At 49.4% G+C, this 242,290-nt stretch overlaps 4 protein-coding genes across 27 annotated transcripts; 2 read left to right on the top strand and 2 right to left on the bottom strand.

Moving 5' to 3' along the window:
• Positions 1-10,250: 10,250 nt before the first annotated feature.
• Positions 10,251-34,899, top strand: NUFIP2 (nuclear FMR1 interacting protein 2). The gene is made up of 4 exons (XM_079955595.1): positions 10,251-11,189; positions 22,144-23,850; positions 29,089-29,121; positions 30,842-34,899. The coding sequence occupies exons 1-4, from the start codon at positions 10,928-10,930 to the stop codon at positions 30,892-30,894; spliced, it is 2,055 nt and encodes a 684-aa protein (XP_079811721.1). The 5' UTR covers positions 10,251-10,927; the 3' UTR covers positions 30,895-34,899.
• A 5,022-nt stretch (positions 34,900-39,921) lies between these two features.
• CRYBA1 (crystallin beta A1) lies at positions 39,922-54,864 on the bottom strand. 10 transcript variants are annotated; one of them, XM_079955894.1, is made up of 9 exons: positions 54,594-54,864; positions 50,617-50,685; positions 49,353-49,803; positions 47,485-47,757; positions 46,311-46,375; positions 45,565-45,683; positions 42,558-42,699; positions 41,537-41,679; positions 39,922-40,454 (listed from the first exon to the last, which is right to left on the bottom strand). In XM_079955894.1, exons 4-9 carry the CDS (start codon positions 47,513-47,515, stop codon positions 40,307-40,309), a joined length of 648 nt encoding a protein of 215 aa, XP_079812020.1. In that variant the 5' UTR covers positions 47,516-47,757; positions 49,353-49,803; positions 50,617-50,685; positions 54,594-54,864; the 3' UTR covers positions 39,922-40,306. The 10 variants fall into 10 exon arrangements, with proteins under 10 accessions (XP_079812020.1, XP_079812019.1, XP_079812018.1 ...); XM_079955893.1 differs by lacking the exon at positions 54,594-54,864 and adding an exon at positions 53,105-53,285; XM_079955892.1 differs by lacking the exon at positions 54,594-54,864 and adding an exon at positions 53,128-53,285.
• Positions 54,865-54,959: 95 nt separating this feature from the next.
• On the top strand, positions 54,960-198,356 carry MYO18A (myosin XVIIIA). 15 transcript variants are annotated; one of them, XM_079955351.1, is made up of 48 exons: positions 90,905-91,162; positions 95,233-95,303; positions 97,469-97,524; positions 102,464-102,592; positions 102,647-103,249; positions 104,324-104,410; positions 106,364-106,486; positions 109,368-109,455; positions 110,839-110,948; positions 111,052-111,228; positions 113,243-113,453; positions 115,503-115,645; positions 116,365-116,465; positions 117,486-117,549; positions 118,661-118,805; positions 121,537-121,548; positions 123,449-123,622; positions 125,973-126,063; positions 128,120-128,312; positions 129,828-129,914; positions 135,715-135,856; positions 137,733-137,892; positions 139,064-139,250; positions 140,172-140,409; positions 146,054-146,163; positions 146,903-146,968; positions 149,189-149,317; positions 151,058-151,201; positions 155,655-155,744; positions 156,285-156,404; positions 157,844-157,955; positions 158,826-158,953; positions 160,249-160,403; positions 165,408-165,531; positions 166,309-166,509; positions 169,447-169,557; positions 173,416-173,520; positions 173,635-173,781; positions 174,826-174,939; positions 175,520-175,636; positions 176,194-176,277; positions 176,410-176,547; positions 178,748-178,933; positions 180,638-180,777; positions 182,117-182,161; positions 186,978-187,100; positions 189,359-190,707; positions 196,796-196,936. In XM_079955351.1, exons 2-47 carry the CDS (start codon positions 95,264-95,266, stop codon positions 190,704-190,706), a joined length of 7,398 nt encoding a protein of 2,465 aa, XP_079811477.1. In that variant the 5' UTR covers positions 90,905-91,162; positions 95,233-95,263; the 3' UTR covers position 190,707; positions 196,796-196,936. The 15 variants fall into 15 exon arrangements, with proteins under 15 accessions (XP_079811478.1, XP_079811467.1, XP_079811471.1 ...); XM_079955354.1 differs by having other exon boundaries at positions 102,464-103,249; positions 106,364-106,399; XM_079955349.1 differs by having other exon boundaries at positions 102,464-103,249.
• Positions 198,357-211,178: 12,822 nt separating this feature from the next.
• On the bottom strand, positions 211,179-224,989 carry PIPOX (pipecolic acid and sarcosine oxidase). The gene is made up of 8 exons (XM_079955781.1): positions 224,810-224,989; positions 223,272-223,420; positions 220,082-220,295; positions 218,793-218,975; positions 218,529-218,681; positions 215,143-215,295; positions 212,885-212,960; positions 211,179-211,659 (listed from the first exon to the last, which is right to left on the bottom strand). The coding sequence occupies exons 1-8, from the start codon at positions 224,936-224,938 to the stop codon at positions 211,529-211,531; spliced, it is 1,188 nt and encodes a 395-aa protein (XP_079811907.1). The 5' UTR covers positions 224,939-224,989; the 3' UTR covers positions 211,179-211,528.
• Positions 224,990-242,290: the final 17,301 nt, after the last annotated feature.

Raw genomic sequence — 242,290 nt, 5'->3', positions numbered from 1 at the left:
GAACTTGCCATAGTTTGCCATGGTCGACACAGTCAAAGGCTTTTGCATAGTCAATGAAGCAGAAGTAAATGTCTTTCTGGAACTCTCTAGCTTTCTCCATAATCCAGCGCATGTTTGCAATTTGGTCTCTGGTTCCTCTGCCTCTTCTAAATCCAGCTTGCACTTCTGGGAGTTCTCGGTCCACATACTGCTTGAGCCTTCCTTGTAGAATTTTAAGCATAACCTTGCTAGCGTGAGAAATTAGTGCAATTGTGCGATAGTTGGAGCATTCTTTGGCACTGCCCTTCTTTGGGATTGGGATGTAGACTGATCTTCTCCAATCTTCTGGCCACTGCTGAGTTTTCCAAACTTGCTGGCATATTGAGTGTAGCACCTTAACAGCATCATCTTTTAAAATTTTAAATAGTTCAGCTGGAATACCATCACTTCCACTGGCCTTGTTATTTGCAGTGCTTTCTAAGGCCCATTTGACTTCACTCTCCAGGATGTCTGGCTCAAGGTCAGCAACCACACTACCTGGGGTATATGAGACATCCGTTTCTTTCTGGTATAATTCCTCTGTGTATTCTTGCCACCTCTTCTTGATGTCTTCTGCTTCTGTTAGGTCCTTTCCACTTTTGTCCTTTATTATGGAAATCTTTGTACGAAATGTTCCTTTCATATCTCCAATTTTCTTGAACAGATCTCTGGTTCTTCCCATTCTATTGCTTTCCTCTATTTCTTTGCATTGCTTGTTTAAGAAGGTCTTCTTGTCTCTCCTTGCTATTCTTTGGAAATCTGCATTCAATTTCCTGTATGTTTCACGATCTCCCTTGCATTTTGCTTGCCTTCTCTCCCCCGCTATTTGTAAGGCCTCATTGGACAGCCACTTTGCTTTCTTGCATTTCCTTTTCATTGGGATGGTTTTCGTTGCTGCCTCCTGGATAATGTTATGAGCCTCCATCCATAGTTCTTCAGGCACTCTATCCACCAAATCTAAATCCTTAAACCTGTTCCTCACTTCCACTGTGTATTCATAAGGGATTTGACTTAGATTGTATCTTACCGGCCCAGTGGTTTTTCCTACTTTCTTCAGTTTAAGCTTGAATTTTGCTATAAGAAGCTGATGATCTGAGCCACAGTCAGCTCCAGGTCTTGTTTTTGCTGACTGTATAGAGCTTCTCCATCTTTGGCTGCAGAGAATATAATCAATCTGATTTCGATGCTGCCCATCTGGTGATGTCCATGTGTAGAGTCGTCTCTTGTGTTGTTGGAAAAGCGTGTTTGTGATGACCAGCTTGTTCTCTTGACAGAACTCTATTAGCCTTTGCCCTGCTTCGTTTTGATCTCCAAGGCCAAACTTGCCAGTTGTTCCTTTTATCTCTTGACTCCCTACTTTAGCATTCCAATCCCCTATAATGAGAAGAACATCCTTCTTTGGTGTCACTTCTATAAGGTGTTGTAAGTCTTCATAGAATTGGTCAATTTCAGTTTCTTCAGCACCAGTAGTTGGTGCATAAACTTGGATTACTGTGATGTTAAAAGGTCTGCCTTGGATTCGTATCGAGATCATTCTATCATTTTTGAGATTGCATCCCAGTACAGCTTTTGCCACTCTTTTGTTGACTATGAGGGCCACTCCATTTCTTTTACGGGTTTCTTGCCCACAGTAGTAGATATGATGGTCATCCGAACTGAATTCACCCATTCCCGTCCATTTTAGTTCACTGATGCCCAGGATGTCAATATTTATTCTTGTCATCTCATTTTTGACCACCTCCAACTTACCCATGTTCATGGTTCTTACATTCCAGGTTCCTATGCAATATTTTTCTTTACAGCATTGGACTTTCCTTTCGCTTCCAGGCATATCCGCAACTGAGCGTCCTTTCGGCTTTGGCCCAGCCGCTTCATCAGCTCTGGATCTACTTGTACTTGCCCTCCGCTCTTCCCCAGTAGCATGTTGGACGCCTTCCGACCTGAGGGGCTCATCTTCCAGCGTCATAACTTTTATATGCCTGTTGTCTTTGTCCATGGAGTTTTCTTGGCAGGGATACTGGAGTGGCTTGCCGGTTCCTCCTCCAGGTGGATCACGTTTGGTCAAACTCTCCACTATGACCTGTTCATCTTGGGTGCCCTGCTCGGCATAGTTCATAGTTTCTCTGAGTTCTTCAAGCCCCTTCGCCACGGCAAGGCAGTGATCCATGAAGGGATCACTTACCGTCCATCAATTTGCCCAGTCCTCTTTGAAAGCCAGCATTGCCCCTGCAGCAGTGAGTTCCAAAGTTTGTGCTGTGTGAACAAGTCCTCTAAAAAAAAAAGAAAAATCTCTACCGAACCTTCCCCATCAGCTTCCTGTGATGCCCAAGTGTTCTAGAGTTATAAGGAAGGAAGAAAAGGTCTCTCTGCCTGCTTTCTCATGTCATGCATTCTTTTCTACATTTGTTATCTCTTACTCACATTTCCTCTAAACTCAAGATCTGCAGACATGTGGACAGTGGCCTAATGCTCTGGATCCTTAGCTCCTAAGGTGTGCAAACCCTCTGCAGGAGCGCTCCATACAGCAATAGTTTGGAGAGCACAGCCTCACTGAGAGGGGAAAAACAAAAGGCAAGGCCTGTCTTGCTTGCAACACAAAGGAAGAAGCCTCTTTTTGAACATCACACACACATACACTCTGTTATAAACAAAAACTGCCCTTTTCCCTTATGGGGTATCCAAGAGCCCATATAGAGTCCTTACATAGGTTCCCTATTGGTAGGAGAGAATAACAGAGGCCAACCAGAGAATATTGAGAAGCAAAGCAGCTAGGAAGCTTGATCTTTATTGATCTGTTGCAACAAGGTGCTCCCCTCACCCACAGGAGAGGAGGAGGGACCCAGAACAATGGCGTGCAAGGCCTTATAAAGACTTTTGAAATTGCCACCCTGTAGATCAAGACCACCCCCAGAAACACCACCCCCAGAAACATCACACATACATCACTGAAGGGGTGTAACCTAAGACCACCCCTCAGATACATCACACCTACATCACAGAAATTTTAATATTGTCTTTCTCCTGTTGTTGTTTATCTCCTGTCTGGCAGGTTACTTGATTGGATTTCCTGGGTAGCCTGGCCAGTCTTTTGTAATGATAAATACTTCGTTCCTGGGCCAGGTCACAGGCTCACACCCTATTCAAACAGACATATCCTTAAGACAGGATTTGTGAAGGAAAAGACAATGGGGAGGCTTTTCCATTTTGACCTTGGAGACAAAAGATTTGGTCAGTTTAGGAATCAAAATGGTTCCAGGTTGGCCTTCCTGTGCTGATCTATGTATGTGCTTGGTTGGTACACTTATGAACATTACCATATATCTAAGACCATAAAATTCCTATCACAATACGAACCTAGATCATCTCATGCCTTCTCTGGTTCCTATCTTCTATGGGAAAGTTCCTCAGCAAGAAAGAGGGTGGACCTGAGCTGCCGTACCAGTCGCCTGCCTTAACAGGATTTAGTGGCTTCCAGAGAGATCTCTCGTGATGCTGGAGGAATGCAGTTGACTCAGCTGGCGTTCCTGCCTGGCCAGGCTCCGATGAACATGACCCACCCCAACTCTGCCCTGCCCACCAACACACACACACACACACATTTATTATTTTACTAAAGAATCTCAGAATTCCCAAAAGGGTCATCTAGCCTGACATCCCGCACTGCAGGAGTCACAGCTAAAGAAACCCCGACAGCCATCAGTCCAAGCTCTGTTGAAAAACGTGCCATGGAGGAGAGTCCACCACATGGAAGACGAAGGAGAGGCTGCCCCATGCAAGATGGAGGAAGCTTGTTTTCTCCTGCCCCAGAGGGAAAGACCCGATCCAGTGGATTCAAGTTGCAAGGAAGGAGATTCCGACTCAACATCAGGAATAACTTTCTGGCGGTAAGAGCTGTTCCACAGTGGAACGGACTCCCTCGGGGGTTTGTGGACTTTCCTTCCTTGAAGGTTTTTAAGCAGAGGTTGGTTGGCCATGGAAGCCCCTCTGTGAGAAGGAACTGATATTAAGTAAACATTTACAGTGGTACCTCAGGTTACATACGCTTCCTGTTACAGACGCTTCAGGTTACAGACTCCACTAACCCAGAAATAGTACCTCGGGTTAAGAATTTTGCTTCAGGATGAGAACAGAAATCGTGCGGCAGCGGTGTGGCAGCAGCAGGAGGCCCCATTAGCTAAAGTGGTGCTTCAGGTTAAGAACAGTTTCAGGTTAAGAATGGACCTCCAATGAATCAAGTTCTTAACCTAAGGTACCACTATATATATATACCATACTTTTCTGTGTATAAGACTAGGTTTTTTCTTTTAAAAATATGCTAAAAAGTGGGGATTGTCGTCTTATACATGGATAATGCATAGGGCAGATGTTGACTGGTTGCTGCTGCGGCTGCCATCGGCTATTGGGCGTGTCATTGGACGGTGTGTCAAGGGCTGGTGTTGATAGGCTGATGCTGCGGCAATTGGGCGGGCAATTGGCAGTTTCTGCCGGCGAGGGGACAGATGACAGGTGGATTTTCCACCGCGTGTGGGTGAGCAATTTTCGGCAATCCCCCTTAAGAAAAGCTCAACAATTTTGAGCCATCTCTCCCCCCACCATTTTCTTAAATTTGAGTCCCCATAAATAGGGGGCGTCTTATACATGGGGGAGTCTTATACATGGAAAAATACGGTATATTTTCTGTGGTTTCCAGCAACTGGTATTCAGAAGCATTGCTGCCATCAATAGCCTATCCCGCCTCCATTAATTTGTGAAGAAGCATTTTCTTTGTCTGTGCTGATAAGATGTTGAAAAGGAGCCCCTTTTACTGCAGCACATTGGTCATCCTTGACTCAGCAGGGCCGAAATGGTTGTATTAAGAACAGAGATAGCAGAGATATCTTCGCTTTCGTATGCGAATTAACACGTACAGTGATTTTAAACAAATCGTTTTAACCCGCAAGTTGATGACACCGAACTTCTTTGGTCCGGATTGCAATTCCGTTGACTCATCTCGTATTTACAAAGTGAGCCCAAAAAGGCAAGCACTCCAAGAGATAAAGGGATACTGTACAGCATCTATGACTCTGCAGACTGTGAAGGGATAAAGAATCCAGTCCAATGATTCAGCAAGGTGGGGGGGGGCAGCCTTAAAGTGTTTTTTTTTTAAAAGTTTGAAATATCTGCTTCAATAAAATACGAGAGATGACAAAGATAAATATAATGTTATGTACTTCTTGGTTAAAAAAAAAGTTTGCGAAGAGAAAACTAACAAATAATGGGAATAATGGAAAATGGGAATAATGGAAAATATTCAGTGCAGACAGAAGGAAGCACTTCACCCAGTTCAAAGGAGAAAAATGAAAAGGGACAGATGAATGGTAATGAGATGCAAAAAGTACAATCAGCAATCAATCCCTTTAAATGTTTGTGAAATAGGCCCAATAAGCCTTCAAAGCAGCAGATGGGTGAAAAACAGGCCAGCGTTGCTGAAAGTGATTTCTTCAAAACACTTTTAGTGGGACAGCAGTAAGCCGGTGGTGCTGTGGGTTAAACCACAGAGCCTAGGACTTGCCGATCAGAAGGTCGGCGGTTTGAATCCCCGCGACGGGGTGAGCTCCCATTGTTCAGTCCCTGCTCCTGCCCCCCTAGCAGTTCGAAAGCACGTCAAAGTGCAAGTAGATAAATAGGTACCACTCCGGCGGGAAGGTAAACGGCGTTTCCGTGCACTGCTCTGGTTCGCCAGAAGCGGCTTAGTCATGCTGGCCACATGACCCGGAAGCTGGACGCCAGCTCCCTTGGCCAATAAAGTGAGATGAGCGTCGCAACCCCAGAGTCGTTCGCGACTGGACCTAAGGTTAGGGGTCCCTTTACCTTAGTAAGCCATCGTATCTACTCGGACCCAACAAGTGATGTCAAATACCTCAACTTCTACATGCAATATTTAATATGAGTTTGTGTTCCTTAAATAATGCTATTTTGCTGATCTGCAAAGATATGCAAGTTTAATTGGTTAAATACAGTGGTACCTTGGGTTACATATGCTTCAGGTTACATAAGCTTCAGGTTACAGACTCCGCTAACCCAGAAATAGAGCTTCAGGTTAAGAACAAAACAAAAAAATTCCTTCCAGTAGCACCTTAAAGACCAACTAAGTTAGTTCTTGGTATGAGCTTTCGTGTTCATGCACACTTCTTCAGATACACTGAAACAGAAGTCACCAGACCCTTCTATATAGTGAGAAGGTGGGGAGGGGTATTGGAAGGAATTTTTTTATTTTGTTTTGACTATGGCAGACCAACACGGCTACCTATCTGTTTCAGGTTAAGAACTTTGCTTCAGGATGAGAACAGAAATCTTGCTCTGTTGGCGCAGCGGCAGCAGGAGGCCCCATTAGCTAAAGTGGTGCTTCAGGTTAAGAACAGTTTCAGGTTAAGAATGGACCTCTGAAACGAATTAAGTACTTAACCCGAAGTACCACTGTAACTGATGGAAACTCACAAACTGGCAAGGCAATTGTGTACATGTCGGCTCAGGGGTAAGAATAGGACTTATTCCTTGGTATGTCTTCTTCGTCTTTGGCGACCACTCGTAGCTGAGTAAGATTGTCTTCCATAAACAGAATTATGTATACTGTATGATTGTAGCCCTAAATGGATACAATTGCTGTCCTAAGTGTAGATCATTGTAGTCCTAAATAGGTTTGGAAGAAATTAAATAACTCCTTCAAGAGCAGAATGTCTTCTAGAAACTGGGACTTGTTAACAACTCCCATCAGCCCCAGTCAATACAGCCATGTTTAATTTTGTTTCATGATGTGTTTAATTTTGTCTTAATAGCATAATTCCACATTTTACTTATCCAATACTCAGTGGAGGGTATTGTGCAAAATACATGTTTTACTAGAACAGAAGACCTCGAAGCTATTTACAAGACAGTGTTGAATAGGCATTTAAAATACCAATAAGAAGATTAGAAAAGTAAAATATAAATCCAGCAATTGTGTTGAACTAAACAAGAAAAAAAATGTAATCAAAGGTCCAAAACAGAGGTTATATTTTCCAAATGAATAGAATGCATATTTTGAAGAAAAATGAAAGCAGCAAAACACTAAGTGAACCGCCAAATTATGCAATTCTGTGGTGGAAGAGAGTTTTGTATATTTGAATCTGACACATAAGGAATGAAATCCTACCCAATGATGTAAGCATGTTCTGGATCTTAGGCTTACTGAAATCACATGCCTTGGCAGGCTTGCTGGGGAAAATGTTTATAGCAGGTGCTGCAAAGAATTCATTGAAGGTGCCTTCCGAATATCAATGGGCAGGGAGTTCCAAAGGTGAGGTTTGGTTCTCCCCTGCCTGCAAAAGAGCATTTTGTGTTATTACATGTTGTGTTCTTATATATTTATTATTGCTTGCCACCTCGTGTGAAATGTTTCACAAGGCTGGGTAGAAACTGATGAAATAAACATGAAAACAAATGGATAAATTGCATATTTCCCCTATCCATTGAGGTTAACATGTTTTATATTCCCTCTTGTTTTATATGTTTGCCAAAGTTTATCAGGCTTGCCACACTTCAGGAAAACTCCTGACATGTCCTGGTTTTCGGGCGTAAAAATGGCATCAGGGTCAGGGGGAATTTTGCCGAATCGGAAACAGCTCCAAAAGTTTAAAATCAGTATTTTGGGAGGAGGTGCCCCCCCCAAAAAAAAGCTTAACAATTTTGGGATCTTCCTAAAAAAAAGGCAAACAACTTTGCAGGAAATTTTGAAATATGGCAACCTTAACTTTATATTACTGGTCCAAAAAAACAACATAGCTCAGTTGGTTACAGCATGGTGCTGATAACACCAAGGTTTCAGGTTTGAAACTCAGCCAGATGGGCGGGGTATACATAATAAATTATTATTATTGCAGAGGGTTGGACTAGATGATTCTCGGGCCCCTTCCAAATCTACTATTCTATTTTTCTATGATCAATGCTAAGTTTGCCTTGGTGACCATTCCTTCTCCATATCCATGCCTGGCTTTACTTGTAGCTGGTATTAAGTAGTTGGAAAACTACCCCCTGTCTTACGTCAAAGGGCATAAGCTGTTTTTAATATAATGTTGCAACTCGCCCTGGGACATTAAGATGGAGGGCGGGCAATTAATCAATTAATTAATAATTCGCAGCTCCCTTTATTGTTTCCTGGGGGTCCTCGTGCGCCTCCCCTCCTGCTTTTCCCAAAGCAGCAGTGTGGTTAAGCGTGCCTGCGCGCGCGTGCGCGTGTGGATCTATAAAGATCGCGTGGGGGGGGTGGGGGAGGCGGCTGCTTGGATGATCCACGTGTCTTTCCGGGAAGTGTCGCTCCTTCCTGATCCCAGCTCCGGTAGTGAGGTCATCGCCCGGATTTAGGGCATGAGACCATCCATTGCCAAGACTGGCAAAAGGTTGGTGGCTGGGGGGGGGGAGGAGAGGGGGGGGCTCAGAACAAGTCACTCCTCGGATGGCAAGAGGGAGGGAAGCGCCCCCTGCCGCCCAAATCTGCGCTTGCAAAGTTTGGCGCGTCCGTGTTGGAAACGTGCAAATACTGTACGTCTGCATATATTGCCGCTTTTCCTCGCGCGTAAACGACGCGCGTTTTAAGCCCGCCTGCGCCTCTTCGCGCAAGAAAATAAAAGCAGAGAGGGAATAAAATATGAAAGCAAGGGCTGTGCCCAACTGAGTAGACCCATGGAAATCAATGGCGCCTGGAACGTTTATTCATTCCGATGAGTCTACTCTGAGCAGAGCTCGCACTGGCTCCAATTCCAAGCGCAAGGAAAGGCCGCAAGGCGCTTTCTAAGTTCACCCTGGCAACAAAAAAGGGAAGAGAGTATCCAGCTGATTTTTTTTCTTGGAGAGGAGGAGGGATCAAAACAAGTTCAGTAAACCTGGGCCCTCGTGTTCATGGTGCAACGATCCTTTAACCAAGCTTCCCTGGGATTAAAGCCCCCCGGAACTCAGTAGGGGCTGACTTCGAAGTTGCCTCCCCTAAACTTTGGGCTCTTAGGCCTGCCTACCCCGAGATCAGTGGGGTTTACTCCCGGGTAAGGAGACACACAATGCACACGTGACGGAGCAGGATGCGTGCTGAATTCTGCCTAGTCTGCAGACATATACACAGTCGAAGAGCCAGCGGTCAGTGTCGGACGAGGCCCGGGTTCAAATCCCTCTCTCAGCCATGAAGCTCCCAGGATGACCTTGGGGGTCAGTCCCCGCCGCACAGGGTTGTTGTGGGGAGTAATTGAGGGGGAAGAATCAAGTATGCACCACCCTGACCTCCTTGGAGGGAAAAAAAGGGATAGAAGTCCAATAGATAAATACAAATAATTAAATTATATATCACGTACACATATACATACATGTTTGTGTAAGTTATTTAAACTGTTTTAATTACTGTACTGTATTTGTGTTTTACTTGTAACCCACCCTGGACCTTAGGGGTGTAGGGTGGGTAATTAATAATGATGATAATAATAATAATAAAAAATGTAAGTCTATTGGAGACGTTATTAGATAACAAGTGACCGATAAAGACCAAGTAATAATAAAATAATAATAATAACAGCATACACACATGTACACACATCCACATCAGGATAATGTCCCATTCCCATTCTGGAATAAATATATGTGGTTGTGTGGATATATATATAGAGAGAGGAAGGAAATTGACAAAACCCTCATCATTCCGGAAAAGGGAAATGGACAAAACCCTGATCGTGACCACAGAGGATTGCAAAACAGACCCGGATCCCTTTTCCTCTCAGGATCATCTTGGGTGCAGTGGCGTAGCGTGGGTTGTCAGCACCCGGGGCAAGGAAAGTAATTTGCGCCCCCTAACCCGTGGATTTGCGCCCCCTAACCCGTGGATTTCCCCTAACCCCAGATGTTGCGCCCGGTGCGGCCGGCCCCCCCTGCACCCCCCACGCTACGCCACTGCTTGGGTTTCCTTGTTTTTGTCAACTTTCTATTCTTTCCTGCTCCTCCTTGCAGACCCAAGCCGCGCTGCGTCCATCCCGGCAGCCAGCAAAGCCCCGAAAGCTCCAGAAAGGGGCGGCGGCAGCGGCGGCGGCGGGGCGGGCGAGGCGGCCGGCAGGAGCGCGCGCGCGGGTGGCGCCCCGTCCGCTCCCAGCTTTCCACGTCTCCCTTCCTGGGGCCGGGAGGGGGCGGGCGGAGGGGGGTGGGGAAGCCGAAGGGGGCGGGGAGAACCCAGGCCGGGCTCGGGAGCGCGCGCAGCGGCGGCGGGGCTGCGTGCGAAAGCGCCTTTAGCGAAGCAAGAGCCGGATCGAGGGGAGCCGCCGCCGCCGCCAACGCCGCCGCCTCGCCAACGCCGGCTTGCCGGGGAAGAAAGAGGCGAGACTCCGAAGTGCTGACGTTGGATTTGGCCGGAGAAAGCAGCCCGGGAAGCCCAGGGGGGAAAAAAACATCGGGAAGGAGGACCCCCCCCCCAGCCCGTGCCAAGAATGCTGGAAGGAGGAGGGAGTTTGGCACTTGGGAAGTAATACCGGAGGAGAAGAAGGGGGCGCAAAAAACCAAAGGGGGGGTCTGGCTAGGGCGGGGCCAGCGAGGCCCGGAAGCTTCTTGATTGCTGGAGATCGGTTGTCAGTCTGCTTGGATTCCCCCCTCCACCCCCCCCCAGCTCTCTTTCCAGGCCGGGAGCGGAGCGGCAGACGGGCTGGGTGGCTGGCTGTTGCGCGCCGCGCTCCCCCCGGCGGGCTGTGGGCAGGGGCGTCCGGGAAGCGAGCGCGCGAGCCGAGAGAGACTCCCCTTTTCCCGGACGGTGCAGCCAACCAAGGGAGGATCCGGAGAGAGGGGGGCGCCAGAAGGATCGGGGGTGGGGGGAGAGCCAGCCGCCGCCGCCGCCGCCGCCGCCATCATCCGGAGGCCCCGTGGCTTTTCAATGGAGGAGCAGCCCGGCCATCAGCCAGCACAGCAGCAACAGCAGCAGCAGCAGGCGCCTCAGCACCAACACCACCACCACCATTACTACTACTACAACCACAACCACCACCAGCACCACCAGCAGCACCTGGCCGAGGGCAGCGCGCCCGCCAAGGCCCCGCCGAAGGCGCCTTTGCAAGCCCTCAAGCATGAGCCCAAGCACGGCGCCGGAGGAGGAGGAGGAGCAGGCCAGCAGCCCGACGCGCCCAGGAAGAAAGCAGGTCGGCCGCCCAGGGCGCGCGCAAAAAGCCGGCGAGGGGTGGAGAGGGCGGCGCCGCCGGTCGGGGGCGCACATATGGGGGCTGGGGGCGGTTGAGAGGGGGGCCAAGCGGCTTGACCTCCGAGTTCTTTTTTGGGGGGTGGGAGATCCCGGCTGGAGGTCTCCGGGCGTGTTGCGCGCTTTGGAGAGGCCGAGGGGGACCCCCTTGCCAGGAGGGAGGAAAAGGCTTTCTGGATCTCGGATGGGAGCTGGCTGGTTTTTTTCGGGGGCAGAAGTAGATGGGGGTATGGATCGGGACCTTTTTGGGGGGCGGGGGGAGAAAGCCAGACCCCGGTGTTTCCATGCTGCCTCGCCACCCTAGACCTTGAGCGGCGTCGGTCTCCCCACAGCTTGCCTCGGATGGGGCCAGAGAGGAGGGAAGGCAGCTCGTTCTTTGGCGACAAGAATAAAAATATGCTACCAGGAAGGTTTGGGAGGGGGAGATTCCCACTGGATCCCGGCCAGAACCAGGATGGTGGTGGGATTCGTGGTTTCTCGTTTTTTGGGAGGAAAAATCAGATCCCGGATCAGAATCGGGAAGGCAGTAGAGAGGGTCTTTATTTGCTTTCACTTTTTAACAGGATACACTCGGACCTTCACAACCTGAAATGTGGGAGCTGTTTTGGGGATGCAGAGAGAGAGAGAGAAATCAGATTATTTCTGGTGGCGGGCGCATTTCGTGCCGCAGACACAACATTACACCTTTTGGGGGGAGATGAGGGAAATACCTGGGACCCCCAGTCTGAGCCAGGAGCAAACCTTAGTTAATGTATGGGAGGGGGTTTAGGGCGACCAAGAAGGGCTGGGGTCCCTCTGCCAGGTCCCAAATATCTCTTATTTTGCCGGGGGGTCGGGAGAGAGAGACTCCCAAGCCAGGACGGGGTTGGAGGTGGGGGGCGAGTCGTGGGCAGGTGAGTGGGGGGCTGGGGATATGTGAACAATCGGTTGGGGGGCTGGGAATGATGTGTGTATTGGGGGGGGGTTAAATGTGTACTTTTTTTGGGGGGGGGAGGCCGAGGCTGGCCTGGCTTAGGCCCGAGCGCGGTGCTTCTCCTCTCCTGGGGGAGAAGAGGGGGCTCTGTTTGGGGCGGGGGTCTTGGGCCTGGCTGGGCCCGGGAAGAGGCGGCGGCATAGGAGCGCAGAGACCCAGATCTGCCGCCCAGGCCTCCTCCCTTCTGCCGGTCCTTTCGCGGGGCCGGGAGGGACCCCCTGCTCTCGAGGCCTGGCAGCCGGCGAGGCCGCCTCCTTCCCGGGCCTTCTCCTCCTCCTCCGCCGGGGCCTTCGCCGCCATGTTGGGCGGGAGGCGAGCCGCCGAGACCGCCACCGCCCTGGCCTGGCTCGGGCCTAGATGGGCCCTGGCCGGCTCGGCGCCATTGTCCGCCAGGGTCGGGGGCTTGGTGGGTTGGGGGGGGGGCGGCGGCGGGAGGATGTCTGGAAGCAACAAGGGGTTTTTGGGGTGGGGGCGCGGGATGGAGGAAGGGGGCTCTCTTTTGGGGAGACGGGGGTGGGTGGGTTTTTAGGGGCGCAAGGCAGACCGGAAAGCCTGCGAAGGACAGGCAGGGTTTTTTGGGGGGGCTTTGTTAAGATGATGGTTGAAAGTCTTGCCTCCCCCTCCCCTGCAAGGGATTTGGGGTCGTGTGTTATGTTCACCCGGTTTTGCGCTCCTAACAACCCTGCCAGGTAGGCTAGCTAGGAAGAAGAGGTGATTGCTCCCAAGGTCACCTGGTTAGCGGGGTGTGTGTGTGTGTGTGTGTGATTTTTGAACCCTGTGCTTTTAACCTGCAGCTTGTTTTCTTCTAATTATCAACAACTTCTCCTTAATAATAATCTCTGTCATGCAAGTGGAAGGGAGCTCCAAAGGTCATCTGGTTCAGCCTTGGCTAACGTGGTTGGGGCTGATGGGAGTTGTAGTCCAAAACATCTGGGGGGGGGACCAGGGTGGCCAAGCCTAAGCAAAGGGGCGCCCACCACCTCCCAAGATGGATTTGTTCCATTGTTGTTACTACCCCACTCATAGGAGCTTAGGGGTTCTTACTTGCTGTATTTTATCCTTGCAAAAGATTTGCAAGGAGGCTGTGTGTGTGTGTGTGTGTGTGTGTGTGTGTGAGAGAGAGAGAGAGATTTGCTTCTTGGCTGATTCGAACCCAGGTCTCCTAGACCTAGTGTGCCGCTTGAGCCACAGTGCCACAAGGGCTTCTGTTGTGGAAGTGTCTGGGAAGATTTGTGTGGGTACCAGAGCCCCCAAATGCATAGCAAGGACTTGAGCTGTGGGTACCATGGGGAGAGAGGCAGATGTTGGACAGAGAGTGTTTAAAGCCCCTTTACACCAGTCGAACATCTCACCCATCTTACCTCCCCATCTCACCCACCTCCCAAAATGCTGGGAGCTGTGCTCTGTTAAGGATGTTGGGGGTTGTAATTCTGGGAAGGATCTCCAGTGGTCCTCAGCACCCTTAACAAACTACAGTTCCCAGGATGGATGTGACCCTTAAGCATCCCCTTGGGAGATGGATGTGACCCTTAAGCAGGGCCAAGGGATGCCTCTTCCTGAAATGTTTTGAGCACTAACTGCCTGGAAGAGTGGACAGTTCTGGGCCAGATCAGAGGAGTTTATGGCCCCCTGGAAGTTGCTGGGCTTCCTATAGCCAGTGTGGAAATGGTTCGGGGATGGTGGAGCCGTGGTCTAGCAACATCTGGAGGTCTCCAGGTTCCCCTTAGATCAGGCATGTCCAACAGGTAGACCGCGATCCACTGGTAGATTATGGGGGTGTCCTAGGTAGATCGCCACCTCCCAGGTCTATTCCCGCTCCCCCTAAAATAGCTCAAGAACTTTGATTTCCCCAAAAAAGCTCAATAACTCTGGTCCATCCTCCAATAACAATGGCCAGATCATTGCCAGTTTTTTTAGCACTGTGAGTAGATCGCAGTCTCTTGGAAGTTGGACATCCCTGCCCTAGATGAAATTCCTTTGTAGGGCCCCTGCTTTCTTCAGCTGAGGCAACCACTTCCCATAGTATTTTTGTATGAAAACATGAATGCTTATGAAACAAACCCAACCCTCAGTTATGTCCCTCAAGCCAATACAATATGGGGCATTTCCTATTAAAATCATTTTGGGGAGGATGTTGGCCAGATTTTGCGTGGTCCAGATCTTTACCCTGCAGCTGGCAAAAAACTTGAATGAAACCTCCCTGCGTTCTCTTCATGGGCATTATAAGCGACCAAATCTGAAATAATGAGCTCCCAGACATGAAGTGTGCATGGTGGTCCAGGAGCCGTAAACTCCCCTCTCCCTTTTAGTGATCCATTAAAACCTTCCTTTCATGGATTGGAAGGTGTGTGGACACTGATGTCCCTGTTCTGTAGAAAACTCTCCCCATCCTGTCTCTCCAAATAAATCTTCAGTAAGTGGACAGAAGAGGACTTGTGGGGAAAATCTTTGATTCGGTTCCTCTCTTTCAGGTTGTTTTAGTCAGGAACCAGTGTGCGTGCGAACACACAGATTGGTATTTGTATGAAATAGTAATAATACAAATAGCAACAGAAATTTATATATTGTTTCTAGGTCAGTAACTCTTCACATGGTTCACGGTAACAATATTTAAAGGCGGCAGGTCAGGCAGAAGCAAAATATTGTACCCCAAAATTTTGCAGCAGTGAATCTAATTTAACCTGAAGGTTTGCTTACAAAGCCAGGCTTGCAAGCCTCTTTTCCACAGCAAAATGTTAACAGCAGGACGATGCTCCAAAGACTTGGTGCTGCCGTTGAAAAGGCCCCATCTCATCACCTTAGTACAGGTGCGGGGAACCTTCGGCCTTCCTGATGTTTCTGGGCCATGGCTCCCCTTATCCCTGACCATTGGGTCTGCTCGCTGTGGGGGATGATGGGAGTTGTAGTCCAACATCGTGTGGAAGGCCGCAGGTTTGTCATCCCAAGGCCTTCACAGGTCGAAGACAGTGTAGGTTAAACAGATGCAATAACATTTTGCATCCTTGAAAGTTCTGGGAAGCTCAAAAGCTTGCACATCCCAACAGAGGGTCCACCAGAGATCATGGCTCTTTTTCACGACATTCGTAACATTAATATTTATTGACTGTGCACAGTTCTGGTTGCCTCAACTCAAAAAAGATATTGTAGAGCTGAAAGCGGTTCAGAAAAGGGCAGCCAAAGTGATCCAGAGATAGAGCGAGACTCTTAGGAGGAAATGTTGCAGCATTTGGGGCTTTTCAGCTTAAGGGTGACATGATAGACATTTATGTGTTTATGCCCAGCAGGGAGAAAGTGGATAGGGAAAAGTCTGTCTCCGTCCCTCATAACACTGAAATTCGTGGACACCCAGTGAAGCTGATTTAGATTTAGGACAGGTAAAATAAAGTTCTGCTTCACGCAGCGCAGCGTCAAAGCTATGGAATAGGAGGCAGGGATGGCCACCGACCGAGGTGACTTTAAAAGACTAAGTGGTACCTCAGGTTAAGTACTTAATTTGTTCCGGAGGTCCGTTCTTAACCTGAAACTGTTCTTAACCTGAAGCACCACTTTAGCTAATGGGGCCTCCTGCTGCTGCCTCGCGATTTCTGTTCTCATCCTGAAGCAAAGTTCTTAACCTGAAGCACTATTTCTGGGTTAGCGGAGTCTGTAACCTGAAGCGTATGTAACCTGAAGCGTATGTAACCCAAGGTACCACTGTATTAGACAAATTCATGGAGGAAGAGAGGGCTTTCGAAGGCGGCCAGCCCTGGTGGCTTTGGCGTGTCTCCACAGTTAGAGGCAGCAATGTCTTTGTTCTCAGGCCCTGCTTGTGGTTTTCCCACAATGGGCATCTGGTCGGCCCCAGTGAGAGCAGGATGCTGGTTGAAATGGGCCATGGGCCTGATCCAGCAGGCTCTTTCTTCTTGGGTTCTTACTCAGTTTATATCACACCATTCCTCCCAAAGGAGTCCAAGGTGGCTGGATGATATTATTATTATTATTATTATTATTATTATTATTATATTTTCCCTTTGAGAATAGCTTCCTGTGAGGCACCTCTAAGCGATTTACAGTACTTTCATCTTTCCCAAATGCAAAAGACACCCTTCCCAGGCCTCTTGACCTTTGTAATGTTGCATCAAAGTTGGAGGAGATCCTCTCCAGAACAAACATCTGCCATTTGCCCTGCACACACCACAGATTTCCCCCCATTGCATTGGCATGGGCTGATCTTCCACACTGCCGCTGGAGCGTTGTGGCCACATACCTGCTGCATTTGGGGCTTGAAGTCTCTTCTCCCCCCCCCTCCACTGGACTCTCAACACCCGTGAATTCATAGTCAACCCTGGCACCTTTCGCTTTGCATGAAAGGAGAGGGTGCTGCCATGCCTGCAAGTCATGGGTGCACCCCTGGCTTTCAAACTGAGTTCTGGGGCTCATCAGAGGTGGCAGCCCTGAAAGCCAGTGTTTGTCCTCTCTGGACAGCTGTCTCTCTGCGCTGAGATGCGGTTTGGATGTGTTCCGGGCCGCACTTTTGGTTTAGTGGAGAAACACTGTTGGATTGCACCCCACAGAATGCGTCCTAGAATCATTTGCAGCGCGCCGAGATTTGTAGCAGGTCTTTGGTTTCCTAAATAATATTATAATAATTATTTATTATTTATATCTCGCACATCTGACTGGGTCTCCCCAGCCACTCTGGGTGGCTTCCAACCAAATATCAAAAACAATACAGCGCCAGACATTAAGAACTTCCCTAAACAGGGCCACTTTCAGGTGTCTTTTAAAAGTAAAATAGTTGTTTATTGCCTTGACATCTGGTGGGAGGGCGTTCCACAGGGCGGGCGCCACCACCGAGAAGGCCCTCTGCCTGGTTCCCTGTAATCTCACTTCTCGCAGTGAGGGAACCGCCAGAAGGCCCTCGGTGCTGGATCTCAGTGTCCAGGCTGGATGATGGATAAATACAGAAGTGGTTCCAGTTCCCTGAAGTTTGAAATCCAGTGGAGAAAAAATTGGCGTCTTTTCCCTGTGAGATCCTTGGAATGTTTTCGGGCTCCCAGCAGCCAGCATGGCCAGTGGTTATGGATGGAGGTAGTTGGAGTCCAGTGGCATTTGGAAAAAGGCTATAGCTCAGGGCTGGAGTATTTGTTTTGCATGTAGAAGGTCCCAGATGCAGTCCTTGGTATCTTCAGGTCAGACTGGGAATGAATCCTTTCTGAAGCTGGAGAGCTGCTGCCAGCCAGTGCAGCCAGTGCAGACAGTACCAAGCTAAATGGACTCTTCATAAGGTAGTTTCCTTGATTAAGAGCCATCAGGTCTGGAAACCTGCTGCATTTTGAGGGGAAAGGGCTGTAGCTCGGGGATGGGGGGGGAGACGACCTGTGTGGCCTTCCAGATGCTGTTGGACTCAAACTTCCAGCAGCCAGAATGGCTGGATATGATGGGAGCTGTAGTAACATCACACCTTGGAGGGTCACTCTCTCCCTGCACAGGCCTCCAGGAAGTGTTAGAAACTAGAGTGGAAAAGCTAGGAGCCAAATGGCTCCTGGGACCTGAGTTGTGGGCGCCAAACAGAACGTCTAGTCGCCATTTTGGCGGGGAGTCAGCAACTATTTATTTATTATTTTGATAAGCAGGAATTAATTCGCAATTGACGTAAGCGACACATTGTTAGTATCACATTTTTAGCAGAAATTGTTAACGCATGTTTAATTTGGTGTTGACAATAAAAATACTGGTACCGTGCTTCAGTTTCCAAAACACTCTCCTCTTTTTTGTTAAACTCTGACATATTGTCTATCCTTAACAGTTACTTCGAGGCTTCAAAGGGCCCACATTTCCGTAATCCTGGAAATGTCAGCCAGGCGCAAAAAAAATGGCGCCCAGATTTTTTGAGGTGCTCGCAAATGGAGACTCTTTAGGCGCAAAATGCGCCTGGTGCCCTGCTAATTTCGAACTCTGCCTCAAGGGCGTCTTCTGTTTGTATACTTGGAAAATCTGGACCAGAATGTAAAATAATAATGGAAGGGGTTTTGATGCTCCTGGTTCCCAAGCCCTGCATTTCTGAATTGCGGTGTCTGTTCGGTGACTTTCGAACTCGATGCCACAGGAGGTGGTGACATCCCGGGTATGGATGGCTTTAAAAGAGATTGGACAAATCAGTGGAGGGGAGAGGGCTATTAATGGCTTAGCCATGATGGCTACTCTGCCTGCTTCTAAATCTCAGTTGTGGGAAACTGCAGGAAGGGCAAGGGCTCTTGTGCTCGCATCCTGCATCCAGGTTCCCCACAGGAATCTGGCCGGTCACTGTGAGAACAGGACGTTGGACTAGATGGGCCTGATCCTGGTAGTTTTCTCTCCTTAGGTTCTTAAGTTTCTTACCCGTTCATCACCTTCCCCCAGTGCAACACTGCTGTGCCCGTGTCCCTTTTCTTTCTCTCTAAACATTTCTAAAGAACAGCAGTGGCAGAATAAATATTAACAGGAAGAAAAAATCCTTCGCCAGCCGAGTCTCTGTGCGCTTAGCAGTTTCCAGGCTGTGGAAATGGCTGGTGCCCTGGCCTAATCCACTTAAAGTTGGAGCTGGGAGCAGCCTCTGCTGCTCGGAGGTGTTTTGTCCCCTCTCTTAGTCTGTAGTTCTTGGGATGGTGGTGAACCAGGGGGCAGCTTGTATCATCAACTCATAGCTTTCTCCTGTATTATAAGGCTATAGCTACATGCAGAAAATTAAGTGTTAGCTGCTTGACGGTGGAAGGTTGGGATACCTGCATGGCAGAGGTTAGGCCTAGATGGAACTTGTGATCCTTTCAAACTCTACAATTACCACAGAGATCATGGAATCGTCCAGTTGGAAGGGATCCCGAGGGTCATCTAGTCTAACCCCCTGAAATGCAGGAATCTCTTGCGCAACATGGGGCTCAAACCCACAACCCTGAGATTAAGAGTCTCCTACTCTTACCAGCTGAACTAAAATAAGGGCTCGTCTTGCGGTTCCAGTTTCCCTTGTGCCTTCGAATGGTATTTTTATGTGGGAAGGAACTGGAAAGCATAGGGCATGGGTGCTTTCGAACTGCTGGTTGGCAGGAGCAGGGACCGAGCAACGGGAGCTCACCCCGTCACGGGGATTCAAACCGCCGACCTTCTGATCGGCAAGTCCTAGGCTCTGTGGTTTAACCCAAAGCGCCACCCGCGTCCCTGCTCCTCCCAACCTAGCAGTTTGAAAGCATGTCAAAGTGCAAGTATATAAATAGGTACCACTCCAGCGGGAAGGTAAACGGCATTTCTGCTCTGGTTTGCCAGAAGAGGCTCAGTCATGCTGGCCGCACGACCCGGAAGCTGTATGCCGGTTCCCTCGGCCAATAAAGCGAGATGAGCACCGCAACCCTGGAGTCGTCCGCAACTGGATGTAATGGTCAGGGGTCCCTTTACCTTTACCTTTAGAGCATGGGTAGGCAAACTAAGGCCCGGGGGCCGGATCCGGCCCAATCGCCTTCTAAATCCGGCCTGCGGATGGTCCAGGAATCAGTGTGTTTTTACATGAGTAGAATGTGCCCTTTTATTTAAAGTACATCTCTGGGTTATTTGTGGGGCAGAGGAATTCCTTCATTCTCCCCCCCCCAAAAAAAATATATAGTCTGGCCCCCACAAGGTCTGAGGGACAGTGGCCCCCTCCTGAAAAAGTTTGCTGACCCCTGTCATAGGGGCATAGCTCAGGGGTAGAGACCATCTGCCTGGCAACCAGAAGGCTCTTGGTTCCATCCCTGATGGCATCTCCAGTAAACCCAGTGCCCATGGATTTACTCTGCGTAGGAAAGCTCCCCGCATAAGCCTGAGGTCTCCTGGGCATGGGCTGTGGCTCAGCTGTGGAGCATCTGTTTTGAATTCACGAGGTCCTAGGTGCATCCAGGAACGCAGGAAGCTGCCTTGATCGGAGTACACAGAGAGTTGGTCCGCCTAGCTCAGTGCAGTGGGATTCAGGCAGAGTCTTCCTACCTGGAATGGATAATTTTTTGTTTGTTTGGGAACAGCAGGGCCACGTCTCAGCACCAAAAGTTCCCCGTTTCCATCAGCTGGGAGGTTTTTGGCATTGTGCTTGGCTCAGCAGAGTTGTGCTCCCACCTTGTTAGGGGAAAAATAAGTGGGGGGAATCTCTTGAGTCATGTTGAATTTTGGAGCAGGCAGACGTTTCCACCCACTCCGGAACTCAGCATAAGACAGAAGTTCTGCCCCCAAGTTCTCTGCAGTCCGCGGGGAATCTGTGAGCCCCATTGCTAGAGGGCTGGAGATGCAACACCCCCCCCAAAAACCCCCAGTTAAAAACAAGCATTTAAAAACATTAATCAAATAAAATTGGTGATAAGCTAAAATACACATGAAGGCGTTCTGCGTTTCTGGATAGGCGTGCCTAAATGAGCATGTTTTTGAGCAGTTGCTGAAAAGTGCAGCGAAGGCGCCTGCCTGGTGTCAAGTGGCAGGGAGTTCCAAAGTGTAGGGGCTGCCACACTAATCCTTACAAATGTGGAACGGGAATTGTGTGGCACCCGTAAGAGGGCAGCTTCTGCAGAGTGAAGCTGTCAAGTGGGCTTATATGGGGCAAGGGGATCTCTGGTCCCAAGCTGGTAAGGATGTTGTCTGCTAATATTAATGCCTTGAACTTGGCCTGGCTGCAAGTGGGCACACAGCGCAGATCTCTGAGCACATGTGCCGTGGGTCTCACTTCGGTCAGCAACCGTGCTGCAGCATTCTGCATTGACCACAGCTTCCAGATCAGGTGCAAGGGAAGCCCTACGTAGAGTGCCTTGCGGTAGTCCAGGCTTGAAGTCCCCAGTGCCTTTACTACTGTGAATCTGTTTGGTTTGGCACATCCACATTGTGTGGTCCATTGAGGTCCATGCTCCTATCATACGCCTCCCCACTGTGCAAATCCTGAGGGAAAATGAATAAATAACAGACTTACATGGGTACTGAGCACATAGATTGGAGTGTTTGGTATTCTAACAGGAGGAAAAGCAACTTTTAGCTCCTTCATGTGTAAGAGTTTGGGGTTCTTTATACCCTGTTGTGTGGTGTAGCAGTTATTGTCTGACTAGGATCTCAGGGAGCCCAGGAATCTCAGTGGGTGACCTTGGGCTACAGCCGCTGCCTCTCAGCCTAGCCTGCTTTGCAGGGTTGTTGTGGAGATTAAAGGAGGAGAGAGATAACCACATATGCTACCTTGCCGCAAAGAAAAAGGTGAAATAATCGATTGATTATTTTTTGTGGTAACCCACCCTGGCACCTTAGGGTGGAGGGCAGGCACTGTATCATTCTGCACCCAGGTATTCTTGAATACACACAGACAAATAATAACAATAATATTTGATGGGCTGAGTTTATTTAATATGCTGCCTTTCCCCTGTGAGTCTGACCCAACCAGCTTACAGCCAGTGTTAAAACTCGGATATATAATCTGATCACCAAATAGCACCTTAAACCTAGGTTATGGTTGCCATAAATGTAATGTCTAGATGCCAGGTTTTTTCACATTGGAAGTATTAATAATAATTCCATTTCTATACCACTTTATATTTTAAAGTACAAATCTCAGTGTGGTCGACAACACACTAGAACATCAAATGAAACAATACAGAATAAAACAAATTCAAGCTTCCAGGGCAGTATTTCAGATCCATTTTGTTTTACCCGTCTGCCAACCTGACATCCAGGGATCTTCAAATGGTTGCAGTTGGACCCATGCCAGTCGCAAAACGCACCTGGTGCCTGGCTAGTTTCTAACCCTGCTTCCAGCAAGTGTCCACTTGCGGGCGATGACCGCGGTGAGCCTCCAGGTGCAGAGGCAGTCTACCCCCAAAGTCCCAGTTGCTAGCGGGCAAGAGGGCAGTCTAGGTGGGACATGAACGCAGCGCAGCTTCTGACCTTAACGCTTCTGCCTCTCTTTTCCTCCTAGGCTACGGCGAGCTCAATGGCAGCGTCGGAGAGCGGGAGTCCCCCGCAAAGAGCTTGAACGGGGGCGATGCTGCGGCCAGCCCCATTTCCCGGGTCCCCAACGGCAGCCAGACCCCCGGGGACCCTGCCCTGGCGCTCAAGCAGACTGTGAAGGGGAGCGGTGCCTTCGGGAAACTGGGGCTCAAGCCCAAAGGCTTTGTCCCCAAAGGGGCCGCGGACAAGAAGCTGGAGAAAGGCTTTGAGGGCCGGTCCCCCGACAAGCCTGAAGCCCTCTGTATCCCCAACGGCATGGTCTCCACGGGGTACATCGCCAACGGCTACGTTGCCAGGGGGGCCGACAACGACGGCAGCGGCTCAGAGAGCAGCTACACCACCCCCAAGAAGCGGAAGGGGCGCCGCAACAGCGCCAAGGGCTGTGAGGCGCTCAGCCTGGCACAGGCCGCGCCACATGAACCCTCAGCCAGCACGGCGGCCTCGAAGCAGGAGCCCGAGGGCGGGGAGGTGAAGGCGGGGGGCCGGGTGGACGCCCCCAAGCCGACTTGGAAGTGCGAGGCCGGGGGCTTAGGGGCCGGGCGCGGGAAGCCGGGCGACGTGCCACCGCGGAAGAACTCGGACGGGAAGGCTGGCGTCGCTGCGGGCAAGAAGTTCGAGGAGCGGCCGAAGGGCAAGCACGTGCCGGCAGCCTCCTCCAAGGAGGACTCCTGGACGCTCTTCAAGCCGCCTCCTGTCTTCCCGGTGGACAACAGCAGCGCCAAGATCGTCCCCAAGATCAGCTACGCGAGCAAAGTCAAGGAGAACCTCAACAAGGCCGCCGTGCAGAGCGCCTCCTCCCCGACCCTCTCCTCATCCTCGTCTTCGTCTTCGTCCTCCTCCCTGTGTTCGTCGTCCGCCGCCGAAGCCCAGGCGCAGCCCTCCGGCCGCCTCTCGCAGGTCCCCATGTCCGCCATGAAATCCGTCACCTCGGCTGGCTTCTCCAACGGGCCGGTGTTGGCGGGGGCCGACCGGGGACCCCAGCCCCTCCTCGTGCCCGGCGGGGTCCTCTCGGCCTCGGAGGCGGGACCCCTGGACGTGGTGGGCCTGGGGGGCGCCCCGGCGGAGCCTCCGCCGCCCAAATCCAGCCTGTTCATCTACCCGTCGAATATGCAAGCCGTTCTGCTCAGCACCGCCGTGCAGGCCGAGCCGCCGCCGCCGCCTCAGGCCAGTCAGAAGAACCTGGGCGACATTTTCCAGAACCAGTGGGGGTTGTCGTTCATCAACGAGCCCAGCGCCGGCCCGGAGGCAGGGGCCCGGAAGCTGGCAGGCCCCCAGGCCGCGGAGGTGACATTTCAGGGGGAGGGCCCGGCCGCCCTGGCATCCCCGGGGGCCGAGGCGGGGCCCGAACCGCCCGCCTTCCCCAAGGCCTACGAGCTGGACAAGCGGACTAGCCTGCAGCTGCCTGGCAGGATCCTGAAGCTGGCGGCTGCGGGCGAGGCAGTCGGCGGCAGCGGCTTCCTCTCGGAGCCCCTTCGGCTTGGCGGGCAGTGCCAGGCCGAAGTGGGTGGCACCTTTGTTTTCCTCTCCAAGGACTGCCACGTAGAGAGGCGCCTGGCCTCGCCCACGAACCATTTGTTAGTTTCCGCCAAAGAACTGAGGTGCCAGGGTGGCCTAGGAAGGAAAGAGAGTTGGGGTGATTTTGACCTGAGGGCGGCCGTTCTATATCACACTCAAGGTAAATCTATATCCTCGTTGGCATCCTGCTTCAGCCTCCGGTTCTGTCTGGATTTAGTGCGGGATTGGGGAACTGTTTTTTATTAACGGGGGGGGGGGGGGGAGTAAAGTAAAAAAAGGCCTTTTACAATCTCAAAGGACGCAGCACGAAAGGAAAGTGGGCTGGGAGGGAGGAGGAAAGAAACCTCACTTGGTTTTGGGGCGCTTTTTGTCAGGGGGAAATATCGAAGTGGGCGGGTGTTGCAGTGAAAAACAGCCGTGCGGATGTCAGAAGATAAATGGTTTTTTAGATTATATGTCTTTTTGGAGTGTTGGTCTGAGAAAATGGACGGTTGTGGCATCTCGCTTCCTATTTGAGGCTGCTAGAGCATTGTTAACATGCCTATTCATTTTTTATTTTCTCCCCTGCCCCTTTGTATTTGTGTGTGTGAGAGAGAGATCCAACACTGTCAGTCCCTCGATTCTCCTGCCCCATGCCATTCCAACATCTGCAGCCTAAGGATGTGGGGAAAACACCTGTTCCTTTCCTATCCAGGTGTTGCGTTGCGCTGCTAGTTCTTTATAGGCTGCCTTGCAGACCTCCCAAGACTGCATACTGTAGCTTGCAGCATTTCACAACAATGTGTTCATTGTCCCATCCCAGTGAAAACGTTAAGAGAGGAAGAGTATAAGTACTTAAGACAGCAGGGGCTCCTCTTTTTCTGCGTCCCCTTTCTTTGCAAAGAAAAAAGATTTGAAAATAGGGGTTGCTGTGTTTTGTGGCAGCCCCCAGGTCTCACAGGAGCGACAGTGATTTCCAGGGGGCAGAGCTCACCAATGGTGGGAGCTGCTTAGGTGCCCAAGTGCTGGTGTGGGGAAAATCTGGTTCTAAAGTTGTCATTTTAAGGGGGTCCAGGACAAGCCTCAGTAGTGTAAGGGGGGGGGAGTGGCAGTTTGCTAAGGCCCCCCCCCCAGCCATGGAGTTGGCTTCGCTGCTCTCTTATGGTGGCCTCTGCCAACCTGACAACATTCTGGGCGTTTTCGACTACAACTCCCATCAGCCCCACCTGGAAAGAGGGTTTTTTTGGGGGGGGGTGGAATGGCGGGGGAGAGCCTCGCTTTCTCTTGACGCCCCCTTGGGCACCTTTGGCTGTCCTCTTCCTTTGAGATTCGGGAGGGGGATCCTCGGGCAGCCCCTCCAGGCGCCACCAGACTACAACTCCCATTTTCCCCAAATGTGATTTGGAGTCCCAGCTCCTGGGGGGGGGGCATGCAGGTTCCCCACCCCTGATGTCGTCCAGTGCCAGATAGGGGCAGAGGGGTGCTTCTGGGAAGCTCGTTAGCGGGGCAAAGATGTCAATCGTCTTTTTGAACCGCAGCAGCTGGTCCCATAAGGTAGACTGTGTCCAGACGTGGAGGTTCTCTTCTCTGGCAGCAGAAACGGGCAAGGCTTAGAATTGTAGCCTTGTAGAATTGGGAGGGACCGTGAGGGGCATCTAGCGCATTGCAGGAATCTCAGCTCCAGGTCCCCCATCCAATTTGAAAACCAGACCCTTCTTGGCTTTGCAAATGTGCTAGCCGGTTTATGGCTCCATCCACGAACAATTTTTGCAGATCGGGGGCTGTAGGGTGCCAGAGGCAGCAACCCCCTCCAGATGTTTCTGGTCTCCTGGCTCCTTGTTATCACTGTCCCTGGCTTTTCTGGCCACTAGAAGTTGGAGTCCTGTCAACATCTGGGATAATGGAAGCTGTTAGGGAACAAAAGAGAGTTTGGGTCGCTGTGAGTCCTGCATTGCCTCCTTCTGACTCTGCCATTCTGTGAATGGATCTAAGCTCACCACATCCGCTCTTGTTCTAAACTGTGTAGTGATAACGTTTTTAATGAATATCTGACACACGCAAAAAAGGAGGAGGGTATTTATAGCAACACTTGAGGTGGTTCAGAGTCACGTGGAGAGGTTTGCATGTGGAGCAGGCCTTGACATTAAGAGAAGGGCCTCCGCCCGACGTCAGAGCGCCCGCTTTGAAGGTTCCGGGTTCAATTCCCGACGTAGTCTCTGAAACCCGGGCAGTGTCAAGAATGCTGAGCTAGGCTCTGTTTAAGGCAGCTCCCTTTGTTCCCCTGAGACGCCACCGGAGCACCTGCCGCCTGGCTCCTTCGAGGGCATCCGCCAGGCTGAGCCCTTGGCTGAAGTGCCTTGTGTCTCGACCGTCCCGTTGGGCAGAGGAAGCTGCTGCCTTATAGCTGAGCAGGCTCTTCATGAGTAAAGCTGCCCAGGGCAGGACCCTGTAGAAGACGAGGAAGAGGAGAAGGCTTCCTCTCCAAATCTCAGACAACACAGGCTGCTCCCCTTTTAACAGGCTGGTCAGAAATAAAATCAGAGCTCTCCTCTTTGGCTGAGTGGTGTTTTGATGCCTCCAAGAGGCGTGATCACTCTTTAAAAAATATATATAAATTTTTATTAGTTTTTTAACATACCATTTTCAACAATAATTCAACATACTTTTACATTTTACTCAATTTTTTGACTTCCATCAGTCCTGTCTGAAAATTTCCCAATCTAATCTCTTAGGATGTGTTTCTTACTTTCCCTATTACATTTAAAACTCATAACCACAGATGTAATTGATACGCCGCACAATCGAACCTGTTTTTCTATTCTCAGTCACTCAATGTTTTAAATCCCCCGTTACTTTTGTTATCCCTATTTTTTCAAAGTATTTGCCCAGGACGACATCCACTTTTATCTCCCCACCCCTATTCTATGTTGTTATTTCTATGTATATTATGCTATGGCCACATGGCTAATGCAATAAATCATGTTGTTAAATGAACTCATAACCAATATCTCTTATCTTTTTCTACTTTGTAACACTTTGTATATTTCTCCTTACAAAACTTCTTGTAGCGTAATTTGTTGGTTACAATTGCTCTTCAAATACTTCATATACTTCTTCCAATCTTCTGTGAATCTCTGGTCCCGCAGGTTTCGAATCCTTCCTGTCGTTTTGTCCAATTCTGCGTAGTCCATTAATTTCGTCTGCCGTTCTTCTTTTGTCGGAATTTCTTCTTGCTTCCACTTCTGGGCTAACAAGACTCTTGCCGCTGTTGTTGCATATAAAAACAGTTTAACATCTTGCCTCCAAGAGGTGTGATCACTCTTTTGCCCATCTACCCCAGGCTTCTTGACACTGACCGGCAGCAGCTTTCCAAAGATCCCCTTTGCTGCTTGATGGGTTGAGAAACAAACGGGGAGAGGCGTTCAAAGGGTCAAGCCTGGGCTGTTCTGCAGGCAAAGCATAGAATCCTAGAGTTGGAAGGGGTTCCAAGGGTCATCTAGTCCAACCCCCTGCAAGGCAGGAATCTCAACTCAAGCATTCATGACAGAGGGTCACCCAACCTCTGCTTAAAAACCTCCAAGGAAGGAGAGTCCAGGAATCGCTTCCACTGTCAAATGGCTCTTACTGTCGGAAATTTCTTCCTGATGTTTAGCCGGAATCTCCTTCCTTGGAGCCCCAAAACCAGGGAATTGATAGCTGGACAGTTCCTGCTAGTGGATCTGCAGCCCCACAGCAGAGGTGGGGTGTGTGGGGCTTGCTGCATCTCTCTCTCTCTCTCTCTCTCTCTCTCTCTCTCTCCCCACACATTTTTATTGGTTTTTTAACATGTCATTTCCAACAATCGTATAACGTAACTTCTCATCTTACACAATGTTTTAGACTTCCGCCAACACCTCTGATGATTTTCCGTTCTTTATCACTTATTTTGCATTTCTTAATTTCTCTATTACTCTTAATTACCATCAACTAATAATTCTCCTCATAGTCTTTCTTGCAATGTTTCAGATAGTCCTCCTTAACAAAACTTCTTGCAGTCCTACTAGCGTAATCTGTTCATTACAGTTGCTTTTCAAATAGTTCGTATATTTACTCCAGTCTTCTCAGAATCTCTGGTCCCGCAGGTTTCAAATCCTTCCTGTTAATTTATCCACTTCTGCATAGTCCCATCAATTTCATTCACCATTCTTTTTTCGTCGGTAATTCTTCTTGCTTCCATTTTTGTGCCAATAATATTCTTGCTGCCATCATTGCATATAAAAACAGCTTACAACCCTGTCTATTATTATCATCTCCTCCAATGTCAAGTAGAAATGCTTCTGGTTTCTTAATAAATGTATATTTCAACATCTTTTTCATCTCATTATCATTTCCCAGAAGCTTTTCACTTTTTTACATTCCCACCACATGTGATAGAAAGTTCCTTCCTTTTCTTTACATTTCCAACATTTATTACTTGTTTCATACATTTTAGCTAATTTCACAGGGGTAATGTACCACCTATACATCATTTCCATCACATTTTCTTTCAAAGCATGGCATGCAGTAAATTTCAATCCTCCTTTCCACAGTTTTCCCCAGTCTTTTAAGTGTATATTATACCCAAAATCTTTGGCCCAATTTATCATAACCGACTGTGGCTTGCTACATCTTATGGCTGTTTTCTGACCGGTTGTGGGATTCAGTTGCCAAGGGGGTCAGCTGACCTCACGGCAGTCATGGGTTGCTGCCAGCCTGCTGTGAGTTCCAGTTTCTGGGGAAAGTCGCTTTTGCACTCAGGTCTTGCTTGCAAGGTTTCCCATGACAGCCGTGTTTCTCAAGCTCCGGTCCCCAGCCATTGCTAGACTACAACTCCCATCCTCCCTAGCTGGCAGGGATGATGGGAGTTGTAGTCCAATGGTGGCTGGGAACCCAAGATTGAGAAATGCTGTGTTAGGGGCTGGGCGTAGTCGGACTCCATCTCCCATCATCCCCATCTGGCATGACCCAGGCAGTGGGGATGATGGAAGTTGTAGTCCTGCGACTTTGGGAGCGCCACCCATTCCCCATCCCTGAATCCTGAAATTCCTGCATTGAAGCGGATTGGACTAGATGACCCATGCCACTCTGGGCAGCTTCCAGAATATTAAAATGCAACAGTCAGTTAAATATTAAAAGCTTCCCTAAACAGGGCTGCCTTCTTTATCATTCTTCTGTGTTTCTAACTTTTTAGATTGCTTTCCTCTGGGCAGGTGACCCTTTTCTTCAAGACAAACCAGAGAGCCTTTAAGTGTAGCTAAATAAAAATGTGTGCTTGGTGTCTCAGGAATCCTGCTGAAATTGGGGTGGGTGTATTGCTTGAAGAAACATGCTTTTGTCAAATGCTCCACGAAGATCCGAATCTGAAATACTTAACTTTCCCCTCTTCTCTCTCTCTCCACAGAAATGGAAACAATTTGTAATTTGAAAAAGCAAGGTAAGAATCTCTTGACGGCCACGACAATCTGCTTTGCCTCTGCCCCGCTGCGAAGGAAGGGCAGGTTAATTTATTTTGTGTAGGGGGAGTTGTGTGGAAGTTTGGCTGGCGATGGTGGGGGACTGTGGCCTTCCAGCATGACCAGTGGGCAGGGATGCTGGGAATTCCAATTCAGCAACATCGGGAGGGCCATTCCATTAATAAAACCACAATAATTTACCCTCAACAACAGCCCTGTGGTGTAGATCAGGCTGAGACCATTGGGACGCTCGGAGGGCTTCCTTCCTTGTATAAGTTTGAACCCAGGGATGATGGGATTTTTTCCAAGAGGGAGAGAGACCCTGTCACAAACCAGTGTTTGGGAATTCTCCTTGGGGAGGTTTCATTGTTTAGCTGGTTTAAACTAATCTTAATTTCCTGTAGGAAGGACCCTGGTGGCTTTATGTCAGGCGAGGGGAACCTTTGTCCCTCCAGATGTTGCCCAAATTGCAGCTCGCCTCATCCCTGCCCATTGGGGACGCTGGCTGGGGCTGATAGGAGCTGGAAGTGCAGTAACATCTGCAGGGCGAAGGTTCCCACCCATCAGCTTAATATGCAGGAGGAGGGAGAAAACCAGGTATTCTGCCTTGACCTCGTTGTTTTCATAAAATTTATATACTGCTTGATTATAAGCATTATATGACACATTAGATTATTATTTTTAAAAAAGCAAAAGAGGTTTGCAAGAATAATGATACAACAAAATGATCAATCCAAACCATTGAAAGAAATCATTTGAAACACAGAAAATGATTAAAATCAGGACTCTGCTGTACAGCTGCAAATAAAACGTTTTAGGTGTGTTGTAAAAAAAAAAGTAGTAAAAGTGCATTATACAAATGTGACACTAGATGACGATGGTGAGCTATGCCAAATTCAATGTATTTTTCAAAACGTATTTTAAAAAAGCATTTTCGCAGCGGTTTTTATACCGTATTGGCCCGAATATAAGCTGCACTTTTTTTCCCAGATTCCAATTGTGAAAAGTTAAAAGTGTGGCTTATATTTGTGCCCTTATGGTATCGCTGCTATAGCAGCTGCCCACGAGGGCTGTCGGGGGTGCAGGACAACAGCGCCCGTCCCGACTGCAGCTCCCAAGCCTCCCCTGAGTAAGGAAGGGGGGAAGGAGGCCGCCAGCAAAGCGGAAAAAGAATAATAAAAAAATTAAACTGCAAAAAAAGAAAATGGAACACATGTCAACATGTCTGGACAGGCTTGCCTACAGAAAAATGCTTTCAGCAGGCGTCAGAAAGAGCATGTGGGGATATCAATTGGCAGGGAGTTCCAAAGATCATTTTCTTACAAATGCAGAAAGGGCCACCCATGTTTGTGCCGGTTCCACAGATCTGAGTGGGCATAGGTGGGGAAGGGGACCAATTGGGTAGCTTGTGCGCGCTTGAAGACCTGACGACGCTCGCTGTGTTGGGAGACATTCTGCACAGAAACATGTTTGTACCTTTAAGAACAGTTTTTGTAAGCTCTGGGCTAATTGGTTGCAGCTGGCCATGGCTACAAAAGGAGAAAAGCTGCAGTTTGAACTCTGCCTGCAGGAAAAACACCCACAAGCTTTGTTGTTTGTTGGTTTGGTTTTACACCAGTCTCATGGTGTCACAGTCTCTGTCATCTGCCACCAGTGAAAAATCCCCCTCTAACACGCTGTGTTTCTCTCCCCTTTCTCCAGACCCCAAAAGGATAATCACTTACGATGAAGCCATGGATCACCCCGACCAATGATAGGAGCCGCAAAGGGCCGCTGACTCTCTCGTCGCTGCCGCCACTGTTGCCTCTCTGCCGTGAGCCTCGCAGTTCCCCGCACATCCAGGAGAGCGGGTGGCTGTGGCGGCAGTTCTGGGGCGGCGAAAAAGGAACTAGAATCGCAGGATAATATATACAAATCTATATATATATATATATAAATCTATATATATATATATAAATATATATAAATCTATATATATTAGTTATTTTAAAACAAATTGAAAACAGGGGCCTGCGGCACGGCGAGACTTTTCACGTGGAATTGGCAGAGACTCGCGTTACGGTATTATTTAAAACTTCGGTTCTGAGTCCTCTCCACTGCCCTCTCCCCTTACAAAAAAAGACTCCTGCTTCTTTCCCCCGCCACCGCCCTATTCGAAACCGGACAAGAATTCTTAACGGGTAGAGACACTGCCCCCCCCCCCGCACGGTTCTGGACATCTGCAGGAGAGAGGGGGGGCCTCCAGCCGTTTTTCCGCCGGGAGTCTGCAATCGCCGACGACACACTAAGTCTCCGGGAAGACCCTCTGTTTTCCTCCCCTTGCGCCCTGATGTTTCCCTCCGTTGCTTTTGGTTTTATGGAATCCGAAAACTGCAGGGTCACTTGGGGGAGGGGGCTCAGGGGTTCTCTTTCCCCCCCACCCCACCCCTTGTCGAAGTGAAGGTGTGATATGGAGAGGAAATCAGTCTTAAAAATCTCTGCGCCTTCCCCTCCACTTTCCTTTCAGGGGAAACCAAAAAGATGTTATCACTACAGTCGTGTCATCTGCACACACCTGCCGTTTCGGTTATGATGGTTTTTTTTTTGGGGGGGGGAGGGTGTCATCTTTGACGGCCACCGTCCAAAACTTTACAGATCGCCAGGAGAGTTTTTAATTTTATTTTAAAGAAGCGGTTCAGGAGTTTGGGGTTTTTTTGGGGGGGAGAGGGAAGGATGGCAAAGGCGGGGGGGTTTAAAATTGCCGTTCCTGCCACTTGGCTCTGTATCCCCAGGAAGAAGCCAGCGAAGCAGTTTGTTCAGCCTATAGGTACTCTCTTGAGTTTTCCTCCCCCTGGATGATCCTTTCATTTTTCCCGTTCTCTGTCAGTCCTCTGTTGCAAAGCTGGAAACGTAAGGAAAATGTGATTTCTTCCCTCCGCCCTCTGCTAACTTTTCCAAATAACGCCGGGGTGTGTGTGTATGTGTTTACACACATTACAACTCCTATCTGGGAATTTGTTTTTCTAAAAGGAAAAAAAAAAACCCACCAGGCCTTATCTTTTACTATTTCTCTCCCCCCCCCCCAGCTCATTTCCCTCAGGCAATTAATGTTTTTTTTATGGTCTGACATCAAGAGGCCTGTTCTAATGGATTTCCGCTGTCTGTATTTTTATTTTTATTTTGATCTGGGCTTTGCTTCTGCTTCCCCCCTCACCTCCAGCTTTTCACCGCAAGAGCAGAAACGGAAAGAGGTTGCAAGTGTGGCGTCAAAAGCTCTAATAAAGTCATTATTATTTTTTTGCCTTTTGCAGAAATCCAAATTTGGGGGGTGGGGCTGGCAAGGGGGCAAGCTGTGGAGTTTGGCAAGGCGGTCGTGCTGTGATTTTTTTGGGGGGAGGGGCTAATAGGCAGGGGCCCCTCTTTATGTGAAAGGGTTGGCCCAAAAACAAATCAATTCCCGGGTGCCCCATGGAAGGGGGTCTGCTCTTCTGAGAATTCCCCAGAGTGGACTCAACAAAGATCTGGTGGTGGTGGGGGATACATCTTGCTTTAGTGTGGCCCATTTTTTTGGGGGGGGGGGGAGAATAGGTGTTGAGGAGGGGGGCATGCCCCAGTTCAGTCCCCAGCCCTGCTCAGACAAGGTTCTCGACATTCTTTAATAATTAGAATTTAGTCTCTTCCCTCCTCGGTTTTATATGTGTGTAAAGACGTGGGGGGGGGGTTGAGCCGTGAGGGATGGAGCCCCAGCGTGGGGAGCCTTCAGTCCTCCAGGTGTTGCTGAACTCCCATCAGCTCCAGACAGCGTGGCCAGGGATGTTGGGAGTCGTAGTTCGGCAGCGCTCAGAGGGCCCATTGCTCCTGATGGCAGCACATGGAAGGGATGTTTTTAATACATGGACCGGTCTTCTGCCAACCGGGCGCCTTCCAGTTGTGCTGCGCTACAGCTCCTGTGCTAAACTGATGGGAGAAGTAGTCTGGAACATCTGGGGAAACTGGTGTGGCTTAACAAGAGCATTGTTGGCCCGCCAACTCCCATCCTCCCTGTCCATCAGCTGTGCTTTCTGGGGGCTGATGGGAGTTGTAGTCCAGCAGATCCAAAGGTTCTCCGCAGCAGCCGTGCCGTAATCCAAATAACAGGCAAAATGTGTGCAAGTGTGACTCGCCGGTTCTTCCTCCGAATACAGCCCACCATCTTTAATGGGGGGGCACGAGAGTCAAGGTTTTAGTGTCTTTTTCAATGCATGTGGCCCCCAAGGTGGAACTGCAACCCTATTCTTAGCGGTGGAGGAGAGAATTCATGTGCTATCTCCCTGCTTACAAGATGGCTTTGTGTGATGTGCCTGGAGGGGGGAGAAGGTGTTCACCCCCCCCCCCATTTTCTCTAAATCCCCTTCTCTCTGGTTGTCAGAATTTGGGGGAAAGGGGTGGGAATAGGACAGGATGTGGCCTTGCTGGAAGAGAGTGGATTTATCTATTGGACATTACCCTGGAAATATTTTGATCGGGGCGAGCAAATTCCTCGACGCCGTGGGGCACAGGTGTTTTGTTTGCATCGCAGCCGGATGCTCCTATGGAGATGATAAAAATGTACAAAGGAAGCTGTCGAGATGCTATTCCCTTGGCTAACCTGTAGAATCTTTTAAAAAAATAAACAGAAGTTGAGACTACTTGCACCGACAAGTTTCTAGCTTCCAGCCAGAGTTCTCCAGCTCTTGTTTGTGGCTCCGTTGATCTGCTTTGCCTACAGCCAGCTCTCCATCCCCCAATATGTGCAAGTCTATGGGAGACAAAAGATGTTGGTGGGGGGAACCCCAGACCTCTCTGTGCTGCATTGCTTGAACCTAGGAATTTCTATCGTTCAGAGGCGGTCGGGTCGGGAAATTGCAAGGGCGAATGGCTGGGCGCTTCACAGATGCTGGTGGGTGCATGGCAGCTGAGCAGCAATCAGGATGCGGCTGAATGGGCCACTTTCTAAACCAGAGTTGGCATCCCCATAAAGTCGGGCCCTTCTGTCCTGCTTGGTCCCCAAAGTTGCCCCACTAGCTCCTGTCTATCAGGCTTATTGTGTATTGCTAAGCCAGGTGTGTTTGTGTGTGTACTCTGCATCTGCCACCTGTGTGGCCAGGGAAGACGGGAACTGGTCCATCAGCATCTAGGAGCGGACCACAGGCTCATCACCTCTGCAGCAGAGAATTTGCTTCTAGAGGAGAGAGGGGCAGTGGCGGGAGTCCCAGAAAGAGAGTTTGTGTGCTTACTACAAAACCGAGCCATCCCTGGTCTCTTGCGACACTGCAGACCTCTCATTTCCGAAGAGCAAAAGTCTTGGTGGCTTTTTCAGGCAGTGGCAAATATATCGATTCCGGTTGAGCACCATACTTTGTACCTGGCTAGAGTGTTCTCTCACCTCCGCTTCTCTTATCGGCCTTGATGGGTTTTTGACATCCACATCATTTTTTCGGGACGGGACGGGACTCCACATTACACATAAGCTTTTGCAGATTTCCTGCCCTTCCCAGCACTGGCTGCCCTTTCCCGTTCAGCCTGCTTAACACTCTTTTTTAAAATTATAAAATAGTTATCATAAAAACAAACTTTGTAGGTGTTGCAAATACCAAGGATGGGGGTGGGTGGTTTTTTTTGGGGGGGGGGGAAGCTGCTGGAATAATTCCCCAGCCTGGTACCCTTTAGATATTTTGGACTACAACTCCCATCAGCTGCCGGGGCTGATGGGAGTTGTAGTCCAAAATGTCAGGAAGGCACAAGGCTCATTAAAAGCTTTTTATTTTTTATTTGCTAAGGGGTTCTCTTTTTGGCATATGAAGACGTTTCTCATCAGGCTGTGAGGTGCTGAACCTGAGAATCCAAATCTCTGCCAAAAATACAATAAGAGGGGTGTCTGTTAAGGCTTGCTTAAATTTGAAGGCTTCCTGGCCCTCAGGACACTGCTTTTGCACCAAGGGCTACCAAAGATGCCGAACTTTAAAAACAAAACAAAATGGCTCTCAAAATGCATTTAATGGCCACCACCGCTTTTGCCTGGGACCCTTGGAAACGGCTTGCTTATTGCAAGAGTATCAAAGGAACTTGGAAGTTCCCTAGCTCCTATTGACAAGGCTGCATTTCCCAGGGTTCCCATGGAGCTGTCAGTTTAACACAGTTTTTGAGCCTCCTCTGTCCTTAAGCAGTGCCACCTTTGCAACCCTGGGTGCCCCATTTATGACGACTGCTCTGGTGTGTGAAGCCCTCTTTGGAAAGTGTAGAATATTTCCAGTTTTCAGTGGGGGGGGGGGAGTGGTGATGGGAGGAAGCCCCATAGCCAAATGCAATGAACCAGTCTAGCCTTGAATGGAGATGCAAACACATCCTATTTTTGTCACTCTTGGTTTCTTTCCTGTTGCCAAGTCACATTCTAAAAGTATTATGGGGGGGGGGGCAGAGGAGTAGCACTGAAAATACTTTTTGCAATTCATTTACCAGTATTGCTTCAGATCACCTTCCCATGCATGGTCGCTTGGATTAAGATAATTTGTTATTTTTCTTGCATCGTGACAAGTAATGTGTAGTTACTCTGCTCTCTTCTAGCAGAGCTCCAGATCTGGCTGGGGGTTGTTTCTGGGGCATCAATCTTGTCACTGATACGGGGATTTTTTGGTCAATCCAGGATGCTGGTGGGACTTCCGTCCTCCCTGACCGTGGCCATGCTGGCTTCTGAGGCTGGTAGGACATGCTGCTGACCACTAACATGCTAGGTGGAGATTGGTTGGTTGGTTGGTTGAAACAACTGCATTTTAGTTCCAGAGCCTCTTGAGATGTCTTTTCTGGACTCCCCCAAATTCCTGATGCTTCTGGGCTGGCTTCAGAGTCCAGGCTGGTGGAGCCCAAACCTTTTCCAGAGCTGGCAAGGCGCTGGGGAAGATTTCCACAGCCTCTTCATGGTCAAAATCTTTAAAAAAAAAGAATAATGGGGAGGAATGTTGGATGTGATCTCCGCACCCTCCAGGTTTCTGACCCTCACCCTTCAATACACAAATTGGGTTTGTGTGTGTGGCACTCCACTGATCTGTTTGTTCTTTGCCTGCCTGCTCATTCTTTTTAGTTCTTTAGTTCTGCCGTACTTTTTAGTTCTTTCTGTTGGCTATTTGGGGTTTAGTAGCGCTGCAGAGAGCTTGCTGGGGAGATCATGCATAACAAGGAACTCAAAAATAACTTTAACAAGGTTTTAATAACAAAAACTCCTTTTACACTAAAGAGAACAACAACAAACATGACCCAACCACCACCACCCAGGGTGAAGGGAGAGTTAGGTCTGCTCCTTATATACTATGCCCAAATGCTGACACAGCTTAATTAACACAACCTAGCAGCACCTGCTATGTTTCACGCCTGCAAGAGTGGGTCTCGTTATTTGCCCTGGCCCTTAAAGACATGCACAACTTGTGAAACAATAATGAACCTTCACATTTTACCATTCAACACTTTGATTGGCACCCCCACTTCATGCCAGTAGTCCTCAAGCTTTGTAGGGGCATCTGATCCCCCTTTGCAGAGTCTCCAGAGTATTTTTCTTTGCCACTGGGATTTGTTTGCCCACAGATTTACATCCAAGAAGGTGGCTTTCTTAACGGAAGTGAGTTACCTCCCTCCCTCTTGTTTTGGGGCAAGAAACATGGCATCCTGTATAATGAGAAAACATGTTTTGGAATCCAGGAGGTGTAGGTTTACATCTTTCTTTGCTTGCTGCAGAGTGGTGGGAATCTAAACATCTAATACAGTTTCCGAGCCCATCTTTCCATGCAGGCTCTTAATTCAGTTGGTCAGGTGGCTGCTTTTCAGGGTGGGAACTAGAGAAAAGGAGGAAAATGCACTTTGCATTTGAAATGAAACCTGGAGAGACGCTAATTGCATCTTTGACATCATGATCTGCGGAATTAAACACCAACCCCTCCACGGCATAATTTTGGTTTTCTCTTTCCTGCCTCCCCCACCCTATATATGGATTCCCAGGTGCATGGCGGGTGGGGAGTGCTTTTTGCTTGGGCCCTCCTTGCAGGCTTCCCATGGGCATCTAGTTGGCCACTGTGAGAACAGGTTGCTGGACCAGCAGGCACTTCCTAATGGATGCATACAGAGTGGAACACCTTTGCATGCATTGATGGTTATTATTCCAATGGCTTTTGCACATTTGGTTGTCGCCAAAGCTCCATTTGGTGAGTGCCGGAGAGGTTGCACTCTTAAAAGCGGGCAAAATAAAATGGCACAATTTCTGGGAAATTTCCTTCCCCACCAGCTGATCTGCTGCACATCTCTGCTAGTTCCACGGGACTCTAGTGAAGCATGTCTTAAGGATTGCAAGTTCAGGGTGCCTCTGGGAAGCAGGTGTTTCTGTGTTGTGTGTTGAAGTGCTAAAGGGGGCGTTTTCTTGTATTCTGAGGAATCAATTCCTGGTGGCCTCTCTCCCTGCTCCCCAGTTCTGTGTGATTTCTAAATCCTGATCTTGGGGTAGCTCCCCAACTTAAGTCACAGCTACTGTGTTCTGCCTCTTGTCTGCTGAGGTGCCTGCCCCCCCCCCCCAAACTTCCTTCCTGTCTTTCAAGGCCCATTTAAATGTACAGCTCCAAATCTTATCTTTTAAGTTTTGTCCTTGACTCCTGTTTGTGAGCTGCCTTAAGTCCCTCTGCCCTTCCTGGAGAGGGAGGGGAAATGCAAACCGTTTTGGAATCTGCAAACGCTCATAGTTCAGTGTCTTAATCTTTTATAAAAAAAAATTCCTTCCAGTAGCACCTTAGAGACCAACTAAGTTTGTTATTGGTATGAGCTTTCGGGTGCACGGATCTGTAGAAGTGTGCATGCACACGAAAGCTCATACCAATAACAAACTTAGTTGGTCTCTAAGGTGCTACTGGAAGGGAAAAAAATTATTTTGTTCCGACTACAGCAGACCAACACGGCTACCTACCTACCTACCTGTAACTTCTTTTACGTATGTGATGGGGGGGGAGGGTGTTTGAATTTTGGGAAGCCTGACACCACCTTGGCCCTCAATATTTTGCACGGATCTCTTGCCCTTTTGACCGCAACCTATTCTGCAAAGTGCCGAGTGGTAGTGCTGGGGACTGCCTTTCTGAAGAGTCTGTTTGTATCTTCTGCAGTGACCCTCTCAGTCTCCTTCCTGTTTCATCTCCCCCACCCCACCCCACCCCACCCCAGAAACAGGGTCTTTGAAAACTTGGTTCCAACACTTGCCTGGTTCACTTCAGACTCGGGGGGGGGGGGCTGACTCGCCGCTTCATTTCTTTCCCATTGAACCACAAACCTTATTAATATAAATCTTGAGATGTCACAGCACTGGCACACAATGACTGCACTCTCACCTTTCCTGCTTGGCCATTTTGCAGTAGAGCAAGACCTTGTGGGGGTGGGGGGGGCTTTATTTTTGCTTCTGCCCCAGAACATGAGACCACTTGACCTGAAAAATACCACCGAGTCCTTTGCAAAGAACTGGGTCAAAAAGCAAGGCAGACTGGCCTAGATTGTATGTGTGAGATACTCCCTGTTCTTCAAGAGAAAAAAATCCACCTGCTTAGAGCTCTCTTATCCCATAACACCAAGACTGGAGAGACACTTCTGGCCAAAAGGCCAGAGCATTTTGCCGTTTCCCCTCCCCTTCTCTCCAAATGTTTCACGGTGGATAGGAATGGGCTGTGCGCCCAGCTGTAAAAAGGGCACTACTTCTCAGACTGGAGGAACTGGTGGGTTTTGTTGAGGGGGTTTGCAGTGGGGGTGACAGACCCAGAACCAGCCAAATTTCACCAGTCCATCAATCCGCCTCCATGCTGTTGCTCAGGCTAGGTCAGTTTTGTCACTTAACGGAAGCAAAATCTCAGCTTCTCCCTCCCTCCCTTTTAAAAAAAATGCTATTCCACAACAGTTCTTAAAACTTCCCCTCCCACTAAAAAGAATCTATTTTATATTTTAATGAAGAAAACTAAAAATGGAGAGAGATGGTTGTAGAACAAAATAAATTAAGAGATGCTACATGATGTAAAATGTTCAATAAAAAAAATAAAAATCAAGTTTCCATGTGTCTGTTGTTTTTCAGTTATGATTTTCCAACCAGTCCTGTTCTTGGTGATAATTTCACTAGAGGTAATTATCACTATTCGGGTGATGATGTTGGAGGTAATAAGGTTGAATTTCTGTTTTCAGGAGAATGGCTGGCTGGTGATGCTGTGGTGAACTTTGCAAACAAAGCAGTATCTCATTGCGGGTGGGGGAAAACATTTTGCCTCCTAGCTCTGCTCTAGAGCTGCTTCCTGCCTCCTCCTCCCTTCCACCCCATAGTCAGTCTCCAGATGTTGCTGGACTCCCTCCCACCTTCCCATATAGCCATGGCAGTCCCAACATCTGGAGCTGTGTAGGTTCTTCACACCTGGCTTAAGCAGCTCCTGCTAGTGTCTGAGCCCCACCTAAAGGTGACTTTGTGTAGCCCCCCCTGCAGTTGGCAAAATCTATGCTCAAGAGACCCTTGGGTGTATTGTCTGAAATAAGCTGCACATCTGAATAGAAGGCTAGAGTGGATGCCGGATTCAGTTTCGCAAGACTCCCGCCTTCTGTGTGTGTTTTTAAATTGCAGAAGTTTCTAGCCCTCAATACTGTAATTGAGAATATGCGCCGGTGGGTGGGTGGAGCCTACTGCTGTCCCAAGCCAGAGAGGGAGGTGCTTCTATTTTAAGGTTTCCAAAACATGATTTGACCGCATCTTTCGATCACGTAAAATGTAAATCATACAAAATCACTCCTGCTTTGAGCACAAGCCTGGCTTTATTTTTAAGCATGCAGGGAACACGAGGCTGCTGCCTGCCTGCCTGCCTACAGCGCCCTGTGCATCTTGCGCAAACACGTTGACACCAGAGCATGTACAAAGTGCTTCCTGCTTCACACACACACATTTCCTTCCCAGGTGTTTCCTTCCTCTTTGTGGCAGCAAGGAAGATGCTGGAGAGAAGGATTCCCCCAGCCCAAGAGGACCAAGAGCAAAAAGAGAGAGAGGTAGGTTTAAGCACCTGTGTGGGGAACTGGGGGGAGGTGGGGTGAAAAACGGAGTCCTCCCTTCTGCGCTGGCAACTTGCAGCCCTGATGCTCTGTTCCAGGGTGTGTGGGTGTGTGTGCGCGCACTTGCCTTCAGGCCTACTGCTGGATGCGCCGGACTGACTGGATCTGGAAGGTCTGGGCGTGAGAGCCCCACTCCCGCCAGTGCTTGTAGTCTCCGCCGTGGTGGTCGGACTCGAGGATGTACTGGTAGCCGCGGTAGCCGGGGTACTGGTAGCAAACCCACCTGCAGAGGAGGAGTTGCAGAGATATACAAAAGCTGAGTTGCCCAGTTGGGGCCATGAAGAGCTGTCCAGGGAGCACAGCTAACCCTCCACATCCTTCGACTGTAGAGTTGGAAGGGATTCTGCCCCCCTCAGGTCATCCTAAATGGCCTCGGTCCAGTATACCTGAAGGAGCGTCTCCACCTCCATTGTTCTGCCCAGACACTGAGGTCCAGATCCAAGGGCCTTCTGGAGGTTCCCTTCCTGCGAGAAGCCAAGTTACAGGGAACCAGGCAGAGGGCCTTCTCGGTAGTGGCACCTGCCCTGTGGAACACCCGACCCATCAGATGTCAAGGAGATAAACAACTACCAGACTTTTAGAAGACATCTGAAGGCAGCCTTTAATGTTTGATGCATTATTGTATTTTAATATTGTGTTGGAAGCCGCCCAGAGTGGCTGGGGAAACCCAGCCAGATGGGCGGGGTATAAATAATAAATTATTATTATTCAGTCTAACACCTTGAAATGCAGGAATCAGCAACCAGGTGTGTGTGTGTGACCCAGTTGCAAATCCCTGGTAGGTGCAGAAAGTGCTGTTTGCCTGCTTGTTTCTAGGGCGGTTTGGTTAGGCCAGGGGTTGTCAACCTGGTCCCTACCGCCCACTAGTGGGCATTTCAGGATTCTCGGTGGGCGGTAAGGGGTTCTACAGCACAAGCAGAACCCTCCTTCCATTGGGCACTGGTAGGCGGTAAGGAAATTTTACCCTCAAGAAAGATGCATTAGTGGGTGGTAGGTATAAAAAGGCTGACTACCCCGGGTCAGGCCATCTTGGCACATCTGGGGCAGAGGTGCCCGCTCTCCCCAAGATTAAGGGGGTCACGTTGTACGCGCATGACATCACACTCGTCTCCTGGCAGTGTGCAGGACATTGCTGCCTTCCATGATGCTGCGTCCTCAACATTGAGGGGGCCAGGTCCCCTTCAAACAAATATGGAGGGGGCCGAAAACACCTTGGCCCCCTGCAGTTGGCATGCCCGCACGGCACCCTTCCCTGGCCTCACGTCTTGGCTCAGAAGGCGTCTCCTGCCATGGCCCCCCACTTACGCGCCACAGTGGATCTTCATGGAGCCCACTTCACTGTTGCTCCAACCCATGGCCTGCAGGGAAGGGTAGTCATCATGGACCTCCCACGGCTGCCCCATGAAGTTCTCCTTTTCGTAAAGGGTGATCTTGGACTCCTTGTGGCTCTGGGGGGGGGGGGTGGAGGAAAGAGCAAAGCAGCCCTCTTTTCAGTGAACACACCTGTCCAAAATTCAGGATGTCAACTTCGCGCTGCCACCATAAAGGTAGGGATGTTCCCGTGACTTCACAGCCCCTCCAGCACACAGGGCTCAAGGGGCCTGAGATGCGGGACAATAATATTGGGGTAAGATGCCATCTGTGCATGACACTATGTGTCAGGCAGGGGCTGCCCGTGGCTTCAGCTGCCCAGGCCCTCTATTGTTCTCTCCCAGTTTTGGATCCATTGGGACTGAACCCTCTTAGCCTGTCTGCCTAAAAGCTGTTGTTACGCTTCTTCTGCAGCAGTTTTAATTTAACTTGAAAAGCCATGATGTTGTAATTCCTAACCATGGGGGGGGGGTCCAAAGAAGGCTGGCCTTAAGCCTTTTCACCCCTACAGCAAGAAGTAAAAACAACTCCAGTTTTACCCTTTAAAGAATTTCAGCAGCTTGCATATCACTTAAGCATTTTTTTACAATATTCAGCAGTTTATAAATGATGATGATGATGAATCTTATTTGTACGCTGCCTATCTAAACTAAATTAACAAACTTAACTCACACCTCCCCACACACCCCAATTTCTGGACTGGATATGGTATTATTATTATTAGGCAATTTCATTTTTAAAAAACCTCCCAAGCATCTTATTTATTTATTTATGCCAAAGAAGAACTCTGTGAAGCTTGAAAGTTTGCATGCAGCTCAAAAAGGAGTTCTGTGAAACCCGAACGCTTGCCTCCTGAACCGGGAAAGCTGGTTCCTTCTCCAGAGAGGTCTCGTTTTAACAGGCTTGCGATTGTGGTCCTTGCATAATGCCACGCGGCAAAGGCGATGGGACTCACTGCGGAGGAGATGGGGCGGAAGGACATCAGCCGCTCCACGTGGTAGGCGTTGCTGCCGCTCCAGGCCTCCCAGCGGGGATACTCTCCACGCTCCAGGACAAACTGCTGCCCGCAGAAGTTGGTGTGCTCATAGCCAAACCAGCTGCGGATAGGAAGGAGGAGACGCTCAGCAAGGAACCACATCACCACACCTTCCCTGGATGAAAAGAGGGGCATTTCTCACTCCCCACCCTCCTCGACCCCCCAAATTTTGGTCCCCCCCCCCAGAGCGAGTGTCACCCCCATGACACCAACGGGGCACAGCGCACAGGCCCTCCACTGTCCTGAGCAAACCCCTTAGTCCTGATGTTATTTTATTCTTTGGTAGATTTGCAAGAAGAAAAACACACAGCCATAAATACATTTTAGAAAGGGGCAATATTCAATGTGGACACACAAAGCATTTTTTAAATTAACAAAACCAAGGCTCCTTGCGCTGCACCCTTTTTCCTGCCCAGGGCGGTCCTGCCTTCTGCTGACCCCTGAGAGCCGGCATGTTGCACAGGGCTGGGCCTCGTTGGTGGTAGCCTCTTCTCCTCCTTGCCTGCTCTCCAGCAGCTGCTACGAGCTGCCCAAGGGAGAGGGCAGCCATGGAGAGGCCCTGAAGAGGCAACAGGATGCTTCCTCACAGCCACCACTCAGGACAAGCGTCGGCACATCGTACTCCCCGAGCTCAGCACTGGCAGTGCTGGAAGGGAAAAGGAGACATTCTGGGGTCAAATCAGAAGCTGGGATGGCTTTGTATTTCCGGGACTGTCCCTGGAAAATGAGGACACTCAGAGGGTATGCATCACATGCCCTCGTTTTATCCCACTTGCGGAGAGGGCGGTCTGCCCCACAGCAGGACGGCTGAGTGACGGGCCCTTGAAGAAGTGATAATCCGGTTCTCGTTATTCAGCCTAAATATAGCCTTGTGGGTAGCCCCGGACTGGTCTGATTCTGGGGCTGGGTTCTTGACCTGCCCCAGTCAGCTATGCATGAGCCTCTTGTGTAAAGGGAGGTTTCTCAATACTTTCCTTTGGCCTGGGAATCCCCAACTTGGTCACCTCAGGGGACCTCCCTGGCAACAGCTGGGATATTTTAACTGTCCGTTTTAAGACGGCAGTTTTTCACTGCTTTGTGTGTGTGTTTCTGTCATAGGATCCCCTTTAGATGCCGTTTTTAATTTCATGCCCTTCCTGACAACCTGTTTATTAAGCATCCACCCTGCAGGGACATTATTTTCATTATATTTTTAATTGAAATTGCAATCAGCAGCAGCACACAAGGGGATGGCAGGGAAGACAAGAGCAAAAGGGAGGTGCATCTGGAGTTTTCTTTGAGAACGCTGATTCGTTAAGAGTGCACAAAGCATGGACCCTGCGGGCTGGAGAAAAGGGCAACCCCATGTTTTCAGAAGGACTTTAGGCAGCCTATATTGCAGCAGTATGGACAAGGTGACTTGTGATGGAACAACAGTCCAACAGCCTATCTTTTATTAGCCTCAATACGGCCCAAGGGATGTGCTTTTAGGAGCTACTTGTGCCAGGGCCAGCCCAAGACATCTGGTCACTTAAGGCAAACCAGAAAATGGTGCCTCCCCCCCTCCAGGGAAGAAGCAATGGGTGAAAATCTACATTGGGAACAAGGTAGGGAATCACATCAACCATAGCTGATGGCAGCTGTGGGAATCAAAGGCCCTGAGGGCAGCCCCCACCATTCTCTCCCCATGGGTGGGGGGAGACAAGCAGCACCTCCTATTCCCCCAGAGGCCACTGCAGAGGTAGCATTTGGGGAGGGGGCTGCCAAGGAGGCGGTTGATCTAGATTCCAAGGAGGGTGCAGCAGCCATTGCTGTCACTACAGCAGCAGCAGCAGCAGCAGCAGTGGGCAATGCATTCCTTGGAGGCTGGATCTGCTCCTCTATGAACCCCGCCGCCTTAGGCAGTCGCTTCCCCTTGCCTCAGCGGTGGGCTGGCCCTGGCTTACATCGTTTCAAGCAAGTTATGCATTCTTGGACTCCTTCAAGCAAGTTATGCATTCTGGAATAATATCACATATTATTTTTTTTTAAAATATATATATAATGTATAATGAGATTAACAAAACATTCTAACAATAGAGAGAGAGAGAGAAAGAGAGAAAGAAAAGAAAGAAAGAAAGAAAGAAAGAAAGAAAGAAAGAAAGAAAGAAGGGTCAGGTAAGGAGATGAAAGATATAAATAAACACATAAAGGAAACTTGCACAATAGAGGCAACACCACAGTGCTCCAGGAAATTCCAGGGAAATCAGATGCTACGTTGGCTATTTAATAACATTTATTCTGATTTGTTTGCAGGGAAGCCAAAGCAAGCGTCCATCCCACGCTTTCCAGTGCATTTCCTCATCACTTTCTTTATTTCAAAAAAGAGAAGGGGGGGGGGAATCCATTTTTATAGGGGGGCGAGCCAGTTTCCTGCACAGGGCCTCATAATCAGCTCTAATTACATGACCCCCAATTTGCCAGCAGGTGGCTGGATCCACAACAGCCTGGAAGCACCCTTTTGTGTTTGTTTAAGATGCCTTGGAAGCTTAAATCAAAAGGTGGCATATAAGTGGGACGAGGATAGGGATGTCCAATGAACTTCACCCTTGCCGTACGTGGCTCAGGGAACCACCTTTGTCAAATCAAACCAAGGCTACGTTTCCTGCAGGCTGCGGGCTCTGGAGGAGGGCCTTTGTGGGTTCAGGTGGGCTGGGCGGTTTTGGAACATGTGACTGAGAACAGGAGGACACTTGCTATGGGGGCCCGTGTGACCCACAGTGGTGGGACCGCAGGAGGGCAGAGGGCTCTGCTTGAAGGCTTCCCAATTGGACCTCTGGCTGGCCCCTGTGAGAACAGGATGCTGGACTCAGATGAGCCATTGGCCTGATCTGGCAGACTCTTTCTTCTCATCTTCTTCTTAACCTGACTTCTTGCTTTCGGAAGCCCCGCTACCCCCTGTACTCACGCGCCACTTTCCACCTTGAGCGAGCGCACGTTGTCGAAGCTGCACTCCACAATGTTGGGGCAGGAGGTGGCGAACTCCATCCGTTTGCCCTGGAAGTTCTCCTGATCGTAGGCAGTGATCTGCAAGAGAGCGACAGCGTCAAGCGGGGCAGGGCGAGGGTTCCCACTTTCCAAAGAGGGAAATTTTAAGGACCTGCTTTTGCTGCCCTTGAAAGACACCCCGTTCCAGCATCTCTCTGCCTCATAGGAGGGCCAGCTTAAATATCTCTCTTCCACACTCTCTCTTTGCTCTGGTTGAAAACGACCCCTAGGCCCGGAATGGGGAGTCACAGGCCTGGGGATCAAATGCGGTCCTCCAGGCCTTCTGGATGGCCCTCAGAACGTTTCCCGGGCCACGCCTCTTCCCTCGCCACACCCCTCCCTCCAGGCCACGCCCCTCCCTGCCCCTCTTTCAGTGTTTTTGCCTGGCTAGAAATCACTCTTGCTTGATGGGATTGCTGCCTGTTGCTGGAACCCATTGGGACCAGATATGCCCACAAGGAGCAGGAGGCCAGGAGGGCACCAGGCTGCCCCTTTGCCAAGGCCCCCTCAAACTTAAAGCCAATCCTGGGCATGAAAGCATAATCCACAGAATTGTAGAGCTGGAAGGGTCACCTATTCCAACCCCCTGCAATAAATCTGCTAGTCTTTGCATTGCCACAGGAGTCTTTGTGGCTCTCCGCCCGCGTTTTAACCACCGGGACGTACCTTCCACGTGCCCACCTGGGCCGGTTGGGGGTTTATCTGTGCCATCTTAGCTGCGTGGCTCAGTTCTAAGGGAAAGAAAAAACAGGGGGAAGCATCAAATTTGTCTCAAAATCTGCATAGGTGCCCATTTTGACAGCAAGGTCCTTTCAGGTTCGTCCTTGCTGCAGACACAAGTGCTTCCAGGAGAGGGCAGTGTCTGGCAGATGCGGGGCCCCAAACCCACAACATAGATTTCTAAACCCCAAAAGCAAATTTAGGAGGCTCCCACCTCACCTGCAAATTTGTCCGGTTTGTGACTGGATGACTTTTCCTGCCTCTCCCCTCAGTTTGTGTTCCAAAATGGGACAGTGGTGCAAATAGGCATGGACTCATCTGTTAGTTTCGGATTCTAATTTCTGCATCAGCATTTATTTATTTTTAAGTTCTTGTGAAATCCATCAGAGTTTTAGTGCCAATTTCCCCAAATATATGCATTCTTGCATGCAGTTTTGCCCGACAGGCACTTTTTTTTTTTGCAAGTGATTTCCCCTATCATTTTAATACGTTGATTTCATTAACATATTCATTTTTAAATGCACATTTTCCCCATAGGCATTATTCAGTTGGAGAACAGCATCACAAAATTCAGAGATGTGCAGATCTCAAAGAATGGCTGCGTTTCGATTTGCGTATTTTTTCCACAAAGTTAAGAAGTGGGTCAGTTCAACCACAAAAATGCACAAAGTAGGGCAGTGGAGGTGCAAATTATTATTATTAGCTACCTCTGTCCTCAGTTGAGAGCCAGCATGGTGTAGTGATTAGAGTGTCAGATTCGGAGCTGGGAGAACAGGATTCAAATTGAGCCACAAAGCTCCGTGGGTGGAACTTTGGGCCAGCCCACCGCCTCTCAACCTAACCTACCTGACAGGGTTGTTGTGAGGATAAAATGGGGTGGGGGAGAACCACATACACCACCTTGAGCTCTGAGGAGGAGAGGTGAGATAGCAATGCAATGCAAATAGGTTGTCCAAGACCTGCCATTTTCCTCCAGTTTGATTATTTTTTGGAGGGGGGGTTTCAATTTAAGAGACAGCCTGTTGGATTTCTTTCCAGACAGGAGTCTCGGTCTTGATGAATAAAGTCCAGACGGGGGAGAGAATTTGGAGGAGGGGGGGTTTTCTCTGGAGTGACTCACCTCGCTCGCTGAATGGTGACAGTTCCTCCATGGGCCGCCCTGCTGCCTGGACCGTCCCTGTTTGTTTATATAGGGCCAGCGTCCCGATAGGCACCGGGCAAGCTTTGAGCTGCAGTCAGCATGATGCATTCTCTGCCACTGAGCCTCCCTTGATCCCCAGAGATTTCAACGGCTCGCTTCCACCGTCCAAGTTGCATTCTTGGCTGAGGGTGCATCCAATCGCCCATCACCCACCCAGGGCGGGGGCTGCCTGCAGGAATGCCTGGCTAGTGTCTGGGGGAAATGAGAAGAGGCAGTTTTTAGCACAGCACCCATCTATGGAACTCCCTCCCACAGGAAGGAGTGATGGCCAACCTAGATGGCTTTAGAAGAAGATTGGACAAAGTCATAGAGCAGACGGCTACTGATGGCTACTAGCCACGAAAGCTATGCTCTGACTCCATGGCTGGAGGCAGTGATGCTTCTGAATACCAGCTTCTGGAAACCCCAGGAAGGGAGAGGGCTCTTGTGCTCGGATCCTGCTTCCAGGCTTCCCATTAGAGCACCTGGTTGGCCCCTGTGAGAAAAGGATACCGGACTAGATGGGCAGTTGTTCTGCTCCAGAAGGTTTGTAGAATGGGAATCTCAGGGAGCGGGATTGTGTGCTTAATGCCACATTCTGCCTTTTCTGAATTATGCCAGTTGTACCCAGACCCCTCTAGGCTGTTCTGCTCTCTCATGTCCCCCTTTAGCTTCAACGCAACTTGGCCACTAACAAGGGGCACTAGCTAAAGGATGGATCTTATACAGCAAGCCCACAAGTTACATGGGGGTTACGTTTTGGGGGTCGTGTCTAAAGCCAAAATCACGTATAGTCAAAACCCATTGGCTTCAACGGCGGGTGGGAATGCCGAAGTCATTTTTCCTGGAACCCCACCGTGTTTTTAAAACTTTAATTTTTTTTGCCATACCTGTAAAGCATGAATGCACACAAGTTAAATGCACATAAGTTGAGGGCTTACTGTAATAACCACATCCCATTGGGCTAGGATCTGAAAAAGGAGCAAATAGTTTTGAGTTTTGGAGCTTGTTGGCATGAAGCAAGATATGCTGTTGCTTTTGAGCAGCAACGGGGAACCTGCAGATCAGGAGAGAAATGTGGCCCTGCAGGCCTTTCTGTCTGGCCCTTGGGACTCTTCCCAGGCCACACCCGCTCTCTCCAGGCCACACCCTTCATCAGTCCTCACTCGCCCCCTCCTTGAGTGCATCAATGAGTCAATGAGTCACTGAGCTCTGGTAATGCCTCCTGCTTGTCTGGATAGAGGGCAGAGAGGGGTGCTTGGGCACAGGTGCAGAAGCTAGCCTACTGTATAAAGGTAAAATTTGCATTCATTGCTCTGGCACCGCCCACCAATGGTATGTGGCCCCTTGGAAGGGAAATGTGGCCCTTGGGCTGAAAAAGTTCCCCCACTCCTGCTGCTTTTGAGGGAGTAATGGTTCTTTAGGACAAACATGGCTTATCACTTTTCTGTCATCCCCCCAGATATTGTGAAAGAAGCACAAGATTCTGTGTTTCTCTCTCCCAGGCTAGGGCTGTGGAACTCCCTTCTGTCCAGGAATCTTGAAACAGTTAAGGCTGGCCAATCTCCCAAGGTGCCGGGGAGAGGGGTCACTTATTTTCTAGGGGCAGCATGCTGGCTTCTCTCTGCCCCTCTGGGAAGCAGGCAGGTGGGCCTAGCGCCCGGCCCGTGGCTTCCGCTCAGAGGGATTGCCAGTGGCGGCCCACAAGCTGCCACCTCAGCACTCTGCCTGGCGTCTGAGCGAGCGCTTTTGTTTTTTGGCAAATGAGCAATAGAGAATTGAACAAAAGGCGCCCTGGCTCTCCCCACCTCCTTGGCCTGGACCCAGCGGCAGGCTTAATGGAGGGACTCCGGAGCTGCAGTTTGAGATGAGCCTGTCTAAGGGAGGGTGGAGGGGATGAAGCATCGTAGACAGTGTTGGCAGCCATTGTGGAAGCATCGGGTGCTCCTCCTGATAACCAACTCTGAATTTCATTGCCAATCCTCCATGCAAAATGGTTTACAAAAGAAAGAGCAAAATAAAATTTTCACTTGAGAAAAAGAGCAATAATTCAATACACAGTTAAAATAACAACAGGCTAAAAACCAAATTAACTCACATCAATGGTCACCTGCTAAAACCACCACATCCCAGGATTTGATTCCGCCCATGATGCCCACTGCTGATTACTTGTGGCCCCTGACAGATTGCTTGCTGTCAAGGGAATGTGGTCTTGGCAGAAGAAAAAGGGTTGTCTACTCCTGCACTAGACTACAGTTCCTAAGAGACAATATACTATGAACACCCTCAGACACCTGCTCAGAGCAGTGAAATAAAGGAACACCCCAAAGAGCAAAACCAGCCAAGAGTCTTGTGGTACCCGAAAGACTAACAGTTTTACTGCTCATGGGCTAGTGTCCACATCGTCGGATCAACCAACAGGAATCTGAAAGACTCTTTAAGGCAGCCCTGTTTATGGAAGCTTTTAATGTTTGATGTTTTAGAGTATTTTAATATTTTTTTGGAAGCCGCCCAGAGTGGCTGGGGTATAAATAATAATAAATAGTGTATTATTTAATATATAAATTAAATATATAAATAGTTAAGGGTTATAAATAATAATAATAAATTATTATTATTATTATTATTATTATTATTTAAAAGAAGCATCGATTTTGGTGGAGAAAGTTGAACTTTGGAAAAGAGAACCTAAATGTTCTGCCCACTGGATGTTCAAAGGAATAGCAGCCCAGTCCTAACCACGTTTACTCAGAGGTAACTCTACTGAATAAGCGCAGCAGGTGAGCAGGGTTAGACTTGCAGCTTTATGTAAGCATGAGACTTATCTAAGCATGAGACTCAGCAGAATGTGAGCACACTTCATTCATCCCATCCTGGTGTTCCAAAACAAAGGTGGACGTGCCTTTTGAAGCAGAGTCCACTAGAGGGCAGAAAAGTTGTTCAAATAATCATTTTTAAAAGGAGAAAAGAAATCACCCTATTATTTTAATTGAACTTGGCATCCAATAAAGAAAACAGGTCAATACGCTTTGCTATGTAGAGCAAACGTCGAAAAGTGCTCTGTGTACTTACAATTGTTTTCTGTTTGCGTGGAAAGAGAGGGGTCTATTTATTGCATTATCTGTCATGAAAATCTGTTACCTGTTAACCAAAAGAAAGGAGTGTGTCAGGAAAGCATAAGTGGTCCAGCATGCAGAAGTCAAAGTTTTGCTTTTCAGAGAGAGCCCCCTATTGAAGTGAGCCTGGGCATGCCACCCTCAGTGCCGGCCCTGATCCAAATCCCTGCATGGGGAACAGTCAGAAAGCCTTATCAAATGAAGTGCAGATGGGGTCTCCCTTAACAAAATGACTAGATGAGGAACGTCTGCTAGAGATTAAAAGGTTTCGTTCCTAACTAATACAGAATACTCTGCTATCAAGTCCCTATCACAATATATATTTCTTTTTAAAATGGCCTCAAATACAACAGAACCCTTGTAAACAGTAGGATGCGTAATGGTTGGCAGCTGTTTCATCAATACAGACAGTCTGCAAAAACAACAACAACGTCCTGATAACTGAGATTGAAACACCAGTTCATAACTTCTCTCTCAAAACAAATGTATACCTGGCCAGTTATTGTTTTGTACATTGATAGACCTGTTATAGCAACTCAGTCTAAAGCTGGCAGTAGAGCAGGGTGCAAGAGGGGGGCTGCAACAAAATGTTGCAGCGCATGATCTTTTAGCAGGAGGACTGCTTCTGGCCAGGGTCACAGCCAGCTGTTTTCCCCAAGCTGGGCATCCTACCCTCTCTCCCCACTCCCCATTTCTGTTTTCTCCCCTGAAATGATACTCAAAGTTTGTTAAGGGTGCTGGGAACTACAGTTCTCATGATTCTTTGTGGGAAGGTGTGTGCTTCAAATGCTTGGTGCATACCTGTTGCAGCCTCATTCCTGTGAGCACAGAAGCACCGAGTTCACCCAAAACTCCCCCAAATAAAACAGCTGCTAGAAATACGATGCAAAATGAATTGGGGGACTAGAATGGGGGAAAAAGGGCATCCTGATCAAATTTGCAGATGACACCAAACTGGGAGAGGTGGCTAACACCCCAGAGGACAGGATCACACTTCAAAACGACCTTGACAGATTAGAGAACTGGGCCAAAACAAACAAGATGAATTTTAACAGGGAGAAATGTAAAGTATTGCACTTGGGCAAAAAAAATGAGAGGCACAAATACAAGATGGGTGACACCTGGCTTGAGAGCAGTACATGTGAAAAGGATCTATGAGTCTTGGTTGACCACAAACTTGACATGAGCCAACAGTGTGACGCGGCAGCTAAAAAAGCCAATGCAATTCTGGGCTGCATCAATAGGAGTATAGCATCTAGATCAAGGGAAGTAATAGTGCCACTGTATTCTGCTGTGGTCAGACCTCACCTGGAGTACTGTGTCCAGTTCTGGGCACCACAGTTCAAGAAGGACACTGACAAACTGGAACGTGTCCAGAGGAGGGCAACCAAAATGGTCAAAGGCCTGGAAACAATGCCTTATGAGGAACGGCTAAGGGAGCTGGGCATGTTTAGCCTGGAGAAGAGGAGGTTAAGGGGTGATATGATAGCCATGTTCAAATATATAAAAGGATGTCACATAGAGGAGGGAGAAAGGTTGTTTTCTGCTGCTCCAGAGAAGCGGACACGGAGCAATGGATCCAAACTACAAGAAAGAAGATTCCACCTAAACATTAGGAATAACTTCCTGACAGTAAGAGCTGTTTGACAGTGGAATTTGCTGCCCAGGAGTGTGGTGGAGTCTCCTTCTTTGGAGGTCTTTAAGCAGAGGCTTGACAACCATATGTCAGGAGTGCTCTGATGGTGTTTCCTGCTTGGCAGGGGGTTGGACTCGATGGCCCTTGTGGTCTCTTCCAACTCTAGGATTCTATGAAAAAGAGGCAGGGCTGTCCCTTTGACCGAAGAAACACATGTGGATTGTTTGAATAGCTTAATCTGTGCAAGTGTTCATGGGGATATAATTTGTGTGTGCCCAATGAAGTGTGCCTAGGATTGCAGTTTTAGTTGATTAAAGAGATGCCCCTAATGAATTGAGCAACAGGCTTCACAAAATGTTGATTAGTTTTTAATTATAGTGCTGAGAAATCCATGGGTGGCAGGCACCCTTGTAAGGAAAAAGCATTCCTCCTCCACCCTTGCCCAGGAGGGAATATTTCTTCTGAGATGGCGCCTGCTGTTAACATTCATTCTTATTGTGCCATCCACGTCGCTGGCACTTTACAAAGACAGGGCAAGTCTCTGCCTCAAGGAACTTACAATCTAGGGATGGGGATAAATACTCCCTCTGGACCTTATGTAAACGCATGCAGATATAACCGATGCATGAAACCTTGTGCATGGATGGATTAATATCACTTTAAACACATGTCGTCTCTACATGTGTTTGTGTGTGTGAGAGAGAGAGAGACAGCAGCCATTTTGTGGTGGCGCCCACAACATTTATTATAAAAAGATAAAAGAACTGGCACCTCTTTGTTTTTTTTAATCAAGAGGGGTATTGATTACCAACAATTGAGAGTCATGCTTACTGGGAAGTCAGCCTCATTCGGTGTCCTCACTGCCTGCCTTTTCCTCTCAGGGAAGCTAATAATAATGATGATAATAATAATAATAAGTAACAAAAATGTTGCCTGAGTGAAAAGTCCTTCAGGGTGCCAAATGGAGCTTGCTTTTGCAAGGGTAATAATAACAATGTAATTAATAATGCTAATCTCAGAAGTAAGTCCCATCTTTGAAAGTCATCTAATCTTCCTTGCTGTATTGTTGTATTAATCCTTGTATTGTTTTAATTAGTGTTTTTATAGTTGTTCTGATTTTGTGTGGAGTGCCCTACCTGGTTGGATGGAGCAGCCAAGTAAATTTCGTTGTCCCTGAGAGGGGGCAATGACAATAAAGATATTATTATTATTATTATTAATTAATAATAACTCAAAAGTTAGGTCCCAGCCCTCCTTGACCCTGACTAGCTTTCCCCTCAGAGAAGCTCAGTGCCAGTCAGGGGACGGACTCCGGAGTATGCGGTCCCACTTGCTTGCGAGTAAGCCCCATTAGATGCCCTGACTTCTCCCTCAAGAGAACATTTTGTCGATCATGGCCACCATTAAGAGCTTTTCTGAGGGGAAAGTCAGTCAGACGCAAAAGTGGCTTCCGAATAGGAGTCGGACACGACGAAACGACTCAACAACAATAGGAATAATCCTCTGACTAACATTTGTTGGAAGTGTAAAGACAAGGAAGGGACATTCTTTCATCAGTGGTGGGAATGTAAGAAAGTGAAAAGTTTTTGGGAAATGATATATAATGAGTTGAAAAAAATGTTAAGATATACTTTTGTGAAAAAACCCGAAGCTTTTCTTTTAGGTATGGTAGGAAAGGACATCAGAAGAAAGGACTGTAAGCTTTTCCAGTATGCGGTAACGGCAGCCAGAATCCTGTTGGCCCAGAAGTGGAAACAAGAGGAAATACCGACGATAGAAGAATGGAGACTAAAAATGATACACTATGCAGAACTGGATAAATTAACTGGGAAATTTAGATATACTAAAGATCAAAAGTTCATCGAAGACTGGGGGAAATTTGTGGATTATCTGAAAAATATATGTGGTGTGAATACAACGCTAGCGGGATCTAAAGAGGCACTGTAAAAAAAGAAAATAAGTATTGTTTATGAGAAATAATAGGAGTAAGGAGGAAAAATGGCAATACGAAAGAAGGGAATGTGTATTAAAGGTGTAACTACGGATGATTGTCAGAGACGTTGAAGGAAGTCAAAAAATAACTATGATTTGTTGTATGCGGGATTGAACGAAGAATTGGATGGAAATTTATAAAATGTATAATAATAAAAATTATTATAAAAAAGGAATAATCCTCTGACTGACACGGCCTACTCGGAAGGAAGCCCCTTGAGAGAGACCGCCTGCCTTCCCCCTCAGAAAAAGAGCATTTCCTTTACTGTTTCCCCCCCCCCCCCGAGGTTGTGCCTTCTTCTCACCATTACCGCCCTCAGCGCTTGCATGAAAGCGGAGGGACCCCTTCATTTCAGTGGGGAGGGAGGGAGGGAGGGAGGTCTACTCTGAGTAGGACTTGGCGGGCCAGCAGCACCCATTATTCCCCTCTGGATCTGGGTGTGAGGGGAAGGGAGCGGCCCTGCTCTGAGTTCGCCACGAAGCCGCTGAGAGAGACCCCGCGGCGGAGGCCCGTGCCTTTCAAGGCGGGCGGTCTACTCTGAGTAGGGCCTCCCCCGCCCCCCCTGCCTCTTCCCCGCCTCGCTCCTCCGAGCTGGAGGGAGAAGGCCGGCCTCTTCCCGCTCCTCCTCCTCCTCCTCAGCGCCCGCCCCGTTCTCCTCCGCCGCCCTCCTGCTCCTCCTGCTGGCGGGCTGGGCTCGCTCGATGCCGGCCCGGGAGCGGCCGCAGGAGGCGGAGGCAGCGAGCAGCCGGGGCCGAAGGAGAGGCCGGGCCGGGCCTCGCCATCCAGCCGCGCTGCCCGGTGAGCGAGGGAGGCGAGGGGCCCGGAGGGTGGAGGCGGAGGGGGACGCCGCCATCGCTGTGGGAGAGGGGCGGACGGCGGCGAGGAGGATGAGGAGAAGCGCCGCCGCCGCCGCCGCCTCCTCCTCGGTGTGGATGTTTTGGGTTGGGGTTGGGCGAAGGCGTGTGGCACCGTGCAAGCGCCGCTCGTGTGAAGGGAGCGACGCGTGCAGAAGCGGGATAACGCGTGTTCCCTTCCGGGTTGTATCCGGCTGACTTTCCCTCAGGGGAGGCTTTCCCTCTGGGGTTCGGATGAATGGGCCTGTGTCAGTCGAGGCGCCCCTTCTCCCACGGGTCGCCATCCCAGAGAGACCCATTGAGATCCATGGGCCTGCGCTTCGTCAGGGTGCTCTCTCAACGGGGTTCTCCTCCGAGGAGATCCACCGGGATTAATGGGCCCCGGGTTGGTCGTGGTGCCCGTAGAAACTTCAGTCGGCTCAGAGGCACTCAATGGGCCTAAGTTGGTCCAACTGTGCCTTCATTTCAGCAAGGAATAAGGTTGGGTGCAGCCCTACCCACGAGTTTGTGTGTGTTCTTTTATACCCATAAACTGAGGCACGCAAATGTAGGTCTCCTTGAATTTTGCAATTCCTGAATTAAGGAGAGGAGCGTGTCCAGGGTTTAAAGATGCTTGGGAATGTGCTAGGGGTGGTGGTGGGGGTTGTTGCTGTTTTTGCAGGGGTGTGTGTGTGTCACTCTGCCTACAGGTGTGACTGCATGTCCGCACAGGTGGGAGGAGGCAGGTTGTGGGTTTAAAGGTGCTTTTGTCCAAAGGGTGTGTGTGTTCACACACAGCACATACTGATGCCACCTGTGGCAAAAGATGTGCCTCTCTAATAGCTTCCTCCGAGTTTAGCTCCCCCCCCCCCAATAAAGTAGCCTAGGTGTGTTGTGTGCATAGTCCTCTCTGCCTGTGAGAAGCAGGTCTTGGGGAATGTGTGCATGAAGGTAGCAGAAGTCACGGCCCTTGTGTTTCTTTCCCTCATTTGCATGTGTGCACATGTTCTTTATATGCACATTTATCTGGGCGTGAGCAGGAGGCAGGTCCTAGGTGTGTTTGTGCGAAAGGATGCATGGAAGGTATATGTGTGTATGAGAGTGAGGTTTGTTTATGGTCTAGTCTCTCTCAGATCTGCATTCTCTGTGTACCTGTCAAAATATGTACCTTTCTTGTATGCGCACGCACATGTGATTCCTCCCTCCAGCTTTGAACTAACCTAGGTGAGTTGCAATGTGCAGCTCTTTGTGGGAAAAGCACCTCCTGGGTTTAAATGTGGTGTGTGTGTGTGTGATGATCTTGGGGTGACCAAACCTTGTGCTCTTCGAATAGCCAGATCCTCCAGTGTTGTGTTAAAATGATAGTCTTTGTCTCTCTCACACAGCAAGGAGGTGTCAAAAATCTCTCTTGCCTCCATCCTTCGGCTTTGTCCCTATTTCCAGGCTTTTGAATTGGCCTAGGTTGCGTTGTGAGCATGTCCTGAGACGGTAGGTATGTGTGCATGAGAATGTTATATGGAGAGGGAATATCTAATGCTTTTTCTGTCCATGGTAAACCTCCATTTGGGTGTGATTTGGAAGGCAAGCCATGGGTTTTAAAGTGTATTGATGTGTGAGATACAGACAGGGAAGGGCTTGGCTGTCTTGCTCGCGTGCACAGAATTGTAGATTGTGCGTGTTAAATGTGTCAGTTTGGACATTTAATACACACCTCTTTACCCTGGCTTTTGACACCTAGGATATATATATTTTAGGGCCCACTTTTTCCTTTTGATTCTAATCTGTTTTAATACTGTATTTTTAAACTGCTGTAACCTGTCCTAGGACCGCATAGTGAAGGGTGGGGAAGAAATCTAATTAATAATAAAAAAACCTGATATGAGGAGGGAACAGTGTTTGTGCATGGGCACCATACCTTGAGAGTTCAGGGTGTGTGCATGTTGGTCACACCCACCAGGTTTTGGTGGTGCTTTTGTGTGTGTCCACAGTGTACCACTTCTCTCCAATCTGATGTGTGACACATTCCAGGTTTGCAGAGGTTGGATATCTGTGGTTGGGTGTGCATAGCTGTTTTTTTAGGTAGTGGGTATAGTGGTGGCTGGAGAATTATTGTGTGCACATGTATGTAAAGAATGAGGGTTGTTTCCTCCACCCCCCACCCCGTATCCAGGGTGGGCTGCCATTAACCCTTTGCTAGGATTGCAGTTTTTGTTTCCTAAAACAGCTGTATGCCAAGCAGCCATTCAGCAAGTGAATATTTTCTGGCTAAGCAGCAGCTGTAAATTGGGTGCAGCTTTGCTTTGATGTATGCACAATCTGTGGTTGCCTGGCTTTCTGGGGGATCTGTGCATCTGTCCAGGTATTTGAGGAGGGGCTGTAGTTCCATGGTGGATCATATTCTTTGCATTCATTAGGTCTCAGGTTCAATACCTGGTGGCATCTCCAGTAGGGCTGGGAGCAACCCCTTTCTAAAACCCCAGAGAGCTGCTGTCAGTCAGTGTCAACAATACTGAGTTAAATGGATTAATGTTCTGGTTCGGCATAAGACTGTTTCCTAAGTTCCTGTGGTCCTGTTCTGTCCCGTCCAGCATCCCTGCAGTGTCTCAACCCTGCAGCTTGAAGACTTCCTTACAGACCCCTTGGCTGTTAAGATTGGCGGGGGGGGGGGGGCTTCTTGCTCTTTCCTCTGCTCTCAGAGTTTCAGGGGGGCAGCTGGGAGAGAGCACTCTCTCTGGCAGCCCACAAGCTGTGGAATTCCCTCCCCACAGAGTTGTCACTGACACCTTCATTGTACAACTTCCATCAGTTGTCTTATATGAGTTTTAATCTTGTGTTTCTGTTGTTGTAACCAACCTTTGGACCTTATGATGAAGACTGAGTAAGAAATGAAGTAAATAATAATGATGGTAATAAATTGTAATAATAATTCATGGTGCTTCCTTTAAAGAACAGCAGCTGCTTGGCACATCTGTGGGAGAAACAGTTGGAGAAGCATCAGAGTCTTAAGGTTTGCTGTGAGGCATTTAGCCCAAACCTGGACAGGGTTTTTGAGGTGCAATTAGGATAGTTTCCAGGGGAATTGCAGATGTCAGCTTTCCTCGGTGTACCTGCGCTTGGTGCTGATCCTTTGACTGTGGCTTGCCCTGCTCTGTCCAAGACAGGAGGCAGTAAAAGGCCTTGCTTTGTCTTGTATTAGCATTAACAACACCCTTGCAAGGACTAGGCTGTGTCACCTGTCACTCCAGAAGAAGACACCCCAAGCATCTTAACAACTGCTTCGCATGGGAAGCCCACAAACTTAGTGGCCAGCCAGGTGCCCACATGGGAAGCCGCAAACAGGACCTGAGCACAACAGCAGTGCTCTCTCCCAATTGTGATTCCCAGCAACTGGTCTGGGAAGCATTACTGCCCCTCTTTCACAATGGAGCTGCCTTATACCAAGGCAGACTATTGGTCCATCTCGCTCAGTACAGTCTCTCACACACTGTCTGACAGCAGCTCTCCTGGGTTTCAGGCAGCGGTTTCAGGAGCCTTCTGCATGCAGAGCAGTTGATCTGCCACTGAACTATGGCCATATTATCCTCTCAGAGTGTAAATTCTAAAATCTGAGCTTTTCAGGGGAGACAAAGGTGACACTTGGAAGAGTATATGCAGCATGGATATGGGGCCGGGGTTCCCTGCTGCAGGAATTAATATTGTTATTAATAGTCTTATTACTATTATTTTATTTATTTATATCTCGCCTTTTCCCCAGACTGGGAATCAAAGTGGCTTACACAAATTAAAATGACACCTCTTTCCTGTGATGTATTAAGGAGCTCTTTTGCTGATAATAATAATGTTTTATACATTTTGCAAGGCAAAACCTGGTGAGTGTACCTGCAAGGTGCGTGTGTTTGCAGGAGTGAATTTGTGGCCTTCACTTCCTTGCAGTTTTTCCATGCATGCTTAAAATATTTAAGGTCTGTAGCAACAAGGAAGGCGGTAAAAGGCCCATGCCTGCCTCCCTTTATGGAGGAGTTACACTTGATAACATTCATGTGCACAAAGCACAATGGGCCTCTGGACGGTGAAATTCTGGAAGGTGTTTTTTTACTTCCTCTATTGTGCTGTTTGTGTTTTATAAACAGGACTGCATAAAATAATGCAAGAGGGTTACATTCAGCAAATATATATGAGGTTATTGTAATTCATCTTTATTTATCTTAGGAGGGGCTGTGGGAGAGAATGCCTGCTTTGTATGCACCAGGTTCTAGGTTCAGTCCGTGGCATCTCTGATTTAAAAAATAACAATCCAGTAACAACTGATGGAAAAGACCCTGTCTCTCTGCCTGACATCCCAGAGAGCTGCTGCCAGTCAGAGCACATAGCTCTTTATACAGTCTCACCTGGTATAAGGTACCTTCCGTGTTATGTTTGATTTATATCCTACCCTTCTGTTTTAAGGCAGATTAGCAACTGAGGCTATTTTAGAGTTGCTTAGTTCTGGCTTCTGAAAGTGCAAAGAACGATGCTTTCTGGGGTGGGCGGAGAAAACATATGGAGAAAATTGAGTCCTGCTTCTGTAATGTTCACACAGACAGTTTAGAGAGGAGTACATAACCCTTTTTCTTCCTTCCTCTGTCAGACTCCTTTCTGTATGAATGCAATGGGAGCTGGAGAGCATTACACCGGTCAGTGGTGTAGTGGTTAGAGTGCTGGACGAGGACCTGGGAGGCCAAAGTTCAAATCACCCTATTCAGCCCTGAAGCCCACTGGGTGTGATCCTGGGCCAGTTGCTGTCTCCCTCAGCCTGGCCTATCTCACAAGGTTGTGAGGGTTAAATGAGCAGGGGGAGAGCCATGTACACCACCTTGAGCTCCTTTCCAATAAATAAATAAATAGAAAGACTTTTCAAGCAGGCCAGTTAAACAGAAGCAGCTGCTCACGTGAGTGAGGCCCCACTTGGGCTGCAACATTGAGCCGTCTTACAGAACACCCTGTGCCCATCTATACAACAAAATCCATCAGTTGTTAGAAATGTAACTTAATGGGCTTAACCGATGCCTGGTAAAGAAAACCAAGTTGGGTTCTCCTTTTATAAAAGCCTGATCATGACAAGTGAGCAGCAGAGTCGAGAGGCTGACCAAACTACTTCTTCCCTCCCCTGTCGCAAGACATGCAGGCGATTCTTTGGTGGGACAGGTTCTGGGCATCATCTGACGTGATACGTTGGTATACTGCCTGAGCGTTAACCTTTATACAGCTGTGGTTTTAGGAGTTTTCTTTGTGTTCCGTCGAGCCGACTTAACCTCTTCTGCTCCTGCTGCGTCATAACATACCTTGCATGCTTGTTCACCAAGTGGGTGTGACCTGGACTCCCGAATCAGGGAAAGCGAGTTTTAGCCGTGGGGCGTGTGGAATGTGGGTTTATCCTGCTCTCCCTGGCAGAGCTTGTCTCAGCCATTTATTTTCTGTGCAGCCTCAGCCAGGCATAGCATTTTCTCAAGGAGCTTCCCTGGCTTTGCCAGAGCAGGTATTGCTCCTCAGGCCTGGGCATATAACAGCAAGTTAAGGAATGTGCACAGACCATGAATTTAAAGCACATTTAATGCACATCCCAAAGAATCTTGGGAACTCTAGATTTTAAGGGTGTTGGGAACTGTAGCTCTGTGAAGAGTGAAACTACAGTTCCCAGGATTCTTTGAGGGGCACAGTAATCTGCTTTAAAGCTACTAGTGTGTACAGTCAAGGTACGCAGACCTTGAACTGGCCTCACTGGAGAGGGTGGAGTCCTCCTGGTGTGTAAATACTAGTAAATCCTCCAGCTTTTCTCACCTGCTTGGAGGGCTGGCACCCTTCACTTCATGAAGGTGGCCTCTCAGTGGCTTAGCTTTGCTTTTTTTGACTTCCTCAGCCAAGGGTGTCAAACCCAGGTGGGGGCCTGCTCCAGGGACGATTTTGGCTTTTGCTGATGAGCCAGAACCAAACTAGATGGCTTTTTGAAGGCACTGCAGGCTTCTATTTAGCCCTGTTTGTGAGGTGCTGCCTTATCTCTCGAGCCGGTCACACTGTGTGCACATGCCAAGCTATGTGCGAGCTGGTTGCTCTGCCTGCTGTTAGGAGGTTCCAGTGTCCAGGAAGGAGGCCTTGGAACTGTTATGTTGCCGTTTTGGGGTGGGGGAGAGGAGGAATATGCAAGTAAACTTGCAATAAGCTGGGCGAGATCAAAGGTCTGCTGGCCCAGCCTTGTGCTTGTTGATGGTGGCCTTACACAGGGCCGGCCCTACCATTAGGAGCAGATCCTGGGGCAGGATGGGTCACCATCATCACCATCAACCCCCCTTGATCAGACTCCTCTGTTGGAGGTTGTGTGCTAAAATACACTGAAGAGGGTGGAAGATGATGTTGCATTTCTGGTGTTGAAATATGATTCAGCTGCTTCTGCCAATGGAATGGGGTGGAGGTGGTGCCATCTTAACCTTCCCTCAGGCAACATGCCTTATAGCCAAGTCAGACAAGTGGGCCACCTAGCTCAGTCTTGTCTACCCTGACTGGCAGTGGCTCTCCATGGTTTCAGGCAAGCGGTCTCTCCCAGCCCTACCCAACCGGTGACCTTCTACACTCAAAGCAGATATTCCACCATGAGCTGCAGCTCTTCCCATAAAAATACAGTTCCCAGTCTTCATAGTTCTGAATAAAGGGCTGATTTAAATAAAAACACAGGAAGCTGCCGTATACTGTACTGAGTCAGACCATTTAGTCCATCTAGTTATGTTTATTTACACTGATTGGCAATAGTTCTCCAGGGTCTCACATGAGGGAACTGTCTCTCCCAGCCCTACTTGGAGATGTTACCAAGGTCTGGACCTGGGACCTCCTGTACTCTGCTACTGAGCTACAAAGCTTTTCAGTGGGTTTACTCTGAGTGAAACAGCACTGGGCTCTTCTTTCCCTGTAACAATTGTGCCCTAGTTTTAATGGCTACAGTGAGGAACTTGGCTGTATTGTATTTTCTGTGATCTTAGGGTTGGAGCCTTAACCATTGAAATAGAAACATAATTTATCCAAGTTTCTCAAGTCTGCGACTCCTTATCTGTATGCTGGTTTGGAAGCAATTTATACTTGTTGTGTGGATGTAGCTTTAGGGGTGCCCATGGGCGTAGCCAGGGGGAGCAGGGGGACAGTTGCTCCCCTGGATCAAACAAAACAATAAAAATATTTAACTGACCAATCACGTCGGTTCTGCCCCCCCATGTCCTAACCCCCCCCTAAAATCCTGGCTACACCCATGGGGGTGCAGCTCTGAGATGGAAATGCTCATGTGTGGCATCTCTTGAACAATCTGGGGTTTTAATTCAATTGAATGGTTATAGATGAGATTCACAGGAGACTTTCAATCCTGCCTTAAATGCTTCTTCTTAAGGGTCTCTGGTCCCGAATAGAGATGTGAAGGCTTGGAAAAAACCCATGGATAACCCTCAATTTTTTCTTCCAGTCCCCCCTCCCCAGAATCTTTACATCTGTACAATCAAGCCTGTCTGGGAGGGAGAGAATACCAGCGGGGGATGGGATGTTAGTTCTGTCTCCTCTTGGTAGCAGGAGGTTGCATAGCTGCAAAAATGCTGCTGCAACAGATGTGACCATTCTCTTCCTCCCACTCCACCCCACTAAAAGGTTCATGTGCTGTAGAGCTAGAGTGGTCTCTTGCTGGCATGGCCCGCAGGGAGCGTCTCCATAGCCCTGACCACTTCGGCTCAGGGTGCATTTGGGCAAAAGAGCTCCCAAGCTCTGCCGGAGAAATGCAGAGGCGTCTGACCCCTAGAAAACCCCAGGCTGGCAGGGCTTTCCCTTGGCCTCAGAAGGGCCTCTTTTTCCTCAACAAGGGCCCATTTGTGAGCATGCGGTATAACTCCTGAGAATGGCCTGCTTTGAACAGAGCCCCGAACCCACAAAACACTCTTGGATTTTCAGAGGTACCGTATTTTTCGCTCTATAAGACACACCAGACGACAAGACGCACCTAGTTTTTGAAGGAGGAAAACAAGAAAAAAAATATTCTGAATCTCAGAAGCCAGAACAGCAAGAGGGATCGCTGCGCAGTGAAAGCAGCAATCCCTCTTGCTGTTCTGGCTTCTGGGATAGCTGCGCAGCCTGCATTCGCTCCATAAGACGCACACACATTTCCCCTTACTTTTTAGGAGGGAAAAGCTGAGTCTTATAGAGCAAAAAATATGGTATTTCATAAGGGCAGAATGACCCTTGACAATTGGGAAAAGCCTCTTTTTTAAAATAGCCAGGAATGGTGTTCTGCTGAAATAGCTTATAAACCATGTCCCTAAACTATGTAGGTTCTCTTGAATATTACACACCTACCCACACCCACCAGTGTGTGTGGCATCATCCAGTGTGGTAGGATGGCTGGACTGTTCATGCTGGACGGGTTAGGGAAATTAACTCTTAGCTAGCTGTAAAGCCCTCTGGGCAGCCTTCAGCAAGTTACTCTCGGCCAACCCCACAGGGTGGTTCTGAGCACAAAGCACCACTCTTTTCAGAGGAAGGGAGGGGTGACGGCATCAACTCAGAGGTTTGAGGGGTGTTAGTGACCCAGGAGAAGACTTTCTCTGGCAGCTCCTAAGTTGTGCAATTCCCCCTTCACAGAGGTCTGTCTGGCTTCTTCACAATGTTCAGCAAATGCTGACACCTCTTTACCCTGATCTTTGAACACCTGAGATGTGTGTTTTCAGGGCCCGCTCTGTTCCTGTGTCTGTGATCTGAATTACAGATTACATAATTAATTCTGAATTTTAAATTGTTGTAACCCACCCTGGGATGTGCTGCTGAGCAGTGCCTAATAAATTTAGTAGCAATAATAATAACAGTAACAACTGATGATATACCAAAGCTGAATCAACAGCTTTGCCTAGCTGCCAAAATTGTATCTCATGTTCCATGTGTGTTTCATCCATGTAATTAGAACATTGTGCACTTTAATATTCTCCTAAAAAGATTTATGTTAATAGCACAAAAATATATTTTAATATAGTTTTTAACACACATTTTTGTGTTTTTTCACAGGGACGCTGGCAGGACCAAGAATTTGGAGCCGTGGGCTGTCAGATCCTGTCTGTGGTTGAACCTGGGGCACCTCCCAGGGTTAATCTCCCATCATGTTTCACCTGATGAAAAAGGACAGAGATGGGTCCCGAAGGGAGAAGAAAGAGAAGAAGGAGAAGAAGGAGCGGATGTCGGCTGCCGAGCTGAAGAGCCTGGAGGAGATGAGTATGCGCCGGGGCTTTTTCAACCTCAACCGCTCCTCCAAGAGGGATGCAAAGAACCGGCTGGAGATCTCCAACCCCATCCCTATCAAGGTGGCCAGTGGCTCTGACCTTCACCTGACTGACATCGACTCAGACAGCAACCGGGGGAGCGTGATCCTTGATTCTGGTCATCTCAGCACGGCCAGCTCCAGCGACGACCTCAAGGTGGATGACGGCAACTTCAAGGGGTCCGTGCTGCAGCGGGCAGCCAAGTTCGGCTCTCTGGCCAAGCAGAACTCGCAGATGATCGTCAAGAGGTTCTCCTTCTCGCAGAAAAGCCGCGATGAAAGCACCTCGGAGACATCCACCCCTTCCGAGCACTCGGCTGCCCCTTCCCCGCAGGTGGAGATGCGGACGCTGGAGATGCAGCTGGCCAAGCAAGCTGTACCACCTGGGCCCCCACGCCTCCCTTCTGCCTCACGGACCAGGCTGCCCGAGGTGGTCAGCAAGCGGTTCCCCGCTGAGCTGAAGCTCCCCGTGGTGGTTCCCCCTCAGCCCCCCGTGCCCAGGCAACTGGAGCTGCAGCGGCGCAACACCGGCGACTTTGGCTTCTCGCTGCGCCGCACCACCATGCTGGACAGGGCTGCTGACGGGCAGGTGTACAGGCGGGTAGTGCACTTCGCCGAACCGGGTGCCGGGACCAAAGACCTGGCCCTTGGCTTGGTGCCAGGTGACCGGCTGGTGGAGATCAATGGGCGCAACGTGGAAAACAAGTCCCGGGATGAGATTGTGGAGATGATCCGGCAGTCGGGGGAGACAGTACGCCTGAAAGTGCAGCCCATCCTAGAGCTGAGTGAGCTGAGCCACTGCTGGCTGAGGAGCGGGGAGGGCCTTCACCAAGCAGCCTTTGATGTAAGTAGCTGCTCCACTTAGAAAAAAGTGCGCTCACACTGGTGGTACACAAGGGTATTCTTGGCAGCATCCCGTGTCTTGTCTATCCGACGCAGGTACCTGTGTAAGGACACACTTCACACTGTGCATAGTTATGGAATTTACTGCTGCAATATGTGCTGATGGCCACCAACTAGGATGGCTTTAAAAAGGAAATAGGATAAATTCATGAAGGATATGCCTGTCAGTGGCTACTAGTCAGGATGGGTTTGCTCTGCCCCCAGTGTTGGAAGCCCTGTACCTCTGAAAGCATAAGTGGGGAGAGTTGCTCTTGTGCTCAGGTTCTGTTTTTGGGCTTCCTGTAACGGGCATCTAGTTGGCCACTGTGAGAACAGGATGCTGGACTAGAGGGGCCCCCTTTGGCCTGATCCAGCAGCCAGGGTCTCTTCTGATGTTCTTACGTTAATGGGATTTGTTCTGTCATTGGTGTCTGGAGCAGGATGATCATGATCATAGACTCAAGCCGCAGACTGGCTGTTGTGGTTGTGACCCCGTTGCTTATTTTGTGTGGAAGAGGAAGGGGCATGTGGTGCTTATATTAGTGCTATAGGGCCTGCAGAGAAGCAAAATTTCCCTTCTGGGTGGTTAGAGGAATGTGGGATAGGTTAGGAGAGAAATGTATCTTTCTTCAAGTATCACAAAGGATGGTGATGGTGGTTGGGAGGAAACAATAATTTATCATTTAAGAATACACATTTTCACAGTACTTTTCAAGTGTTCAGTTCATAATCCTGTTACCCATATCTTCTGTAGGGAATATTTGGCTGTGGCTTAAATTGGGATCTTCCCAGCTTCTAACCTTGACCGTGTGTGTGTGTGTGTGTGTGTGTGTGTGTGTGTGCGTGCGCACACTTTGTGGATCTTCTGAAATATTTAAAGGCTGAGGATGCTTCAGGAAAGTTTTCGTAGGCAAAAGTGGAAATGGCCCTGGAACATTAGTTCTATCTGAAACAGTTACTGTGCAGATGAAATTATTGGTGTTTTAAGAACACTTGTGGCAGAAGATGAGGGCTAAGCCCAGATTGTTGTGTGACTTTCCCCACCAGACGGTGTGTGCCTATCCTTCTGCTTATAGTTTTGATTTTGCGCCTAGGGTGGTGGCGGCAGTGGAGAACATAACATTAATTTCGTGTCTTTGTTTGGACTTTCTGTTCTACACATCAGCTACAGTTTGTGCAATTTGGGGACATCGCTTGTTCATTCAGACATTACTATTTATTTTTCTCTTTGTGGCAAATGACCTTCAAGGTACGTCTTTTTCTGCTTGAGCTAATCTACCTTTTAAGGCATTAAGTTTAACTTACTGGTACAGGTTTTGTTTTGTTATTGCTGCTTTACAAAATGGGGGTGGTGACTGTGGTCCTGCTGTTGCTGTGTTGATCCTTCCTGTGAACTCAGTTGCCCCGTGTGAGCATTGCCCCACTGAGGGATTATTGGTGTATGTGTATGTGTATAAGAGAGAGAGAGAGAGAGAGAGAGAGAGAAGTTGTGGGGCAAGGATCTTTTATAACTAGCAATAAAGACTTTAAGAGTACCTGTGAAGAGGGATTAGGAGAAGCATAATGGGCAGGTGACCCATATTCTCTTGGCTGCTTGCAGAAACCTCTGTTAGTGACTTTGAGCTGGCTTGAGTGGTGTGTGTGTGTGTGTGTGTGTGTGTGTGTTTGCGTTTGTACCAGTGGGGTCATTTTAAATCTCATCAAAACCCCTGAAGGCCCCTGCGAGAGTTAAGTCTGCCGCATGCCACAGAGAAGCTCATTGCATTCCCTCGGCCTGTCTCCAAACGGAAGGGAAACACATGGTGTTTACAGCTCTCAAGTCGAGCGTGCAGTTGGGGCTGCTAAAAATTGGATGCCCGGTAAGCTGCCAATCGGGCTGATGGCCCAGGTGGTGGCAGGAAGTGTTATGAATATGAGGCATAAGTGGAAACTGGCAGGGCCTCTGAAGTCTCATTAAGAGGGGAGGAAGTCTTCCCTGAGATCAGTCAGAGTGGAGGAAGCCAGATGTGTCTGGGGCACAGCTGCATGTGCTGGGCAAGCAGCCTGGGTCATCATGGTAGCCATATGTGCCCTCCACTCTCCCCCTGTGTGCAGTTCTGGGTGCTTATGTTGGAAGATTCAGGATAAAAGAAAACACTTCTTCCCGCAGCACATAGTTAAATTTGGAACTCACTCCAAATGGTGGTGATGTCCACCAACCTGGATGGCTTTTAAGGCTGGACGATATCTGATTTTCAACATTACGATATATCACCAGCTAAATATCACGGTATATATCTATGGCGGTGGAGGGCCTTGCTGGGCCTCCCTGCGGTGGCAGAGGGTCCCACTGTACTTCCCCACAGTGGTGGAGGGTGCGCCGCTCTTCCCCGCAGCAGCAGAGGGTCTTGGAGAGGCTCCCTGTTAAGGGCCTTAAAATGTAAAGTAGTAGTAGATTTAATAAAAATATTAAATAAACTTCCGTATAATATATTTTCAACTAGATGGGTGGGGTATAAATAATAAATTATTATTATTATTTAAGTTATTTACTAGTCAATTTGCATCTGCTTCCTCACTCAGAGGTCTAAGCGCAATATATGCATGCATAAGCCCCCTTGAGTTCAACTAAACTTACTTCTAATTTCCTGGGAGTAAGCCCCCCTCATTGAATTCAGTAGGGCTTGCTTGTGAATAGACACACATTTGCTTGCGCTGCTTACCAAAAAACACCCTCTCCATAATTCTCACGTAGTACCCAACTTGCCTTTTCAGCATAAAGTAGCCAGCTAAGTCTTCTCCCCTCCATCTCCCCCCACAGAAGGGCCCCCCCACAAAGCCTACTAATCTTTCCCCTTTTATCAAAGGGAGGGAGGGCAAGCAAACAAAAAGATAGTCTCCTTTAAATAAAGAAATAAAACTCTTCCTTTTTGATATGGAGGAAAGCTATTCAGGGTGAACCAGCAACATAAAACACCACCAGAAAATAAAAATAAAAACTCTTCCCCCCCTCTTTTTTTCTAAAAGAAAGAAGAAAGAAGTGCTTTCTAGTTCTTTGCTTGCGTTTCTGCTGGATCCTTGATTGTCGTTCAACAGTATATTGTCTTGTTGAAACACTTATCACGATGTTATTTCAATACCGGTATTCAACAGTATGAAAATTTATTGCACAGCCCTAATGGCTTTGAAAGAGGATTGGACAAATTCATGGAGGAGATGGCTGTCAATGGCTGCTATCCACAATGGCTATGCTCTTCCTGCATGGCTGGAGGCAGCCATGCTTCTGAATACCAGTTGCTAGAAACGGCAGGAGGGAAGAGGGCTCTGTTGCTCAAATCCTGCTTGTGGGTTTCCCATGGAGGCATCTGGGTGGCCACTGTGACAACAGGATGCTGGACTAGATGAACCACTGGCCTCATCCAGCAGACACTTCTGATCTTCATATGTTATATTTTTATTCTGGAACTGTGTGTATGTCCACATGCAGATGTGGAATGCAGTATCTCACAGGAAAATTGGTATCCTGCGAATGTGTTGTCTATTAATGAAATAACAATAATTACTAGCCACTGATGAGGCTTCTTTAGATGCCACTTCAGCTTGTTCAATAGGAGGAGAGCATCAAGCTGTCTGGCTGCTGCTGGGAGTTCTTTCGGAAGAGGGTGCCTGCATGAGAATGTTTTCCAACAGATCTGGATATACAAGCTGCTCACCTCCTTGTTATTACATGCCAACCTCTATGCAGCTGCTATGTTTCTTCATTTTCCTTGTAGAAGTTGAGAGCTAATAGGGATAAATAGATAAATAAAGAGAGAGAGAAGAGAACATGCAGCTCAACTTTCTTGGGGCATTAGGCCTGGATTCCTGCTTCCTCCCCTTCATGAAGCAGAAATGCAAACCAGGATGGCGAATAACAGCAGAGCTCTGAGGCTGCCCTGGATCAACCAGGGAAGACGTTGAAAGCAAATCCCGGAAGTGTGAATGCAAAGTTCAGAATGCAGCAGCAAGCATTTCAGTAGGGTGGTTAGGCTTACGTGAGCTTCTCTTTCAGTCAGTAATAGAATTTTTGTTGGCTGTTCCCCACAAGGCTCCAGTTAACTGCATTTCGCCCCCTGCTACAGAATCTTGTGAAGGGATCTTTTAGCTTAAAGTTGTAGACAGGTACTTTCCTGCTTGCCTGTGGTGGGTAGGAATGGCTTCCAAGCAACTTGAAAAAGTTGATTTTTCTTCTCAAACATGGTCGACGTAAACAGCTTTGGAAAGGTAGGCAGGCTAGTAAAAAAATAAACAAGTCGCGGGCTAGTGTCTTTTGCAGACCTATTTTCATTATAAGTCCTCTGACACCTCTGTAGCAGTCATGGCTTCCTCCAAAGAATCCTGGGAGCAGTAGTCTGCTAAGAGTGCTGTGGATTGTCACTCTGTGAGGCTCTCCTGACACCTCTCAGCATCCTTAACAAACTACAGTTCCCAGCATTCTGAGGGATCCCATGACCATCAGTGGTATAAAAGTGCTTTAAATGTATGTTTTGGGGGGCGACCTGCATCTCCCTTAATAGGTAGGTTACAGTCTGCATCAGGCCTGCCTCTTCCTTCCAAGCCCTTTTCGCCTTTCCTGCCAGTCAGTCAAACCCCCATCAGCTTTCTCTTGGCTTTGTTGTGGCTGTGGGAGCCCCAGTTACCCCTGCTAAGATTTCCCATACCTCAGGTAAGCTCATGTAAGGAGTAGCATAAGGAGCATTGTAAAGGAACTAGTCAGTCATGTTAAGATCATTATGGAGCCAGATTGTTTGTATGAACATGCCCTTGTTGTCTGGAAACAAACTGAGTGTTGACTTTAGCTCCCAAAGGGCTCCTTGGCTTTCTCCTTTCTCGAGGGAGAAAAAGCTGTGAAGCCCAAGCCTCTTTCTTTCTTCCTCTCCTTCCTTCTCCCTAGACCCTTTCCCTACAAGCTGTTCACCGATTCTGTGTTTCAGGGATCTCCGCACGGGAAAAGTACATTTGGAAGGATCCGGCAGTTCCTTGCTGGGCTTGTCTTGCTAATGCTTGAGCTTGTTTCTCTGCACAGGGCTCTGGGGAACCAAATTAATTTGGAGTTGGGTGAACACGTTAGGTGCCTGCAGAGCATTTTCAAAAGGCTTATGGAGACGTTTTAAGAAAAGGATATAATTGCTCCTCCCTCACCTCCCCGTTCCTTGGTGCTTTTATGGCTTATTGTTGTTTAATTTCTTATTTTATCTGTTATGTTTGTTTAATAGTGGAGCAAGACTTTATTTTGATGTATTTATTACTGGGGTTGTTAATTTTGATTTAGTTCAGTACTGGTTATGTGTTAAGCCTATATTATTTGTAAGATTGAATTTATGCAATGTTTGTTGATTTTTTTTCTTGATTTATATTTTTTGTAACCCCCCTCCTTCCTTGTGTATTTTAATAAGTTAGTGTTTTCTGTGAGTTGCCTTGAACACTGTTTATTGTGGAAAAGGTGACATTTTCTTTATCTGCACTTTTTATAAAACACTATATAAATGGAAGAAAGGCAGGGTGTGAATTGAATAGATTAGTGAACGAACACTAGGCTTTAGGATTCTGTTTTCCCTAATGCTTCTCCTTGCCTCAGCAGTTGTAAGCAAGCATAATAACTCTTGTTAGGGGGTGGCTGCTGTTGTGGGCAGCAGATGTGTATGTACATATTGGGGGGGGGAGGGCCAATAGCTCAGTCGAAGAGCACCTGCTTTGCTTGCAGAAGGTACCAGGTTCAATCCCTGGCCTCTCCAGGGAGGGATGGGAGAGATTCCCACCTAAAACCCTGGAGAGCTGCTGCCAGCCAGTGTCGGCAACACTGAGCTAGATGGGCCAATGATCCAATAAAGCATAAGGCAGCTTCCTGTGTATATTTGTGTGTTTGTGTATTTAGAGTGTGTGTATGAGAAAGAGATAGAAAATTGATTCCTGCTTGGTGTCATGTGAGTGGCACCTGAGCTTCTTGTGGTCAGTGATGCTTAATCCATTTGGGAGTCTTGAGTCTCAAAGGGCCGAGGAAAAGCCAGAGAGAGAGAGAGAGAGTTGAAATGTGAATTTCCTTCCTCCTGTGTCCAGAAGGGCAGCATTCACAAGGAGGTGATTTAATTATTGTTTGATTTTATACCAATGTTATATATTTGATGTTAGCCGCCCTGAGCCCGGCTTCGGCTGGGGAGAGAAGGATATAAATAAAAGTTTTTTATTATTATTATACCTTCCATGCAGAATGTGTGCTTTACAAATTGGGGGTGCCGGGCAGTTCTGCTGTCTCTCCTCCCAACTCTTGCTGCTTTTTTCTGGAACTTGGTAGGCTGATGATGAACAGCACCTGCCTTTATTGAGATGATGAGGTCATCCACTGTGAAACAATGTCCAGCACTCGTGAGCATGACAGCCGCCTACCCCATCCTCCACTAACAAAGCAGTTCTGCAGAGGACACAGGCGCTTGTTGTGTGGAGGGATGGAGGAGGAGCAGGAATACTCTGCACAAGAGGGCAATGCAGCCTCCCAAGGTTTGGCATGCCTGCCCCCCTCTCTTTCTCCCCCCTCTCCCCCCCTCTCCCCACCCCACTCCATTACCTTCCAGCCCACTGAAGCACTGCTGCATAACTGCAGGCAACAGGCGTCCCTTTGTCCTGGCCATAGGCAGCCACCCTGAAAGAGGGCTCTTTGTCATTTTTCCATCTCATCATCTTATTGACCCCATTGACAGAATGGTTGGGATCCTCCAGTAAGTGGACAGCTCTGTAGTGAACCGTCATGGACTATGCCACTTCAGAGTACAGGTGGAGGTGTCACTCCCACCTCCCCCCATTTTATAAAAATCTCTGCAAGCAACAAACTTGTTAGGATCAGGCCCAACTCACTCTTCCACCCATACATTGCAAGCACGGGGCTTCCCTCAAAGAGTCCTGGGAACTATAGTTGGTCAAGCATGCTGGGAATTGTAGTTCTGAGGGGTAAATTACAGTTCCCGTAATTATTTTGGGGGCAGGGCGGAAATCCATGTGCTTTCAATATATGGTGTGGATATGAAAAAAGTTGTTGGAAGGGAGTGAACCGTCCTTCATTGGAAGTTTCTAAACAAAAGTTGAATGGCCATGTGGCAGGGATTCTTTAGCTGTAATTCCTGCGTTGCAGGGGGTGAGACTAGATGGCTGCTGAGATCCCTTCCAACTCTACAATTCTGTGATTCTAATTACTTTTTTTAAACCATTGGAAGATTTGGAAATGCCTTACCTCCTATAGGCATCTGTTTGGGAATTACCGTATACCAGTGTTTGGGAATTATGCACTGCTCTCTCTGTTCATTTATCTAACTTTATGGGTGCTTGGGATCTGATCAGCCGTGAGAATAATGCTGTGTGTGTGTTTTCATATCCTGATTGGAACTATCCTTCTGGGCCCATGGAGTGTGTGGAAGAAGCCTCACCATTGCCTCTTGTTGGGTGTAGTTCTTCAAGAGATTTTGCTTCCCCTCTTGGCAAACGAATTGTGCCCTCTAATGTGGCAAGGAGCAGTGAGCCGGAAGCATTGCCAGTGCTTGGGTGGCTTACTCACAGTCTGGATGGCTGGTTTGTCAAGGGTGAGTTGGAGCTGAGCAATGACTTCCTGGCCCTAGTCCAGCTGTCTTTTCCCTCCATGAATTAGCAATTAGCTGCCCTGCCTAATGATGTGAAAGGAGCCTCCTACCCTGGCGGGCAGATTAGGAAGCTTCCTCCAGCCAGTGTTAAAGGAGTGAAGGTGCTCCAGTGACTCTGCTGGAGTCTGCCTTAATCAAAAGCACTGAAATATTTTAAATGGGTTATTTAAAAATAGGGATGTAAGAAGGCAGCGATTTCCATTCATCCTAATCAGCACTGCTTCCATTATGCTGCAGTTTGGTTTCCACCGAATGCAGCATCATTCGTCTCACTGTCCACTGTTTAAAGCAAGTTTACACCAGCCTGATCCAACAGCCAGGCTTTTCTGATGCTCTTACAACTTTCTTCCAGCTGTTGTCCTAGTGATATGTCGTGGTAAAACCTGAGTTTGCCTCCTTTTCTCTTCTCTCATCCTCTGTTACTGGCTTCCTGTTTTCTTGATAGGCCTCTGTCTTCTCTCTCTGCCAGTATCTTCTCCCTGACTGCTTTGAGTAGTGGAGCAGTACACAAATACATATATTTTTAGTTATAGCGCTCCCCTCCTTCTTTTGCATAGCTGGCTCTTTGCTTATTCATATAGATTTGGAGGGTGTATTTTTAAAATGTTGTGGGCAGTCTTGTCAGCATTCACTCTGTGGTATGTTTCCAGCCCCCACCTTCGTTTTCTGTTATTTTATCCTGTGCAGGGCATAGATTTCTCAGTTTTTGTAATATGATGAAGAGGTATTTCTGGTCAATGCTATTTTAGCATTGTGTGTATTCTCACCCTTCATACCAATCTGCTTATTTGGGGGGAAGTTTAGGTTATTTGGGTTAAGTTATAGGTTATTTGGGTCAATGGTAGAGCCCCTGCTTTACATGCAGAATGCTCCAGGTTCAATCCTAGCTCTTCCAGGCAGGACAGGGAAAAACCACTTGCTGAAACCCTGGAGGTGTACATGTTGGGGTTCCTGATACAAGCCCGTGGGCACCATAGTGCCTTCAGACCCCTCCCTCTGCTGAGGCCCTCTGTCCTCCCAATTTTAATCTTTTTAAAAACTGAGGATTTTTGATGGGCATGGAGTATTTTGGTGGGGGTGTTTGCGCCCCATGCTTTATTTTCCTGTGTCTTAATTGTTTTGGGATGCGCACAGGTGTTTTGCCTCTTTGAAGGAGTAGGGTCTCAAGCATCACATGATTTCCTTCTGCAAAATGGGTATTTTTTGCAGTGCCTGTGACAAATTCTTAAATTTTCAGATCAAGATCTTTAAGCATAGACAGTACTGATTTTGATGGACCAGCTTTTTGACTTGGTAGCTTGCTCCTTTGCCCCTTATTCTGCTCTAACTTGACTGTGCCAGCTGTGACTCCGAAGGCTCTTGTCTTCAGCCTGATATCCAATAAAGAGATCAAGTAATTGCAATGGCTGAGGTCAATCAAAGTGGTTGCCCTGGTTCCCTCCCTCCCCTGTAAACATCCACCTGCCAGCAGGTAGCCACCACCTGTCTTCTGCTTTGCCTAATGGGCTCTGACTACTTCCATCCTGCTCCTCCCTGCCTTTCGGACCCTGTTTTCAAATCTTGTTCAGAAAGGATTTTGAATATAAAGAGCTTTGAGGCGGCAGGTCTCTTATTTGTCCTTCGCTTCATTGAGGGCCCTTGTTGGCTTCCTCCTCCCTCTTTCTCCTTCTGTTGCTCTTACCCGACAAGAATTATGGCTGCTTAGGTTGGAAGCTTTTAATTTTTCGTTCAACGTGGGAACCTTGCATGTAAAACTAGGGGAATCATAGCTGGAATATGGCTGAGCTGCTGCAGGCTTGCCCCTAAGTACATTTGACCCTGTTCTGTCGTCCTGCTTGCATTCTGGAGATCAAAGAAGAAATGGTAGACTCTGTGGACAAACCGCTTGCTGCTTTTGTTGCTGGAGAAGTTGAGCTTGTGCTTGGGACTCCTCCTGGTCGTGGAAGCACTTTCTGTTACAGTGGCAGGTGTGTGGCAGCGGTATGCTTGGATGCCCGGCTGCACCGCCTTGCCACAAATGTGGAACGGCTTGCCAAAGAGTTTGAGGTACAGGGGATACGCCTTTCAGCCCTCGAGGGGCAGATGGCTGCCCTGGAAGATACATCGGAGAGGCTTTCGTGTACCGAGAGGGAGAGCCGTCGCCAAATTGGTGACCTCGAGACTTAACAGCAATGGAAAGGTATGGACGCCTTGCAACCAAGAGATGGCCAAGCGCAAGCGAGGTCCTTCCTGGGGTGAGGATTTCTCCTTTTCCCGTCACTGAAGAATTGTGATAAGATCTCCTAGGCTCAGTTATGGCTGCTCTGGTGTGAGAGTCTGGAGAATCCATCTTTTCTACACTGAGAGACTTGCTTGTATCCAATGCCCCCTCCCCCCCATTGCAGACCACCAAGGAATGGATCTTACTTTTTGTGATTGCCGTATTCCATCATCAGCGGTGCAATATCTGGACTATACAATGCGGAGGGTTTTGTTTATGAAGGGATGCCCTCATTCCAGTTCACTGAGCTAGACTGCCTCCCCAAGAAGATGAAGAAAGTCCTTTGCTCTCTGTTTATTTTTGGAGCAACGTTCCTTGGCTTCTGTCCCTACACATTTGAAAGTTCAGGGCTTGGAAGCAGAATAAATTATGCAGATGTTCACACGAACAAATGTACTTGATGGCATAATTCATTCTGGGAGTAGAATTTGGGTGATGTCTTCTCCCCTTCCTTCTTTAATGCACAGCTTTTGCCTAGATGGAGGAGGAAGAGGAGGAGGAGAGGGAGTTTCCTCCAAGGAAAAAAGAAGCCTACTGGAATGTCTGCACAAGAGCAGTCTGTGCCCCTGGTTTGATTTTTAAGTCTGGAACCGGAACAGCCAGGAGGCAGTGACTGTAGAGGAAGGTGGTGTGTCGGCCATGTGTGGGGATGTGGGTCAAGGAAGTAGTCAAGTTGACAATCCCGGGCGGGGGGCAGTCTTTAGAAACACAGGAACTGGGAAAAGAAAAACCATAGCCAGGGTAAAGGAAAGCAAGTCGTTAGGCTGGGAATAGAATAGTCCGCAGAATTGTCTGGAGCATGGCCTGACCTGACCTGAGACAGGCTGTATAATATCTTGATTTATTATTTTTTTTAATTGTATTTCTATCACACTTTTTTCTCCAAGGAGCTCAAGGTGGTTCTCCCCCTCTTCATTTAAACCCTACAACCAGCCTGCGAGGTAGGTTAGGCTGAAAGTGAGGGACTGGCTCCCAGTGTCACACCCTCTGAGCTTAATGACTGAGTGTGTGTCCCTTGTTCCAGTTTTAGGAAGTGCCCTGTGTCGTTCTGCACTGATGAAGACTCATCAAATGAAGGTACTGCCTGCAAGCAAACCAGCCACTTTCCCCCCTCCCTTGTGGTTGTGCAATAAACTCATCCTCTGCGGAAGAGGCTTCCTTTGCCTGTGGGTGGGGGTGGGGGGAAATGTTGGGAAATCAGGACAGAGTTGAAGGTGCATGGTTTTGACAGGTAATAAATTGGTCTGACTTAAGAGCTCCTCTGTCAGCCTGGATTCTCTGGGGGTGGGGTTGAAGGGAGGGAGCAGGTGCTGTCGTAATGCTTTCTGAGGGGTCTTGAAGGACCACATGCTCTTCACCTTTGAGGTGCAGAGGTGGTGTGTGTGTGTGTGTGTGTGTGTGTGTGTTTATCCCCAAGGTCCAGCTCAGCAGCTTGGAATGTTTCTGGTCCTGATTTAAATAATAAAAAAAAAATGCTCTCTCTGCTTTCTTAAACAGGAAATGATATACATATTTTGGGCCATTTCTTTGGAACCAATTCCCCCTCTGTTTTTTCCTTCTTGCAGTAAGGAAATATCCCCCCCCCGTGTGTGGAGATGAATAGTTCAGGTTTTCTGGCCTCCTGGATTTAAAACTCTGGTGAGAGGAGAGGCTACTGTGGAATGAAGGCATTGGCTCTCCGCCTTAGTCTGTCATTCTGGGGTGGGAGGGTGTGTGTGTGTGTGTGTCCCATTTGTAGGGGGGAAAGGTAAATCCATTTGTAGGGGGGAAAGGTAAAAATGCTATTGGATCATCATTATCGTCTGTGATTCTATGAAGACTAGAAATTTATTTACCCATAAATTAAATGCAGGCAGTTGTGAAGCAAAGACAGGAACAAAAGGGAAAGGCAAAGCAACTGCTGTAATTGTCCAGTAGGGAAAGTGCAGAGATGCCTCCTCCTGGCTTTTCAGATTTGCAGGAAAGCAAAGCAGGGCATTAGGACTTTCATTGTTTTTTCAGTCATAGGTGCTGTGTCTCGGCAGCCACGCAGGGCCCTGAAAGGCATGTCTTCACTGAGCAGACTTTTTTTTACATTTTCCTGTCCTTAGGAATGCTACCCCTACTGATTTGTCTAGCAAAAGGAGGGAGAATCATAGCTCAGTTGTAGAAAGCACATGTGTTGCATACAGATGGTTCAGTCACCAGGTAGCAGGTGATGGGGAAGACCGCTGCCTGCCTGAGGGCATGGTAGGAAATATTGAGCTGGATAGATAAATTGGGTGACCTGGTGAATATAGGCCACCCCCTAAATACCTATGCCAACAAGCCCTTGTGGGTCTCTTGAGAATCCCTGGACACCGCAGAAGACGGTTGGACACGGTGCATGGTCAATTCATATGGGACTATAGGCTTGGGGTGTCAAGAATTCTGACGGAAACAGGAACAAAAAATGTGCATGTTCACTTATTCGTCCCATTGGCAGAATGGAAACCAGTCTGCTGAATGTGATTGATATTCACTGTTCAATGATTACACCCCCCCCCCAAATTTGCATTGCATTTCCTTTGCTTTGAAATGAATGGCACGGAATACTGTGAAAAGAATAACGTAGTTTTTTGGCAGAGGATGAACTGTGGTGGAATGGAAGCAGTGCTATGTGCGTCAAGTACAGGAACAGAAAGCGGTTCCTTCTCACATCCCTGCTTTAGGCCGCTTTCTTGTTCTGCTTGGACTTACATCACATCACATATCACACCCAACTCTTATTTTGCAGGCTGTTTTTCAGGGACGTTTGCCTGCCGTTACTGATCTTCTCATTGATAAACTTCTGAGAAATCCTATGGTTCCCCAGAATACAGCTGGAACACCGCTGTGTTCTGCTTCAGTGTTTTCCCTTATCTCTCTGTAAGCTTAAGTTCTAGCTATTCCCTCTTCCCCACCCAAAAAGAACGTGGTGGGTCCTCAAGAGCTATGGACTGAGGAGAATGATAGAAGGATTCCGGCTCACCTCTTGGGCTTTTGTTTGTAGCAAATGCTTTCTATGCATTTGGAATTGGAGCTGATGAATTTCAGCAGATGGGGAATTTGTATCAGTTGTAATTGCAGTGGATTTGTTTACTCTTGCAGCACACATTGGCTGCTTAACCTTTGTACCTCAGAGATGACTGTGGTCTGCTGGTTTTGGGTGAAACACAGTTCATGCAAGATAACACAGTGGCTGCGTGGCTCTGCTATGCAAGGGGGAGGGAGCAGAATTGTCTATTTTTTTCATCTCCTCGAAGGCTGAGGGTGGGTGTCAGTTTAAAAGGGATCAGAAGAACAAAGGAAACTGCTTTATACCAATTCAGTATAAGGCCATCTATTGGTATTGGTCCACTATCATTGTCTACTCTGACTGGCAGTGTCTCTTCATAGGTTCTTCCCATCACCTGGCAAAGGTTGTAGCCCAGTGGTATGCAGCATGTGCTTTTTATGCAAGAGGTCCAGGTTCAATCCCCAGTGGCATCTCCAAATAGGACTGGGAAAGATTCCCAGCCTGAAAACCTGCAGAACCATTGCTGCTAGTCAGCGTCGACAGTACTGAGCTAAATGGACCGATGACCTGACAGCTTCGTATGTTTGCATGCTACCTGATTGTTCCCAAGATTGAAATTGGGACCTTCTGCATACAAAGCAAGTGGCTTGTCACTGAGATATGTATCCGGTTTTGTAGACTGAATTCTACAAAGCATAGCAATGGCTAAACATTTGTCAGCCAAAATGTACAGTACAACCAATTCTGCCTCCTGTACCTTAACAACAACAACAACAACAACATTTTTTTATTTGTACCCTGCCCATCTGACTGGGTTGCCCCAGCCACTCTGAGAGACTTCCAACATATACAAAAACATAATAAAACATTAAACATTAAAAACTTCCCTGAACAGGGCTGCCTTCAGATGTCTTCTAAAGGTTGTATAGTTACTTATCTCCTTGACATCTGATCAGAGAATCATAGAATCCTAGAATCATAGAGTTGGAAGAGACCACAAGGGCCATCGAGTCCAACCCCCTGCCAAGCAGGAAACACCATCAGAGCACTCCTGATGGGAGGGCGTTCCACAGGGTGGGTGCCACCGCCGAGAAGGTCCTCTGTAACCACCGGTTCCTTGTAACTTCACTTCTCGCTCTCGGTGTCTGGGCTGAATGATGCGGGTGGAGATGCTCCTTCAGGTATACAGGGCCTGGGTCATTTAGGGGGTTAAAGGTCAGCACCAACACTTAGAATTGTGCTTGGAAATGTACTGGGAGCCATTGTAGGTCTTTCAGGACTGGTGTTATATGGTCTTGGCAGCTGCTCCCATAACCACTTTCTACATCTAGTCTCTGCAGTGCGTGAATAGGAGCAGTTAACTGATCAGTCTTTTTATTGCATAGCCAGTGGCTGTTGGAAACACCAAACAAACAGTGTTTCAAAATGTGATAAAACATGACAATAAAGGGAGAAAGAAGGCTGTTGTGGATTATTTTTACATAAAAACGTAGAAATAAAATACACAGAAAAATATAAGCTTAACCATTGCCACCACCTTGGTGGACATAAAAATATTTTCAAAGAGTCTACAAAAATCATACCTGCAGACTCTGCACACAGAGAGCAGCATTTGAAATAATTGCTGTTATCAGGGGTTACATAACGTAGATTTCAGTTTAAACCTGTGAAAGCCATTTGCTTGCTCAGAGATAGATTTTATGTGGGTGATTTTAGAGTGGGTAACAAACAAATAACGGGGAAGGTTATCCACCACTTTCAGACCACATACAAAGTCTGTCTTGGGGGAAGTTAAAAATAATGGTAGTTTGCTACACTGTTCTTTGGATTCCTTCAGATTGAGCTTCTGGATCAATCTTTGAGGCAACCCAATTTCTACACAGCGCTGGGGCAAACCTGGACTAATATGACTCATTGATTTCACTAGGAATAGTCCACCAAACCAAATATGTATTTGCACCATATGGTCTAGAAACTTGCTTTGAAAATAAAAGAAAATTAAATTCTGTGCCCAGTATTTCATGCTGTGGGTTTTCTGTGTTCCTGTGGAACTTCAGTATACACTGTCTCTGAGTACAGTACAAGTAGGCTGCTACTAGGCTAGGGGTGAGCAAAATAGTCCACTGGCTGAGGGCCACCTTGTGGCTGTTTGTGTGGCTTACCAGATCCACCCAGCTGGCTGCTGTGGCAGACTAGAACACTGAATTAAATGGACTTTAGTCTGATCCAGCAAATAGTTTGAGCAAGAATGCATGCTTAACCCAGGTTAGTTGGTTGCTGTTGTGCTATCAGTGTGTCTGTCCCTTAATACAAGAGGAGAGGTCCCTGCCCTGAGGAGCTTGCAATCCATCATTCAACGTAGGGATACAACAGAGGTAAACAAGGCAAATATATGTGTTGTGCCAGTCATATGTACTTGGTAACTGGCTTAAATGTCAAGGGGTTCTTAGTTTGTACATTTGAGAGGTGTTGGTGGACAACGGGGCCCAAGTAACACTCCACTGCTGACACACACAGAGCACCGCAAGTATTTCAGGCAGCCTGCCTCAGTTCTAGGGTGCTGGACCTGTCCTAGACTGTGGAAGTTTGTGCTTGGGGATGAGTTTTGTTGCAAGGGATTTGCAAAGGCAGGAAACTGCCTCTGGGCTCAGACTGAAATCTCTCTCACTGCAGACTCTCAAGAGGAGGAATGAGTGGAATCTGCTGGCAGAGTGCAAAACCCTCCAGCTGCCAACAAGCCAGATGTTTTCAGGGGGGCTGTGTGGAAGGAACCAGATTTCTGAGGCTCAGCATGGCAGCTGAGGGGGCTGCGATTGCTCTCCAGACGCCACTTTCTCCAACCTCCCTTCGGCAATCAGTCCAGTCCACCCCCTTGTAGGCATGCTTTTGCTGTGACTCTTTCCTTAAGCAAAACATGAAATCTTCGGGGCTTGCAGGAGGCAGATGTGTGAGTCAGAGCCAGGATGCCCCTGGGGTTTAGGGGCAAGTCTGTAGGGATCTGGCCAGAGCCTAGGAGCAGCAAAGAGTTCTCTGGCTGTGCTGTACTGGCTGTGCTGCTGTTATCTACTGACACTCTTTGATACTGGAATCCCGTAGCTCAATGATAGAGCATGTACTTTTGCACCCCAGGAGATCTTGGGTTGGCACAGAGCCCCTTCTCTGCCTGAAAGCTTGGAGGGTCACTGCTAGCCAGCAGGCTAAGCACAGCGGTTGGCTGGCTCACTGGCAGAAAGCTTATGTTCACGGGCTCCCCTAAAGGCTGGCCCTGTTATTTCCATGCCTCTCTGCTTCCTGGCCGATGCCTTGTCTGCTTCTTGACATCATTAGCTGTGTTGGAGCTTTTGTGCCCACAATGTACATTTAAATCACATAACTTTCCCCCAAAGAATCCTGGGAAACTTCCGCTTAGCTGGACATAAGTGCTATAATTCCCAGCACCTTTAACAAACTATAGTTCCTGGGCTTATTTGGGTGGTGCAATGTGCTTTAAATGTTTGGTATGTAGGTAGCCTTAACCCCTTACTGCCCCCACCCCTGCCTGCTGGTAGGATGCAAGAAGGGAGGGACATGATGATTGTGAATGAGTGTGTTTATGGGTGTTGCTGTTGTGTGCTTCCTACTGGAACATACTGCTTCTCACTTGACCAGAAGTCGCTCTGTGAGGGATAAGCTACAGACCACAAGGTTACTTTGAGGGAAGCCATGTGCTTTCAGTGCGGACATGCCCCAGTAATGTGGTAACACTGGGGAAATGTTGCAGAAGAACTAAGAAAGCAGAATGGCTTGAGGTTGATCCAGTATAAATCCACCACTAACGCGCTATTATTGTGTCGATGACACCTTGTAGAAAACAGCTGTAAAAAAACACCGATCTGGAGGGTCCTCCTGTCTGTCTCTGCTGCAATGGGAAATTAGGCCAAGCCCCCCTCATCCCGCATTGAAGGGTAAGAAGGTTCTTTTGCCCATGGCTTTGTTCCTAGTGGATAAGATAGTTTCTCATACACACAACTTCATGTTGATATATAGTAGTAAAAGTAAGAGAATTAAGATATAAAAATGAGGAATAGAACAGTAATATTAGGGGGGGAAAGAGGGGAAAGAGCAGAAATTTGACAGAAATTTAAATTAATGTGAATAAATTACAAGAAAATATATTGTCCGCTACTCTTATTGTTCCAGAATTGTATAGACATGCACCACCTTTCTAAAAATTTATTTTGGGGGTCTTCTATTGAATGTTTGCTTTCTGTGATTCAGTTTCAAAACCTGTTTTGGCCAGACTTTGCAGCGAGAAGTGGAACCTTTTTTGGGCTGCTTTTGATGATCTTGAAAATGGCTATTCCCAATAGTTTAAAGCTTTTACATGTACTGTATATGGTGTGGATGTGACCTTGGGCAGAGTGCTCTTTTTCTCAGAAGCAGCTCCTGGCAGGGAATATGGTGTATTTACTGTTTTTCCTTGTCTTGGAGAGGGTGGGTGGGCGAGTGGTGCAAAAGGAGAGGAACAATAGCAATTTGACCTCCACCTCAGTGGCCATATGCGTACAGTAGCACAGAAGCAAAAGTCTTCCTCTGATGAATTTGAGGGGAGGGCGGGCTGCTTTGGCTGCATGGAGGGGCGAGTGGTGTGCCACTTCTGGCATTGGAAAGGGGCTTTCATCCCATTTCCCTGGCAGATGCTGTCCTTACAAATCACCTTCTGGGGAATTAGATTGTCTGGGCTGTTTTTTCTTTCAGTAGCAAGTACATGGCAGGCAAGTGCCATCTGCCTGATGTGCTCCCTGATGCGAGAACTGTCTAAATTTTCCATTATGTGTGGTTGCTGTGACTGTGTGCGAGTGGGGGTTGGGAGATTGATCCTGCCTCAACTGACCTTGCCTCTTTCTCTCTCTCAAAAATCAACTGAGCTGTTTTTCTATTGAGCTCTTGGTCCCCTGCGGCTCTCTAAACAGTCACAGGAAAGTGGCTGCAGTTGTAAGAACTGCAGTTCAGAGCGGCAGATCTGAGCATGCTGTGCAGTCTGGGAGGCTCGGGGCATGCTGGGAAATGTAGTCTGCCCTCATCTCCACCTTCTGTTTTATAGCCACACCTGCTCCTCTTGAAGCAAGCAGGTAAGACAAGGAAAGAGTGGCTGCCAGGTGACAAAATCGTTGCTTGTGGTAATTGACCACGTAATGAGCTCTCCCTAAGGTCCTTGCATCTGTTTCCACACACAGCTAATTATTATTGTCTGCATGTTCTGGAGGCGCTTTGAGCATGGGATCTTTGCACTCCTGTTACCTAGGAGGAGGATGAAGCTACCTGAAGGTGGTGATGAATGTTGAAAAGTTCTCAGAAAGGGGATCGTTTCTGTGACTGTTTCCACCGTGCAAGATCAAGAAGGCCACATCTTTATGGGCGGGCTGGAATAGTGCTCTTTCTCACTGACCTGGCAGCTTGCTCCTTTGAGCTTCTTTGCTGGACAGATGGTTCTTTGCAGGCAGCGCCTGGTGCTGTTTCAAGGCTGCCTCCAGGTCTCCTTTCTTGGCTGGTGATAGAAGCTTCTCCTCCTTCGCAAAGGCAGATTACTCCTCTCCTTCGCAGGATACGAGGAGGGTTTTTTGGCAGAAAAATTGCTAATGTATCCAGCACAGTAGCTGCTGTGGCCTGCAGTCCAAGGAGCTTGTACTGGTTCTGCCAGAAACCTTTCAGGCTTGGGGGGGGGGGGACACACCAAGCAACCTCGCTCCCGCCCCCAAACTTTTGATTTGGGCATCTCCTGGTCACATCAACTTCTGGTTGCTTGAGTGAAGTTGTTCAATTTTCAAACATTTCTTTCTTGGAAATTTCTACTCTTGGTGGCTGTGGGCTGGGATTTTTTTTAGCTGCCTATTCCCAGTCAAAGGGGCCCACTGAAGAGGGGGAGAGATCAGGAGGCCAACAGGTCTCCACTGGGAGGGTGTTCCATAATTTTGGAGCCACTACCAAGAAGGCTTTGTCCCTCATGTCATCCTGCCTGATCCCATGTAGGTTTGGGAAAGAAAGGCCAAAGGAGACTGATCTTACACCAGCCTGCCAGGCTTTTGAGATTCCTGTTCTTATTGTTGCTGCTACCTCTGTCTGTGGTTACCCATAATTTACCCCTTGGGTTCCCTGGCGTGGAGAGAAAGTTCATTTGTGCCAGGGCTGGAGCCTGCTGGCCATCTTTTGAGTTCTGGGAATTGTAGCTCCACAAGGGGTAAACCACAGTTCCCAGGATTATGTGTGTTTGTGTGTTTGTGTGTGTGTGTTCTTCAAATGTGCTTTAAATGTATTTGAATGTATGACACCTAAGATTGCCTTTCCCGAATATCTTTCTCCCTGTGGTGTCAGCCCTTGGCATTTGGCCTGGGTGGAGCAGAGCGGATCTGTCTCCTCTTCTCTGACTCCAGTCCACTCCCCAGAGGCTCCTCAAAGAGCCTGTGTTTGTGGAGTGAATCCGCAGCCGGAGAGCAGGAAGCAGGAGGCTGTCCTCTTCTTGGATCTTGCTGTGTACCATTTCCTCTATAGATCAACAATTTTAGGCTGGAATGTGAGACAAACAGGAAAGTTTGATTATGATGATGAGTCCCTGGGCTGCTGGCTTTGGGGAGACACTCTGGAGCCAGACATGTTCTTAGTATCTGATGATTAGTTCTCCCCTGCCCCCCAACCCCCCTTCTCCTTTCCAGGGAACAGGGCTTTGGAAGTGCTTGTGCTCAGGATGACAATGTCAAGATGTGTTTCAACTGGAAGGAGTGGAGGGTCACAGGAAGCCAAGAAAAAGGCTATGTCAGAAATAGGTTACGTCAGAGCTGGATTCCTTGGGGGCAATGAAAACTTGGAGTGGCCAGCTGCAGTGGAGCTGCAGTTCAGCATCACAACTTAAGTACCCCCACCTCTTTTCCCCTCTTCATTCTCCCCCTGGCATCCCCTTGTGGCCTATTCGTGGTGCTTGGAGGGGATTTAAAAGGAGGCTTTCTTTAACCATACTTGTATCTTGCCCTTCCTCCCAGTAGCAGAGGTTGGTACATCCAGGGCCATCCTGTTCCGTCCCCATCACAACTCTTTGGAAGTTGTCTTATGCTGTCAGGCCATTGGTCGACCTAGCTCAGTATTGTCTACACTGACTGGCAGTGGCTCTCCAGGTTTTCAGAAGAGTCATCTCTCCCAGCCCTGCCTGGAGACGCCGTTGGGGTTGGAGCCTGGGACCTTCTGCATACAGAGCAGATACCACTGAGCTATGATAGTTTCTCCCATTGTTTTTGAGTGAGAAGCTTGTTCAAGTCTACCAAGTAAACTTCATGGCTAAGCAGGGATTTGAATCCCGAGCTCCTCCTCTGCATGCAACACACTTGCCTGCTACATCGCACTGGGTTAATGAAGTCATCTGGATTCATGACCAAAACCTGTTTCTCCACTTCTAGGAGCCAACCTGCAAAAGCAGGCTCACTGACTGTGTTTGGACAATCGTATCTCCATGGATTTGCATCTTGCCTTGTTCCCAAACTGTTAACCATCATTTCCTGGTTTGGACAAAACAGGCAACTGTAGTTAACAAAAGGATTTCTGGATTTCTGGAGCAAATAGGCTATGTGCGCAGCCAAAAGGCTTGTTCCTGTTTGAGCTTATTAATGTTGCCTGTGATTGGATTGAATAGGCAGGTCCTTTTGGTTGTACAGGAAGAATGGGGACATGTGTGGCTCCTCAGATATCTTTAAGAGAAGATTGGACAATTCCATTGAGTGAGGCTTCAGCGGCTACTAGCCAAGGTGGCTATGCTCTGCCTCCATGGTTCTGAATGTATGCTTCTGAACACCAGTTTCTGGAAACATCAGGAGGGGAGAGTTGTTGTTGCACTTGGACCCTGCTTGCAGACTTCCCATTGGGCTTCTGGTTGGCCATTTTGAAAATGGGACGAAATGGGCCTATGGCCTGATCCAGCACGGCTCTTCTTATGTTCCTAGAGGTTGCTGGACTATGACTCTCATCATCCCAGACAACTGGTCATGCTGAAGCTGATTGGAGTTGGATTCCAGCAACTTCTGGGGTGTGATGCACCCGCTATCCCTGTTGTACAGTGAGGAACAGATGACTCTTTGCTCTTGCTACTTCCTGTGATTCCCCAGAAAGCTGCATTTATGGTTTCTACACTGTTTTTTTGAACCCTTAACCCACAAGATGTACCAGACTCCTTTTGCCTGTTCAAATGTTTCTGTTTAAGATTCCTCTTCTCTTTCTGTCTCCACAAGGTGGCAGCAGCATATAGCAAGTTTTTTCCTGGTCTCATGTAAGTGAGAGATGAATTTGTTAAGCCACTTCTCCACATTCTGTGGGTGTGGTTGTGATGGTAATTGGTTTGCTTTTATTATGTATTTTGTGTTCTCGTTTTTGTATTTTTGTGTTGTGAACTGCACTGTGATCTTCAGATGAAGGGCAGTATACACATTTAATAAATATAAACAAGCAGGAATCGTAGACTTTGAAGGGATCCAGAGGGTCATCTAGTCCAACCCCCTGCAATGCATGAATTACAGCTAAGAGGAGGGTTCCTAAAGCAGTGTTTGAAAGGGGGGGGTGCAAGTACCTTGGTGGTACTTCAGCAGCCTGATTTGCCATCAGTTAGCCAGCCGCCTTCCCCTTAATGTAGGGCTTCCCTCAGGCAGTGAAGCAATGCTTCTGTATGCCCCTTTGCTTTCTAGCAGCTTTCCTAGCCTGATGTTATGCACTTAAGGGTGGCCGTATCTCCCAGGCACTTTGTTTCTGCAGGTTCACAGAGCAGCACATCCTCTCTGGATGTGGAAGCGAAACTGGGGCAGGGGTGTGGGGAGGAAGGTGCTTTAGCTTGACTTCAAGAAGACATGAGAGCAGCAAGCTGAACTGCTGAATGACTCTTTCTTCTCTCTTTCCCTCCTGCCCCCCTCAGCCCCTCTGCCCTGGCAGCCTTCCTCCATTTCTGAGGGCCTATTTATAGCACGTTCTGTCAGCAGTTAGCACGCGCAGAGCTCTTGGAGTGGAGGGGTTCTCCCTGCCAAGAGTAATGGGACTTTATACAGGCCTCTTGTAGAGACGCGTGGGTGGGGGGCGGGCAGTGGCCACAATATGGGGAAGCCTGTCGAGTTATTGTCTGAAAGAAGAGAGGGAGAGGGAGTGCTAGCAAATGAAGTGAAAATTTCAGAATGTTAAAAGATACACCTTCCTGATCTACCCAAAAGTCCCTCTGGTTCAGCAGTTGACCAGGTGCCCCACATGGGAAGCTCAGAAACAAGCTGTGAAGGCAAAAGAGCCCCCCTTTGTTGCCTGTACTCAAAGGTGTACTGCCCCTGAAAGTGGAGGTTCCATTTAACTAGCCTGGTTAAATTCTCCCCAGGAGAATTTGTTTTGTCTTTTTTTAAAACAACAACAACAACAGTTCATATAAGAAAGGCTTTAAGAGCATATAGCAGATCCTCCCCCCATTCATTTATAAGAACATCAGAAGAGCCTGGCTGCTGGATCAGACCATGTCTTCCGACATCCTTTTCTCCCAGTGGCCAGCCAGATGCCCCAATGGCAAGCGGAAATGAGTGCAGCAGGAACTCTTCTCTCTTGGGATTCCCAGCAGCTGATATTAAGAGGCATTTACTGCCTCCTACACTGGAGGCAGAACGTAGACTTTGTGGCTAGTAGCCATTGATAGCCTTATCCTCCAGTGTTGCTGCCTTCTACAAATCCTCACTCGCCAAGTCAGGTTCATGGAGGACAAAACTTACCTGTGGCTACTAGCCATAATGCTTGGCTTCTGTGTTCAGGATCAGGGGCTGCATTCCTCTGAATATCAGCCCCTGGGGATCACCCTTCTGGCCCTCATGCCCTGCTTGTGGCCACTATGGGAAGCAAGATGGTGGAGTAGCTGGACCCCTGGTCTGATCTGGCAGGACTTTTCTTAACGTTCTTGAATCCCACCAAAGGAAATTATTTTCGGCACCAATCTAAGCCTAATCATAGAATTGTACAGCTGGAAGGGACCCTTAGGGCAGTGTTTCCCAACCTTGGGTCTCCAGCTGTTTTTGGACTACAACTCCCATCATCCCTAGCTAGCAAGACCAGTGGTCAGGGGTGATGGGAATTGTAGTTCAAAAACAGCTGGAGGCCCAAGGTTGGGAAACACTGCCTTAGGGTATTCTACACCTACCTCCTGCAATGCAGGAATCTCTGCTAAAGCATCCATGACAGGATGGTGCTGTTGAGCTTGGCTCGTATGTCTGCACAACAGAACCTGCTTTGAGTGGGAAGTAGGAGCTCACAAGGCTCTCCCCCTCTGTTTCCCCCTGCCATATCCAGGCTATGAGACTTATGCATAAACATTGCCTTTTGATGCTCCCAGGGAGTGCCATAGGGAAGACCATTGTGAGTCCACCTTTTTGGCGTGTGCCATATCTTTCAAAACACGCCCCCCTTCCCTCCTTCTCAGTCAAGTGGGAGGAATCCCTTGATTTTGTTCCTATTTCTGGCTCTGCTGTGTTGGTTGCCATGGAAATGGCCGTGCGTAGCTTTGTAGCAGCACCTACTGTTCTATAAAAGTTTCAGCCAGCATGTCACCTAGTGTAACCCCTTGCTTCAAGGCTGAATGTTGTGTGATTAAAACATCTTTGGCAGTCTCTTCCGTGGCTCTTTTTTCCTTCCCTCCTTGATGCATTGACGGTTCAAGCAGGGCTTGGAAATTGCTGTCTGGAGGCAAGTGGTGTGATTGTTGCCTCTCTGAATATTATGGTCTTCTTCAACCCACAGGGTGCAAATGAAAGGCTGTCTTTTCCCAACAACTACGTAGAATGTAAAGAAATGCTCATGATCAAGAGCCCCCACATGGTGGAAGGAAACATAACCACATGCATATGAAATATTAAGAATACAACTATATTGGGGTTGCTGAATGGAAGAGTACTCCTAATTATTGCCCAGAGGCAAGTGACATGGTAGTTCCCTCTCTGAATTTATTGGGTTCTCTTTCAATCTGCAGGGTGCAAACCAAGGGCTATTCCCCCCCCCCTTTTGCTATGTGTGGCTCTGTTTGCATCCCACTGAAAGGAAGCTTAACCCCATGCATATAAAGTTTAGGGAATACTATAATATTGGGGTAGCTAAGCAGTGCAGGGGTGGTGCTGTGGGTTAAAGCCTCAGCGCCTAGGGCTTGCCGATCGAAAGGTCGGCGGTTCGAATCCCTGCGGCGGGGTGCGCTCCCTCTGCTCGGTCCCAGCGCCTGCCAACCTAGCAGTTCGAAAGCACCCCCGGGTGCAAGTAGATAAATAGGGACCACTTACTGGTGGGAAGGTAAACGGCGTTTCCGTGTGCGGCTCTGGCTCGCCAGATGCAGCTTTGTCACGCTGGCCACGTGACCCGGAAGTGTCTTTGGACAGCGCTGGCCCCCGGCCTCTTAAGTGAGATGGGCGCACAACCCCAGAGTCTGTCAAGACTGGCCCGTACGGGCAGGGGTACCTTTACCTTTACCTTTAAGCAGTGCAGGAGGAAGGATTTCATTCCTAAACATTTAATTCAGAAATAAACTCTGAAAAGTATGGATATGTGAATAACGTGTGTGTGTGTGTATGCGCGCGCGCTATGAACTGAATGTACCAATCAAAACTTGACTATCGTTCAGATTTCTCAATTTTCTGAATTTTGTGATGGAGTTTTCAGCTATGATATAATGGTGTAGAGAAAGTGGATAGAGAAAATATTTTCTGCTGCTTTCGTAACACTATGCTTTGTGAACATCCAATGAAGCTGGATGTTGGAAGATTCAAGACAGTTAAAATAAAGTACTTCTTCATGCAACACATAAAGTTTGGAACTCGCTCCGTCAGGAGGCAGTGGTGGCCATCAACCTAGTTAGCTTTAAAAGAGGGTTAGACAAATAGTAGCAGAAGATAATGCTATCAGTGCCTACTGACCATGATGGCTGTGGTCTCCCTCCACTGTCAGAGGCAGTATGTCCCACAAATACCAGAATACATGTGGCAATGGGGCTGTTGAGTTTGGGTCCTGTTTGTGGACTTCCCATTGTGGCATATGGTTGACCACTGTGAGAACAGGATGCTAAACTTATCGATAGCCCACTGGCCTCATCCAGGAGAGCTGTGCTTATGCTCTTACTTTGAAAGAAAGTAGGTTTTGAAGCTTGGGTTTTGTGAGAAAACCTGAATTTCCATGTGGATTTTTTTTTTTTTTGTTATGCTAAGATTATTGTGAAAATACCATAGAAAAGGCTTGCAAAATGAACACTTTTGAAACTGACAGAGTACGGGAACAGACCGACACGCCCTCTCCTAGTGGCAAGCACAGTGCAAGTAATGTACCTACGATGGCTGTCTCTGGTTATTAACCAACTCTCCTTTTGTCTTTCTGGTGGAGGTTGCTTAACTAGTTGTGGTTCTTCTCCACCTGAAGTTTGTGCAGTGCTCTTTGGCCTCGCACACAGCACCCCCACCAGATGAGGAGGAGACCTTCTGAGCGTTGGTTTCCTGCTGTGCAGGAGAACTAACGGTTCATGTGCCAGACACCCACATCACTTCCTCTCCCCGGTAGAGGATGAGGCTGCTTCTCCTCTCTCCTTCCTCCCCCCCCCTCCTTTGCCAAATGTGGCTTCGCCCATGAGAGACTGTAAAAGCCCTGCTTGTTCAAGGCAGAGAGCAGGGGGCAGCTGGACACCAGCAAGCCAGCTTCTACCACCACCACCACCACTGCCCCCCTTTCTCCCAGGCCTGCCTCACATTCTTGGCTATTTTTAGGCAGACAGTATCAGCTCAGCTGTCCCTCTGCCTCTGGCCGTTGCGCTTGGGAAGTGACACTTGGCTTACCTATCGCGTTTCGCTCAGTCTTTTCCAACGGAAGCCCTGCCAGGGCGCCCGCACTGCTGCTGCCTCTCTCACTGGGCCTCCGGCCTCCCCCAATTTTCGGTAAGGTGGCAACCCTCCTCTTCCTCATTATGTGCCTTGCTTTATGGGGATGGAAATTTGGAAGAGAGGGGGCTGGTGTTTTTAAGGGAGGGGGTGGGTGGGCTTTACTTTGGCTCTTCCAAATCTACAAAGCAGGCCTCCATTGTTACCCTATTTATAGTTGCTTCTGAGCAGGGGCCTGGAGACCTGCTCTGCTGAGGTTTCTCAGTCATTGATACTGTACTGGAGAGTGACTTGGTTTCTGCCACTCTCTCACTTTGTCCCCCTAAAAAAATCCCTAGCAAGTATTCAGTGTGGCAAGTCTGGAGGTGTGAGGGCCCCCCAGGTTTCCCTTATGGCCAGTTCCATTGCTCTATATGGTGTGTGGGGAGTGTGATTTACCGGTAGTGGTGGGAAAGCTAACCAGCCTGGGAGAGTCTAACCTCAACTCGCTTATAACTTCTAGTAAAGCCTCTAAACTGATTTCGTTTCTCGTTCCCACCCCTCCCCGCCCTGGTGGGACTCGTCTCTTGCAAAGGCCTGGAGTGACCGTTTGGGTACTTCCCTAGAGGGTCTGTTGTGCTTATTAGGGCTCAGCCTCTGGCTCCTCTTGAGTGGAAGACGAGACTGAGTGTAGACTGGATGAGGCAGTTACGTCTTAATGTGAGTGTTGTGGTGCCTTTCCTGGAGAGTGATTAGTGTGCCTTGAGCTGCTGTTCGTAGTGATAGACAGAGCTGTGTGCATGCTGCCCTTCCACAGTCGTGCCCTATGATCCCTCAGTGTGGAATTCTGTAGCCTTGAGAATTGCAGCTTCCTTTTTAATTGTTTTTCTTTAGGTAGGTTTCTTGCCCTTATGAGTTACTGAGAAAAAGTTGAAAATGGCTGGGCAGAGAGTCTGATGAAGTCAGAATGTAGGAGATTCAGTGCTTTACCTTACTTGAGGGCTTATGGAAAGCTTTGCTCCCATCTTTCCATTAACCCCTTGGATAGGTTGTGTTCAATGCCAAATGTTAGGGGTGAGGTAAGCCAGTGCCTGACTTGTCATCAAGGCCATTTAAGCAAAGGCTGGGTTATTCAGCCAACCAGCCAGCCAGCTGCAGGCACCTGACACAGAGTCAGCATCTCAGAATAACTGCTGAGCAAAGGGCTCTCTCTGTCTGGAAGTGAGGTGCAAATGACAGCATGCAGTAGGTGAGAAAAAGCAAATAAGAGGCAACTTGATCAAAGTGTATGAAATTATGCACGGTATGGAGAATGTGGATAGGGAACATTTTCTCTCTCTCTCATAACAGTAGAACTTGGGGACATCCAAGGAAACTGAATGTTGGAGGACTCAGGATAGACAAAAGAAAGGGCTTACTCACCCTGTGCTTAGTTAAACTATGGAATTCTCTCCCGCAAGATACAGTTATGGCTGCCAACTTGGATGGTTTTAAAAGACACGTTAGTCAGGAGTGCTCTGATGGTGTTTCCTGCTTGTCAGGGGGTTGGACTCGATGGCCCTTGTGGTCTCTTCCAACTCTATGATTCTATGATTCTGTGATTCTAGTGGAGGATAAGGCTATCATGGGGTCCCAACCCTGTGTTTTCCCTCCACTGTCAGAGGCAGCAGGCCTTTGAATGCCACTTGCTGGAAACCACAGGAAGGGAGAGTTGCTGTTGTGCTCAGGTCCTCCTTGCAGGCTTCCCTTTGGGGCACCTGATTGGCCACTTTCAGAGCAGGATGCTCCAGTACGTGGGCCACTAAGCTGATCCAGCAGGTTTTTATAATCTGGAAGGGACGCTGAGGATCATCTAGTCCAACTTCCTGCAATGCAGGAATCTCAACTAAAGCATCCATGACAGATGCCCATCTAAACTCCGCTGAAAAACCTCCAAGGAAGGAGAATCAGTTGCCTTCTGAGGAGGTCCGTAGAACAGCTCTTACCGCTTTTTAACCCTGGTCTGAGACCCTAATAAAGTTCATTCAGCTCTTACCTTCAGAAAGTTATTCCTAACTTGAATCCATTGGTTCGTGTCCTACGAACCAATGGATTGAAGTTTCCTCCTGGAGCAGGAGGAAACAAGCTTTCTTCATCGTCCATGTGACAGCCCTTTTGATATTTGAAGATGGCTATCCTATCTGCTCTCACTCTCCTCTTTTCCAGGCCAAACATCCCCAGCTCCCTCAAACTCTTCTTACATTATATGTCAAAGTAAGCACTCCCCCTCCCTGTCTCTGGGTTTCAGGAGCTGGGGGTGATATGCCAGGAGCTGGTTTTCTTGTTGCTTTTCTGTAGTTCTCACTCTCCTGTGGAGAGGGAATGGTTTCTTTACTTGCAGTGTGATCTGAGCCTTTGTACATGCTAAGCTGGTGGCAGTGGCCTTTGTTCCTGGGGGCCTTGTCCTGCTCACTGTGCCAAAATCCATTAGTTCGAGTCAGGCCGCCCAGTACCTTTGCAAGGTAGTGGAGAGAGAAGTCCATAAAATGAGCTTTGGCACAGGGATTCCTCCATAGCCCAAGCTGCCGCATTGATGGATGGAGAAGCCAAGCCATGCATCCTCCCAATGAAATAGAGGAGAGGCTGTTCCAGCAATTCTCATCTAATAACTTGACTTGGGAACAGGCTGGCTTGTTTGACTGATATCCTGCTCAGTGCTTGGTCTGCCCAGGCTTAGTTATTTAATTGCATTTGATTGTGAACAATAAAAGTGACTAGTCTGAATATCATCATTTTTTACTAGATTGCAAGCCCCACCCACCCCAGTAGCCTCTGTCTCCACACTGGCCTCAAAGGAGGGGATGTGTGCCCTACCCATGTTGATAATTCCATTTATAAAATTATATTATCCCTTGGTGACTGTCCTGGCCTTCTGTGGCAATGAGTCCATCAGGTATGTGCCATTGTGAGAGCAGGTTTCCTTTCGTGTCTGTCATAAGCCTTGCCTGCTGTCAGTTTCAATGGGCGCCGGTGATGCTCTATAACCAGAGAGTGAGTGATTGTGCCCCATTTGTATCCATCCCTTACACAAATGTCTTAGGAGCCTTGGTACCTGTCTGCTAAGCCTTTGGGGCAACTGCAGTGAGAAGATCTCACTCTTGGCTCCCCTAAGACAGCTTTTAGATCTGTAGCAAATCCCTTCTCCCTTCAGTGGAAAAGGAGGTTCAAGGCTGCTGGAGTTGTAGCCTGGGTGGTTTCTGAGACATGGCAGCTTGTGTGAAGGCTGAGGTTGCCTCTTCCTTACATTTACAAGTTTGTGCTTCCCTGTCTGTAATAAAGGAACCCAGGTCACATTGTGTGGGCTCAGCCAGTTGTTTCAATTTTGATCCTGGACTTCCAGCTCATGAAACAGTTACAGGATCCGCAAAGGTCACCTGTTAACAGAGGCTGATATGCTCTCCCGTCTACTACTGTGCCCCCTTGCAAAGGCTGCAACACCTGCATGGAGGATTCTGGTTGCGCCTGTGAATCTCAAGCTGCTGTCAAACCTTTTGCAAATGTGATTGGGTTAGCCAAAGAAGGCTGCCTCTCCTTTAATCAAAAAGGAGAATTAAGACAAGCAGAAAGGAATAACCCACACAGCCTGTACCTTGATGCATTTCAAGTGCTGTTCAGTTAACTCAGAAGTCCCTAAGAAGTGACATCTAAAATTATAGCTGGGGACAATGCTGGTGATGGGTTAATAATGACAGGTGAAGGGTGTTTGTGGGGGGAGCCTTAATTAAAGGCTGGTTCAGAAGGGAAGGCACAAGGAGCTAAGGCAATGTTGTCAGATCAAGTTTTTCTACACTGGAAGAAGGTAGGAGGTCACTGCATTTAAAAGGGCCTGCGGAAGTCACTATCCCAAGGCTGCAGCCTTGCACTGCTTGTAAAGCAAATGCTTATTTTGGGTGGGGTGGAATTACCTGAAAAATTATTGAGGGTGAGTAGCATTTCATTTTCCGCACCCGAGGTTAAGAGAATGGGAATTTGGAGGCATGATTACTTAGGAATCCTTTGCCCCAGGTTTCCCCTTGTTGTGGTTCCTCGGTCCGTCTTGCCTGGGACCCAGAGGGCTCCCCCCCCCCATTCTGCAGACTCTTAACCTCTACCACCTTTTTCTCTCCCAGTCAGGGGTTTAGGTTCTCCAGCGTGGCAGCCATGGCCTTTTCATCACGATTTGCATTCTGGGAGCAGAAGGGAAGTCTCTTTGCTATTGTGGATCTTGGCCTTCCCTGCCTCCTCTCTCTCCCTCCCCACCCCCTTGCTCTCCTAAAACTGGGCACTTTGCACTTGAGTTGCGGCAGCACATTGAAAAGGGGACCAGGTTGTGCTTGTTCCTGGCATAGGAGGGAGTTGGCTTTGGAGCAGTAGAGGTCATGTTAGAAATGTGGCAGGAATGCCAGTGGTCAGTCCTAGGCCCCCTCTTGGCTTGTGTGAAGAGCAGACGTCCCTGGGGAGAATCTGTTCTCCTCCTTGCCATTTCTCAGAGACTCCAAATGGACTGAACAAACTGGCAGCCACTCCCTCCAAGCCCTTTGCATAGCAACTGTGTGGAATAATCTGCCTGTGAAATAACTTGTGTGCTACTAACTCTACTGTATATTGAAGCCTTTGCCAACCCGGTGCCCTTGAGATGTTTTGGACTACATTGTGCTGGCTGGGGCTGATGGGAGTTGGGGCTGATGGAGGATACCAGTTGGTAGAGGCTGATATATTGAAAGTACTGTGTGATCATGAGTTCTGATACTGTAAACCTGGGTTTGACCTCAGTGTGGAGCTCTTAATCTGCCATCTGTTGACTCATATCTCCACACCTAATTTATAGCTCTATTTCTGAGCATTTTAAGCTTTCAAGTGCTTGAGTCCCACAAGGAATGAGGAGCCCCCAAGAAGCCCAGGTTTGCAGTAACAATGTGTGTCCCCCCTTCTTCCTTCCCGCCCCATCCTCCCCTTGCACCAATGCATGGCTTGTGTGGTTTGAGAGCCAATGGAACCAGCACCTCCCTGCACACAGTGGTTTTAAAATGCACTTTTGACTGACAGGTTACTGTGATGTCTTCACAATCCAGATTTGGAGTAATACGTCATTGTGTCGTTGTGTTACCAACCTATCTACCTGTTTGGTGGGAGTGTATCACATTGCAGCCTTGCTGCCAGAGTTTCTGTTCCAAGTTTGCTGTTCTGTGTTCGCTGGGCTTCAAGGTTGCTAGATTGGGAAGTAAGGGTGTGGGTGATGAGAAAATAGCAAAAGTGTGTAATTGTTGTGGTGCCAGGTTTCTCTTGATCATGGTGGTTCTCAGTTGCTGTTGCCTCCTCACTCTTGGGGCACCCTACCCACCATTGCTCCTGCTTTGATCCTAATGGAAGATGTCTTGTCATCTTCTATGTCCTGCGGAGATGGACTTTTTACCAACTTGGGCTGAGTGTACACATTCCTGGCTTAGAACATAGCAAGGCTGCTCTTTTTCTCAATTCAGATAAAAGTTGGGTGTTGTTTATTTTTGAGGGGGCGGAATTTATTTATTGAAATACTTATATACCACTCTTTCATAAGATATATTGAGGCAGTATGCAACCTGCAGACCACAATAAAACTAGTAAAAGTCTCCATTAAAATGTAATTGAAAATATTAGTAGATATTTCCTGGTGCAAAAGAGAAAAAGACCCCTGCATCAAAATGTCATACAGTGGTGCCTCGCAAGACGAAATTAATCCGTTCCGTGAGGCTCTTCGTATAGCTGTTTTTTCGTCTTGCGAAGCAAGCCCATTGACAGCTTAGCGGATTAGCGCTATTAGCGGTTTAGCGGCTTTTAGCGGATCAGCTGATAAGCTGCTTATCAGTGGATCAGCTGATAAGCGGCTTAGGAAAAGGGGAAAAAAAGGGGGGAACCCGCAGGAACTCGCAAGACATTTCGTCTTGCGAAGCAAGCCCATAGGGAAATTCGTTTTGCGAAGCGCCTCCAAAACGGAAAACCCTTTCATCTAGCGGGTTTTCCGTCTTGCGAGGCGTTCGTCTTGCGGGGCACCACTGTATTCATAAGAAACCACAGAAGAGATACGAATTGTGGGTAAGGTGGTGGGTGTCTGCTGCTTCCCAACCCAGAGGTGGGAGTCTACTGGATACAGAGTTGATGGGAATCTGTACACAGCCTTTCTCCAGCATGGGCTTTCTGCCCAGTAGCAGCTTAACACAAGGTCCGCTGGAAGCATCCTGACCACGTCTGTGCTTGTGAAAAGCTACCATCATACTTGTGATGAGGACTGCCCGGAATGTGCTAGTGGAAAAGTGTGTGTGTGCACGGTTCAACTGTTTGTCCTGGCGTGAATGAAATATTTCCTTATCTGTATTTTACTTCCTCAGGTGAAGGATGAAGACAAACCTTTAGCAGCGAAAAAAAACGAGAGAGAGGATGGGGCTGTAAGTCCGTCTGGGTTTGAGCACTGGAGGGGGGGAGTATTAGCTTGGGCTAACTTCTAGGCCAGGAGAAATTTGTGTGTGACGTGGGTCTTGCCCCTCCTCCTTTCTCTTGTGTGCAGGCTCCATGGTGTGTTGTAGGGCCCACCGTGTTTTTGTGTGGGATCCTAGAGCTGTAAGTGCGAGAGGGGGCTGGCAGATTATCTTCACGTTTTTTGTTGGGACTAGGGATGGGGAGGAAGGAATTCAACTCAGTTCTCATTTAAAGGTGAACTTAACTAAATTTGCCTCATCTGAAACATTACCACGAGTGGAAATGCAGCAATCCTTTGAAATTTGCACGTCTCTGAATTTTGCAATGAAATTTTCCAGCCAAGGCATGTGTATAAAAATGCTTATGAGAGAGCACAGATTACATACAGAAAGACATAATTTTATTTGTATGCTGCCTTTCAAACCATGCTGAAGGCAGCTTACAACATGAAAAAATATATAATTACAACATTACAAAAGTAGTCACCAACAATAAATAGAACATCAAAAATACACAATTGAACTGAACAATTTCCATATAATCAAAACACAGATACAAAAATTAATATAGCAGCAACAGCCCCCCCCCAAATATTAACAACAACAACAACAAAAACACCACTTACCAAATGCATTTTGTTAGGGGCTTTTGCAAAAATGTTTGTATTAGGCAAAATTAAATATGAACATGTGTATATTGAGAGATGTTTACACTGAAACGCTAATGAATTTCCACGAAGACTTTTAAAAATAAAAAAGCACCTTGCAAACTGTTACAGAAAAGTGGTGAATTGAATTTAAGATTGCGAGAAAGAGAAACCAAAGCTGACAGATTCTTCCATTCTTAGTTGGGAAGCAAAGCGGGTTGCGCCAACACTGTTACCATTAGTTTATTCTGTTTTATTCTGTGGGCACAGGGATTTTTTGGGTGGGGTGGTGGGGTAGGAGAGAGTTGCAGAGAAAGAGAAACATGCACATGCATGGTGAAAAACCGTGCCCATGTGGCATGTGGAGGGTAAAAGGTGAGTCCTGATGAGCACTGTGAAGATCAGCAGAATTTCAGTCTTATTTATTTTTATTTCATAAAACTTGTATACCGCTCGATGGTAGGAAAAACCTCAAAGCCGTAGTGCTAGCCATGGGGCAGAACGACACTTTCTCTGAGCCCACAGGATGTAGAAAGCAAGTGACTCCTCCAGTTTCCTGCCTGGCCTTGTTGTTGATGCTGACGAGAGACCCCTAATGGAGCCCATTTCCAAAGCCACCATCCCTACCTCTCTCTGCCTCCCCTGTGCCCAGTCATATACACTTCGGGTGGTGGGACCTGCCAGTTCCCAGAGAACCACTCCCCTGTGCGTGTTTTAAGCTGGGTCTTTGTTAGGCTGATCACTTGGTGCGGCTTGAAAGCTATCGCTGTGGGAAGGTGCCCCCTTCACAACTCTGGCCTAGTTCTAGGATAATGGATGGTGGCAGGGACAAAGAAGGAGCCATCAGGGCTGGAAACCTACCCCTCTGGGACAGGCTTGTAGATGGTCTCAGGCCCTTTAGGCTTCTCTCCCACCCCCAGCTTTTTCCAGTCTTTTTATTCCTTGAGCTGCCCCTCCCCCAGCAATCGCCGCAGCTCTTCTTTTAGTGGTGGCTGGGTTTCTCCTGATTCGTGTCATTAATTTAACAACTCCCTCAATGCACTTTTTGGTTGGGCCTCAGTTTTACACAACTGTGATTATTTGGTGCCCAGAGCATCTCTGCTATTCTGTTTGTAGTTGAGTACCTTTGCCCAGAGGAACCTGTTTATACACTCTGCTACTGGTGAAGTTCATTAGTCTGTGTTTCATTTGCATCCTGCTTTTCCTAACAAGGAAGCCAGGGTAGTACATGGTTCTCCCCCATTCACACATTTTGTGCTCGCAACAACCACCCTGCCAGCTTTGTGGCTGAATTAGAGATTTGAACTTAATTTTGATCTATATTCAGGGCTCTGAATATATGAAGAGCCACAGAAAGGTCACAGCTCAGTGGTAGAGCAACTGCCTTGCACACAGAAAGTCCCAAGTTCAATCCCTGGCATCTTCAGGTAGGAGCGCCGGCTGCCTGAAAATTCTAAATAATAATAATAATAATAATAATAATAATAATATTTATTTATACCCCGCCCTCCCCAGCCAAGACCGGGCTCAGGGTGGCTAACGCCAAGTATAAAAACAATTGATTAAATACAACTTAAAAACAAGATGCAGCCTCATTTCAGTAGAAACTCAAATCAAAGAGAGCTGCTGCCAGTCAGTGCATACGATACTGAGCTAGATGGACCAATGATTTGGCACGGTATAAGGCAGCTTCATACGTTCCTAATATGCTCCTGTTCTGCTTGTTAAGCACATTGGTGTTGTTGATTTTTGTTTTAAAATATTCAAGTTACAGAACTTAAATAACAGAGTGTTTGGTGTGGGGGAGAGAGCAAAGCCTTTTGTGATGGCCCCCATAGCTACCATCTATAAAAGGCTAACAGGGAGGAAAGTGACTAAAATTAAGGGAGTGAGGATGGGACTTGTGAACTCAGTTAAGTGTACAATTCCTATCCCCCCCCCCCCAGTTGATGCTCCAATTTAAGCACGTGGAGCAGAAGCAGAACTAATTACTCAGAACAGCAAAAATGTAGAATTAAATTGCGCATAAATAAAGCAAACCATGCACATTTGCTTAACTTGCACGTTTTACACAGGTCGTGGCACTTAGCTTTGCAGAATTTGGGTTACCATTGGTGTAGAATTTTGCGGAGTCCTGCTCATAGCCTCCTTACCTCAGGTCTTTCTCTGCCCTGGTCAATAACCTCTTCTCATTTCAGTGTTCAAAAGTGGCACCTTTCTTGCCGAGCCATGGCTCAGAAGGTGAGCTGGAACTTTTTAATGACGGCAGCACCCCTGCTTCCACTCTCCCCAGCAAGCCTTTTGCCGTAGCGGTTGAAGCTTCTCCTGGCCTTGGGCCATCCATCCTAGGTCTGGTGCCCAGTGGCCATTAGCTATGCTGCTTGCCGCCTCCTCTTCCTTTAGCTGCTCCTGAAGACAGACCCAGAAGCTTCCCCTTGCTCAGCTGCCCTGCTTTCCTCCTTTGTTCTAAAGCAAGGAGCCAGTTGCTCGGCTTTGCCTACTGGTGTCTTCCCTCTCCCTCTTTCTCTTCATCCTGTACCCTGGCAGCCTTCCCCTTCTGCTGCTGCTGCAGCTTTCCTTTCTCATCTTGGGGCTGCTGAGTGTTGCCTTCGCCCCCTCGGCAGAGGCCAGAAGCTCGTCCAAGAACGACAAGATCCGCACTGTTCAGGAGAGTACAGAATTGATGCAGTGGCTGCTTTTTGGCTTGAAAGAAATCTCTTTAAGGAAGGGCATCTGGAGGGGAACAGCCTTGACTGGCGCCTTCCCCGCTGCTTTTTTAAAAAAAATGCCACCCTTTTCCTGATCCACTTCTCTTTTTAGGCTGGGGCCTGAAGGGTAGGGTTTCCCCTCCCCCCCAACCCCCAAGGTGAGTTTATCCTGGGAAGCTGATTCCTTGTATTTTTGTTTCCATCCAGTCTCACTGCAGAGCTTTGGTCTGTGCTGCCGCTACACTGTGGGTTGAGATGAGTCTGCAAAGTCTTAGCTGCGTGGATGGATGCTTTACGAAAAGGACTTGTGGGCAGAGGGCTCTGCAGGGATGTGGGAGGGGGGAATCAGTTATTTTCTCATTCCTGGGAATGCCCTTTGGAAGTAACCTTTCCTCTAGAACAGGGTTTCCCAAACTTGGGTCGCCAGCTGTTTTTGGACCACAACTCCCATCACCCTTAGCTAGCAGCGCCAGTGGCATAGCTGTCAACATTTCCCTTTTTTTAAGGGAAATTCCCTTATTCCGAATAGGATTCCTCACAAGAAAAGGGAAAAGTTGACAGCTATCAGTGGTCAGGGATGATGGGGATTGTAGTCCAAAACCAACTGGAGACCAAAGTTTGGGAAACCTTGCTCTAGAACATAGGAAGCTAGTCCAGCAACAACCTCGGTGACCCAAGGTAGAAGAAGGTTGGTCTATGCTGACTGACCGCAGTTCTCCAGGGTTTCAGGCAGGGAACTCTTCTAGATGCCTAGAGATGCCACTGGGGATTGAACCTGGGACCTTCTGCATGCAAAGCAGATGCTCCACCACTGAGCTACGGAAGCTCAAGCTTTTATCCTTGGTGGGCCTAGCCCTGCTGCCTTCCCCCAAACCTCTGAGGTTGGAGCAAAAAGACTCGGAGAGCTAGCATAGGAAGGGGCTTTACTCTTCCATACGTACTGTCCATCCATTTTTTCCATATAATTTTGTGCATAGTTAGTCAGGGTTTTTCTTAATGCAGGAGTGGCTTGGACATAAGTGGGCCCTCTGTATACCAGAGGCGATGCTAACACAAGCAAAGATGATGAGTTGGGTTGTAGCCACTATGCTGTGTATAAATCCGTTTGCAGTAGACTCCTCTTCCGTTCCTTTTGGCGGCATGTTCGTTTCGCTTCCAGAACCCCACCTGTGCCCTCTTCCTCCAGCTCAGCCAGTTGCTCATTTGCAGCTGTTCGTTGCGATTAGCACTCTCTTCTGCCCACTCCACTCCCCAGTCACACAAACTTTTCCTGGCCTTTTTGCATGTCAGAAGCCAAACTAACCCTCTGGATGGGCAGGGTTGACCCTGATGTTGGGCAGGAACCAGGGATCCCATTGGATTCTCTGCTTGGGAAATCTGAGGAAGGCAGCTTCTTCCTTATTGTGTGAATGCAAACCCTTGAGTGGGGAGGAGGGGTGGAAGGGCTGGACTTGGTCCCTCCAGCACAGCGCCTGGCTGGTCGCTGCTGCCTTACCATGGCATTGTTTGGGGGCCTGCTCTCCTCACAACATCTTAATGTATCTGCAACTATAGTTGGATGTCCAGAGTGCAGGAAAGGAGGACCCCCGGAACCCCCGCAGCCCAGAGCCCCCAGAACGCCCTGGGAGGGTGAAGAGCCCAGAGCCCCCTGGGAAGGTGAAGAGCCCAGAGCCCCCTGGGAGGGTGAAGAGCCCAGAGCCCCCTGGGAGGGTGAAGAGCCCAGAGCCCCCTGGGAAGGTGAAGAGCCCAGAGCCGCTGCTCAACGGGGACACCCAGCATTCCTGCCCTCCCGACCAAGCCATGAATGGCCTGGAGGGCTCCCAAGGAGCTGGCTCATCAACTCAGCCCGAGCCACCTGCTGACGATGCCCAGGGCCTCTCCCGCAAGAGAGTGGTGAGGGTGGTGCGGAAGGTGGTGCGGAAAGTGCTTCCAGGGGAGGATTCTGGGGGCTCCAAGGAGCCGGGACGAGATGTCAAGTCCACGGAGCCAAGCAAGAAGGAGGAGAAGCCTCCTGCAAAGGTCCAGCCCCCACCTGCAAGGGTGCTCTCTCCGTCCCCTCGGCCCCCCTCTTCCTTGAAGTCTGAGCCCAAGGAGGCAGCCCCCAAGGATGACCTCTCGGTGGGGCTCAAGAGCCTGATGTCGAGAGGCAGGACCAGAGAGCATCGGCCCCGTGCCAAGCTGCCAGAGAAGAAAGAAGAGGAGAAGAAGCCCCCAGAGAAGACAAAGACCCTGCCTCTTGCGGAAGGGAAGGCCACAGACACAAAGGGGAGTCAGGCGCCAAAGGGGCCTCCTGCGGCTCCAGCGAAGCTGGCAGTACCGAAAGCCACCACTGTGAATAAGGTACTAGTGCATGAGCACCGCAGCTTGGCGGGCGCACGAGGCCAGCATCTGAGCATGTGCAGAGTGCCTTTGTGTTCCTCACCTGGGCAGGGCGGGCAGTGAACTTTGGCTCCCAGAGTCTGGAGGGGCTCCTCAATGCATGGAGTGTGCTGCTAGTCCTGCCACAGCGAGGCTCTTCTTTCTCTCGGGGAGTGTGTTGTGCTCTCTCTTTACCCCACCCTGTGTCACCCCCACCAGGCAGCTGTTTTGGTGCTTAGGGCAGCTTCTGATTGGTGTGCTTAACAGCCCATGTGCCACTTTGACCATGCCATGAGGCTCCTCGCCTTCATTTCAAGCACACATGAAACCCATTTCTGTCTCTTAGAGTTGCAAAGATGAGCTTGAACATGAGCAGGTGATTCTGGGTGGAAGTTCAAAAACTGGAGGACAGCTGAGCAGGGTTTGTAAGCTGTCTGTGGAGGGTCTTTAATAGTTTCTTCCCTTCAGGGGAAATCTAAGCAGATTATATCAGAGTGTATAAATATCAGTATTCAGGTTGCAAAATTTGGGTTGAAAAGTGGAGCTTTCCAGCATTTTAAAGCTGGAGTGCTTTTTAGATTCATTGAGGAGACAGGAGTGGAGAAGCCATAGCATGGCTGTGTTCTGCATCCACAGTTGAAGGCATTAATATCAATTGCTGGAAACCACAAGAGGCGAGAGCGCTTGAAACCTGGAATGCCCGTTTCCCACTGTGAGAACAGGATGCTGGACTAGATGGGCCACCGGTCTGGTCCACCATCAACACCCCCTGCTAAATTTAACCCTAGAATAAACATTGGAATTAAATGTGTTCAGTGAAGATGGGCCCAGAGTGACTCCACTCCTTTATTTTTTTGTTTGTTTAACAAAATTTATATACCGCCTGTTTGTAAATAGAACCTCTAAGCAATTTACAAAAATCCCACTTGTTATGCCTGTCTTCAATCTAGCCTGAGCTTCATTGCATCCACGTGACTCATAAGGGGTGTGTGTGTGTGTGTGTGTAAGCATGCATCACTGGGTTCCTTAAATACAGTTATGACCTCTGTCATCTAGACTCCTTCCAAGGAGAAGCCCCAAACAGCAAAGCCAGCAGAGAAGTCTCCGCCTTCCCTGAGTCCTGGAGAGGAAACCATCCAGCAGGTGTGTCTTGAGCTGGAGGTGCATGTAGGGCCCCCTTTGCCTGTGTGCATTGCTGTTGCTGTTGTGCCTTTTCTGAAGGCCTGTGTTCTGGGGCAGGGAGAAACCTGGGGTGGTGGTGGTTGTGCAGTGAATATGTGTGTTTATTTATGCAAAGTCTCTGGCGACCAAAGAGGCTCACCACACAGATGTCTGTTCCCACATGGGGTAGGGGTGCGCAGAATTCAAGCTTGCGGGATCAACTTCCTTCTTTTACTAGGACTCTGTGATCCACCAACTGGAGCCAGGTGCAAAAGAGCTCCTAGCCTAGCAATTTGTTTTTGAGTACCACCACAACTCAGCTCAGCTCAACTCACAGCGCTTCTGAACAAAAATCATTTCCAGGCTACCCTGATATTATTTTCAGCCCTATCATTTTGGGTGGCATTGGGAAAGCGGGGTGGGAATTATTTCGTTGCTTCTATTGCTAAACCTTTGGGAGTCAGAAATCTTTGCTGAATTACTGCAGATCATTCTGAGATCTTCCCACCTCTGGATGCACAGATGTGTAGGCACCTCCCAGATTTCTCTCTGGGGAAAAGTTTTTTCCTGTTCTGTCTGAAGTGTCCTCCTTAACTTATGTTGGGACACACCTACCTTGACTGACGTAGATCTGTATGAAAATGTAGGCCACTGTGTTACTAATAATAGAGCACATGATTTTGGCATTCAAAGGCTTTCATGTTTGTGTTCAGAGGGTTTTTGTGATCAGAGTGTTGTACCTTTGCCCCATGCAACATGAACCTCACCTGGGTAAACGGTGCCTGATTCTCAGCACTCTAAAGTATGGCCTCTGGGCTGACAGGAGGAGGTTTGAAGTATAGGGCCAGAACTGGGTATATATTCTCCTAAGCCAGACACTGGATTGGTCAAGTGGCTTACAGAAGCTCTAATGAGCAGCTAAGGTAGCATGGTCTGTTTCTGCTTGTACTCTTGCAGTGTTGGCCCACCTGGGGAAAGCCATCTCCTGGCTGCAGCTGCCTCTTAGGGTTGCCAGCTTTTGATTTCAAAAACTCCACTCCTTGGAGAATGAGGGGCAGAACCTGCCTGGCTTTGGGATTGTGGCCACTAGCCCCCAAACCCTAAACTGAACAACTAACTGCCTTCATTGCACATTTTTGGGTGCTAGACAAAAGCATTCGTCTTCTCCCAGGCCTTTGGCTAATTAAACAATCTATGGTCTTTTAAAAAGTTTATGTGGTGGGGGGAATATTGTTTTGGTCTTTACTACAGGATATGTATTTTGTGTTTTTATCTGGTAAACCCCCCTGTGATCCTCGAATGAAGGGTGGTATAGAAATGTAAAAAATATTTGTAATAACTTTGCCTGCTTGGCTTTAAATGTTGCATTGGCATTACAGACACCAGCATTGGCCATCTAGCCATTGGTCGAGATTTCCCCACCCCCCCAGTCCAGACCAATATTTATTGATTTGCATTTATATCTCACCTTTTTCTCCAAGGAGTTCAAGGTGGCATGTGACATTCTTCCTCTCCTTCTTCAATCCCCACAACAACCCCCCTATGAGGTAGGCTAGGCTGAGAGGCGGTGACTGACCCCCAAGGTCATCGAGTGGGGGATTTGAACTCTGTTCTCTACCAGGTCCTGGTCCAACACTCTTAACCGGTTGGCGAGACAGCTCTACCTAGAGTGTCATGATGCTTAGGTTCCAGTGGTCCTACCTTGCTGATCTCCAAGACTGTTGGGTGGGTCTTGGGCAAAGTGAGCTTGGCTGGTCCCTGCCACTGCTGGAGGCCACAGAAGACTTGCTGAGGGTTCTGCTGCCTCTGTCTTTCCTTGTTGCTTCTTGTAGGTGAGATACCCTTCTCCTCTCCGCTGCTGGTCCCTTGACTTTACAGCTTACCTCTCTCTCTGTGTCTCTCTTTTTCTCTCCTCTCTCTCCTTTGCTGGGTTAGCCGGAGCCTGCGACCACCACGGCTGCACTCCCCCAGGTACTGTACCCCAGCGCACCGGAGGACCCCCTTCTATCTCCCGTCTGCCTCTGGGTTGATGTGTGTGCTCGCGCCACGTGCTGGAGTGTAAGGCTTTATTCACCTCTTGGCATCTGGCCTGGGCCTCCCCTTTCCATCATGCTAGACAAGAGAGAGATGACTTGTTTGCACACGGCTGGGCGGGCGTTGGGGAGGGAGGGAGGGAGGGAGGGAGGGGGCAGCGGGGTGGGGCAGGGGTGGAAGCCTCCATGTCACATGCCAAAGCTATTGCTGGCATCATGGGAAGTGGGGCCGCTTCTCTTGGAAGGGGCAAAAGGCCGCCTACTTTCAGCACCCAAAAGCGACACTGTCCGGATCTTTCCCCTTCCCCTGACGGATCAATCCGGGTCCCAGCTGAGAGCCCTGGTGAGTTGCTTTACCGTGGAAATGGGATGGAGAGCTCTGGGTGACACAAGTGAGGGCTGGGGAAATGGTGGTAGTGGTGGGGAGGCCAGCTGTTATTCTTCAGGGTAAGGAGAAAAAAACCCCAGGGATCAGTAATCGGTCTGGCCTGGCCTGAAAGTCAGTAAGTGGGTGGGTGGGGAAGACTCATCCTCAATTTGATTATCGTTTCTTAGCCCCCAAAAGTCATTAGCAACAACCTTTCTCTACTTTCATGCTGCCTGCTGTTCGTGTTACACTGCCAGCAGCACATGTAGGCAGCGCTTCTGCAGAGTAGCCTTTGGGTCCCTGCCCCAAGGAGCTTACCAAACTACCTTTCAATGGAAAGGGAGACAAACAAAAGAGAAAAGGCCAGCAGGGAGGAAAATTGCATACAGGTGGACTATTTGGGGGCGCGGGGTGAGGACCAAAGGGGAAGAGCAGAGACCAGGACCATGCAGGTGAGCTGGAAGGCTCAGCGTTCTGTTTTCCAGGTGCCTCTGGGCACTCACAAGCAGAATACGAAGGCAAGGGACACCCTGTGTTGTTTCTTTTCAGGATCTGGCACTGAAGGGCGGGTGGCAGCAGCGTCCAGTAGATTCAAACATGGGGCTTCCGTTTTAACCATAGTGACTAACAAAAGTTGGGGGAAGGCTTGTAGCTCTGTGGTGCAGAGCGCCCACTTTTTTATGTAGAAGGCAGCATCTCCAGGTAGGGCTGAGAGACGCCCTACCTGAAGTCCTGGTGAGAGGCTGCCAGGTAATACTGAGCTAGATAGGCCAGTGGGTTGGACTCAGTATAAGGCAGCTTTCTGTGAATGGCCTGTGTCTTGGAACCTACCCTCGGTCTCCCACCTGACTATTATGATGTTACAAAGGTGCACACATTTGGTCCATTGGGGCTGGCACCCTTGCACTTGGGGGCAGCTATCTCTGAGGGTTTGGAAGGTTGGCTCAGGACGGAGCAAGCTGTGACCTTCATTGCTGCAAGGAACCTTCTCTCTTTATATGCTGCCAAGTAGACTTTTCCTTTCTCCATGCCTTAGTTTCCCTTTTCTCATGGTAGGACTAATAGCATGGCAGACAGGGAGACTACAGAGTCAGGTGTTCTCTTTTTGTGGGGGGTGGAGGTAGTATGGTTCTGCTGGTTCCCCCACCCACCCTGATCTCGCCTGGAGGCGGGCATCCAGAGAGAGATTAACCTGGCCCACATTGCTTCCCTTCCTGTCAGCTCCCACAGGCTCAGGTGGACGATGCCCCAGCAGCTGCTTTTGGGCTGGCCTCTGCTGTCTCTCGGCCGCAGGTTTGGCTGCTCCATTCACAACTTTTGTTGCTTGTGGGCGTCTGTGGCTTGAAGCTTGCGGGAGGGGAAGGGTTGTGCTTGGTGTGGGTGAAGAAAAGCTGCCTTGGATTTGTGTGTGGTTCCATGAAGGGGATTTCTTTTTCTGAGTCCGTCCTCCATAGATGGTCTCTGGATCAAGGGAAGCCATTATAGATATAATGATGGACCTTTCCAGGGATTGTGGGTCAGACACATGTTGTCATCCCCATCCTTCTCATCCTCATCCCTATCCCCATTCTTCCAGTAGCCCCATAAAGCAGGTTGAAAGAGCCCACCCAGTAGGATTTGAACAGGTACCCCTATTCTGCTTTAATACCCCAACAGAATTCATTCTTGGATGGTTTCTCCTACCCAACCCCATGCTTCGAGATGGCCTTCCAGTTGTTGCTTCCCCAACTCTCCTAGCTGCAAGGGCCTGTGACCATAGGCCAGCCTTTCCCCAACCTGGTTCCCTCCTATTGTTGCTGAAGTACAACTCTCTACATCCCTGGCCTTTGGCCAAGCTTGCTGGGGCTGATGGGAGTTGTGCTTCTGCAGCATCTGGAAAGCCAAAGGTTCCCCATGTAAAGGGCCCCTGGTTTACTTCGTCCATTTCAAGATGGGTTTTTTTGCATGCTCCATTCACCGTTCTCCTCATCTTGTTCTGTCTGCACCTCTGGAGTTTTGATTGTGTGTGTGTCAGTTTGGGGAGGGGGGCAGTGCTGCATGCTGCATGCTCTTTGCTATTTTCAAGGAGCTGCCTTGCTCGCTTTGGGGAGGGGGGGCTGCACATTTAACCCCTCTGGAGGTTGAACCCAGCCAGCCTGATCAGAGTTGAGCTTTGGTAGTGGTGATGGTGACGGTTCTTGTTGTGACACGTCTGAGGGAGGGGGAGTCTTGTGGGTTCTGTGCATCAGGCAGGAGAGCAGGTGGGCCTGTGCAGAGTGCAAGATATGAGCAGGGAAGTTTTGTGAGGAAGACTGTGCACACACCATGCATTTAAAGCACACAGCTTCCCTAAAGGATCCTGGGAGCTGTAGTCCTGTGACAGGTAAACTTCATTTCCCAGGATTCACTGGGGGAAGCTGTGTGCTTTAAATGTACAGTATGTATGCAGTCTAAATGGAGCTGGGCTGAAGTGGGCAGAACCCCTTCCCCCCCGTTCTCTCTGAGGGGCTGTGTAGTGACTCCAGTTGTTTCTTGTCCGCCCACCTCCCCATCCCCACAGGCCAAGACGGAGGAACAAATTGCAGCCGAGGAGGCCTGGTATGAGACGGATAAAGTGTGGCTGGTCCACAAGGATGGCTTCTCCTTAGGTAAGTGGGGGTCAGTGGTGCAGGTGGTGGGGTTCCTTTTCATGACTTGGGCTCAACCTTCCAGAGAGGCTTCCTGTCCCCAGCTACCCCCAGTTCCCACCAGCAATGTGGGGCTGGGATGAGGTGTTCGTTGAAGGGGCCGTGTGCTGGAGGGTAATATAAATAGCACAGAGAGGAACGAAGGGAAATTCTATTTCAAAATAGTAGAACTGTGGGTTGCTGCTCGATGAAAGCAGCAGGTAACTGAAGGGTTACAAAACCCCAGTACAAATGGCCCTTCTAAGTTAATTGCCTCTAAATTTTTTGATGTCTACTAGCTTGGGAAATTGAGTGGGCTGGGGGGAAGTGGGTTGCAAAGTGGAAGAATAATTTTCATCCCCCTCTCAAAATACTCATGGACATCCAGTGAAGCTAAATGTTGGAAGATTCAGGACAGATTTTTTGAAATGTCATTCTTCACACTGCTCCTGTTGGCATACGTCTGTTTTGGGAGACAGTGGAGCAGTTCTCCTTTGGGGGTGAAGTCAAACTCTTGGAATGTTACAGCGCCTACTGTGGCTGTAGAGACCGGTATGGGAGAGGCATGTTTTGTTGCAGCTGGGGCAGATGAAGGCGTCCGGTGCTGCTGCTGCAGATGCACCAGGGTGTTTTTTCTCTCTGTGCTCCTCCCAGGGGCCACTCCTCCCCTGGTCACTGCTATGGATGCAGGAGCTGACTGTCTCCGGGCGCTGCAACTGTCTGAAAGGGATCCCCAAACAGTGTTGCCGGCCTTCATGTCATGTTTGCCTTCATGCCAGTGCATAGTTAAACTATAGAACTTGCTGCCACAGAGGCATTGATGGCCACCAACCTGGATGGCTTCAAACAAGGATAGACAAAGATAGATGGAGGCTCTAGAGTAGCGGTTCTCAACCTGTGGGTCCCCAGATGTTGTTGGACTACAACCCCCATCATCCCTGAGCTCTGGCCTTGCTAGCTAGGGGTGATGGGAGTTGTAGTTCAACAACATCAGGGGACCCACAGGTTGAGAAAGGCTGATCAATGGTTACTAGCCACAAGGGCTGCGCTCTGCTTCTAGGGTCGGAGGCAGCAATGCTTCTGAATGCCAGTTTTTGGAGAATGCAGGAAATGAGAGTGCTCTTGTGCTCGGATCCTGCCTGCAGGTTTCCCACAGGCACCTGGTCTGCCACTGTGAGAACAGGATGCTGGACTAGATGGGCCGTTAGCCTGATCCAGCAGGGCACACCTTACGTCCTGGAAAGCATTTTGTGTTTGGTTGGGCCACTAGGTGGCAGCAGCACCTTACCTCTGAGGTTCCCCTCCATGTGCGTTGTGTCTCTTTCCTACAACTGACCCTTGTGTCCTGCTTCTCTGCCCACACAGCAAGCCAGTTGAAGACTGATGCTGCCGGCCTTCTGCCCGAGGGGAAAGTCAAGGTGAAACTGGACTATGATGGAGCTCAGCTTGAGGTGGATGAAGACGACGTGGAAAAGGTAGGCGTGGAGGCTGGGCTAGCTGCCTCTCACCTGCAGCCAAAGCTGGATTGACTCCTTGTCCTGCCCAGGTTAACCACGTTCCCCCTCTCCCTCTGCCCAGGCCAACCCGCCGTCATGCGACCGCGTGGAGGACCTGGCCAGCCTTGTGTATCTCAATGAGTCTAGCGCCCTGCACACGCTCCGCCAGCGCTATGGCGGGAACCTCATTCACACCTACGCCGGGCCCAACATGGTGGTCATCAACCCTCTCAGCTCTCCATCCATGTACTCTGAGAAGGTGAGTGTTGCGGCCGGGTAGGATGGAGCGGGTTGGCAGAGCGGCCACTCATTCATTTGTTTGCTTCTTCCTCACTTCGCTTGTATGCTGCTTTCCCGAGAGGAAAGAATCCTGCTCAGAGCCATGTACAACAAAGAAAAGAGGAATGTATCCCAGAATTGACCATTGCAAGAACAATTTAGTAATAAATAAAATAATGAAACAGCAGCATGATAGCAAATATAACAAGGGGGAAACACATTTCAGGACTGTAAATATAACAAGATTGCATTAACCACATAATACTTCCTGGTTGTAGCAAAAATAACAAGGGAGCTTGACAGTTTTACCTTGATTCTAGAAACACCCTCCCCCTTGTCCCTCTCCTGCTACAACTTGCAGGGCTTCCGGAAGTAGGGGGTGGGGTAGCTGTAAATGCTCCCTCCCATGCTGTTCCTCATTGTTGGGGCTGGCCATGACTTTGGATATTCCCTTTGGGAGAGGAGAGGGGGCAAAGGTCATTGATATCCCCCCAGTGGAGACGATTGAAGGCTCAAAGTGCCCCTGTTAAAGCCACTCTATGCTCCCCAGGTGGGACTGCAGAGTTCTGTTATTTACTTTGAAAATGCGTAAACTGCTTAGGGATGTAGGAAGCTTCCTTATACTGAGTCAGACCATTGGTCCACTTAGCTAATTATGGTCTATACAGTCATACCTCGGGTTACAGACGCTTCAGGTTGTGCGTTTTCGGGTTACGGACGCGCCAAAACCCGGAAGTACCGGAACGGGTTACTTCCGGGTTTCGGCACTCGCGCATGCGCAGAAGTACTAAATTGCGCTTTGCACATGTACAGAAGCGCCGAATCGCGACCCACGCGTGCGCAGACACGGCGCTGCGGGTTGCGAACACTGCGGGTTGTGAACATGCCTCCTGCACAGATCACGTTTGCAACCCGAGCGTCCACTGTACTGACTGGCAGGGGCTTTCCAGGGAGGGCATCTTTCCCAGCCCATACTTGAATGTGGGACCTTCTGCATGCAAAGCAGCTTCTCTTCCACTGAGCTACAGCCCTTCGCTTGATTAAAAACTTTTTATAAATAAAAAGTTATCCAAGTGGTGTACGAATAAGATAGCAGAACACAGCTGAAACCTCAAGTGAATTAAAAACATGTAAAATAGTTACCATTGAAACAAATATTCATAGAACCATCAACAAAGGCAAAACCAATAGAATCTTTAAAACAGATGTGGGTAACTTAATGGCTTTCCGAAGCAAAAGAGTGTTCGTTAGGCACCTAAAACACTATAATGAGAGTGCCTGTCTGATGTCAATAGGCAAGGAGTTCCAAAGTGCAGGGGCTGCCCCACAAAATGATTGACTCCTCACAGATGTAGTGAGGAGAATTTCCCCTGCAATGTGTCACTCATGCTGTTTGTTTTTCTGTGTGTACTGAAATTTATAGACCACATTTTTATTGGTAGCTCAAAGAATAGAGATTTAAAAATTGACATCTGGTTAGTGTTGATCAATAGACCAGATTGATAACATGGCGTGATAGCAGCACAGCTGGGTAGCATCCCTAAATCCATCATTAATTTCTTATTTAGATTTACACCCCCCACACTTGAAATACATTATCGGGGGGTGGGGGTGACGACGGCAGCTTACAATAAAGCTTTAAAACCACAATTGCCATATGTAGCGAAAATCAGACATTTTAGGATGTATATCCTTGTTTCATAATCATTTTTATAAGCAGCTTTGAGTTTATTTTTTGTTGTTAAAGTGACTAATAAGAACAGAAGACCCCCTTTTTTAACTGGACATGCTGTTGGGGGCTGAACCTGGGACCGTCTGTTTCCAAATAGATGCTCTATCACTGAGCTACAGCCTCTCTCTCTCCCCCTTCTCTCTGGGGCTCCTGTTTCCCAGTACCAGAACCCATGCCTGCTTTAATCCTCCCAGCATCTCCTCTACCGCTTGCCCTTTTGCTGCCTCTCCGATGCCACACTTAATGCTGCCACTTCCTCCAGGTGATGCACATGTTCAAGGGCTGCCGCAAGGAGGACACCTCCCCCCACATCTACGCCGTGGCCCAGGCCGCCTACCGGAACATGCTCATGAGCCGCCAGGACCAGTCCATCGTTCTGCTGGGGAGCAGCAGCAGCGGAAAGACCACCAATTGCCAGCACCTGGTCCAGTACTTGGCCACAGTTGCTGGCAGCTCCGGGAAGGTCTTCTCAGGTAGGTGTGTGGCCAGCAGTGGCCTCGGCTCCTTCTAGAGGCCCTTGGGGGTGGGGGCAGCCCTTGGGAAAGCAGGTGAAAATGAGGACATTTCTACTGAAATGATGTTCAAGGGAAGCCATGCCACCAAACAGCAAGGAGCACACCAAGCTCTCGTCCTGTTTCTTTAACAAAATAAATGTCTTTGTTGGAATTTAACAATTATTTTTATTAGCAAAGAAAAGAAAAGAAACCAAGAGTAAACAAATGCAATTTTACAGCAGGTTGAAAGCAGCATATCATGAAGCTTACTGTTCCAAAACATTATGAAAGATGCCAATTTTCCATAAATCTGTTAGGCTGGTTCCTATGTATTCTTTTGTGGTGCTAACTTAATCATAGATCAAATTTCCTCAGTCCTTTCGGATATAGAAGGAGACGTGGTCCCCTCCCTCCATTTAGCTATGACAGGTTTAGCAGCAGTTCTAAGGTTAACAGTATTTTCCAAAGTAACGTATTTTAGATAACCAAGTAGAAATGACTAGGATGTACAATGTCCTAACATAACAGAGATACTGGCCTGAACAGATTTCCAGACTTTATATTTGAGGCCAATTGATTTGTGTGTGTGTGTGTGTGCAAAGCAAACAAGTGAACAATATACAAAACAAATAGGATGTGGTACACTAACCAAAGGAAAACATAGCTCCAGCATTCCACCGAAAACGCAAGAGAGTTGGAAGTCATTTTACAGGCTCACAATAAATAGCACATTACAAGCCCCCTGTGCTGTTTTTGTTTTCTGTTTTTTCCCCAACATTTGTTTCAAGTCAGTGATGCTTGGGAATTGTATACAGCTACGTAGATTTTTGAGAGGCGAGTGGAAGAATATTGACTCCATTGTTGGGTCACGTACATTATGAGAGGGTACCACATCCCATCAAATCCCCCCCCCCTTCCTGTTTTTAAGGGGAGGCCCTTCAGGGATGCTGAACTCATTATCCGACCATTGGTCCATCTGACTCAGTATTTTCTGTGCTGACTTACAGTAGCTCTTTAGGAATTCAGGCAGAATCCTTCCCTGCCCTACCTGGCGATGCCATTGTTTTATTTTTAGACCGATTTGAGCAATACTGAAGACTACAGCTCCCATCATCCCTAACTACAACTAGAGACCCAAGTTCGAGAAACACTGGACAGGCTTCCCGCTGGGTCAACTGGTTGGCCACTGTGAGAAGAGGGTGCTGGGCTAGATGCAGCAGCCAAGCTCTTCTTATGTTCTTCTTAAGAGGAAAGATGTTGCAGATGGAGGAAGAAGGAGGTGGACTTTGCTGATCTCGCAGAGAACCTCAGCAGAGCCTTGCAGCTGGATCAGGCCTAGTGGCCCATCTAGTTGACCATCTTCTTTTCACAGTGGCCTGTAAGGGAATCTCTTGCAAAGCTGAGCTGAGCTGGTATAATGGAAGAGGCAAGCGGATCATGAACTGACATGCCTTGGGCTACCTAAGTCTCTCTTTCCTATCCCTGTCCCTCCACTCTCAAAACGCACCTTTGAATCCTGCTGCAACTGCCCTCAGCTTACTCTTTGTTGGAGAAGTGCTGACCCCTGTTGTTGTTCTCTGGTTTACTGGTTGCTGTGTGCTGCTGTAGTGCCCTTTTCAGCCTGTCACTTCAACCTCCAGCAGCCAGGATCCTGTCTTTTCTCTCTGACTTGACAGCTCCTCTGAAATCTGACCGTATTCCTTTCTGGATGGGTGGTGCCTGATTGAAACTGTCAGCACTGCATTTCACAGGGATGCTAACCATTTGACACTCAGAATGTCCCTTGCTTTGAGTTGAGTAACTTGCATGGCACAGTGCCACACAGTCGGGGGGGTGGCAAATCTGCTAAGGGGTGATGCAGTCAGGTAAGGGGTCCCTATCGGCCCCTTGAGATGATGACCGGTCTATTGGGGTTGTGGGGGTGGGGTGCACACACATGCTTGCCAGTTCATCTACACCTATGTGAGCGTGCCCGCACGCACAACAATGGTCTGCCCCTGCATGCTTTTCCTTGCTTTGCCTTGGCAGCGGAGAAGTGGCAAGCACTGTACACCATCCTGGAGGCCTTTGGCAACAGCGGCACGAGCCTGAACGCCAACGCCACCCGCTTCTCACAGATAATCTCGCTGGACTTTGACCAGGCTGGGCAGGTGGCCTCTGCCTCTGTGCAGGTGAGAGGGTGTGTCTGTGTGTGTTGCATACACTTCCAGCAGGTTCTTACTATGTTCTTGCATTCTTGTATCCCTGCAGCAGGGAGCACTGGTAGTTGTCTTATCCTAAGTCAGACTTTTGGTCCATCTTGCTCAGACTTGTCTACTCACAGCCTTTCTCCAGGGTTTTAGACAGGGGGCCTTCCCAGCCCTCCCTGGACTGAACTTTCTGGGACTTCCTGCATGCAGAACAAATGCTCTGCCATTGAGCTATCATACTTCCCTCAAAAATAAAGTGAAATTCCAGGCTGGTTTATTAAAAGCTGGTTTAAATAGGAATGTAGAAAATTTCCTTCTCTGGAGGCAGACCATTGGCACATCTAGCTCATTATTGTCTGCACTGACAGGCAGCTATGATCCAGGGTTTCATGTGGGGGGTAGTATTTCTCAGCCCTATCTCGAGATGCTATTGGGGATTGAACCTGGACCCTTCCGCATGTAGAAGAGGTGCTCTGTCACTGAGTTACAGCCCTTTTTGCGTTTGCAAGTAGTAGGGGGCTTATAGGGCATGCTGTCATGGCTGTGATGGTCCTGAGCCTCACAAAATTAGCCAGAAGTGAGAGTATGACAGAAGGTGGGGTGGGGTGGGGTAGGAGCTGCAGGAAGTTCTTGGGGCCAAAGTGGGAACCCTCTGGCCTTGTACCACGCAGACCTTTTCTCTCTCTGATTGCATCCCTCAGACAATGCTGCTGGAGAAACTCAGGGTTGCCAAGCGCCCCGCGAATGAGGCCACCTTCAACGTGTTCTACTACTTGCTGGCCTGTTCGGACAATGCCCTCCGGTAAGGAGGCTGCTGCAGCTCCCAACCCAAGGGACCAGCGCCTGCCTGGTTGCATGTGTTGCAGTGTCCTCCTGGCTTGGGGTTCTCAAAATGGGTTGGAAGGAAGGAAGCAAGCTAGCTTTTTCAAAGGTGGCTTTGAGGACTACTTGAAACCTTCAACTGGTCTGAAATGCAGGGCCCAGATTACTGGCTGGGGTTGCCTTGGGAACTGGAGGCCAGCAATGCTTCTGAATACCAGTTGCTGGATGCCACTGGAGGGGAGAGGGCTCTTGTACTCGAGTCTTGTTTGCAGATTTCCCACAGGTATCTGGTTGTTCACTGTAAGAAGAAGATGCTGGACTAGGTGGGTCATTGACTTGATCCAGTAGGCTCTTCTTATGTGTGACTGGCCTCCTCCTATGTTGCTTTCCCACTGTCCAAAATTGTCATGAAAATGTCCTTTGTGGTGAGACAAGTCTCACAGCTCTGCCTTGGGAGGGTTTGTCAGCCTCTTCAGATCTGTTTTGGATATATTCAAATGCCTCTGTGCATATAAGGAAGGAAGGTCTCTCCCCACTGATTAACCGTAGCCCAGCCAGCCCTGAAGTGAGGGGGCAGGACAGTGCAGACCATGGGCCTTGATGTCCTGAGTGGTTTTAGGAATTCTGTCTGCTTCTGGCAAGCGTAGCCTTTGTTTTTGCTTTAAAAAGATTTTTATTTATGTGCAAAAACTACAACATCACATAAGAAAAACGAGGGCAATTCAAACCCTTTAGGTCTTGGATGTTTTGTGATAAAACATGGGCCTGATAATCTTGTAGTTATTGGCTGGGGTAATAATGTGCAAATCATTTCAATTTCTAAGCATCCTGTGGAGGCAGCTGAACATAAATCAAAATCCACAGGGTTCCTGCAAACCAAGGCAACCCCTGTTTTAGTGCAGGGGGTGGGCTGGGGGGGAGGGCAAAGTGGGCCTTTCTGAATTGGAATGCTGCCTCCAGCACTCTCTCTTGACTCTCTCCTCTTCCCCTCCACCCCCAGGACGGAGCTTCATTTCAACCACTTGGCCGAAAACAACGTCTTTGGGATTGTACCCCTGTCAAAGGTAAGGTGGCTCAGTCGTAGAAGGGGTGGAGCTAGAGTTAGACCATCTGGCTCAATATTGTCTACACTGACTGGTAGCAACGACTCTCCGGGATTTCAGACAGGAGTCTCTCGCAGCCCTACCTGGAGGCCATTGGGGACTGAGCTTGGGACCTTCTTGCAAGACAGATGCTTTACCACTGAGCTATGTCTCCTCTCCTCTTTCTTGATGGGCGGTTGGGCAGCTGAGGGGATCAGAGGTCTGCATGGGTTGCTGGCTAGTGACTGGGAGAGGCTCACAGTATTGCTGTTAGTATGCAAAGCCCTCAGCGCTTCGTGACCACTTTGCGACCACTTTGCTTGAAAGATCACCTCCTCCCATATGTGCCCTCTTTTGACTGCTTTGATCTGTGGGGCTGACATTGCTCTGAGTGCCACATAATGTTCATTCTGCCCTTGCAAGAAATCAGTCTTTTAGCATGGCGGCCCCAACACTTTGGATCTCTGCATTGTACTGTTTTCAGTGCCTGCTAAAAGCTTCATTGTTCCCAGCAAGCCTGCTGAGGCCTTTAATTTTAGCATGTAATCTCGATGATGTGATTTTAGCAAGTATAAGTGTTTTATAATGACTGGTTTTCTTTTATCTTTATGTGAATTGCCTTTTATTGGTATCTTCAGCGACTGTTCATTGTAAGCAGCTTGGAGGTATTTCCTTCCAGTAAGCGGTACATAAATTTTGTTAAATAAAAACAACCCTGCTGTGTGAAAGCTCTGGTTGACTAGCTTTGCGGGACAAAGTGGAAAAGTCACCTACCACCAAGAGCTTTTACCCTTGTTCCTGAGGACTTGCATGCAGATTTTTAATCAAAAGCTGTGTGGGGTCCCTGTTCTTGCTTCCCTGCTCACTCTCTCACCATAAGAGGCAGGAGCATGTGTGTACTAGTGCCCTGAGCAGGCCACCTGTGGGCCTGTGGATCTTGGCCGTTGTGCCACCTAAGCCAGCACAGGAAATGACCCCACGTGGCCCTACTGCAGATGCCATTTACTGAGCAATTATAAACAGGCTCCCCATTTTTTTTAGTGCAGGCCAATTGACTGTGTATTTTGTTTTATTTATTTTCTGTTGGCTGCAGCCGGAGGAGAAGCAGAAGGCCGCCCAGCAGTTCAGCAAGCTCCAGGCAGCCATGAAAGTGATGGGCATCTCCAGTGATGAGCAGAAAGCCTTCTGGCTTGTCCTGGGGGCCGTTTATCACTTGGGGGCTGCAGGAGCCACCAAAGGTAATGGGCCAAGCTCGTCGAGAGCTGCCTTGCTTGGGTGCTGGGAGTGGCTTCGTTGCTGCTGAATTGGGCTTGGGGTTCCTTTTAGGACACAGGGATGGGAAACCTTCACCCCCTCTCGGCCAGACGTGAGCCTCCTTGGACCCCTATGAGGTTGTTTCTTACCAAATCAACATTTATTTGATTATCAATACCGCATTTATATCCCACCTTTTCCTCCAAGGAGCTCAAGGTTGTCCCCACTCTTCTCCACCTCTCCATTTTATCCTCACGACAGCCCTGTTAGGCTGATAGTGAATGGCCCATGCCTTCATGGCTGAACAATATGTGATCTCAGACGTGGAGTGGGTAGAGACACAGCTGCAGAAAGGATTGAACTCTCCCTGCACATCATTGACGCAATCCTGCTTTCTGCAGTCTCTCCCCTCACCCCATTGACAAGTGGGCAGGACGACCCACTTGCTCCTTCTCTGACCCTCTGACCTCCATTACAGGGATTGCTGCTTGACAGCTAATAGTTGAGGGAGCAGAGCAACCAGACAGAGCTGCTCTGTCTTCAAGTTGATAACTGCTCTGAAAGTGGGTGGCTGGGAAATTCCTTTGCGACATCACAAGCGCTGGCCTGCACCATCTGTAAAAGTGCAGAACTGCATGGATTATCCCTCTCCCTACCACACATCAACCCCAAAGAAGAGAGGGTTCATTTGGATTCTGTGCCTCCCAAGTCTGCCCCGCTGCTCTGGAAACAGAAATTGGTACCTCATGTTTTCTGCAGTCACACTCAGACATAACCAGGAGAGGGCAGTCCATCACAGGGCTCAGCGCTACAGCTACTGCCTTGTGCACTTTGGGCAATGTGTGTGTGTGTGTGTGTGTGTGTGTGTGTGTGTGTGTGTCTAGTGTTTTGCAGCGGCTGGCTTGCTGCTAACACCTGTGCTTTGGGTGTGTGTTTGTGATTTAATCTATTCCCTGAGCGATGAGTGAGTGGACTCAAGGGCATCCTGATCAAATTTGCAGATGACACCAAACTGGGAGGGGTGGCTAACACCCCAGAGGACAGGATCACACTTCAAAATGACCTTGACAGATTAGAGAACTGGGCCAAAACAAACAAGATGAATTTTAACAGGGAGAAATGTAAAGTATTGCACTTGGGCAAAAAAAATGAGAAGCACAAATACAAGATGGGTGACACCTGGCTTGAGAGCAGTACATGTGAAAAGGATCTAGGAGTCTTGGTTGACCACAAACTTGACATGAGCCAACAGTGTGACGCGGCAGCTAAAAAAGCCAATGCAGTTCTGGGCTGCATCAATAGGAGTATAGCATCTAGATCAAGGGAAGTAATAGTGCCACTGTATTCTGCTCTGGTCAGGCCTCACCTGGAGTACTGTGTCCAGTTCTGGGCACCACAGTTCAAGAAGGAAACTGACAAACTGGAATGTGTCCTGAGGAGGGCAACGAAAATGGCCAAAGGCCTGGAAACGATGCCTTATGAGGAACGGCTAAGGGAGCTGGGCATGTTTAGCCTGGAGAAGAGGAGGTTAAGGGGTGATATGATAGCCATGTTCAAATATATAAAAGGATGTCACATAGAGGAGGGAGAAAGGTTGTTTTCTGCTGCTCCAGAGAAGCGGACACGGAGCAATGGATCCAAACTACGAGAAAGAAGATTCCACCTAAACATTAGGAAGAACTTTCTGACAGTAAGAGCTGTTTGACAGTGGAATTTGCTGCCAAGGAGTGTGGTGGGTGGAGTCTCCTTCTTTGGAGGTCTTTAAGCAAAGGCTTGACAACCATATGTCAGGAGTGCTCTGATGGTGTTTCCTGCTTGGCAGGGGGTTGGACTCGATGGCCCTTGTGGTCTCTTCCAACTCTATGATTCTATTCTATTCGGTTGTTTGGAGCTGTCAGCATCTCTGCTTTAGATGTAGCCCCATCATTCAGGCAGGGTTGCCATGGCGGTGGTGGGCAGCCCACATCTCATCCCTGAGTTTTAGATCACCTGTGATTATCCCTCAGCGGCAACGAGATCCTCTGCTTGTCACATGGCATTAGGAAGGAACCGTGGCCAATTTTTCTTTTTCAACCTTTCCTTGCTATATTAAAATCCTGAGCAGGTCTTAGGCCCTTGCTCTGGAACATAGGAAGCTTTCCTGTGCTCCATCTACCAAAATGTTTGACTGACAGCAGCTCTCCAGCTTTTCAGGCAGGGAGTGTCTCCCACCCTACCTGGAGATGTTGTTGGGGATTGAACCCTCAACCTTCTGCATGCCAAGCAGATGCTGTATCCATGAGAGAAGTTTGCTCCCTTAGGAACATAGCAAGCTGCCTTCTACTGAGTCAGGCTGGCTGAGTATTGTCTGCACTGTCTGGCAGCAGTGGCTCCCCAGGGTTTCAGGGAGATGCCATTGCTTTATACCCCTGAGCTATGTCCCTTCCCCAGTCCTGCCTCCACTCCACTGACACCTGGAGCTGTGCTCCTTCCCATCTAGCTGGTGGGGACAAACTGTGATATGCAACCCAGAAATCTTGGACCCCTTCTGCAATTATCTTTAACTCCACAACTTTGGATGGGTTTTTTGTCTCATGAAAGTGTGTGTGTGTGCGCGCGCCTCACCTGCCTTTGTTGCACCTGATGTCTCTGCAGGAACCTTTTTATGTCAAAGCTGTGTTCTAACTCCCCTCTCTTTGTGTTTGCATGGTGCATGCTGCTCCCTTTGCAATGCAGACGGCGACGAAGGTAAAGCCCCCTTTCCTTGCGCCCCCCTCCCAATGAAATCCACCTCTCCTCTGCCCTTTCTCTTCCTCATCCCCCTCCACCCACATTCCTCCATACCCATGTTTGGTGCCTTCTGGTGCACAGGGCTGGTTAGCTCAGTCCCATTTACCACCTCCCCCTGGTGAGCTTGCTGCCCCGGCACCTCTTTAGAGTGGGCCGTCAGGGTGGCCCTGGGAGTTTACCCTCTTCCTCTGTGCTATGGTCATGGGGGCAGGGGGTGGGGGGCTGTATGTACATAGGAATACAGAGACTAATTGCATTAGTCCATGCAGTTCAGTGCTCTCTACACTGACTGGCAGGGGGTCTTTTCTAGCCCTACCATTGGGGAATGAAACAGGTGCTCTGCCACTGAGCTATGGCACGTTCCCTAAAAAACATAAGAACCCAAGAAGCTGCCCCATACCGAATCAGGTTGCTAGGTGTCTCACCTAGCTTGATATTGCCTGCACTGACTGGCAGCAGTGCTCCAAGCTTTCAGGCAGGCAGCCTTCCCCAGACCTGCCTGCAGATGCCCTAGGGGCTGCATGCATCATGGAGCTGGTGGTCAGTCCTTTCCATCTTCACCTCAAACCGGCTGCAGTGCCCCTCCCTCCCTTCCCCACGTCACATGTGAAGCAGTTTTGCACGGGAGGGTCTAGAAACTTGAATGCTTGGCATAATTTACTGTGGACCTCTGCGTGTGGCTATCATTGACCCCCCCCCGAAAAAACTTGTATTGTCTTCTGTCCCTTCTGCTTTGCATCGAAATGTGCTGGACCAGGCCTGTCCTGCACAGCCTCACCTTCTAACTTCTGAGCAGCACCTGGTCCTTCATGACTCCCTGCGCAAAGGAGAAATAATCCCTTTCCCCCTGGATATCTATGGGTGGGCATCCCCCACCCCAACTGAAACCTTTGAAGATGTGCCCCTTCTTCTGTGGCCCCAGGAAGCCCCACTATTAAGAGTGGGATGGCTCCACTAACTGTTAGGAATACAGGAAGCTGCCTTACACTGAGTCCATCTAGCTCAGGATCGTCTGCACTGACTGGCAGCAATGGCTCTCCAGGGTTTCAGGCAGAGTGTCCCTCCTAACCTTGCCAGGATATGCCACTGAGGGTTGAACCGGGAAGCTTCTGCTGGCAAGGCAGATCCTCTACCACCCTCTGCCACAGCTATGTTTCTTGATGGACAGGTGGACAGCTGGGTGGCTGTCACCAGCAGGTGATGTTTCTGGTTGTTCCCCCACCTCCCACCCCCCAGTTCTTGCAAGGCGGAGAGAGGGCTGCCTTTCTGCTATTCTCCCCACAGCCCCTTCTTCCCTGGCTGCCTACAGCCCGTCCTGCAATGGCTCATTGCCATGCTTAGCCTGGCAAGAAGCATTAAGCTGTTGACCTCCAATCTCCCCTCATCAGGCTCCTAAATACATTTTCATTATGTCTCTCTCTCCTTGCCCCCTCACATTTCTTTCGCCCCCTCCCTTCCCCAGCAACGTCTTGCTTTTTAATTCTGTACAATGTGAACGATGACAAGGCCAAGCAGTGGGTCATGCCATGCCGAACCCTGATAAAGCGTGATCCCTCACCTAATGAATTTTATTCCTTTTCCACTGTTCATGTGTGGAGAATCAGATGCTTGTGTTGCCCCTGGCAGGCCCCTCCTCTCCCCTCCACTCCTGGGCTCCTCCTTCCACGTTGCGAGTGGGGCCTGGAGCGCTCTGTTGACAAGGGGAAGGATGAGTGCTGACTTGCGTATGGTGCTGAGCCCTTGGGTCCTTTCCAGAAATGTCTCCTCTTCCCCACCCGCACCGGGCCAGCACAAGGGAGCTTCTTCGCTTCTCTTGACTCAGACCTGATGCGCTCTCTCTCTCTCTCTCTCTCTTCAGCTGGGAGGAAGCAGTTTGCTCGCCACGAGTGGGCCCAGAAAGCAGCCTACCTGCTGGGCTGCACACTGGAAGAGCTGTCCTCATCCATCTTCAAGCATCAGCCCAAAGGGACCCTGCAAAGATCCACCTCCTTCCGCCAGGGGCCAGAGGAAGCTGCCTTGGCAGATGGCTCAGGTAAGTTGAACCTGCAAGGGTCAGAAGCCTCAGAAGTAGAGCGAGGCGGGGCCATTGGTCCTTCCTGTCCCTTATATATGTGCACACGCACACACAAATGTTAGTCACATCCATTAATTTCAATGGGTCTGTTGCTCTTGGCATCCATCTGTCTTGATAGACAATGGAAGTGTGTGCCTTCAGGGGTGAAATCAAACCGCTGGAGAATCACAGCGCCTGCTGTGGCTGCAGAGACCGGGGACTCGTAACTGCGGCCTCCTGCATTGTTTGCAGCCCCCAAGTGACCTCCCCAGGGCTGTATGGAGGTTCTGGGCTGCCCAGACAACAAGACCCCTCCTCAGTGTCACTGGTGTGGTCCAAAGGAAAGCAGAGCAAGACATTTCCATCAACTCCAGGAGTTGCTGGAAGGAGGCGTACAAGTCGCCACCCAACTGTATTAGGGACTTCACTCTGGATCCGTGCAGGGTTTACTCCTTAGCCTTTTCTTCTCTCAAGGATGTCCTGCAAGGCAGTGGAGGTTTAGGATCAGAGTTTTCCTTCTCCTAGATGGGCTACCTTTCCCGGTGGATGAGCCCCATCTGCCTCCCCTCCCCCATTTTCAATTATAGCATGTGCAGAAATCACCTGCTTGACCGTTGGACCCACTGTTGATCTTACCCACTCATTCCACTGGATTCAATGGGTCTGCTCTAATCAACATTGGATACAACACACACTCTCTTGTTTTAATAAATTTTCATCTATGCAACCCACACTTTCTTCTTTTAATAAATTTCCTTCTATGTAACAGTGGCACAGAAAAGTACATCCCAAAAATGATTAAAGAGAGGCATTTTAAAAGGGTTTTTGTTGATTGGGGTAGGCACACATCAAAGGATTTTTAAATGTGCTTTTAATAAACAGAGGTCAGGTCCAAATGACAATCATAATTAGAATCTATCCATTATTATGTCACAATGGTAGCAGAGGATTGAGGAATAAATTTCTGGATATATTGCTTTTAAACTCCAAAGATCACTTTCTCCAAATGTCACTACATTTGGGATTGGATAGCATGTTTAAATGAATAGATACTTAAAAACTAAAAATAGGAAATCCCAACCCACATCTAATTGCATGGAATCAACTCTGTGTCTAGAAATCCCAACAAAAAGTATTCTGGGCTTTTTAAAAAAATGCATGTACCCCCATTTTCACTCATCACACAAGGTATTGTTTTTGGGGGATGAATTAAAAACAAAAGAACATGAGCAGAGCCTGGCTGCTGGATGAGGCCAGTGGCCCCTCTAGTCCAGCCTCCTGTTCTCAGAGTGGTTGGCCAGGTGCCCCAGTGGGAAATCTGTAAAAGCAGGGCTGGAGCGCAAGAGCCACACTCTCCCCTCCTGCAACTGGCATTCAGAGGCGTATTGCTGCACAGAGTGGAGAGAGAACATAGCCGTCAGGGCTGGCCTTATTGGCAAGCCTTATTCTCCTCCATGAATTTGTCTCATCCTCTTTTAAAGCCATTTTAGTAATACTAATACCAATACTAATACTAATACTAATACTAATACTAATACTAATACTAATAATAATAATAATAATAATAATTTTTTATTTATACCCCGCCCCCCCCCAGCCAAGGCCAGGCTCAGAGCGGCTTACAAGCAATAATAAAAACAAGATGAATGATTACAACTTAAAAACAAAAATAAAATACAACATTAAAATAATGGAACATTAAAATATTGCCTCATCGCAGGAGGAGAAGGAAAAGAAAAAAGAAAGAGAGGGAGGGAGGGAGGGAATCAAATTGGCTCCAAGCCAAAGGCCAGGCGGAACAACTCTGTCTTACAGGCCCTGCGGAAAGAAATCAGATCCTGCAGGGCCCTGGTCTCATGAGGCAGAGCGTTCCACCAGGCCGGAGCCAGAGTTGAAAAGGCCCTGGCTCTGGTTGAAGCCAATCTAACTTCCTTAGGGCCCAGGACCACTAGGGTGTTGCTATTTATGGACCTTGAGGCTCTCCGTGGGGCATACCACATTTATCATATGGGCCATTGCTGTCTCATTTGGCAAGGAGTTCCGTAGTTCAAAAGAAGGCCTTTCTTTTAGCTGCCCTGAATCTTCCAGCATTCAGCTTCATTGAACGAGTTCTGTATTTTTAAAAAAATTAATAAACAATTATTCAAAAGTTACAATAACAGCTTAGTCTACTGCCATAATATCATAAAATGATCACTCCCTGAGTGCTAGTGTTGTGAGAGAGAAAAAGAAAGAAAGAAAAGCTTTTTTCTATCCACTTTCTCTGTATCATGCATCATTTTATCCTTTCCTCCTCACTGGTGGTCTCTCTTGTCTCTTGCTCCCCCAGGCCCAAAGACAACTGCTCTGGAGTGCTTGGAGGCGCTCGCCTCAGGCCTGTACTCTGAACTCTTCACGCTGCTCATCTCACTCCTCAACAGGTATGGAAGTGCCAGCGGTGGGTCTTTCTAGAGATGGGGGGGGGGGCAGAGGATTCAGCTTGCTTTCAGAGGCGGACCCAGCAAACCTGCACCTTCCAAATCTATGCGTGGATCAGAATGCAGCCATATTTTGAAACATAGCCATTCTCCAGGCTTTGCAGGCTCTGTCCCTAGTAACATCTCCAGATGGAGCTGGGAAAGATCCTTGCCTAAAACCTTGGAGAGCTGCTGCCAGTCAGTGTAGACAATACTGAGTTAGATGGACTCATGGTCTGACTCGGTTTCAGGCAGCTTCCTGCAGAGAAACCAGAGGATACAGTGGAAAGCAGCTTCCTGTGTTCCTTTGTGTACAAAAATGCACATGCTAGCTTGGGGCCAGTTGTCAGGGCTTGAGCCAGGCATAGGTCAGCAACAAAAGCAATAAATCACTCGAGGCCAGAGCAGTTAAATGTTTATTCAAGAAAAGAAGCCACAGCTCAGGCCTAGTGGTCCCTCTAGGAGGTCTTGTCCTGATGAAACAGTTGCAAGGACTGAAGGCCTTCCCAGTGCCCACTAGTACCTGCTTTAAACATTTTCGTTTTCACAATGCCTGTCCAGACTATGTTGCCATGTCATCTGGTTTTTAGCTTATAGTTGGTTTATTTATTTTTTAACAGTTTTAAATAGTTGTTTTAAACTATTTTTAACAGACAGTTTTATTGTTTTTGTAAATGGTTTTGAGATACTTTTTTTCCTTTACCGTCAAGCGGCATATAAATGTTGTGAAATAAAAAAAGTAAAAAATGCATATGTAAGTGAAATGACCATGCAAAAACACATTACATGAGGGGACATGGCTTTGCAAAAGCGTGAACGTTAAGGGAAGCTGCATACAGAAATGTGTGTGTTAGGAGAAACCCGCACTAAAATGCTTGATGACTTTTCATGGGGTCCTTAAATAAATTGCAAACCAATGTGGAGAACAGAACATTAGGCTGTAAAAAAAAGGATAAACCAAAATGTCCAGATTCACCCATCCCTGGCCTCACCCAAGTTAAAAAGCCCTCCTCCTCCTCCTCCTCCTCCTCCTCCTCCTCCTCCTCCTCCTCTTTCTTTCCCCCTCCTGTTGGCTAATCCTTAGCAAGCTCCATCAATGCGCCTGACCTTTTCAGACCTCAAGTGCATTAGCTGAGCTAACGAGGAGAGGAAAAGCTTTCCCCCCGATCTAACAGAACTTCTCCATCCCTGCTTTGCAAGGCTGCTTCTGCAGAGCCGAGGGCAGCAGGGCTCCCTGTTCCTTGGGCTGGCCCAGGTAGCCAGCATTACGTGGCCACCAAGTTGAATCCTGAAATTGTAGAGTTGGAAGAGACTCAAAGGGTCATCCATCCATCCCTTTCATAAACGATAGTTGGAAGGCATACAGAAAGTTAAAATACTAAAACAGGTTAAAATGCACATTACCTTTCTGAGCACCTAGACAGGCTTGGCAAAACAGGAATGTTCTTAGCAGGCACTGCAAAGAGCACAGCGAAGGCACTTACTTGATATTGATAGGTAGGTGCTGCAATTGGGTTCTTAAAAATGCAGAACAGGTATTGTCTGGCACCTGTAGCAGTGATAGTTTCGCTGATCAAAGCAGTTGAGCAGGCACATGCAGGGTAAACTGGTCCCCAGTTATGGGTTTTATATACTAATAGCAGCACTTTGAACTTTTGGCACGGTAGCAGATCAGCAACCAGGGCAGATCTCTAAGCAACCCCAGAAATCACGGAATTGGGGTGGCTTCCTTTTTTCGCCAAGGCAGCAGAGGTCACAGCTGCATATGGAGAAGCAAAGACTGAACTAGGAGTCTCTGGAAAGGAGCACTTTTTTCTCTGGGGCTAATCTGTTAAGAGCCCTTCTGGATCAGGCCAGTGCTTTAAATGTATGGCACATTTACAGCCATACTGCTGGCCAGTCCAGGGCTGTGGAGACCAGTGCTAACTCCTGCATTTTTAATACTTGGGGGCTTAAAGCCCTCTCCACCCTGCAGGAAAAAGAATCCTCTAACCCCACTTTTCCTCCTTTATCTGCTGAGGGCCCTCAAGTCCAGCCAGCGGTCCTTGTGTTCCATGATGATTGTGGACACCCCCGGCTTCCAGAACCCCGAGATGGCTGGCCAGAGCCGCGGGGCCACGTTTGAAGAGCTGTGCCACAACTATGCCCAGGAGCGGCTGCAGACCCTCTTCCACGAGCGCACTTTCGTGCAGGAGCTGGAGAGATACAAGGAGGTATCGTCTGGTTTGGGGGAAAGGGGCTCGTAGCTCCCAGCCCAGTCCCTAACGCTCAAGCAGCAGGCAGTGCCTGAGTCGGTTCCCAGGTGGAAAGGGTGGGGTGCCCAGGTACTGTGCCAAGATACCCCCCGTCTATCATCTGCCTTAATCCCTTTTCTGCACCACTTTCTAATTGAGACGCTAATTCAGCTGCTGATTGAAACCAAGGAGGGAGGAGACTCATTTTAGACCCCCCTCTTATTAACCCTAATCAGTAGCATCTGACCTGCCACCTCCTAGGAGCAGGGGTTTTCATGAGTTGCCTCCCTCTCTCCCTCTTGCCCCCTTGAGGTCGGATGGCCATCTGTCAGAAATTCTTTAGCTGTGACTGCTACATTGCAGGGGGTTGGATAAGATGATTTCTTGGAGTGGGGGAGTTCCCACCCAACTCTAGAATTTTATGATACTGTGACTCCTCTCCCGTCCCCTCAACCAAGTGTGGGAAGCCTGTGGCACTCCAGGTGGAGCTGAACTACAACTCCCATCAGCTCCAGCAAGGGATGATGGGAGCTGTGGTTCAGCAGCCTCTGGAGGGCCAAAGTTTCCCCACACGTTTCCTTAAACCTTTGGCCTGCATTAACGCAGTAGAATGCTTACTGCACCTGGCTGCAAAACCTCAACCCTTCACCCTTCTCTTCTGTGGTGACGTTGCCACTATCATGCCTGGGGTGCAATACGCAGCCGTTCTCCCAAATTTGTGCACTGCAAGAGAACAAGCTAGCACAGCACAAGGAGTGGCCAAAATCAGAAATGCCACCCTGCAGGGGAGACTAGCCAGTTGCATTTCTGAGACCCAGGAATCCAGGAAATATTGCAGTCTGAACGTGACCTTTTTTTTTTACAGAGGCAAAACTAAACTGTTTTGGGGTTTGTTTGTTTTTGTTATTCTGAGCCCCTGAGCTGTCCTTTCAGACACCTGGATTAAATCCGGAGTTTGTTTGAGTGGGATGGCTTGGGGTTGGTGATGGTGGTGAGATCAGGGTTGATGTCTCTCAAAGTTTCTCTTGGCTGTCCTTCAGAACCAGGAACTTCCTTTTAATTTAATTGTTTAAAAACATTAATGCAGGATTCCAGGTGCTGTTGCTGCTGGACAAGCCCTGCATTGCGCACAGGGTCGGTGGCAGGGGGGCGGTGGCGATATTGACAACCCCCTCCTCCAACACACAAGGAGATTTCTTCTCCCTTGCAGTGCATGGATTGCCAGTCTGGCACAAGCTCTTTAGGCAACAGGATTTGGTGGGGGTGGGAGAAGGGGTGGTGTTCACACACCACAGGGCTAGCCAGGGAACCCCCTGCTGTGTGTGTGACTTTGCCCCCATAGATTCTGTTCCAACTAATGCACTGACCACTTCTCTCCATATCAACAAACCCGTCCCCTCCTCTCTTTCTTTCTCTGTCTCTGATTGCCTTTTTAACTGTAATCTGTAGCCCCACGGGCCACTAATCACGCCTCCTCTGTCCGTCCTTCTCTAGGAAAACATAGACCTTTCCTTAGATGCCTTAGAGCCTAATACATCTGGGTCTATAGCCACAGTAGACCAAGCGTCCCACCAGGCACTGGTAAGCTGCATGTGAGGGCTCTTCACGGGGGATGGCTGCCACCCCTGCTGCTGCTGCCGCCGCCGCTGCCCGTTCCTGCTCCATCCCTCCTCCTGCCCCCTCTCCCTGCATCTGGTCCTCTGCCTGCCCTCAAACAGGGCAGCTGCTTGGCTGCAGGTGGTTCTTTTTTGTGATGCTGCTGGGCGGGGCGGATGCATGCAGGTGGTGGGGTTCAAGACAACTTCCTGCCTGCAGTCTGAGCCACAGAGGCTTTCTCTCTCTCATAACACAGCCAGCCAGGGAGTGTGTGTGCGCGCGCGAGAGAGAGAGGGCTCTCTCTCTTTTTTTGCTCAATTTTGGACTGGGATATGTCCCTTGCAAGCATGCCTCTCAGACCTGGGGTGTGTAAAAGGCAAGGCTTGGGCAGTCTGGGCACAGCTTCAGGGAAACCCGGGGCAGAAAGAAATGGAAGCATGTGAGTGTGCAGACGAGAGGATTTAGATCAATTCCACACTGTTTTAAAGCACCCTGTCGTAAGAATCCTGGAAACTGTAGTTTGCAAAGGATGCTAGGAATTGTTTCTCTGCGAGGACTAAACTACTTGGAGGCAAACGCTTCTGAACGCCGCTTGCTGGAAGCCGCAGGGGCTTGGGTCTCGCTTGCAGGTTTCCTTCAGGCTCCTGTTTGGCCAGTGTGAGAGCAGGACACTGGACTTGATGGGGCATGAGCCTGATCCACCAGGCTGCACTTACATTCTTACTACAGTTCCCAGAATTCCATGTATTTCCAATGTGTGGTGTGAACGTGGCCTTATCCTCAAGGCCGGAAGGAACTCATGCCAGTCTGACTGGCTTGACAGTGGGATGCAGGTGGTTTCTGCTGCTTGGTTTGGAGGCTTCCAATGGGTTCCCTTGCAGCCTGTGGCTAAAGAAACCAAGCCTTGCCTTGCTGGGTCAGACCAAAGCCCTGTCTAGTCCTGCCTCCTGGGCACGAAAGCAGCCAGGGCGTCCAGGAGCTGGGCATGGTGGCAACAACCCTCCAGCTTTCCTTTTACCCTGCATATTTCCTGCATGGGGACACTGCGTAGCTTTCTTGAGACCTTGACCCGTTATCTTGGCTCCCCTAACTTAAGCCTTCTGGAGCCATCGTTCTGCTATAACACCCTTCCCTGCAGCTTCTCAGCTTGCAGCATACACACATTTTCTGGGTTTCAACCACGAGTGGTGGTTGAGGTGGCTGGTCCTGCTTCTGGAGTCGGACTAGGTGGGTTTTGGTCACCTTCTGGGGTGCTTCACTCCTGGTGACCCCAGAGGTCTGCTTGCAAGGCTTTGCCCAGTGGGGACAACCGGGTCATTCCATGGACCCCTTCAGTGCCTTCCCCAGCATGGATCCAAGCCCTCGTTTTCCCCTGCTGTTAGCCAAGGGGTGCTGTGCCCAGAGCATGTTGGGGAGGGGAGGACGGGGAGGGCGAGAAAGGGGGTGGGGGGCATTTCAAACCTCCTAGCCTGACAGCTGCCACTGAGGGAACCGGCTTCCTGACTGGGAGCTACACAACCTTGGCAGAGCATTTATCCTTCCAATTAGCCAACGCTAACGAGGAGAAAGCGCTGGCTCCAGGTAGGGAGACGGCTGTCAGGGTTAGTTAGGGCTTTGCTGTGATCTAGGCAGATCTGACTGGATGAAGGGGGCTATGAACTCGCTGTGTGTGTTTGTGTGAGAGAGAGGGGGGCTGGGGAGTTGCAGCGCAGTCGTCACGCATGGGGGGATGGGTTTCACAGTGGAATGGGTGCATGGGTGTGGGAGGGGCAGAACCTACCCCATTGCTCCCCCTTCTCCACTTACCCTCTGCAGTTTCTCTCTCCAAGCGCATTTCTCAGCAGCCAAGCTCCTGTGACTGAAAGCAACTTTGGGCGTGGGGCAAAAACATTTAAGGAGAATGGCTGTGTGTGTGTGTGTGTGTAGCAAGTGGTACATGAGGGGAGGGCCTCCCTGCTTTCACTGAGAGGGTGTGGGGAAGCATCCCCCCTTATGTGATCGGAACTGTTCCAGCGTTAAGCACACCTGCCGCTGAGGCATCTGATTTGGGGTCATGGGCAGCTGCCTTATGCAAGGTCAGGCTGTCAGTCTAGCCCAGCATTGTCCGCTTTGACTGGCAGCAGCTCCCCAATGCCTTCTACTTGGATCCTTTCAATGCGTCGTCTCAGGGTTTGAACCTGGTGACTTTTGCAGCTGCTCTCCTGCGGAGCTTTGGAAGCCCCCTCTCCTGGCGTCAGGGTGTCACTGGTCTTCTTTGCCCCACACTGGCCTTTAGGATGGAAGAGAGATTTGATGGGGTTTGGGGCTCGATGGGCCCCCTTTGGCCTGACCCAGCAGGCTCCTCATGGGCTCTTGCGAATGTTGCTTTGGTGTTATTTGAAATTGGTACCCAGCTTTTCACCATGTAGATGTCAAAGCAGCTTACAACAATAAAACATAGACAATGCAATGGGACTTGCAGCTCTGCAGGGTCTCCCTCCCTCTCCAGCAACCTGAGGAGGGAGCTTTGTTAGGCGGGGAGCAGCGGAAGCGAAGGAAGCCGCTGTTGCTCTCCCGTGCGCCCATAATTTTCCTTTTCCTTTTGCATCTGAGCCAATAAAGGAGTGGGGAGGCGGCGAGGCTTGAAAGTCCCTGCTGCTGCTTGTCATCCTAATGGAGGGGCCTGTTAGCACACAGCAGTGTGGCTGATGAATTTCGTCAGTTTGTGCCGCATTAGGAGGCCGGGAGGGATGTGTCCCACCACTTCACTTATCCTCTTGCCCGTGAGTTACTTGCAAACAAAGGAGCTTTCCACGCACGCTTGCAAAAGGTGGGGCTGCTTTTGAAACCACTCCACCATGACTCTCCCAGGAGGGCTGGGGTCACGGACCCGCCTTCCTTCTCCCACTGCTCAGATCCTTATTATTATTATTTCCAAATTGATTTCCTACCATTCTTGGTCCCTAAGCACTCCTGGCAAGCTTGAGAGATAATGTTTTTTTTAAAAAAACAAATAAATCGTTAAGTTGAAAACACACAAACCCTGCTACCTGCAAATCACTGAACACTAAAATTATTGAAAACGGCAACAGTGATATTGGCAATTGAAATAGATCAGCATGAGGCGGTCTGGAAGAGGGGCAGCCTCTCCTTGCTGTGGACGGGGATGAAAGAGCCCAACATGCAGCAATAAAACTCAACAGTGGAGCTGCACACAGTCCCTCGTCAAAGGCACCTGGGTCCAGTCCAATCCCCAGTGGCATCTCCTGGTAGGGCTGAGTTGCTGCCACTCATTGTAGACAAAGCCAAGCCAGGTGGCTCCATGGCGTGGCTCAGTAGGAGGCAGCTTCCTCTGCTCCTACTTCAGTCAGCCCTTAATCTTACTTTGTTTTAGAGGAGGGACGCCAGCGTGTCTGGCAAGGCTCCTGCTTTGCATGCAGCAGATCCCAGGTTTAATCCTTGTCATCTCTAGCTGGGTCCGGGAATGTCCCCTTTCTGAAACCCTTGGAGAGCCACCATCGTTCTGCCCGGACACTGAGGTCCAGCGCCGAGTGCCTTCTGGCGGTTCCCTCGCTGTGAGAAGCCAACTTTTAGAAGACATCTGAAGGCAGCCCTGTTTAGGGAAGCTTTTAATGTTTAATAGGCTATTGCCAGATGTTATTATTATTGTAGACAGTAGTGAGCTGGATGGACCAATGGTCTGACTCAGTATACATCAGCTTCCTATGTTCCTAAGGGATTCATGAGCCTGGCTCAGGAACAGTATCCTGTTTTATAGGCCAGGAGCCGGCAAGGGAGAGAGAGCTACTGCAGATTGCCCAGAGACAAACCAGTAGGTCCTGATCTCTTCTCTGCCCACTCCTGCTTTAAGGCACTCTCTCCCGCTCTCTCCCTCCCTCTCTTTGGGGTGGAATATAAGCAGCGCAGAGCATGACAACTCTATGACTCTTCAAACCAAAAGTTCTGCTGGTTTCTCTGCCAGCACCTGGGATTTCACTAAGAACTGCCCATTCTCTCCCTCCCTCCCTCCACCCGCCAGTCTTAACTCATCAGCCACGGAGGCGAGAGATCTCTCCGCCTCTCCCCTTTCAATTAAAAACCAAAGCATCTTGGGATGCCGAGGTCCATGCCTGGCTCAGAAATTTCCACGCTTGTGCCTTGCAATTCCCAGGAGGGCCGTCCTGAATTGCCACTGCCAGCTCCTGTTCGAAGATTCTCCCCACTCACCCCTTCTTAAAAATGAAATCAGAATGCATGGATTTTCTTAATTTGGATGCGATGCATTGCCATCTAGATTCTGCTTTAGGAACTGAAATAGACAGATAAGAGAAAGTCCTTCGTGCAGCACGTAGTCAGGCTATGCTGCTTGCTGCTACGGGGGCAGTGATGGCCACCGACTTGGATGGCTTTGAAAGAGGACTCCACAAATTCTTGGAGGGGAAAGGTATCAATGGCTACTAGCCATGGTGGCTATGCTCTGCCTCCATGAATGGAGACAGCAATGCTTCTGAATACCAATTGTTGGAAACTACAGGAGCGAAGAGTGCTGTTGCACCCGGGTCCTGCTCTCAGGCTTCCCTTTGAGGCCTGAGAGAACAAGGTGCTGGACCAGGTGGTCCCCGTTTAGCCTGATCCAGCAGGCTCTTCTTATGAACATAGGAAGTAAAGGGACCCCTGACCATTAGGTCCAGTCGTGGCTGACTCTGGGGTTGCGGCGCTCATCTTGCTTTATTGGCTGAGGGAGCCGGCGTACAACTTCCGGGTCATGTGGCCAGCAATGACTAAGCCGCTTCTGGCGAACCAGAGCAGCGCACGGAAACGCCGTTGACCTTCCCGCCGGAGCGGTACCTATTTATCTACTTGCACTTTGATGTGCTTTTGAACTGCTAGGTGGGCAGGAGCAGGGATCGAGCAACGGGAGCTCACCCTGTCACGGGGATTTGAACTGCCGACCTTCTGATCGGCAAGCCCTAGGCTCTGTGGTTTGACCCACAGCGCCACCCGCGTACCGAACATAGGATGTTACCTTATGCTCAATCAGACCACCAGTCCTTCTAGCTCAGTAGCATCTGCTATGTCTCTCCAGGGTTTCAGGAAGGGGGACATTTCCACCCATCACGGGTCGAACCTGGGATCCTGCATGCCAAGCAGGGTCCCCCTCTCACTAAGCGATGGCCCTTCCCCTTTTCTCCTGAGTTTGGCAACTTCAGGTACCAAGGGTGGCAGCTGCTGCAGCACTGAAGCCTCTGTTTGTGTGTGTGTGTGTGTGTGTGTGTGTGTGTGTGTGTGTGTGTGTTGAGAGCAGCTGCTCCTCCAATTGCTCCCTGCTGAGTTGCGGGGAGTAATTTTGCTGCTTAAGCCTCCAGATTGAATTTCTACCGAGTAAACGTCTTGTGCGGGAACATTTTACTAGACAATGTGTGTTTCTCCTGTCTCTGGTATTAAGTATTGATTCTTCCTGGGCAAAGTATTTGTTTTTAAAGCTGGAGCCGAGCACAAGGCTGCCCCCGCCTGCCCCCGGCTTTCACCACTTCATTGCTCCTAGGGCTGGGCTTTCCCAGGCAGGCTTGTGGCAATGTGTGCAGCTTACGCAAGGGGAGGAGGATACCCAGGGTGTGTGTGTGTGTGCACGCATGGCTAGCAGTACACAGTGCTGCCCCCAGGAACGGGGCAGCCCCTCTCGGGCAAGATGCTCCCCCCCCCGCCCCCTTGCCTCCCTCCCTGTCCTACCACACCCAGCTTTCTTGGTGGAGGCTACAGACCCTAATAACACAGCCGGGGGGTCTTGGGCGGCTCCTACCTGCAGGTCCGCTCCCTGGCTCGGACCGACGAGGCCCGCGGCCTGCTGTGGTTGCTGGAGGAGGAGTCGCTGCAGCCCGGAGGCAACGAGGAGACTTTGCTGGAGCGGCTGTTCACCTACTACGGCCCACAGGACGGAGACAAGAAAGGTAAGGCGCAAGGAGGGCTGGCCTTACCTGTGATTCCTGCATCGCTGGGGGTTGGACTAGATGACCCTTGAAGTCCCTTCCAATTCTACAGTGTTATGATTCTATGAAAAATAATTTAAAACAAGGGCTGTAAAGGGGTGAAATTCTGCCGACTGTCTCAGGAAATGCCTTCTTCCATATGAGCACCGCCCCCCCCCTTCAGGACAGGTAAAACAAAGTCCTTCTTTTTCATGCATTGCCTAGTTGAACTATGGAACGTGCTCCTACCAGGAGGCATCAGTGGCCACCAACCTAGATGGCTTCAGAAGAGGATGGGACAAGTTCATGGAGGAGGAGAAGGCTCTCAGTGGCTGCTAGCCAGGATAGCTCTGCTCTGCCTCCACAGTTAGAGGCAGTGATGCTTCTGAATCCCAGTTGCTGGAAACCACAGGAGGGGAGAGGGCTCTTGTGCTCAGGTCCTGCTTGTGGGTTTCTCATGGTGACAACTGATTGGCCCCTGTGAGAAGAGGGGGCTGGACTAGATGGGCCCTTGGCCTGGCCCAGCAGGCTCTTCTTAGGTACTGAAAGTGCTTCTCATGGCCATTTGCCTGTTTTATTTTGGAGCCCCTCCAGATGCCCCTTTTATCATGCATTCATGGTTATTTGTGCTCCTGGTGGCATCAAAGCAGTACTATGCCATCCCGTTTATAATTCTCTTTGCTGTTGTGAATCATAGAATTGTAGAGTTGGAAAGCTTTGGGATGGACATAATGCTTTGTTTCAGCCCTGTAACTTCCTGCTGAAATACTGCAACTTTGAATTCACAAATGTGCTGGTTTAAAGCACCTCCGGGTGCAAGTAGATAAATAGGGACCGCTTACCAGCGGGAAGGTAAACGGCGTTTCCGTGTGCGGCTCTGGCTCGCCAGAGCAGCGATGTCACGCTGGCCACGTGACCCGGAAGTGTCTCCGGACAGCGCTGGCCCCTGGCCTCTTGAGTGAGATGGGCGCACAACCCCAGAGTCTGTCAAGACTGGCCCGTATGGGCAGGGGTACCTTTACCTTTACCTTTAGTTGTGCAAATGCCTCTCTAGGCAGCAATTACGCCATCACATTGGGGAAGCATCACAGAACAACTAACAAAAGAGGAATGATGTGCAGACAGCCCAGTATAAATCCACCACCACTGCCCTGTTGTTGCAACATTGCCATGCAGTTTGTTTTAAAACTGGTTTTCATGCCATGTTGTAAATTGTTGTCACTGTTGGGATACTGCCAGGGAGACAGAGTCCATCATGGTTCCACTTCGCCTCCGGGCGATCCATCAATCTCCCGTAGATACAGTATCAGTCAATTAGCGACACGAAGCCTCAGAAATAGCTTGCCACATTCCAGAGCTCGTGCACGCTCTATCAGCAGAGTTCGCACAACGAAAGATGCACTCAGGACAACATATTTACAAGTTTATTCAGCGTTGGTCAGAACAAAGAAAAAACATGACTGCCTGCTTCGATGTCTCAGGCACAGAGAGAGAAACGAAAGCAGTAGACAAACTTCCTGTGAGCAGGAAATACGTAGGCTGTGACTCACAACAGCCTGTCCCCTTTTTAAGGTGGAACGGAAATATCCTAACAGTCACCCCACCCTGGGACCTTAGGGTGAAGGGTGGGTAATAAATCAAATTAATAATAATGCAGAGGGCACCCACAAAAAAAACACACCACCACCTAGTCTGAAGCAAGCGCCCTTAAGCCTACATTTAGTGTGGGGTGTTGGGTAGAGCCCTCTCTGAGTCCTGGACCTACAGCAGTGTCTGATTTTGGGCATACCCAAGCAGGCCAGATGTGAGTGAGGAGCAGTCTGCTTGACAGTTTGTGCCTTGCCTTCTCTCTTTGCAGGGCACAACCCGCTGCTCCGAAGCAGTAGGCCACGGCACTTCTTCCTGGGGCACAGCTATGGCACCAACTGGGTGGAATATGACACCACAGGCTGGCTGAACTACGTCAGGCAGAATCCTGCATCCCAGAACACTTTGACTCTCCTGCAGGAGTCTCAGAAGTAAGTTGCAAGCACATTATCCCCCCCCCCCTCTCTCTCCCTCCTTTGCTCTCTCTGTGTCACCTCTCCTCTCACCCTTAAAAATATATATAATAGTTTTTATTAAAGATTTTCTTGGTTTACAAAAATATGTGCATTGTCCCATTTTTCAGCTTGTAAAGTCTTTTGTACAGATCAGTTACATTTGTTATGAGACAGTAGTGCTTTCTCTCTCCTCCCCAAATCAGGTATGAAAGGGTTGCAGTTATGGCAAAGCCAAACCCCTGTTTTATTTAACACACCTGTCCACTGGGAAAGCAGTGCACTTGATCCATCTAGTTCAGTATTGTCCTGACCGGTTAGAGTTGGGGTTAGGGGTTAGCTTTAGGCAGCAGCTCTCTGCCAGCTCTACCTGGAGATGCCTTGGATTGAACCTGGGACCTTACGCTTACAGTGCAGGGGCTCTGCCGCTGAGCTCTGGCCTTATCATAAAAATAAAGCAAGGTGTTGTCATGCTGATGAATACAGTGGTATCTCTGGTTGTGGACGGGATCCGTTCCGGAGATCCCGATGTTTCCACAACCAGAGGGACCACTTCTGTGCATGCGCGCATGGCGGTAGACCGCTTCTGTACATGCGTGTGAGGTGAAACTCAGAAAAATACTTTGCCACATTCGCATCCTGAAGGAATTGTAACCGGAGGTGTGCGTATCCAGAGGTACCACTGTATAGGAAGCTGCCCTTTGCAGAATCATTTACTTTGGTCTGTTTGGCTCAGTATTGTCCACATTGACTGGCAGCGACTGGGTTTCAGGTAGGGAGTCTGTCCCAGTCTAAGAAGAAGTGCTTGTTTCATTCATCACCGCGTGTCTGTGTATGTGTTTAACCCCATGCTGGTATCTTCATGAAGCTGCTGGCCCCAAGCTACTCCTGCCCCTCTCTTTCCCCAGAGCAGGTCTTATTTCCCTTTCCTTTCCTCGTCTAATCCAAAGTGGGGGGGGGGGGGTGTCCTGATTATCTAGTGCTCCCTCTGCTGGTTGGAAGGACAATCGGTGCAGCCTGGAGTCCCCTTCCCCAAAGCAGCTTCATCCCAACAGCCTTGAAGAGAGTTGGGCTGCTAGCTGCTCCCGCTGTTGTGTCCACTCCTCCATCTGGCCGTGGTGCTGATTCCCTCTTCTTCCCGCTTCCTCAGGAAAATAATCAGCAGCCTCTTCGCAGGCCGAGCTGGAACAGGAATGGTGCTGTCTGGGTCCATCGCTGGCCTGGAAGGAGGCTCTCAGCTGGCTTTGCGCAGGGCCACAAGCATGCGGAAGACCTTCACCACGGGCGTGGCAGCCGTGAAGAAGAAGTCAGTCTGCATCCAGATCAAGCTGCAAGTGGTGAGTCCCCGTAGCTGGCCCTGTGGCTGACCAGAAGGAAGCACTGCGTGGTTTTTAGTGTGGCCCAGTACTGGGCTGGCCTTGAAAACGCTGAGAGAATGAAGACGAGCCTTTTTGGGAGAGGTTGGCGGGGATCACTTCTTCCCTGCAGGGCCTGCTTGCCTCAGTATCTGACCGCCTGCTTGTTTTGAGGCAGCTCAGTCCCATGGAAGCATCTGTTCCTAGGAGGGGGCTCAGCAGCTGCATTGGCAGAGGAGATGTCCCTTTCCTAGCGCAGGATCAAAAGGGCCTTTCCTCTGCCTTTGCAGCCTTTGTGCTTGTCATTTATTTACTTACTTAGAGCATTGGTATCCTGCTCTTCAGCCAAAACGGCTCCCAGAGCAGCTTACATGCAGCCAGGTAAAACAAGACGGCCCCTGCCCCTGCAGGCTTACAGTCTAAAAAGCATGATATGCAAGGGGAAGGAGGGAGGGATGAGGGAAATGAAAATGAAAACTCAAGCATCAATTTCTAACCTATAGTTCCTAGAATGACCAACAGGCACAGTGCAGGGGCCGGAGGCGCCTGATGGAGCTGGGCTTTTGGCAAGAGCTGATAGAAGGGACCTTCTGCTTCCTATCCCTCCCACTGAGGAAGTTTGCTTGAATGGGTGCTTCTGGGCGACAGTAGAGGGAGAGGAGGACTGATGGAGATGGCCTGTCACAGCAGAGCTGATGCAGTTGCCCCCTTACTGGTTGGCTGAGTTTGGCATGATTGCCACCTGACCTGCCACAGCAGATCAGGCTACACAGAGCACACACAAGCACACTCACGACCCTCTGCAGATCCCTTTAGCTGGATCCTGGGGTCTGCAGAGGGCTGATCCATCCCATCCCAGACGCCCTCAACTAATTCTCCCTCCCTTTCCCCTCTTCCCTTCAGGACGCGCTGATCGACACCCTCAAGAAGTCCAAGCTCCACTTTGTGCACTGTTTCCTGCCCAAGGCGGACAGCTGGAGTGGGGACTCCAGAGGGCTGTGCACGCGGAGAGTGAGCACCAGCGAGCTGGACCTGCACGGGGAGCACTGCGAGGCCGGCCTCATGCAGCTGGACATACCCCTCCTGAGGGCCCAGATCCGGGGCTCCCGGCTCCTCGATGCCCTTCGGATGTACCGCCAAGGTTGGTACCCTGCCCCCCGAAGCAGTTGTGTTGTGATCACCTGCAGGCATGTGCTGTGGAAGCAGGAGGCGTCGCTCTGCCCCTACCTGTAATGAAGTCCCTGCGTTGTATCCAATGGAGTGCTAAGTGAACATCGCATCAGGGCAAGGAAGAGCAGGGTACGAATAGCTCCTGGCCAGGATGGCTATGCACTGCCTCCCTAGTCAGAGGCAGCGATGCTTCTGAACACCAGTCCCTGGAAACAGCCAACAGGGAGAGGGCTCTTGTACTCAAATCCTGCTTGAGGGTTTCTGATTGCGGCATCTGGCTGGCCACTGTGAGAACAGGATGCTGGGCTAGGTGGGGCAGTCGCCTGATCCAGTAGGCTCGGATTATGTTCTACTTGTGCCACAGGATTTCCCCCTTTCTCCTCTCTGCCATGTCCCCCCCCCCAGTCTCTTCTAGAGGTTTTCCCTACTCTCTGGAGCTGTTTGGGAAGGGTGCAGGGCACACAGGGGAGAAGGGGAGTCCCTTTGCACAAGTGGAAATTCTTGTGAGTTCCACCCCCTGGATACCCTGAAGTCACATCCTGTTGGGGCTGCAGGGCAGTTCATTCATCTGTGCCTTGCACTGGGGGAAATTTGAAGACACAGTAGGCCACATGCTCATGTGTTTGGATTAGAAAGGCAGAAGGAGAATACCTGGGGCTCACCTGAAAGTTCTCCACTTCCAGCATTCAGTTGGAGTTGTCCCCCGAGAAGCACTTGGAAATCTGTGGGCCGTCTCCTTTTTCCATCTGATTCAACCCCCGCTGTGGCAGTTTCTTCCTCTTATTAGTCAGGGACCATGTAGTAAACTGGATGATGCACCATAGCCAATCAGGTTTGACTGCGTGAGGGCACAGGTGAGGGCAATGCAAATAAATGTGTGATTTGCAAGGAGTACAGGGAAGCAGAACTGTTCTTTGGCACCTGGAAAAGAAATGCTTTTTCAAACCTGTAGCCCTGACAAACACGCCTTCCCTTGCTTCTGAACTGTGGCTAGTAGTCTATTCCTCCTGCCTCCCTGCTCCTCATACCACTAGTGGCAGCTTCCATCCGTATCCCCCTCCGCCCCTGCTCCTTGGGAAGACCCCAGAACAAGCGCCCTCCTGTACTCAGCCTTCCGAAAGATGTGTGGGGGAATTGGTGTTTATTATTTCAAAACCAGGTTGTTAGTGCTCTGAAGCAAGATCAATGTTTGTGCGCAGCGCCCAAGATCAATGGCCTGGTGGGGGAGGGGAGGGGGCTCTGCTGCTCTGGTCGATGATACTGATGATTAATTAAGACCTGAAGAATCAACATCGCTATCTCTGCCCATAAATTTAATTGCAATCCGTACACAGTCAATAAGCTGAATCTATTCTAGTTCCCGCTGCCTGTGGGTGGGGTGGGAAGGGGGTGCAGGTGGGCACGTGCCGCGTCCCAAGCCGGGAGGAGGGGGGAAGCAGTGTGGTTGGACCCCTTTTCAACAAGGAGGGACTCGCTGTGCAGGGGAGGAGGGATGGGGAGCTATGGGGCAGCCCTCCGCTTTCATTGCAGGCTTTCCTCAGAGGGCTTGGTGGAAACGGAATGGGTCTGTAGGGCTTAACCATCATTCTTTCAGCCCTACAGACCCTCTTGGGTGCTGAGATCTGTGGAAGGGTATTTCCTTCATGCTCCGAGGCTTGGAGGGGGGTGGCCCAGGGGGAAAGGGCCTTTTCTGTGGTGGCTCCTCAGCTGTGGGGCTTCCTCCCCACAGAAGTGCCCTGACACCATTGCGCAGCTTCTGGAAATTGCTGAAGAGACACCTCTTTACCCTGACTTTTGGCACTTGAGGTGTATGCTTTTAGGACCCATCTTATCTTTATAATTGTAAATTGTTTGTAATTGGTTTTTAATACTGTGCTTTAATGCTGTATCTTGCCATGGGGCCTTACGGCGAAGGACAGGTCGTTAACATGATAATCATCATCATAGCAATAACAGCAGCAACCCTGGGCCCTTCCTGGTGTCTTTCAGAAGGGTGCATTCAGGTTGATTTACGTTCATGATGGTATCGGGGCAGTTATCCACTATCCCGCTTTCAGTAGTGTTTGTGCTTGCAGGCTTTTTGGGGCATCGATACTGCTTCATTGCCAATCCACACTCACCCTGAACCTTCCTGCTGGAATCCTGTGACATTTAATACCCAAAGTGCACTGGCTTCTTTTCTGTTGCACAATAGTTGTGTGAGCGTCCCTCCAGATGCCAATAGCACTGGAGAAACGTTGCAGAGCTACTAATAAACCAGAATGCGGAATGCACACCTACCACTATTGACACTTTCGTTGTGTCCGTGACGCGTTGCAGAATCTCCCTGCAGAGCCTCTACCAGTCTGGAATGCAGCTCCTGTCTGTCTGCTGCAATGCGAGATGAGGCCATAACTCATCCCCCACTCATTGAGTTGAAGGGAGATTTTTTTTGGGGGGTGGGATGGAATCTTTGCACATAGCTTTGACTTTAGTAAACAATATACAGTTCATTCTTAAACCGAAACTGTTCTTAAACCAAGGCGTGCGTTCCCTAATGAGGCCTCCTGCGCCCATGCCCTTCCACCATTTGGCTTCCATTCTTAGACTGAGGTAAAGTTCGCAAACCGGGACACTACTTCTGGTTTTGCGGAGTTCATAAATCCAGTACAGTGGTACCTCGGGTTACATACGCTTCAGGTTACAGACGCTTCAGGTTACAGACTCTGCTAACCCAGAAATATTACCTTGTGTTAAGAACTTTGCTTCAGGATGAGAAGAGAAATCACCCAGCAGCATTAGCTAAAGTGGTGCTTCAGGTTAAGAACAGTTTCAGGTTTAGAATGGACCTCTGGAACAAATTAAGTTCTTAACCCGAGGTACCACTGTAGTTCGTAAACAGGGCTGTTCTTAAACCGAGGTACCACTGTAGTTTTAAAACTTAGTGCATCTGCAGCAGCACGGCCGGCACCTTCCTCTGCCCCAGCTGCAACAGAACATGTCCTCTCTCTCTCTGCCTGAGCTCCCCCAGAGAGTCACTGCCGGTCAGAGTAGGCAAAACAGGGCTTAGATGAACACATCTGGCCTAGTGTAAGGCATCTTCCCATTGCTCTTCCCTCCCCGCTTCTGGGGAACCATTTGTTTTTCTTGCGCACTCAAGCTTTTATCTCCCCTGGAGATCCGAGCCCTAATCCAGTGTTTAGACTCTTAACTGCGAGATGAGAAGTTTGCTGAGGTGCCGCTTGTGAATGTCGTTCTGTTTCTAAACAAGCTCTGCACCCCTGGACGGTTGCCTCCTGCAAGGCTCAGTTCTGGGGGCGTTGCGTGTCATCAAACGCCGCCGCACCTTGCGGACTACAGCTTCTCCCCCCATCCCAGAGAGCTGCTGCACAACCAAAGATGGCAATTGACACACTGAGCGCCGTCTTATAGCGAGGCCTTTGGGGAGGGGTGGGTCGTTCTCCTGCTCTGTGTCTCAAATGACTCCCTGGCTGATCTCAGCATGCCAGCCAAGTTTTTCCATGCCAGGGGGAGCCTCCTCTCCCTCCTCATGGCCATATTTGGAATTTGAGCGTGGGGCGGACCAATCCTCTGTCAGTCTACTGGTTTTGGGTTGAATGGGAGCTGCAGGGAAGTTAGCAAGCAAAGGCCTGGCCACCTAGCTCCTTCCTTCATGTCGGTGTGTGTTTGTGTTTTACCCTCAGCATTTGGTGCTGTCAGAGGCATGTATGTTCCTTTTTAAATGTGGAGATGTGCATTCTGGTTTGCACTGTAGGCTGCCATGTGTTTACTAAAGCCACAGAATCATGGAATTGTAGAGATGTGAGGGGAACTCCAAGGGTCATCTACTCCAACCCCCTGCAATGCAGAAGAGTTTGGGTGATGCCTGTTTTCTCCTCTGTGCATCTCTCTCTCTCTCTCTCTCTCTCTCTCTCTGTGTGTGTGTGTGTGTGTGTGTGTGTGTGTGTGTGTATACTAGAATAATAGAAGTGTCGAGTTGGAAGGGGCCTCACCTAGTATAACCTTCCTGCAATGCAGAAATCGCAACGTGAAAATCCCAGACAGGTGGCCATCTGACCTCTCTTCAAAAATCTCCAATGAATCATAGAAATGTAAAGCTGGGAGGGGGAAACTCCAGGGGTCATCTAGTCCAACCCCGTGCAGTGCAGGAGGAATAGTTTAAAATTCCTGAACAGATGACCACCTCCAGTGAAGGAGAGTCCACCACTTTCCAAGGGAGCCCTTCCGTTGTCGGGCGGCTCTTGCCATTGGGAAATTCCTCCTACATTTCAGTTGGAATCTCCTTTAAGAATGTGAGAACCTTCTGGATCAGGCCCACCTAGTGGAGCCTCCTCCTCCTCCTCTCACAGCGGCCAGCCAGAGGCCTGTGGTCAACCCTCACACGAGCCCTCTGCCCTCCCGCAATCTCCAGCGACTGGCACTTGGAAGCATCATTGCCCCTAGCTGTGGAGGCAGCGCATCGTCATCATGGCTAGAAGCCATTGATAATTTGACTCCCGTCGGTTCGGGTCGTACCCTCTGGAGCAGCAGAAAACAAGCTTGCTGCATCTTCCATGTGACAGCCCTTCAGATATTTGAAAAAGCCTTTTTTCAAAAAGCCGCAGGAGAATGTTTTCGGCAGAAAATCCCTGTGGCTTTGTTTTCTTGCGTTGTGCTGAAGTTGTAGTTCCTTTTGTGCATCTTCATGAAAGATGGGGAGGCTTCTTGTTTCCCGTTGATATGGTTATTAGCAGGGCGACAACATTTAACCATTTTTTAAAAAGTGTTGGCTTTTCTGTATTTCTAATTTTGTGATGTTTTAACACATTTTTTAAAAAAAGAAGCTGGTGGTATGTATCAAAGTCTTTGAAGAAGCCACAAGAGAATCTTTTGGCAGAGAATTCCTGTTGCTTCTTTTCATGTTTGTGCTTGAAAAACAAAACTTATAATTGGGCAGTAGATGGCATGCAAATATCTCCAAAGGGAGCCCAGAGAGAAAATGGAGAACAAAATAGTAAGATAATACAAACAGCAGTTAAAACCAGCAGAATAAAAACTTCACAAAACAATTGGCCATAAAACCTGGATAAATAAAGATGTATTGATGTGTTCTAAGACGATGCCGGCTGTGACACACAAACACATCACAAACAGAATATTATTCTGTGCTTCAGAGAAATTGCTGTTTTTGAAACCTGTATGTACTTTTAAAACTTGTATGATTAACCTATAGCCGACAGCCATGAATTCGTAGAGTGGGGCCTCTATGTACAGAAGCAGTTTACCTTAGTCTACTAGCTATTAGGTGCAAACAGCATGCTGTCATCTTTGTCCTCTGTTTGTGAGCATCTGTCTTCTTCCTACTGCTAGAAGCCACTAATAGCCATCTCCTCTGTGAATTTCTCTAATCTTCTCATCCAAGTTGGTTACCGTCACTGCCTCCTGTGGGAGGGAGTTCCATAGGTTAACAATGCACTATGGGGAGACGTTTATTTTGTATAGTCCCGGATCTTCATACATTCCTCTCCACTGGAGGACCCTGAGTTCTAGTATCATTTCCCCCTCCCCGTGCTCTTCTCCCCATTCCAGCCATGCTCCATTAATGCCCCTCTCTGCTTCTGTGCCGCTCCCCACAGGCTACCCCGACCACATGGTCTTTGCGGAGTTCCGGCGGCGCTTTGATGTCCTGGCCCCTCACCTGACCAAGAAGCACGGGCGCAATTACATCGTCACAGATGAGAGGCGGGTATGTAGGCTATTGAAGCTGAGAAGAGGGGGCAGCTGCATGTGCAATGGACAGTCAGGAAACGGGCCCAGAACTCTTTGGGCACTAACAGGGTCCTGTGTGGCCTGTCTAGGGGTGGGGAGCAGCGCAGCTACATCGGAAGCTGCCTTCTAGCAAACACTTGAAACACCAATATACATTCTAAATAGATTCCCAGGGGTACATCATTTTATGAAGTTCCCTTTAAGATCATAACCCAATGTAAATTTAAGCCTCTTAGTCCACATATGTTCCCACTGCTCTGTCTGTATATTATAACCAAAAATTTTTGCCCGTTTAATCAGTTGTTGTTTTTTAACAAAAGCAACATACAATTTTTACAAAATTATTATTTTTAATGAAATTTGTATACTGCCCTTCATCCGTAGATCTCAGGGCAGTTCACAAAATAAAAATAGAATATAAAAACACAAAATACATAATGGAAACAAGAACCAAACCAAAACAGAAAACTGTCTTCTATAAAACCAGACTGTTAGGCTATCCAGACCAGTGTTGTCTACACTGGCAGAGGGCTCCACTGGGTTTCGGTTAGCAGCCTCTGCCAGCCACACTTGGAGCTGCCTTTGAGCTGCATGGAAAGCTGGCACTCTGCAGCTGCTCCCCAGTTATTGGCTGCACTTCCCAGCATGCCCTCTGCTAATGTGGTTGCTGGTGCTTGATGCGCCTTTCTCTCTCTCTCTGCCCCCCCCCTTCCTAGGCTGTGGAGGAGCTCCTGGAGTCGCTGGAACTGGAGAAGAGCAGCTTCCACATGGGCCTGAGCCGGGTAAGACCAACCTGTGTGCCTTCAGGGAGGGGCCTGTCTCCTCACTCGGGGTGGGGTGGGGTGGAGAAAGGTCTGTGGCCAGGCTGTGAACGGTGGACTGTGTCTCCTCCAGGTGGGAGGGTTGGGGGAAGGGGTCTCTGGAGAAATCCGATTGTGTGGGCAAAGGCACACTTCTTTGCAAGGCCCTAGAATCAGTTGATGCTCAGAGCCTGCAGAGAAGTGTAGGGCAGGTGAACTTGGCTTGTCTGGAACAAGCCTTAAAGGCTGAGTCGAAAGGACTGGGGGAGCGGGGGGCTCATCAGGCCCCTCGGTGTGCTGGAGCATGACTTTGTCAGCCTACCTGGTAACTTCCAGGCTAGACTACTGCAACATACTCTATGTGGGGCTGCCCTTGAAGATGACTCGTAAGCTTCAGCTTGTCCAAACTGCAGCAAGCATTTGGCAGTGCCTTCGCCCTCAGAGGCTTGGGTGGTGGTGGCCCAGGCAGAGAGGGCCTTCTCTGTGGCAGCCCCTAAGCTGTGGAGCGCCCTCCTCACAGAGTTGCATCTGGCACCTTCCTTATACAGCTTTTGGCAAATCCTGAATACGCCCCTCTTTCCCCTGGCATTTGACACATGAGGTGTATGTTTTTAGGACTCACCTTATTTGTATGGTTGCAAGTTGCTGTAAATTGTTTTCAATGTTGTTTTTCATGCTGTAAAAAAACCCAGGACCTTACAGTGAAGGGCGGGTAATAAATAAATAAATGACTGGGCCTAGAAACGTTTATCTTTTTTGCAAACAGAAATGCAGATGGTTGGGAGCTTCATTCTCTGGCTTCCCCCCTTCTAGAATATGCACAGACTGGCATGACTTGCCCTTAGGACTGAGCTGTGTGTGTGTGTGGCTGGGTACCTCACTGGACAGGAGCCACCAGTGTCACAGGGCAGAGGACGCAGCTGCTGCAGCGCCAGTTTCTGGCCTGCTTTTGGTTCATTGGAGAGGGGCCTCTCTTTCTCCTATAACTCGGTCAGAGCCGTGCCACTTCCGGCTGCCTCACCGCTGGCTAATTCGAGGGGACAGACTTGCCCGGCGTGGGAGGGGAGGAGGAAGCGAAGGTTTGTCACAACAATTCAGCACGCTCCGGGAGCCTGTGGATTCAAAGTGAGCGGAGGGCAGGCTTGGCTGAGCTGGGGACATACTTCCCTGCCTTCCTTCCCCACCCCCTTTCAAAAGCTCCAAAGTGTAATCAGCCACTGGTGCTGCTCAGACCAGAAGCTGGGCAGCAGCTCGCTGGGCAGTTAGCTCCCAGATCCCCCTCAACAGAAGCAAGGCGGGCTGCAGAACTTGCAGGGTCCGTGGCCACACTCTGCCTCCATGGTCAGAGGCAGTGATGCCTCCGAATACTCAATACTGGTCACTGGGAGCCACAGGAGGGGAGAAGTGTTCTCCTCTGCCCTCCTGTTGTTGTTTTTTTAAATTATTTGTTGAATTCTTTCAATATACAGTCATACCTCATGTTACGTCCGCTTCATGTTACGTTCTTTCAGGTTATGTCCTGCGGCGACCTGGAAGTACCAGAAAGGGTTACTTCCGGGTTTCGCCACTGCGCATGCGCAGACGCGCAAAATGACGTCGCAGCATGCGCAGAAGTGGCAAATTGCAACCCACACGTGTGCAGACGCACCACTGCGGGTTGCGCTCTTTTCATGTTGCGAACAGGCCTCCAGAACGGATCCCGTTCACAACCAGAGGTACCACTGTATAACAACAACATATCGCTATATAATTAAATACCCTACCCTAACCCAGAGCATGGTGTTTAGGCAATGCATACACAATAACAACCCAATAATGTAAGTTCTTCGCCCATGGAGAGTGCTGTTGTGCTTAGATCCTGCTTGTGAGTTTCTCATTAAGGGTGTCTGGTTGGCCACTGTGAGAACAGGATCATGGACCAGATGGGCCCATTGGCCAACAGCCCACCTAGCTCAGCATTGTCTGCCCAGACAGGCAGCAGTGGCTTTCTGGCATTCCAGGCAGTGATCTCTTGCAGCCCGACCTGAAGATGCCACTGGGACTTGAACCTGGGACCTTCTGTGGGCCAAGCAGGTAGCTCTACTACTGCTGCAGCTCTTCCCCTAAAAATAAAGATTCTAGGCCTCATGGTTTTGAATAGAGTGCTTTGAATTAACCTTCCCCCTTTCTCCCTCCATCTTCTCCCCCACCCCCCTCGAAAAGGTGTTTTTCCGGGCAGGGACACTGCCCAAGCTGGAGGAGCAGCGGGATAAGCAGATGAGCAGAAACATCACGCTTTTCCAGGCGGCCTGTCGGGGCTTCCTTGCACGCCAGCACTTCAAGAAGAGAAAGGTATTCTGGGGGTGGGGGCAGGGGGAGCCCTTAGAAGTCCAGGAGGGGGGGGTGGAGGAAGGGGAATTAGTGTCAGCCTGCCTCCATGTCTCTGTCTGTCTCTCTCTCTTACACACACACACACGCACTCCCCCCATCCTGCTCTTGCCACCCCTCTTGCGTTTACGTCTCCTGCTGGAGGCCTCCTTGCTTGGCCTAAAATGGGCAGCTGTGCCTCCCACAGGCACTGGGCAGAGGCCCAGGATTGCAAGCTCTGCACAGAGCACAGCTGGGAACTCCCCAAGTTTAGGGAAGAGGGATCTTTAATCCTCTAGCAGGTACGGAGTCTCTCTCTCTCTCTCTCTCTCTTTTTCTTTCCCTCTCTCTGTATGGGTGCACACATGCCTTTTTATATCTGTGTGTGTATGTTTGTGGGGGGAGATGTCTCTCATGACATTAGGGGGAGGCTGTGAGGGTCCCCTCCATCCCTAGGAGAAGATGAGGAGGGCAAGTTCACCTTCTTCCAGGCATGGGAAGGGAGTCCTGGGCGTGGGGAAGGAATCCTGCAGGGGCTCTAGAACAGAGGGGCAAGTTTGTCTCTCTCCGTTGGGTTGGGATGGTGTGGAGCCTAGGAACATCATAAACTTCCTTATGCTGAATCACACGCATGTGTTCATCCAGTTCAGGATTGCTTCCACTGACTGACAGCAGTGGCTGTCTGGACCTTTATGCAGGAAGGAGGTTCCTAGCCTCGCCCCCCTCCCAGAATATGCTGCCAGGAATTGCACCCGGGGCCTTCTGCATGTAGAGCAGATAGCTCTACCACTTGGCTGCAGCCCTTCCCCTTAAAAAGAAAGAAAGATTCCAGTCCTCATGGTTCTGAATAAAGAGCTGATTTAAATGCGAAGTTGCCATAATCTTGCAGCCAGCTTCATCTAGCTCAGTGTTGCCTACACTGACTGGCAGCAGCTCGCCAGAGTTTCAGGCAGAGAGTCTTTCCCCCCAGAGTTGAACCAGGGTCCTTCTGCACGCAAAGCATTCAGCTCCACGACCGAGCTTTCCTGTTTTGCTTGGGGGTGGGCGGGGGAGCTCTTTGCAGCGGCAGGGCGGGCAGAGGCCGTTAGCGTGCAGATTAAAGAGCTGTGTCAGCTCCTCCGCTTATTACCGAGTGCATAAACGAGACGGCCAAGCGGGCCCAATGTTTTCGGCAAGATTAGGCTTTATGGCCGGGGTTGGGGGGGTGGCTGCTTTGCCAGCGGGAAACAGTAATAAAGGAGACGGAATGATGACTAATTTTAAGATGGGAAAGCGTAACTCCCTTTCTTGTCTGCAGATTCTCCTCTCGTCTCGCAGAAGAGTTCAGGAACACCCCCACATGCACCCTCACCTTAGGCTTTCAATTTGTTTTGTATTTTATTGCATTTTGTATCCCACCTCTTTCTCCAAGGAGCTCCAGGTGGCATATGCAGTTCTCCCTACTCCTCCTTTAAACCCCACAACAACCCTGCGAGGTTGAGAGAGGCAGGAAGTGGCCCAAGGTCACACCCAGTGGCCAAGTGGGGATTTGAACTCTGGTCTCCCAGGTCCTAGTCTGATGCTCTAACCATGGCACCACACTGACCCACAGGCCAAGGCCACCCATTGGGGAAGTGTGTGTGTGTGTGTGGGGGGGGTTTCGCTGCTGTTTCCAGGAGGGTTTTCTTGACCCGATGTCCTCCTCTTTCTCCTCCTCTTCTTTCCCCCCCACCCCAAATGATGCAGATCCAAGACCTGGCCATCCGCTGTGTGCAGAAGAACATCAAGAAGAACAAAGGAGTGAAGAACTGGCCCTGGTGGAAACTATTCACCACCGTCAGGCCGCTCATCGAAGTTCAGCTCACAGAGGACCAGATCCGGGGCAAAGATGTGCGTATGATCTCTGGGCTGGATGGGGAAAGCTGGGATGGGGGCAGCCTTATGCTGAGTCAGGTGATAGGTCCACCTGGCTTAGTGTTGCCTACACTGACTGGCAGAAGCTCTCCAAGCTTTCAGGGAGGGCTGTTACTGTTATTACATTTATTTCCCCCCTTGCCTCCGAGGGGTTTATCGTCTGGCATTGTGTCTACATGCAAGACTTGGCTTTTGCCAACATCAGGGGTGGACAAGCGTTTTTATTCCACCCTCTGTACCCAGAAGTGGGCCATTTTTTAGCAGGTGGGCGAGGCCACCCGCCTGTTGGTCACTTGGCATCGCATGATGCCCGCTGATTCAAATTTCAAGCCTGGGGGCGAGCCCAGGCTTATCTCTCATCTTGGCGCTGTCCAGCACTGAGATCACTGATAAGCTTCTCCTGCTGCCACTGCCTTTTACCATCAAAGGATACAGAGGTTAATCTCCAATCTTTTTTTTTTTAATAGATTTTTATTGAAATTTTAAAGGTTACATGAGTAATAAAAAAATAACAGCAGAAAAACACCCAATTAGACCAAAAAAGAAAGCAAAACAATACATAAAAACAAGTCCCGTCAAAGAAAAAAGATAAAAAAAGAGAACAGACAAAAAAGGAAAAAAAATGCATACAATAAAAAAAGAACAAATCAAACCTTTACATAACTTTCTTTCTTTAGCTTATTTCCTTGACCTCCTCACACCTCCCCTCTTTGTATTCTGGTTCAGTTAGATATTTCAGCAAATCCTTCACCTTTGTTTTTATCCTAATAATTTATCTTAATATACTGTAATTTATCATTTTCTTCTTTCACCAATTAATCATCCATTTTTACTTTGTTTAATCTTATTTCTCCTTAAAACTAATATATTTAAACTTAATCTCTTAAGACATTTCCCCTAGGGTCATAAAAAATTCATTCCACGATTTTTCCATCTCTCATTAATTTTTTTTTTAAAAATCTCCATATATACACTTTAAATTCCCAATTTTCTTCCACCGTCTCCCCTCCCCAGTCTCGGCCCCTGCCGTCAGTTCCATCAACCTTCCAGCGTCCATCAACCTGGAGATCTTTTATCCGAGGCTCTTAACTCTTCTTCACTTCCCTTTTGCCGATCTTCTTGATAATCTTTGGTGCTAAAAAGCAGATCTCGGGGGAGCTCCAACCCAACGATGCTTATATTCCTTCTTGACAGGTCTGCCAGATTTCCATAGTTAAGGCTAGGGCCCATAAAGTATTCCGAATCTTGTTTCACAATTCTTCCATGTCCGAAGGCCCCAAAAGCTCCAATCTCCTCCTGGCTCAAATTCATATTCCAAAAGTCATTTGATCCCTGCATAAGGGGATCTCTCCACCTTTCCTTTTCCAGATCAGGCCAGGCACCCATCTTCAAAAACTGGCTTCTCCTAATTACAGTCATATAAGGCCTCAAGTTGTAATCCTCCATTTGCCTCTTTAGGGTTAAGGCTCCCCCTTGTTTTGCTTTGTACTCAACAATAGCAACTTTCTCCTTCTCTAATTCATCAATTTGTTCAGTTAAGAAAGATTCCTGTGCCGGGTTCTTGTCGACTTCTATGCTGATACCCACTTTTGTTCCCAAAATGTCAATCTTAGTAGCCATGACATCTATCTGTTTATGCAGCTTTCCCAACAAATAGAATGTCCTATTCAGTACAGACACTACTTCTTCCTTTGCCGACATTCTTAAGATGTTCAAGGTCAGAACTAGTTTCTCACAGTCTTTATCTTAAGGCCAATTTCCCAGCTGCACTCTTGTAACAATGTCCCAAAACTCCCTCTAGAGCAGTGTTTCCCAACCTTGGGCCTCCAGCTGTTTTTGAACTACAATTCCCATCATCCCTGACCATCTGGAGGCCCAAGGTTGGGAAACACTGCTCTAGAGGAAGACAGTCTCCATTTATATCAATCCTTTCCAGCACAATTCCAAAAGTAAATTAGTAACAGTTTCCAGTTACCTTTTCTTCTTTTTAAGTGCAGAAGCAGACAATAGAAACAATGTCTTTCTTTTAAAGCTAGCTGTCAAATTTGTCCTGTTTACCGTCGATGGACTTTTTGCAAGCCGTTCCCAGTTTCAGAGACGTGATGCTTCGATTTTTAATTTTTCACCTTCTCCTGCAAGTTCACTTGGTCAAAATTAATAGTTTCAATCAGTGGAATTTTAATCCTTTACGTAAGACTTTCCAAAACCTTAGTTAACAACTACTTTGCTTCAGTCTATTTACAGAAAGGGAAGGTGGACTTCCTGTTTGAACCTTCCCCGTTCGGTGCCAAATTAAATTATTTAAAAGCTCAATTTCCCGTTCTACTCACGGGTTGTTGTTTAAAATCCAATTGTCCACAGGAAAAAAGTCAGCGCTCTCCGACAGCAGCAATGCGGCTTCACTCCGTGAAATAAGTGGTCGATTCAAAGCACCACGCCTCTCACCCCATGTCGCTCCGGATTCCCGATACCGGGTCTCCCCGCGAGTAGGGGGGGGCGCAGAAGGTGCCAGCCGAATCCCAGGTTCACAGACTTCTTCCGTCTGTGATTTCTAAGGGTCTCCGCCTTCGCCGTGGCGGTCAGACCCTGTTTTTCACGGAGCCGGTTCCTCCCGATCAGAGGAGCTCCGCCATTGCCGGAGGCGCTAACCCGGAAGTCTCGCAGTTAATCTCCAATCTTAGCCCTGTGTTGTTTAGCTCCAAGTGTTGTGTCTAATGCTAGTCCTGCTCGGAGTAGACCTGAAGATAATAGACACAGCTAAAGCTCATTATTTGCAGTGGGTCTACTCTGAGTAGAGCTCAGTTGGCGACAACGCCGAGATTGGAGAGAAGAAACCCCCTTACCTCTAATCTTGGCACATAGCACTACGGTCAGGGAAAATGTTTCTCTGCATCTGACATCCTGTGGCGTCAAGTGACTGACAGGTGGGTGTGCCCGGAATGACCTCTTGGGCCAAATTCAGAGGCTTGGAGGTTCCCCAACGCTGACCTGTTTAGTAGCAATTATCTGACCTTCCAAAAGTGGGCAGAACACCAGAAGTGCCTGAGGTTTTCCCTCCTTGCCAGGTATTTAACTGGAGCATCATTGCAGCAGGGACTTCTTTTTTCAACTCCACATTAGAGCAGCTAAAACAGGGGTCAGCAGACTTTTTCAGCAGGGGGCTGGTCCACTGTCCCTCAGACCTGGTGGGGGGCAAGACTAGATTTTTTTGAGGGAAATGAACGAATTCCTATGCCCCACAAATAACCCAGAGATGCCTTTTAAATAAAAGGACACATTCTACTCGTGTAAAACATGCTGATTCCCGGACCATCCACGGGCCGGATTTAGAAGGCGATTGGGCCGGATCCGGCCCCTAGGCCTTAGTTTGCCTCCCCGTGAGCTAAAACATCACCAAATAGTCTGCAAGCTTCTGACTCCTCCTCCAGAACTCTTAATCCCAGGCTAGTTAGTAAACAAATCAAAGGAGCCGGGTGAGGAAGGAAGCCATCATCTTGCGTCTTGTAAGAGCCTTGAGGGAGGAGGCAGCAGACACTCCAATGAGGCTTAGATGATGCAGGGCAGGTTTCAGGTTGCCCCGAGGCCTTTTGGGAGGGAGAAACGCACAGCGGCTCATTTCCCTGTCTGGAGATGAAAAAAACAAGTGGCCTGTTGCTCAGGTCTGTCTCTATCCTTGGATGAAACACACAGGCTTCCCAGGGTCTCAGGGAAGGGTCTTTCCCCCACCTGCTCCCTGATCCTTTTTAACTGAGGTCCTTCTTCTGCATGCCGTTCTGTGTCTGAATCGGAAGCATTTTAAATAATAATAATAATAATAATAATAATAATAATAATAATAATAATTTATTTGTACCCCACCCATCTGGCTGGGTTTCCGCAGCCACTCTGGGTGGCTTCCAACAAAGATTAAAAAAACATTAAAATGTCACACATTAAAAAATTCCCTGAACAGGGCTGCCTTCAGATGTCTTCTAAATGTCAGGTAGTTGTTTTTCTCTCTGACATCTGGTGGGAGGGTGTTCCACAGGGCGGGCGCCACCACCGAGAAGGCCCTCTGCCTGGGTCCCTGCAGCTTTGCTTCTCGCAATGAGGGAACTGCCAGAAGGCCCTCTGCGCTGGACCTCAGCGTCTGGGCAGAACGATGGGGGTGGAGACGCTCCTTCAGGTATACTGGGCCGAGGTATCCTTTAATCATTCTGTCACTTGTGTGTTTGCCTCCCTGGACTTAGTTGGGAGGGCAGGTGGGATATAAATTCAATCAATACTTCTGAAGATGGTCATAATAACAATCATGGATCCAAGCAGGTCTTTCTCTCTTGACTAACGCTGCGGCTCCAAATCCCAAGGCATGGGACTCTTGGGACTTGGTCGCTGCTGCTGCTGCTGCTTGACAGCCTTTGGCCTGACTTTGCCTTTGCCTTTTGACCAGGAGGAAATCCAGCAGCTGAAGAGCCGGCTGGAGAAGGTGGAGAAGGAGAGGAACGAACTGCGACTCAGCAGCGACCGCCTGGAGAGCAAGGTGAGGTGGTTCCCGGGACGCCCCAGCTCTCGCCTCTTAAATGTGCCTTCAGTTCCAGCCCCAGGAGCGTGTGCTAGGAGCTGCATGGAAGCAGGGCGTAGGGCAGGAAGATCCAGGATCCTTAGAGCCAAGTCAGGAGCTGCACACAGCAACCCAGGACTTAGTGCAGCAGAATCCAGCCTTTGCAGACACACCTTTAACCCAGACTGGCAGCCGGAGTGCCATTTCTTTGTTGGTTTATTTTTACCATGTATTGTAGGGTGGTGGTGATGGGGGTACTGCTGCTGCTGCTGCTGTCGTGACCTACTTTAGATCAGGTCACGCCCCAGTAGGAATGGTGGGGGGGGAGGGGAAGAAATTAAAATAATTTTGCATTTCAGAGTGAGCCTACCCTAATCCAAATTTTCCAGTGTTGGTCTCCACCCAAGGAATGTGCACTAGAAAGGCATAAACTAGCGTAAAGTGTCCATAAAAGGGGCACATATTAGTGAAAGTAGTGTGCAAAATCCCATCCCTGCCACTTACTTCCCCCATTTCTAGATCTCGGAGCTGAGCTCAGAACTGACCGACGAGAGGAACACGGGAGAATCCGCTTCCCAGCTCCTGGACGCTGAGACAGCAGAGCGGCTGCGAGCAGAGAAGGACATGAAGGATCTGCAGGTCAGCCCAGAGGGGCAGAATCCCCGCTTTGTGGGGGGTGGGGCAGGGCTAAGCAAGTGTCCTTCAGTCCCAGCCCAGCCTAGCCACCCCAAAGAAAGACTCCGTGGTTGTCATTCAGCTTCCTGTGCTTCCTGTGCCAGATCAATTGGGTTCCTGCGTGGCACTAAAGCCGCATCCACACCATACATCTAAGTCAATATCATGCTACTTTAAACAGACTTGGCTTCCTCCCAAAGAATTTGGGGAAGTGTAGTTTGTTAAGGGTGCTGAGAGTTGTTAGGAGACCCCCTGTTCCCTTTCCCAGAACTACATTTCCCAGAGTTCCCCGTGAAGAAGGATTGGTTGTTAAGCCATCCTGGGAATTGTAGCTCTAAGAAGGGAGTGGAAGGTGTTCTAATAACTCTCAGCACCCTCAATAAACTAAAGCTCCCAGAATTCTTTGGGTGAAGCCATGACGGTTTAAAGTGGCATGATAGGGCTTTAAATGTATATTGGGTGGGTGAGGCCTAATTCTATGAGCACATGTCTCCCTGCCCTTTGACAGAAGTTTCCAAAGATTGTTTCCGGAGATGATGATAATATACTTTCCCAAAGGGATAATTTAATAATAAAAGAGCCATCCTAAGCAGCATAGAAATGGCTTTACAAACCTGACAGAATAAACAAAATAAAACACAGAGGACTTTGCTTAGCCCCCCCCCCCCCCCCCCCGAAGAGATCAGGTCAGCCTTCTTCTGAATGCTGCTTCTAGGTTTGGTTCTGCTTGACATTTCTCCTACCTCTGGAAAGCGGTGGTGCTCCTGAGCGCACAGGAGATTTGAGCATTTGACCCCTGCACAGGGGAGGTCCCTGAGGTTGCATTGGGTGAACGCAGACATAGCAATAATAAATAGGAAACAATTCCCCACAAGAAAGCAGCTTTGGGCTTCTGCCTGCTTGCTGAAGCTGCCAGGCTCCAGCTGCTGCAAACTCCCACCGTGTCCCCCCAAAGTATCTGGAGCCCACTTTGCAGTAACGCAGAGCAGGGCTGTCAGTGCAGCTGCCTCCCTTCTGGGGAACAGGATCCATGTCGAGACACGACAGGCGCCCACAATCTGAACTCTCCAGAAACCATTGCAGGCATTTTTGCTCCGACAAGCTTTCTCAGCTGGATGTCTCTCTGCCTTAAGGTGTTCACTTTGTTCCCCTTTAAAAACTATTGTTAGCTATTTTTTATTATAAACATTTGTGAATTGCCTTAGCGTGGATGTAAAAGGCAGTTGAATAATGCAATACTAATGTTTGGGGTCTGTCTGATCTCAGCCCTGCCTTTGGCCACCTGTCCTCCTCCTGCACAGTAGTATCTCAGCAGGATCTGCCCCGCTGGTGAAGTGGGGTCAGGGGAGCGTCCTTGCTGCCTCTTGTGTGTTCTGAAGTGGCTTGCCTCTTCCGCCTTCCAGGCCAAGTACGAGGCTCTTAAGAAGCAGATGGACTCCATGGAGATGGAGGTGATGGAGGCCCGTCTCATCCGTGCCGCTGAGCTCAACGGCGAGATGGACGACGACGACTCAGGTGGGCCCACCCTAAAAAACATTCACATTCCCTGCTCCTTGTCTTGGCTGTGTCCAGCTCCCCCATTCTCTGTCCATTCTCCAGTCCTTCCTTCCTTCCTTCCTTCCTTCCTTCCTTCCTTCCTTCCTTCCTTCCTTCCTTCCTTCCTTCCTTTTGAATTTATATACCGCCCGATACCTGCAGGTCTCAGGGCGGTTCACAGAATAAAATCAGAATATAAAGCCACAGAATATATAATCCTATTTGGCAGTAGACTGAATTATGCAAAGCAGACGGATTTCAGATAGCTCAACCTTTGGTCTCTTACGTTTAAAGTTAAGTTACTAGTCCTCATGGTTTGGAGAGGCTGGTCTGGAAACATAAGTGTTTAGATTTGACAGATTAATAGAGGACAGTGCTGTCAGAGGTGACTTGCCATGATGGCTCTGTTCTGTCACCTCCATCAGAGGCATTATGCCTCTGAATGCCAGTTGCAGGGGGACAGAGTGATTTTGCGTTCGGGTCATGCTCATAGCTGTCAACTTTTCTCTTTTCTTGCAAGGAATCCTATTCTGAACAAGGGAATTTCCCTTAAAAAAAGGGAAACGTTGACAGCTATGGTCCTGCTGGTGAGCTTCCCCTTGGGGCATCTGGTTGGCCACTGTGAGAACTAGACTAGAGGATCCATTGGCCTGATCCAGCCAGACTCATCTTATGTCCGTACGTTTTCATTTCTGAACCCAACCCATCTACCACCAAGTTCTTGCTCCACAAAGTGAAACCTGTAGTCGCCTGTGTCTGTGGCCTCAGGGATAAGGACGAGTTTTTTTTCTCCCAGCTCATCCTTTGCCGCCTAACCTCTGTTCCATTTCTGCCTCCTTCTCCTTGCAGGTGGCGAGTGGCGCCTGAAGTACGAGCGCGCCGTCCGCGAGATCGATTTCACCAAGAAGCGTCTGCAGCAGGAGTTTGAGGACAAGCTGGAGGTGGAGCAGCAGGGCAAGAGGCAGCTGGAGCGACGGGTCAGTTTTCTCTCTCTTTCACAGTCACTTCGCCTCTCCTTCTCCTCCATCTCCCTTCAGCACACCTTGATGCTCTGGGCACCGGGCAGCCTTTTCCTGCCAAAGCACATCCCCCTCTCTCAATTTCCTAGGATGCCTTCCTCTTCCCACCCTTTTCTGCCACAACTCGTGACTGATTGGCTGGAGTTGCGTGCTCTTGCAAGGTGCTTTGTCCAGTTGTCTGTTTCATTTAAGTTTTTAAAAGCACCCTCTACTGTTTTGCTTTGCCACCTCTGCTTTTATGGTCATGGTGTGTTGGCTGCTGGCACAGTGTAGCAACTTAGCTGCCGTTGCACAACAAGTCCCACAACCTTCCCTTCTTTCCTCCTAAAATGGGGGGGGGGGGTGATTTCTAGCCAAACTTGGGCACCACGTAGGGAGGAAGGAAACAGCCTGACCATTGCATTGCTAACTTAATTCTCCTGGGAACAGTTTGCTCTGTAAGCACACTGGGAGATCCACTTGCTGTCTGGTAGTGACACATATTAAATCTTTTGTGAGAGAGAAAGTGAGAGGGAAAGAGAGAGAGAGATTGGAACGGAGAGGGTTGGGGGATTGTGTGGGGAGGGGCAGAAATTTGGACTAGGCCAATCGTCCAGTACCCTCCAAGTGCACAAATGGCTATGCCCTGCCTCTATGGCTGGATTTATTTATTTATTTATTTATTTATTTATTTATTTATTTATTTATTTTGAATTCATATACTGCCCTGTACCCGCAGGTCTTGAGGCGGTTCACAGAATAAAATCAGAATATAAAACCACAAAATACATCATCAAAATAAAAACAACAACCTAATAACACCCCCCCAAATAAAACCTCACACATTTTAAAAGGGCATAGGAGGCAGCAATGCTTCTATGCTGCAGGAGTGGGAGAGAGCTCTTGTGCCTGGGTCCTGCTTGCTGGCGTCCCATAAAGGGCACCTGATCAGCCCATCTGATCAGCCAGCGTGAAAACAGAATAACGGACGAGATGGGTCTTCTTTGGCTTGGCTCAGCAGCCAGTCTCTTCTTAAGGAGATCTGTTGTGATAGCAGAGCCTCTATGCCCAGGCACAGTCTACCTCTGAATACCAGCTGATGGGGAACAGCAACTGGAGAGAGGCTGTTGTGCTCAGGCCCTGCTTGTGGACTTCCTTTTGGGGCATCTGGTTGGCCATTGTGAGAAAGGGGCACTGGACTAGATGGGCCATTGGCCTGACTCAGCTGCCAGGCTTTTCTCCCAGCTCCTCTGACGGCCCTCTTCCCTTCACAGCTGACCGACTTGCAAGCGGACAGCGAGGAGAGCCAGCGTGCCCTGCAGACGCTGAAGAAGAAGTGCCAGCGGCTGACGGCCGAGCTGCAGGACACCAAGCTGCACTTGGAAGGCCAGCAAGGCCGCAATCACGAGCTGGAGAAGAAACAGCGCAGGTGAGAGAGGCTGGTGGCGGCGAGGGCCTTGAGCCAGTCGCCGGGTAGGAGTGGGAAGAGCTCTGCCTTGTGAGGGAGGCTTACCAGATCCCCAAGGCCTGCCGACTGCAGCCGGGTGCGAAAGAGCAGCCCACTGGTGCTGGTGGCCGTTGCAGAACGGTGCCAATTCCCTGTTGCACCTTCCCAGCTGCAGACTGTGGAAACCTCCATGTGCAAAGTACAGATCTATTCTTAGCACAAATCAGGAATTCCAACAGGGGCTTTTTAGGGAAGGGGCCTCTTTCTGCTGTTGCTGTGGCTTTGGAATGCTTCTCACATCCGTCACAATGACACTCAAAACAGCATGCAGTGCAGGGGAGGAGAGTCCCAAGGGGGTTTCCCCGCTCCAGGCACTGACTGGGCCCAGACCTTCAGCAAGATGGCGTCATCATCTAACCTGAGAACGTGTCTAGGGACCTATTGTGAAACAACCTGGGAGTCAGAAACCCATGTTTCATCTACTTCAGATCATTTTGTTTGTTCTCCAAGGAGCTCAGGGTGGTGTACACACTTCTCCCCCTCCCCATTTTAGTCTCACAACAACCTTGTGAAGTAGGCTAGGCTGAGAGATAGTGACTGGCCCAAAGTCAACCAGTGGGGTTTACACCCAAGTGAAGATTTGAACCCTGGTCCCCCAGGTCCTTGTTCAGGATTCTAACCATTGCACCACATTGCCTCTTCCACCCAGCTGATCTGCCGATAGAACCCAGTCGACTTTCTGTTCAATCTGGTTCTGTAGGAATAAATTTCTGACATCCCCTTGTAGCATAGCTGTCAACTTTTCCCTTTTTTTAAGGGGAATTCCCTTATTCCGAATAGGATTCCTCTCAAGGAAGGGGAAAAGTTGACAGCTGTGCCTTGTAGCACCTGCCTCAGGGTGTGTTGGTGGGAGCACAGCTCAACAATGCAGCCCGTGAAGTCCAGTCCTAGGTCCATTCACCCCTGCCCAGTGCTGTGTAATTTTAATTATTGGGTGGAATTCAGCATTGTACTGATTTGACCGTCAAGAACAGAAGAAGAACCTGCTGGATCAGGCCAGTGGCCCACCTAGTCCCGTATCCTGTCCTCCAGTGGCCGACCAGATGCCTGTGGGAAACCTTCAAACAGGAGCTGAGCATCAGAGTGATCTCCCTGTGGTTTCTGGCAACTGGTGGTCAGAAGCATTGCTGCCCACTCAGCCATGGAGGCAGAGCCGAGCCATATCCTGGTTAGTAACCTTCGATGGCCCTCTCCTCCGCCACAAAATGGTCTAATCCGCTTTTAAAGCTGTCCTCTAAGTTGGTGGCCATTGCTGCCTCCTTTGCAGGTGAGTTCCACAGTTAAACTACATGCAGGTTTCTCTGCTCCTTCCCCAGGAGAACCCCCCCCACCCCCAGTTTGGCTTGCCACCCCCAGGAGTCCCATCGCAGAGTTTCCCTTCCTGTGTGGAAGATGCCAGCTGTGTCTCTGTGGGTGCTGCTGCCTTGACCCTGTGCGTTGCAGAGGTTCACCTAACTTTCCTCACCCCACCAATCTGCATCTCATTTCACCGCTCAGCTTTGTAGGGGCAGGATGGCCAGAGAAGGCGGCCTGTGTGTGTCCCTCCCCCAACCCCCGCCGCTGCTGTTTGCTGCAAATCCAGGTAGTGCCATCTAATGATGAGTAATTAAGGAACTGAGAAGTTGTCTGGAGAGCCGTTGGCATCAGAGCCTGGACTGTGCCCTCCATCCTTCTCCCCCCCCCCCGCCCTCTCCTTTCCTCACCATCTCCTCTCCCATTATGAGACTCCACACACTTTTTTTTCCTCCTAAGGAAAAAAATGTTATTAAGCAGTGGAGACGCTTTCATCTCATTATGGTAATGATCACACGGCAGAAAGAGAGAGGAAGAAAAGAGAGAGACCCAGCGAGTGAGAGAATCAACCTAATTAATTTCAATTTCCGAAGAGCAGAGCCCGCGTTAATGCCGCTATTTATTACTCGGCGCGGAGAAGAATGGGGATTAGTTGACTGGACGTTTAACATGGGTCACTAAATAAATGGGCGGGCGACACTGATGTTTCACCACGGAGCCAAGGATGGAAATTGGAGAGGAGTTTGCGCCGGCTCCGCTGCGGCTTTCTCCCGCCCTCAAGAGAGGGTCCTTGAGGCCTCTGGTGATGTAGGGCAGGACCCCTGGGTGGCTCTAGTCAGTGGGGTTCACACACCCCATGGGGTTCATCTGGAGCCCCAGATACCAGTCATTTGAGTTTGGCTAGCTCTGTTGCACAGCTGACAGAAGGAATAAAAAGAGTTCTGCTGCCTCAGGCCAAGGCTCCATGTCATCCAGCATTCTGGGTTCCAGCTGTGGCTAGCCCTGGGAAGCCCACAAGTGGGGCAGAAGAGGCAACAGGCCCTCTCCTGGTCTTTGCCTCCAGCATCTATGGTGATGCTGCTTTTTGTTTGAAGGCCACTTTCTAGCCCAACTTACCCTGTGTTATCCTCACAACAACCCTACAAGGTTGTTGGCTGGGGACAGTCTCTCTCCCTCTCCCTCTCTGGCCAGGCAGGGATTTGAACTCAGGACTTCCCCGATTTGATCTGTAACTCTGCTGTGCCACCCATAAACATCGGAAGAGTCCTGCTGGATGAGGCCAAAGGGGGCTCCATCTAGCCCGGCATCCTGTGGTCTGCTAGATTTCCCAGGGGGAAGGAGGAAAGCAGGACCTGAGCACAACAGCGCCTTCCCCTCTTGAGGTTCCCAGCAGAAATATTGCTTCCAAGAGCATAGCCATTGCGACTAGTATCCATTCATATCCTTAGCCTCCTCCATGAGGCTGGGGTCCTGCTTTGGGACTTTGCCTTTGAGGCACCTGGCTGGCCACTGTGAGAACAAGATGCTGGGCTAGCTGGGCCCCAGACCCAGCAGGAACTCCGAATGCAGGGTGTGCATGTACTTGCTTGGTAGTCCTCCTTTCCTGTGCAGGCTTTCCTCTTCATTGACTTTTCTGCTCGCTGTCTCTCTGCCAGCAAGCCCTCAACCCCACCTTCCCACACACCTTGCATCCTCCACACCTCTCTTAATTCCGCCCCCCCCCCATCTCCCTGACAATAACAGGCAGGATCTTTCGATTACCAATTCAGGGAAGGCACCAGGGAGGATTCTCTGCAATTTGCTCCCTGCTTTGCGGCTCTTCTGGTGGAAATTAAAGGCTTGTAAACAGAGGAGTTGAGAGGCCCCCAGCTGAGAACAGGTTTAAAGTAGGGGGGGGGAAGGCTCTTGGCAGGGGACCCAGCCAGCGGGTGGCAGGCGGGTGGCAGGCAGGCGGAAGCTTCAAGAGGGAGGGGGGCGGGAAGGAGGCGAAATGAGCTCCCCCTGGCTGTGCCAGGGCTGTGTGTGCGCAGCTATCGAGGCTGCAGGTTGATTTCAAAACAGCGAGGTGGGAGCAGGCTTGCCTCCAGAACCACCCGTCAGTCAGGTCTTCCGCCGTGCGCTCAGTTCAATAGCAAGTGCAGAATTCAGCTTTTGTGAGGAAAACCTTTAATTTCCCCCTGTTTTCTTTTCATTGAGCTAACATCATTAGCTACATGCACACATACCAGGCTGGTACAATAAAAGAAAAGTTTGAGTCTGCTTTTAAACATGGGATAAAATAAAACCCATTAGTGTTACTGGTGGGATGAATCTTAGAGAGCAGTAATATCATATATTATGGAATCAACCAAATCCATTGATAAGCAGAGGGAGGTGATGGACCGTGTTCTTCCTTATTGACATAAGTAATAAAAACCTCTGCAATTTTTATTTTTTTAAAAACATTTTCCCCTGGAAGTGCATAGCTTGTGGGTTGAGCTTTTTCTAATAAAGCAATTTCCCACACTTTGGGATACCAGAAATAAATACTGGCCTTGTTCAGATCTCTCCAGAAACAAGCCATTGTGGTTCTAGCACCCATCAAAAATGGAAGTATTAGCACTTCATTAAAAACAACTTTTTAAAAAGCAAAATTCTTGCTTTTCTGGCTGCTGGGATAAGGTCAGATGCATGTGAGCAGCTCTCAAACCGACGTTCTCAGTTTATGGATTGGGCCTGAACAAGCTTCTTTCGGCAGGGGCCCTGATTCCAGGACAGACGCCACCATGCTACCCATTTAAGAACATAAGAAGGGCCTGCTGGATCAGGCCAGTGGCCCATCTAGTCCAGCACCATCCTGTTCTCACCAGATGCCCCACAGGGAAACCTGCAGGCAGGACCTGAACATCACTGCAGTCTCCCTTCTTTGCGGTTTCCAGCAACTGGTATTCAGAGGCAGTGCTGCCTCCAGCTGTGGTGGCAAATAGCCCCTCTTCTCCATGAATTCGTCTAAACCTCTTTTAAAGCCACCCGTGTTATTGGCCCTCACTGCCTCCTGTGGAGGGGAGTTCCATAGTTAATAGTTGTGATGTTCTTGGGAGCAGGGTGGAGCCCAGGGGCCTCCCAGCCTCTTACCCAGTGGTGGCAGTTCCCAGCTGGACCTCAGTATGGAGTCCTGAGACTCTTCCATGTCCTGCCACCATCTGAGCCACAGTTTGTGGGAATGAGGTGCAAGACCTTCACTGGCGCACAGGCCCTGGAAGTCTTGCTTAAACTCTGCCCTCCCGTCCTTCAGAAAACACCACCACAATGGTTCTGTTAAATTAGACATGCTCTTGTTTTTGCCTTGTCCCCAGAGTTTTCTTAACGGTGCTGCTGCGTTGCTTTTAGTGAAGTTGTTGTTGGTTCATAATTTCAGTTTATTGTTTGTGTTTTTTAAATTACGTTTGAGAGCTGCTTCGGCGGACACCCCCCCCCCCTCCACAGCAACGTATACATATTTATATTAAATTAAACATGCAGCAGATGGAGCTGCACTAAGGAATGGCGGAAGGCAGCTGTTGCTGCAGCCCAGGTGGCAGAGGGAGCAGGCTAGGTATCCTCAGCCAGCAGAGTGCAGACTCTGAGTTGCGCATGTGTCTCTCTCACCCACAGGTTTGACAGCGAGCTCTCACAGGCCCACGAAGAGGCCCATCGCGAGAAGCTGGGCCGGGAGAAGCTGGGGCGTGAGAAGGACATGCTCATCGCCGAGGTGTTCAGCCTCAAGCAGCAGCTTGAGGTGGGTGCTCTGTCCTGCAGCATTGAAAACTGAACCCCCCCCCAAAAAAAAAAGGGAAATGAGGACCTAGCTTTGCATGCATAAGGTCCCAGATTCAGTCACAGAATCATAGACTTGGGTTGTCTAGTCCAACCCCCAGCAATTCCGGAATCTCACCGAAGGCATCCTGGACAGGAGAGTCCACCCCCTGCAGGGGAAATCCATTCCAGTGTCGGAAAGTTCTTCCTAATGTTTAGCTAGAATCTCCTTTCTTGTCCCATGAGTCCCCAGCAGCGTCTCTGATCAGGGCTGGAAGAGCCACGGAGGCCCAGAGAGCCAACTGCTGGTCAGCGTCATCAGTCCTGAGTATGATGGAAGAATGGTCTGCTTTGGGGAATATGGCTGCACTTCAGCAGCGCAACACCTTCCTTGCAGGCAGGAAGCCCAAGGTCCCATTCTCGACGTCTCTGGGAATGACAAGAAGCCAGTCTCCAGATGATACCAAGCTAGAAGGACCAGTGGTCCAACTCTGTATGAGGCAACCTCCTGTGTTCCCAGGGAAGGCTGGGAAAGGGCCTTGCTGGAGCTCTCCCTCAGCTGTGTGGCTTCGGGTGCCTTCAGCCCAGCAAGGGTCCTTCCCTAAGCTGTCTGCTCTGAAGGAAAACTCTCCCTCCACTTTCACCCAACGGCCTTTTCTTGGGATCAAGAGCAGCAGCACCTGCCTCATGAGGGGCTGCTTGGGGCTTTTGAGCTTCCCTGCCGCACACTTAAACATTCCCCGTGTCTCTCCCTTCCCAGGAGAAGGAGTCCAGCATCACCAGCGTCACCCAGAAGGTGGAGTCCCTGGAGGCCGAGCTACAGGACCTCTCCTCCCAGGAGTCCAAGGATGAGGCGTCTCTGGCCAAGGTGCGGAAGCAGCTCCGGGACCTGGAGGCCAAGGCCAAAGACCAGGAGGAGGAGCTGGACGAGCAGGCAGGCACCATCCAGATGCTGGAGCAGGTAAGGCCTGGTCCGGGCGGGGCCTCCTCCTCCTCTCTCTCTGCCGGCTCTGGCTCTGCCGGTTTTCTGGGTGTGCCGGTTTCACAGGGGCGTGTGGGCCGTCCCGTCCTCTTCCCTCCACACACCTGAGCTGCTGCTGCTGCCGCCACCGTGATTCTTCTCCTGCTGCGGCTCCAGTTTGGCTGGTTGGAGCCTCGGCAGCCGGCCCCAGGAGAGGGAGAGGTGTCTGCCTTTGCGACTCCGGAAGGTGCCGACAGGCAGGCAGACGCAGCCATGCAGGCTGCGGAGGCAGCGGCGGCAAGGCGAGTAAGTAATTGCCTTTCAGAGCCATTGATCCGGAGGGGCTGCTGTGCTCCCCAAGCGCTGGAGCTTTGTGTGCCAGCCTGGCTCGCAGCTCAATGCCCAGCTGCTCCCAGTGTGGCCTTGCCCCAGCGTGAGCTGAGCAGAGGGGGGAAGATGGCAGCGGCTGGCAAAACAAGCCAGATCAATGCGAGAGCCCACAGCGGCCTTTCTGCCTCTTGGTTGGTGGTGGCGGCGGCTGGTGGGCCTTTCATTCCCACCAGCTAAACGAAAGAGATTTTTAAGTGTGATAGAGTACAGGTGGTGCTGATGGGACTGGCGAGGTTGTGCTGAGCTACTTGAGATAACTCTCTCTCTCTAGAAAGAGTGTACAGTGGTACCTCAGGTTACAGACACTTAAGATTTCATACGCTTCAGGTTACAGACTCCACTAACCCAGAAATAGTACCTTGGGTTAAGAACTTTGCGTCAGGATGAGAACAGAAATCGTGCGGTGGCAGTGTGGCGGCAGCACCCCATTAGCTAAAGTGGTGCTTCAGGTTAAGAACAGTTTCAGGTTAAGAACGGACCTCCGGAACGAATTAAGTACTTAACCCGAGGTACCACTGTATATATCATGTGGAGGGGATGGCAAGGGGACTGGTGAGTGGGACAAGCACATAGAATCATAGGATTGTCGAGTTTGAAAAAGGTCCTGAGGGTCATCTAGTCTGACCCCCCTGCGATGCAGGAACCGCAGCTCAAGAATCCCTGGCAGGTGGCCATCGAGCCTGTTTAAAAGCCTCTGTGCACCACCTTCTGAGGGAGTCCATTCTACTGTTGACCAGCTCTTACCTTTGGATAGTTTTCCCTCCTTGCTTGTAATTTGAACCCATTGCTTGAGGTCTTCGCCTCTAGAGCAGCAGAAAAGGAGCGTGCTCTTCTTTCCCTGTGACAGCGTTTTACTAGGGGCTGGGCCCCTGCTCACTCCCTTCGTCAACTACCCCTGCCATTCACCGCTGCATTAACACCCTAGAGCAGGATTTTCCAAATTTGGGTCTTCGGCTGCTGCAATTCCCATCGTCCCTGACCACTGGTCCTGCTAGCTAGGGATGATGGGAGTTGTAGCCCAGTAGCAGCTGGAGACCCAAGTTTGGGAAACCCTGCCCTAAATCTTCCTCCTTTCTTTACGCAAATCCAGGATCTCCATGGGGCAAATCTCCTAATCAGGGCGCATGATGACAGCCTTGCATTTTTATGTATATAGGAAAATAATACATATTGATGAGTGAAAATGACAAAGGCAAAGGCCAGCAATTAGCTTTCCAGCTGGGCCAAGTTGAGATGTGTTGAAGGGTCTCCGCCTCCCCTGCTTACTTCATGGGCAGTGGGCTTGGGTCGTGTCCCCCCAAACTGAAGCATAGAATTGTAGAGTTGGAAGGGAGGGATCACAAGGGTCATCTAGTCCGTCCCCCTGTAATGCAGGAATTTGGGGGCTAACATGGGGCTTGAACCCCTGACCCTGAGATTAAGAGTCTCATGCTCTACTGGCTGAGTTTTCCCAGCAGTCCTGTATTCACTATTATTTCTATTTATTATACTTCTATATCACCCTTTCCTCCAAATACTTCAGCTTCTAACAGCAGAAGACTTAAGACTGAATTTGGAAATCTATTTGAGATCTGGCAGGTTGCTCACAAAGGGTTTGCAAGTTCTTGAGCCTTTGCTGCTGAGCCGGCCGCGTGGCTCTGCCTTTCACCTCTGGACCCAAAGGACTTGGCTCCTGGTCTGTTCAGGGTGCTAGTCCCTGGTGTGTGCTGGACTGTGTGTGAAGCGGCATGGCTCAGTGACCAGGGAGATAATGGATGCTGTGCTCCAGCCACACAGAGAAACCTGCTTTAAGAGAAACCTGGGGTTCCTCTCTGAACACCAGTTGCTGGGAATCGCAGTTTGGGAGATTTTCTGTTGTACTCATGTCCCACTTGTGGGGTTCCCACTGGGGCAGCTGCTGGATGAGGTGGGCCATGAGCTTCATCCAGCAGGCTGTTCTTATGGTTGTAGCCCACCTTAGAGTAAACCCATTGAAATTAATAGACATGACTAACTTAGGGTATTAATTTCAATGGGCCTGCTCCGAGATAAAAAGTACCGGTAGTTAGATGCAGCCCTTATGAGGTCCATTATTTAAAATCCGATTTATATTTCTTACGAACCTCAAAATGAGCACTGTTGCATCAATCCAGCTAGGACCTGAGCACAACAGCATTCTGCCCTCCTGCGGTTCCCTGCACAGAGATGGACAGAGTTGAGTTTCCCTGCAAATACCGGTAGGTTGTGGTCCTGGTGGAGTAGGGAAGAGAAGTCCTCTTGTGCAGGTCAGTGCAGGGAAGGAGGGAAAGAAGAAGGGAAGGGGAACATCTCTTGGGCCAGCCCTCCAGTAGCAAAACTGATCTCGTTTGGGTGGGGAGACCATTTTTTGCTGCTGTGGGTGGGTGGGGAATGTGAGCAGGTTAGGCAGTGCAATGTCCCTTTCCCCTTCGGTCCCTTTGCTCTGCCTGCTTTGCCATGGACCCTTCCTGGCCTGTGCAGAGAGAGAGGCAAAGTCCGAGCCTTCCTCCTTTGGGCGTCTCATCAGTTCCTTCTTCCCCTACCCTTCAGGCCAAACTCCGGTTGGAGATGGAGATGGAGAGGCTGCGGCAGACGCACTCCAAGGAAGTGGAGAGCCGTGATGAGGAGGTGGAGGAGATCAGGCAGTCCTGCCAGAAGAAGGTGAGAAAGGCTGTGGGTGGTTTCACAGGCCCTTTAGGAGCCAGAGAACCCTGGCTTGTATCCCAATACAGTTCTCTCATTGTATGTATATGTGTATGTGTATGTGTATGTGTATGTGTATGTGTATGTATATGTATGTGATGTGTGTGTGTGTGTGTGTGTGTGTGTGTGTATATATATATATATATATATATATATACACACACACACACACACACACACACACACACACACACACAGAGAGAGAGAGAGATAGACAGAATAAAATCATACTGTATTCAGAACTCAAAAATATCAGTTCCCACTCCCCACCAGTGGCAGCCACCCCTTCCCCAGAGAGTTTAATGTCATCCACAAATCAAAAGCATATTCATAGCACTTGGTTACAGTAGGAACAGTCAGATTAAAGTAAAGGAGAAAGGATTTCGGGCTTGTCAGCAATGAATTAGGATGCGTACAAGGTGGTAGAAGTTGAAATAGGACACTCTAAAGCACTTCCTTGATGACTTGGTGATCCAGGCATAAAAAATTTCTGCAGACAAGTGTCTGCTAAAAGCAAAAGATAAAAGAGATTCAAGACATACACTGGCCAAATGTCAGACTTGTATTGGGTTGGAATTCGGTTATTACCACCTTGTCTGTTCACACATTCAGTAAAGGAGTTACCAACTTAGTTTTAATCTGACAGGGCCCATCAAAATCAATGGACCTAAATTAGCCATTGACCATGTGGGTTTTCAGTGGGTAGGAGTAGCCCTTGATAGAAAGAAGCCCCTGGGTTGCTGAGGCTTTTCCGTGAGACTTACCTTACACACCCCTATAAGTAATGGGGCACTTGCTGCCATGTGAAGCCCCTTCTGGGTGTCCTCTGGGCCCTGCTTCTTCCACATCACAGCAAGGCCTTGGAATGAAATATGCTGCTTCCTGGGAGCTGCAGGGGATCAGCCTCTGTTCCCAGTTAGCAGGGCAGGAGCCCAAGCTCCAGGGTGGCTGGCAGCAGGAAGTGACTGTGGCGCAAGGCAATTTCCCCTCCCGTTTCCTGGTTCTGAATTCCTGCTACATACCAGGCAGCTGTTTAACATCCCCACCCTCCTTCACCTTAGAACAAGGCACACACAGATGAAAAACATTAGAACATAAATGGAGCACTTTGCATGTATATAGCCCTGCATTTTGCACATACATAAACCATCTCAGCGATCCTTAAGAACAATCTGGTCAGTGTAATTATCCTTGGCTGCAGAGAAGGGCGAAGGGAGGCAGAGGTTGGGAGCATGCTTTGGCCTGGAGGAAGCATTTCAATTGGGGACTTCCTGGCTGAGAGTCAAGGTGCATCTCTCTTTCTCTCTGAAAATTAATAAATCATGAAATTTCACACTTGGAGGACAAGTCAATACCGGGAAGCATTCAGCTCCTGAGGGAGGCAGAAAACGAGGATGTTTGCAGAATTATTCCATTTGAGTGTGTTATGGCTGTTTTCCTGAAGCCGGGGGGGGGGGGCGTTAAGGTCTTTTGGGGGAAGGCCCTTGTTCAAAAGGTCCCTTATCACCACCACAACCAGCTCTGATTCTACCCTTTTCAAGAAGCTAAGTATGGATTTTGCCTTCAGGTCATCAGCAAGGCTGAGTTTTCATTTCATTTAGCAAAGCCTTTCTGCCTGACTCTGGAGTTGAGAGAGACAGAGACAGAGACTTCGGTTTGGAAAACTAAGCTGTGAGCCAGGGAGCCCCTCAACTGAAACCCTTTCCTCCTGAAATCCCGGAGAGCCGCTGTCAGTCATTTTATTGATTGATTGATTGATTTTAAACACAAGCACACACACAGCAACTTAGCAGCAGACACGGTTTTGGTGCCAGGTAAAGATTTAACCTCTTTCCCCTGGTCTTTGGTGGTCTGAGATTATTCTAGTCTTAGTGGTTGTTGTGGGGGTGTTGTGGGGGTAACAAGGTCTTATTGTCTATGTCACACCCACCTGTCAGTCACTTGTCAGATCAGCTCTGATGTGATTGCTGCTGTGATTGGAGATAAAGTCTCTTCTTTCCAATTGAAGGGTTGTAACCAGCTAAGTTTTACTCAGAGTAGATACTTGGAAATGAATGAACCTAATTAACCTAATGGCCATTAACTTCAAGAGGCCTGCTGTTGCATACCACCCACAGTGTTTTTATATGATCCATTTCTTTCTTTTTCACTATGGTATAATATGTTTATGCTTTTAAATGTCAGTGGCTCAGAGAGTAACAAGTGACTAATAAACATAATAAATAATAATAAAAGTACTAGGAGGCTGCTGAATAAGCTGAAGCAAAAATTGAATCTGGGCCAGGCTGTGGAGCTGGTTTTCCATGCCATGGTTCTGTCCTGGAACACGCAAAGTATGAATAGTTTGCAGAGAGTGCCTTGGACCACATGCAGAGTGCATTTATTTCACCCCTGAGACATCTGGGAGGAGAGGTCCATGCTTTTGAGAGATTGCAACCCAAGCAGGCTGGGGTCTCCTACTTCCTTCCCTCTCCCCTTCCCCCTACTTTTTAGATATAAAGTGCTAATGAAGGCCAAGAAGGGCTCAGGCCTCTGTGCTGCTTTGATTGATAGTTTTGTGCCCTTCCAGTCCTCCTGCCTTTGGTCTCTCTGTCCAGCCAAACCCTTCCTGGCCCTGACCAGTGTGATCAGTCACTCTTCCCCCACAGCGTGATTTCCTCTCTGCCTACGCTGATCCCATTAGCCGAGTGACACAGCCCTGGCCAGCACGAACCTGCAATTATCTAAATGAACATTTTCCTGAGCTCGCTCCTCTTGAGAGTCTGCTGCAGGCAAGCAGCTCTTAGTCATGGCCCTGTGTGCAGGGGATGCAGCTGGGGGAATCGTTTGGCCTCCTCTCGAGGGGGTGGTCTGCTTCCCACATGGCTGGGGCCTAGGGTCACTAAAGGGCCCTCCCCCTTGGCTGTGAGGAGGTCTCCCATCTTAATGCTGCCCACTGTTTTTCCATCCATCCATCCATCCATTCATTTGTTGTTGCTGTTTAGTCGTTTAGTCGTGTCCGACTCTTCATGACCCCATGGACCAGAGCACGCCAGGCACTTCTGTCTTCCACTGCCTCCCGCAGTTTGGTCCAACTCATGCTGGTAGCTTCGAGAACACTGCCCAACCATCTCGTCCTCTGTCGTCCCCTTCTCCTTGTGCCCTCCATCTTTCCCAACATCAGGGTCTTTTCCAAGGAGTCTTCTCTTCTCATGAGGTGGCCAAAGTCTTGGAGCCTCAACTTCAGGATCTGTCCTTCCAGGGAGCACTCAGGGCTGATTTCCTTCAGAATGGAGAGGTTTGATCTTCTTGCAGTCCATGGGACTCTCAAGTCTCCTCCAGCACCATAATTCAAAAGCATCCATTCTTCAGCAATCAGCCTTCTTTATGGTCCAGCTCTCACTTCCATACATCACTACTGGGAAAATCCATTCATGCACCAAGGTATTACAAATTCTGAAATGTTTTGAACTTTTGTGTTCATGTGACATTCTGTTCCCTGTTTGGAGGCCGTATGTATACCTCTGAAAACCAGGTGCTGAGGACATGGAAGCAGGACTTGCTTCCACCTTGCTGTGCTTTTTTAAGCTTCCAAGAGGAATACACCTGTGCTATAAAGTGCCATGATACCACTTTAAACCATCATGGCTTCCCCCAAAGAATTCTGGGAGCTGTAGTTTGTTAAGGAAGACTGGAAGTCATTAGGAAGACCCCCTATTCCTTCCTTGGAGAGCCACATAGAACTGGAAATGACCCCCAGGCTGCCAGCAGCAGCCTCCCCAGGTCCACCAAGGAAGACCCCCTCAGGACCCCTCTCCTTGCTTTGTGTACCCACAGCTGAAGCAGATGGAGATGCAGCTGGAGGAGGAGTACGAGGAGAAGCAGAAGGTGCTGCGGGAGAAGAGGGACCTGGAAGGGAAACTGTCGGCCGTCAGCGACCAGGTACGGACGATAGCGGGAGCAGGGGAAGAGAGGGTGGGCGAGGGCTGCTGTAGCAGAACCACCTCTCTCCCTTTCCTCTTCACACCTCTCCTCTTCCTCCCTGCAACCCTCCAGGTCAGCCAGCGGGACTTTGAGACGGAGAAGCGTCTGCGCAAGGATCTGAAGCGTACCAAGGCCCTCCTCTCTGACGCTCAGGTCATGCTTGACCATCTGAAGAACAACGCCCCCAGCAAGCGGGAGATTGCGCAGCTGAAGAACCAGGTGCTGGGAGAGGGGGCTGGCAATGGGGGTGGCGTGGGGGGAGCAGGTAGAGAAATGAATGGAACTCTTTCAGGAGGGTAGACAATAGACAGTAGACTCAGGAGACAATACTGAGCTGGATGGACCCAACTGTCCTGTGCAGCTGTTGGCCCTGCAGAGGTTTTCATCATTCTCCACTCAGACCGGCTCTTATTTATTATTTTTTTCATAAAATTTATACACTGCTTTAGGAAAAAACTAGATGCGGTTCACAAAAACAGATAAAATAATTATCACACACACAAAAATCGGCTGTAATTTAAAACATACAGAAAGTTGAAGCCACAGTATAATTGACTAAAACGAAATAAAACTCCTGCAAGTTTTCTGAACATCTGGCCAAAGGCCACGCTTGGTTTTTGCAGGGTCCCTGCGAGGAAGGCTTTTGGTTTTAGTGCCTGGGAAGACCTCAAAATACCGCCACCTCAAGAGGCGGAACCAGGCCTGGACACCCAAGGGGAATAATATCACTGTTTTATTATTAAGTGCATTGATATCCTTTTCTCCTAAGTTGGGATTCAAGGCAGCTTACAACATTTAGAAGCCTCAGTTATAAAATACAAAGTAATAGAAACAAGCTAGTTAAAAACAATAATTAGGATACATCAGGAAATGCTTAGGGCCAGCAGTCAAAATACACTTTGCCCTTACGGGAGCCCAGTGACCAGCCTCATCTGCTCCTTAGTTTTCAAAGGCCTGCCTAAGACCTTCTGCCAGCAGAAGGTTAGCAAGGAGGGAGCCAGTCTGAACTCTCTTGGGAGGGAACTCCACAATAGGGGAGCAGCCACAGGCAAGGCTCCTTGTCTCTTGTGTCACCACCAGCCATGTCTCTCTTGTTCGTGGGACCGAGAGAAGGTTCTTCCCTGAGGATCTTAGCACCCAGGCAGGCTCCTAGGGGTGTCAGTGAGGGGGCTTTGCTGGAAGGCTGACAGGCGAGGTTTGGGAGTGAGTGGCTGTTGTCCTAATTGTCGCTACCCCCTTGGGACATGGGGGCTCTTGCTGCAGTTGGAGGAGTCAGAGTTCACGTGTGCGGCTGCTGTCAAGGCTCGCAAGTCCATGGAGGTGGAGATTGAGGACCTGCACCTGCAGATAGATGACCTATCCAAGGCCAAGGGAGCGGTAAGCACCCCAAACCATCATCTCCTCCCACTGATTTAAATAATCCTTCGTGCTATGAGGTCTGGCACATCAGTGGTCTCTGATCATTGACGCCTTTATTTCTTCATATAATGTTCCCTATTCTACCTCCCCCCCCCCAACTAGAATCCTCAGAAGTACAAAAACTGCCTGGAAGTTTGTGTGTGGTTTCTGGGAGATGGCATGGGCACTAGCCAACCGATGCCAAGCACAGCTAGGTTCCCCATCCACCTTGCAGACCCAGTTTTCAGAGCTTGGCCCCTGGGGAGGCGAAACTGCCTTTTAGATTGAACTGAGTAAGGGCACTTCCAACCCGACTTCATTGCTCTCAGGATGTTACCATCTGCCTTCAGTGTCCTCTCCTCCAAAGCTGGTCTGCAAGAGACCATGCTCCCCAGCAAATGAGGGCAGAGAGAGGTGTGTTCACCTGCCATCTCTTGCCAGCCTTTGAGTTAAGAGAGTTCCCAGCTCTGGTTTGCTGGATCCTTCTAGCAGGGTATGAAACCTTAGGAGTCCTTAGACACCAGCTCACCCTTCACTCCTGAACTTCTCCTCCCCCCAGCTGGAAGAGCAGCTGAGCCGTTTGCAGCGGGAGAAGAACGAGGTGCAGAGCCGCCTGGAAGAGGATCAGGAGGACATGAACGAGCTCATGAAGAAACACAAGGCAGCTGTCGCTCAGGTGAGCCCCTCCCCCTCCCCCACCACTCCCACTGCCCCAGTTTTGCAGATGCTTTCACTGCATCCTCTCTGCCCACCCCACCCTGAAACCCCCTCCCCTAACCGTCACCTCAGAGAGATTCATGAGAGTTTGATTGTAACTCCTGCAGACAGCAGTTGTGGTTGCTAAACATTACAGGAACAAATTAGAGGTGGTCAGTATAGGAACAACTCTTTAGAAATTGGCAACTGAGTTTTGATTTCCCTCTTCCCTCCCTGTCCCTTTTACCTTGCATATTGTGGTTTTTTGTTTTTGTTTTAATATTGTAAGCCTGAGGGTAGGGACTGTCCTGTTTCAATTGTATAGTTTGCTTGTTTTGTCTAGCCAAAGGCATTGCAAAATGCACAAAACAGAATAAAATATATTATTGCACAGCTAAAATAATTATTAGCTAGAGATGATAAGTTACATTCTTTAGGGGATTTGGCAGGAGACTCTTAACAGGGAGGTGTTGGTGGTGGGAATCTCTGGGACTCAGCTTTGCCAGCGCTGGCTTCTAAATCCTCTGTTCTCTCCAGGCCTCCCGGGACCTGGCCCAGATCAATGACCTTCAGTCACAGCTGGAGGAAGCCCACAAAGAGAAGCAAGAGCTCCAGGAGAAGGTAGGCACTGGGGGTTGGGGGTTGGGGGGGGGGAGTCAGCTGCTCCTCTTCCTCTTAACCCCTCGCAGGGCTGTGCTTCCCTTTTCACCATCCACCACCATGAGTGACAGCCCCTTCCTTCTTCATTTCCAGCTACAAGGCCTCCAGAGCCAGCTGGAGTTTGTCGAGCAGTCCATGGTAGACAAGTCCCTGGTCAGCAGGCAGGAGGCCAAGATCCGCGAGCTGGAGACGCGGCTGGAGTTCGAGAGGACGCAAGTGAAGCGCCTTGAGGTGAGGAATCTGGAGCCGGGGAGAGGGTTTTCTGGAGCCGGCAGAGCATCCTTAGCAGCAGGGTTTGCTTAGTGCGGTGGAGTTTGTCGTAGTTGGCTGGGGTGGGTGGGAGCCTGCACGAGACGAAAGGGCAGCAGAGAGAAAGGTGGGAGGTGCAAAATTCAAAGCATCTGTGGGCTGCAAGAGTCAGGGAGAGCAGAGAGAGCAAAAGAGAGAGATGTGTTTGGTCTGTGAATTACAAATAATCAGTCTCCTGCTGTCCTCTTCCCCCATAGCCCTGGCCTCAGCTGGCAAGTAAATCTCCTGCTCCTGCCCCCCACGTCCTTGGCCCTACAAATGCCACCTTGGGGAGGCTGGTCTCTGTCTCTCTGCTTCTGCTTGCACCTGTTAAGTGCCCTGCTTGATATTCTACCGTCGCAGCTCCTTTTCCCGCCGAGGGAGCTGAGAAGCTTTAGAGTTCCCTCTTAATATTTCTGTACCATTATTCGCTTCCCCCTTCTCTTCCTCCCCTCTCTACACCCCCTCCCCCCCCAGCCCCATAAATATGCAGGGGACGGCACTCGGCTGCCTTGAAAGGATGGAATCTATTTTTCTCCCTACATTACATGCTGTAATTACTTCACACAAAGTTAAATCTATTTTTCCAATTCACCAAAGCCCCCCTGATTATTCTACCCACGCCTGGGGAAAAAAGTTTCTCTCTCCTTCTCTCTCTCTCTCTCTCTCTCTCTCTCTCTCTCTCTCTGGCGCAACTCCTCAGCTGCCCCCCCTGCTCTTTCCTCCGCTCTCTTCCTCCCCCTCGAGCCAGTTCTCCCTCCCGCCCCCCCTCATGTAAATTCATAGTGCCGGGTTCGTTTGTTCCATTAGTGCTCGGCGGGGAGCGATTGGGCAACGCTTATTCCTGAGCTCCGGCCCCGGTAATTGCCGCTGTCTGCTGCCATTATGTGCAGCAGATGAATATTGATGCACCAGCCCTTGCACGTTGCGGCTGTCTCATCTTCACCTGCCATGGAGCGGGGAGATGGTGGGGGTACCTTCACCCCTTCTCAAGGGTGGAGAGGTCAGGGAGGTGCCTCGTTTCAACTTGTTTTTGTGCTATCCTGATACCAGCCTACAGGGAACCATAAGAACATAAGGAGAATCAGGCCAAAGGGGTCCCATCTAGTCCAGCTTTCTCTTCTCCTCTCAGTGGCAACGCAGGTGTCTGTTGTGGGAAACCTGCAAGCAGAGCGTAAGCACAAGAGCTTTCTTCCCTCCAGTGGCTTCCAGCCACTGGTATTCAGGAGCAAAGCTTAGCCATTGTGGCTAGTAGCCATCACTAGCCCTCTCCTCCGTGAATCTGTCCATTTCCCAGGCCATCCAAGCTGGTGGCCATCACTGCCTCCCGTGGGAGCAGGTTCCATAGTTCAACCATGCGCTGTGTGAAGGACTATATCCTACCTCCACTGCCTCTGAATACCTGTGAATCACAGGTAGAGTGCTCTTGTGCTTGGGTCTTGCTTGTGGGCTCCTCCCTGGAGCATCTGGTTGGCCAAGAGGCTGGAGTAGATTGGCCTGATCCAGCAGGACTCTTATAAAGGGAGTAGTCTTATCTCTCTCTATGAATGGGCCTAAAATTAGTTACTGGTCACGATGGTTATTTGCTTCCTCCACTGTTGGGGGCATTAATGCCTCGGAATACAGTCATACCTCAGGTTGAAGTTTCCTCGTGGGCTTCCCACTGGGTCATCTGGCTGGCCACTGTGAGAACAGAGTTCTGGACTATGTGGACCCCCCATTGGCCTGATCCAACAGGTCTGTTCTGATGTTCTTATAAAGGATTAGACAAATCCACAGAGGGGAATAAGGTTATCACTGGCTGCTGGCCAGCAGGGCTGTATTCTGCCTCCACCATCATCAGGTGGCATTAATGCTTCTGAATACCAGTTTCTGGGGAGAGCGCTGCTGCTGTGCTCAGGTCTGCCTTGTGGGCTTCCCATTGCGAGCATCTGGTTGGCCACTGGGATAACAGGATGCTGGACTAGATGTTTCCTCTTTGGCCTGATCCAGCTGCAGCCAGGCTCCTCTTCTTCACCTGGGACCCCAAAGAGCTGCTGTCAGTCAGTGTAGACGACACTGGACTGAATGTCCCCAGTAGCCTAACCTGGTATAAAAGACTGCTTTCTAAACCCCTCTGTCTCCCCTTGCCCGCTCTGCCCAGAGCTTGGCCACCCGCCTGAAGGAGAACATGGAGAAGCTGACGGAGGAGCGCGACCAGCGCACGGCGGCTGAGAACCGGGAGAAGGAGCAGAACAAGCGGTTGCAGCGCCAGCTGCGGGACACCAAGGAGGAGATGGCTGAGCTGGCAAAGAAGGAGGCAGAGGCCAGTCGCAAGAAGCACGAACTGGTATGGAGGGGGAAGCGTGGCTTTTGGGGGGACATCCGCCTTGCCCATTGCATTGCTGGAACAGAGTCACGGAGTGGTAGGGGTGGAAGGTACCCTAAGGGGACAGCTAATCCAACCCTCTGCAGTGCAGGAATCACAGCTAAAGGATCCATGGCAGGTGACCACCTGACTTCTCCTTAAAACCATCCCATGAAGGAGAGTCTGCTACCTTCCAAGGGAGTTTGTTGCGCTAGGGAATGGTTCTCACCAGCAGAAAGTCCTTCCTAATGTTAAGTCAGACTCTCCTTTCTCGTCATTTGAATCCGTTGGTTTGGATCCTTCTCTCTGGAGCAGCAGAAAACAAGCTTGCTCCATCTTCCATGTGACAGAACTTTAGATATTGGAAGATGGCTATCCCATCACCTCTCAGTCTTCTTGAGGCTAAACAGACCCACCTCCCTCAACCGTTCCCCATAAGGCTTGCTTTCCAGACGCTTCATCATCCTTATCACCCTCCTCCGTACACCTTCCAGCTTGTCAATATCCTCCTTAAACAGAAGTGGACCCTCGGCTCCTCTACACCTGCTGCAGCCCCCTCCATTCATTAGACCACTCCTGGCTTCTCATGGCTCACCATGAACCCTCTTCCTGTTCCACCCAGTCTTTCAAAGGCAGGTTTTCCACCACCCTCCCTCCCTTTCCCTCCCTCTCCTTCCCTCCCTGCTCTGTGTATTTTTATTCTAGCTAGCACCCCCAGCGAAGCCCACCAATCAGAGCCAAATGCAGAGTAGTTGTGGGGGAGGTGGGGCAGAGCCAGGTGCAAACTGGAGGGTCTGGGATGGAGCCGAGCCCTTCCACCGTCCCCCCAACTGGGCTAAGCTGTCTACGCAAGTGCAAATTTATGTCCAAGGTAATTGCAGGGTTAAGAATTTCCAGCAGCGTTTTGAGAACCAGAAATGAACTCGCAGGCGTTCTTCATTTTGGCAGGCTAATTTAGGAGTGGGAAGGAAAAACACACCGTTGTTGTTAAATGGTTGGGAGTCAGAAATCCTTGATACAAAAAGGACCTCCTTCACTCAGCGCATAGTTAAACTGTGGAACTCCCTCCCTCAGGAGGCAGTGATGGCCACCAACTTGATGAATGGCTTCAAGAGGGGATTGGACACCTTCATGGAGGGGGAGAGGGCTATCGATGGCTCCTAGCCATGATGTCTCTGCCTGCCTCCACAGTTGGAGGCAGCAATGCTTCTGAATACCAGTTGCTGGAAACAGCAGGAGGGGAGAGTTGCCCTTGCCTTTGATTCTGCTCGCAGGGTTCCCATGGGCATCTGGCTGGCCACTGTGAGAACAGGAGGCTGGACTAGATGGGCCATGGGCTTCAGCCAACAGGCTGATCTTGCAGAACTATTGCAGAGATCTAACAGTTTCTTCCTCCACCCCCTGTTCTTGGGTGCACACTTGGTTAGGGCAAGACCCTTGGCTTCACCATTGCTCCGTGCAAACTGATGGAGCCCCACCCTGCTGGGACACCCCTGCAGGAACACTTGCTAGTGATGGGCAAGAGGCTCGCCTCCCCCCCACTACTACTTGTACAGACTAGAGAGCTGGGTTGCCAGCAGCAGCAGCATGGGCCACTTGCATGTGTGGGGCAGAACGGCACAGCGGCATCTGCAAGGTCCCTGTTACCCTCCCAGAGTCATTCTCTCTTCTCTCCTCCTTCTCAAGGAGATGGATCTGGAGAGCTTAGAAGCTGCAAACCAGAGCTTGCAGTCAGACCTGAAGCTGGCCTTCAAGCGGATCGGTGACCTGCAGGCTGCCATCGAGGACGAGATGGAGAGTGATGACAACGAGGAACTCATCAACAGGTAGGCGATGGGTGGGGACCGGGAGCAACCAAATGAGCTGTCCTCCTAGGCATCACTGCGTAGCCCTTGGCTCACATAAGAGCATTAAGCAAAATCCTCTTGTCGGGGTGGGGAACCTGCAGGCGTCATGCAGCTCCTGCCATTCCAGGCTGTGCTGGCTGCTGGCAGCTGAAGTCCAGCCCCAGTTGGGGGGCACCATGTTCTCCACCATGGGCCCAAGGCAAGAGGTGGCTAAGCAGTTACCTCTGGGAAGCTCCCAAGCGGGGCGTGATGGCTGTGGACAGCCAGAGGTAGACTGCCCTTGGACACAGAGGCTCCATGGAGCTATTATCACCAATGGTTGTGGAATAAGCTCATCTTCCGAACACCTTTTAAGCCACCTGGGCTTAGCAAGTCACTTTGGCTTGTAAGTCACTTTGGGTTGCCCTGGGCAAGGTAAAGTGAGTAACAAAATCAGATGATGAAGATTAAATCCTCAACAGATTTTGATACTTACTGTAATTACACGCTAAAAAAAATAGTTGTTGTTGGAAACATAAAATACAGTAGTGGGTAATTATTATAATCTGGGTATCCTTTTTTAAGGAAAAAAGAAAAGAAGCATAGGGTTGTATCCAACTAAGCTGTACTCAGAGTAGACCCCTTGAAATTAATAAGCCCAAGTTAGCCTTGCCCATTAATTTCACTGGGTCTACACTGAGTTGGATGCAACCTGTATAATTTTATTGAGCCAATATAAATTGTTTTCCGTGGGCCTGCTCTTCAGGAGGGCTGGCATTGGCTACATCCAGGTATTTTCAGTGCCCTTGCAGTTCTCATCAAAAACTATTGCGGAGAGCAGTTGAAAGAGATGGGCATGTTTAGCTTGCAGAAGAGGGGAGTGAGAGGAGGTGTGGTGGCCATCTTCAGTTATCTAAGGGCAAGATTGTTTTCTGCTGCTCCCGAGAGGAGGACCCATACCAATGGGTTCAAATGACAAGAAAGGAGATTCCGACTAAACATCAGGAAGAACTTTTTGATGGTAAGAGCTGTTTTACAGTGGAATGGTCTACCTCAAAAGGGGATGGACTCTCCTTTCAAACAGAGGTTGCATGTCAGGAAGTCTTTAGCTTCCTGCTTTGTTTGCAGGAGGTTGGCCTGGACGTCCCTCGGGTCCCTTCCAGCTCTACTATTCTATGAACAAATCCCCTTGTTACGCTCTTCTCTCCCCAGCTACGCTTTTCGTTTCTGGTTGCCCATCTCCCCTTCTCCCTTGTCCTTGTCCCGCCTTCCTGTGGTGTTTATTTTGGCTGTTTTCTCCCCCTCCCATTCCCCCCTCCCCTCCCCCCCCGTTCTCCAGTTTGCAGGATATGGTGACAAAGTTCCAGAAACGCAGGAATAAGCTGTGAGGATGAGTTTCTCTCCCTTGGTTTCTAGTAACCCCTTTGTTACTTCTAACCTCAAGCATGCCACGGAGGGGAGGTGGGGGGGCCAAAGGGCCTCCCCCACCCCCCACAATGTAGTTGCATGCCCCCCCTTCCTTGCGTGCGCATTGGCCTGGTATGCTCTAACTCTGTGTTTGCTGTGTCCCAAATGGGAAACTAATCGTAGGATGGGAGGGGAGGAATTTGTGTGTGAAGAAGGGGTTGCTGGGTCGAGCCTTGCTTGGTTTCTGATCCTGGAGGGGGAGAGTATTGTCTCCATATATGTCCCCCCCCCCCGAGATAAAGTAAGATTCTAGTCCTCAGGGCTGATCCAGCCAATAGGCAGCATGATGCCACTGCCTCAGGCTGCAGAAGCTCCTGAGTTGATCACCCAGAGAAGCAGTGCTCTCGTCAGTGCTGATTGGGAGTGAGATCGTGGCCATTTGGGGCAAGATCTTGCCTGAAATCCCTCGAGTGCTTGTGGAACACGCAAGGCGGCGGAACAGGACGCACTGCTTCTGACAGCCCTCGTTCTGAAAAAAAGGGTTGATTTAAACAAGAGCAAAGGAAGCTGTCATAATTTTGTATAGTCAGATCCATCTAGCTCAGTATTGTCTACACTGACTGGCAGCAGCCCTTTCACGCAGTGAGTCTTTCTCCCAGGCCTACGTGGAGATGCCAGTGGGGATTCACCACGCAAAGCAGATGCTCTGTACCACAGAGGCACAGTCCTCCTCCAGTTCTTTCCTTCAGTTCTCCCTCCCAGTTCTTTTGTTGGATCACCTGTCGTTATGGTGAATTCTGGTGATTCTCCCAGTGGGCACACCTGTCCAAGTGCTCCCCCCCCCCAGTGGGCAGTGGATGCATTGAGGATCCAGCCCACCAGGTCTACTGGCATTACACACACAACATTTTTGAGCAAACGCTTCAAAATTGTTGTGTGTGGCCACTGCAGAATCTTTGCAGGCAGACCGATTGCATAGAAGGGCATTGGCTGTGACCCCCACGTTGGGTGGTTCCACCGGGTGTGAGGCTACATAGTGGGTGAGAGAGTCCTGAGAGAACCTCAAAAGAGCTTGCTGGTCTAACATCCTGTTCTCACAGTGGCCATCCAGGTGCCCCCATGGCAAACAGGATCCAAGCACAAGAGCCCTCTCCCCTCCTGGGCTTTCCAGCAGCTGGCATTCAGAAGCTGGCTGCCTCCAACTGTGGAGGTATGAGATTGTTGCTGGCACTGTAGGGAGGTGCAGCCTTGTGGAGAATCGTGTGCTAAATGGGTGGGTGGGCTTCTTCAGCCTCCTTTTTGAATGATTGCTTTACTGCCTCGCTTTAGGTGCTTGGAAAGGGGGGAGGGGGGCAGAGACTTCCACCGGGAAGATGCTTTTGAGCATCAGGAGTTTTTGATACCTGGAATAACTCTGCTCATCATAGGATAGAGAGCAGCCAAAAATTCCAACAACCCGGACAAAATTCTGCGTGCCGCCCCGTGACTTCTCTCTGAGCCCAGGATCCTGGCTCTCCTGCTGCGATGGCTGTGATGGCAGAGCCTCTTTCCTCCCCGAGCCGAAGATGGGCTTGGCTGTGGCTGTGGCAGGATCTATACGGGCTAATGATAAATGTAATCTTGTGTAGCAGTGATAGAGGGCCGCTAGAGCCTTGTTGTCACACACAATTAATGTCCCCCACAGTTCAGTCTGCGTTTGTTCGTTCCCCGGTGATTTGGATCCCAGTTAACTAATGGAACGCCAGCCTGGACATAAATTGCCTTTGACGGGAGGTTTAATTCCAACAATTTAAAATCTCAGCTGCCCCCCTGAGTTTGTTTACGGGGCTCCTTAGATTTCTTTGCGGTTTGTTTCTTTCTCCCGAGCAAACAAAACAAACCCAAAAACACCCTGTCTCCTGGCATTTATTCCCAGAGAGGGAGATGTTGGGTTAATCAAGGGGACTTCGTTGCTTTGAATTTAACAAGGGAGATTCGGATTCAGGAGAGATGCTTGCCCGTTGCCATGCTCTTCCCTCAACGGAGGAAATGAAGAATAGCGTTCATTTTTAAGTTCACATTAGATATCCATTAAGAGGGGGAGATGTAGAGGCTGTTCCTGCAAAGTTTCCTGGGGGGGGGGTGTTAGTGGGAGGGGCGGGGGTGTTCCCCCACGGTCGTTCCACTTAGCTCCCTGAAAAACCAGGCAAAGAGTTATTGAGCCCAGCGAGGTGGGAATGAGAAATAACACCCCGATCTGCTCGTAAACGCACTTGTTATTGCCGTAATCCTAATGAAAGCGGTAAACAGCCCCTGTATTAGAGGAGAGATTTATACGGGGACGGCTCTAAATGTGTAGGAATAGTTCCTGTGTCCCCCCTTAAAACCCACGCACAACTGTGCTTTTCCGTGCTCTAGGCAATCAATACACTTATGGACGCTGCCTATAAATTTAGAGACTTTAAGCCGGATGGGGGCTGCGTTTACGTGCCCATATAAATCAGGCCTCGCTACCCTGTGGCGGGGGGGGGGGGGTTGTTTCGTCTCGCTTGCGGCCATAAATCTTTGCCCAGCCGAGTAGCTGCTGTTTGGGGCCCGCTAAACTCCCAGTTTACCAGGGGCCAGCGGAGTGTAGCTCTTCCCCGCCATTGCCTTAATCTGATGCTCTGGCAGAGGAGGAGGTGGAGGGCTGTAAGAAAGGAAGCTTTGCTCCCCTTTCCTGTCCCCAGCAGCTCTGCAATATCCCCCTTTCCTCCCTCTCCTTAACATCTGCCTGCTGTCTCTACCATTTATTATCTTTTCAGGCCCGTAATTCAACTGGCAATGGGCTGGGGTGGGGGGAGGAGATGGATGCCAGGAGTCTGGGCTGGGGTGGATGGAGAGGAAAGGTGTTCTGAGGTTTTCCCTCCCCCTTTCTTTTAATGAGCTGAACTCATCGTATTGGCAGAGGAACGAGCCTTTGACTCTTTTCGTTAGCCAGCTCTTGGGGGATTTGAAGGTTTAATGGGCCTGCCCTCTCGGATGTACCTCGCCTTGAGGGGTCTCTCTCTTTCTCACCGTTTTGTAGATTCTTCCCTTTCGTCCCCATCCTCAGTTTTCCCTGCACAGTCCTGTTCTGAGCCTCCCCTGTGGGAAATATCTCTATGATATGAACGAGCAAGGGGTGGGGGTTGGAGGTGGCTCATTTATACCGGCTTATCTGATACGGCTCCTTTTCCTCCAAAGACATGGGAGTTTGGTGCAAACATGGCTAATTTTTCTGCTGGGAATCTCTGGCCCTGTAGGGATCCTACGGGATGTGTGTGTGTGTATGCTCCTTGTGAATACAAACAGAAATTTCTTAGCCTCCTCAACAAACTACAGTCTCCAGGAATGGAGAAGCCAAATAGAAATACACCCTTTTAGCTTCATTGTGGTTGGAGGCTGCAGTGGGGTGAGAGAGGCCTTGTGGAATAAGTGGGTTTTGTGGGGGGTGGATTTGACTGCGGTGGGGGAAGAAAGGGGTGCCACTGTCAAGTAGCCTGAGGTCATCCAGGGTTGGCTGGTGGGTTTATTTTACTGCATTTATATCCCATGTTTTCTTCCAAAGAGCTTGTGATGGTGTACGTAGTTCTCTCCCCACTCTAATAAGCCCCACAACAACCCTGTGAGGTAGCTTAGGCTGAGAGAGGCAGTGACTGGCCCAAGGTCACACCACTGAGCTTCAGATCCTAAGCACTAAGCCAGCTGGTAAGACGGAAGTGTGCTTGCTGCCTGCCTGAGCACCATCGTCGGTCTCCTAGGCGCACTGCTCTAAGCAGATCCTCAAAGGCAGGAGCATATTGTGAGAATCGGGAATGACATCGTGGCGTAGAAAAATAACTTGAAGCTGACGGTTGGAGACCCTTGAAGGCAGCTCAGCAGTTACCCACGGAGAGGCTCAAGAGGCTGTCGGCTATCTCCTTCTCCGCAGGGTAGGGTGATGGATCTCAGCATAGCACAGACGTCTCCGTCTCTGTCTCTCTCCAGCTCTCCAGGCCAGTGGGCATGCAACGTTCTTCTTTAAAACACATTTCAGGGATGGAGAATGGCGCAGGCGCACAAACCTCACCAGCCCTCTCTCCCGTGCCCCTGACATTTGGCCAGGTTGGGCCCTTTCCAGCTGCAGCTTTGTTTAAGCTGCCGGAGACGACAGTTTTTCCTCCCCCAGAGAGTCACAAGGTGCATCAGGAGGAGGTTTTGGACTCTGAAACATCTGGAGGGGGGCCAGGGTGGGAAAGACTATCCTGCACCCTCCTCCTGCCTTCACCTCTGGCAAAGAAGGCCCCGTAGGCTTTTGAGCTGTTTTGAAAACCTTCTTGACCCGAGGGCTGAAAGTTGTGTGTGTGCAGACTACAGGAGGCGAAGCCTGCATCCAGCCACATCCAGCTCCCCTCAGCATAGGAGAGCCTGGCTGCTGGATCAGGCCAAAGGGGGCCTCTTTAGTCCAGCATCTGGTTCTCACAGAGGACTACCAGGTGCCTCTGTACAGCAATTCTCCCCACTTACCATTTCTAGCACTTACCCTTTCAGCAGTGGAGTTAACCTTTCTCTCTGGCCTTGGCCAAGGTCAGGAGGGTGTTCCAAGGACTTTTAAACCCCAGTCCCCTTCATCAGCATGTGACACCCTGTTCTAATCCAGGTGAGGTTTGGCGGCGGGTCCCTCCTCCTCGACTGCCAATTAACTCTTTCTTGGCTGGCCCTCCTAAGTACCTTTGTTGTGCATGTCAAATACGATCCTGGCACCTGCCCTGGGAAGGACAGTTCTGATGCAGCCCTTTTCCCTCCTGTTCCAGCGAGGGCGACTCGGACGTCGATTCTGAGCTCGAGGACCGTGTGGATGGTGTCAAGTCATGGCTGTCCAAGAACAAGGGGTCTTCCAAGACGGTCTCCGAGGACGGCAGCCTGAAGAGCAGCAGGTTAGCATTATGGGGCCAGGGAGGACTCCCCTCCCCTTCCCAGCCTCCATTCCTCCTCCTCCTCCTTTTACCCACCTCCTCACCACTGGAATCGAGTTGGTGCAATGCCTCCTGTTCCCAGCATGCACTTTCTGTCTGCATATGGGGCCTTCTTCTGGGAAAGGATTCTTGCAGGTGGGTTCCCAGGAAGAGAATCTCTCTGTCCAGAGACTCCAGGCAGTGAGTGAGGAGATGGGATCCCAAACTGCAGTTAGCTGTGGCTGATGGAATGGATCCCCTTTGTCTTCCCCTGGGCCACTTCTGGGGCCCCTGGAGCTTGGCCAGACATCTCCTGAAACTTCACACACGCACACACATTTTCCTTGCAGGCATTCTCAAACCCCACTTTACTTGGGAGTGGGTGAGCGTCATCCCAAGGGTTCCAGTGCCTTCCTTCCTCTGCACCCACCTCTCTTGGGAAGAATGTCAAGTAGGCCAGGAAGGGGCGCCTGGGGGGCGTAAGAACATAGGAAGAGCCCTGCTGGTTCAGGCCACCCAGTCCAGCCTTCTGTTCCCACAGGGACCCACCAGGTGCCCCAGTGGGAAATCCACAAGCAAGATTTGAGCATACATACATGCATAACTTTATTTGTATGCCACCTTTCCACAGTTCAAACCATGCTTACGGCAGCTTACAACACGGGGGGAAACACATGACTGCAACATACCTAAAGTAGTGAAAACAAAATGAAACATTAAAAAATACATAACCATATGGAACAGTTTCTGCATAAATCACAAGGAGATCTAAAGTAAAGATTTTCTTTTTAAAAAAACCTCAACAGCAACCCAAGAGTCCATTCAGCAGCCTCAGCTTTTGTAGCTGGAGTCAGTCGGGGGCCTCCCAAACCAATGGGGAAAAGCCTTCAGGAAAGAAGGGCCATCCAGGACTCTCAGCACAAGAGCACTCTCCCCTCCTGTGATGTTCAGAAGTCGTGCTGCCTCTGGCTGCCGAGGGCAGAGCACAGCTGGAGTGACTAAGGCCGGGGCAGTGGGGTCTCTGCAGCCTTGGCCACGAGCCCGTCCCCCTTTCCCCTTCCCTCTGCAAGTTCCTGAACCCTCAAGAGCACAAACTGAAGGCAATCCTCTCCCCACCACCCTGTCCTCCTTATTCCGCCTCCATTCCACACGCTCAGGCCACTGGAAGGGGGTCAGTGGCTATCTGCCTGTTGGCTACTGAAGAGGGTGCCTTGCTGGAGCGGCCCAGCAAGCCAGTCGCCAGCCCTCTCCCTCTCCCTCCCCTTCCTCTCCTCTCACTCAGAGTCTTTGGAAGTGACCAGGAACCAGACGGGCTATTTATAGGACACCTGTTGCCATGGCAACCAGCCGCACTGAGCCGCGGCAGCCTGATGCTGATGGCGCGGGCTGAGCCGAGGGTGCCTGCCTGCCTGCCTGCGGGTGTTACAAGGGCCTTTTGTGTTCCTCCGAAGTGGCAGGGGAGACGATGATCCCTCCCTGGGGTGGGGTGGGGGTTGAGAAGCCCCTCCCTGACCCCCTCCCCATGCCTGCAGCTGAGCGGGTGCAGAAAGGGTGGCAGGAGCGGCGCTAGTGGACCTTGCCCACCCCAATCCTAGCACACATCTCAAGCAAGCACGTTTGCGTCAAAGCCATTTCCCACTTTGGGGATTCAGCCCCCCTGCTACCCCCCCCCAACACACTCCTCCCCTCCCCCTTCCTTCCCCCAAAGCCACCCACACGTGCCATGTGCCGAGCAGAGGAAGATCTGAGGCACACTCTTAATTGGTTTAATTTATTCTTCGGCATGGATGTAAAACATTTTGTTATGGAAGATAATGCCCCTTTTTGCCAATGCTGGGAATCAATTGTTACGTGCCGCCAGCGTTTTTCAGGTAGTTGACAACAAAATTTTTTCCGGGGGGGGGGGGAGGGGGGAAGCAATGGTGTAGAACAATGCCTTAATTTGCATGATGCTTCCTGTGAAGTTAATTCTTTCGCAGACACAGTGTTGGGCTGTTTTCTTTCTGGATCTTCTTTCTCTCCCTTTCCCCCTCCCACATGCTCAGTCAACCTCTCCCACTCTTCTTCTTCTTCCTTCTCTCTCCCTCCCTCTCTCTCTCTCTCTCTCTCTCTCTCTCTCTCTCTCTCTCCCTCCCACACCCACACACTCACGCTTATTCTCCTATCCGTACCCCAACCCTTGAACTTACTGTCTCTCTCTTTCTGTGCTCTCCCTTGCTCCCTTCCACCTGCCCCGTCAGAACCGCCCTGAACTCAGTTGCTAAAGAGGGCAAGGAGGCTGACGAGAGGCCCGCCTCCGTCATGAGCTCCCTAAGCTACAGGAAGCGGGGCAACCTCAAGGACTCCATCGGGGGCAAAGGGGACGAGGAAACCCTCTTCTCCACCCTGAACGAGCGCCCGGCCTCCCCCACCCGCTCCTTCCGCAAGGCCAAGCGCAACTCGGGGGCCAGCGGCCTGGATGACAGCAGCTCCGTCGCCTCGTGGAAGAAGCCCACCAGAGTGGTGGACGACCTGGACGAAAGGGGCTCGGTCCTCTCCCAGCCCTTCTCTGAAGCCAGCGGCCAGCTCTGCCACAAGGGCCTGGAGAAACGCTGGTCCATCTCGGCTGCGGAGTTCGACAAAACCTCAGTTCTGTCCGCTCCCATGAGTCACGGCGGGGCCTCCTGGAGCGGCCTGGATTCCCGGGAGCAGGACGCCAGGTCATCCCTCAGCTTTGCTCTCTCCAGCCCAGGCAGCTTGCGGCGGAGCACCTCCCGCCTGGACGACCTCAGCCCTTCCTACAGCCGCCCGGGCTCCCGCCTCTCCATGGGCCACTCCCAGCTGGACGACGCAGCCAGCATTGCCCCCAGCGACTCCTTCTCCCTCTACAGCCAGCACTCCCTTTCCCGCAGCCTCTCGGTGCCCCCACGGCCCCGCAGCTCCGCCGCGGATGAGCTCCAGGCAGAGGATCCCGACATCCGGCCCGTCAGCCACCGCAGCTACCTGGACCCGGACCTGGAGGCGGCCATCAACGAAGTGCTGAGCTACAAGCCCGTCAAGTTCAAGCGTTCCAGCCTGGATCCTGACTCGGATGGCGACGACGACAGGAAGAGCGTGCGGAGCACCAAGAGTGCCGTCCTGGCGGAGCACTCGGCCGAGCACCCGGCCAGCAGCCTGCGCAGGTCAGCCTCGGCCTTGGATTTCTCCAGGCCTCACGGCACAAAGGGCAAGAGCCGGAGGAGGAGCTCCAGCGAGTCCTCTTCCTCCTCCTCTTCGTCCTCTTCCCCGGAGCGGCAGCGGAAGAGCTCCAAGAAGCGCTCCAAGAAGTCCAAGAAGAAGTCCAAGAAGAAGAAGAAGCAGCGCTCGCGCTCGGGGTCCTCGGAATCCTCTTCCAGCGGCTCGTCGGGCTCCACCGTCTCTTATCGCAGCAACTCCAGTGTCAAGAAGGGCCCCAAGCGTGCAGGCCCGGGCTCTGAAGGGGAGGACGTTTCCAGGGAGGGCCCCGAGGCCGGGAAGTCCAACAAGCAGCTCAAGAAGGAGGAGAAGCAGCGCAAGAAGGAAGTGGACAGCCTGATGATGAAGTACCTGTATCGCCCGGAGAGCGACTAAGGCAGGTGGCATGGAGGCAGTTGTGTGCCAGGTGTGAGCACGGCGTTCCTGACTAACCTCTAACAAGGGGGAGGGGTGGGAGGCCCTCCAGACTGGATTTGTGCCTTATCCTGGATCAACGGCAGCTCAGCTTACCCAACCGGAAGGATGTCCAGGTTCTTCTTCCCTGCATGCTGGCAGCGGATGGACGGCATGGGTCGCCTTAGCCTCGGAGTGTGCATGTGTTTGGTGTGTCTCCCACTAACCTCGTCCTCCAGGACTTGCCTTCCTTTTCAGGCTGGATCCTGACTCCTGTGCACTGGGTTTCTGGGTCCTTCCTGCTCAGTCAAGGGGGCAGCCCCTAACCTACGTGACACAGGGTAGTAGTGGGGCATTCGTTGATTTCATTTCATGTTTTGCATCGATTCCTATAAAACATCTCCAGGAATTCAACAATAACAGCACCAGAAATTATATATATATGTGTGTATATATATATATATATATATATATATATATATATATATATTCTATTAAATCTGCACAAGGATTCATAGGGTCGTCTAGTCGAAACCCCTACAAAGAAGGAATCCATGCTTGTGCAGCAGAACTCACCACTACCTCTCTTCTTCCTGAGCATGCTCTAAATTTGTTCTAGGTTTCTCCTCAACCCTCTGGAGCAGATTTGGAAAGGGGTGAGAGGAAGAGAGTGGGAAACTAGTTTCCATTGCACCAGCCGAAATCCTTAAAGCTAACATAGCGAACTCATTTGGATGCAGCCCAATGAAAACAATTTCACAAATTTTATTTAAGACATTTGTATAACGCTTAATCGCTTGTGTTTCTCAGCGGCATACGTAAAAAAAAGCCAAACTGGATAAATTGAAACTGTGAAATAGAAATCTATGATAAAACCTAGTGTTATCTTGAAAAGCTTGCCAGAACGAGGAAGTCTCAGCCGTGCGCCTGAAGTTCTGCAGGGAGGGTTGCCTGTCTAATCTGACTGAGTTGAGAGGCTTGAACGCACTGATGGTAAAAGCGATTACAACAATTTCATATATAAAAACAATTTCAAGTCCAATACAGATAACGGGCTGGGATAAAGAAGAAGAAGAAGAAGAAGAAGTATATCTCCATTTATTGAGAAAGGGAGGTCTTCGGATGTCGTGGCCTGCCTGATGTTGAAGCCGAGCTCCTCTCTTTGTGGTTGGAGCAGGGCTTTTTGCTGTCAGTGGTGGCCTGGCTGGCTGTTCCTGCCATGCAGAGGTTCTCGGCATCGTTGGTCGGCGTTATTATTATTATTATTATTCCCCGCCTTTTTCCTTGACAGGCCTCAAGGCGGCTTACAGATAAAAACAAGAATTACTAAAAACATGGGAAAATCTATCATTAAAAAACAATTAAACGTTGATAGAATTAAAACTATATACATACATAACATATACATACAGATGTACCTCTGCGGGGAGGCAGTTCCACAGCTTTGGGGCTGCCACAGAGAAGGCCCTCTCCCCCTGGGCCACCACACCCCCGAGCCGCTGAGGGTGGAGGAACTACCAATCTCAGCACCTGAGAAAGTTTGTAGGGAAGGAGGCGATCTTTCAGCTATTTGGATGTGTTGTTGTTGTTGCTGCTGTTGTTGTTTAGTCGTGTCTTACTCTTCGTGACCCCATGGACCAGACAGGCACTCCTGTCTTCCACTGCCTCCCGCAGTTTGGTCAAACTCATGCTGGTGTATTTGGGTGTATGTATATCTAAATCAGAATCCCACTTGGCCTGGTCAAAAATCAAGCCTCCGTCCAATAAATGCATCCCTTTTCTGGGCAGACCCAATTCCAGGTTGAAATCCAACCTGAGTTTTGGGTGTGCATGTTTCTCCTGTCTGAATGGACTATTCAGGGTCAAGTGAGCAAGCCCTCTTGACTGCCACCAGGGCAGATCTGCGGAGCCAACCAAAACCCTGCCAGCCCTAGGCCACCGCTTGCCCCAGCACTTTCCCCACCCACCAAAACCCAAGGTGCCCTTCACGCCTGCAGTGTGTGCCACCATGTACAGGTGCCAGGCTCTGTCCAGCTCTGGAAGGCCATCATTGTGCAGGCCTGACCTGGAGGATTGTGCCCCCCACTGCCTCCATCCTCACAACCAATCTTCTCATCTTCTCCTAGTTCACTCCCATCCTCCTGGCCACTGCTGGCTTGGTTTTATTCTGGCGGGTGGCACAAGAGATGCCAGGGTGCATCTACCTTGGCCAGAGAGAAGAGAGTTCCCAGAGGGGGGCGGGGTGGAGAGCCATAGGAAAGCCGTGTCTCTCTCAGAGTGTCACTGCTGCTCTGAAGGCTTGAACATCTCCTGATGAGGCTGCGTTGCGCTTGGCAGCTGCGCACGCCCAGGTTGGGAGCCTTTGTTTGCCCACTTCGAAGATGTGACAAGGGAGAGGCGGCTCTCTGTGTGTGTGTGTGTGTGTGTGTGTGTGCGCGCGCGCTTGCCTCTGCAGCAAGCATTTCAAAGAGAAGCAATGGCAGCAAAGGCAGGATTGTGTGTGCATCCCTCTTTCCCCTCCCTGCCAATCCCTAACAAAAATTTATTTGTGTATTAAATGGTTTCCGACAGCTCTGAATGGGAGAATTATCTAGAAAAGAGAGACTGCATTTTCTCTCTTTTTATTTCCTTCTCCCTGCCCCCACCCCCCGCACTTTTCTTTCTTTTCTTTTTTTTAAAGACATTTTCTCTTTTAAATGTTCAATTACTATTGCAGCCTCCCGCAGCTGGGGGAATGTTGTGCTTTAGATTTCTTAATGCACTTAACGCTCCAGCTGCCATAACAAGAAATGGAGCTGGGAGGGGCAGGATTGGGTTCGGGTGTGCGAGTAAGAGAGGGGGCGGGGGGGGGGGAGAAGAGAAGAGAAGAGAAGTGAAGAGAAGGAAGAAAATGTGTCTCTTTTTCCCCTCTAAGCAACTGTGCAACAGGGTGTGGAATTGCTGAGAGCTGGAAGGAGGGACAAGGGAGGTCATTTAGTGAGTCTGTAATTCACAGCCTTCTTTTCTCTCCCGCCCCCAAACCCATCTTAAGCGCACACACTCCCTGTTTTCTGTGATCACTCCTGCAAGTTTCACACAATTTGGCCATGTGTGTGTTTGCAAGAACAGCAAAAGATTCGGTGAATGTGCCCAACACTGTGTGCATTGTGGGAGAAACCTGTGTTGTTGTTTTTTTAAAAAATCAATCCAGGTTTTTATCCTGAGAAAGAAGGGTATCAAAAGTCTGCAAAGCACATCCCCCCTCCCTCCTCCATGGCATTCTGGAGTGTCAAATAGTTTTATGGGTTTTATGGATTCCTTTTACGGCTTGGCCTGTTGCTCTTTTGCCACCCTGAGCTCAGGCGATGCTTCCCTGTCTCTAGCATGGTGGAGTGGGACTTGATTCATTTCACAGCTGAATTGCTCTGATTCGCACTCCACAAAACACAAACCGAAACGGCAACCGTCCTTTGAAATTCGCCTGAATTTTCCTAACTATCTGAATTTTTCCATGTGCAAAAAAAATGCATGTGCTGGGGTTAAAGTGTGCATAGAAATGCATAGGTTAGTGAAAATAACATACCAAAAAATGCATTACGGTCATGAATGTTGCTTGCAAAAATGTATTAGGCAGGATTACTACTTATTTTATTTATTTGTAACATATGCTGCTTGATTGTAAACAAAAACAACAGAACAGCCACCTCAAAGCTGTTTGCAATTAGGATTGCATACAAATATGTCTGCGTTAGGAGAAATTTGAAGTAAAAGGCTGCCGAATTTTCACGAGGACTTTTACACACACACACACACACACACGAAAAATTTATATATGGGCAGTGACCATTTTGCAGTGACCTGGAACCCAACCGCTGTGTTTGCAAACTGACATAGCAATGTGGAGAACTGAAGTTAAAGATTGGGAAAGATGGGGAACTTGAAAGGGAGGAAAATGGACAGCTTCCACCCGTCCTTCGTCTCCAGGCCATTTGGGCTTATTTAATTTATTGCATTTCTATCCCCCCACCCCACCCCCTGGGAATTCCAGGTAGTGTGTGCATGGTTCTCCCTCCCTCCTCCTTTAATCCCCACAGCATCCCTGTGAGGTGGGAGGCAGGTCACACCCAGCGAGGGCTCCATGGCTGAGTGGGGAATTCAAACCCTGGTCTCTCCCAGATCCTAGTCCAGTTCTCTAACTGCTGCACTGGCACTGCCTCTCCCTTGCACTGTGCAGGCTTCTGTTTGGTCTCCTCCTGGTTTGGAGAGCCGTCGCAGCTGGTCCCCCCTCCCTCCAGTCTGGATGAGCCTGAAACCTCATGAGGATGAAGAGATCTGAATCAGGATTCCCAGAGCTGCAGGGGAAACAGCTGGATCCGCTCGGATCCTGAATTGATTTCAGCTGCCCAACTTCCAACAAATCCTCGCAAGGCTCAAGTGCTGCATTTCCCATTCGCGTGTTTGGATTTTACATTTGTGCCATGCCTACAGTGGCGTTCTCCTAACAGAAGACAGAAATGCTGTTTCAGACGCAACTTAACTAATTTGTGTGGAGGGGGGGTGGCAAGCAAGGCTCAATTGCAAGGCTCCCATCGCAGAGCTCCCCTCCAGCAAATCCTTCGTGCCGGGAGGGAATTTCCAAATGGCTCCGCGTAATGAGCGAGTTTGCGAGGTTATTTCTTCTCTCTCTCTCTCTCCCCCCCCCTTTTTCCCCGAGCGTGGCTTGCAACAGATAGGGGTGAAATTTCCAACAAATGCCTGATTTGCTACAGATTATTTGCTTAGCTCTGCTAACTACGGGGGAGAGTAAATCACTGCGGAATGCCCTGGAAGTGTCTGGGAGAGGAGAGGAAAAAATATAAAATAAAAATGAATAATGAGCTCTCGTGAAAGTGAGCTGCTGGCTTAACAGTTTGCCGAGGCAAGCAGAGACCCAGAGGAGATGGGGGGCCCCCATCTATGAGCTGGGAAGAGAACCCCTGAACGCCCCACCTTGAGAAAAAAAGCTCTATTTTAAATCAAGCTCTGCTTTTTGCAAACCGCCTCTTCCTGAGAGAGAAGTCTTCTCCAGCCAGCTCTGGCAGAGGGCACATAAGCCAACTCACGCCCCATAACCGCACCATCCAAGCCCCCAATTTCGTAATGAGCACAGGATTCAGTCTTCTGAATATTAACACCCTTTCCCCTTCTTTTTAAAAGAAGCCTCATCTTTCTAGTCCCTAATACAGTGTGAGATCCTTGATGAGATTTCAAACCAAGCGGAGGCAGGGGTTGGGAGGCACTGTGCTGGAATGCCAGTAGTAAATTGCAGGCACTTCATGTCTTGCCCCTTTAGCTTGCAGCGGCAGAATAAATTGTGTACAGCAAGCAAAAGTGCATTGGCGAACCCACAAGTTATGTGCATTGCAGGAATCTGCTTTTATGGGCGCAGGATGTGGGTTGTGAGCTGCCATCCTCTCCTCGCCCTGGTTAGGCCAGAGCACTCAGAGCTGGCTTTGAAAGCAGAACTTGGACCAGGGCTTGGGGATGTTGGAGGCTTCTGATGGAAATCACTTCTTCCTTCCATGCCTGGAACAGAAAGCAATCCAGCAAATGCGATTGGGATTCACTGCTATTGTCACTTTTAGTCTGCAAACGATATGTAATAGATCACACTCCTCTCAATTTGCATTGTGTTTCTTTGCATTGAAAGGGGAGCAATGCAACAACAAAAATTGGCGTAATTTCATCACAGCGAGATGGATCATGTGGCAAAAACTGAGTTGCTCCAGCCTTGTTTTGTAGGATGCGGCTGATGTGTGTGTGTCGGCCAGCATTACAGGGCACAGCAGTGACCTTCCTGGGGGGGGGGGTAGCAGGGTGGAGAACAAAGGGCGTTTTTACAACTGATACTAATCATTAGGCCTTCTTGCTGCTACTTCTGCACGTGTGTGAATAGATGGGATTAGAAGGTGAAAAAAGGCAGCTTTTAGGGTGTCAGTCTGACACGGGCAGATGATCAGCTTGGAAAACGCAAGCCGCTGAGCCTCCACTTCACTCAGAACAGGCCTCTGCCTCGGTTTTTGACCTTGTCCTCTTGTTTCCCCCTCCTACAGCCCCCCCGGCTATCGGAAATCATTCACCTACGACAAGTCAGACGAGGAGCGAGACACTTTTGACGGCGCCCACAGGTCCAAGCACTCCTCCCAGAGCTACCTGAGCGACAGCGACTCAGAGAGCAAGCCAGCAGAGACCACAGCGTAGCCCCAGGCAGGAGCAAGGCTGGCGGGCCGGCGGGCCGTTCGCCTCCCGACCCTCTCGCTCTGTGGTTGGGCATGCCGGGCGCAAACGGAGGCACCCCTCTGCAGCACCAGCCTCCGGCCAGCGCGCTTCCAGGTAGTCTCTCTCTCACCCCTGCCGCCAGCTTGGGGGCGCCGCACGACCACCGTCCTCTTGCATTGGAGAGAAAGGCAAGGACTCTGCGAGGCCACTTGTTCCTTGCGGCGAAGAGGTGGGCTGGGGGTGGGCGGCCTGGCCACCCTGCTCAGCTGCAGGGAGCCCCACCCCCCCACCCCGCCACTGCAGCCAGGCTGACCTGTGTGTGTGCCAGAGGGATTTTGTGCTCCTGCCAAGCTTGCCTCCGGTCGCCCCGTTTGTGGCTGCAGGACTGTTCCGTGGACAGCAGAGGATGCCAGTCGCCTCCTCGCTTCCTCTGTGTGCATGTGTCAAGGTGTTGGCAGGGGAGCCCTTCTCAACGCAGTGCCTGCCCCTCTTACATTATAATTTAAATCCGTTCTGACCTTTGTGTGATGTCCAAAGAAACGAGAAACAACCCCCCTTTTACTCGAAACATTTTTTAGAAAAATAGCTGAGCCGAAAAACAGTCACACTCTCTGTCTTCTGCCTCCCAACCATGGGAGAAAAACCCACCTGCCCCTCTAGCTCAAGTCTTTTGAGCACACACAGCTCATGCCTTGCACGCTGGCACACTAAGCCACATCATTTCCATGCCTGCATTTTCTTGCACTTGGATTTGGGGGGGTGGGCACAGGGTGGTGGTGGTTCTGCCACACCTTCTGAGCACCCCTGAGAGGCTCCCTACCTCCAGGAACGCTTTTGTTTTTAAAAGAAAGAGCGGAATGTATCCTCTCTGCCTTCTGCCATCTCCACACACACACAACCACCAACCACACACGCCGTCTTTGCGCAGGGGTTCCCAGGTCCCACCCCTTCCGGTAACCAAAATGGCTCAGTCGTCTCCCCCCCCCCCGGCTTGATCCATATTTTATCGCTCATTTTTCTCTGCTGCTGCTCCTCCAGCAGACTTCCAAAGGAGCCGCTTTGCATTTTAGCTTCCCAAAACACCCTTTGCTTCCCTGGCCAGGAGCCCCCCACCTCCCCCCCCCAGCCCCAACGCTCACCTATAACCCTCGCTAAGTTATACACAAGACTGGACTCTTTGTGGGGGTGGAGAGCTTGGAGGCGGGAGTGCTGGGGGTGCCCCGCACTGCCAAGCTCCTCTCTCTCTCTCTCGTCTGGGTTTGGTTTCTATTATTACTATTTTTTGCACTACTTCAGTTGTGCGTTGGATTTTTTTCTAATTTTATTTTTGGTTCCCTTCCCTTCCCTTGTCTGTCGACTTTAAATAAAATAAATGTCATTTATGGGTAGTGTAAACCCCTCTGGCCGTCAGTGTCTTCTCTGAGAATGTCAGTGGTGGACTCCCCACCTGAGGATTTTAAACAGAGGTTTAAAAGAATCGGGGATTCTTCAGCTGAAATTCCTGCATGGTGGGGGTTTGGACAAGATCGCCCTCGGAGATCCCTTCCACCTTTACAATTGTGTGATTCTATGGTCCTGGCCAAGGGAAGGGGTGGAGGAGATACGTTTCCCCATATAATGGGGCCATAATTCTGCAAAAGACCCACAAACCTCTACAGTTGGAAGCACACTTTGTTCTTATGCTGCACAAAAGAGTGTGGAAACATAAAGATCATCTGCATTGACAGGAGCTCACCTCTCTGTGTGAGTCCCTGACCTGGGCATTCCTCTAGTCCATGAAGAGGCAGGTCCAGCACACTTCCCTCCTGTAGAGATGCAGCAGGCAGCTTCCTTTCGTCTGCAGGTAATTCTTCCCTCTGTGTCCACTTTAGAAGTGACACAACAATTCAGAGGTGAGATGGAATTGGGGGGGAGGGGACGGGAGTTCACTCTTGTTTGCTTTTGGATGAGAAACTGCCTCATTCGCACTTTCTGAAAAAAATGATCCAAGCACTGGAATGCAGACCTTGATTGAAATTTGCTCTTCTCTGAATTTTGCGATGCAGTTTCCAGCCAGCTAACGTTTGCAGAAATCATTAGGGGAGAAAGTGTGCCTCACAGTGCACCGTCTGTGATAATAACATGAACAAATGCATTATATCAGAGAAAATTGCACACAAAAATGTGTTTATTTCATGGGTAGGCAAACTAAGGCCCAGGGGCCGGATCCGGCCCAATCGCCTTCTAAATCTGGCCAGTGGACGGTCCGGGAATCAGTGTGTTTTCACATGAGTAGAGTGTGTCCTTTTATTTAGAATGCATCTCTGGGTTATTTGTGGGGCATAGGAATTCCTTCATCCTCCCCAACAAAAAATATAGTCTGCCCCCCCCCCAAGGTCTGAGGGACAGTGACCGGCCCCCTGCTGAAAAAGTTTGCTGACCCCTGGTTTATTTGAAGAAAATGCAGACTAATTTTCATGCAGATGTTTAAATCCACAGAAGCTGTGGAAATGTGCAGAACACAATTTCGGATCAGAAAAAAATTAAGAAACAGTGATCCATACCCAGTAATTGCCTGTCCTTGGCAGCAACTGACTTAGAAGAAAATGTTGTAAATCTGTTGTGTATTAAATCTGGCATATTAACTTTTTTGAAAAAAATAGACACACACCGGGCAACCTGTCGTGCTGATTCAAAACACGCCCACCCCATTTCACAGCACCAAGTGCAGAAGCATTGTCCCTTCCCCCATGCTGCTGTAAATTAACAACCGTTGTGGTGCAGGAGTTAAGAGTGTTGGAGAGATCAGGGTTCAAATCCCCACTGGACCATGATGCTCGCTGGGCAACCTTGGGCCAGTCACTGCCTTGAAGGCTGACCTACCTTACAGGGTGGTTGTGAGAATACAATGGGGAATGGAACTGTGCACGCCACCTTGAGCTCCTTGGAAGAAAGGTGTGGTATGAATGCAATAAATAAATCAGCCTCCGCCAGCATGGCAAGTGCTCAGGGGGTCATGGGAGGTGTACCCCAACAACATCTGGAGGGCTGCTGGGTCCTCAGCCTTTCATTACTAGAACCTGCAAGGCAGAGGTGGTGACAACTCTGGGGGCAACACTGTCACACTGTTGGGCGAAGACTTCTGTCTTCCATGGCAGGAGTAGTAATAATAATTTATTTATACCCCAGCCAATCTGGGCAGCTTCCAGCAAAATATTAAAATACAATAAGCAAACTTTAAGAACATAAAACAAGGAGCAAACTTTAAGAACATAAGCAGAGCCTGCTGGATCAAGCCCGCCTAGTTCATAATCCTACTCTCCCAGTAGCCAACCAGATGCCCCAGTGCAAAACCCTTTGTGGTTTCCAGCAACTGGCATTCAGAAGCATCACTGCCCCCAGTCTTGGAGGCAGAGCCCAGCCCAGCCACCTCGTCGGGTAGCCATCAATAACCCTCTCCTTCTAAAGGCATTTGTCTTTTAAAGCCATCACTGCTTCCTGTTTTAGAGAGTTCATAGACTTTTTCATTCTGATGGTGCTGCATCCTGTGTTCCAAAGGTTGCAGTCAGGGGTCAGTGTTGGCACAAATCCTGTCTTGTCTTTGGGACCGGAACTTGAGTGTACAGAGAGGAGTTCAGCTTTGGGGGCCGAGGCTGCATTGGGCATGCACCCTCAACATGGTGAGCAAATCACACTAACCCTGTGTGGCAGATTCCTGCCTTCGGCGGCCTCCCTTTCGTTTTCGGATCATGGGCAATTTTTGACTCGAGCAACCTGGAATGCGTCCTAGCTTTTTCTCTCAGGCCTCTCAGATGCTGTCGGCACCAGCTGCTGCCCACGTATGTGACCTCCAGTGACCGCTGGGTTCCTTTCACCAGAAGCGTGACCGCCTGTTTAGGGAATGAACAGAACCCCTCATAAGAGCATGGCAACGATCTTTGCAGACAACGAAGCCGAACGCTGGAAGATGAAAGACCGAGAAAAAGAAAGGACTTCTTTAAACCGTGGAACTCCCTCCCACTAATTGCAGCAATGGCCACCAACTGAGATGGCTTTGAAAGACGACTAGATAAATTGATGGAGGAGCGTCAGGCTACTGCTGGCTACTAGCCAGGAGGGCTCTACTCTGTCTCTGTGGTTGGAGGCAGCAATGCTTCTGGATCCCAGTTGCTCTTGTGGTCCTGATCCCTGGTTTCCCATAGGTGTCTGGTCAGCCACTGTGAGAACTGGGCTGGATGAGGCCCCCTTTGGCCCCATGAAAGCATCTAGAGCAGCGGTTCTCAACCTGTGGGTCCCCAGGTGTTGTTGGACTACAACTCCCATCATCCCTGAGCTCTGGCCTTGCTAGCTGGGGTGATGGGAGTTGTAGTTCAACAACATCTGGGGACCCACAGGTTGAGAAAGGCTGATCTAGAGATTATGGGGCCTCCGAGCCTATTGCTTACAACAGAGAAAGTCAAGGGTATTGGGTGAGGAAGGGGCCACTTCACCTCCAGCTGACTGGCTGGTTCTGCCCACAATATTCTAAGCCATTAAATGGACCGGTACCCTATGGATGCAGTCCAAAAATGCTAATCAATTTTATTTTCCATTTTTTAAAGAAGTGTGGTTGTTCTATGGCGATAACGTTAACTATATTTATCGGCCCCCGTCCAGCACAGCTATTGTTGTCTGAAGACTCTGGAGAACTTGCCATGAAGCTGGAAATGGGAAGAATCAGGACAGATAGAAGAAAGGACTTATCGCAGTGCAGAGTGAAGCTGGTCTAGATGGGCCATGGACCTGATCCAGTAGGCCCTTCTTTTGTCCTTATGCCCAGTTGGGGAAGGCTGCTTTTAGATATTTGAAGGGGGTGTGTGTGTGTGTGTGTGCGTGTGCGCACACACACACATGCAAAGCAGGAACAGAGAGCGTTGCTTGCTCCAGAACCTGTGGCTCCCCAGCTGTTGTTGGACTACAACTCCCATCATCCCTGGCCATTGGCTGCACCAGCTGTTGGGAGTTGCAGTCCAGCATCTGGAGGACCTAATCAGTGTGAATTTTGCCGCTCCTTCCCTTTTCTCCTGCTCTGGCAGGTAGGACTCGAGCCAATGGATTCAAGTTACAAGAAAATCCGGAAGAACTTTCTGACAGTGGAACAGACTCCCTCGGGAGGTGGTGGACTCTCCTTCCTTGGAGGTTTCTAAGCAGAGTTTGGATGGCCCTCTGTCAGGGATGCTTTAGTTGAGATTCCTGCGTGGCAGCAGGGGGTTGGTCTCGATGACCCTCAGGGTCCCTTCCAACTCTGCAAGGCTATGATTCCAGCTAATTTGCAATCAGCATTGTGGAGCCAGTACCCCCTTAAGTGGCCCCACAGCCTTCTTCCTTTTTTTTTTTTTAAAAAAAATAATATTAAAGTTTCAAGAAAATTACAAAGATGAAAAAAGGAAGGAAGAAAGAAAAAGAACAAAAGATACAAAATACAAAATACAAAAAATAAAACAAAACAACAATTAAAAACATTTCAATCTTTCCGTGTCTTATCTTTCATTTACTTATTTCCCTGACCTGCTCACACCTCCCTCTTTTGTGTTCTAGTTCAATAGTTGTTTCAGCAAGTCCTTACCCTTTTTGCATTTATCTTAATGCTTTTTCATAATATATCATAACTTTACATTTTTTACATGTTAGCAATCCGTTTTTACATATCTCTTAATAACATTATTGCTAAAACCACTTTGCTTCATTCCAACCTCCCTCTAACATTCCTTAATTTTACAATGTTTCTGTAAATTGACTTTAAATTTCTTCCAATCTTCTTCTACCAACTCTTCTCCTTTCATGGGGTTGGGGGCCATGATTTTAGAAAGGGCCTGCAAGAGCTGGGGAGGGGGAGTGCGAGAGCGAGGAGCCGATCTAGGCCACAAATCCTGGCTTGTTTGGAACAGATGGTGCGGGCCGAGTGCGCTGGCGCCGTGGGCTTTCCCCACCTGCCTTTGCTGTGCAGTCTAATCCTCTCCAGAGCGACACAGAGGCACAGATAACATGTTTGCGACTGAGATGCATCCTCCTCAAAACCTCGTCCTGGCAAGGGCCTCCTAGGGAAGGCGTTTCAAGGTGCCAGGATGACGTTTGCCGAGCGAGGAAGAGACTCCTGGGTGCATGTGAAGCGGCTGGTGGAGGGGAAGAGAACCTGTGGCCCTCGCCATCGAGTTGGGACTCCCAGCTCCCAGAAGCCAGCACGTTCAGGGATGTTGGGAGTTGTAGTTTGACAATAGCTGGTGGGCTGTAGCTTCTGCACACCTGATACAGAGCAACTGTGGCGCACGCTGCCTCTGAGCATGTGTCCCCGTTTGTACAGAGCACCCCCTGTTTCATCTGTCTCTGGATAGGTCAGGCGGGGGGGGACGACCTCAGGCCCAGGGGCCAAATCCGGCCCTCCAGACCTCGCCATCCAGCCCTCACGTCTCTTCCCCCTGCTGACCCACCTCTGTGCCTCTCCTTGAGTGCTTGTGCCTCTGTGGAACGTGTCCTTGTAAACTCTGATGGCACTTCATCCTTGCTTCGATGGAGAGCAGTGTGTGTGTATGTTGAAATCTCTGGCTTCCGGGTGGTTGGGAAATAGCTCAGCCCACGGAGGCTCAGAATCACATCTGTCGCTCTGCCCACTGCTGGGATGTGGCCCCTGGAAGCTGCTCTTCAGTAAATGCGGCCCTCGGGCTGGAAAATGTTCCCTATCCCTGGGGCTGTGCAGGAGGAGGGAGCTGGTGGCTGCAAACCGCCGCAGGACTTGATTTGCAAGCCCAGCCCGTTTTGCCCACTCGTGACGCCACTTCAGGCCAGGAGCACTGATTTCCGAGTGGAGGCCTTTTCACCTTCCGATTCAAAGCTTCTCTCGGAGCTGGAATTCATCAGCCTTTTATTAGCATGTTTTAATGGAGGCTGGAGAAGTTTCTCCCTCTCTGTCGGAGGGAAGAGGCACCGCTTGCCTGCCTGCTGGACTGCAAGGCCTCCCTGACCACTAGGCATGCTGGCTACCAGGTCTGTTGAGAGTTCAGGCAGCAGCTGAAGGGCCACACAGGGCAGGCTCCCTCAACCCTGCTCCGCAGCAAATACACAAAAGCCAGTTTTTCGCATTGGCCCAGCCCCAACAGGCGAGTTTTTGCCACAGAGCCTATAACCAGCAGGGGGCGCCGTGGCCCAGCCCATTGCTTGGTGGGTGTTTACCTGCCTGATATACCTGTTTCTTTGTGAAACACCTGCTTGCTGCCTTCACTTTCAAAGTGGCCCACCTCACTTGGGTCCGTTAACTTCAAGGAGTAGAACTTTATTTAAATATTTTTTTAAAAAGCACTTTGGTTTGAAAGCAGACATCAAGGCCCAAAGTTACCTCGATGATTCAGAAAAAAAGCATTGCTTAAACATAAATAAATCCACAAATACTGTTTGGTTGAAAGAAAACCACATTTCAAAGACCTGTCTAAATGGCACAGTTTTTAAAAGGGGATGTCTAAAAGGAGGCTGCTATGATTTCTGCCAAACTTCCAGTGGCAGGGAGTTCCACAGGGCAGGGCCTGCCACACTGAAGGCTTGCGGGGCTGTGAGGAATCTCCAGAAGTGCCCCATCAGAGGATCTTAGCAATCAAGGTGGAGAATAAGGGATCAGGAGGTCCTGTTGGTACTTTGGGCCCAGGTTAGAATAATAGAGCTGTAGAGTTGGAAGGGACCCTGAGGGTCATCCAGCCCAGCCCCCAGCAATGCAGAAATCACAGCTGAATAATCCCTGGCAGACGGCCACCCAACCTCTGCTTAAAAACCTCCAGCGAAGGAGAGTTGTTTAGGGCTTTGGGAAAGAACTCCAGGATTTCGAACCTGGCCTGGTGGCAACCTGGATGCAGCCCTTGTGTTTTTAAGGTAGTGTGTTCTTTAAAAAAAGAAATCCGATGCCATTTGCGCTTTAAAAAAGGAAAAAATCATAATGTGTTGAGAAGGGGAGGGGGGGACTGTTAGACTGGCTTTGGGAGGGAGGGAGCTGTTTCCTCCTCACGTTTGTGGCATCTCCCCAAATTACTCCCGGCTGCTGGCAGAAATGGCGGTTGCTCCGGAGACCTTGGCACAGCGATTTTCTAATTGAAAAAATCCAATGTTTTGAGATCGGGATTTTTTTTAAAAAAAACCCAAACCATAAAAAGCCCCTTTCCTCCAGGCTGATTGCTCCTCGGCCAACCAATGAGCTCTTTAAAAATGTTCAGTCCCCAGCTCCCAAGAAAAGGCCTAGAAGAGGATTTCTTTTCTTTTTTTAAAAAAAGGCAAGCGCACAAATGCAGCCTGGTTGAAGCATCGGGACCGGCTCTGCCATGAAGTTATGTGAATCGTCTGCCCCAGGCGGCATATCCAGGGTTCCTGTTAGGGTGTTATGGGCCCTTACACCACAATCTATGTCTCTCTCTTCTGCAAAAGGGTGAAATTGGGATCTGCTGTGTTGGGGGTGGGAACGGCTTGAGGGACCCTCTCCCCAAATGGTGAAAGGTGGGTGTAATAATAATAATAATAATAGTAGTAGTAGTAGTAGTAGTAGTAATAATAATTTATTATTTATACCCTGCCCATCTGGCTGAGTTTCCCCAGCCACTCTGGGCGGCTTCCAATTGAGTGTTAAAAACAATACAGCATTGAATGTTAAAAACTTCCCCTAAACAGGGCTGCCTTTAGATGTCTTTTAAAGAGAAGATAGCTGCTAATTTCCTTCAAATCTGAAGGGAGGGCGTTCCACAAGGCGGGTGCCACTACTGAGAAGGTCCTCTATCTGGTTCCCTGTAACCTCACTTCTCGCAGTGAGGGAACCACCAGAAGGCCCTTGGCTGAACAATGGGGGTGGAGATGCTCCTTCAGGTATACTGGACCTTTGAGGCCGTTTAGGGCTTTAAAGGTCAGCACCAACACTTTGAATTGTGCTCGGAAACGTACTGGGAGCCAATGTAGGTCTTTCAAGACCGGTGTTGTGTGGCCTTGGCAGCCGCTCCCAGTCACCAGTCTAGCTGCCGCATTCTGGATTAATTGCAGTTTCCGGGTCACCTTCAAAGGTAGCCCCACGTAGAGCGCATTGCAGTAGTCCAAGCGGGAGATAACTAGAGAACTCTGGTGGCTCTTACAACAGGACTGGGGGGCATTTTTTGGCCTGAGGGGTGCGTTCCTTGCTGGGCGAACTCCTGAGGGGGCAAGATACCAGGTGCAGCTGGAGTCAAAAGTGGGAGGAGCAAGGGGTTGGGCTAAATGACCCCTAGGTACCCCCTCCAGCTGTACAATTCCAGCTGCACACTGCTCTGGCCTCCGTTCAGGCAAGCAGGAGGCATTATCAGAGCTCACGGGTGCATTTCCAACCAGGGGAGGGTCTGAAACAGGGCCAGGGAGGGGCATGGCTCGGGGAGAGATCCAGGGGCCACATGGAGAAGTCTCGAGGGCCGCATTTGGCCTCAGGACCTAAGGAGGACCCTTTGCTCTGCTCTCTCGCTGCTAACAGCTCTGCCCCATCGAGTGTCCCATTTCGCCTTGGAAGAGGGCAAAGGTTTTCCGGTGAGCGGGGGCAGAGAGGGACTCTCTCCTCGCTTCGCTCAGCGCTGCAGCGATGCAGGGTACAATTTTATGCAAATGAGAGGGCTCCTTTGCATTACCATAACTTTCAATAATTAATGAGAACAGCTCGAGGGCTCAGATTCTCTTCTCCTCATCTGCATATTTATTAAGGTCTATAAATGATTCAAGTTCACCCCAGCCCCCCCCCCCCAGCCCTCGGACACAGATCACTCTCCCTCCTACCTCCGGAAAAAAACCTCCTGGAGATATTTGTGTGTGTGACTGAACTATTCATTTTGCTTTGAGGGTGGGACTGAAGAGCAGAAACAGACTTTGTGGCCATCAATTTGGTCCTGTGTGCTAGGGAAAAGGTACACCCCCCCCCCCCGAAATCCTGCAAGCTTTCTTTCTTTCTTTCTTTCTTTCTTTCTTTCTTTCTTTCTTTCTTTCTTTCTTTCTTTCTTTCTTTCTTTCTCTCTCTCTCTCTCTCTCTCTCTCTCTCTCATATTGGAGTCCCTTTAGCTGAGCACCACCTGCCCCATTTGCCCCTAATTGTTGCTACACATGAAAATTTGGCAGCCTGCAAAATCCTTTACTTTTCCCACCTCTGTGAGAAATCACACAAGGCTCCTCTAATGGTTTGGGGACTCTCTTATTTTTTTATTTTTATTTTTTTAAATCTTTGGGACTGGACAGGAATCACTGCTTTTGCTGCAAAATGTTACTTTTGAGAAATTGGGGGGGGGGGCGGGCGGAATGAGGTGCTAACGTCACCCATCAAAACATTTGGGGTTTTTTGGAGGGTGATTCTCCCCTGTCAACTGTCCCCCCAACCAACTCAAATAGCAACTTCCAGATTCCCCATTAAATTTGGCTTTAGGTGGAATCCAGGGATCTTGTATCTCCTTGGATCCTTTAACTCCTTGAGGTGGCCCAGTGGACTCTCTTCTGGGGCTCATCTGTGCTGGCTGTCCCAAAATAAAGTGAATAAATTGTATTGCACCCCACTCCAGTCTCTGAGTGGTGGGAGACCAGGGGGTTCCAGGCACTTAGCCAGGGTTTGCTTTCCTTAGAAGGAAGGTCAGCTCAGTCTGCAGAGCATGGCATTCTTAATCTCAGGGCCATGAGTCGAGCTCCACATTGGGCGAAAGATTCCTGCATTGGTCCCTTCCAATTCTACAGTAATATGATTCTCTGACTGTAGTGCCTTTAGGATATATGGTTTCATTTATGCACATATACAACCTGAGCAATGATAGATGATAGATAGATAGATAGATAGATAGATAGATAGATAGATAGATAGAATTTATTACAGAGCCCAGCTTATAAAACATACTTTGGGGTACAATCCCAGAAGGAAAACAAACAATTAAAACAATGTACAACAATAAATTTAAAATTTATAAATGCAATAAGCGTATAGACACTTAAAACTTTAAGATAAACTACCGCAGGGAGCTGACCCAGAGTCACCCATGGAACCGAGTTTGGGGATTTTCTTAACAAACTAGTTTGAGTGGGGAGATGGTCTGTGCCTACAGATCTGTGCACAGAATCTGGCAACTATCCGGGTCGTCTTCTGATCTTTGCCTAACAGGAAAAGGTCAAATTTTTGCTTTTCCGGGAGGTCAGCAAACCTCACCAGTAGGAGATCAATGGTCTTACTACGTGCCTCTTCATAAAAGGGACATCTAAAGAACAAGTGCTCTGGGCTTCCTATCTCCCCCAATGAACAGGCGCAAATTCTTTGAGCATATGGGACTTTTTAAAAGTCTGAGCATAAAATGGAGGGGCTCAGCATTCGCACGCCCAAAGATCTTGCTTCTCCATGATTCACAGTTTTTGGATCCAGAACGGAGCAAGCAGGTCTCTGTGTCTCCAGCTTCCAGCTTGCTTGCAGCTCATCTCACACACAACTTCCTGGCTACTCTGCTACCTAGAAGCTAGGCCAGCGCTCATTCTTTTGGGATGTTGATGAAGGCACTTAACTACTGGCCAAAGCTATTACCTTAAGAAAGGAACTGGTTTGGAGGGTTTCTGTAGCCTCTTCTGCTAGACAGCTAGAGTCTAACCCAGGGGTCAGCAACCTTTTCCAGCCGTGGGCCAGTCCACCATCCCTCGGACCTTGTGGGGGGCTGGACTATATTTTTTTAGGGGGGAGGGAATGAACGAATTCCTATGCCCCACAAATAACGCAGAGATGCATTTTAAATAAAAGGACACATTCTACTCATGTAAAAACACGCTGATTCCCAGACCATCCGCGGGCTGGATTTAGAAGGCGATTGGGCCGCATCTGGCCCCCGGGCCTTAGTTTGCCTACCCCTGGTCTAACCTATGGGTAGGCAAACTAAGGCCTGGAGGCCAGATCCGGCCCAATCGCCTTCTAAATCAGGAGGGAGGGAGGGAGGGAGGGAGTGTGTGTGTGTGTGTGTGTGTGTGTGTAAGAGAGACAGAGAGTACATGTGAGGGTACACACAGTCATCCTTAGACATTGCACAAACCTGTTTACCTGCCACTGCAGCAAACACCGGATTGCGCAGTGAGTGTGCAAGGATGCGCAGCAATTGTGCGGTTTTCCTAACACTTCTCAGCTCCCCCCTGCCCCAGCCGAGTAAATTTTGCCAAGGCACTTGAGAGGGGAGAAGCTTCCCCCTCTCTGGCCCGGGGCCATAATGTCTGCGTGCTGGTAATGTGCCTCTATTAAGCTAAGCTATCTGATGATAATAAAATGGCACATTTAACTTTAAAACATTTCACTTGACTCTGCGAAGTGTGTGTGTGGAGGGGGTGGGGGTGGTGGAGAGCGGCTTCTTAGCCCACAAGGCTTCATCTCTTTCCATCTTCTTTCTTTTCTTTTAAATGAATCAGAATGTGAAATGACTTCTCTTTTAAGAGTTTATTGTTCGACTGTAAGTGGCACTAATGTGGCAGGGACTTTGGGGCTGAGGGACAATCCCTATTCTCAGTCCATCTGTTATAAGGAGAGTTTGGCTGAACATATGAAGCGCCTGCAGGATCAGGCCAAAGTGGGGGGGCTCATCTAGTCCAGCATCCCATATTCACAGTGGCCAACCAGATATCCCCCAAAAGGAAGCCCCCAAATGGGACCTGGGCTTCTTCGTGAGGAATGGGGTAGAATCCCGTCTGCATCTTTGACTTGACATCACCGTCCAATCAATGTCCAATTTTCATCTTTTAAAAACCAGGGACTAGTGACTTGGCTGGTTTTTAAAAGATGAAAATTGGACATTCATACATAGCTGTCAATGTTTTCCTTTTTTTAAGGGAAATTCCCTTATTCCGAATAGGATTCCTTGCAAGAAAAGGTAAAAGTTGACAGCTATGCAAGACATCACCTTGTCAACAAAGGTCCGTATAGTTAAAGCCATGGTTTTCCCAGTAGCGATGTATGGAAGTGAGAGCTAGACCATAAAGAAGGCTGATCGCCGAAGAATGGATGCTTTTGAATTATGGTGCTGGAGGAGACTCTTGAGAGTCCCATGGACTGCAAGAAGATCAAACCTCTCCATTCTGAAGGAAATCAGCCCTGAGTGCTCGCTGGAAGGACAGATCCTGAAGCTGAGGCTCCAAGACTTTGGCCGCCTCATGAGAAGAGAAGACTCCCTGGAAAAGACCCAGATGTTGGGAAAGATGGACACAAGGAGAAGGGGACGACAGAGGACGAGATGGTTGGACAGTGTTCTCGAAGCTACCAGCGTGAGTTTGACCAAACTGTGGGAGGCAGTGGAAGACAGGAGTGCCTGGCGTGCTCTGGTCCAGGGGGTCACGAAGAGGCGGACACGACTAAACGATTAAACAACAACAAATGACTTGGCTGGTTTTTAAAAGATGAAAATTGGACTTTCATGCATAGCTGTCAACGTTTCCCTTTTTTAAAAGGGAAATTCCCGTATTCCGAATAGGATTCCTCGCAAGAAAAGGGAAAAGTTGACAGCTATGCATTCATGGAGTTAGACTAACGTAAGACAAAGTGCAAGGCCAACATCGCAAGGAATAGTACCATGAGAGAGAACCTCCAGGGTTCTTTGTGGTCCTTGTTCTTTGCAGATTGACAGCTGGTGTCAAACATGCACATCAGTGTTTATGATGCCACAACACAAAGAGGAGAGATTTGCTCATGTACAGAATCCCAGACCCTGCCCATTTGGGACAGCCTTGTTGGGATGTGGGTCTTGGTGACCACCCCAGATCCCTTTCCATTTTGTGATACTTCTGCTGTTGTTTGTTTCCATCAACCCGTTGGTTGAGTATTCATTCTGACTCATTTGTGGGGAAGTTAAGAGGATGTACCCTGCATTCAAAGCACATTACTCCCCCCCCCCCGGGAATCCCGGGAACTGTAGCTTGCCCCTCGCGGAGCTGGAGTTCCTGGCACCCGCTGCAAAGCACAGTTCCCACGACCTCAGCTTTTGCTGCGCTACCTGGAATTGCAGCTCCGTGATTGAATCCCACCTAAAAATAGTGTTAGTCTTGAAGTGCCCGTATCCATCAACCCCGCAGTTATCTTTCTTCCCTAAAGACCGTAGCTGGAGAATAAAATGAGGAGTTGAAAATTGCTCCTCCAATGCTGTCTAAGCACATGTATCTTCGTGAGGGATTCCCCCCCCCCCCATCTGAGGAGTAGGTGAAAAAAGGAAAGTCAAAAATAGAAACCACAAATTTTGTTTTCAACAGAAAGCAAGCATGTTATTTGGACAGAAACTGTCTCGTACAGTTAAAAGCTTCAGTACTTTCCATATATCTGGCCAATGAGTTAAACTTTATTACACTGAAAATACTGAACTCTTCCCAACAGCCTTGTTATTATTTGCTAATGCTGCGGATTTTCTCTTGCGTTAAAGAAAAAAGGGGGAAATAGCGGCAAGCTTTTGCTCATTCAAAAAGAAATTATTTCTTAGGAGTTGTTCACATACACACAGCCGGCCAGGATTTCCTGAGATTTCTAATTTCTCAATTGGAAGATGAGGAAGGGGCATCCATTTCTTCCCACCTCCTGTCAGTTTGGGGGTTTACAAGGGGGCCTTAAGCTGGGGTGAGAAGCGGCTGATCTGAAATGGGACCAGGTCGTAAGAGGGCTCCTCGCCCAAGCTCAGCTGGCAAAGGATCTTCCCAACGACAGGGGCAAACTTGAACCCGTGACCTGTGGAAGAGAGACGAAGTGAGAACAGATGCGGACAGCCAGCTGCTGCCGTCGGCATAGACAACGCCAAGCAAGATAGACCAACCGTCGATCCCCCTTTGCCAGCTTCTTGCGGTTGGGGGCTCCACATCTGCCTTGCATGCAGAACGTGCCGGGTTCAACCCTGCATGAAACCCTGGAAAGCCATTGCTGCCAGCCAGTGTAGGGATGATAACTGAGTTAGGCAGGCTCTGGCTCAGTAGAGAGCAGACTGCTATGTTCCTTCCCCGTTTGGATTTTTGTTCTAAGAATGTAAGAACTGCCCTGTGGTCTTCGGAGGAAGGGCAGTATGCAAATTTGATAAATAAATAAATGAAATAAATGCAAAGGGGCCACTGGATCAGGCCCATGGCCCTGTCTAGCCCAGCATCCTGTTCTCACAGTGACCGACCAAGGGCCTTTAATTGGAAATTGCTGCTTCCAACTCTGGAGGCAGATAGTAATAGTAGTAGTAGTAGTAGTAGTAGTAGTAATAATAATAATAATAATAATAATAATAATAATAATAATAATTTATTTATACCCCGCCCATCTGGCTGGGTTTCCCCCAGCCACTCTAGGCGGCTTCCAACAAAACACTAAAATACAATAACATATTAAGCATTAAAAGCTTCCCTAAACAGGGCTGCCTTCAGATGTCTTCTAAAAGTTTGGTAGTTATTTTTCTCTTTGACATCTGGTGGGAGGGTGTTCCACAGGGCGGGCGCCACCACTGAGAAGGCCCTCTGCCTGGTTCCATGTAACTTGGCTTCTTGCAGTGAGGGAACAGCCAGAAGGTCCTCGGCCCTGGACCTCAGTGTCCATTCCTCTTTTAAAGCCATTCAGGTTGGTGGTCATTGCTGCCTCCTGTGGCAGGGAGTTCCATAGTTTAAAAGAAGTCCTTTCCTTTCCTCTGTCCTGAATCTTCCAGCATTCAGCATCATCAGATGTCCCTGAGTTCTTGTGTTACAAGAGAAAGAGAGCAGCTTTTCTCGGTCCACTTTCTTCAGGCCCTGCATAGTTCTAAACTCTTCTATCCTGTCGCATCTTACTTGCTTTTTCTCCAAGTTAAAATGTCCCAAATTAGAAAGCTGCCTTATACTGAATCAAACCGTTGGTCCATTTAGCTCAGTATTGTCTACACTGACTGGCAGCAGCTCCCCAGAGTTTCAGGAAGAGCACCTTCTTGCCGTTCTCCGTTCCTTACCTGAAAATCCTGCCCCGATGGCAATATTTCTAAAACGTGGGTGGCGATCTAACACAAAGTCCTCATCTGGGGTGTTCTGAGGAGGCGTTGGTGATGAGAAAGAAAAGAAAAATCCATCTATGTTAAGACATACATACATACATACATACATACATACATACATACGGTAAAGGGACCCCTGACCATTAGGTCCAGTCTTGGACGACTCTGGGGTTGCGACGCTCATCTCACTTTATTGGCCGAGGGAGCCGGCGTACAGCTTCCAGGTCATGTGGCCAGCATGACTAAGCCCCTTCTGGCGAACCAGAGCAGCGCACGGAAACGTCGTTTACCTTCCCGCCGGAGCGGTACCTATTTATTTACTTGCACTCTGACGTGCTTTCGAACTGCTAGGTTGGCAGGAGCAGGGACCGAGCAACAGGAGCTCACCCCGTCGAGGGGATTCGAACTGCTGACCTTCTGATTGGCAGGTCCTAGGCTCTGTGGTTTAACCCACTGCACCACCCATACATACATAAACCTTCCATTGCTGGGAGCTCTCAAATCTCTTTGATTTGATGAATTAGCTGGTGGAAAGTGCAGCCATCAGTCCCAGACATGGTGACCATGTGCGCAGTGCACAAGATTTTGGCAGGGGTACTTTTGGGGGGGGGTCTCAAAGGCATAGGGGTACTTCATTGCCAAAATATGCTGCCTCTCCAACCTTCTCCATCTGCTCTTTCCAGCCCCGGGTCCTTCTCCCCATCTGCCTCTACTCCAGATCAGGTTGCCAACTTTTTAGGAGCGGAAAAGTGGCTCTGCTCCTCCGCCTTTAACTGCAGAAATGGGAGAGGGAAGCTTTGCTCATCACATCTTTCCGGGCCAGAAAAAAGCTCCCATCTGTTTGAATTTCCTCTGTGTCGGGCTGCTGCTTGCTACATGCTTTGGAGCAGAGCCAGAGGGGAAAGTTGGCAACCCTGCTTCTCGTGTCTCCCCCATCCCAGCCTGCTTTGTCTAGTCTAGCTGGAGTTTTAGACTGGATCCTCAGCTTCTCACTGCAGTCTCTCCCTCCCTGGTCTCCCAGCTTCTGTGAATAATGACCCCCTACCAAACTTAATTGGATTGCCCCCATTTCTGTTCCTGGCAAAACTCCAGCCAACATAAGGATTGCTCTGCGGCTGGTATCGTCTAATCCAGATCCCTCTGGGACACTTAATGGTCCAGGCATGATGGATTGCTTTGTCCCCAGTGCCTGCCACTCCAAGGTAGACTGCCCCTTGACTATGGAGGCTCCATCTCTCAAGGGGGGATAATAGCTCCTGATAGCCCTCGCTTTTGTGGGGTTTTTTTTTTTTTTTTTGTCTGTTTCCATTTTGAAAAGCTCTCTGGGCCTCTGGCAATCACTCTGAAGTGAGGACCGTGAGTTTAATTATACATCATTTGAAGAAGTGCTTCCATCATCGGTCCTGAATGAGCCTCCTGCCAATCAATTTTCACACGGCGATCCGAGAATGATGGGAGAGAGAGAGAGAGAGAGAGAAATGTCCGCTTATCTTGATTGTTTTTAACAGTGGCACTATGGGCAGAAATCCAACAGGCGAAGCCTCCCTCCATTGCAACACCTCTCCTTTTTTTAACACACCAGTGTGAGAAGCGTCTAGAAATGTCTACAGTCTCCTCCACCGTGTTCAGAAAATACCACTCAAAGATGCTTGAGGAGGGAGGGGAGTTGATAGAAGGAGGACATGTGGACCCTTGCTAAAGCAGCGGCACTGGCTGCCCATCTACTACCAATCAGGTTTTGGGGTTATTGCATTAATTTATAAAACCCTGATCAATTTAGGTCCAAGACAACTCAGGGACCTCCTGAACCCTTTTATCCCAATTTGATCCCTGCAGGAACGTCATTGGTCATCCATGGAGTTGGTGAGGCTCGGTTGACCACAATGAGAAACCAAGCCTTTATTGGCGTCGGTACAGTCCTGTGGAACTCTCTGCCACTGGAAATTCAGCAGGCATCTCCCTTGCCAACTTTTAAATGCCTGCTGCAAACCACCAGGCCTATGCAGACAATTAATAGCATATCCTTTCACAGTGATTAATTGAGGTCTGCTTTTAATGCCTGATCTTGTATGGTTTTATGTTTTCATTTCTGCAAACTGCTTTGTTTTGCTTTTTAATCACGCAGGGAATAGACATTTTTTTTAATAAATAAATGAATAAACTCCTTGGTCGTGAATCGGCTGTTGCTGGGTTGTGGAGCTTCTGATGATGCTTACCGTATACATGCAACGCTCCTGAACGGCTGGCTTGGGTTCAAGCCCCGGCAGATACTTGCTCACAAAATCCTGTAGGATGCGGAGGTCAGGAGTAGAAGCGCCTGGCTGGTCGGGATGGTCTGGGTCCACGGGGGTGCCATAATGGTAGCAGACCTGTGGAAGGCAGGGGGAGAGCGAGGCTGCAGATCCACAGGGCAGCAGTCAGGAGGTGACAGGTTGAATTCCAGGCATCTCCAGTTAGGGCCAAAGAAGACCCTGCCTGGAGTCCTGGAGAGCTGCTGCCAGTCCGTGTGGGCAGCCCTTAGCTAGATGGCGAGTCAGCCCATGGTCTGTCTCGTTTTAAGGTAGCTACAGAGGTAAGACTGAGCTGGGGCAGAAATTCAATCCAGTTTGCATTGAAAGGAGAACTTTCCTAATTCACACTTCACAGACCTTCCTCTCTGCTGCTCCAGAACCCAAACCAATGAATTCATATTGCAGGAAACGAGTTTCAGGCATTGATTTAACTTTTATCTGCAAAGTTTTTTGCAGATAAAATCGCTCAGATTCAGAAGGAGGTAGACTCCACAGTGGGAGCAGGGCCAGGGCGGGAGAGTGCTAGAGTTCTGTCTGGTCCTGTTATATGGGATCAATTCCAATCTGTTACCTCCGAGGATGTGGACAGGCTGCTTGGACGAATGAAACCGACCACCTGTCTCCTTGATCCTTGCCCATCCTGGCTGATAAAAGCGAGCTGGGAAGGGCTGGGCGATGGGCTTTGCGGGGTGGTGAATGCTTCCCTCTGTGAGGGAGCCTTCCCAGACCCGCTGAAAGAGGTGGTCATTAAACCGCTTCTTAAAAAAACATCTTTAGACCCGGCCAATTTGGCCAACTATCACCCAGTCTCAAATCTGCCATTCTTGGGCAAGGTGATTGAGCGGGTGGTTGCTGAACAACTCCAAGCACGTCTGGAGGAAACGGACCATTGGGATCCCTTCCAATCGGGATTCAGGCCTCACCATGGGACTGAAACTGCCTTGGTCGCGCTGGTTGATGATCTCCGGCGGGCTAGGGACAAAGGTGAGAGCTGTTTCCTAGTTCTGCTGGATCTCTCAGCGGCCTTTGACACCATCGACCATAACATCCTTCTGGACCGTCTAGAGGGGCTGGGAGCTGGGGGCACTGTTATACAGTGGTTTCGCTCCTTCCTCCTGGGCCGTGTTCAGAAAGTGGTGGTGGGGGATGAGTGTTCAGACCCTTGGGCCCTCACTTGTGGGGTACCTCAGGGTTCCGTCCTCTCCCCCATGCTTTTTAACATCTATATGAAGCTGCTGGGAGAGATCATCAGGGGGTTTGGACTGGGTGTTCATCAGTATGCAGATGACACCCAGCTCTAAAAAGGTAAAGGTAAAGGTACCCCTGCCCGTATGGGCCAGTCTTGACAGACTCTGGGGTTGTGCGCCCATCTCACTTAAGAGGCCAGGGGCCAGCGCTGTCCGGAGACACTTCCGGGTCACGTGGCCAGCGTGACATCGCTGCTCTGGCGAGCCAGAGCCGCACACGGAAACGCCGTTTACCTTCCCGCTGGTAAGCGGTCCCTATTTATCTACTTGCACCCGGAGGTGCTTTCGAACTGCTCTACCTCTCCTTTAAATCAGAACCAGTGAAGGCGGTGAAGGTCCTGTGTGAGTGCCTGGAGGCGGTTGGAGGTTGGATGGCGGCTAACAGATTGAGGTTGAATCCTGACAAGACAGAAGTACTGTTTTTGGGGGACAGGAGGCGGGCAGGTGTGGAGGATTCCCTGGTCCTGAATGGGGTAACTGTGCCCCTGAAGGACCAGGTGCGCAGCCTGGGAGTCATTTTGGACTCACACCTGTCCATGGAGGTGCAGGTTAACTCTGTGTCCAGGGCAGCTGTCTACCAGCTCCACCTGGTACGCAGGCTAAGACCCTACCTCCCCGCGGACTGTCTCGCCAGAGTGGTGCATGCTCTGGTTATCTCACGCTTGGACTACTGCAACGCGCTCTACGTGGGGCTACCTTTGAAGGTGACCCGGAAACTGCAATTAATCCAGAATGCGGCAGCTAGACTGGTGACTGGGAGTGGCCGCTGGGACCACATAACACCGGTTCTGAGAGATCTGCACTGGCTCCCAGTACGTTTCCGAGCACGATTCAAAGTGTTGGTGCTGACCTTTAAAGCCCTAAACGGCCTCGGTCCTGTATACCTGAAGGAGCATCTCCACCCCCATCATTCAGCCCGGACACTGAGATCCAGCGCCGAGGGCCTTCTGGCGGTTCCCTCATTGCGAGAAGTGAGGCTACAGGGAACCAGACAGAGGGCCTTCTCGGTGGTGGCGCCCGCCCTGTGGAACGCCCTCCCATCAGATGTCAAAGAGATAAAGAACTACCTGACATTCAGAAGACATCTTAAGGCAGCCCTGTTCAGGGAAGTTTTTAATATGTAATGCTGTACTGTTTTTAACACTGATTGGGAGCCGCCCAGAGTGGCTGGGGAAACTCAGCCAGATGGGCGGGGTATAAATAATAAATTATTATTATTATTATTATTATTATTATTATTATTATTATTATTATTATTTCATACAATTTAAATACTGCTTGATTGTAGAAAAAATACCTTAGAGCCATTAAACATTAGGAAGAACTTTCTGATGGCAAGAGCTGTTTGACAGTGGAACGGACTAGCTGGGATAAGGGCGGGCTCTCCTTCCTTGAAAGGTTTTAAACGGAGGCCAGATCACCATCTGTCAGGCCTTGTTTAGCTGAGATTCCTGGGGTTGGACTAGATGGCCGTGGGGGTCCCTTCAAACTCTACAGCTCTTGGATTCTATGGAAACAGCAGCCATCCCTCGAAATCCACACTTGAGTTTTGCAGTGCAGTTTTCCCAGGGGTCAGCAAACTTTTTCAGCAGGGGGCCGGTCCACTGTCCCTCAGACCTTGTGGGGGGCCGGACTATATTTTTTTGGGGGGAATGAATGAATTCCTACACCCCACAAATAACCCAGAGATGCATTTTAAATAAAAGGACACATTCTACTCATGTAAAAACACACTGATTTCCAGACCATCTGCAGGCCGGATCCAGCCCCTGGGCTCTAGTTTGCCTACCCATGAGTTTTCCAGTCAAGGAGCATCAACTGAGGGACGCATGCTATTTTGTGAACTGCTCGGATATCTTCGGATGGTATATAAATTTAATAATTAATAAGACAATAATCTGCTAGACTGTGCATGAGAGAAATCTGCACGCAAACACCAAAATTTAGAAGCAAATACACGGCATAGTGATGCGGAAATGTGGAGAATTGGGAAGTCTCTTCCGACTGCCTTTGTGTCCCTGATCTCACCTCCTTCCCCACTGCCACCCGGCCCCTTCCTCTCACCTTGACAAGACCCGGGTACTCGCCAGCCGGCAGCCCATAGAGATCTCGCTCCTCCCCATTCAGGTTGATCCCAAGGAAGCAAGGCAGCTTCTCCAGGAGGTCTGGGGGGCTCCCAGCTTTTGCCCCCCAGTAGCAGACAGCGATACGCAGAGGCTGGAGGGAGGAGAGAACCACAACATAAAAATGGGGCATCTTCTGTGCCATCTGCCTTCCTTCTGGCCCGCTTTGGGGAGGGGGACGACATGTCAGGGGTCTGCCACTTACCTGGAGAGGCAGTTTCAGCCCTAACGGGGCCAGGAGGCGGTTGGCCCAGGCTCCTGCGGTCACTACGAGGTGTTTGGCACGATACTCCCCTTGGCTGGTGGTCACGGTGATCACGGCCCCAGGAAGGATCCCATGGACCTTCTCTCCATCACGGATGGTCCCTCCATTGCATTGGAACTGGTCCTAGAGGGGAAAGTGGGGAGAGTGGTCATTTGGGGGGAGATATTTGGGTCAGGCTCTGCCCCCTCCTGCCATTAGCTAAGAGTGTGTGGCTGTGGCTCTGACCCTGCCCATTGAGGTTGCGTGGTCTTTGCCCCCTGCCACCCAAAATTTTCCACCTTGCAAGAAGTTTTGTAAGGTGTATTATTTGAAATATTGCAAAAAAAAGATAATGAGGAGAATTATAAGTTAAGGATAATTAAGGTAAAGGTAAAGGGACCCCTGACCATTAGGTCCAGTCGTGGCCAACTCTGGGGTTGCAGCGCTTATCTCGCTTTAGTGGCCGAGGGAGCCGGCGTACAGCTTCCGGGTCATGTGGCCAGCATGACTGAGCCGCTTCTGGCGAACCAGAGCAGCGCACGGAAACGCCGTTTACCTTCCCGCCGGAGCGGTACCTATTGATCTACTTGCACTTTGACTTTCGAACTGCTAGGTTGGCAGGAACAGGGACCGAGCAACGGGAGCTCACCGCGTCGCGGGGATTCGAACCACCGACCTTCTGATCAGCAAGTCCTAGGCTCAGTGGTTTAGACCAGGCTTCCTCAACCTCGGCCCTCCAGATGTTTTTGGCCTACAACTCCCATGTTCCGTAGCTAGCAAGACCAGTGGTCAGGGATGAAGGGAATTGTAGTCTCAAAACATCTGGAGGGCCGAGGTTGAGGAAGCCTGGTTTAGACCACAGTGCCACCCGCGTCCCTTAAGGATAATTAAAGGTAATAGGAAATTTAAAAATGCATAATAAATGAGAAAGAATGGAAAATCATCAGAGGGGTTGACGGAAGTCCTAAAATATTGTCTAAGATGAGAAGTTATGTTGTATGAATGTTGGAATTGATATGTTAAAAAAACAATAAAAATGTAGAAAAGAAAAAAAAGAAAAGAAAAGGTTTTCCACCTCTAGTTTTGGGTGTAAGTAAAGAAGACAGGCCCCTGCCTGCAAGGAGCTTACAGTCAAGAGTTCTGGAGCAAAGGGAGAATGCGAGAGGCAAGAGTGAAAATAAAAAGAATTGGGATGAAATCCCTCCCTCTCTCTCTCTCTCTCTCTCTCTCTCTCTCCACACCCTTGTTACCTGGCCAGCTTTTACCGCCTTGTCAGCAAACAAGATCCCTGCGGTGTGATCACACACAGCCACCTCTCCGCCACACAGGTGGATTCCTGGGAATCTTTGGGCCAAGCTCTCTGCTGTTAGTGCTTCGCTGGGGACGTGGTTGCGCTGCATGGCGTCCCAGAACCTTTGAAACGCAGGGTTGTCCTTGCGCCCCAGAACCAACATTGGTGTTTGCCTGTAAGAAGAGAGGATGGGTTTGCAGTTGAGGCTGCTGGAGTGACCTTGGAGGAGCCTGGCTTTCAGTGGATGGGGAGAAGACGCTTATGGGGTTAGGATCATATAATTGTGGAGTTGAAAGGGAACCCCAAGGGCCATCTAGACCAACCCCCGGCAATGCAGGAATCCCTGGCCAGGTGGCCATTGAAGCTCTGGAGTCCACTGCCAATCACCTCCCACTGTCAGAAAGGTCTTTCTAATGTTTAGTTGGGATCTTGACATTTGAGTCCATCAGTTCGGGTCTTAACCTCTGGAGCAGTAGAAACTTGCTCCATCTCCCATGGAACAGCCCTTCAGATATTTGAAGATGGCTCTCGCATTCCTTCTCAGTCTCCTCTTTTCCAGGCTAAACATACCCAGCTCCTTCAACCGTTCCTCATCAGGCTTGGTTTCCAGACCCTTCATCATCAATCTGGACACTAAACTTCTCTTGATGCAGCATAGAATCAAGAGCTGAAGACCATCTGAGGTCACCCCCCCCCCCAAGGCTGGTGAGGAGGAATGTGCCCTGGGGAGTGGCCTGAGGTCAGGATACAGGGGTCTGGGGGTGCATTTGCCCCCTCGGCCCAGAGGTTCCCTGCTCCTGCATCAAAACACAACGGGAAAGGTTCTGTCCCTGCAGTTGCTGCTGGTCAGAACAGGCAACACTGGCCAAGGTGAACCATCGCCCTGAAACTGCTCATGGAGGCAGCTTCCTAGAGAGGCGTTGCCAGCCGGTCCTCACGAACAGAGCTGGCGTCTGGGAGACGGTGCCAGCCCTTCCCTGGGCTTGTCGCTAACAAGATGGATGGGTCTATTACGTCTGACCCTGACGAAATGAAAAATCATTTAGACGTGCATTTCCTTAATGGCACTTCCTTTATAGAGTCACATAAATTACAGGGGGAATCTGTCTTGGCTTTCAGTGGGGCAGGGAGCGTGTCGGGGGGCAGGAGGAGGGGGGAAGAGGGATCTACAGTCAGGTCTGGGTGGGTGGGGGAGAAAATATGCTACTTTTGGAGAGAGGGAATGTAGAATGCAGTGGCAGAACATCTGTTTTGCATGCAGAAGTCCCTGCTTCAATCCCCCATGGCGTCTCCAGGTAGATCTAGGGAAGACCCCCTGCCCGAATTCCTGGAGAGCTGCTGCCAGTCAGTGCTGACAATACTGAACTAGAAGGACCAATGTGCTGTCTCAGTATAAGGCAGCTCTCAAGTTAAGTCACAGAGAGTCATGAGGACTAGAACCTTGCGTTGTTTTAAGGTGAAAGGCAGTGGTACTTCTGGACTTGGGCTTGGGGAGAGACCCCCTGCAAGAAACCCCCTTCCAGTCAGTGTAGTTAGTGTAGTTAGTAGCCTGTCCTGAGATGGACCCGGGGTCTGACTTGCTAGGAAACAGATTCCTATGTTCCCATTTGACCATTTATCATGAGGACTTAAGAGCAAGGCAGAGTCCTCTGTTCCGACCTATTTTGCTGATGAATCACTTCCAACAAGGACCTTTGACAGTGCAATTAAAAAAAAGCGTATCAAGCAATTGCATATTTGGAATCAACAAGGAAAATGCCATATGTGTAGAGAGTTGAAACAGTTCCAAATAAAAAATAATGTATACTATTGCATGCCATCCAATCTCTGAGCGGTGTGAGATTTCGGGGGTTCCAGGGTTTGTGATTCCTTTTGGGAATGCGGCACAGCGGAGCCTGTGGTGTCTTTTAGGATATATGGTTCATTGGCACAACCTGAGCCTGCGATGGAGGGGTTCACAGCATGAACACCCCAAAAGGGTCTCGCTTTTCCCACAGCCACAGCTGTCAGGAGTGCGTGCAGGAGCCGGGCCCTGTGACCAGTAGGGCTCTGCAGGACTGGGGCCTTCCTAAGTTTGTTCTGAAGAGGCAAGGCGCGGCCGCACAGGTGAGGCCGATTGGTAACTCTCAGCACCTGGTGGCAAGAGCCGGGAAGGGATATAAGGTCAGCATTTCCCTTCGGCTCTTTGCCACAGCAACATGCTTCCTGCCTGGCTGAGTTTGGCTTCTTGCGTCCTGATCCTTGAATCTCGGCTTCTTGATCCTCAGACCCTTGACTTCGTGACTCCTTGCTTCCTGACCCTCAGACCCTTGGCTTCTTGACTCCCGGCTCTTTGACCCTCAGACTCTTGGCTTCCTGACTGCTGGCTTCTGGACCCCTGTTCCTGCTTCCCACCCTGCCATCTTGCCCCCGGTCCTGACATTCCCCTGCCGGGACTTTGCTCACCTGTGAACCAGACCGTGGATTCAAATCAAACCTCATGCTCTGCCTCTCCAGTTTTTCCAGCTCGCTTCTTTTACTGCCAACTCAACTCTCTGGTTTTTGTCCTTCTAACTAACTGCAGACTGGGAGACACCCCCCCCCAATTTGGCGTCTGGCACAGAGCCCCCTCTCCTTTGCTCTCTTAATGTCCCCTCCCCCAGGTGATCACCTGAACACAGAGAGCTGGCCTGGCTTGATTAGCTGTTAACACTCGCTGGATCCAGGAATTTAGCTACACCCAGGAATACCTACATGCACAGTTAAAAGGCCCTGCCTGCTCCTTCAACGATGCTTGTGAGGAACCAGCTCAGGCATAGGCAAACTCGGCCCTCCAGATGTTTTGGGACTACAACTCCTATCATCCATAGCCAACAGGGCCAGTGGTCAGGGATGATGGGAGTTGTAGTCCCAAAATATCTGGAGGGCCAAGTTTGCCTATGCCTGAACCAGCTTATCACTCTGCTGTGATTCCTGCATTACAGGGGGTTGGAATGGATGACCCCTGGAGGTCCCACAATTCTATGAATACACAAACAAAGACATATGTGCATATACCTTATATACCATTTCAAATACGCTTGAAGCACAACCACAGAGGGACCCTGCTTCCCCTCCTCACAAGAACGCTCCCCCAGCGTCCCCCCCATTTCTTCCCGGGGGCTCCTCACCTGCGGAGTTTGGTGCCTGCCTCTTCCTCCAGCTCTGCCCAGAGGCGATAGGCCTCTCCCAACATGGCCGTGTAATAGTCCTGGGGGTAGGCGCTGCGGATGATTCGGCTCTGTCCATGGGAGCTTCCTCGGGTGTGGGGCAGGGGGAACTTGTAGGGCAAGAGAAAGAGAAGGAGGCAGCCTGAGACCCCAATCGTCTGACTCAGTAGATGGCCGCTTCCGGCTTTCCAGCAGAAGGGGGTCTGTTTTATTCCATTACAGCTGAGGTACTCTCAGTTTAATAGGTAAGCTGGCCTGAAGGACTTTTTATTTACAAAGGTGGGATGTAAAAGTTATAAAATATACATATATCGGTGTGGGGGTGCATTGAAACAGCAAGTAAGCAAGTGAGAGGACTCTGTACTCCCAGTGGAGGACAGGGTCAGGTTTAAGGTGCTGGTTTTGACCTTTAAAGCCCTATACGGCCTAGGACCCTCGTACCTACGGGACCACCTCTCCTGGTATGCCCCACGGAGGACCTTACGGTCCTCAAACAAAAACATCTTGGAGTTCCCAGGCCACAGGGAGGCTAGGCTGGCCTCAACTAGAGCCAGGGCTTTTTCGGCCGTGGCCCCGATCTGGTGGAACGCTCTGTCACAAGAGACTAGGGCCCTGCGGGACTTGACATCTTTCCGCAGGGCCTGCAAGACAGAGCTGTCCAGGGCACAGCCGTGACTCCTTCCATTGGCAATCTTTGCAGAGCTGTGGCCCATTGGTTGCCATCGGTTTGATTTGAACTGATTTTATAAAGAATTGATTTTAGAATGCTGTATTATTTTATTGTTGTCAGCCACTCTGAGCCCGGCTGGGGAGGGCGGGATATAAATATTTTTTAAAAAAATATTATTTTAAAAATCTTCTCTCCCCACCCCCCCACTTTTTGAAACCACCAGCATTGAGGAGGAGGAGTGATGGGAGCCATGGGAGCCGGACGCATCATGAGTTTCCCTGGCACCCAGGGGGCCATGGGAGCTGAACATCCCTTGGTGCCAAAGGATCTCAGACAGGTGGCACCTGGTGTCCCAGAGACAGATTGCTTTCAAGTGGGACAGGGAACCTAGAATCCTCAGACATTGAAAGACCACAGCCCTCTTCATCCCTGACCATTGGTCATGCTAGCTGGGAGCGGGTGCTGACGGGAGCCAGAATCCAACCCCATCTGGAGCGTGACACGGTCTCCAGTCCCAGCCTTAATGAAGCCGCTTGATTCTCCCTTCCCCTGGGAAACATACACAAGGACCAAATAAATTAAGACATAAATCAGAGAAAGTTTCCATTGAGAAGAGAGTCGCTGCTGCCAGCCAGTGTGAACAATACTGAGCCAAATGGACTGGTGGTTTGAACTGGCTTAGGGCAGCTTCCTGAGTGCCTGGTATTGTGCAATGGGGGGTGGGCTGCCCATGTGGGATCAAATGCCTCCACCACCACCACCCCGGCCTTTGGGACGGTAGCAGCATTTTCGGAGGGGTTTGTGGGTGGGTGTTTGCAAAGGGGCATACCTGCTCCAGCAAGAGGGTCTTCTGCCCCCTCTTCGCCAAGTGGTAGGCAGCAAACGTGCCCTGGATCCCGGCTCCCACCACGATGGCATCGTAGAAGCGGCTGGGCCCAGCTGTCTCTGGGGTGGCCATGGCCGATCTTTCTCCCCGACTGGGCTTTGCTCCTCGCTGTGGGGAGCTGAGCCAAGGGGCAGGGCCAAAGTCCAGAGTCCCAACTTGGACGCCACTCAGTAACGAGCGAGGAAGCTGTTTCCATGGAGTTGGGCTGTGGGCCCAGCTGGCACAGTACTTTGTACACGGACAGGCAGAAGTTCTCTGGGGTTTCAGGCCCCTCCTGGGGGTCTGGACCTGGAAGATTCTGCATGCAAAGCTCTATACCACTGAGCTGTAGTGCTGCCCCTGAAAATAATAATAATAATAATAATAATAATAATAATAATAATAATAATAATAATAATAATTTATTTATATCCCGCCCTCCCCAGCCGAAGCTGGGCTCAGGGTGGCTAACAACAATCAAAATAATCCAACGATTCTAAAAACATTTCATTATAAAAATTAATTAAAATCAAATTGATGGCAACCATTAAGCAAAATTCTGTGCAGATTGCCAGAGGAGGGGGGTCAGGCTGCGCCCTGACCAAAGGCCTGGTGGAACAGCTCTGTCTTGCAGGCCCTGCGGAAAGATGTCAGGTCCCGCAGGGCCCTAGTCTCTTGTGACAGAGCATTCCACCAGACTGGAGCCGAAGCCGAAAAAGCCCTGGCTCTAGTTGAGGCCAGCCTAACCTCTCTGTGGCCTGGGACCTTCAGGATGTTTTTATTTGGAGACCATAGGTTCCTCTGTGGGGCATACCAGGAGAGGCGGTCCCGTAGGTACGAGGGTCCTAGGCCATATAGGGCTTTGAAGGTTAAAACCAGCACCTTAAACCTGATCCTGTACTCCACCGGGAGCCAGTGCAGCTGGTATAGTACCGGATGAATGTGATCTCGCAGCGAAGACCCCATAAGGAGTCTCGCCATGGCATTCTGCACCCGCTGGAGTTTCTGGGTCAGTCTCAAGGGTAGCCCCATGTAGAGCGAGTTACAATAATCCAGTCTGGAGGTGACCGTCGCATGGATCACAGTGGCTAGGTCAGGACGAGAGAGATAAGGAGCCAACTGCTCAGCTTGGCGGAGATGAAAAAATGCCGCCTTTGTTATAGCTGCAATCTGCGCCTCCATGGAGAGGGAGGTATCGAAGATTACACCCAAACTCTTAACGGACGATGTTGGCACTAATTGCACCCCCGCAAGAGATGGGAGTTGCCCCCTCAATCCCATATCGTCCCGTCCCAGCCAAAGGACCTCTGTCTTCAAAGGATTTAACTTCAACCGGCTCCCACATAACCATCCAGCCACAGCTTCCAAGCATCTGGTCAGTGTGTCTGGGGCCGAGTCAGGATGGCCATCCACCAACAGATAGAGTTGGGTGTCATCGGCATACTGATGGCAACCCAGCCCAAAACTCCGGACAAGCTGGGCGAGGGGGCGCATAAAATAAAAGAAGGTTCCAGTCCTCATGGAGGAGCATGAGACTCTTAATTTCAGATTTGTGGATTTGAGCCTCAAGTTGGGTAAAGGATTCCTCCATTGCAGGGGTTGGACTAGATGACCCTCGTGGTCCCTTCCAGCTCTACAATTCTGTGGTTCCATGACTTAAGCCAAGGGTCAGCAACCTTTTTCAGCTGTGGGCTGGTCCACCGTCCCTCAGACCATGTGGGGGGCCGGACTATATTTTGGGGGTGGGAATGAAGGAATTCCAATGCCCCACAAATAACCCAGAGATGCATTTTAAATAAAAGGATACATTCTACTCATGTAAAAACACGCTGATTCCCGGACCGTCCGTGAGCCGGATTGAGAAGGCAATTGGGCCAGATCCGGCCCCCAGGCCTTAGTTTGCCTACCCCTGACTTAAGGGCTGGTTTAAACAGGGACACAGGAAGCTGCTTTTTACTGAGTCAGACTATTGGGCTATCTAGTTCAGTAATGTTGACACTGACTGGTAGCTTAGACGGCTTTAAAAGGAACATGAGGCAAATTCTTGGGAGGCCAAAATCTATCAGTGGCCTACTGGTCATGACAGCTAGACCGAACCTCCAAGAGTGCAGGCAGTGAGTATAAACTGCTGGGGAACCAAAGGAGGTCAGGGCTGGTGGCTTTGTGCCTTACTTGTGGGGCAGACAAATCTGTCAGGTTTGTTTGTTTCTCTTGAGTTTCTTATTTTCCCAGTCTTAACGTTTGGTCTGTGCATTGTCACACACACACACACACACACACACACACACACACACACACACTCCTAATACAGAATTATGGAATTGTACTGTTGGAAGGGCCCCCCAGTGGTCATCTATCCCAACCCCCCTCTCAATGCAGGAATCACAGCTAAAAGAATCCCTGACAGGTGGCCATCCAACCTCTGTTTAAAAACCTCCAGTTTATATTCATTTCACTATGCATTTTTTTGATTGAGGAGCTGAATTGCAAAGTTCAGAGTGCGAATTCTGCGAGGATTGCTGCGTTCCAGCTTGTGTAGTGCATTAAGATGCACTCCAAACTGAATTTCTCCCCGCCACATCCCTACCCAGTGGGCTTCCCATCAGGGCATTGGGTTGGCTGCTTTGGCAAAGTAGGTTTGCTGGGTCAGACCAGCCTTTGGCTTGATCCTGCGCGAGCTCTACAGATGTTCCCTGGACCAGACAGAAGCAAACAGCCCCAGCGCTGTGAATCCCGGACTTGCTGGTGCAGCAAAAGCATCACCAAGTCTCAGAGGCAGGCAGGTGGGCGATACCCCAAGGAACTGCCTGGACGAGATGATGGATTAGGGCCCTCCTCTCTCTCCACCTGCGCCTTTTGGCCTGTCAACTCTCCTCCCCGTGGTCCAGCGGCTCCATCTGTTAACACCTCCACTCCTGCTCTGGGGATTCGGTTATTATTTTTTCCTCCTGCGTTTGTACCAACCAGGCCTGCCAAGCAGAGCACACCGGGCACCGAGCGACCACCTTGGCAGCCGGTCTGTTGCAGCAAACTAGGCCAAGCGAGACGCAGTCCCCCGCCCCCCCCCCCTTGGTCCGAGTTAAGTTGCAGCAAAAATCCTGGAGTCCAGGAGGGAGGTTTAACTTGTATTGATTTATTTGTTTCCTATAACTTAGACATCGCTTGATTGCTTTTTAAAAAAATTAAAAAAAGACTCAAGAGCAGTTTACGAAAGAGAGAAAAACTAGAAAGTTACCGGCAAGGAGAATTAATGGCAATTTAAGACTTGCAAATAGTTAAAATAACAAGAAATAAACTCTCACCAGCTTTTTAAACATCTGGGTGGGCTTGACTAAATGAAAATATTTTCAGCAGGCGCTGAAAAGAGGGCAGAGAAAGTGTTTGCCTGGCGTCCATAGGCTGGGAGTTCCAAAGTGCAGAGCCTGGAGACAGATTCAGGCCTGACCAATAGTGAAATCACCCTTCCCAAAAGACGGCTGGTGGCTGCAACTGAGGCTTCCTTGGAGCACAGGAATGTAAGAAGGTGCCTGGTTCATCTGGTTCAGTATTGCCTGCACGGACTGGCAGGGCCTCTGGGGTTTTGGCGTTTCCCAGGCCTGCCTGGAGATGCTTCAGAGGATTGAACAGACCTTCTGCATCGAAAGCTGGCATTCTGCCACTGAGCTATGAACCTTTCCGTGAACATAATGTAAGATTCTAGTCCTCATGATTTTGAAAAAAGGGCTGAATGGAATAGAAACACAGGAAGCTCTGCCTTATATGGAGACAGGCCACTGGTCCATCTAGCCCAGAACTGGCCGCACTGACTGGCAGCAACGGCTCTCCAAGGTTTCAGGTGGGATATCTCCCCCCCCCCAGCCCTACTGGTGATGCCATTGGGGTTTGAACCTTGGACCTGCTGCATGCCAAGCAGATTCTCTGCCAGAGTGACAGCCCAGTACAAGGTCTCTTGCCCACCCTGACATCTGGAGCGCTGAAACAGCAGCCTGCCAAGTGCTGGGGACTCTGGGAAATGTAGTTTTAGTCAGATTAGCCTCAACTAGAGCCAGGGCCTTTTCAACTGTGGCTCCGGCCTGGTGGAACGCTCTGTCTCATGAGACCAGGGCCCTGCGGGATCTGATTTCTTTCCGCAGGGCCTGTAAGACAGAGTTGTTCCACCTGGCCTTTGGCTTGGAATCAACTTGATCCTCTTCCCTTCTTTCCTTTTTCCTTTCTCCTTCTGTGGCGGAACTCCTATTTGGGGACTTCCCTGGCTTTTTTTCTGGCCCACGTAGGACCAGTCTGGATAGTTAGCCTTGGTGAAGACTTGACGTTTTCATCCCCCCAAAAGTTTTTGATTTGAGTTTCCATTGAAATGAGGCTGTATTATAATGTACTTTAATCTTGTTTTTGGGGATGCGGGTGGCGCTGTGGGTTAAACCACAGAGCCTAGGACTTGCCGATCAGAAGGTTGGCGGTTCGAATCCCCACGACGGGGTGTTGCTCAGTCCCTGCTCCTGCCAACCTAGCAGTTTGAAAGCACGTCAAAGTGCAAGTAGATAAATAGGTACGGCTCTGGCGGGAAGGTAAACGGCATTTCCGTGTGCTGCTCTGCTTCGCCAGAAGCGGCTTAGTCATGCTGGCCACATGACCTGGAAGCTGTACGCCGGCTCCCTCGGCCAGTAAAGCAAGATGAGCGCCGCAACCCCAGAGTCATCCGCGACTGGACCTAATGGTCAGGGGTCCCTTTACCTTTACCTAATCTTGTTTTTAAGTTGTATTTCAATCAATTTGTTTTTATATCGGGTGTTAGCCACCCTGAGCCCAGTCTTGGCTGGGGAGGGTGGGGTATAAATAAATTTTATTATTATTATTATTATTATTATTATTATTATTATTATTATTATTTTATTCAGGGCACTTTATTGATGCCCCACACAGAAAGAAGTCTGATACCTGTACTAAGCATTCAAGAATTGCAGTTCACAAAATTGAGCCAGGCTGTAGGACGAGGAATTGTATTGGTGCAGGATTTGCCCTGCTTGGGTGCTGGATGTCATTGGCTAAATGATGACACAGAATCATAGAGCTGTAGAGCTGGAAGGGGCCCCCAAAGGTCATCCAGCCCAGCCCCCAGCAATGCAGGAATCACAGCTAAAGAATCCCTGGCAGGTGGCCATCCGATCTCTACTTAAAAGGCTCCAGCGAAGGAAATGTGTTTCTGTGGGTACCACTTTTCAGCCAACATGGTTCGTAGGAGTAAAATGATATTTGCAGATGGACGGCAGCACTGCCTCCTTCCCCCAGGGGTTGCACCTCTTGAAGCATGCCAAATATTAGAAGCCCCTTTCTAAGTGCCGTTCTGCTGGGGGGTTTTCTTTGGGGGGGGGAACCCTTTTCTCCTTTGGAAAGCGCTAACTTTGTTTTTATTGTACTAATAAAGTTAGCCTCCTTCCCCCAGGGGTTGCACCTCTTGAAGCATGCCAAATATTAGAAGCCCCTTTCTAAGTGCCGTTCTGCTGGGGGGTTTTCTTTGGGGGGGGGAACCCTTTTCTCCTTTGGAAAGCGCTAACTTTATTAGTACAATAAAAACAATCAATTTAATCCTCGATGGATTTGATGCTTATGTTAATTACACACCAAAAAAAAATTAGCTAACTGATATTATGAAACATAAAAATGCTAGAGGGTAATTATTGTAGCTTTTAATTATAGCAGGTAAGCTTTCTTTCTTCCTTTTAAAAGAAAAATTAGGGTTGTATCAAATCTACTCAGAGTAGACCCTCTGCAACGAATGGCCCTAAGTTACTCAGGCCCATTAATTTCCCTTGGACTCCTCCGATCAGGGCTAGCGTCAGTTGCAACCCATATAATTTTATTTAATCAGTATTAAACATACAATTCAGCAATAACAAACAGACATACAGAATCTCCCTACCTCCCTAAAATAAAATAGAGATAATCTTCTATTGTACTTTTCCTCACACTCTAACCACTAAACTCCACCGGCTTTAAATCCACATAAGCGCTATTATCAATTATACCAGCAAATCGTTTCCAGGTATTCCTGATTCTCTCCCGACATACATGGCTCCTAAGCTCCGTTTATTTAGCACTTCTAAATACCTTTTCTGATTCCTCAACATAGTTGTCAATTTAATCGGATTTAGCTGCTCCCAGCTTTCTCTGATTTATGTCTAATTTATTTGGTCCTTGTGTATGTTTCCCAGGGGAAGGGAGAATCAAGCGGCTTCATCAAGGCTGGGACTGGAGACGGTGGAGGATTAGACCATACGAAGAAATAAAAAATAAGTTGACTGGTTGGATTCAATATCATCAAATAAATTCAATGTGGACGGAAGACAAAAAGATTGGAATAAATGAGAAAAAATCTAGATTCCAGATTGAAATAATAGAAAGTAAAACAAAATTATTATCAAAAATGTATAACCAGTTGCTTGAGTGGGACACCAAGGATGAGGAAGTAAAGGAGGTGATGGTGAGGTGGGCGGTAGATCTAGGGTATAATATAGAGTTTGATAAATGGAAGGCTTTATGGTGTAAAGATATGAACTTTTCAGCATGCACGACACTTAAGGAAAATATGTACAAGATGATGTACAGATGGTACATAACGCCGATAAAATTGCATAAAATTTATAGAACAGGCAACAAACTGTGTTGGAAATGTAAGAGTAAAGAGGGCGAATTTATTCACATGTGGTGGACGTGCGAGATTCTCAAAAAATTCTGGGAATCTATCTATAATGAATTAAAAAAAATTCTCAAATATACGTTTGTTAAAAAACCTGAAACCTTCCTGCTGGGGATAATTGGCAAAGATATTAAAGAAGAAGATAGAACCCTTCTTCAATACGCAACAGCGGCCGCTAGAACCCTCATAGCACAGTACTGGAAAACAGCAAAAACCCCAACATTAAAGGAGTGGCAATTTAAATTAATGGATTACTTAGAATTGGCAAAATTGACTCAGAAAATAAGAAATCAAAAAAGTACAAAATTTAGTAATGAATGGGATAAATTTAGAATATATATGGAAATAGAGACAAGGGGAAAATCAAAATGTTAATCAGAAATATAGATGTATTTAAAAAAAAAAATCACAGTAGGCATGAGATAACGCTTACTACGTTATAAATTTTATTTTGGAATAGATACAGCAGAAAGATAATTAAGATAACATTATCCGAAATCGAGATAAAGGGAAGTCGATTAATGTTGTTGTAAAATTAATGTTGTGTTGTTTAAGTTGTAAAATTAATGTTGTGTTGTTAAAGTTGTGTTGTTTATGTTGTACGTATTTTATGTTCTTTTTCTTTTCTTTTCTTTTCTTTTTCTTTTCTTTTTATGTTTATTTCATTTACTTTTGTCTGTTGTATGTCTGTGAAATATAGTTATGCAAAACTTAATAAAAATATTTTTTTTTAAAAAAAGGCTGGGACTGGAAACCGTGTCACACTCCAGATGGGGTTGGATTCTGGCTCCCGTCAGCACCCGCTCCCAGCCAGCATGACCAATGGTCAGGGATGAAGAGGGCTGTGGTCTTTCAATGTCTGAGAATTCTAGGTTCCCTGTCCCACTTGAAAGCAATCTGTCTCTGGGACACCAGGAGCCACCTGTCTGAGTTCCTCTGCCACCAAGGGATGTTCAGCTCCCATGGCCCCCTGGGTGCCAGGGAAACTCATGCTGCGTCTGGCTCCCATGGTCCCCTGGGTGCCAGGGAAACTCATGCTGCGTCCAGCTCCCATGCCCTCCGGGTGCCAAGGGAAATTCATGCTGCGTTTGGTTCCCATGGCCCCCAGGTGCCAAGGGAACTCATGCTGCGTCCAGCTCCCATGCCCTCCGGGTGCCAGGGAAATTCATGCTGCGTCCGGCTCCCATGGCCCCCGGGTGCCCGGGGAACTCATGCTGTGTCCAGCTTCCCGTGGCTCCCATCATTCCCCCTCTTCAATGGTGGTGATGTCAAATAAAGCTTACATATTAAAATTAGAACACATCCCCTGTAACAGAATAAAACAGACCTCCTTCTGGATGTGAAGCAGGAGCTCTACAACTGGGCTACAGTTGGAAAAGGGTTTAGAAATTAACCAGAAGGATTCGAAACCTGCGGGATCAGAGATTCTGGAGTAAATATACGAACTATTTGAAAAGTAATTGTAATGAACAGATTACGCTAGTAGGACTGCAAGAAGTTTTGTAAGGAGGATTATTCGCAACATTGCAAGAAAGACTATGAGGAGAATTATTATGGTGGTTAAGGACAATTAAGAGTAATGGTGAAATTAAGAAAAGCGGAATAAGTGATAAAGAACGAAAAATCATCAGAGGTGTTGATGGAAATCTAAAACATTGTATAAGAAGAAGAAGACGAAGAAGAAGATTTTGGATTTGATATCCCGCCTTTCACTCCCTTTAAGGAGTCTCAAAGCGGCTAACACTCTCCTTTCCCGTCCTCCCCCACAACAAACACTCTGCGAGGTGAGTGGGGCTGAGAGACTTCAGAGAAGTGTGACTGGCCCAAGGTCACCCAGCAGCTGCATGTGGAGGAGCGGAGACGCGAACCCAGTTCCCCAGATTACGAGTCCACCGCTCTTAACCACTACACCACACTGGAAAGATGAAAAGTCATGTTATATGACTGTTGGAAATGGTATGTTAAAAAAATCAATAAAAATGTATATATAAAAAAGGGAAAGCGTTTAGAAAAGGGCACCCAAAATTATCCAGGGATGGCATGAGTCCCCTATGAAGAACAGTTGCAGCATTTGGGAAATTTTTAGTTTGGAGAAAAGGAGAGTAAGAGGCAACATGGCAGAAGTTTATAAAAGTATGCCAGGTGTGAGGAAAGTTGATAGAGAAAAGTTATTTTCCCTGTCTCCTGACACTGGAACTCAGGGACATGCAATGGAGCTGAACACTGGAAGATTTCAGATAGATAAAAGAAAGTCCTTCACGCAGCGCAAACTGTGGAACTCATTGCCACATGGCGGGGATGGCCACCCACTTGGATGGCTTTAGAAGAGGAGCGATTGAAGAAATTCGTGGAAAAGGCTGTGAATGGCTACTGGCCCTGATGGCTCTGCCTCCGCAGTCGGAGGCAGCAAAGCTGGACACTACAGGAGCGGGTAGCCGCTCTTGTGCTGAGGTCCTGCTCAGGGCCAGATTTACGTACAATCATGCCTCATGTTACGTTTGCTTCAGGTGGCGTGTTTTCAGGTTGCGTCCTGCGGCAACCCAGAAGTACCGGAAAGGGTTGTTTCTGGGTTTTGCCGCTTATGCATGCGCAGACATGCAGAAGCAGCAAATCGTGACCTGTGCACACGCAGACACGCAGGCGCGGGTTGCATTCTGCTCATGTTGTGAATGGGCCTCCGGAACAGATCCTGTGATGGCCTGGGAATCTCATTCAGAACCTGAACCTGAGGAGTCCCAGCCTGCACAGGAGTCCCTGCCTCCAGGGCTGGCTGAGCCAGGGCAGGGCCTTGAATCTGAAGTGCCTGCACCTGTGCCGGGTCCTCAGGAGCAGACACCAGATGCATCCACTCTGGCTCCGGAGGTGATTGAGGACCCATTGCCGGCAGGTGCTCCTCTCCCAGCCCTGTCAGGGGAAGGTGAGTCTCCCCCTGGGTCCAGTAACCCTCCAGCCTCTCCTGAGCTGCAGAGGCTCAGGGCAGAGAGGTGGAGGGAACTAAGTGCTCTCAGGAGGAGTGCTCGCCTCCAGGCCAGGAGAGGCGGGTATCCTGTGGGCCGGGACCACCCCTGGCATCAGAGGAGATAAAGGCCAGTCAGCCCAGTCCCAGGTTGCGGGAGCAACGACGTTGGAAACCTGTTTCTGCCAGCACCCAGACCTGTTTTTCCGAAGTTCCCGACCACGCCCGGCTTCCTGCTTTGGACCCCGCTTCGCCCTTGGTGGACAGTCTCCAGACCCTCGACCCAGGACCGGACTTTGACCACGCCTCACGGTAACCCCCCCCCCCCGGGACCAGCACACAGAGGTACCGCTGTATAAGCTAAACAAGCTATAGCTTAGGGTCCCACTCTCTTGGCCCCACCCCCAAAAAATCACTATTAATATATTTCTTCTTCATTGTATTTCAATTCAGCAATTACTTTGATAAGATACATATTTTGTTATGTGCAAATGGCTTTAGATACCTATTAGGTCCATCAATTACCGTATAGCATTTATTCAACACATTTATTATTGTTGTTGACAAAGGACAGCTGGACATATAAAGGGCCCCATTCCCTTCAGTAGCTTCGGGCCTCATCAAACCTAAATCCAGCCCTGGTCCTGCTTGTAGGTTTCCTGTAGGGGCCCCCGGTTGGCCACTGTGAGAAGAAGAATGCTGGTCTAGATGGGCTGTGGGCTTGATCCAGTTCTTCTGCTCTGCAGCCATTCCCTTATCCAAATCCACAGCAACCTGCTCTCACCGATTTGTGAAAAGTGCAAAAGCGGCCGCCCTCCAGTCTGGCTCTTGACCTCCTTCCCTCCCACAGGACCGGCTCTGTCCCTTTCACCCCGACCCTTCTCCAAGATGAACTCGTCAGGCCAAAATCGGAGGACCAACTTTGAGGGCCTGACAGCTGTAAGCCTCTGGCGCTGTGTCCTTGCATTAACTTTGATGCTCTACCCTACGCTGGGAACAAGATGCTTCTCATCTCATTCTTTTTTTAAAAATGGAAATATAAATGATGCTCGGAGGAAATAGACCAGCAGACCTTTCCTTCTGCAAAGGGAAATGATCCACATCCCCCCCCAGCCCCCTCCGATTTAACTCCTGTCAGGATGACTCAACGCCTCTCTCTAATTCCCTTTTTTTTGAAAACATCTTCCAGACCTGGTTCTTGATATGAATAATGATGCTGATGCAAAAGTCAGAGAGGTGTGTGTCGTGTGGGGGGGGGGGGAGCCAGCATACGGTTGTGCTTATGTAGTCAGCAATTTGCTGTCTGTGGCCAGAGGCATTCGAGAAGCGGGAGAACGAGAGCATGTATTGGGGTAATATTGTGCTTTCTGACTGACGGATCACAGGGAGAGAGAGAGAGAGAGAGAGAGAGAGAGAGAGAGAAAGAGAGAGAGAGAGAGAGAGAGAGAGAGAGAGAGAGAGAGGAGGGAAAATGGAAAAGAGATTGAATCTACCTGGACCCAGGGAGCTAATAAATAAATCAGGGTAATTCCCCAAGGTCCACACTGGGGGGGGGGGGGAGACCCTCTGGAGGTGTTGTTTGGAGAATGTGGGTGGATTTTGGTCAGAAACTACTACCCTGGAGAAGAGGAGGCCTGAACGACTCACCTCTTCCAGGTAGGAGGCGGGCAGGCAGCTGTTCACTTGCAAGCAGCTGTGCAAGCAAAACTCTCCCCTGGAGGGAAGAGGGGGTTGAGTTGTTGTTTCTTAATATTGCAACCTTGAGAGTTACCTTCAAATGTTTCCTCGGAGGGAAGGGGTGGTGGTGGCGGAAGCAAAAAAAGCCAGCTTCTTTCAGGAAAGGCTCGGAGAGTTGTGGGCATCGCCACCGTCTCTTTTGGAGTTTGAAGTTCCTAGTCCTTGCTGTGCAAAGATGGGGGCTGGAAGGGCATGTGAGCGTTGGGGCATGTGGAAACATAAGAACATCAGAAGCGCTTGCTGGATCAGGCCCACAAGGCCCAGTCTAGGCCAGCATCCTGTCCGCAAAGGGAACAATCAGAAGCTGCCAGGGGAAGCAGGACTTGAGTCCATCAGCATCTCTCCCTTCTTGTGCCTTCCAGCAACTGGTATTCAGAAGCATCGCTGCTTCTGACTGTGGAGCTGGTACCCTCTGAAGCCAGCGGGGAGGTGATTTCCTAATGCTCGGTGACAGAACTTCATTGTCCTGCTTACTGTTTGCTGCTCTCCCTCAGCAGTGCAAAAAAAGGAGAGGGGACATTGCGCACTTGCTAAATTTGCATTCAGTGTAGAGGTTGTGGAATTCCTCTATTTCTGTTGCAGAATCTGGGTGGCTTTTGTGCAAGATAGGCTTTTGGGTTCTCATAACACGGGTGGCGCTGTGGGTTAAACCACAGAGCCTAGGACTTGCTGATCAGAAGGTCGGCGGTTCAAATCCCCACGATGTTGCTCGGTCCCTGCTCCTGCCCACCTAGCAGTTCGAAAGCACGTCAAAGTAGATCAATAGGTACCGCTCCGGCGGGAAGGTAAACGGCGTTTCCGTGCGCTGCTCTCGTTCACCAGAAGCGGCTTAGTCCTGCTGGCCACATGACCTGGAAGCTGTGCGCCGGCTCCCTTGGCCAATAAAGCGAGATGGGCGCCGCAACCCCAGAGTTGGCCACGACTGGACCTAATGGTCAGGGGTCCCTTTACCTTTAACACCCCCTTGCTTTCTCAGATGGAGGATAGAGAGGCCTCTATGAGGCTGGGGGTGTAGAAACTGGCCCACTTTGCAAAGCTTAGTCTCTGGCTTCACCCCCCTCTAGCATGTGGCCCTCGGATGATTGCCCAGAAGGGAAACGTGGCCCTCAGATGGAAAAAGATTCTGCGCCTTTGCTGTTAACAGCTTACAGCAGAGGTTTTCAACCTTTTCGAGTCCGCGGCTCCCTTGACCAACTGGGCATCCCTGTGAGGCTCAGGAGCCCAGTTGGGTCACTCCTTGCCTGCAGACCTGGCAGCCCCTCACCGTTTTTCAAACACCCTCCCTTATGGAGTGTTGCCTGCTGCAACAAACAGCCCCCCAAGCTTTTGGGAGGTGGATATGTGAGATGGCATCAGAGGAAGCAGCACCCCTGACCATCATTCACGGCACACTGGTTGAAAACCAGTGGCTTACAGTATATCCCAGAGGAGGGCCTGTTTGCCTGGATGAAAGCCTGCACAAAACAACAACAAACCTCTGGTTACGTGAAACATATTCAATAAACACACAAGACATGACTGGCTGTACGTTTGAAAAAAGAATATATACTATTCATTGTATTGCATTGTAGATTTCAGCAGAAGTGGCTCATCAAGTTCAACGAAAAAAGTAGAAGACCCAGTGGATCTTTTCATTCTCTAATCAGTTTATGCATAAGGTCCATATATGTGAAAGTGTCTATTCCACCTGTCCAACAATCCACACCAAAGGTTGTTGCAGTTCCACAGAATCCTTCTTTGTTGAACTTGATGAGCTACTTCTGTTGAAATCTACAATTCAATACAATGAATAGTATATATTATTTTTTTCAAACATACAGCCAGTGATGCCTTGTGTGTTTATTGGATGAAACACTGAGCAGGATAACTCTGGTTAGAGGGAGAAGCGGCAACTAACATTTGCAGCTCGCCCTTGCCATTGCTGTGAAACGATGCCATCACTGGCATGCAAAGGTGCTTTGAGCAGGAATGGGAAGCACAAAAAGCCACATTCCGTGGGGAGGGAAATCTCCCAGGGCCTTCATGGGCAGAGCCTTAGACAAAGGTGGGTGGGGCTTCTCTGTTCCTCCACCTCTCCCCTCACCCGCCCCCCCCTCCTTGGCACCTAAGTGACGAAAGGGCCAGGTTTGGGCCCTGAGGGAACAGGATCCTGAGCCAGTGAAAGAAGAGGAAAACGTGTCTCTGCTCAAAAGGAACATTAAACCTGGCTTTTGGAAGGGGGAGGAGGTCAGGAGCGAAGAGGGTGACTGTAATCAGGTAGGCAGGAGGGAGGATTAAGGGGTGAAGCCAAAAGGCCTCGCTGTAGAAATGGCCTTTTTGAGCAGGGATTTGAAGGGGGGGAGTGGCAGGAAAGCTATCCTGGACTTGAAGGGATGCCTGAAGGTGAAACGGGGGGGGGGGGGACTGCAGCTTGTGTGTTTGTTAGTTTGTTTGCTTGTGTGTGTGTGATTTTTAAACCTGTGCATGCCGCTTAATTAGGGACGCAGGTGGCGCTGTGGGTTAAATCACAGAGCCTAGGACTTGCTGATCAGAAGGTTGGCGGTTCGAATCCCCATGATGGGGTGAGCTCCCGTTGCTCGGTCCCTGCTCCTGCCAACCTGGCAGTTCGAAAGCACGTCAAAGTGCATGTAGATAAATAGGTACTGCTCTGGCAGTAAGGTAAATGGCGTTTCCGTGTGCTGCTCTGGTTCACCAGAAGCAGCTTAGTCATGCTGGCCACATGACCCAGAAGCTGTATGCCGGCTCCCTTGGCCAATAAAGTGAGATGAGCACTGCAACCCCAGAGTCGGCCACGACTGGACCTAAGGGTCAGGGGTCCCTTTACCTTTATTGTCGAAAACTCTAAGCAGTTTGCACAGAACGTAAAACACGCATGAACAGTGCTCAGACCCTAAGCTGCAGGCTGAGCTTCAGGTGCTAAAGAGCCCACAAGAAGGACACAGACACAACAGCCACTTTCCCCAGCAAATGATATTCAGAAGCACTTCCTGCCTCTGACTGTGGAGAGACAACAAAGTCATCCATGGCCTCCTCCTCAAATGCCTCTAATCCTCTTTGGAGTTGGTGGTCCTCGCTGCCTCTTGCAGAAGTGACCTCCAGAGGATGTGCTGAGGCAAGGGAAGACTGTTCCTCTTGCCTGATTCCCAATTCTTCGACCTAGAAGCCCTGAGGATTGAACCCAGGGCCAGCACCTGCCGCTGAGCTGTTAACCCCAAGCCACACACTCCTCTCTCGATCCCTTCCTCCTCTGCCTTGATGCTGAGTTCTTCATGAAGCAGAGTTAAACTACGGAACTCCCTCCCACATGAGGGAGTGGTGGCCACCAACCTGGATGTCTTTAAAAGAGGATTAGACAAGTCCATGGAGGAGGAGAGGGCTTGTGATGGCTACTCGGCAGGATGGCTCTGTTCTGCATCCAGGGTCAGCGACAACAATGCTTCTGAACACCAGTTCCTGGAAACCACAGGAGAGGAGAGATGCTCTTGTGTTCGAAGCTTGATTTTGAGCTTCCCATTGGGGCATCTGGTTGGCTGCTGTGAGAGCAGGATGCTGGACTAGATGGGCCATGGGCCTGATCCAGCACAGGGTCTCCTTGTCTTCTTATATTGCCTCCAGTCCTGTGCCTTCATGCTTCCCGGATCAGTTCACACACACACACCCAAGTCTGTGCCAAGATTTGATCTCTCTCCCCTTTCCAGTTTTCAAAAGAGACAGAGTCCATTACATGTCTCGTCCCCTCCAGCGATTAAAAAAGAGAAGAGGCCTTTGGTGAAGGCAGAAAGCAGAGAATTGGCTGTGTGCTCAGCACCATGGACAGAGCCCCAATTAGTCTTGTGGACAGATGTCACCACACTGCAGGGGAGGATGATTCTCACCCCCCCCCTCACCCTTAAACTAATATGCTCAGCAATTTTCTCCCCCTCTTCTTATCGTTAAGGAACAAACTAGGCCATGTCAGCAGAAAATAAAATAAAATAAAAATGTCCTCCTTGCGCTGGGCTCCAATAGTGTGTGCTTGGGGGGCTCCGGTTTCCCAGTCCGTTTGTGTTCTTAACCAGGTCCTTTGCTCTCCCCAGCTGGGATGGGGGGAGAGTCCTCTCTCTCTGCCATGGCCCCCCTTGTCCCAAAATGGGAAGCGGAAGCCTGAAAACAAGAGTTTTGTCCTCTTTGGTGCTTCCCGTGACTTTTAAAAAAATTCATCAAAGGGAGCTGAGCGAGCGAAGAGGACGTGATCAAAGCCAGGCGGGGGGCCAGATGAAAAGGCTTCGCTTCAGCTCTCGATGGGCTTCTGGGGCTCATCTGATGTGCTGCGCATGGCTTGGTGGGGTTCGGGTTCTGCTCTTTCACTCCTGCATCTTAGAAAGGGCTGGGAGGGGGGGTGCACTGGAGGAGTTTGGGTTCAACATCCCAAGATGCAATCCTCTGAAGGGTGTACAGAGCATTCTGTGGCTTGCCGTGGGGTGGGGTGGGGTGGAATGGCTGTAGCATAGTGGTAGAGCTACAACGATATGCGTTTATTCAAATCATGCATGGCATAGAGAAAGCAGGTGAAGTTTTCCTCCCTCTCTCACAACCCTACAACTCATGGACATCCATCAAAGCTGCACGCTGGAAGATTCGGGGCAGGTAAATGAAATGACTTGTTCACCTATTGACTGTGGAACTCACGGCCACAAGATGGCCACCAACTTGGGTGGCTTTAAAAGAGGATCGGGCAAATTCATGGAGAAGGAGAGGGTTGTGGATGGCTCCTAGCCACAGTGGCTAGGATTTGCCACCACAGTTGGAGGTAGCAGTGCTTCTGAATCCCAGAGGCTGGAAACCACAGGAGGGGAAAGCTGCTCTTGTGCTTGAACCCCGCTTGCAGGATTGAGGCATCTGATTGGCCACTGTCAGAAGAGGAGTAGCTGGGCCATGGGCCTGATCCAGCAGGTTCTAAGGGCACCTGCTATGTGGACTGGAAGGGCCAGGTTTAGTCCCTGACAACATCTCCAGGTGGGTCTGGGAACATCCCTTGCCAGAACCATTGGCAAGTCACTGCTGCCAGTCCGTGTGGGCAGAACTGAGCTGGATGGAGCAGTGTTTTGATTCGGTATGAGGGTGCTTTCTAGGTTGCTGTTTAAATCAGTAGTTGAGCCTTCACCCCAGTATGGCTCCCCTTTATCACATACACAGCCCAACAAGACAATGGCAATAATCCACCAACAGCATACAAATCAATATGGCTAACCTGATCCAAAACACCCACCCAACCCACTCACACACGGAAACAAAGATCACCACAGTCAACCACAAATGAACAGCCACACCCTAGGCCAACCCCAACCTCTCTCACCACCAAAGGAACACAAGTGAACAGCACAGAACCTGCACAAGCAACGCTGACACCAAACCCTACATATATTAAGTAAAATAGAAACATCGCTACCCGACCCCACCCCCACCATCTTCCCCACCCTTTCCCCCTTCTTCCTAATGTCTTAACAAATGAAACTGATCTGTTAAAAATGTTACTTGGAGGAGAGAGAGAGAGAGAGAGAGATTGCACATACTTTTGTAAACTAAGAAAATAAATGAATAAATACATAAATAAATAAATAAATAAATAAATAAATAAATAAATAAATAGTTGATTCAGAACCATGAGGACTGGAAGCTTGCTTTATTTTTGGTGGAAGGGTGGTAGCTCAGTGGCGAATTTTTGACATGTGCTTCACTTCCAAGAGAGGCCAGATATGGTAAGTCCGCCTTTAAAATGCAAACAGGACTGAATGCATCCCCAGTGATCCACCCTAAATCAGAGGCGGATTTAGGGGAACGCGGCCGGTTCAGTCGCACTGCGAGCAGAGCCTCGTGGGCACCGCAGGGGGCGCTGTAACTGTGTTGTAGCATGGAGGGTGGGAGGCCACCGAATTTGGGTGTTGCCGAAATTTGAGACCCCAGGGTCTGCCACTGCCTAAATCCAGCAGGTGGAATATTCAGGGTGGGTGAGGAGCTGTGAGCTTCAGGTGGCCCAGATCTGTGACGTTACATTGATGATAATAAGGTGTTTGTGTGC

Source organism: Podarcis cretensis, assembly GCF_951804945.1.
Source record: "Podarcis cretensis genome assembly, chromosome: 15".
NCBI classification, from domain to species: domain Eukaryota; kingdom Metazoa; phylum Chordata; class Lepidosauria; order Squamata; family Lacertidae; genus Podarcis; species Podarcis cretensis.
This window is presented reverse-complemented; position numbering and strand designations above follow the sequence as displayed.

Bases quoted from the DNA above. Each gene is read 5' to 3' on its own strand.
- NUFIP2 (XM_079955595.1), top strand. From the start codon at position 10,928: ATGGAGGAGCAGCCCGGCCATCAGCCAGCACAGCAGCAACAGCAGCAG. The intron at 23,851-29,088 runs GTAAATCTATAT...CTCTCTCCACAG, and splicing joins CGTTCTATATCACACTCAAG to AAATGGAAACAATTTGTAAT. The intron at 29,122-30,841 runs GTAAGAATCTCT...CCCTTTCTCCAG, and splicing joins TTGTAATTTGAAAAAGCAAG to ACCCCAAAAGGATAATCACT.
- PIPOX (XM_079955781.1), bottom strand. From the start codon at position 224,938: ATGGCCACCCCAGAGACAGCTGGGCCCAGCCGCTTCTACGATGCCATC. The intron at 223,421-224,809 runs GTATGCCCCTTT...TTGCCCTACAAG, and splicing joins AGACCCTCTTGCTGGAGCAG to TTCCCCCTGCCCCACACCCG. The intron at 212,961-215,142 runs GTAAGCATCATC...ACGCCTCCTCAG, and splicing joins AGGAGCGTTGCATGTATACG to AACACCCCAGATGAGGACTT.
- CRYBA1 (XM_079955894.1), bottom strand. From the start codon at position 47,515: ATGGAGGAACTGTCACCATTCAGCGAGCGAG. The intron at 45,684-46,310 runs GTACGTCCCGGT...GCTCTCTTGCAG, and splicing joins CCCAGGTGGGCACGTGGAAG to ATCACTGCCTACGATCAGGA. The intron at 40,455-41,536 runs GTAAGTGGGGGG...CCTCCTCTGCAG, and splicing joins ATGAAGATCCACTGTGGCGC to GTGGGTTTGCTACCAGTACC.
- MYO18A (XM_079955341.1), top strand. From the start codon at position 64,272: ATGTTTCACCTGATGAAAAAGGACAGAGATGGGTCCCGAAGGGAGAAG. The intron at 110,949-111,051 runs GTAGGCGTGGAG...CCCTCTGCCCAG, and splicing joins ATGAAGACGACGTGGAAAAG to GCCAACCCGCCGTCATGCGA. The intron at 137,893-139,063 runs GTAAGTTGCAAG...CCGCTTCCTCAG, and splicing joins CTCCTGCAGGAGTCTCAGAA to GAAAATAATCAGCAGCCTCT.